Genomic DNA, 225,635 nt, shown 5'->3' on the forward strand with positions numbered 1-225,635 from the left:
ACCTGGTCGAGAGGGAACAAATTCTATGTACTGTTCAATTAATTCATAGAGCACATTATAAAAAATACCAAAGAGTACATGAGTACACTGGATGGCTTTGGAAAATATGAAGGAAGGGAAGTATTTTTAAATGTTCCATGTACTTTAGTAGCTTTTTTCTGCTGATAAAGACCCTCTCCATGGTCATACTACACCAAAGTATATAAGTAATAGATAAACAATGAATTGATGAAAAGGTTCCTGTTTTTTCACTGTGCACTTTAGAAATTTCAGGGGTTCTTTGTTGGGTTTTTTTTTTTTTTTACAATGGGTGCACATAAAAGGGGCATATTCTATGAAATAACACAGCGCTTTGTTCTATAATTACAGGGCAATCTGGGCAGTAAGCTACAGCAACCCTTCCTGTTTTTTCTTTGTCTTATAGTACGATATCACAGGGATAAAATGTGTAGTTAACCTTCTTTACCCTGTCAGAAAGGGGAATTTCACTGGTTTGACCTACTTAAGCTCAAAGTTGGTTTGTGTTTGACATCTCTGCTTTATTAAGAAGTTTACAAGTTGGCTTTCGGACGTGCTATGATGTACGCTTTGGAGACGGTGGCATTAACAAATGACAGGAGGCAGTGTTGGAAATGTTAGGGTTTACACTGGGAGTGACCAGGAGGAGCACGATTAGATCTAAAAGGGCCGTTTGAGTACAGAACTCATTGTTATGTTCCTGAAACCAGTTTGAGATGATTTGGTCTTGGCGAGCTTGGGTGGTTGGTAATAAGAGGCCTAAAGCGTGTCTAAAAAATATCCTCAGCACCATGACACAACCACCACTGGCCTGAACCCTTGATATAGGGCAGGATGGATCCATGCTTTCATGCTGTTTACACCAAAACTTTGCCCCTACAATCTGAGTTAATGAAATGAACAAAACTATGGAATATCTCCATAAAACCCTGCACTCAATGCAAAAAGAAAAGAAACAAAACAAACAAAAGAGGAAGTATGGTTAGTTTTGTTTTTTTAGACACCATTTTTGTAAGAATCTTCAAGCCAAAAATATTTACTCTCATAGGGTTCTGAAAATGTAGCAATATAACACTGCACAGGAAAATTGTGTTTAACTGCAGTACTTGTATAAATCTAGAAACTTACTTTCCTACACTAACAGCAGTGTTGGTCGATTTGTGAAACTGCAAAAACAAACAAAAATGTGTTTAAGCGCAGGTCATTAATAATGCAGTAAAAGTTCAAATAGTGTCTCGATGATTCATATGTAGCGATTACTGAAGTATGAGTCATGATAAGTGCAACTAAAACACAACAGTATGACTAACTGATGTTGCTCTTTTATGATTGTACTATACTGTGATGGAACAAAGGACCTTTATGCTTTTTAGTTTAAAGAAGTTCCCTTTGTAATTTGGATTTTAAGAAGAATTAAAGCAAATATGTTAGGAAAAGCTTTTGTGATTAATTTTATATCCATGATTATGACTGAAGCTCAAAGATATTGTATTTAAACATAAACTATATGGACAGTTATTTTGGGGAAATACCTATATCCTGGAATATGTACTCATTTTGAGCTTGTTCGGTGTCTGTCTTATCTATCATACAAAAATGCAAATTCAATTGAAACAAAGAATAACATTTTTCTTAATCCTTAAATCATCCTAGGGGAAGAGGTAGGGTATACCCTGGACTAGGCCATCGTGGGGCTAACACAAACAGATAGGGACTCACTCTCTCACATATCGACACAAACCGAGAATTTAGAATCACCATTAACTGAAAAATCTTGTCTGGACTGTGGTCGCAACTGGAGGTACACTCAGCCAGTTAATCCAATTTAAAAGACCAGCAATTTTTTAAAAAGGAGTGTTTAAATAAAACGAGGTCATAGGATGCAAGAAGCCAGAAATAACATTCCTAAACATGGCTAAATAAAATCATGCCACAGGAGAAAAAGTCTCAATTGATGTTATATTAGAAATTTTATTAAAACAATTTCTTGCAGCTGAATTACACTACAGGCCTGTTTGTAAGGAACCAATCAGTGCATCTTCCCATTAAAAGGTTCAGGTTTCCAATACAAGCTAAACCAAATAATAAAGTCAGTGAATAAAGACACACAGACTAAAGAGTTGAACATTAGAGATCTTTGGTGAAATGTGTACGGAAATAAGTGTGCCATCCTCGTGAGGACTAGCTTGTGTTTTAGACTAGTGGAGTGAGGACGTTTTGGCCGATACTCACTTCTTATCCATTCAAAGGCCTGGTTGAGGCTCAAGACTTAGTTTTACAGTTGAAGTGTTAGGCACTCAGATGGGATGGTTATGGACACGGTAGAGGGCTCAGGAAAGCATTATGTCACAAATATCCACACAAATATGGGTGTTTGACACACAGATCCATCCACCTGACCTGTTGATAGCACCGTTCACAAAGAAAACTCAACACAACACTGACATTGATTCAGAAGACACACATGCAACCAAACTTATTCCTTCACAAAACTTGAGGTACAGGTTTCAAGTTCTTAACACTGATTTTGGGCCAATTTTACTGCATGGCCTTTAAAAGTAGTCCATTCAGACCTTTCAGTATGTCATCAGTCACTGTAGTCCATCATCCAGAAAGGCTAATCTGTACTACCAGCAAATGTCAACCATTACTCAGTCCAACTTAGAAAATGCCACCCTTTATTCATGAATTATATAAATTTAATGAGGGCTCAAGCACAGCTGGTTCTTAATTTTTACACACGGCCTTACACCTGGTCATAGCTCGCATACGTAGACACTACAAAGTGATACAACCATAGGTTAGGGTGTGATTGTTCTAGATGGGGTTTAAAAAAGGACGGGCAGCATTAGATTGTCAGACTGACAGTAACAAAGACGAACAAGTTCCTGGTAAACCGACAAGGTCAAGACATCTGAGAGACCGACGGCTTCCTCCTCCCGCCCTTCCACATCTTCATCAGTTTTTTGGAGCTGTAGGATACAGTTTTCCACAATCCTGGAGGAGGGAAAGGATCACACGGACCACCCATTAACATGCATAACATAGTTCTCTTATATCACCCCAATAATTTTTTTATAATCTAGATTGTGTGTAGAATAATCAAACAATATATGATGGATACTGAGCTTTGGAGGTCTTGTTAGGCAGGTTGTCTTTAGAATGCACCAGTTTGACCAGTTCCCCCTCTCTATCTTCAGGTAAACCATTCATCTAGCTGTGGCGTACACACAGACACAATACACAGTACATAATATAAGATTTCTTACCAGCTGTAACAATGCCTTTGATACTCTGTGTTATACTGGAGGATTTCACAATGGATGAGATACCTGGGAAGCAATAAAAACAAGCTCAAACATGTAATTAAAACACACTTAATATCTGTTTCCATGACCCATTTCTTCCTCCCTCACTGCCTCTGCTTATGCCAACGTTCCTCTAAAGAGAACCGATCCCATTTCTTCGTCATCTTTCTTCTCTACCTTGTTGCACAACTGTTCCACAGTCAGGATCCTGAGCCACCTGGAGCAGGATCTCTTCCACATCCCGGTTCTTCCCTGGAGGATCAACCAGCTTTGTGATCCTTTGTTGGAGAGTCCGAGGTAACGCCATCAGCTGAGTAAATTGGCCTTCTGGGCTTTTGTCAACCTTCAGGAAAACATACAAAAATAAATGAACAGAGATACATATAGTTGGCCAATGATCATTAAACTGACTTCACGGCCCACTGCTTGTTAGTGGTGCTAGTTTCAGTCTTTATGGAAAATATATCGTTTATAAAGATGTGAAAACCTGACTGAAGAAGTCACCTGGGTGAAACAAAATGTTTCTCCCACTGAGCAGTCCAGATGAACACAATCAGCTTTCAGTGATAGCTGGCAGAATAGCTCTACAGGTGCTTTACATTGTAACTATTAGGAATGAAAGTGCATTTTTACTTTTTTGTCATCTTTTAAAGTATGCTTCTGTAGAAGTTTATCCAGAAATCAGAGTCATTGGGGATCTCTGCAGAACTGTAAATCAGGTAAATTTTTTAAAAGTTAAAAAGAAAAAAACAAACAAACAGCCAATGCATCTCTGATCTGCCGTTATCAGACATAACCTAAGAGGCATTTTGTGTTCACAAAATTGGTCCTATTGCTCCAGACTATTTATTTACAGCTGCGAAGCTCAACATGACATATATAGGTCAATATAATTCACTAACCTCAACTATTTTAATACAAAATATGGCTTTTAAAAAGTATTAAGCTTTGATGAATAGGTAATGGTTTTAGGATCTGATCTGCACATCAACACGTGCACACGTAGGCAGCTGCTAATGCTAATGGTTGCATAATATTACTGTAACTTCACTGAAAACGTGCCAACAAAAGCAGCAAAGGTGACACCTCGCATGTTGCTATGTGTCATGCTTTTTTTTGTTTTGTTTATAAGTGGGCTCGTGTTTACATTGCAAAAATCCCCATCTTGTAACAGATGACTGCAAAAGATATCACACACACAAAGACATACACATTTCTTGCCTCTTCTTCTCGTAATCGCTCAGAGTCATTTCTCAGGTATTCAGTGTTTCGTTGGAAAAACAGGGAGTGGTTGCAGCATTTAAAAAGTACACAGATTTGACTGCAAAGAAATTTGCCATTTATTGAGTAGACACACAGTTACCACACTATACCATTAATTACTGTAGACTTTTAGTGTGAAAATCTATTTGTGCATTTCACAAAACAGGCACGACAGCTGGATAATTTCACTGTTTATAAAAGGTCCAAAGGCACTTTAAAGAATTTATCCATCTTGTTATATTTCTGGAAATATATCGGTAGCTGTTGTTTCATGGTATTACATTTCAACGCTTAATAAGGATAATTTCTGAGGTACAGCACTTCAGTTTATTCAGCTGACACTCTGTAAAAGTACCCAATGTCCAAACTGAGCTGCGTTGCTCAAATATCAGAGATGCTGAAAGAAAGTGTGTATTCTTCTGGTGCCTGTTTACAGTATCATACCTCAAGTTTTCCTTGGTGAGGTTTGTAGACCACTTGAGGGCAATCTCTTAAGATGTTGCTATACAAAATCCTGAAGTGTTGAATGTTGTCTTTGACGATATTGGCCACCTTGGACTTATCCTCTCCAATCACCATCCTAAAATCCCCTTCAGAGGAGCAAACAAAAAAAATAAAAAAAATAACACTTCAGTTTGCCTAAGTCAGGAGCACACTCATAATCATCTCCCATAACAACCTGTAGTGTTACACAGCACTGTCATTGTACGCACACTCTTTGCTTTAAGACACTGAAAGCCTCATGATGAGGATAACATGTGTTGAATTCAAGCCATTTCATTGCATATTATCAGGAAAATTAAAAAGTTTAATTAAAATGACGTTGAATAATTCTGAAGTCTTCTGAACAAGCAGTATGTTTTTCTAAACTACAAAAGCTGGAGCACTACACCTTGGATATTAATCCCTGTGTTGACTCTGAATAACACAAGTAAGCAGTAAATGTGTGCACATGGGAGAAAAAGATCAGAAAGAGACATGGTCTTATTCTGATCTAAATCTGCAACTTGAAAGTAACTATGAAAGTATGCAATCTTCTTAAGCTCTCTGCGGTTTTATAAATCTGCTTACCAGCATAAGAAAGACCAGCTATCTGCAGGAAAAGGTCTTCCTCAGTGAAGCTCTCTGGGAGCATCAGGAAGGAAGCAGTCACAGCGCTCTTCAGGTTGGCGACCAGGGCAGCGCGGAGCTTTCGGCTCTCACTCTGGACCAGCAGTCTCACCTAAACACAAGTGCAGACCAATGCACTACGTTATCAGAAGAACTAAACGTGAATGCAACAAAAACATTGTTCTAAACCCTTGCATCCCATTTCAGATTACACATTACAATAATTATTCTAATAAATGTAAAATAATCAGCATAGTTTGTCTGAGGGTTCAATAACAGTCCAATCTGGATACCAACCGGTTTGTGCAGGCGCCCAGCTACATACATGGTCTTCCAGTGTATCAGGTCGTCAATCAGAGAGTCTGTACTTATTACCCCATATTTTATTATCTGAGAACAGGGGAGGAAATATGCAGTTAATAAATTAAACCCACAAAAACCTCTTAAAGTAAATGTACATCTGAACATGCTTGCATCACCATGAACAAATGAATGATTTTTGATTCAGACATGCATTTTGTATAGAGGTGATCCTATAAACTAACCTACAAAGCAACACAAAACACCATCACTCCTGTGACAAATTCACAGGTTATGTGAGGAGTTTTGTGTCTGTAGTTAGAGCAGGGCACATTGATGGTGCACACATAGAGAAAACTAGAAAAAGACCTACAGATGTGTTTAGGTTTATGAGAATGTAGTCATTTACCCTTCCATCCACAGGCACCAGCGTGTTGTAGTACACCGAAGCTCCGTGATCATTTTGTATGGAGCTGATCACCGTGGGACCCAGCAGCTTGAGGATGGAGTAGTGTTTGCGATTCTGCAGCAGATTCATGGTGTGCCACGTCACCGGGTCGTCCACCGCAAACACAAAGTCCAGCATGTTTTTCTGCGTGTATCAGAGGACAACAGAGGATCGAAGGCATTTCACTACATCACAACTTCAAACTGTTAAGGAACAACTTCATAGGTATCGCAGTGTATTGTGTGATTTCGTGGTAACATATACATATTGTAAATGCATGTCAGAAATATAAGAACAATCCATAGTTACACGTGTGCAAAAAGTTGTGATGTAATACACAATATGGTGTTTACATCACTGAAAACAATTTGATTCCTTCATTTTTTTTTTAAAGACTGTATGATGGTTTGAAGTATTGCAGTCTAATGCCTCAGGAATTATCTGTGTTTACATAATGATAGGACTGTTATGTACAAACAGCCTCATTCATGGACAAATATTGAGTCCATGTCCCAACATACACATTTTCAATGATGTGTGTAATATTATAGGCAATACAGCAGGGTAGATGGCTCCCTGCCACAAATACAATGTTGTACAGTTAACTTGCGGATTAAAAATGTGTAAAATATTTTGTATACAATACTTACAGTGCAGATTTAACGCCACGAGTACTCAGAAACAGCTATGTGTCTTACCTCCATTTGACCTTGGCTGGTCCCATGCTGTTTAAAAACGCCCGATCCGTAGGCAAACGCTAAGCTGATGTCCTGAGGAAACTGTGACAGTATCCGTCTGTAAAGCACGCTGGTGTTGTGCAGAGCTGGAAGAGTCATTTTGAACTAGCAGAGACACCTGTCCTGCAATAACACGAGCTGGTTAACGGCGGGAAAACCTATTAAATAAGTCGTAAAATACAAACTCGACTCCGTGAAGTATGAGAGACATTTCAGACGGAAGGCCTCAGTGGCACTAAGCACGATCACGGCCAGTGGACAGGATTAAAATGACCCAATTTATCGTTAAACGTCCATGGTGTCAGTTTAGCTCAGCTGTGCACTTCATAGTCGACGAAAATATGCGTCACAGACGCCGCTCCGCACCGGGGGCTGACGGGAGATGTGGTTGGTAATGGGAGGTAAGCAACGGGAGCCGTTAAATTCCCTTTAATCACCCTTAATACACGTGCGTTGTATTTTTTACAGAAATACTTGTATATTTCAACGTATTACTACAGTTTACTACTTGGAAAACAATTTGAAGACGTTTGAACCGCTTTATATTTAGCCAGTAGATGGCAGTTTTACATTAGGTTTAGCAGGAGGGAATGAGGTCATGCTAATTTCCTATGTGGAGTCGCTTTAAAAAAAACTGAACCAGGGCGAGTTTTTATACGTAGTTTCTTTTTCAAAAGTTATAACTGAAGTTTTAGAATGAATTTGGCTCAGTATGTTACTTCTCTAAAATAATTAAAAGATTGTTTAGGAGTAGTTCTTTTGTTGTTTCTGTTATGAATAACTGAATCATGGACATGGCTAGAACTGGTGCACAAATGTCTATGGATACATATCACATAAGTTAACATGAGTTAAAAAAATATGTCTTCCTTAAACTTACAGAGTTAGAATAATATCTGTGTATGATTCTCAATTAAACTTCCTTCGCTTTCTTAGTAAGAACGCATTTGTAGTCCAAAACTTTACCCAGTTAATATAAGATAACTGTGCCAAACTCTTTTGTAGTGGTAGGAATGTCATTTATTATCATCATCATTATCATATTATTATTATTATTATTGATAGAATTACAGTCTGCCAAAAAGTGATTACCGATGTTTCTGTGTGTTTTTATGTCTAATATCGTTGCTTACATTAGTAAATACACTGTATTAAGATAACATCACAGGTAGCAGACATCAATTCATATTGAAAGTGATGATGTTGATCTTTTATACTACCTTTATACTGTCTAGGAGTTAGAAAATCAGCCTTTTGGCTTGTGAAGTTTTTTAGTTGCCTAAATCCACAAACAGCAGAGCCTCAACGAACAAGTTATTTTGTGCCTTATTTCTAAGTAATTATTTTCCTCATACTGCACCGTTACACAAAATCCTAGGCGGAGGCTATGCAAATACTGATGTAAACGGCAGAACCTATGCAAAGCAGTATGCAACCAAATCAAACATGTTTGTGCCCAGTTCTTCCAAAAAAGCAGGATAAGCAGGGATTGTAGCACCAATGAGCATTTTTCATTGTTTTTAAACACTCGCTTTCACTTCAGCTAGCTCTTGTACATTAGTTTTTCTCTTCTTTATGGCTAGCAAGGACCAACAACCAAGTGCCTTAAGTCTGCATTCTATCGTAAGGCCAGCAGATGGCGCTAACTGTGGTTGCAAAAAGCCCCTCTGTAGAAATCAATTGGAAAAAAGCTCTGTCTCCACCTCTGCAAAAATCTTCCTGCTGAGTTCATGGGCTCAGACACTCACTTTGGGGTCATATTGAACTAAAAAAATAAGTTTATTTTGTAATCAGTGGTCAGTGCGCATGCGCCAACCAGCGTGCAGCCTGTTACAGTCGCTCCTAATGCTGAGGATTTTCTATGAGTCTGTGGTGGCCAGTGCGATCCTCTATGCTGTTGCATGCTGGGGGAGCAGGCTGAGGGTCGCAGATGCCAACAGACTTAATAAACTGATCCGTAAGGCCAGCAATGTTGTGGGGATGGAGCTGGACTCCCTCAAGGTGGTGTCGGAGAGGCGGATGCTGTCCAAGATAAAGACAATGTTGGATAACACCTCCCACCCACTCCATGACATGTTGGTCAGCCACAGGAGCTCGTTCAGTGAGAGACTGAGATTACCGAAAAGCACCACTGAACGACACAGGAAATCATTCCTGCCTGTGGCCATCTCCCTGTACAACGCATCCACTTAACACACTGTTTGCTGCTACAACTACACATGTTTCTTTTCCAAATATTTATTTATAAGTGACTTATGTATGTATGTATGTATATATATGTATATATTGTACTATTCTTAGTTAGCGTATTGTCTGTCTTGTCTTAATGTTGGTTTAAAATGGAGCACTGTAACAAAAAATAATTTCCCCCAGGGATCAATAAAGTATTCTGATTCTGATTCTGATTCTGATATGTTTTAAATTGGGAGGATGATCTGTGGTATGAAACCACATGCTCATGAGCACAGGTCAGACCCATTTTCCTAATTTTTTTGCAACTAAGATGGCGACAGCGGAAAGTTCCCGATCTCTACAAAGTTCCAGATGTCTCAGGATTTCAAAACTGGTCTTCAGAAACCCCTGTGTGATGTCACATCAGCTACGTCCACTTTTCAAACTGCTTGTAAAAACCGCACAGTAGCCCACAGACCGAATTTCTGTGACAGTAAAAAAGCTACAACAGGTAAACGATTGCCAGCAAAGCTGTCCCTACGGTTGGTGCGCTACAGTATTATGTTCCAGTCCTGAACCTGGCTGCTCTACCACTGAATTGAGGCTGTAGCCCCTCTAACTGGTGCTGGTGTAAGGCTTCGTTCTCATTAACTTTGCCATCCCTGCCTGAAATTCTGCAGTCAGGTCCTGTGGTGTGCGCTCTGCCCTAGGCTGGTACACCATTAGGCCTGAATATGGGTATTCTGTGCTTAAAAAAATAAAGCAAGAGAAGTGATAGAGCTCCCTTTTTCAGTTTCTCAGTCCTCGAGAGGTATCGACAACATAGCCTGAAAGTTTCTGAATACAGATCTTTCAAAATTCAACATTTTAAAACCTCAATTTAGAAAGTCAATGTTTCTTTAAATATAAGAACTGTATACAAAAAAGAAAATACCGACTTTCTATGCTGTTTTTGTTGAATTTTGTAGAGATCTGGAACTTACCTTCACTATTTTTATTCTGCAGATTGAAATTTCCAGTGATTGTTTTGAATTTTAACATAATGAGCAAAATCCAATATGATGCACACACATTGCAACACATACACACACACAGCGGCATGTGCAAATGCATCCACGCACACACTGAGTTATTCAGGTGTATGAATTGCTGCATAAAACCTGCTGCATAATTTGCAGTATGAAATAATTTTTTTTAATGAAGTCAGCATAAGGTCACACTGTTTTTTATTTTTTTAAAAGCTTGCAACTTGCAGCCAGCCACAGAGCCACCCTTCCTGATCAGTTTAGCCAGTCTGTTGGTGTCACTTGGATCAATGGGACTGTGGTGCAATGAAAACAGACAACATGAAGGTTCTAATGTCAAACTTTTGCTACACCTGTTTTAGAGCAGTCATTCAGTTATTATAGAGTTGATATAAGTCATAGTAAAATAATCACCTCTATACCTATTAGAATAATAGTAATAAAACAAATTCATAAAAACGACCATAAAATTACAACATCTTGAACTAGATTAAATGAGCATTATATCATTGACAGTAACAGAACAGTTAATAGACTGCATGAGCTGGAGCCTAAATCCATTTACCTTTGAACATCCTTGTTTTCTTTTCTGTGTAATGGATTTTTTATTTAATTTGAAGTCAATTTGATTTGTTAGGGTTTTTTTGTTTGTTTTTTAAATACATCTGTGAAGTGCTAACTTGAACCCTCATGAAAGCTCTTCAGGGAAAGAATGGAATTGGTTGATCTTTGTGTGGCATTTAAATTTCATATTGAATGTCACATCTTGTTAAAAAAAAAAACAAGAAGATAATGTAATTATACTGACAAGATGATGAGGTTTGTTCCAATCAGCTCCTAGACTCTCAGATTGTGCACCACAGTGTTGTGACTCCAGAGAACAAATTCAATAAAAGCAATTAAAAGCAAATATTGAATTAAATCTACATCAAGAAAGGCTTCACTTACCAGCCTGAAAATTCTCATAATGCTAAAGGGCTGCGAGTTTTTCAGTGTGAGAATCACGTCAAATACAGCGGTGGTGGTAAAAGACAGAAGACTGCTGTGGCTACCATCAGTCTTACCCACTGGATTAGCTGCTAGTCGTATGGGCCCGATGCTCACATCTATCTGACTGAATTAATATTGAATGTAGCTACATGACACATCAATGTGTCTGCAGCTCATTATGGGAGTGTCACGAGTTGGACAAATATTATCTTTTTTGGTGATTGCTGTGAGTCATCTTTTCAGCCAAATGAATATTGATAAGATTAGTGAATCCTGACTAACAAGCTCTCTCAGTGTATTAAAGCACCTTGTTAAATCAGCAGTGAAGCACTAGAAGGAGTAAAAAAGGGTTTATTTTATTTTACTGCATTATTATTTTTTAAATATTAATGCTATACATGCAGTATATGCTTTCTATTGACCTGTAGTGATTCTACTTAATGCTTTTGCATGACCTTGTAATTATATTATTGCATTTAAATAAGATTCATAAAATATATTCTTTTTTCTATTTCCACAGCTAAACAATCCTTATTAACGGCAGTTAATCTGAATTATTCTGGACACAGATGTCAACTTCTAAAACTGTGTTAGTATTACTTTGTGAGGAAAAGCAGCAGGATTAGTCCATTCAGCAAATGACCATCCGCATTGAATGATACCAGTCCACTGAATGGACAGACTTCGAAGTGGTTGCCTGAATTCCAATGGCACTCTTTTTTAAGAGAAGGCCCTAAAATATCTGGTACAAATTGGAAAATGAAGCAGGCAGACATTTTTTATTATGTTTCTCATAAAGATAATACGATGTCTAATGTAAGAATCCACGCACACACACACTATCCAAGAAAATACCAACAGTTAACATTCAGATTTCCAAAACAGTTTGAAAGAACCAGTAATCATCTATTATTTCTAAATTTATATGCGTGTGCTTTTGTTCCTAGATTCCACTTCTCGGGAAGCTGCAGTGATTTTTTTACGAGTCCTCTTTAGAAAGGGCTCGCTGCACTCCAAGCATCTATAATCTGCTTGGTTTATGCCGACAACACACTGGATAGTTATCGATGCCCAACATTCAAATGACACCTTAAAAGCTTGTCATCCCAGCGCTCTATTGTTTGCTTGAATGAGACTGAGATAAGACTGCGGTAACTTATCTTCGCACGGCCATCATTACGTCGCCTCACCACCCTCACTTTAACACTCCTGATGTGTACGTTCTGAACTGTTTCTTTATTCCATATCTGAAATCAAAATATTGGCATTTACTAGCAATTAACAGAATCACCTAAATATGAAAATGTTTTAAGTCAAGACAGGAGCACATGAAGGAGAGTTGGAAAAAGGTCAGTACAGGGAGATTACAGAGGCAGACAGATCGAGATATGCTTTTGTGTTTCATTTTTCAGCTATTTAAATTTCAGAACAAAATATATTATTAACTGTTCAAATTACCTGTAAACATTGCCTTATCCACTGGGAGGTGAAAATTGTATTCCTCTTGGTCTGAATCTGGAGTACTATAGTATTCCTGTAAGTAGTAGTCCTGTACAACAGCAGTATAACCAGCATTGCTTGGTAACTTTAGGCTGTAGGGATTATGACTGTCAGTGTTGGGAGCAAATCTGGATATTGGTTAGCCTTATTAAAGAGTACAAATGCATATAGGGAAATCATGCATATTTTTAGCTGCTCTATTTAATTTAACCAAGTAAAGTTAACCTGTTAAATCTAACAAACAGAGCTAGTTACTTTATTACAAACCACATTTGCTTAACCAAGTCTGCTTGGCCAAGTATAAATTACCCCACTGACCGACCAGCATGGTCATGGATGTCCCTTACATATTCTGGCTTGTAAGCAGTTTTCATAGGTTTTAGTGTAAGCTTGCTTGTTGCTTTATTTTAAACAGCACTGGCCTGTAATATGGAAAAGTTGTAACACAAGATTATTGTAAAGATACAAAGACCACAGTATTAAAACATATAATAATAGCTCCTCACTGTGTAACAGCTGTACAGCACGTGCTGCCTCATAGGAGGAAGGTCCTGGGTTCAAATCTGGTAGTTGAGGTTCTTTGGGGAGTGTGCATGTTTCCCCTGCAGTTATGTGGGTTCCCTTCAGGTATTTCAGCTTCATTGCGCAGTCCAAAAACACCCTTGTTTTGGTTAATTGGTCTTTAATTGGCTGTAGGTGGGAATGGTTATCTTTCTCTATGTGTGTGCCTTTTGACAAACAGCCAAAGTGTCCAGGGTTAACCGAGCACTGACCCCACTCTGACCCCGAATCTGGATAAGTGCAAAAAATGGATGGATGCGTGGACTTTGTAATTAAAATGTACACACACCTAAATGAGAGTACTTTACATCCTGTGTCATCTATAGAGGCCCCAAAATGCTGTGCATGTTTTAGTATTTACTCTGCATTAAATTAAAGAAAAAGGAAAAAGATTCTTCCAACCTTTTATTCATTTTTAGTAATAAACAGTTGATGCTGAAAGGTTTGTGTAGTCAGTCACGTTCTTTCAGCCCAGTCTCAGTCTCTCATGGGCATTAACTCTGACATCGGTCAAGACAAATTTGTATGTAATATTTTTTAGTAGGCAGTATAATTCGTGTGTACAGTAGAGGCAAACGAAAACCTTTATAAATCCCAGTTTTTTAATTATTCCTTTTAATTCCTGCAAATCCTTGACATGAAACTTGGTTGTGACTGTAAAACATTGATTTTGTGTACCTGGGTACAAATCGGTGTGTATGACGGGGTGAGATGAAAAATCGAGTTCAGGGACATGAAACACTCAGTTACAGATAATCACTATTTGGTTCTTAGGGGAAACTGTGAATGGAGGTTTCCAGCTTTTGGCCTAATAAAGTAAAATCGTATCTTTTAAAACAACAGTAAACTAGTTTCAGATGCCACACTGCAGAGAGAGTCCTTTCATGTGTTTTCACAGTATTTCTGGAGATTGCCTGAAAATAAGTGCAGTGACTGGAATTAAAGCAAGAAATATCTGTCTTTTTGATTGTAAAATACCTAATTAAGAACTAATTAAACCAAATCAATATTTGTGGTGGTTGCACATTGATTTCCCTACTAAGTGGTCTTGGTGGTGTCCTATAAATTACTGTGAAAGTTCCCAGTGAAACTTCTGCAGCAGATTAAGTGGCAGCCTTTATTCAGACGCCACAGCTTTGAAAGATTAGCCTAGGCAAAGACTCAGACGACAGTTCATCTTGCTGTTAACTGTTGCAAACTTTTTGGTTTTTCAAATTTCTGTCAGTCTGAATCATAGAAGTACAGATCATGCAGATTGGCTGTGAGGCAGTTAATACACTAGCTAAACTACGTGTCTGCACAAACACAAACATGTCCAACAAATGACTAACCAGGAGGATCTTTTTCAGCGCTCGCAGGACTGTTGCCATGGAGATTACAATTGCTTCCCATGCCTGGTGGAACATCAAAAGAAAATGCAACGTTAACCAGGCACACACAAACACACATATAACTGCCCGAGACCTGCAGAAGAAGAGCGATACAGAGGCTTCTGATTTTATCTTAGCCCATAAAGGGGTTGCACTGTCACCAAGCATGGATTGGGCCAATATCTCACTCAGAACCAAGTGAAAGTGAACCTTGAACCCACATTTGAGGTAAAAACATACCAGTTTGCAAAACAGTTCAATTATTTAAAAAAAAAAAAAGTGATTATGTGGATCATGTATAGAATCCACTTCCTACTGCTGGCAGATAATAATCATAGCTTTCCTGGGTTGTGCCCCCTTTGTTTTAATTAACTTGCCAATGCATCTGAAATTACACCCTGCAAGGAAAACCTCCATTTAGAAGGTTTTTCATTCCCTCAGTATTTGCACTCTCATTTATTTTAAAAAGTATGAATTTGAGAAAAAGTGATTATAGTGTCTTTACATACAGTTTATGGATGCAGCTTGACAGTCAAGCTTGCTAACATTAGCTGGTAACTTAAATGTGGTCACTTTAAAGTTTGCCGCTACACTGCTAGCTGGCTAGCCTATGTGTAGTCATGTCAGTAATGGTTGTTTTTCATATTTACAGAGGTCTATGCACAAAGTCCTGTGAGAAGTGTTTCCCAAATGTTAGAGGTTCATTTATAATCCACACTTGTGATATGAATGATTCAATAAAGGACTAGATGTTACAGTCCCCGATAATGCATTGCTTCCAATGGAGAAAATCTTGAGGGATGGCTACTATGAAGAAAGGCAGCCCAGAAGCTTTACCAGTGGGACACAGTTGTGTGCCTTAACTTCACAGGGGTGTTTCGGCTTTTTATCACAAATTATACCAATTTTATTTCTCAGTTTCTTTTTAACTTCCTTGGTTAGGTTCAGGGATTAGAAATCTGATCTAGAGTATAATATTTAAAGTATTCAACATTTTTAAAGACACATCATCAGTAGTGGACCTTGGATTCATTGGGTGTTTTGGCCATTATCACTAGACACCCTCATCCAAGCAAAGCCCTGCCAGGGTTGATCAGGCCCCGGAGTGTCTCACTGGTATATATTAAATTGTTATTTCTCTTCAACTTTCTTCTGTTTAGTTTTCTAGAATTTATTTTCTTCTATCAATTCACTCCAAAACCTACGTAAGGAAGTGGCTTAGACTTCCGAAATGCCTCAGCAGTGTTGGACTCTACAGCGACGGGATACTGTCATTGCCTATCCCTAGCCTGGTAGAGGAGTTTAAATGTGCAAAAGTGAGGCTGGAGATGTCACGCACAGACTCTCGGGACCCCATGGTGAGAGGCGCTGCTCCCACCCCAGCAACAGAGAGGAAATGGACCCCAGCTACAGCTGTGCTACAGGACAAATCTGCTCTTCGCCATCGTGACGTGGTGAAAAGATCCTAGGCGTTCTTTGCAATATGGTTTGTATTTTAACCATCACTCCTCTGCTAAATCTTTCTTTGCCTCTCCTGCTGTTGCACTGCTGGCATAAAAGCTTTACTGCAGCCCAACCTCTTCTCCACCATTTACTAAAGTCTGAGTCTTAGTTTCCCAAGGGCAAAGTTGTAAGGTCACTCGCTATACCCCGCTGTGTTGCACATGGAGTATTAATAGGGGAAGTGCAACCATAGCTAAGCACGCAAAAATAAATATTGTGTATTTGCATAACTGTGTAATTGTAGATAAATAAATTTGCCACTCGAAATTTCAAATACAGGGGGTTATATATCACTGTGTATAGCTCTGCATTATTTATTGTTATTGTTATTGCTTACTGAGCCAACATCTCTTCTACTTGTTGCCATGACAAGTTTGAATTCTTCATTTTATAACGTATAAAACATACAGTACAACTGCTTGACATTAGAATTAATCTCTGTAGCACTGCTGCATGCCCTGAAGAGTAATTTTTGATCCTTTGTGTCTGTGTGTGTGCGTGTGCCTCTGTGTGTGTAGCTCACAAGCCTGGTTAAATGGTGTTTTGGGGGATTTGCAGTAGATATCTGAGTTGTGTGTGGGTGTTTTAATCTCGAAGCTCCATCCATCCACACAGTGCTGTTAAAGTTCATTCAGAGAGTTTTTTTTTTATAATAGCTTGGATAAATCCACAGTATTCCCTGAAGGAGAATCAAGGCTAGAATACCCTTTTAATATTTGCTTTTTTCCCAGTTTTTCAACCATTTCAAGTGCATTGAAACACACTCACTTCTAATGCACGAGATGCAGAGATGAGGTGACCTTTGTGACAGTCTGCTATTGTAGGACCTTGTGTAGAAGCAGAAATAGTCTGTAACTTTATAAATGCATAGCCAGATAATAACCATAGCTTCCTGGGTTGTGCCCCCTGTGTTTTAATTAAGTTGCCAGTGCATCTGCATTTACTCCCTGCAAGAAAAACTTCAGTTTAGAAGGTTTTATTCCTCAGTATTAGCATCTCATTTATTTTAAAAGGCATGAATCAACAGAAAAGAACACTGGTTGAGTTAAAATTGAGTTGGGCAATTAATTATAATATCAACGTTTGCAATTATATGGAAGGCTTTTTAAAGTTGTACAGTGATTTATACCATGTCATGATCACTGCACAAAGAACTGAAATATTCCAAATTGTTCATGCATTATCTAAATTTAACCACAAGAGGTTTTATCACCCACACACACACACACTCAGAAATCTGCAGCAAATCTGCAAAGCAGTTTATAGTCATGCTTGTGCAAACCAGACACACTGACATGGATAATATACAAATTTACAAAAACCCTTAATATCATTCACTCCGCTAGAAATACCACCCTGTATTGTTTGTTGTTGTCCAATGGAGATGGAGAAGGATCACTTTTTTTCTCCTGATGTTTTACAGCCATGTTTTTCAAGAAACAGTGACGTACACAGAAGGGCTCAATGTGCTCCTCTGGATCTGTGTTTTGTGTAGACGGCAGTGTGTACGTGTGAGGATGTGTGCGCACATGTGCCAGTGCTTGTAATGTATATAGCCTTGTGTCTGTTTTGACAGATGAGAAATGCTGCAGGCGTAGTGGGTTTGCCAAGTCTGCTCATCCTTACTGTTTTTCAGGAGCGCCGAACAAATCATACTGTCTCCTTCCAGCTGTAGCAATACTATACTCAACAATACTTACTCAAGTCAGCTCTGGGGTGATTGAGAAATTCTTTGGTAAATAGAGCACATCTTATTTTTTTTTAAAAAGATGCCCTAATGGCTGAGAGGTTAGGCTGCATATCACGTGGGCATCACTGTTTCGCCTCTCAGCTGTCAGGACCTTTGGCTTTGCTGCATGTCATTCTCATGTTCTCTTCCCCTCATTTCCTGTTTATCTCTCCTGCCCTGCTGAAATAAAGCCCTAAAAGTGTTTGTTGAAGATGATGATTGCAACAAATCTATTCTACAAATACCAGAATATTCTTTTTAAGTGCTAAAGAAAAGTAATAATTCAAGAAACCTTTAGCTCCACGAATTACCGCAGAGCTTTTCTTTGACTTTGTTACCTGCATAGTTTTTCCCCATATTTATTATATAACGGCTCTCTGGAAACGTGTTATGTGATGTGTGTAAGTGTCATGAAACATGTAGGCCAGCACGAGCTTAGGATGTCGCTACAGTTCACACTGCAGCTCTGTGACTCACTCTGGCTCTCTTCTGGTTCGCTAAACAAAGCCTCCCTCACTAGACCTGACTCATCGTGACTTGCTACAAATGTGAATCCTGCATGTTATGCAAAGAAGCCGAACAGAGATCCATTAAGTCTTTTATACCCCCAACATACTACACTGGGTTACTTGTCAAATCTGCCCTTGATCATTTCTTTCTTTTTTTCTTCTTTTCTTTATGTAACTGAAAGCAGGGTCACCTTTTTCTGTCATCAGCACTTTTTCAGGAACGGTGAACATCACATAAATTTCAGTGTACCCTTGAGGTATTTCTCTCCAAGCGAACATAAGGGGATAGTAAAAGACGGGTGCTGGTGGCTGACGGAAATTGGTTGTATAACGTGCACTAATCTAAACAGCAGTCACTACTCGCCTGAAAAAAATATGTATCCATTTGAGGAGCTTAGACAGCCGTTGAAAAACAGCCTCTCAGTTTGAAAATACATTTCCATCACTTGAGAGTCTATCGTTGAAAACAAAAGCTTCCAGAAATCTCAATTGCTGACATATAATGAGAGGTTGGACATGATAAATGGTAGTGGGCTAAATTGGTAAGACTGCTTTCCATCCTTTAAGAAATATTTTCCCACTGAAGATGAGATGAAAGCGGTGTACTGTAGGTCTGCATTTTTCTTCTCGCTAATGTGGCTCAGACATGTGTGGGATTTTCTTCCCGCATGAATAATCGTCTTTCTCCCTCTTTGTCCTGTCGTCTTTGGACTGTTTTTTTCCTTCTTTTTTCTTTTTTTGGGAGCAAAGCTTAGAGTAGCAAATATTGCACTCCGCTCCTGCTGCCGATGGCTTTCAGCAATCGTGCTCTTCTCATGGCCTGGAATAGTGAATATACAATGAAGCTAGACATAGGCTGGAGATAGTCGTTTAGTAACGAGAAGCGTATGACTCAGTTGTTTGTGTGTACGAGTTTGTGAATGTGGTATCTATTTGTTTACACCCTTTATCGATGCTGTAAACAAAAATTGAGATGTGCTGCTGATTTGCTGTATAAACAGATGTAGTCAGCACAGAAATGTACCATGTATTGCCCTTTCAAGTGGCTGCATAACATGCTGATGCTGAATTGCCCTCAAGTTAAGTAAAATTGGGAAAATCTTACTGATATCATCGCACATCCTGTTACAAAGATCAAAGTAAGGTGAACCTAAATGTCATACCTATATCGCTACCAAGAGCAGATATGTTTAGCCAATACCACCATTAAAGAATAATATAAAAATCTGTTAATAAAGTCTAAAAGATATAGATGCATTTCTGCCCTTCTCTGGTTTGCCTTTCTTTTCCTGTCCTCTTGTTCTCTACATCTCAGGTCAGTTTTATTGTGCACAAATCATAAACTCACCTTAAGGGGCTTTACAGTATGTACGTGACATCCTCCTTTCACTTTTGATCCATAAAAAAAGATCTGGCTAAAAAAACAAAAATCATATTTACCATTGTAACTGGAACGGGGACACATATAAAACAGAGAGAGACAAGGACAACATGGAAGCACAAGGCAGAAAGACAATGAGCTACTTCTCCACTGTATTTCAAATCATCCCTGCCATTTGTTATGCCGCATGCTTTTAGTGGTAGTGCACTGGCAAGGATACCATCCTAGAGGAGGTTATGTTTTTTCTATTAGAATTTATCTGCTGTAGCAATGCATCAGCGAGCTGACGTTAGATGGTGGGGGGAAAAGATTCAGGGAAGACATGCTGCACAAGCGGCTGAAAGATGGATGGATGGTGGGGGAAGAAGGTGGGGCTTGCGGAGAAGGATGGATGGCGTTTCCATCTGTGAACTCCACCTTATGCACGCTTGCAGGAAACCCCTTCCGCTGATTGCACACGGCACACAGCGTTACAAGGCTGCAGCACGACACATGAACGTAATCTGTGATGTAGGAGGATGATGACAGGAGAGAGAGGAGGAGGGCGGGGGAGGGGGGGCAGCCAGCGAGCACAGCGAGTGAGAGAGTGAGTGAGGGAGAGGAAAAGGGCACGTAGAGCATGAGCGAGTGAAAGGGTGAGATAAGCGGAGAAAGCAGCATCTCTTGAGTACATTCAGCTCGCAGCAGCACAGCAGGCAGGAAGGCAGAGTGGAGGGGGGAGAGCACCAGCACCTCACCAAAGGGGGCGACACCACACCTCTATCTCCTTCTCTCTCTCTCTCTCTCAGACACACACTTTCACACGTCACACACGCACATTTGTGGGGAGGCGTGAGGCTCAGCAGGAAGAACACCACATACACGCACGCTGTTTCGCTGGCTTAGCTGCACTTTGGAGAGCTGTCTCTTGAAGACTGGACCAGAGCTGTATCCATCGCTTCATCCATCCTTTCCTTCCGCAGAGGCAGCTCTCGGACACGCATCCCTCGATCATTTGGACTGACTTGCTTTCTGTCACTCATCCGACCGCTGATCAAGCCTGCCTCTGCTTTCACCCCGTTCAGACCTAAAATCAGAGGAGAAACTAACTGACCGACTGAGGGACCCACCTTTCGACCGCAGTCATGAACTTCCTCAGACGCCGTCTCTCTGACAGCAGCTTCATGTCCAACCTTCCCAATGGCTACATGACAGACCTCCAGAGGCCTGACCCACCTGCTCCTCCTCCCCCCACTGCCTCCTCCCCTTCCCAGCAGGGTGCAGCGCCGGCTCCTGCCCCGTCCCCAACCAAAGCTCCAGGACCGACCCAGGTGCCGGCCAGCTCTCCTGCAGCTCAGGAGCGGCGCCCTAGCCAGCAGGCTCAGCAGCCTCAACAGGCCCAGTCCTCCACCAGTGGTTCCTCTGGCTTCTTCAGCTCCTTCAGCTCCATCACCAATGTGGTCAAACAGACAGCCGCATCTGCTGCTGGCTTTGTGGAGCAGTCGGCTCCCTCTCCATCCCTCTCCAAGAAGTTCAAGATTCTGTTGGTCATTGATGAGCCACAGCATGAGTGGTAAGTGTTCACTGGGCTGATTGGCAGAGGGTTTTCCAAATGCTTGATGGGGAAGCTGAAGCTATCAGCAGTAGAGCTGAGTGCTTTTGCTGAAACGAAACTTGAAATTTTAGTGACCTGTTAGAGACAGGCACACTGTGTCTGAGCTTTTGGAAGGCTCTTCAGTTTGGTGAAATAAAAATATTTGCTTCATCATCAGCCAGAAAGAACATGATTTACTGTAAAAAAGAAAGAAAGAAATAAAACAAAATAGCCAAGTTAAGTGTGGGTGTATTGGCTTTATACTGACTGGCACTGATCAATATAAATAAATGCTTTACAAATTCCAGTAAAGTTGCTACACACACTCAAATGAATCCTTCTACCTTTTTTCCCTGTAGTTTGTATCTAGCTTTAAAATGAACTTTGCTTCCTTGCTGAAGCTGCTCCCAAAATAGAAACAGGCCTGTTAATCCAAACAGACACGTCAGATTTTCTCTTGGGTTTGGATTCAAACGTCTCACCAGCCAGCAGTGTTACCTGTCTCAGTTCCTGTGAGGCTGTCTTAGTGTGTGTGTGTTACAGAGGTCTGAGTATGACTTGCCATCCCTTGACAGTACAGGTTGGTTAACAGGAGATAATCCTTATGCAATGAAGTCATACATCTTACACTGTCATAAAACAGCGTGTAGCCCTGAATAAAACACAGTCTTCTGCAAGTGAAATGGAAGCCGTAGGCTACGTATTGTTGCTAGTCTACTTGCTGCTTTCTGTCTCTGCGCACCTTTAAGCTATAAATGTTTTCTTAAGTGGATGTTGATGTTGGATTTTACAGCTGTTCAGCACTGTCGTTATCTAAGTGTAGTTTAATCTTGTCAACCTTTCATTGAAAAATGGCAGCCTCCTGAGACACTTGTGACCTTTTCTATTTATTGGATGTCCTGCAGTGTTGCCATTTAGCAATTACTACTTAGTAGCACAGATAAAAGTGAATATGATGCTAGATTGATATGGTTGAAAGCTCCAAAACAAGGAAATAAGTGGACTGTGATTTTTAGTGGGTCAAGTGAGTCAGTGGGTCATTTGGAAGACACATTTTCAGTACATTTACACTGGATGAAAGTGGACTCCCTCATTCGCTGGACTCATCGGGCACTTTGTTAGGTGCACTTTGCCTTTTGCCTTCAGCATTGCCTTAATTGTTCATGGCATAAGATCAACAAGGTCCTGGAAACATTTGTCAGAGATGTTGATCCATATCGGCATGATGGCATCATGTAAGTGCTGCATGTTTGTTGGCTCCCCATCCATGAGCCAATCTTGTGTTTTACCACATCTCAAAGGTGCTTTTTTTGACTGACATCCGTTGGCGTAAAGGCCATTTGAGTACTGTAAACTCATTCTCACGTTCAGGAAACCAGTTTGAAATGATTTCAGCTCTGTGAAATGGCACGTTGTCCTGCTGAAAGCAGACATCAGAAGATGGGTACACTGTGGTCATAAAGGGATGGACATGGTCAGCAACGATATTCAGGTAGACTGTGGCGTTTAGACAATGGCCAGTTAAGGTCCCAAAAGCAGCCTCGGGCCTTTTACTGTGTGCTTCCCCCTGTTCTCTCGCGACCTTCATTTCAACTGTCCTGCCAAAATAAAGGCCAAAAAGTACTTATTTTGAGAAATTTAGACTTATTTATGGCCTGAGTTTTTTGTTGTTAGGTGAGAGGAGTGGCATGAATCCAATTCTGTTTAAAGTGGAACTGTAAAGCATTATGACTGCTATCTATCTTATGATTTGGTAAGTGTGAATTAAAGACAATAAATAGTTCTCAACACAGTCAGTGCAGGATTATCTCTTCAGGGTACAAATGTGTGGAATCAGGCATGAAAATTGAGGTTCCACTATTCTGTGCCGACTGAATGTGACTATGTTATGGTAATGCTGTAGTTCATACTGGGACTGTTTTGGTGGCTTATGATTGGACGGCTGCCATCCATGATGTGGCAATCTGAATGTGAGACACTGCCTTAATTCATAAAAGACATTTGAATATGTGGCTCTAGTTCGTATAATCCATCCTTTTTACAAATGTACAAAGACCAAACAGAATGTCTCTTTTTATAGTGGTCTCGAATTGTTATCGATCATATCAGACTGTGCGTGGTAATAAGAAATCTGGTTTTAGCATATGTTTGAATGCGTGAGCGAGTGCTGTTGCTGGAATTTAAGCTCCAGTTTGATAATCATTTATAGCTATTTTGGTTCCAGCTATGAATAATGTACTCTGGATTTGCAAAAACTCTTTTGTGGTTTATGGTTACTCAACTCTAAATGCAGGTTTACAGTATGCAATTGGACACTGTCGTTGCCTCGGCTCACACAAGAAAGATTTTATATCGTGTAATACAAAATTAGTCGCAGGTCACAGGCATCTTTGGCGATGCCAAGAAAGTAAATATGATTCACAGCAAACACAATATAATGGAATGAATTGGCAATTTCACTGGCATAATTTCAATGGCCTTTTCATTTTGTTTGTACACAATCTTTCTTTCAGAAGAACACAGATTAAATATTAATGTTTATTCATTGGGAGCGATGGGTAGACTGAGCTTTCCTTTAGGCATGAGGACTAAAGAGGCATTCTGCTAGACATTATTGATTATCCATCAAGAAAGAGCGGGCTTGAGGCTCTTAGTGATATAAACTGAGAAACAGAAAGTAAAAACTGAAACTACTGCCTCTAAAATGAACCTGAAGGCCAGTCATCACTCATGCATGAGAGGAAACAGTTTTTTCTTTCTGTATGTGCCAATAATCAGGGCATTTTTGAATCAAGAATCTGAATTTATGATCTCCTTTATTATTAGATTTTCTTCTTATTTTAAATAAAACCTTCCATACATTTAATTTTCTTTAAGTTTTTACAACTTCGTCCTAACTTTTTTTTTTTACCACTTTACTCTTTATCTTTAGAGTAAAGTATGTTTACACATGTGGATAAATAGAATACATCAATACATACAGTAGATACATTTGAGTATGTACGTAGAAGTATGGAGAAATACATAGCCAGCAGGCATCTCTAGGGATGCTAAACATACCATCCATCCCTCCTTTCTTTCTTCTTTTCTACATCTCTCTTATCCAATTTAGGGTCCTCAAATGGCTGACACTTTATGTGTCAGATCACATAAAATTACAGAGCAGGGTTGTTGAGTGCCGAGACTGCATAATCACCAACATGCTGCTGACTCGATAACTGTAGAGTTTCCAAAAACCCTCTGGAGTTAACATCAGCGTAAATACTGCATGCCAGAAGCTTCACAGCATGGATTTCCATGGCAAAGCAGCTGTTTATTTTTTATTATATATATATATATATATATATATATATATACACACACACAGATAGATAGATAGATAGATAGATAGAGAGAGAGAGAGAGAGAGAGAGAGAGAGAGAGAGAGAGAGAGAGAGAGATGTATATACAGATATTTTAAGAATTTTAGAAGCTCTAAAAAAAGCTGCTTACAAAACCAGACTTGGAGCATCAGTAAGTACGCGAGTGGATATTCTTAACCATGTTCAGGCTTGAGGTATTTTATGACCCTTTAAAGAGTTCTTAAACCCTCAGGTCCTAGGCCTCTCATGCCCAAAACAAACCCGTATTTAAATAGAAATAGCTCTAAAACTTTCAAGCCAAAACAAACAAAGTTGGATTTCATAGGGAAGAGACAGCTAAAATACAATAGCTATTTTTGTCCCTATTACAGGCCAGAATACAACAGGATTTAAGTAAGTAGCAAACAGCATCCATTTTAATCATTGGATAACTAGACTGCATCTCCACTGAATGCGTCCGTTCTGTAACCTCAAAATGGCAGCAGGTTGCCTTTTAATATGAGATATGACCTGGTTCTGGAAGAAGGTTAAAACCAACTAATAAATGAATATTTAAAATGCATTTAAAAAATCACTGAAAAAACATCAATTTAGAGCTTATTCACTTCTGCTGGGCCAAGGTAAAAGCAGCAATTTAAAAAAGGGCCTGAGAGAGATGCTGTGTTGCACTGTGTTATGCAATGTTAAGGCAGAAATTTAGATTTTTGGCAAATACAACAAACATAAATTCCCTCTGAGGAGAATTTATTATATAAGTCTCACTGAATGCCAGATTACTTGTCTTCTTAGAGTCTAATAGAAACAAAGCCCACTTTACAGCCATATTCACGAGTTACAGGAAATGTTTTATCAACACATTCATAAACCCTGAATGGAATTGGCATGCAATAAGCACTCGCCACTTGTACCTGTCATGATGATGGCAATAAAAACGAAGCCTTGGCTTTTTCTTACTCTCCCCTTTTAGTTCTCTGTACTTTGATTATTCATTTCCATAAATTATAATTCTTTGCATCAAACCTCGCATCTTAAACGCTTGAAGATTAGGATTAAATATTCATTTGGCTCGCCCTGCAAACTAATCGATCCCAGACATGCATATACAAATGGTTTACAGCTCCAAATAGAATTTGCATGCCCTTTTAACTGCTGACTGACTCGTGTATAAGCAGCCATGGGTATCATGACTGTCTGTGCATCTTCCTCCACGTTCTCATATATTGACTGTGCTATAATGATCGGTTTCTCTGACAGTGCCTCAAAAAGAAGCCACAATGGGAGTCCAGCACTAAATCTGCAATGTGAAAGAGTGAGTGTATTTTCAGGCAAATCTGGATCTGGCTCTGTGTTCGAGTAGACTCTTCTAGTCTTTATGTAACAGACCTAAGCCTGTGAGATGGATGACGAAAGAGACAGTGTCCTCCAGGGCCTCTCAAGGTGATATCAGCACCGAGGGGAGGATAAACAAAGGGGGAGGGAGGATATTTGGGGATCTCCCTTTTATCACTTCCTCTGGATGTTTGCGCTCTTTCCTGTTTGTCTGCTCTTCTTTTGTGGGTTTTTCCTCTGTCTTCCCTCTTTGCTGTCGTTCTCTGCCTTTTATCACAACAGGCACTCTGTGTTTGCTCCAGAGAAAGTTCTCCAGGTTCACGATGCAATAAAGTAATGAGAGGAGACGTGGTGATTCAGCAGTTTCAGCCCAAAGGCCACATCTGCTCTCCTTCCTTTGCTCTCTGTATCTGTCTATGTCTCTCACTCCCTCTTCTTCCTCCTTTTTTCCATCTCTCCATTTATCTACTGAATACGTTCTCTGCAGTTTCTGCCAGAGTGCCAGTGAGTGTATTCACAACCTATATTGCATAAGTGCCCATCACAGGAGATTAGTTTGGATTGTTGACTTTTTGAAATGACTCATGGTGGATGGTTTTTGTTGGTCTGACTGCAGGTTGATGGTGAATGGCTGCATGCTGATTGCCCTGCAGATGTAGTTTGAGAGTGGGTTGGAATTAAAGTCATTTATTGTTGAAACTTGTTGAAGACAACACTTCCTTTGCAGCCCAAGTACGCCTTTTCACATTACACCCACTTCCAAAACAGTAAAATTCACAATAAAGCGCAAAAGAGTGCCTGTGTTCTTTGGATAGTTGTGATTTGACTTTGTGGCACTGATTAGGAATTATATGTGGCATTATGGCTCCCGGCTGCAGGTCGTATTTCCAAGCAGACAGGCTAAGAACTGACCTTATTACAGCCAGTGGCAATGTCATGTTGACTTTACAGGGTGCTTCTGGAATTGACCCTGCTCGTCTTGTCTTAGCTGTTGTCATACTAGACTGGTGGCCTTTTGAGTGCCACGGAGGAGGCAGAAAGCGCTCCAGGGTAAAATGGTAACATACCTTTTTTAAATAGGAAGTGGTCACTTTACAAGTTAAAACAACCTGGGTATAGTGTTGAAGTATTATGCGATTAAAGCTAGTGTGTCGTTAAATGGCAGTGACAAACTACCAGATTTTTGCTTAAATGCTTGATACAGAAAAGCTTGTTTACAATGACTAGTGGCCACAATGTGATCCCTGATCTAGTTTTTCTTATTAAACCACAGTCTTCATCATTACCAATTAATATTTGCATCTAACCTACAGAAAACCTACATGTTATTATATAGTGGGAGATAAAGGTGTTATCCTGCCTGATGGAGATGGAGTGAGTAGAGGAAGCAGCTTATTTCTGTCAGGGTTCCTGGGTCGTTGACCCAGTGTTTTCCGTTTTGTCATGTTCAGTTTATTTTCACATCTATGTTTTCTGTGCCAGCATACCGCCTGCGTATTGTGTTCCAGTTATTTCTATGTATCATTAGTCAGACTACGTTCAGCTGCGTACTCACCGGTTTCTAATCATTCATCACCCAGCGTGTATTTAAGTCCTCAGTTCAATCCGATCGTTGTCGTGTCATTGAAGTACATGTGATGTTATGTTGTCGTTTTCGCCTGCGTTCAATCTGCCAGCCATTCAGTCTTTCAGTCAGTCCTTCAGTCATTCAGTCAGTCGTCCAGCCAGCCAGCCATTTCCTACCTCTGTTCTGTTTGTTCACTCCATCGACAATAAACACCAACCTTCACCTATCTACCTGTGAGTCCAGCGTTTGGGTCCTCCTTCTCTCATCCACGACACAAATCCTGACAATTTCAGTCATTTTGGAAGATTTAGATGTTTAGACATACGCTTTGATTTCTTGTGTTTGTTTATGTACATCACAGATGTTGAACATCTTAGATCAACACACATTTGCTGCAGTAAATGTAATAAACTTGTACAGTTTTTATTGTGCAGTAGATAATAATTAGAATACATATAGCATATTGTCTCAGTGAAGAATGTGTAAGCGAACAGAAATCGTGTGCCTGCTCCAATGAGACCCAGCTACTTGTGAATGCAGATTTGAAGCACTGGCTGTGTCAACAGCAGATGACTATTAACTGGCTTTAAGAAGAGCTTTCATCTCTAAGGCCATTTGGGATTAAATATCACAGATCACCCACTAAATCCATGTCATGAATGAGGAGAAAGCAGTTTTCCCTTTTGCTAATTTGAATGTCACAGGAGGCCAAATGTCCCGTCTCTGTGTTAGTTAACATGCATGTTCCTTTTTGCTTTTTCATGTCTTTGCCAGCTTTTTCACACTCTGAACTTTGATGGACATTTCTGCAAAGACAGTTAGATAAGGACAGCACTCGCTGCCTGTGCTATCTCCATAAATTTACACCTCAACAAACTGTTAAACTAAAAGAGCCAAACAGCTTGAGGGGCTTTATTCCAAAAATTGAATTCAGCTAAAAGCCACAGACAGCAGTAGCCTGAATGATTGGCTAAGTGAATGATGCCAAAGCAAAGGCCAGCTGATCCCTTATTACGACAAGAAACGAAGACGTTGACCGGAGACAAAAAGTTGTGTGACACACTTGTGAAGGATTTGTTTTAACTTGGCAAACACCTGTGCATAAAATGACACCCATACTCAAAGTACGCTACTTATTATGTCCTTGTGTATCTTTGGGATTCAGTGGTGTTATATAAAGCAGAGAGGAAATCGTTTTCTATTGGCTGCTGGATTTTACTGCTTCTCATTCCAGAGAGTTAAACACTGCTGTTTCATCAGAAGCTGCTGGCGGCACTGAGATAGAAACAAGGTGTCCTTTGGTGTCAGCGCTGTGATGCGCCAGCATTATCAAACAGATAATGGTCCTGTTTAAAGGAGCGACATCATCAAGAAGAGTGTCATATCTGGCTTTCAGATACATTGAAGTATCTCCTACAGAAGGCTCTATTTTTACTCCATTGTAATGGATTTACTTTGACTGTTTACTTTTAGCTGACTCAAGCAAAGTGGAGTTTTGTAGCTTTGGGTCATTTTATGACATTTCTGCTTTATTAACTTAAAGTGGAGTTACTGAGGCACTTTGGCTCATGGCCTTTTGAGTTTTCTTATAGCTGTGGATGATGCACTGCACTGATTGACCAACAGAATGACCTTTACTATCTTGTGTTTGCAAATGAAACACAATACAGGGAGAACTGCTATACAAAAACACAAAGACCTGAGTTGTATTGATTTTTGTCGTTAGCGTTGCTGATTGCATTTGTGTCGAGAGCTTCTCCTCTGCAGTAGAGATAAAGCTGTTACTATGAAGCATGCAGATACCTTGGAGGGTCGTAAAGGAGACCAATCGGCATCGCAACATCTGGTGAAATAGCCCACTGTTGCTATGACAACAGGTAATCCTCCTCAACAATCTTGAAACTGTGTGGTTCTAAGGAGGGGTTGATATCAAACAAACAATTAGCCTTTACATTTATATGTTCTGCTTGAGCTGCACAATTAAATGGAACAATTAAGACAGTCCAAGTTGAAAAGTTCTTATCTGACATCTCATTTTCTCCTCCTCGTGTTCGTTCCTCGTCTCCCTCCATCTCACTTTAACATTTGCACACTTTAAACAGTTGAATTTGAAGGAAATGCACAATTTAACTCCCTGTCAGGAAGGAACAGTGCAAAAATGTAAGTGAGAAATGAGTTAATTCATGGAAACTCTAATCGACAAACATATGTTATGGAGAGGGGTTAAGGAAAGTGATATACAGACACAGTTTTATTGGGAGAACAAATAACTCATAAATGTTCAAGAAAGGATGTCAAGTTATTGCATCAGTAAAGTATTTTCATCTCATTCATATGTGCAGGGGTCAGAAGGAAACCATGGAGTTCAGCCAAGGGTGATTCTAAAGAGTATGCTCCTGCTTCAGGGGCCAAAGTGCCACAAAAATAGTTTCTACATGCTGAACGTCCTCAGTGTTGCTGAAGATAGATTTTTTTTTTCAGTGACAAGATTGGCTTGATGAGGGACTCTGTATTTCTCATTTACTGTAAAGTCAAAGTCAAAGTCAAAGTCAACTTTATTTGTCGATTCTGCCACATGTACAGGACATACAGAGAATAGAAATTGCGTTACTCTCAATCCCTAGATAAATAGCAAATGAACATTTAAATATATTTAAATATAAAAGTGATTAAAAATGCAAGTAAAATAATTAAAAAGTAAAAATTTAAATAAATACAATTTTACATATAACAAGAAAGCTATATAATATACAATATAATGGGTAAGTGACATTGAGTGTAAACCAGGCAGAGTAGTGCAAATAGGCAAATAGTGCAAATGGAGATTTAGTAGTGTACGGTAAGAGAAAGTGTAACAACAAAGTCTTATGAGGTAATGGCAGTCCAATGCTCCACAAAGTGACTGGTAACTGGTGCAGGCCAGTGAGTGAGTCAGAGAGTGTGTGTGTTTGTGTGTGTGTGACAGAGTTCAGTGAGACCGTGGAGGAGAGAGGGGAGAGGGGGCAGAATCGGGAGGGAGTTAAGCTTCCTGACAGCCTGATGGATGAAGCTGTCCTTCAGCCTGCTGGTCCTGGCCTGGAGACTCCGCAGTCTCCTCCCTGACGGCAGCAGCTTGAAGAAGCTTTGCATTGGGTGCGTGGGATCAGCCGCTATGCAAAGGGCTTTTTTAGTGAGACGGGTGCTGTAAATGTCCTGGAGGGAGGGGAGAGAGACACCAATGATCCTCTCTGCAGCTCTCACTATGCGTTGGAGGGTTCTATGACAGGACGCATTGCAGGCTCCAAACCACACAGTGATGCAGCTCGACAGGATGCTCTCGATGGTGCCTCTGTAGAAAGTGTACATGATGGGGGCTGGTGCTCCTGCTCTTCTTAGTTTGCGGAGAAAGAAGAGACGCTGCTGTGATTTCTTGGCCAGTGCTGTGGTGTTGTACGTCCAGGAGAGATCCTCTGTGATGTGCACACCCAAGAACTTGGTGCTGCTCACTCTCTCCACAGACGCTCCGTCAATGGTCAGAGGAGCATGTTGGGTGTGCATTCTCCTGAAGTCCACAACAATCTCCTTCGTCTTCTCCACATTCAGAGAGAGATTGTTGTCAGCACACCACGTGGCCAGGCGTCTCACCTCACTTCTGTAGTCGGTCTCATCCCTGTTGCTAATGAGACCCACCACCGTTGTGTCGTTCGCAAACTTGATGAAGAGGTTGGAGCTGTATGATGGAGTGCAGTCATGGGTCAGCAGAGTGAAGAGGAGGGGGCTCAGCACACATCCCTGCGGGGCCCCCGTGTTTAAAATGATGGTGCTGGATGTATTACTGCCAACCCGTACTGCTTGAGGTCTTCCGGTGAGGAAATCCAACAGCCAGTTGCACAGTGAGGTGTTGAGCCCCAGCTGGACCAGTTTTTGAATGAGCTGTTGGGGGATTATGGTGTTGAATGCTGAACTGAAATCTATGAACAGCATTCGAACATATGAGTCATTTTTGTCCAGGTGTGTGAGTGCCGAGTGGAGTGCAGTGGAGATGGCATCATCGGTTGAGCGGTTGGGCCGATACGCAAACTGGAAGGGATCCAGGGAGGGGGGCAGGACAGTCTTGATGTGTTGCATGACTAGTCGTTCGAAGCACTTCATCAGGATGGGAGTAAGTGCAACAGGACGGTAGTCATTAAAGCAGGAGGGAGATGACTTTTTTGGAACCGGAATGATTGTGGTGGCTTTAAAACATGTGGGGACGACAGCCTGGATGAGTGATATGTTGAAGATGTCTGTGAAGACATCAGTGAGTTCCACTGCACAGTCTCTCAGTACACGACCAGGAATGTTGTCAGGACCCGGAGCTTTACGTGCATTGATCCTGCTGAGGGATCTCCTCACGCTGTCCGGTGACAGAGTCATCACCTGGTCACCAGGAGGGGGTGGGGTCTTCTGTGCAGTGGTGCTGTTTTGGACTTCAAAGCGAGCAAAGAAAGTGTTCAGCTCGTTCAGCAGGGGGATAGTGCTATCACAGGTCTGTGGTGGGGGCTTGTAATCTGTGATGGTCTGAATGCCCCGCCACAGGCTCCGTGAGTCTCTGCTGTCTTTGAAGTGATGAGATATTTTCCTGGAGTACTGTCTCTTAGCCTCTCTGATGCCACGGGAAAGGTTGGCCCTAGCTGTCCTCAGGCTTGCCTCGTCTCCATCTCTGAAGGCAACATTCCGAGCTTTCAGCAGCCTGTAGACCTCTCCTGTCATCCATGGTTTTTGATTGGCCCGGACAGTTATGGTTTTCGTGACTGTTACATCCTCAATACACTTGTTGATGTAGGCAGTAACAGTCTCTGCGTACTCCTGGAGGTCAGTGGTGTTATAGGTGGCAGCCTGCTTAAACATGTTCCAGTCTGTAGTATTAAAGCAGTCCTGTAGAGCCTCTGGAGACCCCTCTGGCCACACTTGTATCCGCTTACGAACCGGTTTGGTCACTTTAACGAGCGGTCTGTAAGCAGGCATTAGCATGACAGTGATATGGTCTGAGGCGCCGAGGTGGGGGAGGGGAAAAGCTTTGTAAGCTCCTCTCTGGGTGGTGTAAACAAAGTCCAGTGTGTTATTTCCCCTTGTTGGAAAGTCTATGTGTTGTTGTATTTTTGGAAACACGCACTTTAAGTCTGCATGATTGAAATCCCCAGCCAGGATGAGAAAAGCATCAGGATGGGCTGTCTGCTGCTCACTGATGTGCTGGTACAGTTCATTCAGTGCCTCATTCCTGTTGTTGACATTGGAGGAGGGAGGGATGTACACAGCGCACAGGAGTATGGCTGTATATTCCCTCGGTAGATAGAATGGCCGGCACTTAATAACCATTAACTCCAGCACTGGTGAGCAGTGTTTGCAGACCGCAACAGCATCGCGACACCAGGCATCATTGATGTAAACACAAAGTCCTCCCCCGCGGGTCTTACCTCCCGCGACGATGACTCTGTCAGCACGGTAGCATGTTAGCTGGTCGAGCTGAATGGCGCGGTCCGGGACACTGTCGCTGAGCCATGTTTCCGTGAACACAAAAGCACAGCAGTCCTTTACATTCCTTTGAGATGAACGTAGCAGTCGGATGTCGTCCAGATTATTTTCTAGCGAGCGTACGTTGGCCAGAACGATAGAGGGGATGGCGGGTTTGTGTGGGCTAGCCGCTAGCCTAGCTCGGATGCCACCGCGCTTACCCCTCTTCTGCTTCCTCTCACACCGCTTGAGGCGCATCCATTGTGGGCGAAGTGCGGGAGTGGGGGTCGGTGATTGAGTAGGCCTTCGGAGCAGACCCAGATCTTTCAGCTTCTCGGTGTCCACAGACTTTAACTTAAAAAGTTTGTTTCTGCCGATGTCGAGAAGAAGTGTTCGGGCATATCCTCGCTTGCACACAGATAGACGCGACAAAGACTTACAAAAACACTGCAACTTACAGGACGAAAAACACGAAAAAGTAGTTTGTTCGGGAGAGAGAGAAGCCGCTGCGTGTGCACGCGCCGCCATGTAGGTGAAGATGTGAGTGCAAGTGAGTGCAAGTGGTTGTTTGGTTATGTTATTTACAGGTAACCTCCCCAGGGCCCTCCTGCTTAATGTTTGCTGAGCTCCAGCTCTGCTCTGCGACCACCTAAGCATGTATAGATAATGGATGGGTGGATTATTTAAGAGGCCTTGCGTAAAATCATTGCATTCCAAACCATATTGTTTAGCCTCTGCTCATTATTAGTGGCACACATGACCAAATTTTAAGATATTTGGGATATTTGTTGTTCTCCTGACATGTTTTACTTACAAAGGCGTGAATATTCCAACTTCTGTTAATGAATCATGTATTTTATTATTCATTTTTGTACTTACGATTCAACCAGAAGACACATATAAAAAGTATATTGCTGTGGCCTCCATTTTAAGCTCTTTGGCCACATGATAAGATTATACTTTGAGTGTATAGTAGCAGTCTGTGGTATAAAGGTAGCTGTTGAGCCGCTGCCGTAGTGCTGAATCCCGCTGCTGATTGAAACTAGAGAGCACAGATGTTGCTCCAGTGGAAGCCTCCCATATTTGGAAAACTAATTTACTTCTAAAGCTTTACTCAAACTCGCTTGTAATAATTACCGGTTGTTTGAATGAATGAAGCAGCATCACGCTGGATTCTATTTTTATTAATGGATGGATTGCACCTGCTGTGAAATGACCAGCTTTCTGTGGAGAAGTGCAGCGGACGCTGTTTGTGAGGCTGATTTTTTGAAGCATTATTGTTTGGTTTCTTCTGGGTTTTCTACAGTTTCTCAACACGAAGAGAAAGAAAATGTTCTCCATGCTATCAGAAGTTTATTTCAGGTGGTATGGATCATTACATATCAACAAATAACTCGTAACAACTGAAGACTCAAGCTCCCTGTTCATGCTGGGATTGTTTTCTCAAATTATCCCCATGAGGTAAGAATGAAGACATTTCTCTTGATTGCTCTTTGTTTAATAAAGCAACTCATTATGCAAAATATATGCAATTTATCTTTTTTTTGTGTGTGCCTGTTTTCCTTCAGTTGCCAAAAATAAAAGATTTCTCCCTGCTCTATTCTTCAATACAGGCAGGGGGCTGTGCTGGGATTATGTAACATTAAAGCCAATTGGAAATGTCACTGCAGCTCTGCAGAAAGTAACAGGCTCAATGACTTACAGTTCACATCCTGAATTCACACTTTTAAAAAAAAAATTATATTATATTATTTTTTAATTAGAACAGACTCTATTCATAATAACTCACAATAACACTTCAGCAGTCATAGTCTGACATGACAGTTTCTTCAGAGTAAATGTGTGTATGTGTGTGTGTTGCTGTGTTTTGGGGACTTTTTTTTTTTTACAGTTACAATTAAGCGTGTGTGTGTGTGTTTCTGAGAGAAAGATAGTCAGAGAACAGTGTTAGCACTTGCTGTGATAATATCACCAGCAGAGGAAAGGGAGCTAATATGTCACCACAAATATTTAGCAATTTTTTTGAGTCTAATTACAACCAAGCAATGCATTCAGAACAAGTTTTAACAATAAATGGTAAATGGCCTGCATTTGTATAGCACTTTACTAGTCCCTAAGGACCCCAAAGCGCTTTACACATCCAGTCATCCACCCATTCACACACACAATCACACACTGGTGATGGCAAGCTACATTGTAGCCACAGCCGACCTGGGGCGCACTGACAGAGGCGAAGCTGCACTGGTGTTCTGTGTAACAGACCTGAAGTTGCAGAGAGTTTCGTGTCTTGTCAAAAGGTGGTGATATTTTCCAGCAGCAAAATTCTAACTTTAGAATTTGCTATAGCAGACAGCATTCAGTTTCCTTTTTGATATCAAAGTGGAACAAGCTTCTGTTCTGTCCATCTCTTTACAACAGTCCGTTTCATGTAGGTAAGTGTGAACAGACATACTGTTAGATCCATATATATTTGGACAGAGACAACTTCTTTCTAATTTTGATTCTGTAAGTTACCACAATAATTTTTAAATGAAACAGATGCAGGTGGGATGCAGACTTTTAGCTTTGATTCAGTGGGTAAAAAGGGGGGAACTAAAGCATTTTTAAAACAATCCCTTAGTTTCAGGGGTTAGGGTGTTCATTTCTAACACTTGGTTGAAAAACCAAGTGTTAGAAATGAATGTTTTTTTGTTTGTTTGTTTTTTCATTTACTCATTTTTACTTTACTGGCAATGATAGTGTGGAGTCTAGAATTCACCAGATTCTGTGTTTCTTTCTTTTTAATACCTGGTATGTTTTGGATCATGAGCTGTTCCACACCTTCTCCATACTTTTTTCTTGCCATCATTCTGGTAGCGGTTGATGTTCATTTCATCTGTCCATGTTGTTCAAGAACTGTGCTGGCTTTTTTAGATGTTTTTTTGTTTTTGTTTTTTTAGCAAAGTCTGATCTAGCCTTTCTGTTCTTGAGACTTATGAGTGATTTGCACCTTGCAGTGATCCCTCTGTCTTCACTTTCATGCAGTCTTCTCTTTTTGGTAGACTTGGATAGTGATACACCTACCTCCTGGAGAGTGCTGTTACCTTGGTTGTCTGTTGTGAAGGGGTTTCTCTTCACCGTAGAAATGATCATCCACCGCTGTTTTCTTCTGTGGATGTTCGGGTCTTTTTGGATTGTTGAGTTCATCTTTGCATTTTTTCTCTTATGATGTACCAAACTGTAGATATGGCCACTCCTATTGTACGAATCTCTCAAATGTTTTTTTTTCTTCTGTTTTTGCAGCTTCAGGGTGGCTTGTTTTACCTGCATGCAGAGCTCTTTTGACCGCATGTTGTCTTTTCACAGCAAAATCTTCTCAGAAATCACCTCAGATCAATTCCAGGACTTTTATCAGCTTAATTTATCATGACATGACAATGGAAATGCCCACACCTGCCCATGAAATAGCCTCTGATTCAATTGTCCAATTACTTTTAGTTCCTTTAAAAAGAGGGCGGCACATGTTAAGGGGCTGAAACTACTAAACCCTTCATCCAGTTTGAATATGGATATCCTCAAATTAAAGCTGAGAGTCTACACATTATGTCCCTGTCCATAACTGTAATTGGAATACGTTTCAGTAAACAGGTAAAAAAACAACAAAAAAACTTGGGTCAGTGTCCAGATATATAACAACCTAACTGTATACAGTTAAATGGGTATCATGATTACGACAGTATGAAGCAGATTTGTCTGCAACAGTGTTCAGGTAGGTGCTTTATGTTCTCATCCCTATGAATACCAGGACCCCAGGTTTCCCAGAAGAATATTTCCCCCTGAGTGATTTTACAGTTACAGCTGACATATCCATTGTCACACAAGATACAATGTAATGCACCATTTAAATATTGATGCTTTAATCATTTTTTCTACATAACTGGATTTGCATTATAAGATGCATGATTGCTTAATAACTCTTCCCAGGCTTAAAGACATGGCGGCATGGTCTGATTAATGCCATTGTTTTGTCTAATTTTCCCAGGATTGGGCTTGTCACTAACTCACTGACGTCACAGAAATGCTGTTTTTGTTCTCCTATTGTTTGGTAGATTTTGATCCAAGTGAAGAAACACAATATTTGATGCTATTATTTGGCATGTTAATGAATCCTAACTGACCACAGGTCATAAGGGACTGTGTTTTCAGTATAGCAACTACTAGATAGTTTTTTTCCACCCCCACAAAACAAAAGATGCGATGGTGACTTTACATCAATGATTTATCTCGGCTCAAACAAACACAAAGACACAGTTGGTGTACTTCTGCTGTCCTAGTTGCTGTGGAAACATGCTGTGGAAACATGCTAATTAGAAAGTTTTGGATAGTGGGGGTCGGCACAAAAATATGTGCTGAACTGTTGTGGTCACTGGTGTAAAGTTGCCACCTATTATAAGTGTTAATGGTGCAACTTATTTCCCCCCGAATCCAAATCAGTTCTTGACTGTTCTCAGAGGATTAGCAGAGAAATATAACAGTTTGATTTTTTAAATGTCCTACCACTTCCCACTCTGTGCATGTATTAATACAGGAGTTCTTGTCAGTCTGTGCTCACAGAAGTCAAATCAAACGGTATCGCACGGAAATGTTTTTCTTTTTTTAATCTTAAAACTCTCCTACTTTTATTTCTGTTAGGCTTGCTTGTGTATTTGAAGATAGATTCATCTGACATTTAAAAAAAAAAAAGACATCTACTCACACATGTGAAACTGCAATGCTTTGACTTGAAGAAAGATGCTAAACAAGTCTTTCTATTATGATGGCGGAAAAAAGTGGACTTGACAGTCTTGGTGATATAAGAAGAGCATATTATAGCCTATAGGTGATATTACACTGTCAAGCAGGTGAAGAAGACTAAAACAATTCAGGTTTGTCTCAAATTTGTCTCCATCCCTTGCCCCTTAGGTTAGCCTTTTGTGTTATTCAAATTTCTCTGTGTGATTAAAATAATTGACCTCTAACAATTTAGTGGACACAATGAAGCACAAGATTTAGCAGTAAAATAATGGAACTAATAAAATACAGTCTGGTCACACATCCTTTGTTTGCATTTAGAGGAGGCAGTGGACCAAACCATCATAATGTAGATGAAGGGAGTCCATCACCCCAAACTTTTTTTTCTATCTATAATTAAATCAGTAGCTTCAGTGCATGTAAAACTATTTAACATTCTCTCTGTACCTTTCCTAATCAGTTATTACACCAAGTGTCTTGTCTAAAGTGAAATGCAGAGGAACAGGTAGAGAGAGAGAAACGGCCTGAATGCATGCATCAGTGTGCGTCTTTGGGATGTTCTACTGTGTGCTTTGGATGATCTGCTGAGAACAATCTATAAGCAAGCATGAAAGTCATGTCTGATGTAGATGTAATATGTAGATGTTCTGAGACTTTGGTGAACTGAAATTTTCCTCGTTTTTCTTTATAATATTAGTGTTCATATTCACAGCTGGTCAAAAACAACATTTGTACCAGTGCTCCCAGCAGTCAGTTTGCCATTGCGGATTTGACAGAGAGTGATAGTGGAAAGTACCCTATATGAAGACCCGAAGAAAGTTAACAGGGAACCGAGAGCCATAGAAGCTGTTGTACAGAAATATACCCTCTTAGGGCGACCGTGGCTCAAGAGTTGGGAGTACAGCTGTGGCTACAACTGTAGCTTGCCTCCACCAGTGTGTGAATGTGTGTGTGAATGGGTGGATGACTGGGTGTGTAAAGCGCTTTGGGGTCCCTAGGCGGGACTAGTAAAAGCGCTATCCAAATACAGGCCATTTACCATTTTACCATTTAGGCTACGTTCACACTGCAGGCGAAAGCGCATCAAATCCGATTTTTTTGACCCTATGCGACCCATATACGATCATGGTGTGACAGTGTGAAAGGCACGAATCCGATATTTTCAAATCTGATCTGGGTCACTTTCATATGTGGTACTGAATCTGATACATATCCAATGTTTTAGAAAGCGACTGCTGTTTGAACGGTCATGTCGCATTAAATCCGTCTTTTACGTCACTGACACAAGACAGACGCCAATTATCAGTGCCTGAGAAGACATCGCGAACGCTGCCTGGCCATCCAGTGTAGATGTTAGTGAAACTGTTGGGAAGACAACAATGAACATTTTATTTGTACTGTATAATCTGCAGATTCTGACAGAAATCTGCAACCGCTCCTCTAAAACAGCAATAAGGATCATTATTAGGTTATCTACATTATTATGTAAATAACAAAATAACTTAAAGCAAAAATTGGGAAACATAAAGTCCGAAGTCTTTACATTAAGGGCCATCAGTCAAACAATATTGTTTGCTCTGGGTCTAAACAGAGCGCGTTGTGTGTGACATCTTCTTTTGTGCATGCGGGCCGCTTTGAGCGAGTGCATTTGCTGTCGCATTTTATTTGTAGTGTGAACAAGCAGACAAAAAAATCGGATTTGATCAAAAAATCGGAATTGAGCATTAAGACCTGCAGTGTGAACGTAGCCTTAGTAAATACGATGGTATCACAGTATAGTATAGTGAAGAAGATTATCAGGAGGAAGTGTCACAGCTGCAAAGCAGACACTAGAGAGACGAACTGTAGTTTTAAACAAAAAGCGAGCTGTTTATTATAGACTAGTTGAACATGGATACAAGGCGTAAACTAAACTAAAACCTACACTAAACAATGATAACTATGACGAAGCTGTGATAACTGACATGAACATGATTCAGACCAGGAACATGTGGAAAACTATGAAGAAACAAGAACATGAGAAATGAATATGACCTGAGCTGAATCATGAAGAACGAGGAACTAGACAAAGGAAGACAGAGGACTTAAATACACACAGGAGGTGAACAGGGGAAGTGGGAACACATGGGGAAACAGCTCACACAAATGAACATAACGACATCACAGGAGAAGAGTGAAAAAACTAAACACACTGAACAAAGTACACAAGACTTTCAAAATAAAAGAGGAAACATGGAGAGACGTAGACATGACAACACAGGCTTGACAAAATGAAACACACAGACAACAAATACATGAGACTAACACAGACCACCTGGGTGAAACATCCTAAACTAAACTCAAGGCAAACAAATAATAATCCTATAAATCAACATTATCTCAAAATATAACATAAGAACTCAAAAGAAACTGAAAACGCTGGGTCACAGACCCAGCCCCTGACAGGAAGAGAATCTGGTGAGCAGGATAATTATTTTCCATTTATTTTAATAATTGTCTCTGTCATGTATTTTATGTTGGGTTGCTTTGGCATCATAGTCAGCCCTGTGACGTCTAATTTAGACTAACACTGTGCATTCAAAATACATAACTTTTGGCTTTGCCTTTACAAAATATAGTGCTTGTTTAATTCATATGGTTAAGCTCACAATTAATCAAGATTAAAATATGAGATTATAACATCAAGTCTATTTGTTCTTTTTAAAAATATTAGTCATATACGATTGGCCTGCACATCTCAGGAATTTTATTTGTACCAAACACACAAAAAAGTGATGCTCCTAAATGAAATCTAATGATCTGTGTTTACCAATTTATGCAGTTTAGGATACTCTGTTGGGGGAAAACTCTGTAAAAAACCCAGGAGAAATAAAGACACAATGAGACAAAGTTACTTTCTTTATCAAACGTGTACATGGGTGAGCTGCTAAGAACAACTCACACCGTGTACAGAGGCTGGGCACTTTTTATAGGAAAGACAGTGAGAACAGGATAAGAAAATACAAAACAGATAAAATAAACAACTCCATATGTGGCGCTAGTCTCGTCAGCAGAGAGCTGGGAGAAAGCTGTGAGAGATAAAACAATCTAAAACAATATGTCCCAAAACAGTATGTCTTTGCTGAGAAAGTCTAAAAAGATAATTCTAAACTAATCTAACCATAGACAAAAGGGCATGCTTGCACATTTAAAAGAAGGTAAAGAAACATAGAATCATTTTTCCTGTAACATTCCCTCCTGTTTTAACTTATTTTAAATGTATACAACAATTGTCTGTGAAGGTTATTTATTAAGTATCTTAAGCAATTTTTTAATTTTCAAAATGTCAGCATAGCAGAAATGGAAATCATTTGGTCTAAAGAATAAAACAAAATAAAATAACAAAAAGAACAAAGAAAATCATAGTAAATGAAAATCATAGTAAATGAAAATCATAGTAAATGAAATAACAAGTGGAATAAACAAGAAAAAATAATAAAACTAAACTACAAAAAATAAAGGATAAAAACCTTGTGTTTAAAAGGATGAAAACCTTATATTGTACCTGCATAAACTACTAATGTGTTAATCAGTGCATGATCACTTGACAAGTCATTTTTAATCACCACGTCATTCATTAGCAGTTATTACAAGTTCTCCTCTAACAGAATTGCAACGGGATGCTGTTCTTCTTGAGGCACGGCAACATAAGCAGTCATTGTAGTTGTTATCATCTTTGAAATCATTACTCTTAGACATGGCGGTGTAGCTGCTCCAGATGTGTGGTCAGTGACATATTTCTGCAGAATGGTCAAATTCTGCAAAGCTTCATAAATGTCTCCGCTTACAAACTCCTCCTTGTGATGCTGTTAGCAGGTCTAGAGTCAGTCTGTTCTGCAGCACCATCGTTCTGATGGCCTTCTGTTCTCCTGCTAAAGCAGGGTCTTTGTCAAAGTTGATGCGTCGTAGCAGAGCATATCGGTTGATCTCCACATGATCCCGCACCTCGGCAGCTCCAATGCCGGGGATCAAGCTCTGTAAGAATTTCACTCCTCCTCAGATGCGAAACTCTGGTTCCTTTACTGCTTGGTGCCGTCCGTGCACATCCTGTCTGGTACTGAGTCTTTGTTTGTAGTGGCATCCGGTAGATAGGTGAGTAGGCAGCTCCCCCACTGCCCGCGATCCATTGTTCATCACACATACTGGCAGTTGCGCTGCGTTCAGCTTGTTCAGTAGAATTACATCAGGCAGTGGGTCTGAGACTTGGGGCCAGGTCAGTAGGTAGGTCTGTCCGGAACAGTTCACATTTGTGGGTGATGATGACCTCCAGGTTGCTTTTGCTGGGATGCTGTAGTTGGCCTTGGACCAAAGAGTACCGTAGCCTGGATGTGTTGCCAGGCCCAACAGACACCAACTGCGATCTTCAGGTATGCTGTACGGCCACAGGCCAGACGTCTGCGAGGATAGGGGCATATGGGTACATGCATAGCAGTCAGTTTTATTATTCCAGTGAGCTGTAGTGTTCATAAACTGCCACCAAAAGTTAGTGGCGTAGCCATGGGGAAACTTGGTGTACTGTCCTTTGTCATACAGTGTCTGCCTTTTCTTCATATTGCGTGACTTGTTGTCCCTCACGGAAGCAAAGATGAGGAGCCCGGCCATGGTCAGGGCCACTGCAGTTATTAAGAGCCACCACCTCATGACGACGGGACACACCCTCCTGTCGCGAGTAGACCCCCCGGCCAGGAAAGCTGACCCCTCCACCGGGCGAGATCACAACAAGTGGGCAAGCCTGCTGTCAGCTGTGTTTAGATGGCTTCACTTACTCGCCTGCAGTGACTCTGATGGATCCAGGATGGTCGTTCCGCAATTTTGCAAGCGGTCGGTGTAGTGAGGAGGACTTGGTATGGCCCCTCCCACCTGGGTGTGCTCCAGTTTTTCCTTTGGAGCACCTTGATCAGAACCCAGTCACCGGGCTTTAGTCTGCAAGACACTGGAGAAACATCATCAGGTTGTTGATTATGTACAATGATCTCTTTGTTTTCCAATAGCTTAGACATCCATTCTGCTAATGTGTTTTCTCTGATTGCTTTGTCTATTGGTTGACTGGTGATCGGCAGTGGGAACGGCCTGCCATGAATGATTTCAAATGGAGTTAGTTTATGGGAGCCTTGCGTTAAGCGCATCCACATTTTCACTAAACCCAAACATTCAGGCCACGGCCTTCCTGTTTCTGCCATGCATTTCCTGAGCCTTTGTTTTATAGTGCCGTTAGTTCTCTCTACAAGGCCTGCGCTCTGAGGGTGATAAGCACAGTGGTGTTTTATGCTGAAACCGAGTGCTTCAGAGACCTTAGTGATGACATCATTTACAAAATGAGTGCCGTTGTCTGATCGTATCAAAGCTGGGATGCCATATGTGGGTATGAAGTGATTGCACAGGCACTTTGCTACTGAAATTGCATCTGCCTTTTTCACTGGATAGATTTCCGGCCATTTTGAGAACACGTCTATAACCACTAGGGCGTATTTCGACCCTTGACATTCGCTTAGTTCAATAAAATCCATATGAATTGTGTGAAAAGGATAAGGTGGAGTGGGAAAACGGCCTCTTTTTGGTCGCAGATTTCCCTGAGCATTATATTTTTGACACGTCATGCACGTTCTGACAAATTGTTTTGCTGAAGTTTCAAAATTTACAGTGTAGAAATGAGAGTTGACAATACAGGTCATTCCCCCCGATGACAAATGCGTATAGCCATGAGTCACTAATGCCGCCATCTTGTGGAGAGATTTTGGCAACACTAGCTTGCCATAACACATCATTAAGTCGTTTGTCAGAACTGCACCGTGTTTTAGCCATTTTGCCTGCTCTGCTGTGCTTGCTGCTTTTTGTTCATTTTTCAACACATCCAGTGGAATCTGATGTGTGTTTACTGCCATCAATGTGATGTTTGTCTTTTGTGCCGCCTGTTTTGCTGCTCTGTCAGCAAAGTTATTGCCTGTAGCAATGAAAGAGGCGTTGTAAGAGGTTGGCATGCTGAACTGGTTTTCCGGTTGGTGTAATCATTCCTCTGGTTTTCCAGATTTTTTGCAAAATGATGCACAGCAGAGAAAACATACTGGCTGTCTATATAAATGGTTATTTGTTTATCTTTGTGTATTTCACATGCGCAAATCACAGCTGACAGCTCAGCGCTCTGTGCAGAACATGAAGAAGAAAGGGGTTTTGCTTCTATTATTTTACTATCTGTGGTTACTGCGTAACCTACACAATTTCGGCCTGTGCTGTAAGGTCAAATGCTGTTCTCCTAGCTTCCACACTTGCTGATCATAAGGTGGATCTGGGCCTGGAGTTTGTTTAAATCTCAGAATGTTGTGATACTCGGTCGGTTTCTGGAAAGTGGATGTGGCGGGTGTCATTTAGCATGCACTCAGGTGTAATACCAGAAAAGAATGGCATGACTGCTATCTTAAGTTTTGTCAGAGCGTCTCTACCTAGCAAATTTACTGGACACGACGGGTCATATATGCATTTAATAAAGCACCTGTGGCCACTTGCTGTATGTACTAGTTCTAAAGGGGCAGTTAATTGTTGTACAGTTGTGTGGCCTGAAGCTGACTTTACAACTAATTTGTCCTTTGAAAACTGTCAGTTTAAGTGGCTGCCTCAAAACTGTTTTGCATTATTTCTCTGTGGCTTACTCCTACAATCTCGTGTGAAGTGACCTTCCTCTCCACGGTTCTAGCAGGCGTTGTCTCTATGTTATCTGCTGTTTCTGCGTGGCTGTCTGCAGCCTTGGTGTTTGTGACTTTGCTCGCCTCTCTGTTCCTGATAGCCACCTGCGAATTAGTGTTTTAGTCTGTTGTCAACACGTCAGCCTTATTTCTAAGTTACAGAATGCTTCTTCTCCTTTTTTTTTTTTGGTTTGGGAGAATAGATGCAACTCTACATTTTCACTTAAGGCATTTTTAGATAATTTCTAGTTCTTCAAACAATTCATGGATCTCACACATTTCAAACTTTCAAGTTAGGGTTGTTTCCCATTTATACAAATATATATATATTTAACTTTGCATTGCTCACAGCTCATAGCTCACAGCTCTAAACCTAGGCATTTTTCAATCATATGCCTAATCACTATGTGTCACTGTGATTCTCAAGTATTGTCACAAGTTCGTTTAAATTCGTTTCCAAAACCAACAAAATAATCAAACAAAAACAAAAAACATAAACGTGTCAGGACACAAAAGAAAAAAGAAAAATGCTGCCACCCGAACAAGGCAGAAGTCTGCATATGTTGGCTTGTAATAGCATGCAGCTTGTAACATGGTAGACTAATGTGCCTGTGTTAATTCAGCTCCATATTATTGTGTGAAGTTGCACTGGGTTGGGAGTGGTTTTGTGTGTGTCACATTTTTGGTGAGCCAATGGCTGGAATGGGGTTGGACTAATTAGAGGCAGGTGTACTTGATTGCACTGATACACTGGTCTTCTTATAGCCCACACTACAAACACTGCTGTGTTGTTTTGTCTCTCTGTGCAGGTATGTAATGTGATGAAATCAGATATGTTTGGGATGGATGGGTTTTGCCCTATGAATTTTATATTAAGTGTGTCGTTTTGTCTCTCTGTGCAGGCCAGGGCCTATTATATGCCACAGCCTAAAGGCAGCAGAGTTGCAGAGGCTTGAGTGACCACTGACTATATGCTTGCAGGGTGGTGGGTCTCCAAGGACAACTTCTAACCCTGTTAAAGGCAACATGTGGAGTGCAACTTGGCTGTGTGGCATAGCTGGCTCTGGCCTTGGGACTGTGTGTTTTTATACAATTCTTAAGTGGGACACTGGACTGTTTTATCTTTTATCTCTTGATATATTTTTTGTCAATAAATTATCTTTTAGAATTTTATTGACTGACATCTTTTTGCCCATGACTGAAACGGTTGGTCAGACCTAGAGTCTTTCTTTGGGTGTGTTACAGCAGCTTCTGCTCTAAAAGAAACAAATAAATAAAAAGAAAAGAAAATGTGTAACATGCTCATCAGCTTAGCAGTGTCTACATATTTAATTCAGCTTCTCAATCCTGTAGTTGTAGCTGTTGTCTACAGGGTTTTGCTTATTGGTTGTTATTATAGGTGTGCTCTATATCTCAGCAATGTGTCATTCTAGGATGATAGGTTTCAAGCTGGTCAAGTGCCTCTATGCACTTCATTAGTTTAGTTATTCTCTGTATTGTCTTCATCTCACATGTCATTACACTGAGTTTTAGCAAACCTTAAGCTTGATGCAGACTACTGCTTAACAATTATCCACCTCACATCATAACCGATTAAGGTGCCTCTTCATATTAATATTATGTCATTGTTAATATTATCCTCTTTGTCTTATATAACAGCAATAGCATATTATAATATTTTATCAGTGTGTACCACTATACTACTCCTGAGCCAATTTGTTAGTTAGGATCATCTTATTCAGCAAACAGATAATTTAGAATTCATCCAATCTGCGGTCACATTTGTTCTCTCTGTTGCATGGCGGACCAGGCAGTTCTATTATAATATATTATTTATATTTTATTTTGTATCCATCAAGGGCTTCAGATGACCTGCAGAATCATCCTTTTCCCAGGGTGGAGACAGTTACCTTTTCACACACTGTCCTTGGCTGAACAATGACACAGCCTTAATATACCTTATTTATTTTATTAAAATATTTTCGTGTGAATTATTTGCTTTATATTCATTTTATACATGCTGGGCATGGTCATCATGCCAACTGTGTTTCATTGTTAATATCACTTTACAGGTTGTTATCCTTGCTATTATTAATTTCAAATACTCTAAAGATAATTTCTACTGTAACTTTCCCTTTGTTCATCTTTATTTCGTACTTTTTATATTTATATCTACTCAGTGGGGTCTGTTTTCAACCCTTTTAAACTACTACAAAACTACTGTGATCTCTAGTTTTCACTTAATAAGGGATTATTATGTTCTTCCTGATATGGGTGTTGCTGCAGATGCGGCTGCAGGAGTGAGTGATGGTTTACTAAAAGGATTGTGGGCACTGCACAGTGTCTCGTCTTCTGGTTTTACTAAACTGGCAGTTGAGTTCTGTTCTTCTGACTGTTTATATTTTGTTTTCTTAAATCTCTCAGTTTACAGACACTGTTTTTGTCCGGCGTCTGGACTTTTCTTTTCTCACCACTGCTCGTCAGCAGGAGTGAGTTTTAATTTCACTTGCTTGATTACCCATCTTATTTATGTATTTACTTATTTTTGTTTAAGTAATATATACACAATACAGCTGCTATCACCTTCGCTGGTATTAGAGACGAGAGTGGTTGCTCACACGCCCTTCTACTTTCGGACTATTTCCAAAAGCGGTGTGAACTTTACGAGACGGAACTCGACCGTTCTCTCAACTCACCAGCACGTCAGTGAATAGCAGTAAAAGAAAAACACAGTAGGAGCAGCTCAGTCTCTTATTGGACCGTGAAAATTCAGCTTGCTCCATTAATTAAAACAATACACACACACACACACACACACACACACACACATTCACAGCTTCGACGCGCGCGCGACCAGAACCCTTATGATAAGGGGAGCTCCCAGAGCTACTTACTCCCTAGACCCAGTCTAGACCCAGCTGGGGGAGCTACCCAGAGCTCCAAAGCTACCAGTCGACGAGCTACGCTACCAGTCGACGAGCTCCCAGAGCTACCAGTCGACGAGCTACTTCCGCTATTTTAAATTCCCTGAATTCAAAATGCGCTTTTACGCAAGATTGTGTCAGTGTGTCTGTATCTACCTGGTCAGTGTCGCCGGGTCTGGTCCACCTCGATCGGGTCCCACCACCGTGGGTCGCTTTCTAAGACGTTGGCCAAGACCCGAATTTAAACGCTCTTGGACTTTTATCACACACCTGGTGTGTGAGCTGTCGACAGACGAACAACGTGGACTGGTCACGGAGATGGGACACGATGGAGGCGCTCCGGCTGTCGAAGGACCAAGAAATGTTGGGGGAAAACTCTGTAAAAAACCCAGGAGAAATAAAGACACAATGAGACAAAGTTACTTTCTTTATCAAACGTGTACACGGGTGAGCTGCTAAGAACAACTCACACCGTGTACAGAGGCTGGGCACTTTTTATAGGAAAGACAGTGAGAACAGGATAAGAAAATACAAAACAGATAAAATAAACAACTCCATATGTGGCGCTAGTCTCGTCAGCAGAGAGCTGGGAGAAGGCTGTGAGAGATAAAACAATCTAAAACAATATGTCCCAAAACAGTATGTCTTTGCTGAGAAAGTCTAAAAAGATAATTCTAAACTAATCTAACCATAGACAAAAGGGCATGCTTGCACATTTAAAAGAAGGTAAAGAAACATAGAATCATTTTTCCTGTAACATACTCTAATTGTTCTGATAAGATACAGAATGTGTTTAACAATAAGCACTGCACAATAAGCCTCACCCAGCCAGAATCAAGGACCCCTCCCCCCCCCTTGAGTGATTCCTAGAAGGGCTGAAAGCTCTGTATAGATTCTAGGAAAGAAAGTCCTACCAAAGTATCATATACTGTACAGTAAGTCTGCTCTGTGATCAAACAAAGGCTCAGGGCTTTCTAAATTAATTCTGTGAATTCCCTGTGGTCTATGCTCTGCTCAGCTACGTTCAGCCTGCCTTTGTTTCCTGCATTAAAATGGGGTTCATGTGAAGCCCTGTTAGTTTTGCAGTCAATAGGGAGTCAGAATATCTGACAGACAGTGGAAGTAAAAGAAGTGGAGACAGCGGTCATGACAGAGAAAGATGAATGGAAAGCACAGACAGTAATGAAAGCAAGCGAAGATTGGGGAGAAAATGACAATCCCCATGTTCCAGCTATAGCTATCAGATACTGATGAAGTATTGGAAATGTATCAAAATGGGCTCTTGGATTTTCTCCCCCTGCTAACTTTCTCTTAGTGTCTATTACTCCTTCCTTTTATTGCTTTCACTCGCTGTCCTGAAACCATATAATGAGAGGCTCCAATCCATCAAAGCATCAGATAGGCCTAAAGCCACTCTGAGCCTCTGGGTGCTCAGCTCACTACAGGCTTTTGGTTTTGCCTGCGTATAAGTTGCTGAGTAAGACTTTGTTGTACAGCAAACAAAGGAATTACAGAACAACCGATTTAATGTGGCTAATATGTATTTTTCAATCCCCTGAGATATAATATCTCTTGTAGATAAAGAGAGCTTGCCAAAATGGCAGCTTAGATTAGTTGACACATACAAACACATTTAATTTACAGTGTTCACATATCCCTCATTAAAATAGGACCCAAGGGGAAAAGGAGATCCTAATTTTTTTTAAAAACATTAAGTTGCTATTGCGAACACACTTTATCTTTGAGTAGGGAGTCATTTTATGGACAAAGATTTTCAATCCACCACGGTGGATTTGAAATTAATTGATCAAATGCAGTCTGCAATACAGCTGTTCATGAAATCTGGTCATTTTATACATGGCACCCCATTTTCTATGGAGCCCCGCAGGGGACATGGGAGAAAAAAAATTAAGACGGACTTTTGTGAGATCTCGCAAAACAAACCCGGGATCTCGCAAAACTTTTGCGAGATCTCGCAAAACTTTTAGCCGCATTCTTCGGACGCCGGCTCGAAGCCGGGAGGTCGAGGCACGATGTGCCGGGAAAGCAGTGTTCCTCCCGGCTGTAGTAGGTCTCGACCTCCCGTTAGCTCGAAGCTAACGGGAAGAATGCGGCTAAAACTTTTGCGAGATCCCGAGTTAGTTTTGCGAGATCTCGCAAAACTTTTGCGAGATCCCAAGTTAGTTTTGCGAGATCTCGCAAAAGTCCGTCTTAATTTTTTTTTCTCCCATGTCCCCTGCGGGGCTACGTAATTTTCAGACATTCAAAATTTAAATTAAAAATATTTGAAACCACCCATGTTGAGGAGTTTGCCCCCTTTCATATACTAATGTGCCACAAACAGGACTTTAATCTGTCCATGGTGCACACTGCCTTTCACCTAAAGTCAGGTGGGACATGCTCCATATTCCCTGCAAGCCTGAAATGGATAAGCAGTTAAAGGACTTGATGGATGGATTAGATGGATGGGTGGATGGAGTTATAATAGTATAAAAATCAGTAAATCCAGTGTCATCATTAAAAGTCTCTGCAGACTGAGTCTTGTAATGGAGATTTATATCTGTCAAACCTAGGATGAAATGTTAAAATTCAAAATATTTGAAAGGTGAGGTTTTACAGATATTTTGTTATATTAATGAGACTTGGTGAACGATTTAGATGATGAGATGAGCTCTGACTTTGATTCTTTAGTGGTCTGTTATTGCTTGCTGCAGCAGTGTCTGCACGCTATCAATAGAATCACCACATAATAACAGGGAAAGTGCAGACCCTACACATCTTGTGTGCTGGTATACAGTACAGCAGCTGCACCCGCATCCATCTACTAATTTGTTCAGCCAAAATGTTGCATCTTCTGATGTAAAAGCCTAAATTCATGTTCAGGGCACTGGAGAGTGGACACAGTTGAATGCAGCTGTGACTGTAAATTCAATGAGGTGCTGATTGGTTTTTTTTGACAGCTGCAGCGTAGTATCAAGCAAAAATTCTCCAAGGTCTTAAAGAGCACGGCTGGCCATATGGTGTGAGGTGCAGTGGTGCATTTTGGCAGGACGCACAGAGAGACGTGTGTGTGTACTTCTGTTCTTGACTTTAAACGACATGTCTCGCTGCAAATTCTACTGTTTTGGATAATCAGGGACTTAAACTACCCATTTAACATGTCTGAACAAAATATGCACAAAGATAAATGCTCTTCCAAGACAACAGCAGGTGGTCTGTGAGATTCAAATGAGGGGTTTTTTTCAGGAAGACAACTTATGGAATGATAATGGATTTATTTTTTCAGGATAATTTGATTTAACACAGACATTACCAAGAACTGAAGGAATGATGTCCAGTAACTGAAACTGAGATAAAAAAAACAAAAAAAACAAACTCATTTAAAATAAATGGGAAAAGAAACACAAATTCTGTGATTTTCTGATCAGAAATCAGAAAAAAAAACATGTTTAAAAAATATGTAACAATAAATGCGATAAAGTTGACACATTTGTTTGTGTCATTTGTTTTGAAATGATAGATAAATAATTATCATTATTATTTTAAATTATAGTTTTTCCTGCTTTTGCCCCTAATTCAGTGAAGGGTTTTTTTTTTTTTTATATTTTTGTGATACTCTTTACTTTAAAATATAACACATAAACACACACTGATGACTTCAGCACAATCAAAGGTAAGCACTGTCAAAATGGTCTGCAGTTGGGCAAATTTGCACAGTAAAAAAAACAACTAAGTTGACTCACAAACGCTGCAGTTTATTTCCTCACATGACCACTGCTTCACCAAAATCATTTATTTACAAAGTATTTCAACCCTTTGAAGAAATTAAAATGTCACTTTCTCAATATGTGCTTACTCTTTGGGCCTTAACCACACACACACACACCAAATATGCCTTTGATATTTTCTGTCTTTATCCCTGGCTCCCTGATCCTCATATACATACACATCACATAGCTCTGCCATGATGCGGTGCTCCGTAGTAGGTGTAAGTGCCAAACTGTCAATATGGAGACAGTAGAAACTGCAAAGGCCAAGTGAGAGACTGCCGACTGTTCTCAGTTTGTATTTGTTTTTTAAATGCACACAAACAAAATGCACACGGTAAGATCCCGTTAAAACACAGAAGCACAAATGAAAACTGGCAAGATACATCATTTATCAACTACACTGCAATGCAAAGTTATTCGACTAATTATATCTTTATGAAGTATGCAAACGTCACCGATCCAAAACAACTTTTTTCTGAATTTTGAAGATTGGTTAGGGGTTTCTGTTGGAAGTGACCCAAAGGGCCAATTCTAAGTTCTCTGTGTCTCGGTCCCATTTTGTATTTGTTGTTTTTGATTTTATTTATATTATTTTCTGTGCATCGCCTGTGCCTTAATTCCTTATCTTTGTTTTCCCACCAATTCCCAAGTATTCCCACTTGTCTTATTGACACCTTTGGATTTTTCTAACAGTCTGGACTTTTTGTTTATTTTTTCTGCTCATTTTTCCCCTGAATGTATGTCCTCTCTCCTGTTACTGGTAGGCACTATGCACTTTAACATTCACTGTAGTTTTCATCCTCAAAGTCTTTTTGTGATGCTCGTCTTTCTTGGTGGCCTTGTGGTCTTTCTCTTGCTTTGGTTTATATTGTTCACAGGCATATGAAGGTTGAAAGGAGGAGCTGTAGGCAAAACATAGAAAGCACCTTATTTGAATGAAGGGATGAAAACCGTAGTTGTCTGAAGTATGAAAACCCTCTCAGTGGAGGAAACCCTCATCCTCGTTCTCACTGACACCAACTGAAAACAAAAGAATCTGCATCTGTCATGTACTGTGTGCGGCCGGCAGGAAATGGAGCACCCGAAATGCAGACTCCAGGAGGCGAAAAGTAAACTCAAAAAAAAGCTTTATTGCTGAACACTAGGAAAACCAACACTAGCTAAACTGGGAATACAGAATAGACCAGGTGGTTGGGCATGCAGAAAACACAGTGAGAGATGAGAAGAACACAAACAGACAGGAGACTACCAAAGTAAAACAGGAAGTAAAGGGAACACGCATGCAGAGACGCAGACAGACACACAGAGACATGACTGGGAAAAACAGGCAACTAGATAAACATGAAGACAAGGCAGGAAATGCTGGGGAGGAAACACACAGGGGCAAGACCCACACAACATGACACAGCCAAAACCAAACATGAACAGGACCAAATATTAAGACAACCAAAACTAGAAGTACTAAATAAAGAGAACATAATGAAATAAACAAGAATCAAAGAACCGAAAACACAAAACAACGGGTCAATGACCCAGGTACCCTAACAACATCCTACATCTGAGTTTAGCTTTTAAAAAGAAAAAAAAATTGAGTTGATGGAGTTTAAAAACAGTAATCCAAATTCCTTCTGTAAATAGTTTTTCCCCTTATATTGAAAAAAATCATAAGAATTTTGAATCTTTACCCTTTTCAAGCTTTATCTTTTCTGGAAGTGTGGTCATTTACATGTAAATACTGAAAGAGAACTAGAATATACTGTGAAGGCCTGAAATATAAACAATACGTAAGGGTTAAAAGGCAATATCAAAAATTGTATTGCTTTATGTAATCAAGTGTTTATCGTTTTTTTACCCTCCAGTGTCTCTCCCTGAGACAATTTGTTATTTGCAATTTTTGTAATTGACAGTTGAGGCCATGTCTCCCTGCAGCTGACAGATATTCATTCTTTATAGTTACCCTTATAAATCCGTTGTTAGTAATTGAACCACTGTATGTGACAGCTAGAAGCAGATGTCATTACATCTAAACAATCTCCTGAAGGAATAATTGAAGCTACGCTAAAGAGATTAGGAAAGAAAAATTGACGTGTCAACGTTTTTTTTTATTTAATGGAAAACTAATTGTGCAGGCTGTTTTCTGTTCTCTGCAGATAAGCATGTGTGTCTTTTATGCACGCGCGCTAGGTGTGGCTTTGTGTGAGTGGAAATAGAGCGACTGACGGCGCGTGCTGTCGTGTCATGCCTTCCTTCCCTACTGTAGCCATTCACACACTTGGATTTCACACATGCACACACAGGGGAAGTCACATGACTCCTCTAAGCGAGCACTTTTCTAAAATAGCTCCAGGAATTATGGCAGGAATACATCAACACTGAGCTAAGCATGTGCGTCTGTGTGTGTCTCTGTGTGTATTTGCGCATGTGTTTCTGCATGTGAAGACCGTGCTGGCTTTTGAGTCGTGACCAGAAAATATCCTCCCTCCTGAGCTCGTCTCAAACACCCACATTGAGGTTTTGCTGCTGCCAGTGTGGAGCTGCAGTATATGCTGTGCTGTGTATACATTTGTTTGCCTTAGTGTTAGATGTGACAGGAGTATAGGACAGAAAAGAAGCTCTAGTGAAATAGCAGCTCACTCCCTCTAAAGCCACAGGAATCCTTAAAACATCAACTTCCAACTGGCAAAACACCAAGTCTTAAGCCAGGAGTGATGAGGCTTGATCAGACCCATCATCTAGTTTCAGCTTGTTTCTCACAGGTGGTGCAGCTGCTGTGGATGCTGGCTTTAACCCCTGCTGCTTTAACCCTGTAGTGCAACAGGGAGCAGTTTATCATAGATCAGACTGGTAGCAGGTGGTCCCTTAGGGTCAGATCAATAACCCGCCTCATCCACATTTCACTCAACACATTTTTGGCCAGTAAACAAAACGTGGATACCGTGTCTTATATCAACTCTCTCTTCTGGTTCTCTAACAAACCTATCTACTGTGATCTTTTTTTAATCGTCCATCATGTGTGGCTATGTGCTTACTATCCTCATTCATCTTTTTGTGACAAAGAGCTGTAATATAAAAAGACACGAGGCAGCCCAGAGGGTAAGGATTGTGTTCTCTGATAAAAGATCCATCCCTGCAGCCAATCGATTTAAACCAAATCACAAAACATATATGTAATGTAAAGAACGCATGTGTAATGTCGCCGTTTCTTTTGACATCAGCTCTCTTAATGCATATAATTTGTAAGGATTTGAATGTTATAAAAACAATTCCCAAAAGCTATAAAAATGTTGATAAACCTGATACCCTAGATTTTTTAAATACCGGTAGTCAGTTTCACCCGTATTGCAGAATACGATCATTACAGTGAGAATATTACTGTTGTTATTATTATTATAACAACAGCAACAACAATAATAATATCTCAGTGTGACTCTGCCTTTTTGAAGTGCGCTTTTCAACATGGTAAATTTGGCATGAAAATGAGGCACTCTAGGAAACATTAGCTCAATCAAATAAACACACCTTCCACAAATTAGACTTAAATCACTGACGACTGCCACGACAAGTAAAAGAGCTACAAGTAGCAAAGGCCATGGAAAATTAATCCTGCTTGGCTCCACTGAGACACTTTACATAACTGTGGTTTATTAGTGTTAGTTCAGCAAAGGATACTGGAGGCTCCTCTGCAACCTGTTACACTATTAGCTATTCTACCTCGGCACCTCAAGGGGCCAAAATTGTCATGTTAAGTAAACGATTGCATGATTATTATTTTCATTCTTCCATTAATTTGTAAAAATTCACATTATCCCAAAGCATGCTATAAATTTCTTTCTTCCTGGTTTAAAGATATTATCATCTCGATAGTATGTAGAACGACACAAATGAAGAGGCTTTCTTCTGGTAACTCTTTTAAACAGGACATTTTTTCTAATTGCACTGTCATGAACTTTAACATTAGACACGCGCAATAGCTACAGTCTGAGATGTCGCCCTTGAGTTTTTTTGTAGTTTCTCTGAGCATTGACTGGTTTGACCTTGGGGTGAATTTGCTGCGATGCTTCGGTATTGTGTTTACCTAAATGTCTTTACCTGGTTGCCTGAATTCTAAAGACCAGCATGTCATGTCCTACTGCAAATTCAGTAAGGGTGTACTGCACAGAATCCTATGGAAAATCTTTTTCACAGAATTGTACATAATGAAGATTTGAACAGAACAATGTCCAATAAATATACACAGTATATATTTGTATTCTAACAACTTTGAGCTTTAAAGTCTTATTTCTTAGTCTCTTGTTAAAATCTACATATCTACCTTTTACTCTTGTTTTTGTATAATTCCCCCTGTTTTATCCATGTAAAGCATTAATGTTAAATCAGGAACAGTCCTCGGTTAGTGGGGGAAAATAAAGACATGAAACCATCGCAGGTGTCTAGAGTCAGTTTCCCCCAAATGTTCATGTATTTTCAGTAATAACACACAGAAGTGGGATTTTTGACAAATCTGTATTTTTAGAAATGAAAGTGCAATTAATTTGCTTCAGCGTGTGAGAAATATAATTCACGGTTTTGTTATGACATGATGATTTTCCATAAGTGAGCTCCAAGGAAACAGATGCTAGGATGAGAAAACGAGAAGGAGAAAATTACTTGCTGGGGCCACTGGCTTCTAAATCACAGAGAACACAGATTATTTAGCATTTTGATGTGTTTTCTAGTCTTCTAGCTGGTAAATATGGAAAGAGAACGATTGTATTTCTGCTTTTAGGAAAGAGAGATGAATGTGGCAGATCTAGAATGAACTGAGGAGAATCAGGCTTGACCCTCAGCCTGTGATGTCACTAGGTGTTGTTAACACAGGAGTGTAGAGCATGATTGGAAGTGAATGGAGGACAAAATAATTGCCAGTGCATGCTTTTATTTCCCAAAGGATCAGAGTAGAGGACTGAGGCGTTAAAAAAGAAAACTGTGACAGAAAGACAGACATACAAGGAGATGAAGGAAGAAAGATGATGGAAAGGCAACAAAAAAGAATAATCATATGTACGTGTGGGTGAGGTTTACAGAAACAGTTTGTCTCTGAATGGAAATCTCTGCAACACGTTTCTGCGACGTCCGAGTGAGCGCCATGGCACATGACTGCCCCTAGGGCTGCTACACTCAGCCATGTCGTGGCTAAACGAGCTCAGCACAAACAGAAACAGACACACGAAACAGGAGAACCGACAGGAGGACAAGAGAGCGGGATGGACGGTGAAGGAAATTGAGGTGTGAAGAGATGTTGATTTAAGTGGTAAGATAAGGCTCGTGTGGGAGAACTTCAGATTCAGATACCGAGCTCCAAATGAATCTGTAAAACCAGAGAGCAAAATATTGTATGGTTCAAATGTTGCAGCTGTATTCCCTTGAGTCTGCTGTTATTTGTGCATAGGTGAGCCCAGATATCTGAATAACTGAAGTTCATTTAACACAGCGTGACTGGAGAGTCTTTAGTAATGAGAATACATGAGCTGTGCACTGAGAGTCGTTGGAAAACACTGGATAGTAGTCTGGATCCTCAGTATTTATTTTTATTTATTTTTATTGGTTTTCTACTTTTTGTTTATTTCTTTTTTTCTTTTTGTTCTTTTTGTTCTATTAAGAAAACTGAATCCATAAACTAATACCCTGTAAATGTTAGTACGTTGTTACTGTATGATGTAAGACAGTTAACCCTATTACCTATCAAACAATTGCATCTTTGATCCTTCTGGGGCCTTTAGCATAACAATATTCTAACAATTAGAGCTGAGTCATGGTTTTCACATCAGTCTTGGCCTCATGGCTCTGCCTGCTAAACTCTTTTAGTATTCATTTGAAACCAGGCCTTGCCTGGTCTGGAGATTATAATCAATCTTCTGACCAATCTTGCCTTGCAAGGCCATTCAGATCCCCCAGGTCTGCCAGTGTGAATTTTAACCTTTCTAAAGTTCAAGTTTAAAGTGAATGATCGGGTAATAAAAAGCGTTTGCTATGCTGCCACCTTGGAACAACAGGTCTCTGAGCACCATCTCAGATTTATGCTTGAACTGTTTTCATGTTTTGTTTTGTCATTTATATTCACAATACATGGAGCTTGAAAGGTACTCTGCCCACTTTGTTAGGTACACCTCTTTAGCTGCTCATTAAGGATCATATGTAATTAGACAATCACATGGCAACAACTCAATACATTTAGACCTCTAGAAATGGTCAAGATGACCTGCTGAAGTTTAAACTGAGCATCAGAATGAGGGATAAAAAAAAAAGGTGCTTGAAATGAATTTGAATGGGGCACAGATTGAAACTTGAAGCAGATGGGTGAAGAAGAAGACCACACCAGGTGCCACACTTGTCCACTAAGAAAATAAGACTAGAATTCATATAGGCTCACCAAAGCTGGACAGTAAAAGATTGGAAAACAACATTACATTCAAATGGTACGGTCAAAATTTGGTTTAAACAACATGAAAGTATGGATTCATCCTGCCTCACATGAACAGTTCAGGGCAGTGGTGGTGGTGGTGGTATAACGTGGTTGGGGATCAAGTGAGAATCATTTAAACAGCACCACGTATTTGAGTGTTGTTCCTGACCATGTCCACCCCTTTATGATTACAGTGTGCCCATCTATGATGATTGGGATTGGATAATAGAATAATGCACATGTCACAAAGTGTAATTTCACTTTAAGATGACAGTGAATCCACTGTATTCAAATGACCAGATCGTAATTCAACAGATCACCTTTGGGATGTGGCGGAAGGGAAGATTTACATCATGGAGGTACAGCCAACGATTCTGCTGTGTGATCCTATCATGTCAGTATATCAGTAGCTTAAATTCAGCTTCACTTTGGTTGTTTAGAATTTATAAAAATCTTTTTTATCGCTGTGTACGTGCACTCTGTCTGATTCCATGTCCCAAACCTGACTGATTATAGCTCAAGCCTAGAATCTGGACATAGAAATAATGTCTTTGTTTTAAATCTGTTTTTAAAAAAATCCAGGAGAAGGAAGGAGAGACACAAGCAATATGATAATGACTTTTTCTACATATGTCTTTGACACACACTCACAGACACACACACTACAATCCTGGGTACTTTATAACTAATGAGTTGCACTGAGGCAAAAAGAAGCAGAGGTCCTTGATATTTCCATTGTGTGACAAGTTATTATGCAGAGCAGTGACAGAGGAAAACCACATTAAATGACTGTATGCTTGCACAGTATCCAGAGCAGAATAGCCCTTGGAAGTCTATGGCTCTGAGCCACCTTACACAGGAAAACAGTTTGAGAAGTGGTTCGACCGCTTATTGGGTCGTAAAAACAACTCACTCCTCTATTTCAACACAAACAAAGCGCGTTTTTATAATTTTTATTGAGATTTTCCGTAGGCCTATTTCATGTAACCTTCAACCTGTTCCGTTGCAGCCACTCCCAGAGCGACCGGAACTCGTTCCGTTACAGCTGCTACCCAGAGCAACCGGAACTTTTAATAGCGATTTCTAGAATATCACTCTTGCCTGTTGTCTCCTAAGTCCCTCTCTGGACTGAGATCTGTCGGCGCTAACCAGGTTTACACTATTTTAAAGGAAAATCTCAATATCAACGTATTTTAACGCTTGATGGAATGCAGTGTTTCATATTCACCTTACTGTGGCGCTGCGTTTTTGGATCCGGTGCTCATCGGGTCCTGGAGCCGTGAAGGCCTGTATAAGACGCTGACCGGAGATCGAATTCACGCTCCCGGATTTTCTTTTGCTGTGCACAGACTCTTTTCCAGCGCAGGCGTCACGACGTCAGGATCCGATGAAGACCGTCTGTGGAAAACTAGACGTTAAAAATAACAGTCAGTTCTCCGGCTACGAAGGACCAATTAAATGTCAGGGGTTTAGACATTTGTTCAAACACAAGTAAGAGAAATGAGACAACTGCAGACCGACTCAGAGTGTAATTAGAAAACGTGCGCACGGGTGAATGCCTCTGAGAAGACACACACACCGAGCACAGGCTCGCTTGCTTTATTTATAAGGCAAAAATGGGTTACATAGTACTTCCTCTTTTAACAGATGTTGATGAGAGGTTAAACATTAAATCAGCTTATCTGATCTTTCACACACTGGGATAAAAATACAGAAGTATATCATGCTTTATCTGACATCACAGACACTATAGGAAAGAATGCATCATTATATCATGCTGTCAAACATTTCAGACACTTAGGTAAGGAATGTATCAGTTTTCCTTTAACAATAGACTTAGTTAGGTGATTCTTCAACAATAGGCTTGGTTATGTGAAAATATATGAACACACAAAATATAAGGCATACTTGGTTAGAATATAAGGCTCATTTGGTTAGAATATAAGGCCTACTTGATTATATTGTATTATAGAGATTTGGTTATAATGTATAATGTAGAAAATCTCTAACACTTAGTTTAAATGATGACAAACAGACATGCTGCCTGTCTATCACTATACATTGTTAATTCATTTAAGAGAGTCTTGTGTGTCTTTGCACAATGGATCGGAACAACCTGGTCTACACTGTTTTACCTGAATATAATTTGAATTACACAGAGCCAGTGTGCAGTGACAGTCATCTATAAACAAGAACGTGGGAACCAATTCCTTTTGTAACGGCAGCTATTTGTGACTTCAACCACACAAGTAAAACCATGGTTTCATGTCCACTGATCTATTTGTGATCTACAGATTTTAGAGCATCTTCAGTAACTAGATGTGTTGCTTAAGTGATATGACTATGAGGGTGGTATTCCTGTCTTCTGCTTGGCTCTAGTAGTCTGTCTCTGTGTTTTATTGACTCACTAAAAAGTGGCTTAGCAAATATAGTATGACACAAAGCTGTAGTAAGTTATGTAGTTGTATATGACTCGTAGCCTCCAACCACAACCTCCCTCAGTCCTGTAGTCGGATCATTACACTCCCACACCACTCTGAACAGGCACCTTATAAACTGGCAGGGTTTACTCCTTCAGTCTTCCCACCCAGAAGCACTGCCAGATCGAATAAAATAAGGAAAACTGCAGAAATGGATAAATCATTTGTCTTCGGCATTGTAAACACAAAAACAGCTTCATTTTTGATAAAAGCATTCTATGTTTTTGCTGCAAACAAGCTGGAGAGGCTGATTAACTTAGACTATGTTGTGTTTTAGCCTAAATTTGGTTTTATCACTGAAGAATCCTGAAGTCCTTGAAGTCTGAATAGAAACAAATGCCATCTGAATATAAGCAGCGTCATAATGCTCGTGCCTCTTTGCATCTGTGTCCATGAGTGTGTAGTATTTCAATTAACTTGTGATGATAAATGGTAACTTCCTCTGTCAGCCTAATCTCTATTAACCCCAATGCTTGTTACTTCCACCTTTCACCAGTTCAGCTAATTAATCCACTAGAAACAGGCCCTTTCTCAGTTTCTTTTCATCCTCTTTCTCATTCTTCCCTTTCACTGCTAATGCCTTCTCGTATGCCTCTTGTCATCTTTGGCTTCCACTTACACTCTCTGCTGTACAGCCTGAGAGTTAAAAAGGGGCTACACAATGTTACTACAGTCAGCTGCTGCACATGTCTTTGAGTTACAACATTTTATAATATTAAGAAAAATCTAAATGCCACAAAAGGAGAGATATTACTTTTTCTGTCATAGGGTCATAATGACCCCTTTGGCTTATTTGCCAACTGAGTCATCATAACCCCAAGAAAATGGAGGAGTTAAGCTAGAACCAGCAGTATACTTCATTGCAGGCTTAGTCATGGATCAGTAGAAAAAATATATTAATATCAACAGTAAATTACAAAAGACCAAAGAGCAGTATATATATACAACGTAATCAGTTTATCTACTTTATGCCTGCAGTATGTTTTTTAAAGTTTGCATTAGAAATACAAAAATAGAAATCAAACTCAGGGAAGACTCGTTTCAGGTAGAGGCAAAGTCTTTTCACTGCAGCGTTTCACCTTCATTGCCTTGCCATCCTGAAATGTATCTGTAGCCTCAAGGAGTAATCAGGCAGTTCACTTAGCTGTGGCACGTAGAGGACAGACTGCTTAGCCATGCAAATTGCTTTCTACAGACAGCTGGCACATTAACTAAAACAGACGCTATCTGAGCTCCAGCAAACTTAGATTGTGGGGAAAACTTTTAGGATAGCAAAATAAGTAAGCACAACAACACCCAAGGGTGTATTTTCAGTCCTGTCCAGTGCTCAGCGGTATAGAAGCAACCCGGGTTCCTCCCATTGGAAGTACTCTGAAGCCAGTATGGCTTAAATAAGGGCATTGCACTAAAATTATTATGAATATCACGTCGCTAAAGAAGGCAGAATCCTAGAATCAAGAGTACTGCAGCTGTTGCTTTTCTTTATGGCACACCAGTCTTTAACGGCACAGTATGAAAGTCATTTCTTCCCTGTCTCTGCTAAATGTTTTATTCAAATTACCCTGGAGAAGCAGGGAGCAGAACTCCCACCAAGGTTCTAAAGGAATGGCTGCCCTTTCAGGGGTTGAAAGTTCTGAAAGGACATATTCTAACTTGTGTTTTTCTCTGGTTTTGCTTTTTAATGTGAAGATTTAAATTCTTTAGCTGCAAAAAACTTGAGATTCAACTCACCAAAGTAACTTACAGAAACATAAAAACACGTGGGACGACAAGATTCACTGACCAGTAATATGAGACAAAGCGTTATGTTGAGCCTTTTGCTTACAGAGGAATCGTCAAAGCACCTCAGGGTTGTGCAGTGCACAACAAACACTTTTTTAATAAAATTTTTCAGTTACCTCATTTTGATTTCACATTTTGTGCAAACCTTGCTTGCCTTGAAAACTTGTTTACAAGACATTCAGCCTTTGAAGCTGTTTATATTTAACTGTCTCAATAAGCAGTAATTTGAAGACCCCTCTGGTGGGTCTGCTGACATGGGAATGGTTTACATTTCTACAGGTTTCAGTGTTATACCTAGAAAACACAAAGGGGAAATTGACTAGAAAATGAACAGGCCAGTTAAAGGGCTGGAAAACTGCCAATACCCCTGTAGGATTGGTACCTCTTTTGTGCAGCAGTGCATTAAATTACCCAGGCTTTAATCACCATATTTTCTTTTAGTACCAGTATCAGTGGTCCTGGTGTATATTAGTATCTTTTACTTAACAGTATATTGTTTGACTGAGCAGCAAAACCATTTTTGCTTGATTGCTTGTTTTTAAATGCTTCTGGACAACAAAAAGTGAAATAAGATGCAAAGCTGGCAGTGCAAATTAATGAATGGTGTCCATTTACATTTGGTTAATGTTTTTGTGTAGCTGCACACAAATGCAGTTGTGTGAAGTTCCAGGTGCAATGAGTCAGCTCAGTGTTGACCAAGCTGTGCGGCTGTTTTGATACTCATTTTGAAGTGAAACGTGATTATGGGATTTTAAACACCCATTTAAACCACTTTTTGTCATAAAAACAAACTCTGCTATTTTAGTGGGTTTAGTTAGCATGCAGAGGTGTGAATACTGACTAATTCAAAGTTGAGTTTAAGTCAAGACAGTTTGTCTTATTTTCTTTTTTTTGTGACATTATATTTTCATTGGAAAAGCTTAAACAAACTAGTCAACCTCTCCTTACTTGATCAGGTCCCGAAAAGCCATACATCGCACTGGTTCGTTTCTGTAGCATAGAATTAGATGACATCAGGACCTCTGCCCTGCCATCACTTTACCTGGCATCTATGTATGTGCTCAAAAGCCAGAAGGTCAGTCTGGTGGAGTGTGAAGAATGCAAAAATCAACTTATCTGTTGTGCAAAGACAAACTGTTAAATATTTCAAATACTCCCTGTGAGAGGATCACCTTCAGGACTGGATGATATTCCCTCCCTACCTGTTTCCCCACCTTTCCATCCATGATTTATACAATAAATATATCTTTATTTTGTAGTTTTCATCTACATCTACTGAAAGATTTACTGCACCTGCTATCTTTCTTGACAGTTCCTAGATAAAACTGATGATAGGGAATTTTATGCTTTAAAGGGGATCATCATTTGTCCTTGGAAGTATGAGTCCTATAAAACTCTACGTACGCCTCTAACAAATTTCTCTGAAAGAAAGCCACCCCGCCTCCCCAATCAGTCCACGGGGGTAGGGTATGCTGCGTTTAAAGAGATGTCATCAGGCATCGCTAATAGCCGCTCCAGTTCCCCCTGCTGATAGCGTAATCATCTTCCTCCAGCCAATTTTTAGATTGCACCATATTGCACCACCATTATGTCACTCTATTCACATTTAGCAAAAATTACAAAATTTGTGCCGCAAAAGTACTTTTTTCCTCAACATTTCAGAAGCATAGCAACCAGAACATCCATAATTCTGCCGAGCAGCAGTTCGCACTCATTCATAAAGGAGAGAATTAAAATTTCTGTAATTGTTTTGTTTGTTTGGCTCTTAGCAAACACTCGCAAGACATAAAACAAAACGGCTTTATTTGGAGTCTTGTTTTGGGGGATGAATGCAATGAATATGAGTAGAATAATCATCTTTTATCCCTGTTTACCTGTCCACCAGCTCCAGAAGGAAGTATCGATTTAGCTGCCAAATGCTTAACTACTTTAATGAGCTAGTTAAGCTACTTAACAAGACTAATTCTGTTATGTCTGTCTTTTTTCTTGTTTTTCTTTTTTTGCTGCAGGCAGGTGGATTTGTCATGTTGTGCAAAGTTGCTGTGAGGAGTGAGATTGAGCATAACGCTAATAACGCTAATCAACACAAGTCAACACTTTGAAATAATGAGCAGATCTGCATGAAGTATAGCCTTGATGACACATCTTTAACTGGTTGAACACAACATTTTTTCTGGCACACATTATTGCCATATTTCCCCTCTAACAGGTGACGTAGTATTTGCTGCATCATTTACTAAATGTCCAGTGTGCTGGCTTTGATAACCTGGAACTTTTTGTTTGTCACTCTTCCTGTTCAGTGCCAGCAGGTGAATTGGCAATGTCCTCTTTCTCTCTGTGTGTGTGTCTCTCTGTCTCTCTCTAAATTTAAACTCCATGCTCCAAGCATTGTCACGACAATGTGGGTGGTGAAAAAAAACAACAAAAAAAACCACATGTACACACACATGAAGCTGCTCACCATAGCCCTCGACAAAACAGAACAATAAGTGAAGTGACGATGGCTTTTCAAACAGGAACATTGTGGCAGTGACACAGTGTGTGGGGAGCTTTTTGTAGGTGTATGCTGTATTAAATTATAAGTGTCGATATATATGTGAGAGTAAGGGGGTGTGGGTGCTTCACCCCACTTGGCGGTTGTTGTATAATCTACCATGACAATTTTCTGTCATTATTCTGTAGTTAGATTGATAGAACAGTTGAACATAGTCATTTCTCAGATGTCCATTTTGCAAATCTATGAGATTGTCCTCCCAGAGGAAAGAGGAGCTCATCATATATACTACATTCTTATAATATTTAAAAAAATAGACATAGCAGCTGGAATATAAAGTGCTAAGTTATCGGCTAATGCTAACGAGATTGGTTACTAAGCTCTATGAGTGCACAGACACCTGCTATTTAATGCTTAATGCTGCAGTTGAGGCATCCAGTTAAGTGATATGAATTTGCTGAGGTGATAAGTGATGGCCTAGTCATCATCAAAGGCTGAAAACAGCCTATGGTTTCCATTCCACTATCCTATAAACTTGACCACTTGCTTATCAGAGCAGTAATGACAATGAGGTTCCTCTATTTTAATACAAAACCTGTCTTTCCCCAAAATCTAGGTAAAAAGAGATGAAAATGACCTGTGCTTTATTTCATGGTGCCTGTAGGGCCCGACCTTCTTGCTCCAGTCAAAATATGTTGCAAATGTCTTATTTTTGATGCTCCAGCAGGGTTAGGCAGTTCATTTTCCCACAGGGCCACATGAGAAACTTACAAAGAGATACAACTAAGCAAAACTGAGTTCAGCTCAGCTTACAACAGTCCCTGTTGGTACCTTGCATTTCTCATGGCTGCTTAGCAATAAAAACCTGTTGTATTTTATCATCTGATGCTTTCAGTTTGAATTTGCAGGAGTAAGAAGTCTTTAGTTTACATTAGTAGTCACATACATTTTTGATGACCAGTAAGAATTACCACAGCAAGAGGTGATTATAAAAACTAAATGCAGTCAAAGATAATTTAGCAATTTAGCAACTGAACAGAAATACATTTTCTCTTGAATGGTGCCGCAAACACTGCGAACTCTTTGTCTCTACACATATGAAGACATAGCCAATGCTCCTCCTACAGTGTCTGAAGGGAGAGTCAACTTGTCCATATCATAACCTTCAGAAACAACATTAAATATGAATCCTGTGCCAAGACTGAAACCCGTTCTTACTTAAGTAACAAGGAAATTCACCACAAAGAGCCTACAGCAGATATGAACCTGATATTAAAACGTCAGCCAGCCTTGAAATAGCCCTCATGACTTTTTTCTCTATTTGTATCTGAGCATATGTGTGCGCCTTTCACATCATGTGTGCTCACAGGTGTGTCGGCACAGCAGGTCAGAAACAGAGATCTGGATGAAGGGCATAAAAAGTGTCATTTGTGCCGAGCTGCCGCTGCATCATCTCTGATGATTTATGTGATCAGACAGGCACTCTGTCTCAACCCAACATTAAACCGGGAAGAATACTCACCTGAGCTTCACCACGCTGTGAAATGAATCAGTGGGTGTCTGCCTAATCCCTAAATTTAAGCCTTCACTCAGTAAATAAAGCATTGAACAGGAGTGGAAAACCCAATCTTTGAAACTGAGAAAACATTCTCATAATCTTAAGTAAGGTGTGGATGGTGTATATCCTGGCCGGGCACATGGAGGAGAAAAGGGGAAAAATGGAAGACAGGCAGATTTTAAGTTCAATTTAAGTATAAACCGTGAATTTTTAGCTTCCTCTTGAGCTCTTAGCCTAAATGAACACGCTTGTCAAATCATTTTTTCCCCTGTGTTCTCATCCCAGCACATACCCAGAACACAGTCACAGCAAGCTGTAACAGGAAGTAATCTTACAATTAAATGGAGAAATCTGACTAGCTGGAGCAGAAATTAAACAGAAATGTCAAATTAAGAAGAAACAGATCTCAGCCAGTGTAAGTGTTAGGCAGAAATTGAGCCCTGAAAGGCAGAAATGTCAACACCCAGGGAAGTAAATGTTAAATTTTTCACATGAATTTGAAAACCCTCCCCACAGAGGTGATGAAGTGCTAAAGGTTGTGGCACCTGCATTTAACCTGCTGTGTGTGTTCGTTGTTCTAAAACTCCACCTGCTAGAGTCAAAATGATTTGTTTATTCACTGATTTATCAAACTTACAGAAGAAACTAAAATGCTGAAGATAACATAGATGCACTAACATCACACTTTGTTACTTTGTGCTTGTACCGGGTTGGACATCCTTTTTTCTTTCAGAACTGCCTTAATGCTCCATGGCACAGATTCAACAAGGTGCTGGAAAAGTTTCTCAGAGATTTTGGTCCATGGTGTGATGAGAGAATCACACAGTTGCTGCAGATCTGTCGGCTGTACATCTATGATTGGAGTTTCCTGTTCCAACACATCCCAAAGATGGTGGAGTGTGGAGGTCGTTTGAGTACAGTGAATTCAATGTCATGTTCAAGAAACCAGTTTGAGATTATTTGAACCTTGACATGGTCCATTATCCTGCTGGAAGCATTCATCAGAAGATAGCTACACTGTTGTCAGGAATTATACTCAGATTGCGGTGTTAAAACAACGGTAAAAGGGGCCAAAATGTGTGAAGAAAACATCTCCATGTTACATCAACTTGAGTTGTACACACCAAATCCTGACCCTGCCATCTGATTGTTGCAGTAGAGACTGATACTCATAATATCAGGTGGCATTTTTCCAATTTTCTACTGTCCAATCCTAGCCTCAGTTTCTTGTTCTTAGCTGACAAGAGTGGCAACCAGTATGGTCTTCTGCTGCTCTAGCCCATCTGCTTCAAGGTTTCAGGGGTTTTTGCATTTAGAAATGCTCTTCTGCATACATCGGTTGTATTAAGTGTCATTGGTAGTTACTGTAATGTTCTGTTCTGAAATACTGGGATCAGCCCATCTGTTAACAATAAACATACAATGTTTGGAGTCTCTTAGATCACTTTTTCCCCCATTCTGATGCTCTGTTTGAACTTCAGCAAGTTGTCTGGAGAATGTCACCATGACATAATGGAGTTGCTGCCATGTGATTTGCTGATTACACTGGTGTATCTAATGGAGTAGTCAGTGAGTGCATCTGTACCTGCTAAATATCAAGGCATTGTCCTTGTGACAAGGTTCACATGCTAATCTTAGCATTTAGCTCAAAATAGCACTGCAGACTCACAAAGGCTCCTCTTAAATTGGTAATTAGACTCTTCGTGACCACAGAACAATGTGCTGATGTTTAGCAAGTTGTTACATTCACTTAAAAGAACACAAAGAGTATACAGGAGGTTAATGTTTACTATGTTGCTTCCTGGTCCTAAACCTTTAGATTCTACCCTACTTTCCTACTTCCCTAATACTGGCTCCTGATCATCCTGCTTTTCATGTCATTGGCTAAAGTCTGAGACCTGAAGCCAATGGATAATCTCCAGGGCCTATATAAGTTGACCAAAGCTATACACTTCAGGGTTGATGTTGTTGTTGTTGTTGGCGGCGGTGGCTGCTTTCTTGTTTTCTTAGGTTTCTTTATGGCGTCTAAGATCTGATAGAATTAGCCTTTGTTTCTCTCTATTACAGTGGCCAGGGGATGTTTTTAGGGGAGAGCTGTAATTTTCTGTGTTATTCACTGTTTTGTCCTGGGCCCTATTTCAGGGCCCTGTTTCAGGAAGCCGGTTTAGTGGAAAAACTGAGTAAGTATACCCTGAGTTAACGAAAACTCTGGTTTTTCGGTTTCACAAAGCGAGTTCAGCTGAAGCCTGAGTGAGTCACTATGACGACACACGCCGTGAAGCTAACCTGCCCCCTAGCAGGTTTACTACAACTAACCCTGACTGACCCCGCCTCTTTGTCGGAAACCTGACAGCAGGAAGTGTCAGACATGGCGTGTCCCTTCCTTGAAGAGCCAGTAGATCGTGAAGCCCAAATTCTCCGCAGAGCTCTCCGCCGGGAGAGAGTGATCAGAGCGCGTTTGGACATTTTATCATTTCCTGATGATTTTCTGTGTGAACGTTACCGTTTCTCAGCACAATCTATAAGTTATTTGGATAACATCCTCAGGCCATATATTACGCATGTGACACATCGTGGACATGCTCTCAGTTCTGTACATATTATTTGTATTGCACTTCGGTTTTTTGCAAACGGGAGCTTTCTGTATAATATTGGTGACGCTGAGCACGTTTCCAAGGCTACCGTCTGTCGGTCAGGAATGTTACAGTTGCACTGAAACGTCTCCTGTACTCGTTTGTGGTGTTCCCCGGTCATAGACCCACAAGATTCATCAAAGAGGGATTCCACAAAATTGCAGGTATCAGGATGACCAAAACTTAATTCATGATGTGGTGATACTTGGACTACTACATAAATTTCACATTTATTTTCACGGTTCCCAGGCGTGATTGGCTGTACAGATGGCACTCACATTCCAATCATTGCTCCTTCAGTAAATGAAGGAGACTATGTGAACAGGAAGTCTTTCCACAGCATTAATGTGCAGGTACATAGTTCCCTGTAGCATTTCAAACTAACAAATTATTTCATTATAGTAATGGATGCTAATTTGTGTTCTCTGCACTGTGAAGATCATATGTGATGCTGCCAACATTATCACAAATGTGGAAGCCAAGTGGCCAGGCTCTGTCCATGACTCACAAATATTCCGTGAATGTACACTGAGCACAAAATTTGGACATGGTGAGTTGAGAATACTTTAAAATATATAAAGACCAATTGCTTCAGGGACATTTGAACTGAAGTGTATCCTTCTGTCTTAGGAGAGTTCACTGGCTACTTGCTTGGTGATAGGGGGTATCCATGTTTACCCTATTTGCTTACCCCTTACCCTGACCCTGAACCGGGCCCACAGCAGCGATATAATCTGGCTAATTGCAGGACAAGAGCCAGAATTGAAATGACTATCGGAATGCTTAAGGCCCGGTTCCAGTGCCTGCAAAGACTCAGGGTCACCCCAGAAAGGGCATGTGACATTATTGTGGCATGTGTGATTCTTCACAACATTGCCACAATTAGAGGAGAACACTGTCCTTCTGAACCAGACATCAGCAGTGATCCAAACCATGAACATCCTGACCCTCCCACGGACATACAAGATGGAAGCGCAGTCAGAGACACCATATGTCACAATCATTTCTTTTGACCCATCACCTCAACATGTTGAAAGAAGGATAAACAGATTTTTTGTTCAACTGGCTTTATTGGTCGCCTGTATTTCCTGTACACAAAGTATTAAAAGATGTAAACCTCATAAAGTGTCTCTGTTGCTTCCTCCTCTGTAACAGCTGTCAATGTTTCTCCATTATTTTCCTGTAGTAAAGAAATAAACAACATTGCTGTTCTACTGTAAACTCATATAATCTGTGGAGTATTACTCACAACTGCATGTTGGTCTGGCTCAACAGGAGGCTGCACCAGATGCAGTACACCACCACCATCAACTGATAGAATATGAGGTTTATACAGGTCACTTATAACTTACAAGGGACCAAATGGCAATTAACAAACATATAGCACTCACCTTACACGTCATTGTCATTATGCTCTCAAAGACAACCAAGACTGAGGGAAGGCAAAATCAGTAGGAAAATAACTTCACTACAAAATAATTCGTTATGGTAAAGAGTTTATCAAATGAATGAGCAGCACTGCAAAGGTGACTGTGAAGAAAGGATGTATGCACATCATGTATTATTTTGAATTTACCCCCTATGTAGGCACTTGTGTCTTGCGGGGTTATTGACTCAGAGGATGTCCCCACAGAGATGCCTTCGGCCACAGGGCGCCCACTGTTTTGGCTGAGGGCCAACTGCTCAGCCTCTGTGAGTGGTGGTGGTGGAGGACCCCCACCTGTTTTTCGGGCCTCCGCTTTTTTTCTGTTGGCTATAACGGGGTCACATTTGAGCATACAGAGTAAGCAAATATGTACTTGTAATGTGCTCAGATAATTTCAATAATTTCAATAATTACAGAAAGAAAATTAATGTAGCCTCTAACTGCAATTGATTTACATGGGACAAACAGACCAAGCACTATGGCTCATAATACAATTACACCTCACCTGTTTGGACTATATTTTTATATTTCATTTTTACTTGCTGCCAGGAACGTTTGGGGCCTGTTGGGTTGCACCTGCGCTCACATCACGTCACAAAATAAAATGTATAAAATAACAAATAAAATAACATATGATAAAATAACGTGTTAAATGGGTGGAAATCCCTAGATCAATGTTTATATTAACACTCACGCATTGACTCTGTCGGCTATGTTTTGCCATGCATACTCCCTTTGTTTTGCAGCTGAGGCTGTGTTACTTTTTTTCTGAGAAATTTGCATGTTATCGGCATATGCTGCCATCAGAATTTCGGCCTCAAGCGCTGTAAAATACATTGACCGCGCCTTCTTTCCCTCCGTCTCCATGGTGACTCGCTTAATCTGTGCTCCACTGATCAGGGCTTTATGTATCCTCGTCCGCGCGCTTCACTTGGGGTTAAAGCAACTCCGCGTTGACTGAACTACTTGTTATCAGCCTTTCTGAAACCGAATATTCCGAGTTGGACAGTTCGGGGTTACTCAACCCTGCGTATCGTTTTTCACTCTGAGTTTTCTAAACCGGCTTCCTGAAACAGGGCCCAGGAAGCCGGTTTAGTGCAAAGTCTGACTAAGTATACCCTGAGTTAACGAAAACTCTGGTTTTTCGGTTTCACAAAGCGAGTTCAGCTGAAGCCTGAGTGAGTCACTATGACGACACACTCCGTGAAGCTAACCTGCCCCCTAGCAGGTTTACTACAACTAACCCTGACTGTCCCCGCCTCTTTGTCGGAAACCTGACAGTAGGAAGTGTCAGACATGGCGTGTCCCTTCCTTGAAGAGCCAGTAGATCTTGAAGCCCAAATACTCCGCAGAGCTCTCCGCCGGGAGAGAGTGATCAGAGCGCGTTTGGACATTTTATCATTACCTGATGATTTCCTGTGTGAACGTTACCGTTTCTCAGCACAATCAATAAGTTATTTGGATAACATCCTCAGGCCATATATTGCGCATGTGACACATCGCGGACATGTGCTCAGTCCATTACATATTCTTTGTACCGCACTCCGTTTCTTTGCAAACGGGAGCTTTCTGTACAATATTGGTGACGCTGAGCACGTTTCCAAGGCTACCGTCTGTCGGGCAGTCAGGAATGTTACAGTTGCACTGAAACGTCTCCTGCACTCGTTTGTGGTGTTCCCCGGTCATAGACCCACAAGGTTTATCAAAGAGGGATTCCACAAAATTGCAGGTAGCAGGATGACCAAAACTTAATTTATGATGTGGTGATACTTGGACTACTACATAAATTTTACATTTATTTTCACGGTTCCCAGGCGTGATTGGCTGTACAGATGGCACTCACATTCCAATCATTGCTCCTTCAGTAAATGAAGGAGACTATGTGAACAGGAAGTCTTTCCACAGCATTAATGTACAGGTACATAGTTCCCTGTAGCATTTCAAACTAACAAATTATTTCATTATAGTAATGGATGCTAATTTGTGTTCTCTGCACTGTGAAGATCATATGTGATGCTGCCAACATTATCACAAATGTGGAAGCCAAGCGGCCAGGCTCTGTCCATGACTCACAAATATTCCGTGAATGTACACTGAGCACAAAATTTGGACATGGTGAGTTGAGAATACTTTAAAATATATAAAGACCAATTGCTTCAGGGACATTTGAACTGAAGTGTATCCTTCTGTCTTAGGAGAGTTCACTGGCTACTTGCTTGGTGATAGGGGGTATCCATGTTTACCCTATTTGCTTACCCCTTACCCTGACCCTGAACCGGGCCCACAGCAGCGATATAATCTGGCTAATTGCAGGACAAGAGCCAGAATCGAAATGACTATCGGAATGCTTAAGGCCCGGTTCCAGTGCCTTCAAAGACTCAGGGTCACCCCAGAAAGGGCATGTGACATTATTGTGGCATGTGTGATTCTTCACAACATTGCCACAATTAGAGGAGAACACTGTCCTTCTGAACCAAACATCAGCAGTGATCCAAACCATGAACATCCTGACCCTCCCACGGACATACAAGATGGAAGCGCAGTCAGAGACACCATATGTCACAATCATTTCTTTTGACCCATCACCTCAACATGTTGAAAGAAGAATAAACAGATTTTTTGTTCAACTGGCTTTATTGGTCGCCTGTATTTCCTGTACACAAAGTATTAAAAGATGTAAACCTCATAAAGTGTCTCTGTTGCTTCCTCCTCTGTAACAGCTGTCAATGTTTCTTCATTATTTTCCTGCAGTAAAGAAATAAACAACATTGCTGTTCTACTGTAAACTCATAATCTGTGGAGTATTACTCACAACTGCATGTTGGTCTGGCTCAACAGGAGGCTGCACCAGATGCAGTACACCATCACCATCAACTGATAGAATATGAGGTTTATACAGGTCACTTATAACTTACAAGGGACCAAATGGCAATTAACAAACATATAGCACTCAGCTTACACTTCATTGTCATTATGCTCTCAAAGACAACCAAGACTGGGGAAGGCAAAATCAGTAGGAAAATAACTTCACTACAAAATAATCCATTATGGTGAAGAGTTTATCAAATGAATGAGCAGCACTGCAAAGGTGACTGTGAAGAAAGGATGTATGCACATCATGTATTATTTTGAAGTTACCCCCTATGTAGGCACTTGTGTCTTGCGGGGTTATTGACTCAGAGGATGTCCCCGCAGAGATGCCTTCAGCCACAGGGCGCCCACTGTTTTGGCTGAGGGCCAACTGCTCAGCCTCTGTGAGTGGTGGAGGACCCCCACCTGTTTTTCGGGCCTCCGCTTTTTTTCTGTTGGCTATAACGGGTCACATTTGAGCATACAGAGTAAGCAAATATGTACTTGTAATGTGCTCAGATAATTTCAATAAGTGCTTACAGAAAGAAAATTAATGTAGCCTCTAACTGCAATCGATTTACATCGGACAAACAGACCAAGCACTATGGCTCATAATACAATTACACCTTACCTGTTTGGACTATATTTTTATATTTCATTTTTACTTGCTGCCAGGAACGTTTGGGGCCTGTTGGGTTGCACCTGCGCTCACATCACATCACAACATAAAATGTATAAAATAACAAATAAAATAACATATGATAAAATAACGTGTTAAATGGGTGGAAATCCCTAGATCAATGTTTATATTAACACTCACGCATTGACTCTGTCGGCTTTGTTTTGCCATGCATGCTCCCTTTCTTTTGCAGCTGTGGCTGTGTTACTTTTTTTTCTGCAAAATTTGCATGTTATCGGCATCAGGGCTTTATGTATCCTCGTGCGCGCGCTTCACTTGGGGTTAAAGCAACTCCGCGTTGATTGAACTAATTGTTATCAGCCTTTCTGAAACCGAATATTCCGAGTTGGACAGTTCGGGGTTACTCAACCCTGAGTATCGTTTTTCACTCTAAGTTTTCTAAACCGGCTTCCTGAAATAGGGCCCTGTTCTTGGTTGATGAGGGGTTGAGGTGTCGGTTTGTAAGCTTTCTGTTGACTAAGTTACTAAGTTGATGGCGTTTTATTTAAGTCAGGACTGTTTTATTCTGTTGTGTTGGCATTGGCTCTCGCTGAAATTAACATATTTGCTAAAATCCTGGTAATCCAATGCTAGAACTATTTCAGGATGTTACACACATACTAAAAAACAAAAACAAAAATAACAGCACTCACTGATGAAGTGCTCCTTAATGGGTGAACACATTTTGGCTATATGCAACAGTGGGATTTAAAAAATTAAACAGAAATGATAATATATAGAAAGCCCAACCAAGAGGATTAATTGCATGACAGAAAACATTTGCAGATAAACCACCCCAGAAAGTTGAGTGCATCTTTTATCACATTTATTATGATGCTAATGTTAGCATGTGGTACAAACTTCATTTTGAATAATCTGGATGCATTAGTACCATCATAATGGTACCCAAGTTTTCAAGTTGTCTATTAAAAGACAGTCCACACACACACACAGTCCATGCACTGAATACAATTTCAACCCATCTGTCAGAACAACCTGGCAACCCACAACCCATTTCAAGGAGTGTGTGCAGATAATCCGTGCACAGACAGATCACTTAAATGCGGAATTAATTGCCTGCTGTCTTAGCTACTGTTTGACCATTTCAGCTCCTTTTCCTGCCAAGACACACACTGTTAAAAAAAACATCCTAAAACAACGGTAATATTCCGGCAGCTGGGGCGCCAAAATACGACCGTGAAAGAACAGAAAATAACTGTCCCATAAAAATATGGTTATTTCCAGTAATGAAAATACAATTAGTTGCGCTAATTTGACATGGGATCTCGCCTTTTTCAAGTGCCGCTAAACATTAAATCAGGAACATGTTAATGTGATTAAACAATGAAACCATCTATAAATAGGAATAAAAAACATCTTTAAAAAACGGTAATATTCCGGCAGCTGGGGCGCCAAAAATACGACCGTAAAATAACAGAAAATAACTGTCCCATAAAAATACGGTTATTTTCAGTAATGAAAATAGAGTTTGTTGCGCTAATTTGACATGGGATTCTGCCTTTTCCAAGTGCTTTTAGACATTAAATTAGGAACATTTTTACGCGATCAAACAATGAAATTACCTATAAACAAGGTCACTGAATGTGGAAATATGAATCATAATACGTAAATGTACAGAAATATACAGTTAACAGTTGGTTTAAGTAATAATTGATTGCATGCCCTGGGACAGAGGCAAGGCTGCCATATTGCACCATCAGCCCCTTTGGCCATCACTAGTAGGCGGTAGGTGAAGAGTCTTGACCACGGACACAACAACGGAGAGTGTCCGAGCCGGGGCGCGAACCGGCAATCTTCTGATCACAAGGCGAACTGCCAACTCTTGAGCCACGAACGCCCTAACAAGCAAAGATAACAATACTTATAGGGATCATGTTATATACTTTTCCATAGCATTACATTTGAATTCAACAGTTCAATCTTTCAAATAACGGACAGATATTTGTGAAATCATGATACATTTGTGAATGTATTTTAACAATATAAATATGCATATGTAGCTACAGACAGATACATTTAATAATCATGACAATTATGTTGTATTACATTACAGTGATTTAACGTTAATTTACATTTAAAATGTGAAGTCAAAGTCTATTTACGTAACTTTAATGATATTCTAGAAGAACAGAACATTACTGTAAAATGCACAGTAAAATACCTTCATATTAGGGTTTTTCCTACGATCGCAGCCATACCCGCGACCTTGTTGTTAGTTCACATTCATTGGCCGATGCTTTGCGTCATGTTATTTATATTTATTGCAACTCCTACCTCTACATTTCTTTTTCAAAAATATATAATTAGCACAGCGTGTCCGTGCAATGTTTTACATTATGGCATGCAGAGAAATCTTAACAAAGAAGCGCACAGAGAAAGATTGAGCTTGTTATTTAACCCCAAGCTGGTAGGGGAGCTCCTTAATAAAACACTTGTGGTGCTACAATGTGCCTCAAGGTTCAACAACAGCACAACAGAAGTCACTCATGGTACAGCACTCTCTCTACAAAACAACAACTGTCAGTGACGCTGCACCATGGCGTAAACACAACATTCAAGATAACAGTTAAAAGTAACGTAACCATAAACAATAAAACAAGAACATCTAAACAGCAGCACATGTCCCAAGGCATGATGGGAGACATTTCTGGATGTATTTTTACGATCTAAATATGCATATGTACAACAAAATATATTTAACAAACAAGTAAATTGTGTTTTATTACATTTACAGTGACGTTACGTTATTTTACATTTGACGTGTCAGATCACAGTCTACTTATGTAAATGTAATGATATTCTAGAAAAACAGTACACATCTGTAAAATACACAGTAAAATCATTTGACATTACTATTTTTTGGAACAGTGCAGTATAGAGAGAGACTTTAGAAAGCATTCTAGAATAAATCAGGGCAATTAGAGCAATGTGTGCCACTCTTCGGGTGTGTAACTGGGAGTATTTGACTTTGGTATTGCTGGAAATATATTCATCTACAATTAGCTGTTGCCCTATTCAACTTTGCTTTACTAACAACTTATTAAGTTAAATATGTTTTTATTTTTGTTTAGTTTTACTCTGGTGTCCATTGGAAAACATAAATACAACAGTCTCAAACAGTCAGAGTTTTACCACAGCCATAGAGGCTTTTCTGACTCAGCCACCAATTTGCAGTAATGAGGAGGTTAGTGTGCTTCTACCCAGAGAAGCAGTCTTGCCACATATTTGTGATAATTGTCTGGCTTTGTCATCCCACTAATTAGTGAAGTACAAATACCACAGCATTCAGTGTGAGCGGAAACAGACCCGACTGGCTGTATTGGTCACACTATGGCTGTAATGCTTTGGGGGTTTTGTTATTGTTTTGGTTTTAATGTTGTGTTTGGTTTTGTAGTTTTTTCCCTCATCTTTGCCCTTACGCCCTCTAAGTGCATCCTCTGTTTCCCTCTCTGTGTCTCTGTTCCTGTCTGCTGTTAGTAGCTCTGCTTTGGTTACTGCCTGCTAGAGCTGGGCGATATGACCAAAAATATTTATCATGATATACATTTGAAAATTTGTGATAACGATATAACTGACGATATAATTTCACACTAGACAAAATACTTGATATTTCTTTCATAACACTTGATATGAAAGAAATAAACACTGAATATGTGTTAATCTGTAGCTGAAAATAGTCCCGAAGAAATACAGTTGTTGACAATATAAACAATGGCAGATTTGTTCTTTACAAAACTTGAGTGAAGAAAACCTCACAGGAGACCCGATGAATAACTGTAAGCTGGTAGAGGGTTGGCAAGAAACAAGAGAAGTTATGAGAGAAAAACAAAGAAAGCTGCAAAACAAAATAAAAACAAACTCGTCAAATTAAAGGAATGACATAAAACAAATTGCTGTCACTCCCTCCTTCTTTACAAGGATACCAACCATAATAATCACACACTTAGACACAAAACCAAAGCCACACTCGGCACACACAGCCCAACGACAAATCATCTGCATGTGGGGTTAAGCGAAACCTCAAGAAAACAATCATCTAAGGCTGTTAGTTTCAAAATGCTCCCTAGATGAGTCCTTTTTCATCAGGACACACACTGTGCTGTATTTGGGTGCTGTCATACATGCAAACTTAGAAGCATGCTTCGGCATCTACACGAGAGGGCAGTCTGCCCCACAGGTCTGTGTTTGTCACAGTAATGTAATGCAACCACGCAGGCAAAACCACACAGATAAGTCCTCTTCTGCTGCATGGACATAAACACATCTCCAGCCCCATTTATCACACTGCTGAAGGAAATGTACAAGCGTGGAGCGGACCATAAATATTTGGTTATATGTATTTTTTCATGTTCTGTGCTTAAGTGCATACAATTTTAAAAAGAAATATAAGATTTATTTTGTGTTGGTTTGCATTAGAACTGAATAAAGTGTATTTTTAGTTTATACAATGTTTGGGACTTCAGAAGTAATTGGACAAGTCAAGTCAAACTTATATATTTTATCAAATTTATGTACAGAAATCAACGTCACATCGGCCCTCTCCATGCAGTGTCGTGGAGTCTCCTTCAGCCTGGTCTTGAAGTGGGCTGCTACGCAATCAGATTAAGGGTCAGCTAGCCCAGGCAATCCACTCCTAAGAAGCTATTTGATTACTCTGGCTTTGGTTGTATATTTGCTGTTAATGGTAGCTATTTCTAATGCACAGAGTTGGAACAAACAGAAAGCTCACGTGTGCCTCTACATTCGTCATGTTGTTGCTTCCATCAGCAGCGAAACAGTTATCACTCACTGACAGTTATTTCACTGCCGTCCCAAAAAACTTCAAAAGAAAAATGTATCTAAAATTTATTTCTCCATTTTAAATTAAAACCTGAACAGCAAACATATTTAAACCATTTTCCTGTAAATTCTAATACTTTCAATATTCTGTATTTAATTGAAATCAGAGGAGCCATAATTTATCATATGACCTGCAGTGGTTTCTAGACACACAAATGAGCTTCAGTCTCTGGGATACCTGTTTTCCTGTAGGGCTCACTGAAGGAGGATGATAGCAGGAGGAGTTACAGCCCCCCTTGTCTGCGGCTAAATAATTTAAGCGACATCTACACCTCAAGGCAAGAATGTACAAGTCAATACCACTGATTCAAAGGTTTCTATGCTGTGTCTGTTCCATCAGCACAGCCTATCAAAAGTCTGGCTCTCCTGACCAATTTTAACATTGAGCAAGAGCACGGAGTGTCAGTAAAAAAGACTGATACCCTGCTTAGTGAGAGAAAGGCAGGAGAGTAAATTATGTTTGCCTATTCATGCCTTGATCTGTCAGTGTCTGTGAGTTTCTTAGTGATTTACTGTGGCCTTCTCAACTAGCATGAGTCATCAGAAAGCTGCTTGTCACAACATGGTCAGACAAAGCTTGGAAACTAAATTGATGGATTATAATAAATCAGTGTGAGCAGTGTCAAAGAAAAATTAAAGATCAAATAGACAAGTATACTTGTAAAAAATGAAAAATAAATCCTAATATCATATACAGTAATGTAAAAAAAAAGGTTTTCACAGGTCTCTAAGAACTCTTTTGTATAACCAAGTTCATTTCATGATTCTGTACCCTGCAGAGCCACTTTTAGCAGCAACAACTTGAAGTAATTCTTTTTTGTATGACTTGATCAGACTCTAATATCACACTTTACAATGTTGCTTCAGTTCACTGGAGTTTGTGGATATTCGTTTATGCACAGCTCTCTTAAAGTCTTGGGACTGCATTTAAGTCAGGTTAAGGTCTGGACTATGATTAGGCCATCACAAAATTTTGCTCCTTTTCTTTTTCACTTATTTTTTTGTAGAATTGTTGCTGTGCTTAAGATCTTTGTCCTGTATCATCACTCAGTTTCTATTAAGCTTTATCTGTCACATCCTTACATTTAACTCTAGAATACACAGAGGAGGTCATTGTCGACTCAATGTCTGCAAGATGCTCAGGTTCTGTGGCTGTGAAACAATCCCAAATCATCATCCCTCCACTACTGTGCTGTGTTTGGTTTACACCAAACACGGTGCAGTGTATCATGGGCACACATCTCCACTTTGGTCTCATCTGTCGAAAGAAAATTGTTCCAAAACTTTGAAGGCCGAAGCCATGTTGCCATGTTAGGTTTTTAGAGAAGGCTTTCTCTTTTCTCTTCTTTCTGTGTTAACACACACGCCTGAGTGCTCCAGACCAGCAAACAACCACAACTTCTGCTTTTATAGGTGTGGTCACACTTGCTGATGATCAGGTGATTTACTCTCTTAATTCATATGGAAGAAGTAGACGTGTACTTTTTCCCAGTTTTCCCAGTACTTCATAGAGTTCCATTAAGTATTTTTCACTAAACTGTATGTCTGTATTCATTCAATGTTTGTCATATATTGTTTTGAATTTTAGTGCATTTAAAGGAAAGCAGACTGTTTTTTTTTTAACGTGAAATATAGTGTACCTTTGAGGATTTTATTTGATCCAACAATAATTAATGCTCCCCATCAATAGTGAGCACAGTCTATCGTTCACTGGTGTTTAATGAAGCTGCCTGTGAGGACCTGTGCGGTGTCTTTTTGAAGACAGTCTTTTTGGCTCAGAGGAACTGTCCTCATGCTCAGTTATACACCAGGGTTTCATTATATTGTGGTTAGAGCCAGTTTGCATTGCTCTGTAATAGGAGTCGTAAACACCACTGTATGAAATCTACAGTTTAACATGACAAAATAGCAGGTATCCCTTTTTGAACAAGAGTGTATAAATACATACTCCACTTATATCCTGTTAAGGATTTCTGTTTTCTCACACCTTTCCTTGGTAGTCCAACATAAACACCTTAGCCAGTGATTTCAGATGATGCTATTTATTCATCTTTCCACCATATGACACAATAACTTCCGAAAGTTTGCATAGAGACTGGAAATGAATTCTTGATGTACAGCCTGCAAAGTTCACCGATCCCTGTGTTTCATTTTCATGCACCTACATTGTCTGTTTGCACCAGCTGTCTCTCACTACACTTGAGCAGACACTTATAATGCCCTTCTACCCCAGCAGCCAGAATCTTGATTTCCACAATCTCAAGTGTAGATCCAGTAGAGGCAAAGGCGAATACTGGCTCAGATTGCCACAACAAAAGAAGGGACAGCAGTCATGTTGTAAAAATTAAAGCATTCTTGATCATATGAAACTACAGTAGATCAGCTTTCATTTATTAAAATCACAGCTTTGTTCTTTTCAAAGTGTTTGCATAACTTGACAACTTACATTTTTCTCTGTCTTCTCTACTGGTAGGCAAATATGTCAGCAATATAACATTTCCACAATTAACACAAAGTACCTTGCATGATCACTTGTGCACAACTCTTTTGTTTTCTTGCATCTTTTGGATGCACCTACACACTGAATCAATTATCAAAACTACTGAGTGAGAGGTGGAAAAATGCCTCTGAAAGGTAAACAACAGCTAAAATAGGAGAGAAAAGAGTGGAGAAATAGAGTGCCAAGGAACACTTTCTATCATAATGTTTATATATGTATGTGTAATAGGATATAATAGGCAGCAGATACAGTCATTATACCACGATTATTGACAGTATACTTGCCAAGTAAATTTCATTATATAATACAGGACTTTAGGCCATGTATACATCTTTCAGGGTAGATATTTGTTGAAATGGTCCTGTCTATTTCATGACCGTTTAGCAGCCAGACGTGAAGTGTGTGGCTTTTGATGTGAAGTTTCTCTCTTCTGTGCCTAGGAGCCTAGGAGCAGAGTAAAAACTTTAAGAACTGAAAAATCTACTACTATCTGACTTTTTAGCAGAATTATGCAGAGCGTGATGCTAGAGCTATTACATGTTATCTTTATTTTAAATCTACTCGTTGTATCCCCATCTGCAATACTGCTGGCACTCATTTCTTTGCCTTTTGCTCTCATCTGTCTTTGTCATCTTTTCCTCTCCTTATTGCTGTCTCTCTGCCATTACTATGCATTGATTTGAAAGGCTTAATTTCCACAGGCTGCCGCAGACTCATGGACTCCACCAATCAATAGCAAAAGTGGAATCATATTAAATGATCGTAGAAAAATGAGCTCAACCGTTACATTTAGACCAGTAAGAAGTCCTCGATAATTTGGCCTGCTGTTGCTGTAGTTCACAAAATATGCATCTAAACCATCTATGTCATTTGAGATAGTAACATTTTATAATGGACTGCATTGCTAAACTTTACAGACAAATGTGACAAATGGTGTGCTGAGCTGAATATGAGGTTCCCACAGAGTAATTTCTACAGTTAAAAACATCATAGCAATATCTGCATCTGTTCCAGAAATTCACAATTTCAGTAACACATCCACTTAACACAGAACCATTAGTAATTGCTACTGTGTATCGCTTCTCTTTTTACTAAATTGAAGCCATTTGACTATTATGTAACCATGCAGACATTTCTTTTATCCCTAACTCTTATCAACTCAATCCATTAGAAACTTACTTCAGGTGCATTTGGCCGATGTTCATGAGTTGAAGCTTACATTTACTTTTACAAAGACAATTCCCCAAATTTGGAGATGCTGTGTAAAATGTAAATAAGAACAGAATGCAATGATTTGCAGATCTCATAAATTCATATTTTATCTGTGATATAGAAAACATATCAAATGTTTAAACTAACAAAATGTGCCAAATGTGTCGCATCCATTCAATTTTTAACAGCAGTAAATGTCTGGGAACTGAGGAAACCAGCTGCTGGACCTTTGGGAGAGGAATGTTGTCCCATTTCTGCCCGACGTAGGATTTTAGCTGCTCAGCAATTTTGGGACATTGTATTCTTCAAATGTTTTCAATTGGTGAGGCCACCTGGAGTCTTCTGCGAAGCCCTGCTGTTGTGATAGATGTAGTAAACAGTTTAGCATTTTCGTGCTATAATATAAAAGGTCTTCCCTGAAAAAGGCATGATGGTGCCTTTCCAGATGTGCAAGCTGCTAATTCTATAGGCTCTGATGCATGCTGGAACAGATGTAGGCTTTTGAACTGAGTACTGATAACAAGCAGCATGGTCTCTCTGTTCTTTAGACTGGAGCAGGCAGCATATATGTTTCCAAACATAATTTCACATTTCATTTTGTATGACCAAAGAATAGTTTCCTTTTGCCTCAATCTCCGCATTTATGGATGACACAGTGAACTGTGTTCACAAATTTCTGCAAGTGTTCATGAACCCATGCTATGATTTCCATGATGGAACCATGAAGGTTTTTAACGCAGTGCTGCCTGAGATCATAAGCGTCTAATGATGACGATAATGTTGATGGCTTTCGTTGTTAGTTTTGCTTTATTTCTAGTCACATTTGGATTCTTGCATTTATGGTGCTTTGAGCTTTTTATGTAGCAGTAAAAAGCTTCAGTATCTGAATCTCACCTTAGTTTGAGCCACATTTTGCAATCTAGTTTCTGAGCTGTAAACTCATTTCTTGGGTTTCAATTATATGCTGCCTCATTTTTCTTCCCCCGTGTCTTTTTAAGTCTCCATCTCGCTGTTCGATATTCCCCTGTTGTATTTTGGTAGCTGTTTTCTTCTGTGGCTTGTTCCTGGGTTTACATCCTTTGTCTTCTTCTTCGAATCATGGCTGCACCAGGTCATTCCCGATGAGAATGCTTCCGTGGAAGGCTTCCACACTGTTCGGGCGGACAGGGACAGCATCGCTAGCGGTAAGCGTAAAGGAGGGGGGCTTGCTGTTTTAGTTAACAACCGGTGGTGTAACCCTGCCAACATAACAATCAAAGAAAGGATTTGTTGCCCGGACACTGAACTGTGTGCTGTTGGACTCAGGCCGTATTATTTACCCAGGGAATTCTCTCACGTCATCTTGGTGGCTGTCTATGTTCCCCCCTCTGCTAACCCCACAGCTGCATGTGACACTATCCACTCTGCCATAGCTCGGCTACAGACTCAGCACCCGAGTGCCTTTATTGTGATCTCGGGTGACTTCAACCATGTATCACTGGACAATACACTACCAACATTCAAACAATATGTGGACTGTCCCACCAGGGGAGAGAAAACTTTGGACTTACTGTATGCTAACGTCAAGGATGCATACAGCTCCTCCTCCCTCCCCCCACTTGGTAGGTCAGATCATAACCTGATTCACCTCACCCCCCGCTATGTGCCAATTGTGAGGAGGGAACCTGTGACCACCAGGACTGTTAGGAGGTGGTCAGAGGAGGCAATAGCGGAACTACAGGGCTGTTTCGAGGTGACCGACTGGGAAACACTCTGTGAGCCTCACGCCGAGGACATCAATGGGCTTACTGAGTGTATCACAGACTACATAACTTTCTGCACCGACTCCATTGTTCCAGCTCAGACTGTTCATTGTTACCCAAATAACAAGCCGTGGGTGACTAAGGACATCAAAGCCCTCCTCAACAACAAGAAGAGGGCTTTCAGAGGGGGCAACAAAGAGGAGGTGAGGAAGGTCCAGGTGTTACTAAAGGACAAGATCAGAGAGGCTAAGGACAATTACAGGAGGAAGCTGGAGTGGAAACTCCAGCAGAACAGCATGAGAGAGGTGTGGAGGGGCATGAAGACCATCACTGGATTCAGGCCAACCAACAGCAGGGGAGCTGAGGGAGGTGAGAATAGAGCCAACGAGTTGAATCTGTTTTTCAATAGATTTGACACCACAGTGTCTGCTCCCACCCCCACAACCTCACCTGCAGTCAGCCTGGAATCCAGAGCCACACCACTGTGCCAGCCTCTCTCTTCACATGTTGCCTCCTGTGAGATTCCTGACACCCCTCCCCCACCCATCACCTTCACTCAATACCAGGTTGAGATGCAAATGAGGAGACTTCACTCAGGCAAGTCTGCTGGACCAGACGGAGTGAGTCCCCTCGTCCTCAAGGCCTGTGCCCCCCAGCTGTGTGGAGTCTTTCATAAACTGTTTATGCTGAGTCTGAGTCTGCAGAGGGTCCCGGTGATGTGGAAGACATCATGCCTCGTCCCTGTACCAAAGACGCCTCGTCCCAGTGGCCCCCAGGATTATAGGCCCGTGGCACTGACCTCCCACATCATGAAGACCCTGGAAAGGCTCATCCTGGACCAGCTGCGACCCATAGTAAGACCACATCTGGATCCCCTTCAGTTCGCTTATCAGCCTCGTCTCGGAACAGAGGACGCCATCATCTACCTGCTCAATCGTGTCTACACCCATCTGGACCAGCCGGCGAGCACTGTGAGGGTCATGTTTTTTGACTTTTCCAGTGCTTTCAACACCATCAGGCCGACCCTCCTGGGTGATAAGTTAGCAGCGATGCAGGTGGATGCTTCTCTGGTGTCCTGGATTGTTGATTACCTGACAGGAAGACCACAATATGTACGTCTCCCACAGTGTGTGTCTGACAAGGTGATTAGCAACACAGGGGCACCACAGGGGACTGTCCTCTCCCCCTTCCTCTTCACCCTCTACACCACAGACTTCAGCCACTGCACAGAGACCTGCCATCTTCAGAAGTTTTCTGATGACTCTGCGGTGGTTGGATGCATCAGCAGGGATGATGAGACAGAGTACCGGGCTGTGGTCGACTCCTTTGTCACGTGGTGTGAGCAGAATCATCTGCAGCTCAACGTGGCAAAGACCAAGGAACTGATCGTGGACTTCAGGAAGACCAGGAAACACTTGACCCCTGTTTCAATCCAGGGGGTCAGTGTTGACATTGTGGAGGACTATAAATACCTTGGAGTACACATTGACAATAAACTGGACTGGGCTAAAAACACCACAGCACTTTACAGGAAGGGCCAGAGTCGTCTCTATTTTTTGAGGCGACTGAGGTCCTTCAACATCTGCCAGAAAATGCTGAGGATTTTCTATGAGTCTGTGGTGGCCAGTGCGATCCTCTATGCTGTTGCATGCTGGGGGAGCAGGCTGAGGGTCGCAGATGCCAACAGACTTAATAAACTGATCCGTAAGGCCAGCAATGTTGTGGGGATGGAGCTGGACTCCCTCAAGGTGGTGTCGGAGAGGCGGATGCTGTCCAAGATAAAGACAATGTTGGATAACACCTCCCACCCACTCCATGACATGTTGGTCAGTCACAGGAGCTCGTTCAGTGAGAGACTGAGATTACCGAAAAGCACCACTGAACGACACAGGAAATCATTCCTGCCTGTGGCCATCTCCCTGTACAACGCATCCACTTAACACACTGTTTGCTGCTACAACTACACATGTTTCTTTTCCAAATATTTATTTATAAGTGACTTATGTATGTATGTATGTATATATATGTATATATTGTACTATTCTTAGTTAGCGTATTGTCTGTCTTGTCTTAATGTTGGTTTAAAATGGAGCACTGTAACAAAAAATAATTTCCCCCAGGGATCAATAAAGTATTCTGATTCTGATTCTGATTCTGATTCTCATTCTTGATCAGTTTTAGCTGTGTCTGGTTACCTTATGTTTCCAATTTTCCAATTGGTTCTTGTGTCTTCAGACCCTCACTTTGCTTCTGTTCTTTGTCATGTTGTACTGTTTAATCTGTGTGCCTTATACAGTTTTTGTTTCTCCTGGAATTTAATCAGCCTAAATAAACAGCTGTATGTTATTGGAATGCTGTTTTCTTTCGTCCTTGCATCTGGGTCCGAACATCTTCATTCTCCAAACGTGACAGCCCATCTTTACTACTGAGAAACTGCCATTCTAAGAAGTTCTTTGTAACGCTTGCATGTGTTTGCAGACCCCAGCATGACACACATACAGCCTGCGTTTGCCTTGCCACAACTCTTTTTATATCCAATCATGTCACTGACCTGCTACCAATTAACCTAATTAGTTCCTAAATGTTCCTCCAACTGTTTCTTTTCAGTGCCACTTACCTTTAAAGCCTTTTGCTTCCCCCATGAGACATGTTGCTGCCATAAAATTGAAAATGAGCTCATGTTTTTCCATAAACATTTAATACATTGTGACTAAAATATGGGTTTATGAGATCTGCAAATCTGCAAATCAATGCATTCTGTTTTTATTTACATTTTACAAAACAACCCATTTTTTTGTAATTTGGTCTTCTATTTTTGTCTGTTAGGCTCATATATATATATATATATATATATATATATATATATATATATATATATATATATATATATATATATATATATATATATATATATATATATATATATATTTCTGTGTCCCACTTGAGTGGGACACAGAAAGGAATTGGCAAGAATACCAGAGGTGCAAAACACCAGCTACTGGTAGACAGAACAGTCAGCCGAGACTGCAAGACCAGACTGACCAACCTGTGCACTGCCTGGATTGATTACAAGAAGGCCTATGACTCAATGCCCCACAGCTGGATACTGGAATGCCTAGAATTGTACAAGATCAATGGGACCCTAAGAGCCTTCATCAGGAACTCAATGGGGATGTGGCGTACAACACTAGAGGCCAACTCCAAGCCCATAACACAAGTCACCATCAAGTGCGGGATCTACCAAGGAGATGCTCTGTCCCCACTGCTGTTCTGCATAGGCCTGAACCCCCTCAGTGAGATCATTAACAAGACTGGCTACGGATACCGACTACGGAACGGAGCAGTTGTCAGCCACCTCCTGTACATGGATGACATCAAGCTGTATGCCAAGAGTGAACGAGACATCGATTCACTGATCCACACTACCAGGCTATACAGCAATGACATTGGAATGTCGTTCGGACTGGAGAAGTGTAGTCGGATGGTAACAAAGAGAGGGAAGGTAGTCAGAACTGAGGGGATTGAACTACCAGAAGGCAACATTGCAGACATAGAGGACAGTTACAAGTACCTGGGGATCCCGCAGGCAAATGGGAACCATGAAGAGGCCGCTAGAAAGGCTGCAACCACCAAGTACCTGCAGAGGGTCAGGCAAGTCCTGAGGAGTCAGCTGAATGGTAAGAACAAGATCCGGGCCATCAACACGTACGCCCTGCCCGTGATCAGGTACCCTGCTGGGGTAATAGGCTGGCCAAAGGAGGAGATAGAAGCCACTGACATAAAGACAAGAAAGCTCCTTACCATGCATGGAGGGTTTCACCCCAAGTCCAGCACCCTGAGGCTGTACGCTAAGCGGAAGGAAGGGGGCCGGGGACTGGTGAGTGTCAGCACCACAGTCCAGGATGAGACAACGAACATCCAAGAATACATTGGGAAGATGGCCCCAACTGACCGAGTGCTCAGTGAATACCTCAGGCAGCAGAAACCCAAGAAAGAGGAGGAAGACGAGGAACCATCATGGAAGGACAGGCCCCTGCACGGTATGTACCACCGGCAGATAGAGGAGGTGGCTGATATCCAGAAATCCTACCAGTGGCTGGACAAAGCTGGACTGAAAGACAGCACAGAGGCACTAATCATGGCAGCACAAGAACAAGCTCTGAGTACAAGATCCATAGAGGCTGGGGTCTATCACACCAGGCAAGACCCCAGGTGCAGGCTGTGTAAAGATGCCCCAGAGACAATCCAGCACATAACAGCAGGGTGCAAGATGCTAGCAGGCAAGGCATACATGGAACGCCATAACCAAGTGGCCGGCATAGTGTACAGGAACATCTGTGCCGAGTATAACCTGGAAGTCCCAAGGTCAAAGTGGGAGATGCCCCCAAGGGTGGTGGAGAATGACCGAGCTAAGATCCTGTGGGACTTCCAGATACAGACGGACAAAATGGTGGTGGCTAACCAACCGGACATAGTGGTGGTAGACAAACAGAAGAAGACGGCCGTAGTGATCGATGTAGCGGTTCCGAATGACAGCAATATCAGGAAGAAGGAACACGAGAAGCTGGAGAAATACCAAGGGCTCAGAGAAGAGCTCGAGAGGATGTGGAGGGTGAAGGTAATGGTGGTCCCCGTGGTAATCGGAGCACTAGGTGCGGTGACTCCCAAGCTAGGCGAGTGGCTCCAGCAGATCCCGGGAATAACATCGGAGATCTCTGTCCAGAAGAGCGCAGTCCTGGGAACAGCTAAGATACTGCGCAGGACCCTCAAGCTCCCAGGCCTCTGGTAGAGGACCCGAGCTTGAAGGATAAACCGCCCGCAGGGGCGTGCTGGGTGTTTTTTTATTTAGAGAGAGAGAGAGAGATCGATATTACAGTTTTTCTCAAATGCTAAAACACATGTCACAAACGTTACCACCAGGTCCCCCAATGTCCAAACACAACACCCTTCTCTAAAGCTACATAAACACAACCACACCTTCCCACTGCAAAACTCAAACTCCCACACCAAGAGAGCAGCTCGAAGCTGTCAAAACTGTAAACACTATACACAGCATTACACACTACAGCAAAACAATTGAAAACACAATGCTCAATTTGTGAGAAGGTTCTTTGTTCCATAACTGCCAATGCATATTTTAGAAACTATACAGTAACGGATCGTCGTAGATCTCTGCAGAGGATTAGGCATTTAGATTTGTGAGTTTCATATGAGTAGTATAAATCTATAGAAAATCCTGCATGTACGTACACTACTGTAACACAACTCAATGCAAAAACAGAATCTATTGCACACAACAGTAATCTTGAAAACATGAACAGGGTGTGAAGTTTTTTTATTTACGTTATTCACACCACACACACACCACAATCACTGTGCGGCATCATGTCGCTGAGCTGTTGCTCGCATCTCGTCCGTAATGATGGTGCGAGGTTGTCTTGCTCTCCCTCCTGGACCTTCTCCTCTCCCATGTTGGCCTTCTCCTCTTCCTCGTTGGTCGCTCCTCTTCCTCCTCTCATTTGAACTCCTCTTCCTCATTGGCCTGCTCCTCTTCTTCCAGGGCCAGCTCTTCTCCCTCCTCTGCATCAAATTCCTCTTCCCCTGACTCTGCCTTCATCCATTGTGTTTGTTTGGAACCTTCAGCATACTGTGCACTCTGAACTTGCTTTTACATGTGGGTACAGCATTAGCAACAAGTGTCTTCAATTTTGAGTCATTGTGTGTAGTGAATGACGCCAGGTGTGTTCCCTGTGTTCAAAGATTGGTGACTGTGGCAAGCATTTTGCATCACATGGGCTTTCATTTGAGGATATGAGCAGAGTTGTTTTGCAACATGTGTTTTAGCAAGGAAAAATGTGTTTAGATTTATGAGTACAGAGGGTTGTGTTTTGTGAATTGTGTCTTCATGTGACATGTGTTTATGGTACTGGAATATGGTGGCTACATTTAGTAAATGTGTTTAGACTACTGGTCATTTGGGTTACAGGATTGGCTTTTGTGTTTTAACATTTGAGAAAAACTGTAACAACAAATGTTGTTTACACAGTTTGATGTTGGAGTTCAATGTAAAATTTCATTTACATTGAATTGTTGCTTTAACACAAGCTAATAGACTTTTGGGGAATTGCTCTGTACATATTTCCTCATAATGTTGATCTCTGCTGCAGTGCACTTTAATGCCGTGTAGTCCGTCACTGCTGATGGATTGAACACACTTTTTGGTTTTCTCTAGAATAACAAAGCAGCAGTGGGTGTGTGTCTCTGGGCAACACTATTAAACTCTGCTCAACTATATGTTTATTTTTTAAGACATTAGTGGATGCTATGTAATAAATACATGAAAACTTAGGAATAACCTGTCAGAGATGATTTGTTTTTGGCAGCCTTGGGATGTATGGCATCCTTTAGCCTAAAAGAACTAGTCACACTATCTGCCCCCTGAGAGTGCTCATTATGCTGAAGGAAACAGAGGCTTGAATGGATGTAACAGAGAGAAAGCTTTCAGTATAACAGTCTTTGCCTGAGGGTGCATACAGTGGCTTGCAAAAGTATTCGGCCCCCTTGAACTTTTCCACATTTTGTCGCATTACAGCCACAAACATGAATCAATTTTATTGGAATTCCACGTGAAAGACCAATACAAAGTGGTGTACATGTGAGAAGTGGAACGAAAATCATGCATGATTCCAAACATTTTTACAAATAAATAACTGAAAAGTGGGGTGCCGCTGAGCTCCTGTGCCTTCGCGGGCAGCTATCGCTCCTGTCGCTGGCGGAGCTCCGCTACCACCCGGGCATCACTTTCCAGCCTCGCCGGAGATACATCCATCGCGGGTCCCTCAGGATTTTCAATAACTCCAATGGAACTAAATTATTCTGGTCTGCTGCTCGCCACCCTCGCAGGAACCCTGATCGGGCTGTCAACCATCGATCTCTAGCCCACCTGCCCAGGGCACCCACCGCGATTAGCAAAAAAGAAAATACTCCACTCAACTTCGGTCTTCTAAACATTCGTTCATTGACAAGTAAGGGACCTCTCATCCAAGACCTCCTATCTGACTGTAAGTTTGACTATTTCTGCTTAACTGAAACCTGGCAACAACCTGATGACTTTTCTCAGCTAAATGAATCTACTCCTCTGGGGTTTGTTTACTTTTCTAAACCCCGCTGCTCAGGTCGTGGGGGTGGTCTCGCAATCTTTTTTCGCCAGCACTTGAAAGTCCTGCCAGTTAATGTTGATACCTTTAGTTCTCTAGAGGTCCTTACATGTGAGCTGACTGGACCCATTCCCACCATCATAGCTACTGTATAGCCCCAAACCTAACCCTGTCTTCCTCAGTGACTTTGCTAATCTACTAACCCATCTTTCATCTCTCTCCCCAAATGTGATCTTGGTGGGAGATTTCAACATTCACATGGACAACAATGACCTTGCGCTCACCAGAGACTTTTCCTCCTGTCTCGAAGGCTCTGAATCCCACTCACTCTAAAGGACACACCCTGGACTTGGTCTGCTGTTCTGGTCTTACTCCCTCAAATCTTTCTGCTACTGAAATCCCCATAACTGACCACTTCCTCCTTTCATTTAACCGCACTCTCTGCTGCTCTTCTACCAAGCCAACCCGTCTCATCTCGTTCCGCAACATCAAGAACATTGATATGTTTACCATCAGGGTGTATACCTCACCCCTGACGTCGTTGCCCACCTCTCAATTTTAAATACACTTAGTCATTGAGGGCTAGCAGGAGGGACTATGCGCTTACCTGCTGCTCCATGGCAGGTAGCTCCATGCCCTCCTGGGTTTTAATTGCACCTTAGAACACATATGCATCAACACTACAATGAGCGGGTGGAGGGAGGTTTGGAGTCTTCTCCCACCCCCATTCTCTGCGGCCTGCTGGAGCGGGAGGGCTAGTAGGAGGAGTTGGCCGTCCGACTGCGGTCTGGGGTGTGGGGCCTCCCTGCTGCTGCGGAGTCGGGGTGGTCTGCCTCTCCCCACCGCAGGGAAAAGGGTAACACCACCTGGGTCTGGGTGCAATTCCCCCCTCCAGGGGCAAGGGTACCTAGACCCGGTTTGTAGAGTACGCTTGGGGAGTGTGATCGTGTGTACAGCGTCTCTTTATGTCTGTCTCCACGTTGGTTGAGTGTGGAGTGAGTGCATATGAGAGCATGAGGGTGGGAATGGATGTTTGTGTCTGTGTGTGCCTGTATGTCTGTGTCTATATGTCAGGTTGGGTATCAGACGCCACCTCTCTGGGGACACCTCAGGCCCTCCAAGGTTTGGAGGCCTATCTCCACCCACCACCACTTCCCCTGCCGGTGGCGGACTCCCTCAGGTGTCGGTGTGTTGGTGGTTCTTTGTGTCTGGGGGTGGGCGTCCGGGTACACACCGGCTCACTCCTTGGCGGCCGCTTGTCGGGGCCTGGGGCCTGGGGCTCGCTCGGGCCCCTTTGGAGGTGGGGTGCCCCCGGCCTCTCGGCCTGGGGCTCGGTCACTCAGGCGCAGCTGGGGGCCGGCGGAGCTCACGGGCGCGTCACTGCAACTCCCCCTGACTTCTGCTCCGCGGCTGCTGGGCGAGCCCTCATCTGGGACTCTCCTCAGCTCTTACTGGAACAGTGGCACGGCTGCCCCTCTGTTGGTCTTCCATGGTCTCTTGTGTTCTGGGGGCCTCTGGATGTCTGGAGTTTTGATCTCCTCCATACCCGCTTCACACCCTGGAAGACGGGGCTGTGGCCCCCCCACACTCCCTAGCAGATCATTACATGGAGAAACCTTTGGAATGGAAGCATGCTGATCCACACAGGTATGCACACATGGGTATTCACAGACGCGGACTAAAGCTTTCTTGGCTGCTACCTCAAAGCACACTGTGCGCTGTCTATCTTGCGTGCTGCACAATATCGTTTATTATTTAGTAAATATTGATATCTATGGCTAGCTAGTTTATTGTGATGGTGCTTTGTTTTCTCTATTATTATGTTGCTCTTTGTTGTTTGCTGTCTCCTCTGTTTGTTTGTTTTTTTTCTCCATACAGGTGACCCAGGAGTTCTTTTTTTTTTTTTCTCTCTCTCTTCCCCCCCCTTCTCACCGTCTCTTCTCCCCTTTGGTTTTCTTTCTTTCTCTCCCCCTCTTTCTCTCATTCATTCCCCCTGTCCTATTTATTAAAAAAAAAAAAAAAAAAAATGACAAAGGATGAACTGAAGCTCTGCCATCACGTAATGTCGCATACTGCTGTTTCTGATGTCATTTAAAAAAAAAAAAAAAAAAAAAAAAAAAAAAGAACATTGATATGGACATTCTCACTACCAGTTTGGACAATGTTCAGATTCCAGACTTCTATTCTACTCCTGATGATTTGTTGTTAATTTATAATAATTGTCTACGCACTGTCCTTGATCCTCTGGCTCCTGTAAAAGCCCACTCTGTTTCCTTCGCTCGCTCTGTTCCCTGGTTTACCCCTGACCTCCGAGCTCTGAAGGCCAAAGCTCGGCAGCTAGAGCGTAAATATAAGAAATCTGGTTTAACTGTTGATTCAGAAATCTATAAATGCCACGTACTTCAGTATAAAGACTCCATCAGCAAGGCAAAACAAAGCTTCTACTCTGGTATTATCGGTTCTTATGAGGGTAATGCAAGGACTCTGTTTTCAGTTCTCAACAAACTAATTCAACCCCCCAACACTTTACCACCGCACTTCTATTCCTCTGAAACCTGCAACTCCTTGATGGTGTTCTGGACTACGAAAATCAATAACATCCACCAGCAACTCAGATCAAATGTTGTGTCTGCGCCCTCTCCAGAACCCTTTCTCCTTTTTGAGCCGTTTTCCACTTTTCATCTTCCTGATTTATCCGATATTTCCGAGTTCATATGTAAATCAAAGCCTGCCACATGTCATCTTGGCCCCATGCCCACAGGGCTTGTGAAATCCTGCCTCTCTTCTTTACTCCCACTCATCTCTGCTATCATTCACTTTTCTCTCACCACCGGTATTGTTCCCTCCTTATTCAAGACTGCTCTAGTCACTCCTATACTGAAAAAACCTTCTTTAGATCCTAAAAACTTTAACAACCTCCGTCCGATTTCCAATTTACCCCTCATTTCTAAGATACTCGAAAAAGTGGTTGCAGCTCAACTTCAGTTACACCTGGTTAATAATACAGTTTTTCTCAAATGCTAAAACACATGTCACAAACGTTACCACCAGGTCCCCCAATGTCCAAACACAACACCCTTCTCTAAAGCTACATAAACACAACCACACCTTCCCACTGCAAAACTCAAACTCCCACACCAAGAGAGCAGCTCGAAGCTGTCAAAACTATAAACACTATACACAGCATTACACACTACAGCAAAACAATTGAAAACACAATGCTCAATTTGTGAGAAGGTTCTTTGTTTCATAACTGCCAATGCATATTTTAGAAACTATACAGTAACGGATCGTCGTAGATCTCTGCAGAGGATTAGGCATTTAGATTTGTGAGTTTCATATGAGTAGTATAAATCTATAGAAAATCCTGCATGTACGTACACTACTGTAACACAACTCAATGCAAAAACAGAATCTATTGCACACAACAGTAATCTTGAAAACATGAACAGGGTGTGAAGTTTTTTTATTTACGTTATTCACACCACACACACACCACAATCACTGTGCGGCATCATGTCGCTGAGCTGTTGCTCGCATCTCGTCCGTAATGATGGTGCGAGGTTGTCTTGCTCTCCCTCCTGGACCTTCTCCTCTCCCATGTTGGCCTTCTCCTCTTCCTCGTTGGTTGCTCCTCTTCCTCCTCTCATTTGAACTCCTCTTCCTCATTGGCCTGCTCCTCTTCTTCCAGGGCCAGCTCTTCTCCCTCCTCTGCATCAAATTCCTCTTCCCCTGACTCTGCCTTCATCCATTGTGTTTGTTTGGACTCTTCAGCATACTGTGCACTCTGAACTTGCTTTTACATGTGGGTACAGCATTAGCAACAAGTGTCTTCAATTTTGAGTCATTGTGTGTAGTGAATGACGCCAGGTGTGTTCCCTGTGTTCAAAGATTGGTGACTGTGGCAAGCATTTTGCATCACATGGGCTTTCATTTGAGGATATGAGCAGAGTTGTTTTGCAACATGTGTTTTAGCAAGGAAAAATGTGTTTAGATTTATGAGTACAGAGGGTTGTGTTTTGTGAATTGTGTCTTCATGTGACATGTGTTTATGGTACTGGAATATGGTGGCTACATTTAGTAAATGTGTTTAGACTACTGGTCATTTGGGTTACAGGATTGGCTTTTGTGTTTTAACATTTGAGAAAAACTGTAACATCTACGAGAGATTTCAATCTGGTTTTCGCTCATGTCACAGTACAGAAACTGCTTTACTTAAAGTCACTAACGATCTTCTAATCGGAGCTGACTCTGGTCTTCTCACCATTCTCTTCCTTTTAGATCTGAGTTCAGCCTTCGACATCATCTCTCACTTTGTACTTCTAAGCAGACTTTCTTCTCTTGGCATCTCTGACACACCCCTCGCCTGGTTTCAATCATATCTCCTCGACCGTTCCCATTTTATTCAACTAAGATCATTCCGCTCTCGTCTATTCCTTGTCACCTCTGGTGTACCTCAAGGCTCAGTTTTAGGCCCTCTTCTCTTCATAATATACATCCTCCCTCTAGGTACCATTTTCCACAAATTTGATCTTCAGTTTCACTGTTTTGCTGATGACACCCAGTTATATCTCTCTTGCAAACCTGATTCCTCCCTCCCACCTTCCTCCCTTACAGAATGTCTATCCGAGTCAAAATCCTGGTTTACCTCTAATTTTCTAAAGCTCAGTGAGGATAAAACTGAGAGCCTCCTTATTGGCACCAAATCCAACCTTATGAAGGCAAACCATTTCTCACTCACCATCGATAACTCCACAGTTTTCCCTTCTCCTCAGGTTAAGAGCCTTGGTGTCATCCTAGACAGTTCACTTTCCTATAAATCTCACATCAATAAGCTCACCCGTTCTGCCTACTTCCATCTACGTAACATTAACAGATTGCTTCCTTCTCTTTCCACCCAGTCTACGTCCATTTTTGTCCATAGTCTTGTTACCTGTATTGACTACTGCAATTCTCTTCTGCATGGTCTCCCCCAAAAATCCCTCCATAAGCTCCAACTGGTTCAGAACTCTGCTGCTCGCATTATCACCAGAACCCCCTCCTACCAGCACATCACCCCTGTTCTTCAGGAACTTCACTGGCTCCCTGTGAAATTCCAGATAATTTTCAAACTTCTTCTGCTCACCTTCAAGGCCATTCATAACCTGGCTCCTCCTTACCTTTCTGACCTGTTAACCACTACCTGTTCTGCCCATTCACTTCGATCTTCTTCTTCTATCCAGCTTGCTGTACCTTCCTTCCGCCTCACCACCATGGGAAGCAGAGCTTTCAGCTGCTCTGCTCCCAGGCTGTGGAGTGGAACTCTCTGCCCCCAGAAATAAGAAACATTGGTTCTCTCCCCCAGTTTAAATCCCAACTCAAAACTCATCTGTTCAAATCTGCATATTCACTGTGAATCCACTGTTTGTTAATTTTATCTTGTGCTTTTGTTTTATTGTTCTTATTCTGCCATTGTTTTACTAAGTGTTTTATCCTATTGTAAAGTGACCTTGGGTGACTTGAAAGATGCTCATAAATAAAATTTATTATTATTATTATTATTATTATTATTATTATTATTATTATTATTATTTAGCCCCCCTGAATACTTTGTAGAACCACCTTTTGCTGCAATTACAGCTGCCAGTCTTTTAGGGTATGTCTCTACCAGCTTTGCACATCTAGAGACTGAAATTCTTGCCCATTCTTCTTTGCAAAACAGCTCCAGCTCAGTCAGATTAGATGGACAGCGTTTGTGAACAGCAGTTTTCAGATCTTGCCAAAGATTCTCGATTGGATTTAGACACCAGACAGGTCAGGGATAAAGTTATTGAGAAATTTAAAGCAGGCTTAGGCTACAAAAAGATTTCCCAAGCCTTGCACATCCCACGGAGCACTGTTCAAGTGATCATTCAGAAATGAAAGAAGTATGGACGGCCTTGTCTTGCTAGGTTTACAGTTGTTCCATACTTCTTGAATAATTACACACACCCCACTTTTCAGTTATTTATTTGTAAAAAAATGTTTGGAATCATGTATGATTTTCGTTCCACTTCTCACGTGTACACCACTTTGTATTGGTCTTTCACGTGGAATTCGAATAAAATTGATTCATGTTTGTGGCTGTAATGTGACAAAATGTGGAAAAGTTCAAGGGGGCCGAATACTTTTGCAAGCCACTGTAAGTCTGTGCTGGCAAAGCATTGTTTCTACCTTTATACCTTCTATCTTATTGTATACTATTCTGGGTTTGCTGGAAACTGGGTCGTGTGTAAAGGGTAACTTCCTCCTACTGACCTACAGTGGTTTACTTTGACTTGCAAGTGAAACTGCCTTTTTTCCACTAGGTAAGGCAAAAACCTTACCTCTTTTCAACGTGGTTTTAAGCTACTCTAAGCTGTGTAACATGCATGATTGTTGCATTATTTGAGAACCAAGTAGTTTTAGCTTCAGATAATGCAAACCATTGAACTGTATGTTCCAGCTAAGCATTTGCACTGTGCAATATTTAAAGCTATGTTATAGATATATTTACTAGCCTGCAAAACTAATTTTCAGCCATAGCAAGCAGCAAAGATGTAGTACAGATGTAGTTATAACATAGTTTACCCATTGAATTACACTGTGGAGGATTTAGCTGCTAAATAATTAGACATTTCCTTTAAGTAGTGGCAAAAAGCCCAAGTGAATACAGGATATATCGAGTTGCACGAACACATAACTAGATGCAGGCTAAGGTCGCTGCTTGTGTGCTGGATATGTAAAAAGTCGCCTGTTTGCATTTACTTTTGCTACTGAAGTGTGACAGTGTCAGTGGTCAATTTTTACTGAGAATAAATCGCAGTAATACAGCTTTGTGGACATCTGATACAACAACATTTTGTCATCACACACACATTGAATGTACAGGTCATCTTTGTTCCTATCCAGTAAAAGTTCATTCCCAGAAATTCACTTACAGCTCAGTTGAGGATATTTATGTGCATGTCCTGCATTTTGCTATGTGACAGCAGCATTATTCTTTTTAATGGAATTAAACAAAGAGGCTCCATCAGCTGTCTTTCAGTAGAGCTCTATAATTGTTCATTAGTGTGTTGCCCTGGTATTGCATATCTCTGTGTATTGTTTGCTTCATGCACCAGATACTGAACACATACTGAACCCTCATTTGCTCCTAAACCCATTCAGCAGCAGAGGCACCAGCTATGTTTGACTCTCAATACTCTGTTTGGAGGCACTGTGGTGTAACTTGTTGAGTCAATGCTGTGGGAGGTGATGACATTTTTCATTCATAAGTATGATGCGTGGCATGGGGTGGTCATTTTTCACGATGCAGTAAAGGCTTCAGTGGTGAATTCATGGGTGTCACCAGTGCAGTGTGTTTAATCAGCTGCCTGTGCTGAGACACACACACACACACACACACACACACACACACACACACACACACACACACACACACACACACACACACACACACACACACACACTAAAACGATCACTTTCTAGTAGGGCTAATAAAGATATATTGCTGCAGTTATAAGGTCACCAATTTTGTTGGTGTGGTTATTGATTGTCAGAAGTTAAGGCATCATATCCTCAAAGTGTTTCTCTCACAGATGGTCTAATCCTAATGAACCACACTAACGAGCCAGATGCCTGCGTGCCGCATTACACGAGGTCCCTGTGAGGTTATGTGGAAAAAAACCCTGCAAATATTTTTAATTGACAGCACAGAGAGGAACCATGTGTGTGTGTGCAATCTGATGTCATGATAAATTGTGGTACATGAGCTGGCATAATATTTGCCGAGGATGGCTGTTTGAATGAATAATTGAAGGAGGTTCAATTAGGAGTGAGATTAGAGAGGGAGTCGCTTTACCCGGGATCCAAATGTGTTTGGAGAACTCACTTCTCCATCTTTTTAGACGCATCTCGTCTCCTGGAGTTTCCTGAAAAGACATCTCACAAAGTATTTCATAATAAATTTGGTGAAGACTCATAAAGAAAAGCTATCAGATGCGACTTCCAAAACATGTCTGCTGTTTTTGATTCATGTTCTTGGTTATTGCTTTTTTTTTTTAAGAGTCAGTGTACGGTTTGATGATGGATGTGCAGTAAACACTCTGCGATCCATTTGTGATGCCTGTGTATAATAAAAACATCCTGCTTGTGTTTTGGCTGACGGTCTGTGTGCCTCTATTGCTCTTCTCATTCTCTGTGCCTGTCTGTCTTTTCCTGCCTGCTCTCCATCTGTCTCCCTGTTTGTGTTTACTTGCAATCTATTTCTACGTCACTCTTGAGCGATTGGCGGCCGAGATATTAGTACGTAAACATCGAACAACACACTTATTGGAAGCATTTATCATTCAAACTGCAAAATGTTTTACAGCTTGGATCAAAACTTAACGTCACCACCATGTGTGATGAGACCAACTGCAGTTTCAGCACGGCCTTCTTATCTACTGTATCTTTTGTAATATGTTCACAAAGGCTCATTAAAATATGCTTCATCATGCAAATATGAGAAAGTTTGGCCATTAGAAGTGCACAAACAAAGGCCTCCATTTTCTGTCTCCCATTTGTGCCACAGCAGCTATATTGTCCAGTAGAGGGCAGCATAGACAACTGAGAGGTTTGGTGTGTTCAATAGCAAACTAAAACACTTCTCTTCTTTTGCAGGGGCAAAGTGTTTCGAGGAAAGAAGGTCCTTGGGGAATATGACATCAAAGTGGAGCAGGTATCATGCTGGATTTAATAAATATGTGATGCTACAGAAAAGAGATGCCAGTCATCGAAGTGAACTGATATTCTATTGAGTATCATTAATAATAACAACAGAAGATGCTTTTCGCAGCTGTAATGATCTGAGAGGAATTTAAGTTTTCTCTTTAGTTTAGCTTAAATCTCTTGGAAAACTAGAAATATTACTGTAAACATCAGTAGTATTTTAAGACACTAGGTCATATTATGCTGATAAACATTTTAGAATGCTAACAGGCTAAACACAAGATTGTGTGAACCTGGTAAATGTTACCTGCTTCACACCATAGTGATAGCATCGTCAAACAACATATGAGGTTGATGGTGTCAAAATTTACCCCCAGGATTCTCATAGTGTCACCTCATAGCAAACTAAACCTTAATATTAACACATACAGCTGCTGTCAAGACATGACGTCTCTTTAATGTTGAAATCTAATGTTGCTGATGGCCTTGTAAACGAAGCTGTTTGATTTGGCCACATTTTCTTACGTAACCTTCACGTACAGTAATACTTTTTTGAGGTGTTTTGGTGCGGAAAAATGGAAAAATAATCAACTTTTTTGTATACGTCTGGCTTTACATTGATTTACTTTGTTTTTTAAACATCATAAAATTTTATTGTCCTCATCTGTCTTCTCCTTTGTCCAGTAAAGTGAGTGTCCACGCATGAACAGTTGGCTAGACTTGTAAAACAAAAAAAATACAGTAAAATTATACAGGACCTGTGTATTAGGCTGTACAGTTATTTTTGCTCACGTTGTTTCAGATGTAGGATTTGACTGTCGCAGTGGTTTCATATTGGTTCAGCCAACTAACCAGAAAATCCTTTTGCAGTGCTCGGTTACTGCATTTGAGATGACTATTCTCTGGGGTTTCACACCAAACAGTTTCACACCTAATAGATGTTGACAGTTAAATTACAACCTCAAGCCTCACCACAGATGTGAAATAGACACCAGTGGAGACAGAAGTCGGCAGCTATGAGTCACAGACAGATCTTCGCTGTTTTTTCGACCACACCAAAGAGCAGCCATGTACATTGTTTTGCTGCACAAGCACACGGTTTATTTACGCTGCATAACACAGCGTGACTGCGTAAGTAAATAACAGCAGGAAAAGTCTGTGAGGTTGAAAAGTGTCGTTTAATTGTTTGTTTTGATTGCCCCATGACTCATTCATTCAAATGATTAATAATGAATAATGTGCATGCTGTGAAAGTAGCTTTATGAGAGAGAGAAATAGCACATTGGACAGAATTTCCTGCACAAAAACCTTCAACAATGAAACAATGTCATTTATTAAAAGCACAAATAACCAATCATAAGCATCAGATTGTATCAACATTGCATAACTGATTAAATTATCTTCTTTTCTCCTTCGCCACGTAGGCTGAGTTCTCAGAGATCAACCTCGTCTCACATTCAAACGGGACCTGTAATGTGGACATGCAGGTCATCAGGGGCGGGACCAAAGTTGTCAGGTCAGCATCACACGTACACAGACATTGTCACACACATAGAGTAATTGTTAAAACATCATTATCCTAATGAGTAAAATTGAACAGGAATAATCCCAAACTGGAAAGAGAAACAACACAAATTCACAAACAGTGTAAATGACGACAGTGCATACGAAAAAACCCCAACTTGACTTCTACCCACTCTGTAACTTACCAGCAAGACACCTGTCAGCAGCGCTTTAGCTTTCGGTGTCATTCATCTTTTCCTGATGTTACTGAAAGTGAAACAAAACATAAAGAGAGACAGTAGAAGGCCATTGTGCGGTATGGTGTTCATCAGAAACAACACAAATTCATAAACAGTGTAAATGACATTTGTGAGATCTTTGTGAGATAATTTCACTTTGGTTCTCTCAGAAAATAGTAAACGCACATGAAGTGCACCAGTAAGCAACAAGAGCTTTTGATGGCAAACACAATGCAGCTGTAACCATTAACTAACTTTTCCTACAGTAATGCCATGAAGCCAAACCTACACCATCTTCACAAAATCACCAAACTTTGTAGTTTTACTGCTGTTGCAAGGGCACACAAAGGAGCACAAGGCACAACGCTCCACGTGACACAAATGATTCTCCTCTTAAATTACAGCCACTTAACACAATTAAGTCCTTGGAAAATTACCACCACTTTGAATCCTTGTGAAAGGGCAAGAGCAAACTTACAGTTTTAGCCCTGATTTACCACATTTATGCATCAGTTAGCGTCGTTTCTGTAAGACAGAAAAGCTTCAGAGTGCATTTGGAAAGAATGAACATTGTTTACTGAAAGCTCTGATCAGTGGAAAAAGAGCAGAGGCGTTTGACCACAACCATCACCCGCAGGGTGGTACAGTAGATTTGCCTATACTGTAGACATGCTCACACACCACAAACCACACTGACAGAGACACCAGTATCCTGGCTGAAGACTGGGACTTATTAAGCAAGACGGTAGCTCCTATTGGTGTAAAACAAGCAAAAAACCAACAGGAAATGAAGGGTGTAGCATTAGTTTTATGATGGGCTGGCCTGCACATGCTCACACAATGACCAGGGCCAAATGCTGAAGATCATGTGGAGTAAGACAGACTTTAAATTACTGCGGGCAGAATGATTCACACTCGTCTGTCCCAGCTGTGTCATGTCTACGGAAGTCTTATTCTTTGTGTGGAGGCGATGAACGAGTTTCCAACATAAACCTCAGTGTGTCTTGCTGTCTGCCCGTGTGATGCACAGTTTTTCGACCTGAATGCACCTACAATTGATTCTGTAATTACAGCGTGTTCATTGATTTCAAGTCAAAGCGGGGAGTTCCTAACTGCTCAGATACTGCGTTGCTAAGTAACCTCGATCCCCGAAGATCTTTTATGTCTAGACTTTACCACTGCACAATCTACATCTATACTGTCTTTACTGAACAATTTCTGGTTTGTTTTTTGTTTTGTTTTGTTTTTAATTGTTATGTATGAAAAATGAAGCAATAACAAAAAGTTTTGTTTTCTCATTATTTACGTTGAAACACGTTGCACTTTTTGCATTTGGGTGGTATTTTAGCAGTACTCACAGAGCATTTGGCAAGCTCTTCAGTGCATGTATGCATAGCTAGCCTCCACATACTCAGACACACAAACCAAAATTTGGATTTAATTGCTTAGTTTTTAATGTATGTTAATGCACGTTGGCCATAGTCAGTATTCATAGCATCAGTATGTGAAACTCCCCGAAAAACAGCTAACGTGGCAAAACTTCCGACCGGTGGCACTGACGTCACATCTTATGAAGACTCTAGAGCGGCTCTTCCTCAACCTCCTCCGACCACAGGTACAACATGCCCAGGACCCACTACAGTTTGCATACAAGGCGGGTGTCGGAGTGGAGGATGCCATCCTGTACCTCCTACACAGAGCCCACTCACACCTGGATGGGGGAAAAGGCACGGTCAGGATCCTGTTTCTTGACTTTTCCAGTGCCTTTAATACCATCCGGCCCTGTATGCTTCAAGAAAAACTGAACAGGATGGAGGTGGACCCCTGCCTGGTGGCTTGGATTTCCGACTACCTCACCGACAGACCACAGTACGTCAGGCTGAAGGACATCACGTCTGACACAGTGGTCAGCAGCACAGGAGCACCACAGGGAACTGTGCTGTCCCCTCTTCTCTTCACCCTGTACACCTCTGACTTCTGCTACAACTCTGAATTATGCCACATTCAGAAGTTTGCAGACGACACAGCCATCATGGGGTGTATCTGGGATGATCAGGAAGAGGAGTACAGAAGTCTGGTGAGGAACTTTGTCGCATGGAGTCACACAAACCACCTGCAACTCAACACCTCAAAGACTAAGGAACTGGTTGTGGACTTCGGGAGGTCTAGAGCAGGTCCACTGCCGGTTCAGATAGAGGGGGAGGAGGTGGAGGTGGTCAACAAGTACAAGTACCTCGGGCTGTGGGTGGACAATAAACTGGACTGGTCATGCAACACAGAGCACCTGTATAAAAAAGCCCAAAGCCGACTGTACTTCCTCAGGAGGCTGAGGTCTTTTAACATCTGCAGGAAGCTCCTGAGGATGTTTTACCAGTCGGTGGTTGCTGGAGTACTTTTCTATGCTGTGGTGTGCTGGGGGAGCAGCACAGCAAAGAAGGACTCATCCAGGCTGGAGAAACTGATCAGGAGGGCTAGCTCTGTGGTCGGCATGAAGCTGGACACTCTGGTGACAGTGGCAGAGAAAAGGACATTAAAGAAACTGATGGACATTATGGACAATGCCAGACATCCTCTGCACACGGCCATTAACAACCAGAAGAGTCTGTTCAGTGACAGGTTGCTTCTCCCAAAGACAAGAACTAACAGACTTAAAAACTCCTTTGTCCCACACGCCATCAGACTGTTTAACTCCTCCCTGGAGGGGAGAGGGAGGGGAAACAGGAGGACAAAGGAGGGGGGAACAACTAAGCTGTAGTGCCTCTTCACCTCACTGTGCAATACCTTTTGTGCAATACTTTTGTAAATAGTCAACGGTGCAATAGACTCAATACTTGAAATGTGCAATTCACTTGTATTTTTATTTTTATTCCTATTTATTCTATTTATCCCCTTCGTATATTTTATTTATATTGTCTCTGTATTTATATATATGTGTGTGTGTATAACTCTGTAACTTCTGTCGGTGCTGTGCTTTTTTGGAAATCGAATTTCCCAGAGGAACCCACCCGAGGGATTAATAAAGTTCTATCTTATCTTATCTTAAAGTCTATAACAGCAATTTCAGTAAATGCAACAGTGTTGCATTTACTCATTGATTGTTTGTGATCTGAACCATTTTGGGTCTGCTTATCCAGGAAAAACTGAATCTCTTTTGCTAATTGTTGTGGTGCGTACATGGAGAGCATCCATATGCTTAGCCACACACATAGGATTTCAGGCTAAACAGGAAAAGGCTCCGCTAAAGGAATCATGCTATTTGATGAGAAGTCTTCAAGAGGCCATTAAAAATGTTTTAGTTTTGTGTTTTGTCTTATGTCTGTGAAGGTTCTTCCAGAAGTGTTTTGTCTTACTTTTGTCTGCTTTATTGAAGAAATTACTATTTATTTCTAAATAATCATCTTTTTGAGTTAAAATAATTTATATTTAGAGTCACAAATAAATGTGCTCAAAGGCTAAAAAGTGCTATATTTAAAAGGCCCTCTTTTATAAATCTCAGTCATTGTTCTCAGTCGTTTAAGCCTCATTTCCACTCCCATATTTAGCCACAAATAAATGGGCACACGCCTTAATTTCGTCATTTACAAAATTGCTCTTCTATTTAATTATTGGACAAACTGCCAAGACAATATCCTGGAAGAAGTTTCTAAAGCACAGAAAATGAACTTTGGGTTGGTGTGGTTCACTTATGGAATCTCAAACAAAAGAAACTAAGGATAACCTGAAAGGGCTTGGGTCAATGATCCTGGCAGTGACAAAACAATCTATAAATAAAGATATACGAACAGTACTAATATTAGGGATAGTGGTAAAAGTGACTGACTCAATACAAAGCAGTACACTACAAGGATGTATGTGAGTTGGAATTTATGCATAAATTACTAGCGGGTGGGTTTGTAGACAGAAAAAATAAAAAGATAATAAGAAATGTAAGCTCTGTCTCATCTCCACTTTACCTGAGTGGGATTGGCTTGCTCCAAAAACCCAGTGCATGCATGGCCAGAGTATGCCTAACGTCTGCAGATTCGTTTTCAAATTGTGCATGTTGCATCTATGTGAATACATCGTTTATACATGTGACAACCATCGCTTTTGTTTCATTTCATACTGAAAGCTTGTTTGGATGGCTGTGGCTTTCTTGGCAACATCGAATGAGGGTAGTACTGATGAGCCTTACTGCCAGTAATGAAGAGGCTACAGTCACATTAATTGCTCTGTCCTCTCCACCAGAGTCTTTTAGTTTGTTGGAGTGTCTGATTAGTATTCTCAGTGCATGAAGAGCTGGTGGTGGTCACACTGCGGCAGAGTTTTCACTCTCTGTCTGTCTTCTTTCACTCCTCTCTACATCTCTTTCTTCACTGTATTCTTTCTCACACCTCTCTCTCTGCTTTTCCTCACATTCCCTCGCTGTCATACGTGCATGCAGGGACAAAAGAAAAAATAACAGGAGTCATGTCCTGTCAGCGTCAGCCGTTCAGTGAGTTGAACTGCACTGAATATTGTTTCTGACCTTAACCCTCTGGTCATAAATTGCTTCTCTGAGCTTCAGTGCTGTGGGTGTTTTTGTATGGAGACCTACACAGTTTCAAATGTAGAATATTACAGAAAATCAACAAAAAAGACTTTAAATCAATAAAAGCCCCACTGGGAATATATTACTCTCTGCAATTTAGCATTTATTTCTTTTCACTTGTGCATAACAATCCCTCATTACCTCTCAGTAGTTAGATTTTACTGCACTGCAGTCCTCATCAATGTTAACTGTGCACAGCCACCTCTCTGACAGTAGTATTTTCACCACCTTCATTTTCACCTGCCATGATGGGATTTCCCAGCAGGACAGAATGTGTGCAAGGCTCAAACAGCTTCTTGCCCACCCCAGTTTTATCTCCGGCTTGGGGCAGTAAAATAACTTGAGGTTTCAATGTTATACCAAGAAAAAGCAAGGTGAGACATACAAGTAGTAAAACGCACTGTTTTCTAGCAGCTAATTTAAGTAGCAAAGTATTTGGGTTGTCCAAAATTTTATGAAGGGGAGGAATATAAGAGAAATATGTCATAATTTAGAGTTACTACATTGTTGATTGGTTACTTTTGAATATGTTTTTATTGGCAAATATAGTGTTTAATGTTTCAAACGTAATGTTTCCCTTTATCAATGCTGGGACTTTTTTTTCTGACAGCAAAACAAAGATGTCAGGTTTATTGCAGTGTAGCTTTTAAATGGCGACCTTTTTTTCCTATTCTGTTTCTGCAGTAGAAAGCAGTTTGCATTTTTTCCACACAGAAATCAATCAGACAATCAATAAAGAATCAGAACTCTAAGCAGAACTAACAATTGCACAGGTATCGATACAATTGTGTCCGTGTTAATCTCTGTTTAGCAGTGGCAAAGAAGTAAAAGCAGATTTTTTTTTGTTGATTGATTAAATGCTCAAAACAAGACTCGAATTATTATTAAACGACTAATTATAGTGTTTAAACTAATTCTAAGATCCTTTCTGAGAGAAACTTTTATATACAGTAATTTAATGGGTATGTGTTTAGTTAACTATCTTCTGCCCCCTTTTATAATCTGCTCATGCTTTAGGTAATGTATTCAAACATGAAAGGTCATTTCGACCACAAGTTTTCATCCAAACTGACTGTTTGAAACATCCAAGTAGAGACTCCACACAAAGCAAAACAAACCTTTCTCACTCTCCGTGTGGACACAGAAGATAACTGTGATGTTTTGAGTTGCTGGTAATGCTTATCAGTGGGCTGTGTCATTTTACTGTACACATAATGTGATACATTTAATTTCAATTAAGTACATGAGACTTATTTTATCTTCATGTATTATTCAAAGAAAGATTCTCTCATAAGAGTGCTTCAAAGATGAGAATCTACTCTTTGAGGAGAGATCTAAGTTTGTATTTGTATTTTTGCGCTTCATTTTTTGTTCATGGATAAACCTAAGCTTATTTGTCTTGTAGCTGTGCGAGTTTACTTACTTTTTCATAATCTTTGTCATTTTCCATCCAAAAGTGCACCTTATGCCCTCCAGTTTTATTTTAATAAAAACAGCAACACCCTCATGTCGCTTTTCTGTGGCTTTGATCACACAAGAACTCGTGAATATAAGCACAGAACGCCAAGAAACCAAACGTATCCATTTATTCTTTATTCACCTGCCTTTATTTTTGCATTCCAGGTCATTCAGGCCTGACTTTGTGTTGGTGCGCCAGCATGCCTTCAGCATGGCCCAAAACGAGGATTTTAGGAACTTAATCATTGGTCTTCAGTATGCTGGCATTCCCTCAGTCAACTCTCTGGACTCCATCTACAACCTCTGTGACAAACCTTGGGCTGTAAGCAATTTCAACAACACAAATTTACAGCTGTAATTATCTAAAGAGTATTTTAATCACTCTACATCATAATTGTACGATTTTTTTTAAGTTGTCAGTTAGGAGACTCATGTAGAATAAACACCTAACAGAGTGCAAACATTATAACATTATTACTATATGATTAATCTGCATATATTTCTTACGTATGCACCATATTGCTGCTTCTCTCTTTTTTTCTTATCTTCTAGTTTTCCCAGCTGATCAACAATCAGAAGAGGTTGGGTTCAGATAAGTTCCCGCTCATTGATCAGACCTTCTACCCCAACTACAGAGACATGGTAATGCTATTTTCTGCTTACTGCACACTGTAAACTGTGTTGTGTTTCAATTTGAAGAACACTCACACCTCACTGCGATCTGGAGCTGGCATGTGGCAATGTGATGTGCAGATTATTATATAATATATTGTATTTACTAATTTACAGTAATTGCCTGTTTCAGCGAGCGACAGTCTCTGAAAGGACAAAACAGTGTAGCGCATCAATTAAGTTTCGGGATGCCTGTCAAGTTTTTTTCAGTTTTGATGTATTTTTAGCAGAAACGCTACAACACCATTGCACAAATCCTTGCTGTATATATGCATCTGAGCTTATGAGAACATAATAACAATATGAGAAAGGTAAGTATTTTTGTTTTTTAAACAAAGATGGGCTAAAAACTGTTGTACAGTACAGTGAAAATCCATGGGTTTTTATTATACGTATAAGAAAGGAGATGGTGCCTATTTCCCTCTTGCATTTTACTTACCAGATTTAGTAAAGCATTCATGTGGTATAATATAGAGGTAGGATTTAAGACACATTGACTTTTTTAAAAAGTGTCATTAAGTAAAAGTCGCGATTAATCTATCTGAGCTCTTGCTGAAGTCCTGCAAGGTTTATTTTCTTTGATGTTTGGTAGCTGAGGAGAATTTCTAAAAAAAAAAAAAAAAAAAGCACATGACACACAGGTCATCTGAGACATTTTATATACAATCTTTTTTGGTACATGGAAATAAAAAAGACTCTATTCGGACAGAAACACATAAATACAAACCCGAACAGGTCTTACAGTATAAAACAGACATGAAACTGCTTAATGCTTCACTAAAGCCATACAGTTAGGATGCATTACTATCATTTTACTATGTTCAAATTGACAGAATCCAATGTACAAATGACTGCGTAGTGCAGGTTAAATGTAAGTAGTTATTGTTAAATGTGACCATAATACGATGTCGAGACATTCTTGATGTTGATGTTCACAATGCATTTTAATCTGTATGACTTTAGTCATGAACAAGACAGGGGTCAACTCACACTTCTTACTGAGTTATTATATTGAGTAATTTTAACTGTTAATTATTGTTCATTCAAGGTTGTCAGCTATTTCTCTTTTTTGCTGGTTTTGTCAATTTTGAGATGAATCCACTTCCTCTTACTTTTTTACTTTTGTTTTAGGTGAATTGAGCCTTGTCTTGTTAAATCATTTCCTCTATGCAGAGGGGGGCAGGCTTGGCTTCTACAGACGGCAGTGCAGTTGTTAAAGCGCTGGATTAGATTTTTTGGCACAGGAAATAGTACAACCAATGAAACTAAACACACAAAAACACAAGAGAAGAATCTATATGCTATAAGAACAAATATTGTTAGCATTTAAAATGTTAATTGTCACAAAATACAATATTTACAGTCTCATAAATTTGAGGGGGAAAAACTGTGATTAAGGTGAACGAGACTCGTAGTGTATATATAATTCCTGCATCAGATTTAGTAAAAATATAATTAATTCGAGAATGTCAGTGGTGCTTTGCGGCCTGTATACCGTACTATGAAAAGGTTTTAGGCACTTTGATTTATTATGCATTACACAATGCCATTTTTATGGGGCCCAAATTCAGTATGCAGCATGAAACAAAATAAAGAAGCATCGTTAGAAGAACAAAGAGTCCTGCAACAGATGGTATGGTCCCCATAGAGCCTTGGAGTCTGAATCATGGAGTCTGAATGGGTTTACATTAAGTGACAAAAGCAATGGAGACAGGCTAAATCCAGCAGAACATTGGAAAAATACTCAGAAACACTTAGAACTGTACTGAGGTTACCACTGAAAAGTACACTAACATACAGGCACCCTTTGCCTTGGATTTACATGCGGAAACATTGCCCACACCAGATATGGATCAATTCATAAAAATGTAAAAATAAAAATAATTTTTTATTGTAGACTTTTGAAAGAGACTTTCAGTTTTTTAGTGCCTAAACCTTCCACACAGATTTGTATATACTGTGTACTTTTATTTGTATTGACAGTTAGCAGATACTATTTAAAGATATTCACTCCCAGGAGGTGTGAAGGAAAAAGAGGGGAAAGGAAAGCTGCTGCAGTGGGTCTGGAATTGGTTCAGAAAAGGTTGCGACAGCTTCCTTCTATTATTTATTTACCATTTTTGTTTCCTGATATAACTTTGTCTTATTTTTGCAGCAAATGAACACCTTTATGCTTCATACTTCATGCATAAACAAATGTAAGGCCTTGTATAATTTTATTCATTTGCCTTCAAGTAAAAAAACGGTCTAGATCAAATGATGAGTCTAATCTGGCGTGAGAGAAAGAAGATGATTCACTGGAGTGCTGCAGTTTGGACAGATTTTCCAAGATTTACTGTAACAACCACTCAAAGCTCACGGTTACATTATGCTCCCTCAGATTTAATATTCGCCCAAATTTTTTTTTAATGAAATCAGTTGCTGTTTTCAACCCCAGATCTGATCTACATAAGCCAAAGCAGGGTTTTGTTTTTTCGTTTTTTGTTTTTTTCATGAGGCATATTGGGAAACATATTGAGTAAAATGAATCTCAGAATTACAGGTCAAGGGTCAGTCATGTCAAAGAAGTCTTTCTCAGATGGAGGCCCACCCCGGTACCAGCTACAGCTTGTGTCAGAGCGGCGGATGCAAGCGTACTGCCGAGCCTGCTCGCCGTTTAGGCTGTTATCCAGCAGCCAGTCAGTCCACAAGCACTCGTTTTCTCCTGTAGATGCACACGGCACTGTGTAACAGGTGTTGATCTAAGAAGAAGAGAAGAATAATCGATTCGTCATCTCATCTCTCATCTCATCATTTATTAGTGAAGTAGGTCTCCCGTGTATTATGGATTACAGTTATGCAAAGGTTGGAAGAGAAAACAATGTTCACACATTTTAGACAAAATAAAAACAAACAATTTTTTTTTGAATATAGAGAGACGGAAAAGAGGCAAAGCAGCAGGAACAGATGAGAAGAGTGGCCTTTCTGCTGTAACAGCTGTTACACTGTTTCTTTAGTCTAAGCTCATGAAGACGTCTCTGACACAGACAGATGAGTGTGAGAATGATAAATATGTATGCATAGAGAATTGACAGTCCTTACTCACTCTGCATTCACAGCCCATCTGGTATCTATAGTTGAGATTCTTCTTTTGCGACACTGATAAGTTGTCCCAAGACTCTACCAGATCACACTGGCCAATAGAAATCCTCCCATCACTCCACATGCTCCCTGTTTGGTGACATCAGCATTTAGCCTTGCATTCAGTAGAATAGATTAAATAACTATTGCTGTGTCCAAAGGCCTCCATAAGAATCTTAATACTCCTAATGATAAACCAAATTTTTAAGAGCTTCATTGGTATACAGCTTTAACCTAGTGTTTTGGTTGATGATTGTCTCACCTTGTGGAATAAACCTTACACTGGGTGGTGGTCTAATGAATTTGTTTAGCGCTGTCCCCGGCAGACAGGAATCAGTCTCAGTGAAAATGAATAGTTTCACTCCCAAAAGAAAAGCCATTTAGGAAAATTTCTCTCTTTACTGATCACAGCACCAATGTACCAACTTGTTTTTTCTTTCAAAGCACAATATAAAAAAGTTTCATTGCATACTGTACCTGAGAGCAGATACCCTGCCTTATTGTTGGAGTCCAGCTTGACTCCACACAGCGATGAGAAAACTGGAGTGTACACATACTGGATATCCTTAGCCTTGTCAAAACCTTTGAACATCTAGATACAGATGAGAGGAAAAGAGCAGAAACGTTTTGTACTTTTTAAGAATGGGCTTGGCATAATGTAAATTTAATGCAGTACAGTATGTGCAGCAACAGTGTCGTGCAGGAGGAATAATAAAAGAACTCTAGGTTTCCAAATTACAGCAGCAGAGAACATCCTAGTGCTTAAAATCCAAATGTGCAAATGAAAGTGTTGCATATTTATAATGAGCAGACATTTTTATGAAGAGCAAATGTTAATCCTGTTCAGTAGTCATTATTAACACCATGAGGTCATGTGGAGATAGACATTTGGAACATTTCAGCTTGATTTTTTTTTCTCATTGCTCTAAAAATATTTGGACATTTTGCCTTTATTTGACAGTTAACACAGGGACAGGAAGCACTTAAAGACAGAGGGGAGTTTGATGTCAAACAAAGGTGGGAAATCAAACGGTGGATGTTATACTGTTATGTCTGTGCCATTGAGACATTTAACATGCATGATACATTTTACTTTATAGGGGGCAGGCTATATGTAGCTCCACATAAACCACACAGTTTAAAAAGGGAGGGGGGGGGGGGGAAATGGATATGTGTGCATGACCAGGGCTCTCACCTTGATCATTTTTATTTCGTATTGGATCATCTTCATGTAAGGTGAGGAGCTGTTGCTAGGCGACACAATCTTCTCTCCAGATATCTTGGCTCTTATCACTGTTTGGGAAACACAGAAAAAAACAAGGATTAGGATCCTGCAAGTAAATCCAAGATAAGATAAGAACATTGTTTGCATACAAGAAACAATGAAAAACCTGTGCAGATAGATAGATAGATAGATAGATAGATAGATAGATAGATAGATAGATAGATAGATAGATAGATAGATAGATAGATAGATAGATAGATAGATAGATAGATAGATAGATAGATAGATAGATAGATGGATGCATGTCCTCTCAGTAGTGATACAGGATGTGTCCTCCTCTCCTCTGGGAGGGAAATCAAAACCCACATGGAATAACAAGTAGCTCTCTGCTTGATCACTCCCATTAACTACCAAGTCCTCTCCACAAGCACATACTGTATGTGAAGTATGAGTATATACTTCACTGTGCATACACACACAGCACATTTTAATGTTACAACCTCTGAGAATATTAATCATAATCAAAACATTATTAACACTGATTACTTTAAGCAACCTGACCCGAATATTAGAGGCTTTATGTATACTGAGCTATTTTTCTCTTCCACCAAGCACATTGAATCTACATTTTTAGACATAGGCAAGGGCTGTAATGATGACTGACAAATTAATTTCACTGTTAGATGTTTCTTTTTCAGACTGATAACATACTGGTAAGGCAATCAATCAAAGAGAACTGACTTTATTATTATACATCTGAGGTTCAATTTAATGAAAAGTGAAAAGCAGTGGCATCACAGAAAAATGTATGTGACAGCTACTTATAAGAAAGTGAGTTAAAAACATGCATGGAGTGTTTCTTTTCTTTTACCATAATCGACAAGTGCTACCACGTTCAGATTACTAGATTACTGCTTACATTAGTAACACGGTGTTAAAGTTTGTAATATGTTATGGTTGCATTTCACATTACATTAAAAACTGGCCTGTCAGTGACTAATGAATCTCCAGCAGAATGAGGCGTCTATATGAGCTAATTCTCACCCTCAACACATTGTAATGGGTTTTTTTCAACATGCAGCGCAGTATGATGGACTTTTTGTTTGGAATTCCCTTCATGTTTGAAGGTAAATGTGCTCTGTAATAGCACTAAAATCCACTTAATTTGCTGTAACAAGTTTGGCGTTGTAACATTTCAAAAGGGTGAATTTTAACCCTGGTCACGAATAAGCCTTTCATAAGCCGAACTATGTAGCTTGTGTGGCTAAATGCCGTATATATAGCCATATCAGAGGGAAAATCAGTGCAGGTATTACAGTAAAAACACTTCTTTTTGAAAGCAGTTGGGTCACAGTTTTATACACATGCAAAGTCTCGATAAACATGTCCATCAATGCCTCATCAAGCAACTTGTAATAAAAAATCTTTACCAAACTAACATGATAAAACTAAGGATATTTCCTCTGTATTTTTATTTTATTTTCGGTAACTAAATTGTTATTTTTCACTTCTCGTTTTAGTTTTTAGTTTAGTTTTCATTAACTATAACAATCTTGCCCTGAATGTATGAGTGATAAAGGCGTACCCACTACACCAGTATGTAAAGAGTTGTGTTGTTTTATCAGACAGAATAATATTGACCAAATACACTGGGTATTTCTTGTCCTAAAAGCATTTGTGCTTTTTCTCTGTGAAGATATTCTGCATGATGGATAATATCCTATATAATGAGGATATAATATAAAATATCCTTTAATGAATTCCCTGTAAATTCATCTCCCACATCTATTCTCTGTAAAAGCAGGAGTACAGTCCCTTGTAGTGCAATGGTGAAAGAGAGGGGGGAAAGGAGCCAGAAGTGAATTGAGTAACCTTTGTGAAATCATGAAAGAGAGAGAAAAGTAACAGTGTTAGGGAGAGGGAGTGAAAGTGTGAACCTCACTCTCGCACACAGCTAAGCAAACGTCCTCGCTTGTTTTTTCTTTTCGCTCGACACATAACTGTGCCACGGTTTTGTGTGCTGGTAAGAGGAGGAGGAGCTCAGCATGTTCTGTGAAATTGGCTCAGGAGAAATAAAGACTTTTTTTTTGTTCATCAAACACACAAGTGGAAAGATGGGCAGGCAGACAAATATGTGCGAATCCGTATAACGCTTTAATCGTTACACTGCTTGCAGCAAAAGAGCTGATCAAGGAACCTTCATACATTACCTTATAGAAAATGTCAGGGAGCATGACTGTAGATGCCTCTATGCTATTTGATATTCTTCATTGTTACACTGCATAATTCATAACCGGAGGCTCAGATTCGGTGTGGTAATACATTTGAAAGCATTAGACTTGCAGCCATGCAGTAGTTTTCTTGGGAATAGCTGCTGTAGTTGATAACTTGATCATCTTGGCATTATCCAAAACTTTACAGTGACCACGTTCTCTGTAGTACCTTACCTTACAGTCTGACCCCTACAAAGACACACCTGCCCATTAACCCACCTACTGTGTATACACACATGCAGCTGCAACCTCAAAAAATGTCAGCAGAGTTTGGTTTGATTAATTAGCTGTATTTGTTTAAGTAGGCACTGTCAAAGCTTGAGCTGTAGACGACTACATCTACAGCTACTACTGAATCTTTTCACTTTCTATCTATTATATTTGATCAAAGTTGTTCTTTTTTTTCATAATATCAAGTTAGTACATTGAATGTGGCACTAGTAAAATAATAGGTTGTACGAAAGGTTAATGTAAAAAGTTTGATGTGTTTAACATTCTGAAAGGATACATTATAACCGAGCTCACAGGGTATTAGGAGACCTGTTACTTTTGATACTAAAATACATTTTGAAGCTGATATTTTTGTATTTCAGCTCAAATATCTGTATGCAAGATTACAGTATTATTTAGTTAATATTTTATGTATTTAGTTAATAATTTAGCTTAGGTATGTGAAGCTAAATCATTATAGATTAAGGATTTTTTTAAAATTCTGGTTACCGCACAGGAGCCGGTGTATATATGTATATATTCTTGCATGAATTTATTTTCATAAGAATCTTTCAAGGATTTCTCAGTCCTGCTCTATTGTGATGTAAAGTGTGTGCATGGTGGTACACACACACACACACACACACACACACACACACACACACACACAAAGAAACATGTCTCAAGATAGACAAAGTACTTTGGAAAATTAGCTGTCACTCTGTGTGCCGTATTAATGGTCAGCAGTATACCACGGAATAGATATGTTCTGTGGAAAGATCAAAGAATTTGCAGTCTTGGCTTTGGTCGTGTGTCAGTGCCAAAATAGAATCTATAGCTAACCAGCCAGGTTGGTGATTTTGATCTTTAATTGAGGAACTATTGGTTGGGTAAGGAAAAGAAAAATTCTATTGGATTTGCAAGAAGCCATAACATTTTTTGGAAAGTGCATTCCATGAGATATACTTAAGAAATTGTCTATAATAATAAGTGAATTGCAAAACCTTCCAAAACAGTTGTCTTGGCCTAGATTATCTGAAATGTTTACCCCCACACCCCCACCCCGTCTTTGAAGTGTACACGCTGGGTTACCAGCTAATTTCAGTTACTGCAGCTGTGTTATGAACGGGAATAAGGACAGGCACGCCTGCTGAGTGAAAGTAGCTGTGCATCTGCCCCACAGTTTCATAACCAAAGAGAAATATTGCAAACTTGTACCATGAGAACCTATCTGTAGTAAGTAACTTCCCCCTCCAAGATGAATCGGCACCCTTGTCATGCTCACAAAGCTGGACTGTCAGTGGGCTTTCACACTGATATTGTTAGTATGCAGACCATTAGACCAAGCCTATAGACATGGAAATGAAGTGGGGAGAGACTGGGGAAAGAGAGAGAGCGAGAGAGATGGAGTAGGCTGAGTTGGCATGGCTTGGCCTCTGTCCAACAAACAGACACTCGCATGCACACAATGTCAAATACACAAACATGGCCAGGGAACCGTCCAAGGTTTGTCCAGATGGGATATTACTCAGATGTTGAGCTTTATTCAAAGAGCTCATCGACTCTGACAGCACTGTCAGGTCAGCTAAAGGACACCACCAGCCTACTCTTAGAAAGCAACCAAGGATGGCCTCAGGTGCCACCAAGTGAAACACGTTTTTTTATTTCGATTTTGAGTCTCCTTTTTTGTTATGCATCGGTCCAGAAAATTATATCCTATCTGAAAAAGGCCCAGTATCCATATCCATTAAGAGACAGGCACATACTTTTGGAACTAAAAACTTGCCACAGTTCAAAAGAATTTTCAATTATCTTTAGTAATTCTTCTGAATTTATGCACAACTTATGTAAAAGGTTTTTCATGTGATACAACCTTTGTAAGAGTTCACGCAATAAGTGTGTGCTGAGTTGGAGTTTCATCTGGGCTCATTTTTATCATTTATTTTTACTTACTGTTTACATTATACACCTATTGTCAATGCCACTAAATATTACATGACTTTAAAATATAGCTATGGTGCTATGGTACCAAGGTGCGGACGATCTCTTTGGGGACATATGCCATTTAGCCTTTTTTCACCGCTCTAAATCTAGAATTTGTATTGATCAATTTTGTTTTGTTTCTGTTCTGACCCATGGTTAGATTATTCACTGTATGTTAAAACTCGATGTAACTACCAGCAGGGGGAGACAGTTGGAGTTTTGCCTGGGTGGCTCCACAGTGTAGTTAAGTGAAAAATTCCTGGTTTGATCCTGGAGGAGACAAAAATCCCTTTGGTACAGAGTCAAAAAGGGCATCAGCCTTAAAAAAAAAGAAAAAAGAAAACCACGTGACACTGCGGTGACCCCTTGTGAATAAGCAGCCAAAAGTAACTTGTTTTTATATAGAAGCCAATGGAAAAATGACCTTTGACCTCTGCCCCAATGTTTTTGTCAAATAAGTGTCCAGATCAAAGCTAAGCTCCCCTCACGAGGTGCAGTGCTGGGAAAAAGTACTTTTACCTTTCCTGATTTTTTTTCCCTTTTTTTTAAATTGTCACACTTAAATGGATCAGATCATTGTCTTAATAATAGACAAAGTGAACCCAAGTAAATACAAAATACAGTTTTTAAATGATCATTTCAAGGGGGGAAAGCTATTCTACCTGGCTCTGTGTGAAAAAAGTAATTGCCCCCCTAAACTTAATAGCAAGATTGTGCCATCAAAGTGTTTGTGATAACTGACAATGATGGCAATCTTTCACATCACTGTGGAAATATTTTGGCCCACTCTTCCTTGCAGAACTAATTTAATTCAGCCGTCACTGTTAAAGGTCATGCCAACGCATCTCAATCTGATTTAAGTCCAGACTTTAATAGCTTGGATAGCAATTTTCCCCACAATAAACAAAATCACCATGTAAAAACTAGATTTTGTCATTATTTGGGTTATCTTTGTGTGTATTAAAATTTGATTATCTAAAACATTTAAATGACAAAACAATGCAAAAAAAAAAAAACAACCAAAAAAACCCCAAAGCAACCAAATTATCTTTCACTGAATTGTATATTTATTTAAAACTGTGTACTTTTTTCTCAGTAGATTTTTGTTCGTTTCAGTTTTGTTGTAATCAGTAAAAGGATAAGGTAAAAATATTCTTGTCTACAAACTGCCCCTTTCTACAGAGTCCAATCTAAACACCCTGCAGATGGTGAGGTTTTGTCACAGTTTTCATCTTAGAACTATTTTTCAAAGGTTTTGCTGGATAGTTTCATGTCTAATCGACTACAACAGGAGTATTTTGTTTTTGTTTTTTTAATAAAAGGCCTACATTATGTCTGACAAGTCTCCACTATGTGAGTAATTGGTGTCCTTCAGTTGCTCTGTCAGATCTGCAACATGCTCAACAAGTCCAGGTTCAAAATATAAAGATAGCAACAGCAATAATGCTCGGTTCAAGGTGTCTCAGTGTGACTTCGCTAATCAGTGGCTGATGTCCATCTTCTGTTTACATTCTGTGGCTTATTGAATAAGCATACCTGGACAAGCAAATAAATGTGTGACAACTTAGCAGTAAGAAACCTGCTCTCTATAACCAATGATTAAAAAACAGGGCACAGCACCATGCAGCTGAAAACCAGAACATTCCAGCTTGAGATGTTATTCTGGTTAGTTCAGGTCCTCTACTAGTTTTCCTTTATAGTTTCAGGCTTTGAAGAAAGCTCAAAGAGCCAAATATTCATACTTGCAGAAATGTAATCTCAGCCATCAATGGCATGTGTCACATGTAAAATGCTGTCCTAAAAACCTTGCATTGAGATAACCAAGATCTAAATTGGCTGTTCACCTGGAGATTTTGAATACAGGTATTGCCTTTCATTTAACCCGGCCTTTGTTTTAAAAGCACTGTAGAGAAGTTGACCCTTTAAACCTAAAGGGATTTGCAGACCAACTAGAAAACATGACTAAAATAAAAGCAATTTCCTCTTCTCTCTCTCTGTCTCCCTCTCTCCTCTGCTGGAGTGTAACCTTTGACCAAAGCACATACTCCAGCTTTCCACACTCTGGAGCCAAGTACTCAAAGTCAGAGCAGAGTGTTGGTTTTGGCTTGTGCTTAGACAAGAAAGAACTGGATGACGGGGGCGTCGGGCAGAGAGACAGGCACACAGACAGACGGACGGACAGAAAGTAGGCCAGGACTTTTTTTTTTTTTTTAGGGGTTGTTTTTACGTGAGTGACAAAAGGAAGGCGCTAATTTCTTAAAACAGATAGCACACAAGGAAAAGTTCATGTTAAGAGAAAAACTGCATCCAAATCAACTTATTGAAATACTGCTATAAATATCAACCATGAAATTATGTTCAGATAACTCACGTTTTCTATGAATAATAATCATAATAATCAAAAAGGCCACAGTAGCTTAGCCATGAACCTCTATTGATTAGTTCTTGTAAAACTAATTTTGCACTGTGGATTGATTTTTTCCCCCTAAAAGCATGTAATTAATCTGATCAGTAATCCAAATAATTAATTGGTTTGTCAATATGTAAGGACATTGTCCAGATTAAAATAAATAAATAAAGCATGCACCTATTTTCACACATATAACCTTGGTTATTCTAAATTTCAATAACTTACCAATCTCAGCACTGCAAAAGAGCTGTTGTGGGTGTGCTGGGTGGCAGCTGCATCCCTCCACAACTTCCTCCAAGCCTGCACCAAGCAAAATGAGCACCCAAAGCCCCAGACACACACTCCGCTCCTGGGACACGGCCATGATGACTCTGGCTACCTCTGACCGCTCCACCACTTGATGAAAGCTCGGCAACCTCTTGTGATCCTGTTAAGTTCCCCTGGAAGAAAGTCGGGTGGGCAGTCAGCAAGAGGGCAGGGTGATAGATAAGACGGTGGGGTCGAAGTGGTAAGATGAGCTCTGCTGAGCCGAAAGGCAGCTATGGATAGAAATGTTTTCATAAGTTTAAAGTAAACCTATGAATTCAAGCTGCAGTGAAGGGAAGGGAAGGCTGCTGCTACTGTTGCTGCTGCTGCCACTGCTCTCTTTTCTCTTCTCCTCTCTCCCTCTCTGTAGACAATACGCAGAGGAACTTACAATAGTTGGATCCCCTCACACTCTGGTCTTGAATGCTGAGAGGGTCGCACACAGGGAGCCTCTTATGTGCTCAACAATTTAGGGACAGCCTCCTCTAACGCAAGAAGAAAAACTACCATCCTTTGGCTCTTCTTCTGCCCTCTTTTGATGTCCTCACTCTCCTCCCATAGGCTGGCATAGGTCTCATTCACTTAGTCATAGTTTCATGTTTCATGTAATCACATCCACTTGGGAGATTAGGTTTGGTTTTTGGATTTTGTTTACAGAGCTGCAGTGGATCTGTGTACATACACGATTCCCGGAGGATGAGTCCCGCTGATTTTGGTGGTTCCCTGACTTGTCCTCTAGCACCACCATGAGCATCACATGTTAGGATTTTGCTGAAATAAAGACACATTTCTTTGTTATTTTTGCACAGTGTTCATGTGACTTTCATAAGATGTTTATTGGCATTATTTGAGGATGAATTTTACTGACTTTGATTTGAGTTTTTGTTTATTGCAGCAGTTTTACTGCCTTACTAATAACGACCACTGCTAAAGGGGCCTCTTATTTTTCACTGCAGGATTTTCCAGTTTGTTATTATAACTAACATAAGTTGTCATTATGCTTCTTCATCATTATTTATCCATCAGTTATACTGTTTATTTGCAGATTACAACACCAAGCTTCCCAGTGGTGGTGAAGATTGGACATGCTCACTCTGGAATGGGAAAGGTAATTGGTTTATTTATTTACCAACTGACATATATACAGTTAGATTAACCATTTAACCACACCTGCTTTACTTAAACTTTAGCTACCATTCAAAGATATGTGGGGATCGACTATTACAGCCAGGAAATAGTTTTGGCTCTGTGAATGGAGGACAAATCATGTGGCTATTATAGTAGTTAGCTTAGATGGTTAAATGGTAACCATAAAGCACCACTACATCTAGAATCACATTTATTATACTTGTTAGTGCTTTTGCTGGCATACGCGTGCACTTAATAGCCTTCTCCCATCCTCTGCTTCCATCTTAGATGTCTTTCTTTATCCCTTTCCTCCTATCAGTTCATCATTTTTATTCTCTCTTCCCTTTTACATTTTGTCCAAACATTGTGCTGTTATTGATTGACAACTGTGTTAATATTTTCTGGCTGAAATCAGAGTGGAGCGTTTCTACCGCTCCTGATCGATCCACCACACATCATTCCCCTGAACTGCTCAGTTCAATAAGCCATTTTCACACATGCACTGCACATTAAATGGAGAAGCTTTATGTGAGAAAGCAAACGTCTTAACCGGTCAGATTGGACATTAGATTGATTGATCGATTTAACACTGTTAACCAATGTTTGATGGCCAGTTGAACCAATGTTAGAATCAAGCAAGTCAAACATTGTCCAGACAGTTTGCAGCAACTGCATTGTCAATCGGCTTTGAACACAGCCAGTCAACTTCATGAGTATGTCCAGTAGTGATGATGCATTTGTTTTTAAACAAGCTTGTGTTCTACATTTGAGAAACGGCAACTTAAAGCACTGTCCTGACCTGACTCTCCTGACATTGTGATCCATGTAGTGCCACTCTGTGCTGGGTTACCCTTATTCATTAAATATAATTTATTGTGACACAAGAAGGTATTATTTGTGTATTACAACCGAGTTACAGGAGCTCAACAACCACTCATCCTTGAAAATGTTCTACCCACACGTACCATCACTGTCCTTCCGGTCTTAAAAGTAAAGCCAATGGAGAAGCGCTTTAACCTGCACTTTTTCTATTTACCAGCAGGGGGTGAAATGTACATTGGTGGCATTTGCGTGACAAATTGTAAGACTGGGTGCATTTTGAGAGTCTTTCTTTATTTGAATAAATAAATTAAGTATTTATATGTTTTACTCCACTGTAGGTTAAGGTGGACAATGTGAGCGACTTCCAGGACATTGCAAGTGTGGTGGCCATCACTCAGACTTACTGTACTACAGAGCCATTCGTAGACGCCAAGTACGACATCAGGGTCCAGAAAATTGGCACGGACTACAAAGCCTACATGTAAGTGTGCTGTCCTTGTGCGTCATTTGGATTTAGGGATGATATATTGTGCGTGCGCGCTCATGTACCAGCAGACAGAAATATAAATCTTGAAGTTTACCATACCACATCTCCATGTCTCATGTGCCTTTAGTTTAGAAAAAAACAAAGAGCATATGCTAGCATATGGTTATGAAACTGCCATTCAGACAGAGAACCTACAGCTCTGCTCTCTGCCTGACTGCAGTTAGTAGCTGAAGCCACAAACCTCCTGCTGCAAGGATGCTTACTTCTCTCTGTCTTTTATTGCCTGCATTTATAATATCTATACTGAAGGGCTGACTCTGTAATGAGGCTTTTACATAATAATTTAATGCACAATTTCCTCTCCTTTTCCAGGCGAACATCTATCTCTGGTAATTGGAAAAGCAACACTGGATCTGCCATGTTGGAACAAGTAGCCATGACTGACAAGTGAGCACCGCTTCCACATTAGTGATGCTCAGGCTGCCCTGATGTCACACACATCTCTCTTGTGTTTTACCACAGTTAGTCAGTGTACTCAGATTAATTCAGCTGAAAGCCGTTGACATTTTGTACCACAACTGTTTTCACATCATCTGCTCATGGGTGAAGCATGCATTTCAGCACAGTATTGAGAGCACAGGTATAGTAAGTCAAACTGTAAACAGTATCTAGTGCACTTTCAGCACCGTTATCTGTGTACAGCAGCCCTGGAACAAACATTATTATTCAAATATTATTTATAGAGTTGCAGTTGTCAAACAACTTTTAGCTCAGTTTTATGCAAGCTACCAGGGCTAGAACACTGGATTAGAGTACATTATCCTTCAGGTGAGTATTGATCCGTCTGTTTTGACCCTAGATTGACTGGAAGGAGTAAAGCAAGGAAAAAAACAGCACCTTCATAGGTTACAGCCTGGAGCTAGAGGGGCTCAAGAACGGGTTTGCCGTTGGGATCTAAGCCCAAACAACATTTCTGCTACACGCTGTGCTGAAGTGATAAATCAATACCACTGCTTAATTAGTGTGCAAGACTTTTCATTAACAATAAGGCAGGAAAGGTTCACCATCATCTCCCACCTCGTTTTGATACAGCAAAGAAAACAAGTTAACTACCTAATCTTGTTGCACATTGTCACCTATAGTCGCCTTTGACAGCTGTTAATAGGCCTAATTTGTCACGCTTTTCTTTGTGACAGGTTTAAACTGTGGGTCGATACCTGCTCAGAGATCTTTGGAGGACTGGATATCTGTGCTGTCAAAGCCATATGTGGCAAGGATGGAAACGACTACATTACAGAGGTGAGAAGGAAAGGAAGGGAAGGGAGGAGTAAAACTAAAGAACTCAAAAGGTTTTTAGACTTTTTCCTGCATCACTGTATTTATTGACTCTTGCGTTTTGTTTGGAAACTTTCACCACGTTGACATCAGCCTGTGGGAGCTGTGTTGCATAAGCATATTAAATTTAGCATGTCTGGCCCAATTTACACTACTGGGAGCAGAGATTGTCTGGCTGGGAATAAACTGATTCAGGTAACCTGAATGCACATTAAGGGTTTAATAGCTGATGTCTGGTGACACTCTGACGTGCATACATTACACAATTTGTGTCACTTTATGTTCATCTTTTACACCAGATTGCTCTGTCTTTGTGTTTCAAAACTTTACTATCTCTCTATTTCTCTTTCACCTCTGCCTTTCCAGTATTTTTTTTTTTTATCGCAAACTGGTTTTTATGTTTTGCAGCCTTTAGTCGTGATGACAGCAAAGTAGAAGTATAAATTTCTTCTGCTTAATGCTACCTTTTATGTAGAAAACATTTACATAAACCAAAACCATTAACACTCTTTTTAAAGTTTTTAAAGGCTATAAAGTATAAGAGCTTAGATTTAGTCCAGATTGGACAGATTGGAGGCGTCTGGCAGGATGACTGCACCAGATTCTCAATGTTCAGGCTGAGATAGAGCCATGATCAAGAGAAGCTGACATAGAAAGAGGTTACAATAAAGTATGAGGAGCTTTGAAAATTGGTTTTCTGGCTGTATTGGTTCTCTTAAAGTTGGGTAGTTAGGGCACTTCAGTGTGGCAGGTTAAGCTTCAGAAACTGATGGGAGTATGTTTGAACCCAAAGGCAGAGAACTGACACAAAAAGAAAAAGTATGAGCTGCAAATAATTGGAGGGACTCAGACTATCGCAGCAACACTACTACCAAGCTGTTGAAAAAAAGGTAGAATTCAGGAGTACAAGGCCAAAGATGAAATGTTTAGTGACCAGCAGCTTGACAAGCTTGGGTTTGTAGGGCAGAAACTAAAGTGCTCTAGAAAGAGCTGCTTCTCCGTGGAATAATTTTAGCAGTAAGTACAGAGCATCTTAATTATGTAGGTCATTGCAGCTTGCTCATTTATGGGTCAGTTCTTATCAAAATTGTGATAACTGGCCACGAAAAGATGGAACAATATGGTAAGCACACTTCAGATATGGTAAAACACAGCCTGCTTTGTGAAAGTCAATAAAGAAGCCAGAACAGACAAACCAACTCGATGTTTCTAGACGGCAGCTAATCAACTTATAGAAAGAGTAGAGCAAAAGCTGAAGTAGTCTAACAGCTAAGAGTGTGTTTGTGATAAACAGATTAGACAGATGGAGGGGGAGATATGGTGACAGTTTTAAAATAACAGGATTATGTAGTGATGATTCAGACAAGATGTGTTTGTGGAAATAACTGTATGACTAAAAATGATAAAAAAGAGACCATGCATCAGAGAGAGCACAGGGAAATTATCCTGGAGCCGACATGACACAAAAGGCTTGTCATCCATCCCATTTAAGCTTTGAAAAAACTTGACAGTCATAAAACTGTGTACTATTTAAACTGAAAGCAGATTTCATACTGAAACTGAAAAAATAGGAAACAAATAACAAAAACATACCTCCACAGTTCCCATGAGTCACTTTTTATAATGATGTAAAACTGAGGGCAGTTTTTGCTCATTAAAAGACAAAATCCTGTAATGGTGTGGGTGTGTTTTGTTTCTGTTTTATTTTTTTATGTTGTCTTTTTTTATGATTTCAAACTACACTTTCCCTGCAATTGGAGAAATATAACAGAATCACCTAGATACTCTGTTCAGACCGCTGTGCTGTTTAACCTCCTTTTTTCTTCAATGTCCTGACTTTGTTAGCCAGTCATAGTTCGTACATCTTCTCATCTCTCACATTGTTGTCTCCTGTTATCCAGGTTGTGGGTTCATCTATGCAGCTGATTGGCGATCACCAGGCAGAGGACCGCCAGCTCATTTCAGAGGTGGTGCTGGCTAAGATGAACCAAGCACTGGCCTCCAGGTCATCTAGCGTTTCCCGCTCACCAACGCGCTCCCCTCAAAGCCAAAAGCCAGCTACTGTGCAGCCCCAACAGGTGAAGCCTTTAATATGTTGCATTGTGTAGCATTTGTTCTACAAATACAAAAAAATTTGCACCGCTAGACCTCTTCCAGTGTGGCTGCTGTTTTAAAATCTCCCTGTGGAAATCATGTCCTGACCACTTAAAATTGTGCATCTACAAAGGATCCTGATGAATAACTTCAGGTTTAAAGATACTGTAAGCCTCTTTAGAAAAGTACATAGATGCTTCTGGTTATGCTCCCAACTGATGGACTCCTATAAAGGTTGCTATTTGGTCTCTGGGTTTGAGCTAGAGAATTCATTTTCATTACCAACGATAATATTTTAACATTAAAACTGGATCAGCTTTACAGAGATGGCTGATGTTTATATCTTAGAGAGCAAACATTGAAAGCATAGCAATCATAAATATGGCGGAATCAGGAAATCCACAATGTGATCTAAAAGTAGCAAGTGTTTCCAAGGTGCACAGGAAGCACCTACTGTAGTCCTTCACAACTCACTAGTGCATCCTTACCTTCGTTTTCCTTTATCCCCAACCATTTGGGGTAGATAGTTGCCCCTCACTGAGCCTGGTTCTGACGGAGGTTTCTTCCTGTTAAAAGGGAGTTTTTCCTTCCCAGCTTTGCCAGGTGCTTGCTTATAGGGGGTCGTCTGATTGTTGGGGTTTTCTCTGTATTATTTTAGGGTCTTTATCTTACAATATAAAGCGTCTTGCAGCTGTACTATTGCTGTATATACCGGAGCTAGGTAGTGTAGTGGTAGCACGACTCACCTTTGGAGTGGGAGTTGCAAGTTCGAGTCCCACGCATGAAGGGTCCTGGCTAGACCCTTCATGCTAAAAACCACAAATCCCTGGAATGGTGCGGCTGCAGCACGGACACAAAAGTTTTCACTGCAACTTGTACTCTTTATGATACTGAATGTGACAAATAATGAAAAAGCTTGCTGTTTTGTTTTGAGGCCACTGTTGTTGTGAAATTTAATTGTATATAATTTAATTTCCCTTTCTCGTTTTTTATTGCCTTGCCAACTCTTTTTTTTCATTGATCCCTTGTCTCCTCTCTGTCTACTAGACTGCTGCCCCTAAGGAAGGACTGGCTGATCCTAACAGGACTTCAAGCCAACGTCCTCAACCTCAAGGTTTCTGAACACTATTCACCAATGTAAAAGGGCTGCTGCTGTAGCATGTCTAGAAAACACTAACTAAATTCATCATTGAACAGTCCCCTTGCTAACATCACTTTCTGAGATGAAGTATCCACTAGCTGTTAACTTGAACATCTTCCTTATCAAACAAAGTACTGCCATCAGAAAGTAAACAGGTGGGAAATAAGTATTCAGTGCTTTCACATCGTTGTATTGGGACTTGATACTGTAACACATAGATGCCCGATCATCCAGTTTACCAGCGATCTGTTAATAGACCTGTTTGTTTTTTTCTGCCAAGAATTAGACAAGAAGACCAACAGTAATGTCTTCTCTGTACTGTAGATATGCAGCTACCATTAGCTTTGCCTGGGCATGGAAACTGGGAAAAACAGCTTACCTGGCAACCCGATCCACCAATAAACACCTTTAGAACTCACTGATTTGCACTTTGACGTCATGTGTTGCTCTGTGGCTTTCACAGGTTTTGTATTCATCAAAATTATGACACACATCTTGTCAAAATGGGAAACTTTGATCTGCTATGGTTTCTTTGGAAAGAGCCATGCTGGCTGTTTCCCCTGTTTCCAGGCTTTGTTTTTAGCCTACCTAATTACCTACTGAGTGTAGCTTCATGTTTACCGTATAGGTACAAGAGGCATATTCATCTTCTCATCTAACTCTTGGCAAGAAAATGAAGGAGTGCAGAAGAGTAGAAGCAGCTTGTATTTTGTAAGCATACTGATCCTTGTTCCTTGAACTCAACAGTTTCCTTCATTACTGCCTCAAACTAGTATATTGACATCATGGCTTCACTTCGGTGTTGACAGAAATGATTGGTGCACTAGTCTGGGTCCAAGAACAGCAAGAAGCCTCTTCTATCTGTCAAAGCTATGCCTTGCCTCTTTTTAACTTGCGGCATTCATTTATATTAACAAGCCAGTGTTGTCTGTTTTTAACTTGTGGCATTCACTTGAATTAACAAGCAAATGTATATTAAAATGCACTTAGCCAGCATGTTAAGTTTAATTGCAGATGTAATGTAAGTTTTCAAACGTGTGTGTGTGTGTGTGTGTGTGTGTGTGTGTGTGTGTGTGTGTGTGTGTGTGTGTGAGAGAGAGAGAGTGTGTGTGGTGGTGTTTGTGCTCAGGGCTGATGTTTTAAAACTAAGTGTGCCTACTAAACGCAGTGGTAAAACGCTACCCAAAGTGTTACATTAACAAAGCCATTAATGTTGGAGTTGTTGTGTTTGTCTTTGTGTGAATTTGGGTTTGCATGTTTGTTCATTGTGGTTTCTCATTTTTTGCATGGGTGTGGCAAATGCCTGTACTCCATGTGGTGGTTAAGATGTTGTAGAAATAGCTTTTTGTGTCTTATGTGAATTGATAGAGATAAATATGTGCCTATTGAGTGTTAAGATGTGCAAATCGGACTTCACTATATATGAATTATGCATTAATAACAATGCCATATGTGATACTAATTTAACACTGTGAAAACATGTGCACTTATTGGTGGATTAATGTTTTATTTTTATGTGTTCTTTAGTGAAAAGCAAAATAACTTACAGAGATTACCATCACTCTGCTTGTTAAATTTTGGCCAGCTCAATTGGGTTTCTGTGGTTTCTGCTTAAATCATTTTTATAATCTTTAAATTGCATTTTTATGCTAAATAAATTGATTTCCTTCTGGCTGAGCAACAAGATCTTGACTTTTTTTGTGAGTAGCTGATTAGAGTTTGTGTTTGGTTGTAAATAAGCCTCAACTGTTTTGTGTTATAATACTTGAAACAGGCAATCTGGCTTCATAAAGTGCAAAATATGATGTTTTTTTTCTCTCACAATTACAACACCTGATTAAATTAAGTTTTAAAAAAATTAGCATACTTTTCTTTGTCTGCATGATCATTCCTCATTTGCTTGGATCCAGACCATTGAATTGCTAATATTTGAACATCTGGCTATAGATTTGATGAAGATTTTGATTTTTAAACCTTTTCTAAATAAAGAGATTAAATAATATTTTTAATAATATAGCTAAAATCGTTTGCCACTTTCTGTACTTGCTTGACTGATGTGGCGAAAATCAATTATAATAGCGGTCAACAAAATATTAAGCAAATCTCTAAACACAATGTTCCCTAATTCTGGGTTTGTAGCCAAGCAAATTGTTATTGTGTCTCCCTTTATGAATTATGTTTGTACAAATTGTATTTTCTTTGGTTTTTATGCGTCGTGAGTCCCAAGCAACCATTGGGATGCTTTATGACAATCTGATCAAACGTAAGACTCGTGGCCAATTAGCTGCTTGACAGCAGTGACTCTCTGAGAACACATGGGATGAATTTTCATGAAGTTTTTGTAATGAGAAAAAATATATATAAATTCATAAGTCCATAAACAGGATTCTGTTTACATTTTTCAAGCTGTGTTCAAAGAGGCTTTATAATGTAATTTACATTCAGTAATTCTGTTTTGGAGAAAATGAATTCTGAACTGCTGGAAACTCATCCCTGCCCTGCCGCTTCTAGCTCAGCTTGTGTAATCACTTGGTTCTTTTGTGTTGCATGTCCCGCCACGTTGCTGCTTGTGTTTGGATCACTTGTTCTAAACCGGTATTTCTCCGTTAGCTCCTGACCTTTTGTTGTTTACTGTCTTTCTCCTCACCGTCAGTCTGATTCTTTCCTGCCACTGCCTGTTTTAATTAGCGCACTAGTGCTGGTCACTTGGCATGATAGGCGAATCACCGCACCTTCTTTTAACTGCTGTTCTGCCTCCCCCTGCTGGTCATTACAGCCAAAACATTCAGAGCCTGCTTTGCCCCAGTCTATTCTTGATAGATTAGTTAGATAGGATTTCTATGAATGTCTGGAATCATTTTGTGAATGGGCATGTTTAGATTCAAGCTCATTTTCTATGTCATGTTCTGCTTTGGTTTTTGGTGAGTGTTACAAATGCCTGGTTGTCTAACGCTGCACTAACAGTCTCTAGAGTTTAAATACTGATGCTTGTATGTTCTATTATTAACCCCCTTTTTGCATTTGGGTGTTGTATAGCAGTGGAAGTACAAGTTCATATAACTATATTTCATCTTTTAGGTGCACCAGTGAAAGCGCAGAGTGTGGACACATCATCAGAATCAGCTAAGAGAGCATCTGAACCAGTACCAAAGCCCAGCCAGGCTCAGAGACCTGGTCCAGGTCCAGCTCAGAAACCAGTTCAGGCTCAGAAACCAAGCCCAGTGCAGAAAGCTGCCTCAGTCACAAAACCACCAGTACCGAGGCCTCCACCAATGATGAGAGCCCCGTCTGTCACAAAGCCAACCCCAGATTCTGCTTCCACTTCAGCCCCAGCCAAAGCTTCACCATCATCCCCTGCAAAAGTACCGGCAGCTGCAGCTCCAGGCTCTCCACCAACCAAAGCAGCAGCCGCAGTTTCTGGCCCCGCTGCAGCCTCAGCTGCAGCTCAGGCTTCTCCCCCAGCCTCTCCTCCAACCACAGAGCAGCCCAAGCCCCAGCCTCAAGGCTCCCCATCCCCAGCACCTGGCAAACCAAAAGATCTTCCCCCCAAACCCACACCACCTGCAAAACCCATTCCTCCTATGCGCAGAAATTCCAAACCACAGCTCCAGCCTAAGCCACAAACCGCACCTCCTCCGAAAGCTTCGCCCACACCCCAGCCCACTGCCCAAGCACCAGCTCAGTCTTCAGATACAGCCTCGGTCTCTGCCCCAGCACAGGTTCCGTCCCCAGCCAAAGCCAGTCAGGTCCAACATAACATCCAGTCTCCAGCTAAGGCTCCAGTTCAAGTTAAGCCAGCTGCTGCTTCCCCGAACCCTGAGCCAGTCCCAGCTGAAGCAGCCGCAGCACCGGCTGAGGCCGAGGCAACAGTGGAAGAACAATCGCAGCAAAAGACTCACCCTCTTCTGAAGTAAGAGCTGAATTATCAACACGCTTATTTAAAGACATTCATTCATTCATTTGAATACAAATTCTCCTTTATCTGTCTTTTCTCGATTTCCCCCTCCTTTTCTCCATTCTCTTCCCAGTAAATCCCAGTCCCTGACCAATGCCTTCAACGCCTTCAGCGACTCTTCTTTCTTCCGCGGGGTCTCAAGCTCCGGAGGCGAAGGCCAGGAGGAGGCAAAGGCCGAGACCATTCGTAACCTTCGAAAGTCTTTCGCCAGCCTTTTCTCTGACTAGACACACCCTCCATTTACCATTGGCCAGTGATGACTTGATTGACATTAAATGTGAACCAGTCTGAGATTAAAGTTTGTGTGTTAACTGTACTGTATTCCCTCTGTCCCGGTCCCTCTTCTGCACCACTTTTAGCTTTCCTGTGTGAGTAACAGTGAGGCCTGCTGGGTAGGATGTTCCGTGAATGAACCCAGACTAATAGGTCTGAAGGAGTTAAGTCATTGATATAGAATATATTATGATATAGTAGAAAGAATAGAATAAAAAATTATTTTTTCCCAGCGCACACAAAGGAACAGAGTCTAAGGTATAATGAAAGTATAATATTAAAGACTACAGATGGAATGTACATAAGTTTATATACAGTATATAAATGCAGTATAAACACAACTATAATGGGAGAGAAGCCAATAATAATAAAAAAAGAAATCAGCAGCACTTTTTGATTAGCTTTGCAGTCAGTGACATAACTCTTTCATTCAGTAGCTGGATTTATACAAATGTTAATGTTCAGATATGACATTTGGTTTCTCCTACATTTGATGGTTTCCAGTGAATCGTTGTTGGTCAGCAAGTCAGTAAAAAGGGAAGAAGAAAAAAAAAGAGATACTTCTTTAAAAGATTTGTTCCTGTCTGTGTAAATCCAGCCGTTGTGTCTCTCTGGTCCTTGGCTACCGTCTACTGGGCTCGTCATTGCTGCCCCTTTTTGTCTATAAGCCTTGAAGTTCATTTATGTGTGCGTGTGTTTTAGGGGGGAGGGGGGGATATCTGTATGTTCATTTGTGTTCACTTGTTGTGCATGGCTCCTCCAAGTGTGTGACTTTTTGGAGCAAGTGAGAGCTCTATCAGTGTTAGACTTTGCCCTCCGTTGCCTCTCTCTCTCTCTCTCTCTCTCTAGATGTTGTAGCCTTATTGTGAACATGTTTTCAATTCACAGCTATGTGTGTTAGCTGTGCAGACCTGGGTCAATTGCATATTAAAATGCATTCATTCACTATGAAGCTTTGAGCATTGGAATCAGCGTGCCGCTGCTGTTTAGGAGGAGCACGGCTGGCGAGTAAATGAATGCATTTCACGTGGTAACTCATGTCTGTAGTTGTGACTGGTGATTTCTTGTTTCACCTCTGTGTAGATCTATCAACAGTATTGTACTTTGTTGATTATTCTCATGAAAAGACATTGAGACAGTAGTGCAATAACACCTCGACATGACTGTTGAGTGCTGTCACCCTATTATATTATCATACATACGGGATCTGTGTATGTGTTGAATACCTTACTCTTACATTCCCTTTAAGATTTCTTTCCATGGTGACTCTCCAGGTTGCTCTTTACGTGCAGTCAGCATCTGATCTGAGTACTATCACAACTGTTGGTGTTTCGTCCTTAGCCTTGTATGTATAGGTGCAATGAATTTTACGCAGCCTGGATTGAACCCTCTACCTTCACCGGTCATTTTTGGTTCAGTTGTTGCATTTCAAGAATGTACGCGTAAAAACAAATCCTACGACCTGCATATCAACCTGTCGGCTTATCCATTTCCATGACTATGTTGCAAGTAAACTTTGACATATTGTATTTGTCAGAAGTTTATTTATTTTTTTGTAATATATTTATTTATTTTTGAGGTTCCATATTTATGGTAAAGTATAAAATGTTTGTTTTATATTGTGTTTTTATTTGTAATGCAATCCTGCTTTGCATGATCTGGTGACTGGTTTTTTTTTCTGTACAGATAAAAGTTAATAAAGATGTGGTTCCATCATCCTACTGATTCACTGAGAGTCATGCCAGTGGCTGTGTCTTTTCTTTGAGTGTTTTCTTCACATGGGCACATCTATTTCACACTCATAAAGAAGTGTGGTGCATCTGTGTAAGCATATATGGCCTGGGATAGATGTGGATATTCACCAGTCAGGGAAAGTCTAATTAAAAAGCTGCTGTTGAGCAGACTAAAACCAAGTTCGCCACAGCCACTGCTTCTTCTGATTTCAAACTACAAACCTGAAAAAAAGTAAGTTTCTTCTTCTTTCGCTTCCTCCCTTTAAGGATTGCCACAGCTCATCAGCTGTCTCCATTACCATGTCACCAATCCTAAAATACTGCAACATTGAAACCACTGTGAGTAAGTTAAAAACAAAATATGCAACTGCTAAGACAAGATTTTGACTTAGGTGTCACCGACGTCCATGTGATTGTGTCACATGGACGTCTGAAGAGTCTGAAGAGCTGTATGCACTGGCATGGCTTGTCTAGCAGGAAATTTGAGACATACCACATATCACAAGACAAAGCTTTGATTAAAGTGATTAAAAGGACTTTAAGCTTTAAGACACATGACTGTTAAAAGCATCTGTTGAATTGTGAACTCAACAGATTTGCCCCAGTGTGAAGAACTACACCCTAATTTACCAGATAAATTTTTTTTTTAAAAAAGCACACGTGGCACAGGGTCCCACATTCATTCATCACACTCTTAGAAATATTCACACTCAAAATCTTTACTGAGATACATTGTTTAATTTGTTGGTATGTCATTTTGCTCTCAGCATATATATTTATTTTCCTTTAGATGAAAAATACTAAGACATCCACAACAGAGTCTCCCTAACAAATCTAGCAATGCCAGAAGGCTTACTGTATATCAAAACATTGTAGAGCGTTATATCTTACACAGGCAGCACAATATTTACATTTTAGGAACACTTAAAAGTAGAAAAATGATCATTTGCCAGCACCATCACATAAATTTAAGCGAGCGAAGTGTGAATTATTGATGTCTTGTGGTGTTTTATTTAAGAGGTACTGGGTTGAATTTTCTCATGTGAGGCAGCAGATGGCACTGTGTATATGTGGAAGTGCTGTCAATTGTGTACTTGCCATTTCTCAAGATTAGCATTTTATAATTATTTATTACACTCTTTAAAAATACCTTACATATAAATATCTCTAAAACATCTCTAAATATTTCTCTAAAAACATTACTTATACATACAGACGTGTGTAAAAACACATATTAATGACACTTTTAAAAAAAAAGTTCTTTGTCATATTTTCCTCATCCTGTTCTTCTTTCATATCCTGCCTTTAATGTCACGCTTTTGTCACGCTTTAAGAAGGCGAGTGGCGGAAGGGCCCTTTTTACATGTGCCACTTTAGCCTTTAACATAAACCACAATACTTTTGCGTGAAACTGAACTTTTTTTTCCCCTCTCTGTTGTGTAAAGATGCAGACAGTGTGTTTACTGTATGCAGCATAAAAAAATCTGACATAAACAGATGCTTCATCTACATCGCAAAGGGTTTCAAGGTAATGTCAAGAATAAACGATTTATTAAGATCGCTCTTTTTAAAATTAAAAACAGAACCAGTTCTTCAACAAAGTCTGCCAGCGCTGATAACATGTATACAGTATGCACAGTGAAGACAGAGGAAACACACTTTGCTTTTGGCTCTTGGTCCATGGGGCAACCAGTCAACAGAGATCTGTGGGAACGTCTCCATCACGTTGCTCAAAGGGACATTTATGTGGGCGGCTAACTCACCAAGCAAGCCTATACTAGCCAAATCCTGTTTGTCTTGGTGCTCATCCCAACCTGCTGGAGGGAGAGATGGGAGATTAAATGTTATAATCTAAACATTTAGTTCATTTGTCATCCCATACATACGAGCATGGAGGGACAAATCAAGCCAGTTTGGCCGATTTCTTCTGTCATAACGTTAACTGTGAGGGTTTCAATTTCCTCACTAAAAGCTGCGTTGATTTTTGAGCAGCTTGCACCCCTCCTAAGCCTGAAAAATGACAAGTCTTTTCCACTTTATAATAATCACGACAGCGTAGGAGAGCCCTGTTAAGATACACAAGTACTTTGATGATGAACATTTTCAGATACCAGAGCTCCAGTCTGCTGGGATTCGACTCTATAAACAATCAGAAATTATTGCTTTGCTTTGTTTGTAACAGCCAAACTCTCAGGGGTGTCATTTTTTTTTTATCTCTGCAAAAAAAGAAAGAAATTCTGCATGGGGAGGATGTTATGCATGTGAGACAGAGTGAGAGAATATGTGTAAGTGTGTGTGTGCGCGCGTGTGTGTGTAAATAACCAAAGTGTAGCAGCTGTCTCAGTCCACCATACTGAGTTATAATAGATCAAAGGCAGCTAAACTGAAGCTTACTGTTGCACTCACAGGGTAGCAAAATTAACAGCTGCATTTACCTGCATTTGAAAGAGTTTTTTGTTTTGTTTTTTTTAGAATTGATTGCAGTGTTGAGCAGTGAGTGGCAGGGCTTAACATCGGTTGCGTTGAATTGCTTCAAAAGCAGGTTGAAAAGTCACCTCACAGAGATTCTACCTTGAAGTTTGAGAAGTAACACCATCAGGTATCTGTTCACACATTTGCTTTAGTTTGGTTTTGACACAAATCCCACTACAATTTTTGGACTTGTTACATTTTTATTGAAAGACCTTCTAAGAATTCCAGCACATGCTATAGATTCATATTTATTTGTTGCAATCACAGTAACACGACGACGGCTAATAACAGAGGTCTCTATTGCAAACCAAAGATTACAGTTTGCTAAAATTACTTCCTGAAAAACCATGAATGCAAACCAGGACATGCAGTTCTGTGCATGCTGTTTCAACGTCACACATAGCCACCTCAAAGCGAGCAGCCCCAACAGGTCAGACTCTGGTCAAATGACACTTTGACCAAAAAAAAAAAGGGGGGGGGCAGCTTTATTGCTTTGTGTGTTTTCTACAGGCCTCTTTGTACCTGTTGGGCTGCTGTACATTTCAGCACTGGTAAATGTTCAAAAAAAAATCTAATATGTGGGTTTGTTCATGGGTTTTGTTTAGCCAGCTGTACTCATGCAATGGCACATTTCAGTCTAAACACCCACCTGCACCATGAGTGCTGAGATGTTTCATTCGTAATCTTAAGAATAGCTCCTTCAGTCTGTGGTAAGTAGGGTATTTACAGCAGTTCAACATCCGATATGTAGTCAGATATAACAAAATGTGATTTCAAGATAAGGATGTTAAAAAATATGAACCACATCTGCTTTCAGTCAGCAGAGTAAAAAAATTAAAAGTAGCCCTTAGATTCTGTGTCTAGTTTACCGTTACAGAGCGAGCTGTGTGTTGAGGTTAGTCGAAGATCCTTAAATCTACAACAAAGTCTAAAAAGATGCAGCACGCAGGCAAACTTACTATTCATTGTGCACCTGTTTTTGCACTAAGCTGAGTTTCAGCAGGCTAGCTGACTGTCCGGATGGCGTTTCATGAACTAAGTGATGCAGCAGAGTACAATTTCAGCTTCAGTAAACACATGAGAGGGTCGACAGGATGTTATCTGCTAAACGACACTCGCAGGATTTCCTAGTGAACTAGATGACTTAATTGCACAGTCAAATGATCACCCTGTTGTCTTTCAGCAGTTGAATTCAGTCCCGTCTTCTGAGACCAAAGACTGTGATGTCAGAAATATGACTGTAATCAGCTCGATAGTCATCACTGGTAAACTAAGTGACTAAGAGGGGGGGAGCCCGACAGACAGCAACAAAACAAGCAACCACTTACTGTCAAGTGACTGAGTATCAAAGGAACAATTCACTATTATTGGGGGATGAACTTAATATCGAAATTTAAATTAGATGGTTAACAGTTTAGTACAGCTGCTACTAATGAAGTAGTTACAAGTTAGCTTTCAGATTTGATGTATACAAGACGTCAGCTTAGAAAACACGTTGCACTGTTTTCGATTAAGCTACCGACCAGTACTGGAACTAAAACGAGCCCCACCTTAAGAAACTACATCAACAAACCCGTGCTTACACGTGAATGCATCAGTATTAGTGATCCAAAAATATCAAACAAGAGAGTTAATCCAAGCTATGACTTCTCAGTGTGTGCCTCCATAATGAAAACTGTCAAAGTTTAAGTACGTGTAATTGAGTAATGGAGTATTTTTTATAACGATTCTAGTGAATCACGATATATAAATTACATTAACCTGAAATGAATTTTTCTTGCCATGTTCAACTGGTTGTCTTACTAAAAATAAAAATAAATTTTATTATTTTTTTAAAACTTTAAAAAAAAACCTTACCAAATAAAATGTAGCCTTACTTGCTTAATCTGCAAAACCAGTATCAAAAAGCCGAACTAGTTCTTGGAGGGGAACAATACTTTAAAGAAACTCACTTGTTCCATACACAGTTCCCGGAAAAAAAAACTAGCGTGACACATAGCAGGTAAACGATATACGAATGCAGTTTACTATTGGTGCATCTTAGTTAGAGGAGCTTCTCACAAGTGGTAAGTGTATTTCATTAGTTTTTAACCATACCAAAATGTGATTTTTTTTTTCTTTTCTTTTAGCAGTCTTTGGTCTAAGGTAACCCACTGAGCTCTTTCCTATAGTCAAAATTATATCAAACTATCTTAGCTACCTGTAAGTTAGGCAAGAAAGTGAATATGTGCTTTGCTGAAAAGGTGGAACTATTCCTTTAAGTTATTTGTTCCACATGGCTAAACACCTAAGAAACAACACTTTTAGGTCTGAATTTTACATTACCTGTTTCTCCCATATGGGGCAAACAACTGAGAAAATCCACTATAATGGGTAATTTGATGCCTCTGCCTGTGTCCTCAAGATCCCGATCGGTTGTGTTGAGAGGGAGGAGAGAGAGCGAGAGAGGCAGGCAGACACGACCACAGCTGCTGCTGCTGCTGTTTGAGCAGAAAACCGCACAGCAAACACACCGGACCTCTTTGACGCCGCGCTCCCGTGCGCACGTTGCGGACGCCACGGTTTGTTTGGGTTTTTTTTCCGTTGTTTGTTTGGGGGTTTTTTTTCGAGTTTTGAAAGAAATTTAACACCACCGAAAATAAAAGACAAACCATCCAGCTTCAGAAACAGAGAGTGTGCGCTGTCTCCTCTGCGCCTCAACACACCGATCAGGTCAGTCACCTTCCGGTCGGCACAGAGTCTGCCGCGCTGAGTGTTGCGGTTGCTGGGCTGGGTGAGAAAATACGGGAAAGCACCCGTAGGGGGGAGAAAGTTATTTAAATTAATGAAGACTGGGTTAATATTACACTGTTGCAGTCTAATCTGATATTAAATATTCGTGCACGTGAGCCAAAAAAGGGTGATTTGATTAAAAAGTAGTTTAAACAGGTAGATCCCAGCTGAACACTTGTTGATTTATCCAGCTGTGTCTAAATCAGGTTTTATTTGTGCGTATTGTCCCCGATGTAAATGTTAAGGTCGACACGCACAGGTAGCCTACAGTGTGACAGGATGGCTGTGGCACACAGTTTGGGGGTGGCAATGACGGGGGGGCGGGGGGCGGCCACAGGACTGACAACTGACACAAAGTCAGGTGTTGGGCCATAGTGTGCCTGAAGGCCATAGTGTGAGTGTGAGCTTGACATGCAAACACCAGGCAGAGATTTTACCCATCAAACTGACCACAGCCTCTCTGGTGAGTGCGAGGAATGCTTTGTTTGTTTCTGTGTATGTTGTGCTGAAAAACTTTGTTGAATACCTCCATAAGCATTTATCTGAGTAAAGTAGGCTTTTTACAGGGCCTATACAATACATTCTTGGATGTGTACTTCTGTGAAGTCTATACTTTTTGTGTCATACGTGGAATTTGTGGATATGTCACACACGCTTCAGGCAGTTTTGTGTTCTTGGAATTGACAGGAAAATAATGGTGGTGACTCAGCAATATTGTTGACTGGAGCTCAGAGTTAAACACTCGTTTCTCTTTGAGGCTTGCTGCACGGCTGTGTGATAGGTGATGTCTTTATGGTATTCTTTTAAGACTCAGTAATGACACACGGTGAGAAAGCTTGTAAGAGCCCCTTGTAAAGCGTAAGAGTGTCACAATAAGTTAGTATTAGTATTTAGTATTTATTTATTTATTGTCATTGTCAAGAACAATGAAATTGCGTTTGGGGCTTCCATACAACCCAAAAAAAAGAAGAAAATAATAAATACCCCTTAAAACCCAAGTGTACAACTGTTCAACTGTTTTCCTCATCGCTTTGTACGATCTTCATGTCAGTCGTCTCATAACACCGTGGAGTTGCTGGAAAAATGTTCAGAGACATTTTAGAACAGCAACAATCACCATTTTATCCATTATATCTTGCAAATCACAACTTTTGGTTGAAAACTTAGTTTGCTATTTACATACACAAGACATTTCATGTGTTTGGTCTGTTTACTTTCCTCTGAGACTATTATATGTTATATTTAAAATCACAGCAGCTTTATTGTCACGGTACGTTGACCCTCAAAAACCAAAGACTGGGAATCAATCTAAGGCAAGTGTAAAAACAGCTCCCCAAGTGAGTAAGTACATGTCAGTGGTAGTAAATGAGCTGAAGCAGTCATGTTTTATCATAATATTCAGCAAAGATAAAGATAGTGTAAAATCAGCAGCAATATATTTTTAACCATTAAGTCAGAAAGTCAGAGAAACAGTGTCGACAAAAAAAGAGGAGTTATTTTATTTAAAAGTAGCAGTAGTACATTTTTAAAGGTGATCTCAAGTAACAGCAGCATTCGTACTCAAACTGATCCTGTGAATTATTAGACATTTAGCAGAATGAGCTCACAGATTAAACATCCATGCAACGTGACCCTTGATGTAATACGGCTATTTTAAAATAAGAGAACTTAAAATATGACAAGTTATAAAAAGATTATTTTTTTCTGATTAACTCCTAGATTCATGCTGTAATATCGTTTTACTGGGTTTACAACATTTTGTTGAAGTCATTTGCGTTGCTGTCATGTAAGTTTGGTAATACTCTGTTTGACAAAGACTTTTTGTTAGCTTTTTGAATCTTTTGTTTCGCTGTGTCTGATACGCAAACAGATTCAAATATTTGTGTCTAAAATCTCCGGGAACTTTAATCAGTTAGAGAAATATCTCATATCTTTGGTGAAATTAGCCTGTAATCTCTGCATAGGCTGCTTAAAATCTGACACTAACCAATTGAGTGTGTTGATACATCATCAATCAGTGCATTATTGCCTGTCGGGTTATATAACTGCTGAAGTGAGGCGTGTGTGTGTGTGTGTGTGTGTGTGTGTGTGTGTGTGTGTGTGTGTGTGTGTGTGTGTGTTGGTGCGTGTGAGAGAATGACTGTGATAGATTTGGACTTTGCTTAGTTGCCATAAATGAAAGGAGTGCCTCAAGATACCATGCTATGTTTTTGTTGTCCATCACACGTGCTGAAAGTCTTGTTTGACTTACGTAGATGATATACTTCTGCACAAAGCCACAGAGACAAAGTTCAGCCTCTTAAAAACACCTCCGCACAGAGAATTGCCTTAGTTCTTGAAAATCTGTGTTAATTTGAAATCTATGATGAGAGAGTTGCCGCTCCACTATCCAGCGGTTTTAAAATGTTACAAAACCTCGCTAAGAGCCAAGCATAATCACTGCATGAAAGGAAGGAAGACAGTGTGCGCATTTGTGTCTGCATAAAATCCAGATAAAAGAGAATGCCACGTTCCTATACAGCCCACAGATAATTAACCACTTTTGTTTCTACACCACCAACACTTTGGTTTGTTTACTATATATCAGATTAACTTATTCTGACTGTGTTTTTCAAAAGTGCGTGTTTGATTTCCTTTTATCTGATGACATGCGTATTTGACGCAGTTTAGCCTTAAGGTCATGTATTTGTTTTTTCAATTGGGTGTAATTATTAACTTCAAGGCCAATCATTTCACCATTTACTGTAAGTTTAAAGCAACATTTCGGCTGCAGAATTCTACTGACAACCGAAATATGGGGCACAAGCAGGTAGGGCTGGGCCATATTATACCGTTCACGGTAATACCGGTATAATGTTAGGCAACGATAGGAAAATGAAATATCGCAATAGAATATGAGTAAAGAGAGATTTATGAAAAAATTCAAACGTACAGCTCTGCTATCACTTCCAACATAAATGAAGACAGGAAACTAAACAGCAGTGACGTTTGTAGGGTTACTGAAGTTGGGCTAGCTGTTATATAATGATGTGCTACGTGATCGCTAGCGACACAGCTATGTTAGCATAACATAAACAGTGAAGCTGGAGGACGAACAGTAACACTTTTCCACTTATAAAAGTTAACGTGAAGGTTCTTCATGGTTAGAGACAAATGCAATCGAATGGCAGGATGCTGTAAACGGACCAAACTTCAGTCAGGAGAACAACTGAGATAATCCATCCACAATACAAGGTTAGTCATTAATGTACTGCAACAACATGGGAATAGAGCAGCTGCCAGAGAATTCAACATTAATGAATCAATGGTACAGAAGTGGAGGAAGCAAGAAGAATGAGTTTAATAAAGTTTGATTTATCTGACTGCTTTGTTTCGCTTAATGTGCCTTATAATCCCGTGCACCTTATGGTCCGAAAAATACGTACTGCACACTGCAGTTTAATGTTGCAAAGCACCTCTTTTTAACTTCAGTGGATATTATACATGGTTATGCTCAGGATATGTCAGCCCATTTCTACTGGAAATGCCTTTTGGTTAAACTTTCAGCAAGGAATTTGCATTTGCACTGTTACATTTTTATAAAGCTTTAATGTACATAAAAACCAGCTTCTTGTTTAAGTGAAAATAAATGGAAGGTTGTCTTTTTGCGCTAGTAATCTTGTGGAGTTGTATTTTGTCTCGCATCAATTATATCGTCAGTTATATCGTTATCGCAAATTTTCAAATATATATCGTGATAAATATTTTTGGCCATATCGCCCTGCTCTACAAGCAGGTTATTTACGAATGAAAAATTCTGCTTTACTAGTTAAACTTATATGTCTGGTCTCCCTTTCTTCAAACCAGTGTCCCCTCCTCTTTGCTGTAAAATTTGTGCCTTTGTTGATTTCTATACTGATTTTATTTGTATTGATAAGCATTATGAGTTACTTGATTTTTAGCCCATTTTTGCGGGGTCATATTTTTACATTATTGTATATTTAGAGCTGATCAACATCAACTGTATATTTGGGAAATGTCAAAACTTCCCTCTGGTTAACATTTCACCATTTCTTAGACTGAATCAGAAGATTGAGTCTGACGTTTAGCATGCCGAATGTGTTAGATGTGGGTTTTTTAAACAATGCAAATTGAGTCGACAGAACCTTCGGCAAAATAAATGTTTTGCAACCACAACACCTGTTCGCATTATCACTCTCACAATGATTCCTAAATCACAACAACACCTGCTACCTGAGAAGTGACTCGTGTTTCTCATTTCTTTACATGCTGTCCTAAATACATCTGTGTTTGTGTGGGAAGGGAACATGTTTTAGTTGCCAAGTGTAAACATGATGCCTTTCAGGTATTTCTCTTCTGATGCCCGCTTAAAATTGCTGTCTCAATTTTAGACTGTGAACATGAGAAATCACGTTTTCCTGGGGCTCGTATTAAAGCCCTAATAAAGGCCCTAATTTTATTAGAGATCTGTCGACCTATCCAACCTTTACTGTCATATATCTTTACTATTGTTTACTATTGTTATTGTAATGGATTAATCTACTGATTGTTATTAATTTTGAGTTCTCTGAAAAAATTCATTTTACCCTGAATATTGAGAAACGATTTATTGATCGTTAAGATTACCCCTGCTCAATCATCTGTTAATCTGTTATCAACTTTCACATGCTTGAAAATGAAGAGACGGTATGTCTGGAACACAGTGGTTTTTTTCTGACATACATCATGGAGGTAGCCAACCAGTAAACTATTGCGTTGCAATATTCGTAGAGCCTTTTAACAAAAGTAATTTTTAGCGAAAAGATACCCAAGTACAATTTTACCCGGACTTCCTAAAGTTTGGAGAAACTTCCTGGTTCAGCTTTGATCAAACTCATACTGGATGGAACTGCCGTGACGTCACGTGTTTATTTTTGAAGTCCCTATTTGAGGCTTCGAGATAAGCATTTTCACTGCTGCCATCTTGGTATTTTGAAACCGGATGCAATGAGAGCTGGTTCTGACTGTGAAACTGCATGCCTTTTCTCTAATGGCGGTCATTAGACAATGAGCGTTCCGCATATATTCCTCATTTCTGAAATACAGCACGGTCAATTTTATTTTCAATGATTTTTTTATTTAATATTTATATTAAATAAAATGAGTTCTTGAGTCTGTAAGCTAAATGCTTCCAGTTGTTTTCCCATAGGCTTCAATTACAAGTTTCCCCCCGATGGCCATCGTTGAGTGCAAGTTAAAGGCATGTACGCATTGGCTTCACTTTTCAGACCCCAAAAGCTACAGCCATCTTTTAGACTGTCTATACTTGGATGGAGTAATGCATTATTAATGGTATGTTCATATTTAATCTGTTTATTGGTTTCAAATGACACTGTTTAGCTAATCTGTTGGCTGCATGATACTTTGAATGTTCACCCCAAAAAGTTGATTCAGATTTTTTGGATTTCCTTGCCTGGAATTACTGTACAGAGTGGGGGATAAATGGATGGACTGATAGGGTTATGGAAACGCACACACCAAGGGGGACGAATACAAGATATACACAGGGAGAAGCTAAAGCAGAGAAGACACACGGGGAAACACAGCTGAAAAGAATCTGACTGATGAGACAGGGTAAGCAAAACTAAACTCTACATCAGTAAGGAGACTATCAAAATAAAACAGGAAACAACACAAACTGAGACTGAGACTTGACACAGGAACTCGTCCACAGATGAATTAACATGAAAGGACAGGGAAACCAGATAGAACACAGAGACAGAGATGAGACCAGGAACAGAGTAGGCATGAAAGACGAGTAACATAATAAAACAAGTTTTTCAACTTGAAAAAAACAAACTCAGATGAACTTGAGAATACAAAACTCAAGACTAACTAACACGGAACTAAAACTAAAAGATCTCTTAAATTCCAAAGAATGAAAAACAAGATGATAACAAACTCAAAAACTGTGTCCAAGACCCAGGACCATGACAGAATCCTCCTTTACCAGTCCAACAAAAAGGGTATTATTGAAGAAAAAAACTGGTGCTGTAACATTAGGAGCTCTTCCCATTATGGTGCAAAAATAGTTGTGGACATTAACCTGGTAATCTGTTGACTAGCCCTTCTAGGTGTTTTAGTGGTGAGTACAAGACAACAGATGACCTGCGTGAAACTCTGACATTACTAACACCATGTTCTAACCTACTGAGCCAGAACAGTCAGTACATATCTCAGACTTACATTGCATTTAGCCAACATTGTTGAGACACTAATCCTGCATCTTGAGCCAAAAATAGTCATTGTCGGAGAAAAAAAATGCAACATGAGGCTGAGGTTGGAGGGGGATTTGGTTTCCAGTCAATCCAGATTCATAATATGGTCCACTGTGTAAGTTCTCATTATTAATTCTAATAATTCACACAAAATACATGAACATTTTACAGCAGTTAGAGCCTTAGCCAGCGACTGCATTGTAAACCGTTAGATAAGAACATTACTATGAAAATGTTAAAACAACTTGCAGAAATTATGAACACAGCAAATCGATACTGACTTTAGTAGAGTAATAAATTATACTGTGTTACAAGAGTATCGTTTGCATGTAGATATACCCCATCAGGATTCTCCTTCCTAATTTAGCTTTCTTATAGCTGATGACCTGGAACTACCCAGGGAAAGGACCCATCCTCAGATTTACCTCTGCATCCTGTCAGACAAAAAAAAGTTAAATTAATGACTTGAAAACAACTGGAACAAACTGAACCTGGAGCTTCTGAGGCCTCATGGGAGTCTGGCACAATCAGTCCCAAAGACACAAAACACACACGTCCAGTCGCACAGTTACACACATATACTGCCATACACACGCAAGAAGGATTTTCTTGCCAATGCACTTTAACACAGAAATTATTCAACAGACTGTAGGGATATCTAGTAACCTCTGTCCTAATTTCCCTTTTAAAAAGATGTGGGAGCAAAAAGCATCTCATCAGGTCAAAATCTGGTCTCTATTGGGAACTTGAAAACTGACTCATACTTGATGTGCATCGGGTGCTTCTTGGGTTTACTGGATATGGCATTGCTTAATGCCATATCCAGTTCAGATTCTTCTCTGAATGATCTGGCTGATTTCTGCAATCCACCTCCTCAATTTAAAATTGGCTAATCATAACCGAATGCCAAATAACCTAAAAATAAATAAATAAAACAGGAACAACAACTGCCAGTAGCTTGCGTCTTTATGGAATTTTTTTTTTCACCTCTCCAAGAAGGGGTGAAAAAGTTTCCATCTGAATTTATTTGTCATGCTTATCAACCAATTTTGTCATTAATCTCTGTGAATATCTTTAGTGTTGGGTAAGGTCTCATCAAACTGGAGTCTATCTCAGCTTTCACAGGGACAGAGGAGGGGTACACCAGGCACAAGTTACCAGTGAAGTCATCACTGCCAGATCTGGCTAATAGTTTAAACTGTTTTTAGAAAAATGATAAACAACCATTATTTTTTACAGTTGACTCAAGTCTGAAGCTTTATGTCAGTGATTTTTAGATATTCAATGTTTGAATGTAAATGTCCACTTGTTATTTGCACTTACATGTGTTTGGCTGCTTAGCATTCATGGTGAAATGCTTTCAAGTAGCATTAAAACATTAAGCTGCCAAAAACATAACAGCATGCCAAGGACTGGACAGTGTTTCATCCAGTCTTACACTCCCGTTCATGAGTATACATTTATCTTCGCCACCAGTCCAGCGTGTGGTAGAGAGCACACGCCTCCTGAGCCAACTCTGACCTTCTTCTTATACGTCCTTTACCCCTCACAGAAATTTTGTGATGTTTCTTTCTGCATACACCTTTCCTGGCACTCATATTTACAGTGCGTCTTTTGAATGAGATTCACGTCATGTGTCGCTTTGTTATTGTCCAGTTAAGTGCAGCTGACGGGAGCACACTCCCGTCTTTTCCTCTCCGCTTCGAGGAACAGGGCATGACCCTTCCCACATTGCACCTCTCCCCTTTCCTACCATATCACCCTCCTTCTCACTCCCTGTGTTTATCAACACACAAGTTTAGCAATAAATCATTGCTTGTGCGTATTCTCACATGACTTTCACAGCTGGGATCATAAGCATATAGAGTGATGATTAACGTACGTGATCACCATATAGGCACATGTGTCACAGCATGAAGCAGTGATCTCACTGTCCTTGTTTGTCATATTATCCTCATTGTTTTTATTCTTGCTCCATCCTTTTGTTTTGTTTTTTTGTTTTTTTTAACCTGTTTCATGTTTTCAGTGCTAGATGTCTGAAACATGTGTCTGGACTGTGCAACAAAGATAGATAAAGTCTGACTTTGTTCTCTTCTCATAAAGGAAAGGAGTGCCCCGGGCCGTGCTCCATTTATGCTGTGCACACATGTCCTTACATACATGTCTTGTACATGTGACACCATTGCTCACACAGGTAGTATTTACAAGTGGATGTGTAAAAATCTGTGTGTTTGTGACCATGACAACATGCAACCACTCCTTCCCCTTAACCACTGAGGAAGATCTTGAGGCTCAAGGGACTCATCAACCATTAACTCATAGCTATTTAAAGGAACTGGGTGAGAGTTCATGTCCTCAAATTATTGTGAAAACTCATGATTCTAAAAACAGAAGCATGTATGGAAGCAGATGCATACATAAAAAGCATTACAGCTAAAAAAAAACAAGGCAGGTGCTCTATCGCTCTTTGTTTGGCTTTTCCCATGTGCTTATGTATAGCCTTCTAACCAGCAAACACAGCAGATGAAACGTTGTTATCTCAAGAAAGCTGACCTGGAGATGCATACATGGACAGATGTTGATTTTGTGTCCATTTACATAAATATCAGTCATCCATCCAACTTGGTGTCACAGAGCCTGTGGCAGCTAATAGTGGGAGGGTATACTCTGGATAGTCAAAGGAGCTTGTAAAGAAAAGCGTCTGGACTTCTTTAAGTTGCTTGAAGACCTTTCACCTCTCATCCGAGAAGCTTCTTCAGTTCTTCAGTTCAGTTCTGAAGCTTCTTCTTTAAGAAGCAACTTAAAGAAGTCCAGACGCTTTTCTTTACAAGCTCCTTTGACTACGATGACCTGGATGACTGAGAACCTTCACAGACATATACTCTGGACAGGTTGCTAGTCTGCTGGAGGGCTCACACAGAGAGAAGAGCTGTATCTTGAGGGGAAATCCATGCAGGGACAGGGAGGACATGCAGACTACAGACAGTAAGGCCTAAGCCACCCAGGAGATTAGAACCAAGAACCTTCTTGCTGTGGCATGTCGGTGCTAACCACTGCACCACTGTGTCGCCACCAGTGGCTTGATATGTATTGTGATAAAGAAGGCAAATGAATGTTCCTTTGTTTAATTTTTATAATACAACAGTATCTGATTGACAGCTTATTTGATTATGAAATCCAAAACATTTCCTGCTCATAAAAAACTAGTATTACCAGATTGCCCCCCACCCCTTAAAAAATGAGCTTGCAAAAATGTATTTCTGACATGTAAATTCTTCTGTCTTATATGTTGTATGATGAACGTATGCATCTGTGTTTAGCTCTCTGCCTCCAAATGCCAGCAATATAACTCAGTAGTGTGCTTTATTTAATACGTTGAGTAGATCAGTAAGATAGAATATGGTCTTCAGAGACAGAGTTCTTGAGTTTAGGTTGCCCTCTTCTCACTCAAACAGTTCTCGCTCTTTCAGCAAGCGAGAATTTTGTTTGTTTGTTTGTTTCGTTGTACTCTAACTGTCAAAAGTCAAATGTAAAACAGTTCTTGCATGCACACTTACCCTTGCAAGAAAATCCGAGAAGGGCATCCAGGAGATGTTTTAGAAAGATCTTGAGCACATGGAAAGGAAACACTGCAGACATCGCACAACTTTTGCAACAATTTTTTTCAACCAAGGCGATGTCTAGGAAGAGCAGTCAGCCAGGACTAAGGTTTCAAAACATCTGCTGATCCCTTTGTACATCGTTTCCCATTTCTTATTTGTCTTGCAACATATAAGCAACAAACAAACGCAGCATATTGTGTATGCGTCCTTGCACATCTCACTATGTTTAATACGATCAAGAGCGTCCAGTGCTATAGGAGCCGCACTGTCATTTGACACAATGAAAACATATTTTGAACATCGCTGTGTGTACAGATGTGTGTGCATGGGTGATTCTGCCAAGCCATTGCACAGAATGACAGCGACCTTTTCAACGTTATAGAGTCATATGAGCAAAAATATTTGGTATATAAAAATAAATATATTTTTACTGGGACCCAGGCCAAGCAAAATGTGGTTACTCATTATGATTGTTGAGTGGATAATAAATAGAATAATATTTTAAGGATAGCTGATATGATGACTGATCAGCGGAAGGGATACTATGAGCAAAACCAAATGCATCTGGTGTTGGCAGGGCGATGTTGTATGACTGCTGTTGCACAAGTGAGATATATTATCGTTAAAAACCAAACTGCCTAAAAATGGGGAGAAAGAAGTAAACTAGTACAGTGGTCCCTTGCAATATCGCAGTTCACCTTTCGCGGCCTCGCCGTTTTGTGGATTTTTTTTAGTGCAATTTTGCATGCTTTTTTTTTTTTTTTTTGATAGAGCGCATTGTGTTCTGCGTCCCGATCGGCTGTAGACCATTGTCAATCAAGCTCCTCTGTCCCGTGTCTCCTGTCCAGTACAGAATGCATTCAGCTTGTCAAATTTACATAAATCATCGATCACTAGCAGTGTCTCTGAAGTTGGTTTCATTCTATAATACTGGAGTTATTTTTCTACGAAGGTTTGAACTTTGAGAGTGTTTAAACAAGAGAGAAAGATGTAAAAATGTTCATGCCTGTCTGAGAAAAGTGTATAAAGTGTGTAGTGAGGGGTTTTACAACCTAAAAACATCTATAATAATTGTAAAAAAATAAAGCTGACTTTGTGGATTTTGCCTATTGCAGGTTATTTTTAGAAAGTAACTCCCGCGATTAACGAGGGACCGCTGTATTATCTCACTGGAATAAATAATTTTTTCACCTAATCTTATCAGTCTGCAGCTAAGAATTAAAAGAGTAGTTTAACATTTTTGGTAAAACAGTCTATTTATTGTTGTTACAGCTTATGATTTACATTTCTCCAAGTAGTGACACATTTCATTTAGTAAGCTTTAGCGGTACTGGTAGGTGTTTTTATTTTTAGACATAGACATCCTTGATGCTTCTCCATTTCCTGTTTTCATGCTAACTTAAGCTAACTGTCTGCGAGTTCTAGCTCTTGTTTGATCATCTCAGTCAAAAATCACATCCTCTGAAATACCAAACTGGTCATTTAGGTTCATGTCGTAACCAGCTATGACACTAATCCACGTATTGACCAGTCATTCTCATGTGTGGTTTTCGCACATGTGTTCATAGTTTATAGCTAGTGTTCAAGCATGTACTACCCCGCCCTCACTGAGCTAATGCCACATTTGTGCTAGTTACATAATGCAGCTCCAAAATGTTTAGAGAGCTGGCAGCAAGAACGTAAGAACAATTATGCATTAATTATGCATTTTTCAGTGTAAACACTCAGAATGAACACAGAAATTAAGTATTATGCCACTTTCACTTTCGCATATGCAGATATGAAGTAGGTAATTTGCATATTGTGCCCCAGCGGGACAGTTGTTCTGACAAATCTGCCACATTGTGTTCTAATGTGTAGGTAAAGAAGATAATTTCCTACTGCAGTTCTTGGGTGTTTTTTTTTAGGTCAAATCAGTGCCATCGTTGCACCCTGGCATTTGCTATAATGCAAGCCGAATCATAAACTATTTTAAGCTAGTACATCTCAACACCTTGGCTACAAAGACAAGTCTCACATTAAATTCACAATGAATAGCATCATTTTCTAATGATTGATTTCATATATACAAAGAAATCTCTGTTTAATATTGGTTAAACCAACTTATATGAGTATCAGCACGTATGATATATACAGAAACACGTATACCATGATGTACAAAGACACAAAACCTAGTCTCTTGATAAATGGAAAAACAGTTGTATGATATGGTCAGTGAGTCATTTTCGACAATTTCCCCCCACACACCTGAGGTTTCTCAGAGACAGTTTCAAGTTGTACCTGAGGTTTGTACCGTCAAAACTACAGTTCTCTGTCTCGTTCGAATTGTTAATCCCGGTGGTATATCGGCGAATGTGTGGGCAGCCACCTTGTAGTGTATGAGTTGTTAGATTAAGACGTGAATGGCCTCAAAAAATAAGTTATTTTACATGAAAAATGATATTTACAAGCACAAATGCTGCATTTTAAATCTGCCCAGTGTTTGTAAAATTCACTCTTATCTAACCATTTCTACATTTTTTTAAAGTATTTTTGCTTTATTTTGTTTTTTAATCTTTATAAGAACTGAAGACTTTAGTTCTTAGAAAATATTTGGGTCATTCACTATATTGTTGGAAGGACCGGTTGTTTCCTCTGCGCACACTCACTGTGAAAGTTTCAAACTAAACCACTCTCCTCCTACCTCTCCAGACTTGACCCTTAGGGCCAAAATGACAGGCTGTCAATGACTGTTTGATGTTAATATGCAAACAGAGACTCTGTCTCTGGATTTTTTTTAGTATGTCAATCACTTGTCTCTTTTTTGATATGCTAAATGCCTTTTTGGACATAATTTTTCTAGGTTAAGTTGCGATTTGTGCATTCTTGTGGAGTCACATGATGTACAATTGCAGATGGAAGCTGAAAGAAGAAACCACTTCTCTATTACTTGGCTTTGGAACGTGAATTTGGTCGAATTTCTCATAATGAGAGATGAAAATTTCAGTTCTTTCTTTAATATATAATTGAAACAGACAACAGATAAACTGAAATCAAACAGAATCTGTCTATAAACCAACTTGGAGTCACACAAGAAAAACAGTGTGCTGTAAAGAGCTGGAATAATCTATCAGTGCCATGTATTTGTGCATACAGAGACTGAACTATACAGCACATCTGTTGTATTGAGGAGTTTGCTACATTGTTGAAATCTGTTTAGATTAAATCTCAACAACAAAAGAGATAGTGAGCATCTGACCCCAGCTCATGAGGTTAAACAGCGGTGCTTTTCTTGTAAGAAATCAAATCAGGGAACTATTATTTTCATGTTAATGTTCTTGGGTTAGAAATTGCATGAGGAGCGAGTGCGTCACCATGGTCACATCGACACTGAGTGACTGAGCGGAGGGAGAGAAGTGCAACCAAAGAGGCATGATGAGCTTGCCTGTCAGTGTGTAGCAACAGGAAATCATCTGCATCTGATGTCTACCACCTCACACACACACACACACACACACACACACACATACACACACTTAGACACATGAAACTAGAAGAAAAACTGTATACAAGAAAACAACTTGAAGCACATGGCCACACATACACAAATATGCACTGTCTATTTAATACAGCAGCGACATGCGCACATAAAAATATATAAAAATGAATGACACATATAAAACTGACAATAAAACCACACACACAGACACACACACAGACCACATGATAGTTTGCTGTCTGAACTTTTGCTGAGCCCAGACTCTGTCAGAAGGAGAAAATGTGTGTGTAGTTCCCTTTCTATTGGTCATCACTTCCTGAGGAAAAACATGACCACACACACACACACACACACACACACACGCTCACTCACAGTAGTCTCTGCTCCTGTCACTGCCACTGTCACTTCTTGGTCATTTAGCGGACACTGAAGACTCTGAACCAAAACAGGAGAAGCAGGGTGAGTGGACCGTGCTGTACCCCGTGCGCGCGCGTGTGTGTTGCTGTCATTCGGTTCATTATCTTGTCTGAACATTAGCTGCTTTGGATAGCCTTAATAAACCAACAAGTACAAAGACCAATCATGATCAGGAAGCTGCAGTTAAATCGTACATGTAATCGTGGCATCCAGTCAGTTATGTGCGAGCAGACAGCAGCACTGATCAGTGCGATACTAGAGGTCAGCCCGTTTTATTTGATTTGCCTTGACAGACCGTTTATCACTTTATGGACATGTTTTGGTGTGTAAGCAAGATTATTGCGATATTTGGTAGCATCACTGTGTGTGTAGTAAGAGCACCAATTCAGATTTTTTTTTTAAAAATGTGTGTGGGGGGGTGTATTTCTGCTGCTAATGCGAGACTCCTTTCAATAGAACAAATTAAAATTATGATTAGCAGGACATTTTAGGATTAGAGAACAGCCTCGGTTTTGTTTTGTTTTTGTCTCTTTTAAAGAGGGAGGTGCATTTTCTTTGATTTATTCGTACTTATGTTAATTTTGCCTCTCTCCTGATCTGACCTCAGGTTGACTTAGTGTTATCAGTGCTCAATTTTCCTAGCTTTTGAAGTTGAAACAAAAAAAAGAGAGAGAGACAAAAATCAAATTGAAATCAGAGAAAGGTTGTCTGGATGCTGTTTTACTCAGAGCTGTGCCAACCAGACAAAACTTGTGGTTTCTAACCTCCCACTGTGTCAAACTTTGAAGATTTCTGGTGAGTAAATTCAGTACCAACCAAGTATGTGGGTTTTCAGACAAGAGGAGACTCTCGATTCTACTGACAGGGCAGTCCAAACCTCTGCCTGACACCTTGGGTGCACATGGTTTTCCATCACTCTCCTGTTTGATCGTTCAGGTGCAGAGGGGGAGGCCCTTTTCAGGTAATTCTGTCCACTGTGGCTTCACACCACCAGAATTTTTTTTAATGCGTATGATGATGATTTTTTTCTTTCTGGGTATTTTTTTCTTCTTTTTTTGCATTTGAACTGCATTCGGCCTTTTAAACTTTGCTGGGGTTTTTTTAAGTACATCTCCTACCATCTCATATTGTAAACTAGATTGCTTAGTCAAATAAACCACAATATTTTTTACAATGCATGCTTTTTCCAGTGTCCCACAGCTTCCTTATGCAGGACTATCGAGGCAAAACTAAAGCGCACTAATCTTTTCAAAGAATTTGTGGGGACTGTGCAGACGTGCAGGCGGGCATATCTTTGTTTTAGTCACTGACAGCGAACCACATACTGTTTTACATGAAGAGGTCAGGAAGTCACAGAACTCTCTTTCTTTCTCTCTCTGTCGCACTTCAACGCATTCATGTGCACAGAAAAGCTGGTAAAATAAACAGCTTACTGTGCAAGAAAGAAAGAAAGAAAGAAAAGAGGAAAAGAACGCTCTCTTCTACAGGGGAAATACTCTGCAACATGTCACTTTATCGTCAGGATCTCATAAAAGCAACGGCTAGAAAACTGTTAGACTGTTAGACTAAGGTTTGTTTAGTAACTATGCAGCTCTTCTTTGTAGTGCACGTCTATATTTATCTATTTTTCTTCACTTAGCTGTGATATATGAAAAAAAACTTGTTGCTTTTTTTTTTTTGCAAGAATTTTTTTTCAGCTTTCATGTGGAAACAGAATATATTTCCAGCCACATGTGTTGAATGAGAGATTGCCTGGTTTGATATGCGTGGTTCAGCCCTCGCCTTCAGACAAGTTGAATAGTTTTTATTCAAACAGCAAAGATAAGAGTGTTACTCCCTTGAATGTAGCAGGGCAGGTTCTCCCTTTACTAAATATATGAGGCTGATTTCTGTGTTAACGTCTCTCATGTTCTTAACCGCTCTTTACTCTTGCCTGACTTATGTTGAATAGCACTCTTGCTGGAGTGCTGTTAAACACTCAAAAAGAAGAATTATGATGCTGGATCTTTTCTGACTGTAGGGGTTTTTTCTTCTTCTGCACATTTTGCATCTTTAAGTGTTTTTGTTACGCTTTGCTAGTAGTGCTTTAAAAGGTAAGTAAGAGGCTTGTTCCCTTGATTGTCAAAACAGCGCTCAAAGCTATAGACAGGGCTTTAAATGCTTTCTGTGAAGTAATCTGATCTCTTGCATTTTCTTCATTCTGTTTTGGACCAAATTATTGGCGCTGTGAAGAAATATGAACATTAAAAAGCATCACATTTGTTTTGCAACTCGGTCCCTGAAGGAAAGATTTCACATCTCTCAGTCTGACCCCCTGTTTTTCCCTCTTTTTTCCAAAGTTGCTGCATCCAGGCTGCGAAAAAACAACACGACACTCAACTCTTAAAGTTAACATTTTGGTCTTGCTGTTTCATGTAATAATAGCTTCTCTCTCCTCTAAAGTAAGTGGACACTTCTTGTCCCTGTTTGTATGAGCTCATTTCGCAGAAAATGCTGATGTGTCTCACTGTGTGTTTGCTCCCACACACACTGTCTGGCTTGTTCAGGTACAGCAGCCTGCCAGACCTGCCTGCCAGACCTGCCTGCCAGATTGCCGTTGGGCCTTTGTTATTAGGTCGCGAGTTAGGCAATAGCCAATAGAAAGTACTCCTACACACTGTACTCTTACATGGAAATCAAGTTCTGACTTGTGGAAATTTAAGAACTGGCAGGAAACAACTGTCACACGTGCTCACATGTACACACCTTTTGAAACATACTGCGTGTCCCTCACTAGTCATCCCTCACTTTTTATAAACTCTGACAGGTTGCTTTCCCACAAACCAGTCTGATAAAATCAGGTTAATTTGGTTGCTTTTGCACTGTAGCGTTTCCAAGAAGAGGAGCTATAGGGAAAAAACTTTTTACCTTTGATTGCAACATAATTTAAGCACCTTGGTTTAACTGCCACTCTGCAGCCTCCTTCCCTTCTTTTTCCTTCCCATGTGGTGGTGAGCACAGAGCATGAATTTCCTAAGATAAGAGTTTTTTCAAAGTCTCAGGGGTCCAGCTTGATTTCTTTTGGTGGTCTGGGAACTCGCTCTCTTTCACCCTTCCTACTTTATCTCTCTTGCCTTTTGTCAGAACTCACTCTCCTGCTAATTTTCTGTGTCCTGATGACTTCATGCCAACGAGAGCGCAAGTTGCTCCGGTGCTATTTTAGTTTGAGATCAGCTGGCAGCCGGCCAGCATATGGAAAAATATCCAGGTTTCTCTGTTTATTAATAGTCACCAGCTTCCAGGGCAGTGGAAGTTACAGCATGTGGACACGCAGATGCCTTCTCTCACTCGCTGTGAAACAATGTCACAGTTGATGTGAATTTTAAGTGGACCCCCTATTGATTTTCGCCACCACATTCCAAACAAGTAGAGAGGAAACAATATGCAGTTGAGGAGGATGAGGAGGATGTTTGTTCCACAGGGATGTTGTGCCAAGTAATTTGGAGCCATTTCAAGCCATTTTTATAGCTGGTGCTACTGTGCCACCTGAGTATTGCTATTTTGGCTTTGTCCTGTTGCATCATTTGTTGTATTCTTTTGTTACACTTATTTTTTTCCAAATTAGGCAGTAAAGGTTGATGAGCGGAGGGAGGTTTATTTTGAGATTTGGTGGTGATTGTGAAAGGTTGTTTGGAAGGTCACTGAACTTTTTCCTCTATTGATTATTTATAAATTGCCTGCTGTCCTCTGTGTTTTTTCAGTCTCTTCGGTTTAAATCAAGGTCAGAATTTCAGCACAGTCCTGTCACAAGCACAGGAAATATATCCAGTTTTCATTGCTGATGTTTAGAAAGACGCCGGATCGGCCTTTATCTTCCCATCATAAACTAGCAAAAATAAAGAAATCTAACAGACTGTTAGACTATGGACCCCACTGTGCATTGAGTCAAGTGTTACTTTAATCCAGTGAGTATTAGCACGTAAGATAATTTGACAATAACACAGCAACATGAAGAAAGTAGATACCCACTAGTGTAGCAGTGGATATGAGCTAAATATTCACATATAGTCATTTCTACCATAAAAGTAAAATTGGAAATAAATAACATTAAAAAGTGCAGTACATATCTGATTTAAATCTGCCAGTATATATTTGGGGTCGCTCTCTTTTATGAATCAGAATCAGAAAGGGTTTTATTGCCAAATGTTGAGCGGGTTTACAACATTAGGAAATTGCTGCAGTGCTTTTATGGCATGCAATCTGCCCCCAGTGTGTACAAGTGTGTAGTAATAGTGCTATGATGCCATTTATTGGTTAAAGCATTTCTGCTCCTTCCATGTTGTTACTTGTTTTTTACATAAACCTCCTTAGTTTTGCTGTACAGTTGCATATTTTACCATAAAGCCAGAGCAGTGTCGACATTATGCTGAATTGTGCTGATAGATAACCAGATAACCTTCTGGTTAGCACGACAGCAGAGCATGTGCAGGTCAGACTTTAGGAAGTACTCCTAATTTCTCTTTAAAACTTGAAACAGATCACTCATCGGCTTGTTCTAAAGCATGACCCCACTGGAAAATTACAAAAGAAATGAAAATGTGGTAAAAATATTCTGCACTCACAGTCATCTTAACCTTTGGTGAGTTCACTGGTCCAATTCTTTGCCTAGAAAAAAAATCTATTCTGTCATTCTCCTGGTTTGCCTCTGTAGTCTATTCCATTTTGGATATTTTTGCACCTTTTTTAAATGTGGCTAAATTTCTCTGCGAGGGTGTAGTTTAAAGTAGCTTGTTTATGCCTAAATTTGTTGTGTTACCTGTAAGGGTGGGCCGGTTTAGGTTTAGTAATGGTCTCTTTTAAATGGGTATCGCTGTGCTTGTTAGTTTACAACCTCTGGGCGTAGCCTGTGTGAGTACAAGTGCATTTCTTTATTTATTTATTGATGTATTTATAGGCAACACCAAAGTGACTAAGTGACTTGAGCCAAATGTCATAGTTGGTTACCCTCCAGTTAATACGCTCTAGTGACGACCCTGAACCAGAATCAGGAGTCCATTCAAGATCCTGTAGGTTCCTGCATTGCAGTCCTTTAAACTGTTGCTGTTTTCTAAACTCGTAAGACTTTTGTGCTGAAATTCTGACCTTTATTTAAACTGAAAGAACCAAAAAAAAAACCCACTGTGGGCACTTGGTATATAATCAATAGAGGGTAAAGGTTGATGAGCTGAACTACAGAAGCTGCCACCAGATCTCAAAATAAACCTCCGCCAATCAACCTTTAATGTCTGATTTTGATAAATATATCAGCCTCCCTGGGAAAGTCTATGCAAGGGTGCTGGAAAGGAGAGTTCGTCCGTTAGTCGAACCTCGGATACAGGAGGAACAATGCGGTTTTCGTCCTGGTCGCGGAACACTGGACCAGCTCTTTATCCTCTCAAGGATACTTGAGGGTGCATGGGAGTTTGCCCAACCAGTCTACATGTGTTTTGTGGACTTGGAGAAGGCATTCGACCGTGTCCCTCGGGGTGTCCTGTGGGAGGTGCTGCGGGAGTATGGGGTGTCTGGCCCGTTGCTATGGGCCATTCGATCCCTATACAACCGTTGCAAGAGCTTGGTTCGCATTGCCGGCAATAAGTCGGACTCGTTCCCGGTGGGTGATGGGCTCCGCCAAGACTGCCCTTTGTCACAGATTCTGTTCATAATTTTTATGGACAGGATTTCTAGGCGCAGCCAAGTGGCGGAGGGCTTTCACTTCGGTGGCCTCAGAATGTCATCTCTGCTTTTCTGAGGCCATGGTTCTCAGCCGGAAAAGGGTGGAGTGCCCACTCCGGGTCGGGGATGAGTTCCTGCCCCAAGTGGAGGAGTTCAAGTATCTCGGGGTCTTGTTCGCGAGTGATGGGAGAAGGGAGCCGGAGATCGACAGACGGATTGGTGCTGCAGCTGCAGTAATGCAGACGCTGCACCGGTCCGTCGTGGTGAAGAGGGAGCTGAGTGTAAAAGCGAAGCTCTCAATTTACCGGTCGATCTACGTCCCTACCCTCACCTATGGCCACGAGCTGTGGGTAGTGACCGAAAGAACGAGATCGCGGATACAAGCGGCAGAAATGAGCTTCCTCCGAAGGGTGGCTGGCCTCTCCCTTAGAGATAGGGTGAGAAGTTCAGCCATCCGGGAGGGGCTCAGAGTAGAGCAGCTGCTGCTCCACATCGAAAGGAGCCAGCTGAGGTGGTTCGGGCATCTGACAAGGATGCCTCCTGGGCGCCTCCTGGGGTTGGTGTTCCGGGCATGTCCCACTGGGAGGAGGCCCCGGATAAGCTGGAGGAGGTGGCCGGGGAGAGGGAGGTCTGGGCTTCTCTGCTTAGGCTGCTGATGGATATATATATATATATATATATATATATATATATATATATATATATATATATATATATATATATATATATGGTGTGTGTATATGTGTATATAGTTTGTTTTTGTTTTTTCAAATAAATATATTTAATTCTACTACTGGACAAAGAGTGGTCTCTAGTACTAGAAAAGCGTTGCATAAATGCACTCAAGTGAATTGTACTATCCTTAGCTAGCTGAACGTTTCCACAATGTGAGCATAGAAATGTGGACCTCAGTGGCTTATTGCGGTGCCAATTAGTTTCCCCTCCAGCGGGTGTGGTTTTCAGAGAATGACTTCCTGTCTTTATTTGTGAGCTTACTTGGAACTTTACCAATGAAAACTTCAAAAAACACACATTCAAGAAACCGCAGTTTTGAGCGTAAAAAAAACCCCCCCATGTAACCTGTAACCTGTTTGCAACAGTCTGCAAAAGTCAAATTTTTTCCATTAATACTGCTTTTCTAATACATTATCATTCTCATACTGCGATTTAGAGTGGACGCTAATTGTTCTTCAGAAACAGTTTCATCTTAAAAGATGCGTTATGGCAGCATTTTGACCTGCTGTCGGTTGCTGTTGAGCAGTTTGACATTGTTTTGCAGTGATAAGATTGCTGCAGCGCAGAGCCAGGGATGAATTTGCATGTCATTAAATCGGTGGCAAAGGTTTAGATTTACAGGTAGGCCATTCTGAGAAAGTAATGTTCTATATAATTTTGATATACAGCGATGTTTGGGTTTTTTTTACAGGTTTAATAATTGCCAGGGGGACAAACTTCAACCCATATGAGTGGCTCATTTTAAAGAGCCACTGTCTGGGAAGGCCATTTAAATAGCCTACATCCTAAAAACAACATATTCTACAACTTGTACATTACATCAGGGCCTTGTGCAAAGGTAGCCAGGCTTATAAAGGCTTGTATGTGGTTTGCTTTCATGTGGACTGCAGTAACCTCGGACTAGCGGACTTTGATCATCTGGGCTTTTCTTTTTTCCTTCCAATCTTTGACCATCTGCATTAGAAACTGAAATGACACAAGAACTTTAATTTATTTATACTAACAACAAGCTGAATACCCAGAGGGAGCCTTTCAGTAGAAATCAAGAGATTGCACACTTTGCTTAGGAAAATGTTTTCTCAGTGTCAACAAATCCCATGAAAAAACATTAAGAACCAACAAAGACGTGGATCATACCCATTTGTCATTGTAGCCAAAGCTTTTTTTTTCCATGTAACTGTTAGCAATGATTAGAAACCCATCAAAATGCGAAATCATGGTCCTGGCTGCTGTACTTTGGCAAGTGCAACAAAGAGAAAACAATAAATGCACCTTTTTTAAGTTGTTTTTTTTTTTTTTTGCTGTTGCTCCTTTTAAAAAATAATTTAATTCTCTGACCTTTTTCTGAAGATGCAGAAAAAGTGCAGTCTCAAAGTATGCAGAGACAGACAAAACATTCCAATGAATTAGTTATCAATTAGAAAAATAGTGGTAAACACCAACTGTTTCCTTTAATAGATTTGCACAAGATAAAATCTTCAGCAAAGGAAAAGTAAAATTCCTAGAAGTTGAAAAAGATACTGTTCAGTTTTTACCACCAACCCAGTCCTTAAGACCAGAGAAGTTGCCGAAGCTAAAGGCCTGCATCCTTGGCCTGCTTTGTGTGTCCTGTGGTTGGGCAATCGCACAGCAAGCACCCAAACAGCAACAGAGGAAGGCAGTGTTTTGAGCAGAAGAGACGTTCCTCAATGCCAGAGTTCATTTTGTACTGCCTGTGACACAATCAGTGTTCCCTGTTTACTAGATAACAGACACACTGCAGGAATGAAGTAAAGCACGACGGGTACTCCTTGTAGTGTTTTTAATGGAGTGTGTGCGCACGCCCAAATGTTTAGAATTTTTCTGAGAGGTCCTTTTTAATTATTAACAACTGTACAACAGTGCATGTGGACTTGTCTGCGTGTGCTTTTATTTTCATATACAGTTTTCTGCTTCCTTTTATTCTCAGTGGTTATTGTTTTTCTAGTTATGTTAAGTTAAATTTAGCTGGCAACTGATTTTTGAATTAACTCGCATACTTGCCTTTTCTCTCTCTTACAGTAGACATGGTGGACACCCAGCAGCTCCTGGCCTGGCCTGTTGGCTTCAGTCTGAACACAGCAGATCTGCCAGAGCTGGAGGACAGCTCCCACTCGCTCGAAATGAAACATTTGTCCACGTTTGACTACGCCTCCATTTCCTCCTCCTCCATCCCTTCCTCCCTGTCTCCCCCGCTTGTATCCTCCATCCCTTCCGCTGGCGTGGCCTATGACCTAAGTCCACCGCAGAGTGAAGAACACCTGACCAACATGGACTACACAAACATGCACAGCTACAGGACACAACCAGACATGTTCAGTAAGCACATTGACCAGAGACGAATGATATAAATGTAAAATATACTTTAGGTGTAACAAAGCAAGCGGTGACCTGAATGAGATGTAGACTGAGATTAAGAGATGTGCTGCATGCATCAGAGTAACTATTAAAGGCAGTTATGGGTAACAGGATGCAGATTTATAGAAGCAAGGTTTAAGCAACCGAGTGCTGAACTTTTAAATGGATGTAAGAGGTGAAGTTTGAATTTTGTGTGCTTTCTGTCTGTCTTCCTTTCTGCGTGATGGTGTTTCTTGATCAGATTCCATCAAGCTGGAGCCCGAGTCACCTCCACAGTACTCAGATATTCCCGTGCTATCCAAGCTCCCAGACGATACGTCGGCGGCAGCGCTAAACATCGAGTGCCGCGTGTGTGGGGACAAAGCGTCAGGGTTTCACTATGGCGTCCACGCCTGTGAGGGCTGTAAGGTAAGGCTGAACGATCTCACAAGGGAAGATGAAAATGCCGATGAGCGTAGAAACATTTCAGATCGTCTCGTAATCTCTTCGTTAAATTCCTGTTTTTTGTTATGTCCAGGTAACGGTTTAAAACCTCTAAATATACACGTGTTCTTAGAACAATCTTCACTGAGGTTTGTCATTGGTTACAATTTTACTAAACTGCACACAGCGGTTGATACGATTCATGTTTAAGTCAATTTGTGGATCAGTCGATACATTTTAAGCAGCGCTCCGTCTTTGCTCAGTTTTAGAGAGGATTTTTTTAAATGGTTTTCAATCATCACAGAAATGATTCATGTGTTAAATCATGATTCATATCAGTAGAGAGTGCGTTAAGTCTTTTTCTTAACAAGTAATGCTCAGATGATTATAAATCAGCAGTCATACTACTTTCAAGTCGTGTCAGGAAACGGTAATGGGTGTAACAATTTCTACTGCAGCTCTTTTCTCTCTCTGCCACTCTTTTTCTGTCACTGTGTGTCACCCGTCGGTGAAACTTGTTGGTGGAATAAATAATTCTATAATGCATGGAGAGAAATGTGCTTTTTTTTTCATCTTTTTGATGTCTGCCACTCTAACCACAAGCCCCATACATTTTCCACTCAGCGAGGGCTCAAGATAGGCGTGTGCTTCTTCAGACAGCCACCCATTTAAACTCTCTGTCTGTTTGTCTGTCTGTATAGAGTATAAATAACTAATAGAGTGTGGGTGAAGTTTCAGAAATATTTCCATTTTCTTTGAAATATTGACACATTACAGAAACATGAACATTTTTCTCCAAACACATATGAGATGGATTTTTCAGAATCGGCAGACCTGTCTGTGCATCTTTTGGTTTAGATCCAAGAAGCGTTTGCACGTCTGAAATCAAACTAATTTGAAAAGAAACCTTCACTCTGGCGCTTTCACAGAAAAAAGAAACTGAAATGCAGCAGCTTGTTACTGAGTAGTATGATTCAACTAGTATGATTCAAAGTGCAATACAAGAGGCCTACTATATATTGCTTACTTACTAGGAAAAGTCCAGCTGAAATATTTTGTAGTTTTGTAGGAAATAAAAATTTTGTGCTGTTTTCTGCCTAATATCATTTATTTATCTTTGTTAAAGAGTGTAATTATAAAACAGCCCACACTACAGCCCGCGCCACACTGGTTGTGTGGCTCATTTATGCTGGTTTAATAGTTTTCCATTTTAATAGGTGACTTATTCCTTGTTCATTACGATTAACTTCATTTCAGGCTGACATCACATGTAGTAAACACAAGCTACCAAGCCAAATTTAGTCTTAGTGAGGTTTTGCCTCCACGGGTAGCAGAGTCTATTTTCTATAGACATGTTCGTCTCTATTCTTACACACACAGTACACAGTACAGTGCTTACTGTTACAAGGCCACTGATACCACTCAGTGGCCTCGGTGCCCTCATCGCTCGTCAAGGTGAAGCTACGAAGCTTCCAAGGAGTGAACAGCTTCATGTGAATACAGACCGTGAAAGTAAACTTACAGACCCGCATATCTGTTTCATGACAGTTATTGATGGATTTATAATCCAAATGACTAAATTCAAAGGGTGAATGTGTCCTTATGAACACAAGAAAATAGTCATGCCATATTCATTCAGTATGAAATACTGTGTAAGAAAAAGGGCTGATCAAAGAAGGGGGCCTTTTTTCAAAATAAGAGTTTTCACTAATTCGTGGACTCACTTTGTTTGCCTGCCTCACAAACGTCCTTCCAGTGGATCGTAACCGTGGATTTGTTTTTGGTTGGCTTAAACCCTACCACCCTAGAAGAATGAACAGAGCCGCAAGCTACGCATGATTTATTCAAACGATCAGCTTTTCTTATAAAATTTGGACTCGTACTGAACGACATAATGCTGACAGTATATTTTTTGGCAGCTTGCATTGTAAAAACAATCAAAAAGAACACGACCACTGACAGTCACCTTGAACTCCACCACAGTGTTAAAACAGAAGCTCTTTGACACTGTTGCGGAACAAGGGTCTCTGTTTTTCTGCCGCCATAAGCTGTCACTCTGTTCCGTCAGGGGCTGAATGAAGGTGAGGGAGAGTAGTTATTGTTCTGCTGATGTCTCAGGGGAGACTCACAAGAAGAGGGGGGTCAGCCAAGCAGGCAAACACTTAATTGTTTTAAAACAGAAAACATTCTTTATTGAGGTGGAGTCTTGACCCCTTTTAACTTCCTTCTTCTATAAATAACCTACGATTAAAAAAGAAACATCTGTGGATCGTAGGAATGTAGATGCTTATTTGAAAAGCCTTCGCACAAAGTCCTGATGTCAGTTTTTATTCTCACTGAAAATTCGCCTTTCAGAAATTTGCAGCCCATAGGATTTTTTCTCCTTTTACACTGCTCAGGGTGTAGGAATGTATACTATAAGTCTGACCATGGCTACACATTAATAGGTGAGATAAGCTTCTTTGGTCCTAAGGTTGAAGACATAATGTGTAAATTTGCACAGTTAACTTTTGAATAGACTTGTTGGCCCAATGATTGGCTTCCATACAGATTAGAAAGAGCCAGGTGTCTTATCAGTATTTCTCAGTCAGTAGACACTGCGTTGAGCTACTTTTCCAGCAATTAACTTGATTCAGAATTTGAATTATTAAATGAAATGTTAAAACTTTTTTATGCCCCTCAATCCTTTTTGATGAAGGGATAAAAATATGCATTAGAATAGGGCTTATTTGAAAAAGAGTAGGCAGAGCAACCATAAGGACTGAAGTCACTACGTGTGTACTAATCGTATTCCTCTTTTTCACAGGGTTTCTTCAGACGCACCATCAGGTTAAAGCTGGTGTACGATCACTGTGATCTTCACTGTCGAATTCACAAGAAGTCGCGTAACAAATGCCAATACTGTCGCTTCCAGAAGTGCCTCAACGTCGGGATGTCACACAACGGTAAGCCGGTGGCATTCATACACACATTTTCATGACAGTCTGCACACAGTCAGAGCATACCTGGGTCGTATTTTTCATTAAACTCAAATATGAACTAAAAAAAAAGTTGAAGCTTCTGTGCATTCAATCTTTTTTTCATTTTCACATCCATCCCTCAGACAGGAATGAAACCCCCTATTTATATGTCTATAAATAAGCAGATGTAGGTAAAAAGACTGATTCTTCTTTGAAATTGAGGTTCAGGAAGCGCCTCTTCTCGGACTGAGTACTTATGCCCTTTGAGAGCCGCAGATGCGTGTTGACCACACTGCTTCCAATTTAGCCTTTGAGGTGTCATAGTAATGTGTGCAGAAATCTATATCACTGTCTTAGATGTTGCCAATTCTTTCATCTGTGGTCTTTGGCCATTGTTGCAAATCTTGGTTCATGTTTTAGTTCCCATCATTCGCGCAGTGTGTACCCGCCACCCCCCAGCTGATTCATATCACAGTAGAAATTCAAAGATGAGATTCTGGTGTATAGCTAACTATAACGCCTATCAAAAGTTCTAAATTTTGACCTGCCTTTGTGCTTTATTCAACAAAGGCCTGATAGTGACAGATATGATAGGTGTGAGTAGCACACCTATCAGAGGCATGCTACTCACAGCCTGACTGTTTTCACTGCATATCATCAAAAATGTGTTATAGCAATTCTGTCAGCGTTGCTGCTGTTTGAATGTGTGAAAAGTTGCCAGCTTCGGTTTTATTCGCACAAGCATTTGGCTGATTGTGTGCACTAAGTTTGTACATCAGCCACGTGAGTGGGTCTTTTTTAAAAGAGTTTTTAAGTTTTTAAAAACTGCATGTACAATTTAGAAAAAAATTAAAACACACATATGTTTGCCTTTCATGTACCAGACATTTGTACGTAGAGCTTTTTACTGAGATACAAGTAAACAGCTCTTAGATGACCTCACCATTTGCAAACTACTCCACAGAAGTACAATATGCAGAGAAACCGTCTACTTCAAAAGAAAAAAAATCTCTTCTTTCATCCGTCGCTTTAGAATAGTTTTGTTTTGTTAGCTTTTGTTGTCCAGTCAGGAGCATCAACAAGCACACCTGACTCCACCTCCTCAGCTGTGTTTCATTATGAACCTCGTGAGTAAATAAGTATACTCTGGCTATGTTTGATTGATGTCTTCCTGATTCTCCTGTTATATTTGTTGCACCTGTTAGGGTTGGACACGTTATGGCTCTTTCCCTCCTCGGCGCACTTGTAGCATACTCACTTCGGTGAGGTCGTAAAATTAAAATAACTCTGCAAATCATGACAAGTCAGAAAGCCCTGCTTCCCACAAAGATCGCTTCCCCATTTGCACTGAAAAAAGTGTGTGGGTTATGTAATTTATAATAAATAGTGAGCATGCATTAGCCATTATTTTGGTGGCTGTAACACCACCAAAATAATAGCTTTCCTGTCGATTGCAAACACAGATTTGAGCACTCTGATGAGGTAGGTTTGCCTGTTGCACAACCACTGGTTTAAAAAAAAAAAGAAGCAATGACAGCGACAGGAAATTCTCTCATACATTAGTGGAAGTGTGGCTACACTGAACTCTGTGGTCAAGTGGGCAAGAAGTTGACAGAACAGGAAATCAAATCAAATCAAATCAAATCACTTTTTATTGTCACATCACATGTGCAGGCACACTGGCACAGCACATGCGAGTGAAATTCTTGTGTGCGAGCCCCACAAGCAACAGAGATGTGCAAACACAACAACACAAACGAGCAAAATACAAGAATGGCCAACCTGAAACTAATAAATATATGTACAATATATAATAGTGTATGCATTTCTGGATGTGTATACTAAATATTTTCCTACGTGTGTGTGTGTGTGTGTGTGTGTGTGTGTGTGTGTGTGTGTGTGTGTGTGTGTGTGTGTATACACATTTTTACAAATTAAATAGTAAAAAAATAAAATAAAATAATAATAATAATAATAATAATAATAATAATAATAATAATAATAATAAAATATATAAAATATACAGAGTTGAATATGTGCAAAACAAGTGGCATTTATATACAGTGTGGAGTGCATAATGTTAAAGTTCCAGTAGTGAAGCTGAGATGTCTATGACGTGTTCAGCAGTCTGATGGCCTGATGGAAAAAGCTGTCTCTCAGTCTGCTGGTACGGGACCGGATGCTGCAGAACCTCCTTCCTGATGGAAGCAGTCTGAACAGTTTATGGCTGGGGTGACTGGAGTCCTTGATGATCCTCCCCGCTTTCCTCAGGCACCGCTTCCTGTAGATGTCTTGGAGGGAGGGAAGCTCACCTCCAATTATCCGTTCAGAGCACCGCACTACTCGCTGGAGAGCTTTGCAGTTGTAGGCGGTGCTGTTGCCATACCAGGTGGTGATGCATCCAGTGAGGATGCTCTCAATGGCACAGCGATAGAAGGTCCTGAGGATGCGGGGGCTCATGCCGAATCTTTTCAGTCTCCTGAGAAAGAAGAGGCGCTGCTGCGCCTTCTTCACTGTTTTGTTTGTGTGTACTGACCACGTAAGATCCTCAGCCAGGTGTACGCCAAGGAACCGGAAGCTGCTCACTCTCTCCACAGCAGCGCCGTTGATGGTGATGGGGGTGTGTACTTCTCTGCACCTCCGGAAGTCCACTATCAACTCCTTTGTCTTTCCTTTGAAATAACAAAAGCATGATGGTAAATTATACAACTTTTATCAAACACTGATGTTGTTGCTGCCCTGTCATTGGCCTTGCACTTGCTGAAGCTTACCATTTTTGTATTTGGCCATATTGCTCTAGAAACAAGCAGAATTCCCCCTTTCAAAGCAAACAAGGTGATCTTTGAAGAGCTCCGAATAATCCTGCTTCTCAGGTAAATTAATGGGGGCTGCACTTAAGACTTAATTAGACAAACCACTGAAAACACTGGCATGCTTGCACGGTATCGTTGTGCTGCATCCAGAAGAAGTCTTTTTTTCCCCCTACTTGACAGCTTGTAATTGCAGCGTGTTAAAAACAGTATGACACTGTAATGGAGACCAGGAGCTCAAACCCTTCTGAATGATTGATACTGGAATCACTTAAGTATTTTTTAAGTGGCACTTTTTTTAAGGGGCAGTTGGACTGGAAGGTGAATGAACACAGAGGAGATGGCCATCTACCAGAGTTGAAAAGAAAGCCTTAATCAGAACTGTTCACAACTTAAATTCTGTTGTATAGTGCATTAAAAGAGTGTGTCTATATATATATATACATATATATGTTAACAGTACTCAGTGTTTCTTTAACAGGATGTAAGAAAAAGCAACTCAGTCACCTGCTTACGAGGCCCAGGGACAAACCAAAGTAACATACCGGGGGAGTTTAGTCATTTCTTATATGTGTAGTCATTTAAAGCATATGTAAACAGACTGCTTTGGATAGTTGGATAGTTCTTCATTTGGTTTTGTTACAAACTTAAGCCATTCCAGATAAAAAGGAAACTAGCTGCATTTAGTGGTTTTGTTAGTTCTGCTCTAATAGTAAATATTAAAAAGTTGATGAATAAATTTTATTACAGCCTGATGCCTCTTTGGTGTCAGGAGTCTTGACTCTGAAGAGTGAGGTGAATATTAAAAGGTGGGGGGGGAAAAAGAATGATTTTAATGAAGTGGTAGATGATGGTGGAGGTGCCACAGCTTACTTAGCCAGTGGGCTAGAGCAGGAGGCAATCCTGACCATAGACTGCATATGTGGGCAGATGCAACCTAAATAGTGAGAAATGGCATATTTTACCAAGACTGAGGCCATAGCTTGATTATTTGCTACCTTGGGCAGGCCATCTTGGGGTTTGTCCAGTCTGTCAGACATAGCAGCTTACCTCCACCAAATAAGTTCCCCAGTTCAGCCATTGCCCATCATAAATACACCGATTGTAAGAACAGGAACAGGTTTAAGTCATCCCTTGAAAGAAGCTCACCTGGTAACTCATATATATTAGTCTGGTAACTGTTACATGTTAGTCATTTGTAACTGTGCTGCCCACTGTCCTAAAGCTTTGCCCCTGTGATGAGTAAAAGCCAAATTATCTGCTGTGTTTTTTTTCTAGGTAGGCATAGAGAGGTGGGGACAGATTTTATATCCAAACTTCTACAACAGGTTTATCACCTACTAGGTTTACATACCACCTCTAGTCAAAGCGTTACAGCATGACCCCGAGGAAGATGCTGCACAAATTTGACAATGGTTCAGTAATTCAATTCATCACTGAAAACACTGGCATAGGTGCGTGGCATCTGTGTGCTGGATTCAGAGGCTGAGGAAACAAGCTTTTCCTACTTGGCAGCTTGTAACTGTAGTTTATTGAAAACAACATCACATTAACGCAGATGTGATCTTATCTCTAAGAGTTTGGTGTCAGAGTAATTATACATTACAATCTCACAGTTTCATGACCAAAAGGTTCTTAATTCAAGCTTTTTTTTTAAACCATGTCTCCTTTATCTAACTAATGACCTTATTGCTGGTGCCGGTTAGCACGAAAGGTTTTGTCAATCATCATGGCAAAAGTCGGCTGGACTCGTTGTCACATTTTAATCTTAGAAGTGACTTAAATTCAACAACATTATGAGCATCTGCTATCAATAGATATATGTTTTTTTCTACTTTGCTGTTGCTTATCTCTGCGTCTTTCTCTCTACCTCCACCTTTTCTGATATCACTCTGGTGTAATAGGTATAGCTGGAGTTGTGTGGGTTTTTGTTTAATCAATGATTGACTTGCGTTGAACTGATTTCTCCAGTTTGCTGTGTCACTGCCGTGGGCACGGTGCCCGGTGGTAGAGCCACTTTAGTTTGTATGCATTTGCTTAGGGTGTGCAGTCAGCATTACATAATCACGTACACACGGCAGTAAATTCAGAGCTGGGAATGAAATGGAAATAAGGAATAATGACTTCCACTAACAGAAAAAGAATGGTCACACCTTGGTGTCAGATTTCTTAGAAGAAAAAAAAAAAGACATCCACATCAGCCATGTTACAACCACAGTGCTGCTTTCATGTACACGCAGCAGGGCAAGGGAAGCATTCACTTGAATGCTGGTAGATAGATGTGCCGTTACCTCCTGCTTTCAGCCGCCAGTGGACCATTTATTTCTGTGGGGGTTCACAAGTCACATCTTGCAGGGTTTTTGTCTTTTTTTTATGTGTTGTTTTTATTTTGTTTCTAATTTTACAAAACATGGGTTGCATTTTATATTCATTGACAGATATCAGACCTTACTGCTTTACAAAGTTACAAAGTCTAAAACTGACACGTAGTATTCAGAGAAATTGTCAGCTTGTAAAACATTTTGTCACATTCAGCATAAAATAGAGGCTGACTATAAAATTTGAAAAGTGCAATGCAACTCTAGTAATATAAGATAATTTTATACAGGTATATTTTTGATCAAATGAAATATAATCAATATATTTAGTTAAGGGGCATAAAATACACATAATTTTATCAGGAGGTAAATAATTTTGCATTCTGTGAAAATTACATTAATGCAATGAAAGCTGTTACATTTCAGGTCTGTTTTTATTATATTTTATTTTATTTAACCTTTTTTTATACAGGTAGTCCCACTGAGACTCAATACTTCATTTACAAGAGAATATATTTATCTCAGCTGAATCCTAAAATAAATACCTATTCAACAAACGACTCATCTTTCGGTGAGCTGTGAAAACATCGGTCCGTACACAATATCAGAGTCAACAAAATGTTCTAATTGCCTCATAAGACACACCTCAAAAATCACAGCAGAATCATTTGTCATCTTTTGATGCCACTGGATTTTCCCTTTCATTGAAGAAGCCATGAGTCATATGACTCATGTGACTTTTTAACATTCAGAAATCTTTGAGTTATTAGAGCAACTCGGACAAGTTTTCCATTACTTAAACTCCAAGCTTGAAATATTGTGACATCGCAACGGTTTAAAGAGTAGTTACCTAACATTGGCGTTGTTGCATATCAGGTAAAAGAAACACGTCCCCTGTCTCAAATGAAATGTCCCACATTTACATTTCATTCTTTGTTCACTGGGGTTTGTAGTGCTTCAGTGTGCCGTAAAATCTTGTGTGTTTGCTCTAGATGGGTAATTCTGTTGACATTAGCTGTTCAATTTGATTCATTGCTCATTGATCAAATATTAAAGATGTGATAAAGAAATTAAACATTCTAACAGAAGGTAAATGGGGTGATGAAAAAGGTATTTAAAGCCTTTACTTAAGCAGATATTGTACTCCAGTGACTTCAATATAAGTATAAAAAATTACCAGCTTTTAATAAAGTCAATTTTTAAAATTTTTCATTTACTTACGTAGAATATTGTTTATCAACTGGTCTGAAATAACAGGGAATGGATTTCAATCACAAGACAGATTTATTTTTGTGTATGCTAATCCATCACATGTAGTCACTTCCAAAAATGACCTTTTTGAGCGGGAAAAGGCTGGGATTCATTCATGTGTACATGGCTACACATGAATGAGCATATTGTACTTGATGTTACAATCTGATACACAAATAAATAGTGTTTTACTTCTGTTAAAGCTAGTTTACTAAAGGAAAAATGTAGTTTAGAAATATTTTTTAGGGTTCCCCATGTTCTTTGAATTCATTATTCAACTTTTCAGCCTAACTTGTGTTTTGTAGAAGTGAAGTAGCACATGGTAACACGTGGTTTGAGGTCGAAATGTCAGTCAAAATGGTATTAATTCAAACTGGGACTTTTGAGATCGCGTGACTCCAATAAATTGACTCAGGCTTCAGGTTTTGCGTATTTGCTGTGCACATGTGATTATGTCTGTTTTTCATGGTTCACCAGAGTGTTCTTCTGTTTCCTTTCCCAGCTATTCGTTTTGGCCGAATGCCTCAGGCAGAGAAGGAAAAACTGCTAGCCGAGTTCTCATCTGACATGGAGCACATGCACCCGGAGGCAGCAGATCTGAGGGCTCTGGCCCGGCATTTGTACGAGGCCTATCTGAAATACTTCCCTCTCACCAAGGCCAAGGCCAGGGCCATCCTCTCTGGGAAGACCGGAGACAACGTGGTAAGCAGCACTCTCTAAATTCTCATTTGCTTTGATTCGGATGCGTACAAAATCAGCAGACAGATAGCGCTCAACATTGGCATTCTCAGGACAGAAAATAGATCAGAAAAAAACTGTATATGAGCACTGCTGCTTAATATTAGACCAGCATTTGAACTGATAAGATATTTGCAGGTGTGCATGTGGTTTCACTTGTCTTTGCATTCCAGGGATATATCAACCATCTACATATACTGAACGTTCTCAACTCGCTGATGAGAGCTACTGAGCCAGTTTCTCTTTCCTGTTTGCTTTTTCTCCACTAAGAACGACATCTACAGCACAAATTTGACCTATATATATTTTTTATATCTCCCATTCTGGAAACTATCACAAGCAAGGATGACATTAAACAGAGTCAAGATCATACTGAACAGGCCAGGGTGAAAAATCCATGACTTCATGCAGTATTTTACCAAAATTCAGAAGTAGGACATAGAAAAAGCCTTACTGCTTTATTACTCTTTACCTTCACTTATACAAGAATTAAATTTAGTTAGAATTGTTATTAATACTACACCATTAATATGATTTAAACTCTAAGTATTTTAAACCTTTTACTCAGCACGTCTTTTAACATTTGTCAGCATAAATTCCTGTGAGCACGCTCAGTTTTGACTCAGATGACGCGATTTAGGCTGTTGCTGCTGTGTTAACTCAAAAAGTGGATGGACTGGTTTCAACATGTCTTGGCTGTTAGAAAATATCTCAGGTTACAATGGTCAAACTACAGAACAGGGTGGTGTTGCTTTTAGCAGTCTTTTCTTTTACAGCCATGGCTTCGACAGTCCTGCTTAAAACATCAAATGATTTCATAAAGACATTTGGAAATTTAGAAAAGTTGAATGGAAGAAGCTATTTAGAGTTTAGAGTTTTCCAAAGAGACCTAATCAAACAGCATGCAAGCAGAACATAAAATAGATCTCAAGTGAATATTTTTATCCACTTTGCATTATTTTATTTTTGCTTTTAATTCATCAGCTTTCTCCCTTTTTTCTCCTTATGATACCGCTATTCCTATATGTGAAGTTGCTTTGTCTGTGTATTATTCATATAGTAGTACTAGTAATATTACATTGAGTGTGGCAACTACATTTCTTTAATCAGACATACATATGTGATCTGAAGATTATGGAGTTGGTTTGATATCAGATAGTACCGTCAGCCTGTTACGCTGTGTTTGCATTATCATTCATTGTTCCAACTGTAAGTAGTTTCAGTTGGGGATTTGATTTTAGTCTCTCCAACCAATCAGCAGAGACCAACATATCTGCAAGAATCCAATGTAATTTTAAGTTGACATTGATGCATAGCCATGTCATCATACTGGTTTTGCTGGGCTTTAAGGAGTGGAGCGGAAAAAATTAAAAAGCAAATTCTACTGGTACATGCATATGCTCTACGTGTGTACCAGTAACCATTGTTCCTTCTTCTTCTTTTTCTTGGTACTGATGCTGTTTGACTAATACGCCCATGGTGCACACTGGACAGTTTGTTTTAACCGATAAAAACACAGGATCATGTCACAAGATGTGAGATGAGTCACTGGAGGTCAAAAATTCAATTGTCTGTTTCCAGACAAATGACGGTTAATTATTGAGAATATGAAAAACATGCTTAAAAACTATCAGCATGAAGATATTTCCAGTATTTGTGAATGTGTATGTTTTTGTAGGCTTTTCTGTGAAACCTGATCACTTCATCTTCTTTGATTTTTTTCCCTCACAGAATAAAAAAGTGGATTAAAAACTTTGAGCGTATTATATTCTTAAAATGTAGAAGGAGATTCTTAGTTTTTGGTTTTTTACTCGTGTTCTCGGATAACTCTCAGCTCAAGGTTGCGCCGCATCTCTTTCGTCTGCTTGTTATGACTGTTCATCGTGGTGATTGCAGCCAAATAGCACCAAATCATCTCTTTGTTTGAGGGACTGCTTGGTTATTTACTAAACCAAAGCAATCCTCCTAAAACAAATTGGGAGTCAATGATTTTAACTTTCGTAGAATATTTACATTTTTTAACAAGCAGAACCTTGATATGAGTTGATGTGTAATCAGTGTTTAACTGCACCGGAACTCCAGACACACCATGTGCGATAAAGGAAGCGATTTTTTTCCTTAACCTTGGAAAACCATCATTGTTTTGCTCAATTATTTTGGAATCGGAGCTACAATGTCTCTGTGCAAGATACCTATTATTTTACCTTGTTGTATGAGTGCTTCAGATAAAATGGAGGTTTGATTTCTTTGTTATACATAATGTTCACACAAGTTCAATTTAGCTTCCAACAAAGCTACCCAGTATAGTGTTTTTTTCTTTTTGCACATTTAATAATGTTGCTAGTGGCAAATGCTAAAACGTAGCATTACAGTCGCACAAATAGATTAAAGGTATTTTTATATAGACTATATTTGTTTAGCCTATATGTTTATAGCAGAAATCCTGAGTGTGTTGAAAGAAATTTTATGAAAGCTGGCACTTATAAGAAAATGGAGGCGCTCGTTGTGCTTGCGCTGAACAACATACATACAATTGCTGTGTAAAGACAAAACTAACAAACAGATTCCTGCACAGTGAGCACATAAAGACATTTCACTCCCCCCACTCAGTTTCATTCACTCACGCAGGAAATGGGTTGTTCATTTCACAACTTCTAGAGAATTTCCTGCTTTAATTCCCTCTATTCCCACTACAATAATGATTTATAGCAGCATTCATGTTTCAGGCCAGTGCATGTTAGTTTTACTAAAGTAAGCGTAAGTTTGCTCAGATACCTGGAAATGATGTTTTTTTTCTGTGTCGGCCTGCAGCTGAGACTTTCTTTATTTGCCTCATCATACAGATGAGACTAAATGTCCTCAGAAGACCTATAATCAACTTAATTTTTTCTCTTTTTCTTTTCTTTTTTCCTTTTCTTCTGCCTTCTCCCAAAATTTTCCTTGCACTCTACCTGTAGCCTTTTGTCATCCACGACATGAAGTCTCTAATGGAAGGAGAGCAGTTCATTAATTGTAAGCAGATACCAGTCCCAGAGCACCAGCAGCAGCAGCACCAGACCTCCGCTCTTCCACCTGTACACGGAGGTGGGTAGTATCAAATTACTCTGTTAAAGAACACCTTTTGTTGCAATGTCCAAAACATGTTGTTTGTCTGTTATTGTTCTGTTTAGTTTTAGGAATGCAATTAGCTACAGCAATGCAGAAGATATTGTTCCTATTATTCCACATTAAAAAAATTTTTTACATTGGAATTAATAGTAATAGCAATTCAAAATATACAAAACAAAGGCTGAAACTCAGACAAGCTCCTTAAAATGAAAATCCCAACTATTCAAACTTCTTCATTTACCAGTTTCACCCAGTGTTGTCAATGTTTTTTTTTTTTCACATAATCAAGATAATTATTAAAGCACACATATTAACCCCAATTCATTGCATTAGTTTTTCTGGGGAGAAAAGTGCAGTTTTTACATTTTTCAAGTCCAGTTTTACTGGTGCTGATAAATTATGTTACCTATTCTCAATGGTACCACTGTATCTTCTGTCATATTCTCTTCATCGGTCGATAATTGTATTGTTATTTTCTAAAAGTCTTGCAGAAAAATGGAGATGGATGAGGATCGAGAGATCTAGAAAGACACAAAATTCAGCAATTATCTGTTAACTCTTTGTTATTTTTAGCTTCTTATATAGTTAGCTTCTCTGTTTTTCTTGTACTCCTCCAACTAAATTAAGTACCTTCTCTCACATATCAGGCTACACGGAAACGCACCCACTGTCAGAGAGTGAGGTTATGAGAATGGCAGTCTTCGGTGGACAGGGAGAAGCAGACACTGTGGAGCTGCGTTTCTTCCAGAGCTGTCAGTCTCGTTCAGCAGAAGCAGTGAGAGAAGTGACAGAGTTTGCCAAAAGTATCCCTGGATTTGTCGATTTGGATCTAAATGATCAGGTGAGATTCATCAGTGGTTCATCCGTTCGGTCCTGATTGTTGTGGAAGATTTTTTCTGTTCTAAAACAACTTTAAAATAAACAGTTTTGGACCATTTCAATTCAGAAAATGATCAACGTAAATAAGTCGACATAATGGTTAGCGAAGCTCATTGCTGCTTGCAGTTCTAGATTTTGAATGAAAATGAAGTTACGACCCGACTATCATTTCTACTAAACTAAAGATCTTGCCAGATTTTGATACAGTCATTGTGTTCTTTATTTTCAGGTTACTTTGCTGAAGTATGGTGTGATTGAGGTTTTGATCATCATGATGTCGCCTCTGATGAACAAAGATGGGACCCTCATCTCCTATGGACAGATTTTTATGACGCGGGAGTTCCTCAAGAGTCTCAGGAAACCTTTCTGTCAAATGATGGAACCAAAGTTTGAATTCTCCGTCAAGTTTAACACGCTGGAGCTGGACGACAGCGACATGGCCCTGTTTCTGGCTGTTATCATTCTCAGTGGGGGTGAGTGTTTTTATTATTGTTTGTTTTACTATCTGCCCCCAGTTCACCTCTCCTGACCTTCGGAGGAGGAATCTGGATATGTGAATGGTTTGGAGCACTTCTCTTAAACCTCCTAAAACACTCACAGATTCATTGCGTCCACTGTTGGACGTTTAGAGTTCAGATTTGATTATGAGTATATCAGCACTTTATTGGTGCTGATATACTCATAAAAGAAAGCGTCTGCAGGTATACAGACATGATTAACATGGCATCTGTTGCACTGATGTGTTGAATGAACCGTTTTTCCATATATGGCAAGAGCATGATTGCATACATAAGATTAGCCTGGGGGCGGCTAATGGTGTCGACAGATTTTATTGACAGTTAAAATCTCGCCTCGGGTTCTCGTTCAAGAATAAATAACCCTTGCTGACCACATCGACCCAAGTACTTTGTCATCCAGGTTTTATTAGCCGCCTGATTTTTTTCTCATTGCAAGCTATTGCTAACATTACAGCAAGCGATTGCACCACAGTCTCCATTTTAGTCTGGAAATGCAACCACATGAGATCACTCACATTGCTCCCTCTGGCCTAATATTTCTAATAATTGTTTTCTGTATGTGCACGATGAAACAATTGCAAAATTGGCTTGGATTTTAAAACGTCTGTAGTCTGAGTTTAGACTTTGAGTTAACAGGACTGACACCATTATCGGTTAATATCTGTCTATTAAAGTGATACTGCACACAGCTTAACCTTGCTTTGCGTAACAGCTGGAAGCAGGGAGAAATAGCTGTTCTGGCAGTGTTCCTTATTGAGGTAATCATGGCTGGCTACACAGTGAGAGGGATTGTGAAAATGTAATCAGTGGAAGCTATTGCATGTGTGCAACCCCCCGAAAAAAAGAAAAAAAAGAAAAAAAGCACAACAGCATGTAGCAATACGTTAAGTGTATGTAGAAAAATTGTCTTTAACACATGCAGAAAACCCATCAAAGATCAGCCAGCACCGAGAGTAGCTGCAGTGCACAGTTCAGTGTTTTTAACACATGGTTGACTCCACTACAAATCTTGGTCACATTGGGTGGTGCAGCGCAGTGGTTAGAACTGTTGCCTCACGGGAAGAAGGTAGTCATTTGAACCTCTTGGTCACCCTGGGCCTCTCTGTGTGGAGGGTTCCCTGTACAAGTTTCCTCCCATAGCCCAAAAACATGCATGCTAGGTTAACTGGTGAGTCCAAACTGGTCGTAAATGTTCATGTCAGAGCGTCTGATTGGCACAAGTAATAGTTGTGCCAATCAGACGCTTACTAAGCCTTACAAGCCTTACTAAGCGTGCGCCACATATGCGTGACATTGCCCCCTTGTTGGTAGCTACAACATGCATACGTGGGTCTGCAAAGTTCTATGTAGCATCTACTAATGCACTACTGTGTCAGCTGCTTAGCACAGTAAGAATACCATGATCACCTACCAATAAAACCACTTGTGCAATCTCATTTTTACGCCTTTCTGTTTCTGTACAGAGCTAAGCTAACCGCTTCCTGTTTCCTTGCCGATATATATTAAACAAATACAACACTGGCGACCCCATTTTCAGCTCAATATTTGGCAAAAATGAAACAAAAATACTTTTTTATTTTAAATATTGAAAAAAAAAAATCATGATTCCAAGGTTATTTCATGTTATCGCTGTGCTTCTGCCAGACAACGTGAATTTAATTTACATCCATGTGTATATAAAGTAACATAGTTAACATAGTTAGCTGCTCCAAGTAAATCCAAGTTATCAGTTCTCTGTGTTTAACACACTATCTCCCGCCAGCCTCGGCCCACTCATAGATGTATTGGATGTTTTTGGGAAGGGAGTCTAGCAGAACGGCAGTAAACGGCAACTGCATCACGTGCAGGGAGATTTACAAACAGCAAGTTGCATGTTGATGACAACATTTTGACTCACTGTATCTTAAAGAGAAAAAAAAGGTGAGGTTTCACTGGCAACCACATGAGCAACTAACAATCACTCAGTCGAGTCGTTTTTATACAACTTTGACATCTTTTAACAAACATTTTTGTTCTAGTAATATCACAGTAAAGCAAGCAGGGACCTAAGGGTTTAAAATCTAAAATGTTAACAAATCAGACCAGCTTGTGAACACTTGAGCCTCACCCTCTTATGTCAACAGATTCTAACTGCTTAGTCTAGTATTGGTGATTATTATAGTGCTGCTTGATAAAAACCTGACCTTGGATAGCATGATGATTAAAATTAAACGTTTTATTTAAATATTAACCTAAATGACAAATATTATCTCTTGAAATCGAGATAAGTATTCTTAACTTAAACTGAGATGTTTTCTGCCAGTGAATGTGGATAATGTTTAGTTATTTGCACCTCTCCATCCAACGTAAGTTTTAAACTTTAGGTCATTTTCTATCGGTTTTATTTCTCTTCTTATGCCAATTTAAATTTTCATCTACCTGTTTTAATGGATTTTGGATATATTGTGGTCAGTCTCTCATTTATCCTCCTTATCTCTGTAATGTGTCCAGACCGGCCAGGCCTGCTGAATGTGAAGCCCATCGAGCAGCTTCAGGAGACGGTGCTTCATTCACTGGAGTTGCAGCTGAAGCTAAACCATCCAGACTCTCTGCAGCTGTTTGCCAAGCTGCTCCAGAAGATGACAGACCTGCGTCAGATAGTCACCGATCACGTCCATCTCATCCAGCTGCTTAAAAAGACAGAGATAGACATGTGTTTGCACCCGTTGCTGCAGGAGATCATGAAGGACTTATATTAGAATTCAACAGGAGAAGAGGACACGTACAGAAAGGGGTAAAGAAAAATACAGTGCTGTGCAAAAGTCTTGAGTCACCCTTGATTTAAGAAGTAGGTTAGCAGTTTTATTGAAACATCTAAAAACACACATGGGAACACGTTATATAAATAAAAAACAGAGTGTGTACTTTAAGTAGTTCTCTGGAATAGCTCTCCAGGCTTCTTGAAGGGCATTCAAAGCTCTTCTTTGGATGCTGGCTGCCTTTTGTTCCGTTCTCTGTCAACATGATCCCACACTGCTACAGTGATGTTAAGATCAGGGCTCTGGGGGAGAATAGTCCATGATAATGTGGTGATGTTCAATCATGTGTTTTTCTATCCAGGTATGCTTTTACTACATTGGCAGTGTGTTTGGGATCATTGTCATGCTGTAAAATTAAACCATTGCCAATCAAACACTTTCTAGATGCCTTTGTATGGTAGATCAAAATCTGAGCGTAATTCTCTGCGCTCAAAATTCAGTTTTGACAACATCTCCTCCAACACCATTGGCTGAAATGTCGCCCCAAACCATGACAGAGCCTCTGACGTGTTTTACAGGTGGTTTTAAAGATTCACTGTTGTGCCTCTGTCTTGATCTACAAACTGACAAGGACAATGATTTGAACCAAAAAGTTTAAGTTTGGATTCATCACTCCATTAGACTGGTTGCCTGGATTTCAGTCCGTTTTTTGTGTAACTTTCTCCTTGTTCCCCTTTCTTAAGAAAGTCTTTTTCAATGATGGCCATTTCTGATGAGGCTTCACTGAACAGTAGATGGATCAGCTGAAGGTGCAGATGCATCTCTCAGGTCTTGTGTCAGGTCTTTGCTGGTCTTTTCCTATTTCTTAACATACATTTCATCTGCTGTTTTTTAGGCCTGTCACTTCTTCCTTTGTCCTGCACTTGTTCTGTTTCTTCAAAGTTTTTAAAGACATACTGCACAGTTTGCTGAGATATGCCAAGCTTTCAGCTAACAGCACTCTTGGAATCACTTTGGTGCTGAATTTTATTTTATGCCTGTCAGACTGTCAAACTTACCTTTAGCATTTTTATACATTCAACTAAATAAAGTATGCACTTTTGCAACGGGCTGCTGGTAGCAAAGTGACTAAAGACACATTTTCTTGGTTGTTTGCTAACTTGTCTGTAAAGTAGACAATTGCTTATCCTTACAGTTTGTTGTTTTTTTTTAATCCTCAATAGTAAGTGTTGAACAAACAAAACAAAAACATTCCTCTGAAAAGAACCAGGTATAATGACTGGACTACAAATGAGTGACAAAGCAGTCAATGTCTACAGAAAAACTTGAACTAAAACTAAAGAAATTCAGAAAACCTGGAGAACAATTGCTCAAGACCACTTGACCAAATTACAGGAAACTCTGGCTCCTTCAAAGTAAAATATGGAGAAATGAGAGTGACTGAAGACTTTTGCACAATACCATAAAAGAGAATGAAAAGAGATTGCTTTTAAAATTATGAGTTGAGATTAAGCACTTTGTGCTCTGTGTATGTGTTTTGGTTATAAAGTCATGTAGCCAGACAGACTGACTAACTGAAATTGAGAAAGAGATGAGGAAGATGAGGAAAACAGAATTCAGGGAAAGAAATGCAGAATCTGAGTATTAGATCTTGTCTAGACAGTCTGCATGTGAATAACTTGTGGTGCACAGTCATTTTAGCCTCTGCTGAGCCTGAACCCTCTGCTGAGCAGGGTGCCAACTTAAATATGAAACTACCACCTATTGCACCAAAAGTAGCGTCTGGGACAAACTGAAAGTGAGGGGATTTTCTTACTGGCGAGCTCGAGGGTAAAATTGTGAATGTTCAACACAGCCAGCTTCAAGTGCCTCAAGGAGAAATGTATCACTGTGAATATATGACACCATGTCTCATACAATACAGTATGTGTTGTTCGTGTGCAGCTTATCTACACGGTCAATTGCAGCCATCATAAGCAGCACCAGCAGCAGTGTGTACGTGCTTCAATACCTCTGTGAAGACGCACAAATACATGAATGCTTACACACACGCTAAAGCAATGCTCAGACAGTCCTTTTCTGTCTTGGCATCAGGGTGAAGGTGCTATCTCTTTTTAATCAGCTTTAACCAAAAACAGAAATCAGATTATTGCCTTTAACATATTTTAGACGCCTGCAGAAACTGTGAGAAACTGTTGAGCTGACCAAATGCAAATTGCCATGATGATGTTTGCTGTTTGCTGAAAAATAAAAGTGTATGTGCCATATTGTGCCTTCAAGAGTTTATCTTTAGCTGTTTTTTGTTTTGTTTTTTGTGAAGTTAATGTCATTTTAAAAACATTATATATATTATACATATTACATGTATGGTATGACTTTTTTTTAATTGTCAGATACAATTGATTTTTTGGCCTTGGTTTTATTTCAGATTCTAAAATACTGGTTTGAGTTATAATTTTTGCTAAGAAATGATTTTGTATGTGTGGACCAAATCTACTATATCTGATCCATCAAATGTTGTTTGTGCAGACAAAAAGAGTGGACTGATATGTTTGTGGGGAAAACAGAATAAAGAAGATGTAAATAAAATATTTTTTAACTTTTTACTTGAAGCCTGTCTTTTCTTTAAAAGCTGTGGAAGCTTGCTCACACATGTTTCACCAAAAACCATTTTTAAATACTATACTTCCTAAAGGCATTCCAGTCATTCAGACTCTTGGAAATCTGTTTTACAGTCATTACATCAGCTGCTCCTCGGTGTCTATTACCAAACACACACACGCCCTGTTGGAAAGATTGCAACACATGAACTATGTTGCACTGTGCCGGAAGACCAAAGTCTGTGGATACAAATATGAACAGCAAGCAGGGAAGTGGTTTTACTTTTTTAGAGTTCTGGTTTTTTTGGTTCTGTTTTTTTTTCTTTGCTTTTTTTTAGGTGGCATTACATTTTGTCTCTTTGTTTTGACAGACAAGAACAAAACAAAAAAGGTGTGTGTGTGTGTGTGTGTGTGTGTGTGTGTGTGTCAGGGGGAAACTTATAGAAATTCTTGGAAAAATAGGATTGAGATGGGATCGCGTGCGACAACAAGGTCAAACTCAGGACATCAATTATTAACCCACTCGGACATCAGGTCAACTCGATGCCTGGCGCAACTTCACAAAGCTCTCTGACTGGCTGGCTCTTTGCCAAACAACAGCTCACAGAGTGTGTGATCACATGGTCACATGCAAGGGGTTAATCTCGGTGACAAAAAACCACTCTTAGGGGTCAGTCCCTACAAAGTTAACACTGTTAACATTGGTTAATATATTATAAGTTCTTAAACTAAACAGGTAAAATAAACAACATATGCTACTGAAAAGTTAAACTGAGACATAAAAATGTTATCTGTCTCCGTGTACAAATATGGTATTTTTCTTATGTAATTAATGAACTTCAGTCTTTATTTATCAGCCTTTAACAGTTAAACAACTACTTTTGTCAGTGAATCAGACATGCTTATGATCATCATCTACACCCTGCCTCTTTATGAGAAATAAAACCATGATTTTTCTTCTTTTTTACTTCCTTAACATGCCTACACATACACAGAAACGGGCTATTTGTACTGTAATAACTAGTTATACGTGTAGTATTTTTGTATATAGGAACTTTATAATCCAGCTGATGAGCTGTTTCCTGGAAACCAGTGGCCTCTGCTCTTTCTCTTTCTGACTACCCTCAAGCGCAGTCTTGTCGTTGTGGGCAGGAAATAACCCTAAATTATTAATGTGTCACACCCTTAAACTATAAAATATACAGTTGTGGTCAGAAGTTTACATACACTCATCATGAGCATAAAAGCCATGGTAATTTGTGGCTTTTAATAATTTCTCTGAACTGTCCTTTTTGATGGTACAACATGCATCTTTGACCTTTGACCTTACAAAAATAAGAATTGGGTGCACAAGTTTGAATTAATTTTGGCTCAAATATATGCATACACTTGCTTAAATCTTTTAATGTGATGCTGAAAACTCAACAATGTGTTTTGACTTGACAAGGCTTAGACCTGTTAAATTCTCATTATGCCAGACCACAGACAAATTATTTTGTTTTGGCAGAAAAAGGATTTGTTTGACAGAACTTGATGGACTGATTAATAATTAGAATAATAAAAAAAAGTCCAATGAACTCAGTAAAGAGCAAAGAGGGAAAACTTTAGATTTACACAGGTTGGGAAGGTGTCTTGGAGCCATTTCTAAACAACTGCAGATTCCAAGATAATCAATTCAAACTATTGTACACAAGTACAAGTTATTTTGATGTGTCACGACTTTGCACAGACCTTGAAGAAGACCTAAACTATCCCCCTCAAGTTAAAGGAAATTGGTCAGGGTGTTGAAGAACAAACCAGTACCACCAAGGCTCAAACCTGCCATGAACAGGAAATTCTGAAACACCGGTGTCTACGTCAACAGTGAAGCAAGTTTTACATTCCCATTGCATCGGCCTTGAAAGATGCCTTGGCTCCAAATCAACACCTTCAGGCTCGCCCAAAATTTGCAGCTGAAAAAGCAAAGTGGCTTCTGGAGAAAAGGGTTATGCTGATTGACCTTTTTGGCCACAAAAGGTGAAGTGAGCAAAAGTGAGATTTTTAAATTTAAGAACACTGTACCAGCTGTCAAGCATGGTGGTGGTAGTATCATGCTTGGGGGCTGTTTTGCAGCCACTAATACTGGTACATTGCAAGTGGATGAAATAATAAAGAAGCGAGAAAACCTCCAAATTCTTCAGCTTCATAGCCAGTCAATAACTAAACAAGACAATGATCCCAAACGCACATAAAAACTGGTTTTGAAATAGATAAACCAGGCTAACCCTAAGCTTCAATTAAGTATAATTCATTGTATTTATATGGCGCCAAATTTATATTGTAAAGTGAAGACCCTACAATAATACAAAACACCAAAAAAAACCTCAACAATCAGATGACCCACTATGACCAAACACAGTGACAGTAGGAAAGAAAAGATCCCTTTTAACAGGAAGGAACCTCTGGCAGAATCAGGCTCACGGAGGGGCGGGGCCATCTGCTGTGACCAACTGCAGTTGAGGGGAAGAAGACAGGACAAAAACACATTGTGGAAGAGAGCCAGAGATGATTGAGTAACTAATGATTAAATGCAAAATGGTGATTAAAGACATAGAGAGTTAAAAAGTGTGGTGAAGACAAAACACAGTGCATCATGGGAAGGCCCCAGCAGCCTAGACTTATTCCAGCATAATAAAGGGAGGATTACGGTCACCTGGCCCAGCCCTGACTATAAGCTTTATCATACTGTAAAGGAAAGTTTTAAGGCTAATCTTAAAAGCAGAGGGAGTGCTTGTCTCCTAAATTCAAACTGGGAGTTGGTTCCACAGAAGAGCGGCCTGAAAACTGAAGGCTCTGCCACCCATTCTACTTTTAAAAACTCTAGGAACAATGAGTAAGCCTGCAGTCTGAAAGCAAAGTGCTCTATTGGGGAGATACCGCACTATAAGGTCTTTGAGATTATCCAAGACCTTGTGTGTGAGGAGCAGAGATGGGCAGTAACGCGTTACAAGTAACGCGTTACTGTAATCTGATTACTTTTTCAAGTAATGAGTAAAGTAAGGGATTACTATTGCAAAAACGGTAATTAGATTACCGTTACTTTCCCGTAGGAACGCTGCGTTACTGCGTTACTATAACCGTGATTTTTTGCGAGAATGTCTCATGACAGTGACGTAAGCGAGTGCGCAGTTAGTGACAACAGCTGTGTGCAGATCAACAATGGATCGCATATCGATTGTGGGAGAGAGTATGAGCGTGCAGCGTTTAAAGCGTGGAAGTACTGACCTTACTTTGAGTTTGATTCCATAAAAAGTGACAAAAACATTAGAGTCCATCGTGCATGGGAAGAAAACTTCTTTTTACAGCGAAAAAAACCCCCTAAACTTCCAAGCAAGCACCGAGTGCGCAACGACGTCAGAATCAGAATCAGAAAGGGGTTTATTGCCAAATGTTGAGCAGGTTTACAACATTAGGAAATTGCTGCGGTGCTTCAGTGCAAACATAGTGTCATAAATAGCACTTAAATAGACATGAAAAAATAAAAGTAGGGATAAGAATTAAAAGTGCTACGTAGAAAGATATGTGCATGAGCTATACATGAGATATATACATGAGAATAAGAATTAAGAGTGCTACGTTGAAAGATATATACATGAGTGCAGGTGGTGATCAGTGCCAATCATGGAATGATGCAGTGAACACAGCGTAGGGTCATGTGTTAGTAGCGGGAACAGTCATATGGTTATTGTTCATGTGTCCAACAGCAGAGGGGAAGAAACTGTTCTTATGGCGAGAGGTTCTGGTGCGAATGGACCGGAGCCTCCTGCCTGAGGGGAGCAGGTCAAGGAGGCTCCGGTCCATTCGCACCAGAACCTCTCGACGTAATGGGAAACTCACAGAAACTCACGGATTCTTCAACTGACCGCGGCACACCTGCACCAGGGTAAACCTCCGCCTACCCCACTCCTGCTTTACAGGTGAAAATAGAGCAACAGGACCACTGAGTCTTTGACTTTATTTATGTTCTGCTGTGTTTTACTTGCATCTATTTGAAAGAGTGAGTGTAAACACAAAAAGTATTTTATTTTATGTGCTGGAATGTGTAGAAAATAGGTTTAAATGTTAAAGTCAGAGAATGTTGCATATAATTACATTTTTGCTTGATGCATAAAGTTAAAAGATTAAAACTGATAAAACAAGTTTAAAAAAAAGAGACTTTTCCATTTGATTACATTTTGTATGATGGATTATGTAGAAAAAGTAAAATTGGGCTGAAAGATCTATTGCTTTATCACCTCTTCAGGTTGTAAATCGTGTTTTTAAAAAGTAACTAAGTAACTAAGTAACTAAGTAATTAATTACTTTTGAAAATAAGTAATCAGTAAAGTAACTGGATTACTTTTGGGGGGAAGTAATCAGTAATTAGTTACTGATTACTTTTTTCAAGTAACTTGACCAACACTGGTGAGGAGAAGGATTTTAAATTTACTTCTGGAATTAACAGGGAGCAACGAAAAGAATATACTTTTTTTTATATGGGAAACATGCACTTTCTCTTTCTAGCCCCTGTCAGTACTCTCACTGCGAAAGCCTGAAATTACATGACATTCATGCCCATAATGACTGTATGTAAACTTTTGACCTCAACCTATATCTATGTATGTTTTTACCAATGGTATAGAAATACATTAGGTAGCTAGACAAAATCAAAGTTCTCCTTTATATCAGTATTATTCTTTTATTGTCTTCAGCTGGTGAATTTAAGTACAACTTAAGCTTTGTTTCTGGCCATTGGGTCAGTTCAGTGGGTTCAGTGTAGCATTATCCACTGAGAAAGATGCATGCATTTTTACCTAAGAAAAAACATGTAATGTCAAAACCATGGACTCAAACAATATGGCAAGAAATAAACCAGCGATTGATTGGTTGGTTCTCAAGCCGAAAATGTGATGCGATTCTGAAAAGACACCATAGCTGAATCATATGTGTACTAAAGAAAAAGATGTATATCACTTTGGTAAGAAGGTTTTCGCTAAAACAGCTGCTTACTCTTACTGAATGATACAATCGTAGCAACAAGACTGAAACTAGAGAGAGTGTTGGTTTCTTTAAGTCCAAGAAACCAATGCAATTACCTGAAAAGTTAAAGCTCAATAAAGCTGTGAAGTACTGAAATATATGAAGTACTATATAATTGATACAAATTACAGTACAAATTGTACTCACTGTCGTCACTTTAAACCATTAGTTACACCACAAACATAAGTTTAAATTGTTTTAAATGATTAAATGATCTTCCTTCTTAAAAACATGACATTAAACTTGCTTCAGCTTCTTATCATGTCAAATCATGGAAAACTATTACGTTTAGAAATATGAGGGTGTGAGGGTCAAATAGGTTTTCACTTGCCTCAGAGTGACAGTGTTGCATTATGGGTGTGGGAATTCAGACAATGGAACAGAGTCCAATTACTCAACAACTCAAGTGCAGAGTTGAGGCACTTGACCTGAATTTGAGTAATTTAGTTTGACACCATATTAAAATTGTATTAGTTTAATTATTAACTTTTAGTTACTTCACGTAGATAATACCATGAAAAATATGATTATTAAGTATTTTTTTCATCTCAAACCACCCAGTTTTATACAGAAAAGCTGAAAACCTCTTTCTCCGCAGCCTAATCTCTAATAACCTTATACACATAAGGCACTTATACGGAGTATTTGTACATTTTTAAGTTGGTTATCCAAATATTTCCTTTCTTTTTCTCATGACAACTACAAGCTCTGATCAGGCTGAATGCCTGTGAGTTGTAAAAGGGGAAAGCCAGGCACAAGTGCTGAGAGCAAAGCCTGGAGGACGTGAGAAAATAGCTGAATAAAGGGGACGTTTGGCCCCTAAAAATAAGCCTTTGAATTGGCAGATGATTGTGGGGGTTTCTGGCTTGGGGCCGGATGGTCCTCTCGGATGGCTGATGATGATGATAATTAAATCTGTTCTTTATGTCGAGTCAGCATATCCTCACTTTGTTGCAGTCCGGTCTCTGCTGACTGAATCCTGCCAAGATTCCCGAGCTGATCGGCCAAATAATTTTCAGAAAGTATATTTCTGCCCTTCTCTGTCCACACAGAGCCAAGTCCAAAGATAGCATTCATGATTTACACGGGGAAGTTTTGTTTTCGTTTGAGCTCCTTAAGATACGGCAGCTTCATTTTTCATTATTCTCTTTTGTTTTTAGTGTCAGAGAGGAATTCTACTCCCACCAGTGTGTGATACCTGACATGTGTGCATCCTCTGAACAAGCCCTGTTTCTGAAGTGATACACCTGCCACTGTAAGGCAAACAGAGCTCTCAAGACGGTGTTTTATTAAGTCTGTTGTTTACACAGAAAACACCAAAGGAATTAAGGCCCTTCGTGTTCATGTGAAGCAAACATTTTAATCATTCAGTTGAAGAAATTATATGGATTGGAGCCTTTTATGGAGCAACAGTTCCTGTTTCTATTGTAAAACAATTACAGCCATTGTAAAAATGCAATAAAACACAGGCTAATACAGTTCCCTGAATCTGCTTTATGCCAATATTTCATCATCAATTTTCTTGTTTAACACTTATAACACAATCCATCTGCTGTCATATGAACTGATGCCAAGCAATTTAAACAAGAGCACAGTGCACAAGGAAGCTTTTATATGTTATTATTGGAGCATCCATTAAACCTAATGGATGGATGGATGACTTTGTTTGATTACAAAACTAGAAAGCTAGAAAGCAGACCTGTATTTTATAACAAAAACTGATGTGGTAATGCCCTAATAAATTGTGATGTTTGCTTTGTCAGTTACTGCAAGGATCAGAATGTTTTATGGACTGTTATACGTGATTTCTTCAGGTTCACATCTTCTTGAAAGCGCTTTAATCTTATTGTGTTTGTGCGTTTGTGACTTTCTGTAGCACATCAGTTTTTACAGGTCCCAGAGATGAAACTATATGTTTCTTAAATGACTAAAGTGGTGCCATATTATATCACACTCATGTGACACACCCCAGCATGGAAATGGTATGATGGAAATTTACAAATAAAAACAATGTGGAAATGTCTTGTGATTCTAAATGTCGGCCAGCATTTTTCAAATGGTGTGATTTGTAGTTTAATTGCCAAAGCTTTCATCACATCCTTCACCTGACTTTATCTTTGTCAGGTAGATTTTTTCCAAGTGATTCACTCACCGTTCAGCACCATTTGCTAACGTAAAATTATTGCAGTGCAACCTGATTTAAGCTCTCATGTGACTGACAAAGGTACAGGTAATGAACATACCTGACATTCCCGAGTTCCTCAAGTGAAAGGACTCGTATTAATGTCTCAGGATTTCTTCAGTTTGCCATGCGCAGACAAGCACATGTTTAAACAAATAAAACATTTTTAAATATTATTAGAAAGATATTTATAATAGATTTAAGGTCTTAGGTTACAGTGGTGGTGGGTCAGTCTTTTTCAGGCAAGTAAGCTCTCAAAAGCTGAAAAAAAGTTCAGTAACAACAGCACCAGCTATTGTCTTTTATTGTTGTGGACTAAAAAAAGAATCTTCATTCAGTTTATTTTCACTCCATATTTTTCCTCTTGGTAATCCCCCCTCTCAGCACGGCCAACTCCACAGTTTGAGAACCACTGGCTAAAGGACAGGAAACGGGGGACAAAACCCTCCCACCTACTCTACACTGTTTTATTGTTTTTGGGGGGTTTTTAACCAGTGAGATATCATGTGTTAAGGCTCTTCCCCAGTTTCCAGCATTTACTGCCTTCAGGAATTATCTTTATATTTTCCATTCAGATGTTAATGCATTTATTTCCTCTGTTTGCAACAAAATAATTAAGATGATGCTCTAGTTGCAAGTTTTTATGGTACAAGTGGACAAACAAAGCTGAACTTAATGAGTACTATATACAGATTTTACGGTAATGATCACATTGCTCCAATGAATTTTTAAAGAAAAGGAAAAAACATATACTGTTAATAATGGAGTCCAATTTTCACTTTGTTTATTGTGTGTTCTGTCTCTTTTTAAACCCACCCACCCCCTCCTCCTTCTCCCCCAGACCTATCATCAAAGTATCGTGCGGTTTTCTTGTAAATTCGGCTCTTACTGGCAGCTGCCTTGTAGTCTGTGCACAGTTTGATGCGTTTCTGTCTTTCATGTCAGAGTTTTTAAAAATCCTTCTTCTCACAATATCTTTTACTCATGTACTAGTATATTAGTATCGTGTGCTTTCCAAGGTTAAAATCTGAGACGAATGGATACAATTTCTTTAGAGAGAGCCAGTCAGTGATATGAGTTATCCTTCTGTAGTTGATGGTGCATCTTTTCCGAATCAAGGATTCCAGGTGGAAGATTAGATGTGCTGTCAGAAAGGCCAGAGTTTAAGATTTCCCCCATTTGTAGCTTTCTGTGGTTATGTGGTTATTTCCAGTAGTTACTCAATGTGGCTTTAATACAACTAAGCTTTTCCAGAGGTTCAGAGTGACCAAGTCCATTTTTCTCTTTTTGCACAAGCTGTATATCCACAAGTAGAATCTCAACCTCCCAATGAAAAGGCAGAACGACACAGACACTCAAATCTCAACCTGTCTTCATTTTGAGACACCTACACAATCCTAGAAGAAGTTAACGCAGCATAAATAGTGGTTAATAAAAGGTGCATTGTGCTGATGAACGTTTGTTCTGTTCAAAAAACATGTTTCCAAACAATTATTCCCTAAACAAGTGTTCCTGACTGCTGGAAATAATGGGGTTTTTTTCATGACTGAGAGCCCTGGTGTTCCATAAACGTAGCGTGTTATCGCCCTCTGTTGACTGCTACAACAGGGTAATTTTCCTCATAAAGTGCTAAACCAAACCAGACTGTCACGCTGTGGTGAACTGGCCACACGTCCTCTCTACAGCTGCTGATTCTGAAGGAAAAATTTCTCTGATGTCAACACAGCGAACCAACCTTTCAGTTTATGACAATGACTCAGGAATGAGTTGATTATTTCAGCTCAGCAGTTCAGGTCAGAGAAAGAGCACATTCAGCTGCAAGGGGTGAACACCTTCATATCTTACTAATGATTACAGATTTCTGCAAACATGCATTAAACCTGGAGGAGTTGCAGAAATCTCAGAGGCTGTTGTATTGTTTTAGCTGTTTGAGCTGAAGAGGGGGGAGGAACAATAGTGGCCAGTAACAATAATGTAGTTGTCAGGACTGTGAGGGAGGCAAGGTCAGTGAGGTGCTACAGTAAACAGGCAAGCCCAATTCCTTCCCATGGCCCCCTGGCTTAAGTTAGGGGGTAAAAGAAGCGGAGTTAAAGCTGAATGTTTTATTTCACAAAGGCTAACATAATAATGAGTCTGATGAAACATTTCAAGGACATGCTGATTAGGTTTTGGGCTTTCTTACTCATTTGGATTAGCGCGGGACACATACCACAGTCACATAAGATTAGTACAAAGTAAGGGAGTAACATCATAATTCACAGAACTCTTATATGAACAAATGATCCATTTTTTATCCCGAGTAATAGATGCCACCAAATATTTCTATTTACATTCGCTCAGTTTGAATCATTTGTTCTTGATGTTCATTTAGAAATCTAAGAAGAAATTGCTCTTTTTAACATTTAAGAAAAAGGTTATTGGGTTAACTTTAAAGACATCAACTACTATGGCCAACAATACTGGTCAAAAGTTTGAGAACACCCAAATTTTTGCAGGTATTTATTGGAATTCAAGTCATTCAAGTCCAATGATTAGCTTTAAGTGGTACAAAGGTAAGTGGTTAACTACCAGAGGTTAAAAAAAAAGGTATGGTTACCCAAAACTGAAAAATAATGTACATTTCAGAATTATACAAAAAGGCCTTTTGCAGGAACACAAAATGGGTTAACAATTTAAAGCTATTCTGCAGCAATGGGGGTTGATCAAGGCAAGGCAAGGCAAGGCAAGTTTATTTGTATAGCACAATTCAACAACAAGGTGATTCAAAGTGCTTTACAGAGACATTAGAAACAAAAACAAATAAAAAGCATGATTTAAAATTGATTAAAACAAGCAAACAAACAAACTAACTAATTAACAAACAAACAAAACAAAACAGTATATAAAATCAAAACAGATAAAATCAGAACAATAGATAAAATCAGTAGTTAAAATGTTAGTTTTGAAATTTAAGCTTAAAAGTGTGGATTTGGTGCTTTATTCAACTGCAGCTGAGAACAGGTGAGTCTTCAACCTGGATTTAAATAAACTGAGTGTTTCAGCTGATCTGAGGCTTTCTGGGGGTTTGTTCCAGATATAAGGAGCATAAAAGCTGAATGCAGCTTCTCCGTGTCTGGTTCTGACTCTGGGAACTGATAAAAGACCGGATCCACATGACCTGAGGGATCTGGAAGGTTCATACTGGGTCAGGAGGTCACTGATGTATTTTGGTCCTAAACCATTCAGAGCTTTATAGACCAGCATTAGAACTTTAAAGTCTATCCTCTGACGGACAGGCAGCCAGTGTAAAGACCTCAGAGCTGGACTGATGTGGTCCACTTTTTTGGTCTTAGTGAGGACTCGAGCAGCAGAGTTCTGAATGAGCTGTAGTTGTCTGACTGATTTTTTAGGTAGACCTGTAAAGATGCTGTTACAGTAGTCAAGCCTACTAAAGATGAATGCATGGACTAGTTTTTCCAGGTCCTGTTGAGACATCAGATCTTTTATCCTTGATATATTCTTGAGGTGATAGTAAGCTGATTTTGTTATTGTCTTAATGTGTTTTTCTAAGTTTAGGTCTGCATCCATCACTACACCCAAATTTCTCGCCTGGTTTGTGGTTTTTAGGTGTATAGATTGAAGTTCTCTGGTGACCTGTAATCGTTTTTCTTTGGCGCCAAAGACTATTACTTCAGTTTTGTTTTTGTTTAGCTGGAGAAAATTGTGGCACAACCAGTCATTAATTTCCTCAATGCATTTACCAAGAGCCTGTACAGGGCCTCGGTCTCCTGGTGACATTGTGATATATAATTTGTGTGTCATCTGCATAGCTGTGGTAGTTTATTTTGTTGTTCTTTATAATCTGTGCCAGTGGGAGCATGTAAATGTTAAACAGAGGGGGTCCCAAGATGGAACCTTGGGGAACTCCACATGTGATACTTGTCTGCTCAGATGTGAAGTTACCTATTGATACAAAGTATTTCCTGTTTTCTTAGTATGTTTTGAACCAGTTTAGTACAGTTCCTGAAAGACCTGCCCAGTTCTCCAGTCGTTTGAGTAATATGTTGTGGTCAACTGTGTCAAATGCTGCACTGAGATCCAGTAAAACTAAGACTGACATTTTTCCACTGTCTGTGTTCAGACATATGTCATTAAACACTTTGGTCAGAGCGGTTTCAGTGCTGTGGTTCTGTCTAAAACCTGACTGGAAGGCATCATAGCAGTTATTCTGTTTTAAGAAGTAACTGAGCTGTTGAGAAACTGCTTTTTCAATGATCTTACTTAAAAATGGGAGATTTGAGATCGGCCTGTAGTTGTTCATTTGTGTCTTGTCAAGATTGTCCTTTTTCAGTATAGGTTTTATTACTGCCGTTTTTAGTGATTCTGTAAACACACCTGATATTAAAGAAAAGTTGACGATCTGTAACAGGTCTGACTCTAAAGTCTTTGAGACCTTTTTGAAAAAACTTGTTGGCAGGACATCTAAACAGCAGGAGGAGGAGTTCAGTTGACCTAAGATGTCCTCCAGGTCCATCCATCCATCCATCTTCATCCACTTTATCCGAGGCCGGGTCGCGGGGGCAACAGCCTAAGCAAAGAGGCCCAGACCTCCCTCTCCCCAGCCACCATCCTCCAGCTTATCCGGGGGAATACCAAGGCGTTCCCAGGCCAGCCGAGAGATATAATCTCTCCAGCGTGTCCTGGGTCTGCCCCGGGGCCTCCTCCCGGTGGGACTTGCCTGGAACACCTCACCCAGGAGGCGCCCAGGGGGCATCCTTGTCAGATGCCCGAACCACCTCAGCTGGCTCCTTTCGATGTGGAGGAGCAGCTGCTCTACTCTGAGCCCCTCCCGGATGGCCGAACTTCTCACCCTATCTCTAAGGGAGAGGCCAGCCACCCTTCGGAGGAAGCTCATTTCTGCCGCTTGTATCCGCGATCTTGTTCTTTCGGTCACTACCCACAGCTCGTGGCCATAGGTGAGGGTAGGGACGTAGATCGACCGGTAAATTGGGAGCTTCGCTTTTACACTCAGCTCCCTCTTCCCCTCCTCACCACGACGGACCGGTGCAGCGTCTGCATTAGTGCAGCTGCAGCCCCAATCCGTCTGTCGATCTCCGGCTCCCTTCTCCCATCACTCGCGAACAAGACCCCGAGATACTTGAACTCCTCCACTTGGGGCAGGAACTCATCCCCGACCCGGAGTGGGCACTCCACCCTTTTCCGGCTGAGAACCATGGCCTCAGATTTGGAGGTGCTGATCCTCATTCCCGCTGCTTCACACTCAGCTGCGAACCGTTCCAGTGCGAGCTGGAGGCCCTCACTCGATGAAGCCAACAGAACCACATCATCCGCAAAAATCAGAGATGAGATTCTGAGGCCACCAAAGCGAAAGCCCTCCGCCACTTGGCTGCGCCTAGAAATCCTGTCCATAAAAATTATGAACAGAACCGGAGACAAAGGGCAGCCCTGGCAGAGCCCATCACCCACCGGGAACGAGTCCGACTTATTGCCGGTGTTAAGGTTCAAAATATTGGGGATGGAGACAAGAGAAAAAACCACAATAACAACACTGGTCCGGCCGGGTTGAGTCAAACGATGATTTAATGATCACACACGTGGGAGATGGACACTGATGCAGACAGCCTCAAAATCTCAAAATGGTGGAGCATTGCTCAAACTTTTATAGCCTCTGGTGCCTCCACCTTATCATAAAAAGCCTAAACATTCACATGCTCTCTCTCACACAGCGCCTGAGCTACGACCTTGGCTCCCTGTTTATCTGCTCCTGCTGAAATGGGGCAGAAAACTCCAGCACACTCTGTTCTCTTCTACTCAGACAAATTAGACAATAACCTTCTGCGAACAGTATTTCTTATAACTCAGCAGTATAATGCATCATAAAACAATATCATTCATTCACAACAAGTCAGCAATTTAATGTAATGCAAATCAGTTTAACTAATGCAATAGTTATCAGCTTCTTCTAATTCAGGAGAATAATGCAAACTAAAACTACATAATAATTCACAATCTTTAATTAGGGGTATAACATGGCATAAAATAATATCATAATTTTACACCGGCAATGCAAACCAAGCTCTTGCAACGGTTGTATAGGGATCGAATGGCCCGTAGCAATGGGCCAGACACCCCATACTCCCGCAACACCTCCCACAGGACACCCCGAGGGACACGGTCAAATGCCTTCTCCAAGTCCACAAAACACATGTAGACTGGTTGGGCAAACTCCCATGCACCCTCAAGTATCCTCGAGAGGATAAAGAGCTGGTCCAGTGTTCCGTGAGCAGGACGAAAACCGCATTGTTCCTCCTGTATCCGAGGTTCGACTAGCGGACGAACTCTCCTTTCCAGCACCCTGGCATAGACTTTCCCAGGGAGGCTGAGGAGTGTGATCCCCCTGTAGTTGGAACACACTCTCCGGTCCCCCTTCTTAAAGATGGGGACCACCACCCCGGTCTGCCAGTCCACAGGTACTGCCCCTGATCTCCACGCAACATTGCAGAGGCGTGTCAACCAGGACAGCCCTACAACGTCCAGAGCCTTCAGGAACTCGGGGCAGACCTCATCAACACCAGGGGCTCTGCCACCAAGGAGTTGTTTAACTGCCTCAGTGACCTCGCCCCCGGAAATTGGCGGGTCATTCCCCTCATCCCCAGACTCTGCTTCCTCCTCAGAAGACGTGTCAGTGGGATTAAGGAGATCCTCGAAGTATTCCTTCCACCGCCTGACAATTTTCTCAGTCGACGTCAGCAGCGCTCCACCAGCACTATACACAGTGCAGGTAGAGCACCGCTTTCCCCTCCTGAGACGCCTGACGGTTTGCCAGAATCTCTTCGAGGCAGTCCGAAAGTCTTTTTCCATGGCCTCTCCGAACTCCTCCCACACCCGAGTTTTTGCTTCAGCCACTGCCTGAGCCGCATTCCGCTTGGCCTGTCGATACCTGTCGGCTGCCTCCGGAGTCCCACAGGCTAACCAAGCCCGATAGGACTCCTTCTTCAGCCTGGTGGCTCCCTTCACCTCTGGTGTCCACCATTTGGTTCGGGGATTACCACCACGGCAGGCACCAACCACCTTGCGGCCGCAGCTCAATGCAGCAGCTTCGGCAATGGAGACGCTGAACATGGTCCATTCGGACTCAATGTCCCCAGTCTCCCTCGGAATGCTGTTGAAGCTCTGCCGGAGGTGTGCGTTGAAGATCTCGCGGACTGGGGCCTCTGCTAGACGTTCCCAGCACACCCTCACTACGCGTTTAGGTGCACCAGGTCTGTCCAGCGTCCTCCCCCGCCAGCTGATCCAACTCACCACCAGATGGTGATCAGTTGACAGCTCAGCCCCTCTCTTTACCCGAGTGTCCAGAACATATGGTCGCAGGTCTGGTGATACGATTACAAAATCGATCATCGACCTACGGCCTAGAGCGTCCTGGTGCCACGTGCACTTATGGACACTCTTATGTTCGAACAGGGTGCTCGTTATGGCCAAACTGTGATTAGCACAGAAGTCCAATAACAAAGCACCGCTCAGGTTCAGATCAGGGAGGCCGTTCCTCCCAATCACGCCCCTCCAGGTCTCGCTGTCGTTACCCACGTGAGCATTGAAGTCTCCCAGCAGGACAACAGAGTCCCCAGGTGGAGTCCCCCCCCCAGGGACTCTAAGAAGGCTGGGTACTCCGAACTGCCCGGTAACCCTATCCTGGGCAGGGTAAACTGTTCCCTCGATATTCTTTTCATAAGGGTCTTCTGAATCGCTCTTTGTCTGGTCCCTCACCCAGGACCAATTTGCCATGGGAGACCCTACCAGAGGGCAAAAGCCCCCAGACAACATAGCCCCTGGGATCCCTGGGACACACAAACCCCTCCACCACGATAAGGTAGCGATTCAAGGAGGAGGTCTTTGCTGTTAATAGGGTGAAACTGTTTGATGGTGTTTAAGCAGTTTTTCGGTGGACACAGTACATATTCTGGATCTGCTGTTGATGTACCAATTGCTTCTCTAATCTTTTGGATTTTTTCTGTGAAGAATTTGGCAAAGTCATTGCAGGCCATGGTTGAATGAAGTTCAGCTGCCACTGGCACAGGAGGGTTTGTTAGCCTGTCAACTGATGTCAGAGAAGTAGGACCTTCTTGCACTCCTCAGTTGTAAATTATAAATGTGAAGTTTCTCTTTATAGATGTCATAATGAACCTGGAGGTTTGTTTTTCTCCATCTGCGCTCAGCTTTCCTAAACTCTCTTTTTTCATTTTTCACCAGTGTGGAGTTTCTCCATGGAGACTTTTTCCTTCCAGAGATAACCTTCACCTTAATGGGAGCAATTGTATCCATTACATTTAACATTTTTGCATTGAAGCTATTGACGAGCTCATTGACTGAACCTCTGGGCAGGTCAGGTGTTAATGGGAAGACCTGGTTAAAGATCTCACTACTGTCTTCAGTTATACACCGTTTTGTGATCACTGCTGTTGATATATTTGTGTGGGCTGAGATTTTACTTTCAAAGAAAACACAGTAATGATCAGACAGGCCCACATCAGACACAGTAATCAGGTCCACTGATGAATACAGCTGCATTCAGAGAGTTTACAGTATTTAGTAATCCAGTAAAGTCCTGTTTCAGAACCTCCGACTGTTGTTTGGACACATCGTTTGACCCTGTATGCAGAACAATGTTTGTCACAGTTGGATATTCATCTGCAATTTGAAGAATTCTCTCCTTCAGGTTGTTGACCATATCGTTAGGAAAGCAGAGGACTTTAGTGTTTTTACCGCACATCCTTTGTACATCCTTTACGGCAGAGTCACCCACAATCAGAGTTTCAGGCCTAGCCTTTAGCTTTCCCTGTGGCCTTTTACTTTTCAAAAGATTTTCGGGCCTTACTTCGCTACTTTTAGATGGATGGTTGTCCGATATAGATCCAGGGTCCTTTGCTAGTGGAGCAAATCTGTTCTGCAGTTTCACATTCAGTTGTTTTGAAGGTTTGTTGTTAACCTTCCTATTCACGGTTGTCCAGTCCTGTTTCCTCTCGTATACAGGGGTAGAAGAGCTTCTCTGTCTCGTAGGAAGTGAAGGCCAGTCGGTTTCAGAGATTTCAGCTCGCTGTGCCCTGCCTGTGATACATCCTCCCCCTTCCAGGAGACATGATTTATGTCTTGGTTTTGCACCAAGACAGTCCAAGGGGGGATTATCGCTTGAGGATTTATAATAGTGCACAAAGTCTACTTTCTTGGTCATGTTATCTGTGCTCCTTAGCTGTGTACTAGCTTGCTCATCGCCATTGTTTTGAATCAAAGGCAAGGTTGTTTCATTTCCACACAGTCCATTTACCTCCACGTTTACTTCTAAGCGATGAATTTTTGTCTCCAGTACTGCAATCTTCTGCAGGAGGCTGTGGTAGTCATCTGTGGAGAGGGAAGGCATCTTGTTGCTAGTTAGCCTAGCGGTTAGCACCTTTCCAGGCTATTGAGGCTGCTCGGTGCCCAGACGCTGTAATCACGCTTCAGCTGTGTCTAGGCCACAGACACACGGAGCGCTGAGGATAAGGTAACTATAAAAATGTTGCTGTTTCTGTTAAGAACACTTTAGTCCTAATGATCTATAAGTGTCCAGAAGCTATCGCAGGTAAGCTCATATGGAAAAAAGGGAAAAAATCAGCATAAAAATCAATAAAAATCAATAAAAGAAGCAAAGCATTTAAAGAGCAAAGAGATGAAGCGTCCACACTCACAAAGGGGGAGCCTTGAGAGCTGGTACTAGTAATTCCTATAGATGTTCCAACTTTTCTGGATTACTTACAACCCCCTCTGTCTGCATAAAGGCAGTGTTGGGACACACTGTGGTACCATACCCCAGTGAGCATCAGTTAAACAGTATTGTACTGCAGAAAGTGGTGTGCTACAAAAATGGCGAGAAAAAAGCAATTAACAACGAAAGAGAGACAGACCATCATAACACTTAAAAATGTAGTTCTTTCCTACAGAGAAATTGCAAAGAAAGTCAAGATGTCAGTGAGTACAGTTTCCTTTACCATCAAAGGGCACTCGGAAAACTGGGGCAAACTCTGACAGGAAGAGGTCTGCCAGACCCAAAAGCCACAAATGAATCAGAGGACAAGTTTCTGAGAGTTAACAGCTTGCATGATAGGTGCCTCACAGGACAACAGCTTCAAGCACAGCTTAATAGTGGTTGTAGTAAGCAAGTCTCAGGTTCAACTGTGAACAGAAGACTTCAAGCTGCAGCTTTGACAGGACGAGTTGCAGCAAAAAGGCCATTGCTAAGACGTCATGAAACAGTGCCATCCAACTGAAGACTGGAAGAAGATATTATGGACTAATGAATCGAAATTTGAAATCTTCGGTTCATCACACAGGATCCTTGTACACCATCAAGTAGGCGAAGGGACATTGTGTGGCATCAACTGTCAAACATGAGGGAGGAAGTGTGATGGTCTGGGGCTGGTTTGCTGGATCCAGGGTCGGTGACTTATAGAGAGTGAGAGGCACCCTGAACCAAACAGCATTCTTCAGTGCCATGCAATACCCTCTGGTATGCGTCTAGCAGTCAGGGGTTCATCCCGTGGCAACATAATGACCTAAAACACGCTATGCCAGAACTACCTCAGGAAAAAAGAACAAGATGGGAAGCTTGAAAACAGGGAGCGGCCAGCACTTAAACTTAAACGCCATCGAGCTGGTTTAGGATGAACTGGACAGAAGAGTGAAAGCAAAGCAACCGACACGTGCTGCACATTTATGAGACCTTCTGTAACAGATATGGGAAGAACTTTCTGAAGAATATTTGATTTCTACTGCAGAAAGAAGCTCTTCAGCTGTTACATCTGCCAAAGGTGGCTACTTAGATGAGTCAAAACTTTAGAATACATTTTGGTCTATAAATTGAGTCCATGATTTCTTTTTTAAGTTAATTGCTTATTTGTACTATGCTTTCATTTCAGAGTGCAATGAGACATTAGACGGCATAATTTTCAATAAAAACTGGAAAAATTGTTGACAAATATATATATATATATGAGGCAATATGGGAAGTTTATTAAGTTGCATGACTTGCAAAAATTGAAGGATGTGGAAAACTTCTGTGGTTCAACTTGTGGTGAACTTTTCCAGACTACACAGCAAAAAAACCTCGTGCCTGAAATCAAACATGACACATCTTTAGCTTTAGCAGAAAACAAGCGTTACTTGTGTTCCCACAATAGCACTAAGAAGAGTTTTTTATACGTCAGGTTTAGTTTAATAATTTTATTGCTTTGTGCAGTTTTGGAATAAGGTGGTGAAACCGGTGCAGGAGATTTATATTTTACTTGTCAAGAGCTGCCTCAAGGGGGTCAATTGACTGGTCAAAAATCTCCCACTCAGCTGACAGGGTTTATGAGTTTTACAGTGATGAAATTTCTCTGCTGTAAACATATGATCATCATCAGTTTAGGTCTCTGTGGTCCCAACCCTGGTTTGACTAAATATTTTCACAAACTGAAAGGACGATTCAGTTTTTAACTTTTGCTCATTGTTGAGCTTAAGTTTGGAGAAATAAACATATATAAAACAAATGTAAACCTTATATTTTCATATTTATAGTTAGTTAGTTAGTTAGTTAGTTAGTTAGTTAGTTAGTTAGTTATGTAACTGTGTGGATATTAAAGTGGTAAAACAACCAACCTTGCAACCTCGCTGACAGATGAGACCAGAGCGGCGATTTTTTAATGCACAACACCACATTTTGAGAAATCCTAAATCAGCATATCAGCACAGACACCTCAAACCAACTGTGAGGCACAGTGGTGGAGTGGTGAAGATTTGGGCTTGTTTTGCAGCCACAAAACAAGCACAAATCTTGTTTTGGGCTTGTTTTAACTCACATTCTAGAGTTAAATGTGAGGCCATCTGTCCAACAGATGAAACTTAGATAAAACTGGGTTGCGCAATAAAACTGTGATCTCAAGCACAGCAGTGAATCTGCAACAAAACAGCTGAAAGCGAAAATGATCAATGTGTTGCAATAGGTCAGCTAAAGTCCAGACCTCAGCCGGTTTGAAATAGTTTGCAAACCTCAGTTTGCAAACTATTTCTATGAAGCGTGGGCCAGAATTCCTCCACAACAATGTGAGAGCCAAATAAAGTGAAACGGAAAATTATTAGTCAAGTTATTGCTGCTAAAGGTGGTTGTACAAGCTGCTGAATCATGGGCTGCACTTTTTGTGAAAACTTTCTGTTTCATATGACAGTAACTCAAAGCCATGGCAGTTCTACTGAAAAGCTAATGGCAGATAAACCATTCTTTTTCATTTGTAAAGTCCACACATTTACTGAAAAAATGCAGTTAAATACTGTAGATCTCTGAACCCTCCATAGCCCATCTCCAGAATGCAGCAGCACAATACAAATAGAAGCTAACAAATCACACCTATTCTTGCTTTACTTCACTGTCTCCCAGTGAAATTCAGAATCAAAATTCTGTTATAAACATATGAAGCACTACATGGACTGTAAAGCCAGCAGTGTTGGGTAAGTTACTTTAAATTAGTAACTTAGTTACATTACTAGTTACTTCTATCAAAAGTAACTCAATTACTTCAAGTTACTCGTTACTTTCAGAGTAACTAGTTACTAGGGAAAGTAACTTTGGTTTTACTCAGAATTCTCTTGTTAATGTGTTGCTTCCGTAACTGGATACCCAGCAAGATTGCCGGTCTTCTAGCTTGCTTACTTGCCACAAGTGCACTGTGCCACCTACCAATAGAAAGGAAAAAATAATGTGCACATTTCCACAAGAGAAATCCCACACCTGATTCTATCCTAGCCTGCTTTTTACATCAAACACGAAAACTGCAGTCGTGGTGCTTGTACTCAGAACTCGGAAATTCTGCCTTCTGAATAGGAAGATGTAGGTAACACCAGACTGAAGATGAGCTGCATACAGGGCTGGACTGGGACAAAAAAATCGTCCTGGGCATTTTGACTAGAGACCGGCCCACCATTATAGGAAAAATCATAAAGCCTTTGAATGAAAATAAACACTGTTGTGACAGTGATGTACACTGTTCTGATGGTATATATGTATCAATCTATCAATTGTTTGTTGCAAGACTCAGATAATTATTTTTTTTAAAAGTGAGACATTTTAAATGAGAATAAGAAAGTATTTCTTTGTGCCCCCCCTTTCCCTTTTAATGCCCTACATGGACCCCTGGCAACACTTTGCTAGACCCGCCCCTGCACAGTTACCAGCTGTCAGCTGCTTAGAAAAGGATCCTGGTGTTATTTGTCTCTCAGAAACAGTTCATAACTTCCCTTCAACTCATTCATGTTAACTAAAAGGTAAACCTGTTTCTCCATCACCTGTTCAGCTCTGATGATTCAGTAAGGACATCTCCTGGTTTCATCTTCATGTTTCCCTCTCATCACATAACCAAACCAATATCATAACCAGCAGGTTTACAGCTGTGGCTCCAGCAAACATCAGCTGATACTAGAAATTAATATTAAATAAATTCTAACAACAGCTGATCAAGCTTAAAAGTGCTGCTGTTGTTTACCGCGACATCCGCTGGTTTCCTCTTTCTGGCGCAAAGTGGGCGATAAACAAACAAGAGAGAAAAGCCGATCAGCTGATCATTGATCAGTTTCATGATTGAAGTAGAAACAGGAGAGGGAGGGTGAGAGGATGAGAGAAGAAGAGGCAGCTGTGCGGCGTAAACACAGAATAACTCCAGCTTTGTGTCTTTTTCATTGTAGCTGAAGTCCGGGACAAACTGTTCCTTTTCACCTCAATACGAAACGCTTAATATTTTCTCTGAATACGAGACGATTCCGTTTTTTACGGGACGGTTGGCAACTCTAATAATTAACCTTATGAACAAAATAAAGTTCAACATCAGTATCATAGCACCCACCCAGCTGTATAGAAACTCCGTCATGCTAGCTAGCACGCAGTACGAAAAAGTCAGCATAACTAAAATAAACTCCACCTAAACTTGGTTCATATCTGACCCAGATGGACTGCAGGTTATAACTTCTTACCTGAAGTTCAGTTCACCTGACACTCTCGGACCAGCGGCCGCTTCGGGTCTCTCCTCCTGCCTCCCTTTTTCTTCATCCACTTGCTGGCTTCCACCACTTGCTAATCCCAGCCAACATGTATATATGGGCCCCACCTGGTTTTTGCTCGGGCTGGATGGGTACCATGTGGGCATGGGCTCAAACTGGGCTTTTTGTATGGGGCCTACTTGGGTTCTTCACATTAAACCCATATGGGCCATCCCAAGTGAGCACTTTTAGTAGGTCCTAGCTGGGTCAAACATGGGAAACACTTAACTTGGTCCAAAATGGGAAACACATGTAGGACCCACTTGGGTTTTCCACCTGGGATAGACATGGGCAAACACAGTCATTTAAGGATAGGCTGTTGTTGTGTGCCCCAGGTGGGGCAAAGTTAGGTAATCAATATATGTTTTAGTATCGATGACACAGGTGGGCCCCACCTGGTCAAACTAAATGGGTCGCACATGGGCAAATGCAAGTCAGACCCTGAAAACATGTCTATGTGGGCCCCAGGTGGGGCAAAGTGAGGTAATCAATATATTTTTTTAGCACTGATGACATAGGTGGGGCCCACCTGGTCAAACTATATGGGTCGCACATGGGCAAATGCAAGTCAGACCCTGAAACATGTCTATGTGGGCCCCAGGTGGGGCAAAGTTAGGTAATCAATATATTTTTTTAGCACTGATGACATAGGTGGGGCCCACCTGGTCAAACTATATGGGTCACACATGGGCAAATGCAAGTCAGACCCTGAAAACATGTCTATGTAGGCCCCATATGGGTTATGTTAAGTTAATATGGGCATATATTTTATGTGGGCTCAAGATTGTTTAGTATATATGGGACCCACTTGGGTTTCTCACATGAAAGCCATATGGGCAAAACCAAGTGGGAACATATAGTAGGTCCTGGCTGGGTCAAACATGGGAAACACTTCACTTGTTTCAAAATGGGAAACACACGTAGGACCCACTTGGGTTTTTCACCTGGGTTAGACATGGGCAAACACAGTCATTTAAAGAAAAGCGTTTGCTGTGTGCCCCAGGTGGGGCAAAGTTAGGTAATCAGTATATATTTTTTAGTACTGATGACACAGGTGGGGCCTACCTGGCCAAACTATATGGGTCACACATGGGCAAATGCAAGTCAGACCCTGAAAACATGTCTATGTGGGCCCCATATGGGTTATGTTAAGTTAATATGGGCATATATTTTATGTGGGCTCAAGATTGTTTAGTATATATGGGACCCACTTAGGTTTCTCACATTAAAGCCATATGGGCAAAACCGAGTGGAAACATATAGTAGGTCCTGGCTGGGTCAAACATGGGAAACACTTCACTTGTTTCAAAATGGGAAACACACGTAGGACCCACTTGGGTTTTTCACCTGGGTTAGACATGGGCAAACACAGTCATTTAAAGAAAAGCATTTGCTGTGTGCCCCAGGTGGGGCAAAGTGAGGTAATCGGTATATATTTTTTGGTACTGATGACATAGGTGGGGCCCACCTGGTCAAACTATATGTGTCACACATGGGCAAATGCAAGTCAGACCCTGAAAACATGTCTATGTGGGCCCCAAATGGGTTGTGTTAAATTAATATGGGCATATATTTTACATGGGCTCAAGATTGTTTAGTATATATGGGACCCACTTGCGTTTCTAACATCAAATCCATATGGGTGGGCATCCAATGTAGGTCCTAGTTGGGTTAGTGATGGTAAATGTGTACATTGGTTCAAAATGGTAGCACATGCTTATGTGAGGATTCTTCCTCTGTGAAGAGCCTGAGAAAGTGTTATTTGAATAAAGGAGGATTTATTCCAAACAAGCCCATCACAGATTGCGCACAACCCAGGGAGTTCTGAAAGTCAAATTGTAAAAATAATCTCAAAAGAAAGTATGAACATAACTCTCTTTTATAACCTGCAGACAGCACCCATGTGGTACCATTCTCTAAGAAATCACCCTAACTTTAACATATTTGGCACAACCTCAGTCTATCACTTTTGCTACCCTTACGTACAGTCAGATGTTCTTGACCCTTCATTTTTGACCCTCTCAGTATTTAGCCTTGGCTAGCAAATGTACTCAAAGTCCACATTGAGACCTCAAGATGTTATGTGTTATCAGACACTACAACCCAGCTGTCAAGTGAGACTATAGGAACTTTGGTGTTTTTGAACATTCAATGTTACTCAAAACACTCTGCACACTATTCCAAATAACTGGTTTGAAACTGGTTACTTTTTAATTTTAGATTTCATTTTATGTACTTAATGTGAACTCTGCATGGTAGGCTGCATGGTGAGGCTCAGATAAGATAAAATAAGGACTTCATGATTCTTCTTAGGTAAATTCACTTGTCACAGCAGCAATAATAAGTGATTAAAACGGACACAAGAGTAGAAAAAAAGAAAAGCAAAAAATACGAATAAAAAACCTAAGATAAAAGTGAATTACACAGACAAAATCCAGATTTGGCATTTGCAAATTAAGGATTACTGGTTGTTCAAACAATTAAGACTATTTACTTGAGCAAACATGCAGTTGAGGATTTTTAGTAGATCAGACACACTCTACTGTATTAGAGAAAAGACAGTTAGTTACATGGAAGATGGAAGTTTTGGTTAATCAGATCCAGTAAAGCTCCTGAAGTATATTACCGATCTGTTAAAATGTTACTCTTCAAACTTGTGCCCTCAAATTATATAACCAGAAATAATTTATATTTTCTTTGAACTAGTGGAAAGGAGAGGGAATGGGGTCTTTCAAGCAGTCACACTTCAACTGTGAAACTCCCTTGTCCTTATGGTGTATTGACACTATTGAAACTTTTCAAAACCAGTCTAATGTTAGAAGAGCTTTTAGGTAAACTGTTATTCTTCTTCTTATCATTATTATATTTTTATTAATTATATTTTTATTATGATGTTGATTTGGGTGACACTTTTTGATAAATATTATATATTACTTTTTAAAACATATTAACCATCCCTATGCTTAAAAAACTTTTAAAAATAAAATTGTTCTTTTAAACTTGTGCATTGTTTGACTTTTAAAATTTTTGTATCAGGTGTTAAACGACTTTTTAAATAAAGTTGTTTTTAATGTGAGCAGCTCCTATTGGCTCGTTTAAAAAGAGGGAGGAGCAGATTGCACCGCCTAGCGTCTAGTCTTCGCGGTCTTTCGTCTGTTGCGCCTTTTCTCTCCCTGGTGTTTAAGAACGTGGAGGACAAAAGGATACCAAAGAATCGAAAACTATGACAAAGGTAAATACTTAAAGTTTGATACGTTTTCATCAATGGTTATTTTAGTAACTTTCTATAGTCGTCCTAAACGGTATAAGGGGGAGAAGCATAACATCTTTAGCTAGCAGGTAGAACTGGGTTAATTTGCTGCATTGTCTTTGGCAAACATAATTTAAAGTTAATTAAAAAACTCTTACTGCCTATATTCTACTCAATAAAGTTCATCTTATCTTATTCTGTTTTCATTGCACCATTCTCTCTATACAGTTTTTGAATTTACACACTATAACGTACACGGCAGTTTTTTTCTGTGCTTCTGCAACTGTTTCTTGGGTTTTCCTATAAGGTTTTTGTAATTAATTTAAAAAATTTATATTATTTTTTTGGCTTTAGTGGATTCCTGCTCAGCTAACTCGGCCATTATGCACTACCCAGTAAACAAAATGGCTGAACAGTATCTTAAATGTCTGAACATGAGCTAGTCATACCATGTTACGTAATATTCATGTGCAGTGTAGCAAGGTGATTGTTTAAATTACAGGAGTAGATGCCTGCAGCTGAAACGGTTTTCTGATCTGAATACGGTAATGTTACCAGATATGCATTGTACTATGGGAAAACGGTGGTGGATCAGTGTGTAAAAAGCCCCCAAAAGAAACACACAGCGTCTTTAGCTCAAACACTGTCTGATCACTCTCTTAGATACTGTGCTGTTCCATCTAGTTATTGGTTACTGAGAAATGTTAGGTCATTAATTAATTAAGAGAGTGCAGCTGTTCAGATCAGATGGTGAAGTAGGAAAATGCAGAACATGTTATTATAGCTGAATGCTGTGTAAAATACTAGTAATAAATCTAACTCCCATTTATGGCTTTTACTACTGTGGGGCTAAATAAAAAATTACAGACATAATGAAATCTGCTACAATTACAAAGCTTAAGTTTAAAACAATTATTATATATTAAGCATTTTTTTGCTCTTTTTTTTTTTTTATTCTTTTTGCTAATAATGGACTCAATTTTATTATCAACTTCAAAGACCTATTAAACTTTTAAACCATTAAATCCAGGAAATTAGATGCCCGTAAATGTACGAGACCCTCTTTATGTCTAGTATCCCCAAATATTTAATAATCCTTTCTAAAAGTACACAAATTTTGTTCTTTTCAATTAAATATTGCATGTTCAATGTATTCTTGAGCAGGTAAAAATTCCACTAAATTAGTTTTTGCATATTTTTAAGTATAATCAAATTTTTATAGTTTGCGAGTACTTTTAATTTGGAGATTTTGCCACTTGATTTGAAGTTTGGATAGTGCTTTATAGTAATTTGTAAATGTTTTGAACTCATCTGGCTTCTTAATAATTTAATAAAAAATTAACAAGCCATGTAATAATTTGAAAACCACTAGGGACCACTTATAAAAAAGTAATTCCTTTTTTACTTAAAGGAATTTAGGATTTATGTCTGTCAAGTCATTTGTTCTGGCATAAGTCACCATTTTGATATATCTTCCTGTGACTTTAAAGTCTGTCAGCTAGTTAGATACATTTTTGCACTGCTAGTGTTTGCTGCTTGAATTAGTCAGTTTATCATATAAACACATGCAGTGCCTTTCAAACTTTTAATTACACTGTTCATTTTGTGCATTAGTAAGAGAATCTTTTATATTGAATTATCCTGGGAAAAAACAAAAATGTTTGTATTTTCTCATGCACTTTCTTTCATTTCCTTATCACGTTTAGATTCTTCAAGATCACAAGCACCATCTTTGACATGTAAGTAACTTTCATATTATTTGTATTACTTATTATTATTATTATTATTATTTTTGAAAAGTGATGGTCTTTGGGGCATCCTTTTTTTTTTATTGGTATTAAGTATATATATTTATTTAGGCACAGGAGGCAATGATCTATTTTAAAATTTAACATTTATTTAATTTTCATCTTTTATGCTAACAATAACGCCAACAGTGTTCTCTTCACTTGACCCACAACTCTGACAGTTTTGGTCCTCTGCTCTCCTCACAATTGGGTGATTTCCATCTGAGCTGCTACTGTCAACTGCATTAAACTGATTTTACATTGCCTTGTTATTCTAATCTTTATCTGCGTTTTGGACTCCAAACATTCACACCTGCTGTTAGTAACCAGAGCTCACAAGAGTGTAAGGCGTGTAGTTCAATAAAGTGATCGATGTGTTCACTAGCTGATTTCAATAAACCGGTAACTTATCAAATCCATATTTTATAGGAAGTACATTACTGATAAAAGTGGTAATAAACACGGTAACCAATAAAAATTTAAATTTCCTGTTATAAAAAAAAATACTGCAGTGAGCTCGATTTTCTAACACCAGGTGTGAACATCTACAGTCTTTAAGCGCTGGTAAAGATTTAAAAATAAAAGCATTCAATAACATAACATTAAACAGTAAATTAGTTTGATGGTGTTGACTGCAGCAGCTCAATGTTAATCAGCTGATGGTGATGGAAGCAGATGAGCGTTTTTCATCATGGTTGTTAGTGATGTGTTGGTCAAAACGAAACGGCTCTTTGAAGTGAACGACACAAGCGTGTTTTTTCTCTCTCTCTCACCCTCTCTCTCGCACTTTTTTTCCGCTTCACTCTGCACGCGAGCCTTGTGCTTTGCGCTGGGAAGAGGGGGGAGGGGCGGTTGTTACACACGCAGTAGCACAGTAACAGAGCAGGAGGGAGAGAGAGAGAAAGAGAGCCAGGGACAACAACGTCACATTAGAAAGGTATAGTAATCATCCACAACTATTTTCAATTGCGGATGATAAAGGATTCAGAAAGTTTATTCATGCAGGCCCATATGACAGAGAATGTGCATCTTCTGTTTGTTTTCATATTATAATTTATATTTAATTGTGTTGTGGTTTGCAGTGTTTTGTGTTGTTTCACTTTAAATTTGTTTAAAAGGAAAAAGCTGAAAATTTAAATAGTTAAAAGTTGAAATGTAAATAGTTGTTTTTTTTGTATTATATGATTTATTTATTACATTTTATGTGGAGAGAATAAATAAAAGTATATTTACGGTGGCTGCTAGAGACAAAGCACGTACAAACCCCAAAACACGTAAAAACTCCATAGCACGTACAAACTCCAAAGCACGTACAAAACACAACAGAAGTGCTCCAGGATGCTAGGCACAGTGTTGAGATTTTGTTACCTAGTGGCTACACAAGCCAGGAAGTACCAACGACCGGATTTGGTGTGTGGTAGTAACAGGTAAATGAACAGCTTTTGGAATTTTTTATGAATATATATGAGTGCTTGTGTATAAATACACAAAAAATACACATATGATTTCAATTGTGTAAATTAAGTGATCTAGATAGCTCTGTTTTGGAAGTTCAGTTGACGCTAGAAATGGGTTTTGGAGTTTGTACATGCTTTGTCTCTAGGGGCCACCATATATATTTATATATAAACATATATAAATAAAACCACGTTTCTTTTTTTACATTAGTAATTCCTTTTGTTCATAATTTTATATTGTTGTTAATAATAAATTAATTAAAGCAACAAAACAACCTGAAGAGCCGGTTGGGAGCCGAAAGAGCCGGCTTTCTAAAAAGAGACGAAAATCCCATCACTAGTTGTGTAATATGCTGGTATTGATATGATCAAAAATGAACTGAGTTGTTTCGTATTCTATAGAAATTGTACATCTAATTAATAACAAGGCTTTCTGCTGATGTTATTAATTAAAAATTTATTGTTTTATTTTTAAGCAACAACTTTTTAGCATGCAATCAGTCCATGCTGTACAGGACAGATTTGTAAACTGTGCATACAAAAATAGACCATTTTACAAAATTGCTCTTTCAACAAATGTAAATCACAGCAGATTTTTTTTGTTGTAGGTGCACTGTCACAACTAGAAATGTGGGGGGAAGTCCTCAAAGTTGAAGGCAGAACAGGAAAATACATGGAAATAACAATTTTCCTTTAAATGGTAAATGGCCTGCATTTTTATAGCGCTTTTCTAGTCCCTAAGGACCCCAAAGCGCTTCACACTACATTCAGTCATTCACCCATTCACACACACAATCACACACTGGCGATGGCAAGCTACATTGTAGCCACAGCTGCCCTGGGGCGCACTGACAGAGCACATCAGTAAAGGTCGATCTGGATACTTGATAACTGTTGGTATAGGTATGACATGAATTTGAATCTCCATTATCACAGGTTTTAATTGGGAGGGAACATGCAGATATACAGGAGGACTATAAACAGCAATTCCTATTGCATACAACTGTTTTAGAAAATACCAACAACACTGTTAATTTATCACTTGCTGGTCTATAGACTTTACAGTGTGGATGGATGGAAAATCCATCTGGCTCCACTCTGGCTGAATTGGTGCTACAAACAACTCTGCGCTCGGCTTTCCTGGCTGTGTGTGGATTTATACTTACACATCCAAATTTTGACCCTATTTTTCTTCCTTTCAGCTGATTGGTCAATTTCATGTCAATCACCAATTAAACAATCCAATCAGAGAACATCTCCAGAAGTTGATTCTGTTCATCTGGACGTAGCATTTTCAGTGGGAGAAAATGCTGCAAGCGCTACGTCCAGATGAACAGAATCAACTTTTGGAGATTTACTTACCTGGATGATTGAGCATGCATCAAGACAATCAGAGAACAGATAGGTTTGGCTGTTGGAGGGCTGCATTACGGAGCTTCAGGTCCTGGAAGAATAAATTCCCTTTTACATACCAGACCAGCATTTTTCTTCATTAGCACGAAGGAAAACAGTCTGTGCGTGTCAGAGTTCTGTGGTTTTTGTGTCACAGGGCTTATAATATGTGTAAAAATCTGGCCAGGGACCATCACATCACACTGCTATCATATTTTTCTGTTGCTATCATGTTTCTTTTCTGAGATGTTGTTACTTTTATGACAGATGTAACGAGAAATCTTCCAGAAAGTTAAATTTTTTATTCTATTCAAATATTTGATTCTGATAACAGATAAAGATTTTTTTCTTTACTTTTGTTCTGCTATTTCATAGTTTATACAAATTTTGGCCAATTCCTATTTATTTTAACCCTTTAGCCCCCAAAAAGTCGCCAGCGACAGGTTTTTCCAAACCTGTCTCGTCAAACCTGAGCTCTGCCAGGGGCCCAACACGCCTGGACTTTTAGAAGAAAAGAGATGTCCGAAAATAAACCACAGGGTCAAATACTTAATTTTGTTCAGTGTTTTAGAGTTATTAATTTGAATTGACTAATTTAAATATTTTATTCATGTACATTTTGATTGCCTTTAGTAAAAATGGCAAAATTTCAATTTCTTTTTTCTTTCTGTTATTAATCCTTGATTACATTCATATAGTATACAGTAGAGGAAAAAACCTACCAGACCTACCAGTTATCCTGCGTAACATTATTGGGGATAAAGGGTTAAGGAAGCGCAATTAATTTTTTTAGTTTAGCTTGTGTTTACTACCATTTTTTTTTATCACCACACAGTAAACATTAAGTAATATGTAAAGTGTCCATTTATCCTCCATTCCGGTCCATTATCTTAAGCTTAGGCTGCTGCCCCTCGACCCAATCCGGTACTAAGTAGAGAGGCCCAGACTTCGCTCTCTCCAGGCACTTGGCCCAGCTCTTCCGGGGGAATCCCAAGGCATTCCCAGGCCAGCCGAAAAACATAGTCCCTCCAGCATGTCCTGGGTGTTCTGGGTCTCTTCCTGGTGGGACGTGCCCAAAACACCTCACCAGGGAGGCATCCTAACCAGATGCCAGTATCTAATCTGTCCTTTTTGTATGTTCCCCTCAGGTTGCCATGGTAGCAGATACAGGGGAAACAAGTGTAGACGATGCCACAAGAAGGATGATGAAATTCCTCATATCACCTGAGCTGGCTGTGGAGTACAACATGCTTGGCCGACATGGGGAAAAAAAGTTCAGAGATTTGCGTCTTTTTAATGTTGTGTATGGTAAGTTAGTTTCACTTGAGACATTTGAACTTTAGAAAACTAAACTTTTTTAATAAAGTGTTTGAAAGTGTAACTGAGATTGGTTATCATGCAATTTGTATATATTTTTTGAGGCAATAAAGTGAAATAAACATTGTTCTTTGAAAATCATCACCAAATGAAGTAAGCTAAGATTAACTTTACTTTGGCTTGCCCGTTTTTCTTCTTCTTCATTTGCAGAGGCACTGAAGAATTATTTAACATCAAAAGTCAACTTGCAAGAAGCAGAGAAGGCTCTGTCCAAGTGGTTCAGTGGAGCTAAAGACAGAGGAGGACCGAGGGCTGCAAGGGTACAAAATAGACTTACGGCTCTGTAAAAAAACAAACCCTGCTGATTCAAGATAAGCTTTTGAGTTTTCCATCTGACTTTTTCCCCATGTTGCTACAGTTCCAAATATCTAAGGAATTTTGCTGTAGTTTGACATTTCTAGTTTTTAAACGTTTACGCACTTTGGAATACAGTTACGTAAAATCACAGTTGTTGGACAAAATAAATGTGAAAAATGTTGTTTTGTGTACCCTCGTGATTTTTGAAATGGTTTTATTTACAAACTAGATTTTGTTTGCGGTCAGCTTTAATATATTTGGTGTCTTTGTGTCACAGAACCCGTATTAGCCGTCTGAAAAATTGATTTTGTGACTGTTTTACTACATGGGGCCCACTCAGTGCCAGAACTTAGTCAATTCAAACTAGAAATAAGATGCAAATACAGAACCCACTGCTAATGCCATTCCAACTTTTTAGCTCATGTTTTCCTCATGTTGTACCCACTAAGAACTTGAAAAATGGGGCCTAGGTGGGTTTCAGTGTACTTTGCCCAGTTGGGGTCCATTTAGTTCCCAGATTTTACCTATATAACACCGAGATGGGCTTATAAAATGGGGCCATTATGGAACCCGCGGACAATCCCACTTAAAACCCACTTTTTAGCCTATGTGGTGCCCACATGGTACCCACTAAGAACTTGAAAAATGGGGCCTAGGTGGGTTTCAGTGTACTTTGCCCAGTTGGGGTCCATTTAGTTCCCAGATTTTACCTATATAACACCGAGATGGGCTTATAAAATGGGGCCATTATGGAACCCGCGGACAATCCCACTTAAAACCCACTTTTTAGCCTATGTGGTACTCACATGGTACCCACAAAACAACTTGAAAGGTGGGGCCTGGGTGGGTTTCTTTGTACTTTGCCCAGTTGGGGTCCATTTAGTTCCCAGATTATACCAATATAACACCGAGATGGGCTTACAAAATGGGGCCATTATGGAACCCGCGGACAATCCCACTTAAAACCCACTTTTTAGCCTATGTGGTACTCACATGGTACCCACAAAACAACTTGAAAGGTGGGGCCCGGGTGGGTTTCTGTGTACTTTGCCTAGTTGGGGCCCATTTAGTTCCCAGATTTTACCAATATAACACCGAGATGGGCTTATAAAATGGGGCCATTACGGAACCCGCGGACAATCCCACTTAAAACCCACTTTTTAGCCTATGTGGTGCCCACATGGTACCCACAAAAACTTGAAAGATGGGGCCTAGGTGGGTTTCTGTGTACTTTGCCCAGTTGGGGTCCATCTAGTTCCCAGATTTTACCAATATAATACCAAGATGGGCTTATTAAATGGGGCCATTATGGAACCCGCGGACAATCCCACTTAAAACCCACTTTTTAGCCTATGTGGTGCCCACATGGTACCCACAAAAAACTTGAAAGATGGGGCCCAGGTGGGTTTCTGTGTACTTTGCCCAGTTGGGGCACATTTAGTTCCCAGATTTTACCAATATAACACCGAGATGGGCTTATAAAATGGGGCCATTATGGAACCTGCGGACAATCCCACTTAAAACCCACTTTTTAGCCTATGTGGTGCCTACATGGTACCCACAAAAACTTGAAAGATGGGGCCCAGGTGGGTTTCTGTGTACTTTTCCCAGTTGGGGCCCATTTAGTTCCCAGATTTTCCTAACATAACACCTATATGGGCATTTAATATGGGGCCATTACGGAACCCGCGGACAATCCTATATGGGGCCCATTTTTCAGCCCATTTCCAAACCATATGGGCCCCACATATAAATGTTGGCTGGGAATATTATTGAATCTGTGGAAGCTCCGCGATAGCCACCACACAAGTAACGAATAACGAGCCTATCTAAATCCCAGTAACGAGTAACGCGTTCCTGGTTTTGGCATAATAACTAGTTACCGTGCTCGTTACCACAATAATAACGTAGTTACTGTAACGCGTTACTTAATAACGCGTTAGTCCCAACACTGAAAGCCAGTGAGACCATATGACTGCAGCTGGCTTTTCAGACAATATCATCAAGTTCCCACTGTCTTACTTTAAACCAGAGGCAATCACACTTTTGAGGTTGTAACCCTAAACCTTGGAACAGCCTCATTTACTCATTCCCATTTATTTTAGGCCATAGTTTATATGTATTTGCCTGTATGGAAGTGTTGGAATGAATGTGTGATCCTGGGGTTGATTATTAGTCTGTATGGTGTAATGTGTATACTTAGCTTTAATGTTGTTGAGTCTGGCTTTGTAACTCCATATTTTGAAAAGTGTTGTACAAATAAAGCTATTATTGTTGTTGTTGTTTACTTTTTATTCTTGACCTTCTACTTTTGCCACTATAATTATATGAGTATAATTTTCAGTATCATTATGATATTTTAAGTATTATTTCACAACAACATGTATATTTTCCTTTCCTTACTTATAAATGAGTATTTTCACAAGATCTTTACTTACTTTTACTTCTTTACATACTTTTCCTTTATCGCATAATATGGATGCGACCAGTGGGGGCGATACGGAGCCTCTAACCTCTAACAATTCAACAAGGAAGAAAAAGACCCGGAAGTGAGCTTTGTTGTTTTTCTGGGGCGGGAAAGACTAGCTAGGAAGAAGGCAAAGTGCACGGTAAGTTTAAAACATTATTTCTAATCTAAGATGACATTTATTTAGGCGACTGCTTTTTTTACAGTTTGCCATTTGACGGGCTAGCGATGTTACACACCTCCTCCCTGCTGTTCATGTGAGCCTGAAAAACGTGTCTGAGCGGTACACGTAGCGTTTTCTGTGCCTCATATTTTCACACTGGATGAATCTGTCCAGCTTTGCATAGTTTCCGGTTGATTTTCTTTTATATAATATTCCCTTATAAGAAAATCAGCCACAACGACCTCACAGTGAATTTAAGTGACCGTTTTATATTGTAAACTACAACAAAAAATATAAACATAAACGCAAAAATAATGTTGATGTATATTTACTATACCAAGAACCCACTTAAATCAATAAAACAAACAACCATCTCACAAAATAATCATTTTAAAGTTGCTTCAACCAAGCTTGAACACCGTAAACCTTTAAATAGCTTAGAAAGAAAATTCAGCACGAACAATGGATGTTGGAAATTATACAAATAAGCAAAACAGTTCATTTAAATCCGTAGGCAGATTACATAAAATATACAAGTATACAACTCATAACAGACAATAGATAAGTAAAGTAATGTAGTATGAAGTCTTAAAATTAACGTATATAGATCTGATTTGCCACCATCTACTGTTGGAGATGTGCCTTACATTATGATGGGTACACCACTCCTTTGTTATAGTTAGCGTTACGCCCGCCTAAATGTCCAGGGGATTTGGGGTAAGTGACAAAAAAGGAAAGAATGAGGCAATAAAATCGTTGTTGTTTTTTTTTCAATAATTAAACTGAAAGGTGACATGGACAAGTTGCTGACACCTTCCAAAAACAATGATCATAACAAAACCTGAAAGTTGGTCCAAATAGAGTAAGTTAAAATGGTTAAATAATGCAAAAACACACCATACCGCTCTACTGATCTGAAGTGTAGTAAATACACACATAAGTGTACAAGTCGGACTTTAAGTACTCTAGCTTAATTACTGAGGAGAATCTGCTGCACAGAAAGGTGGCACAAAGGCTGGAGAGACGGCAGGACACACACAGAGCACGTCCTGCTAAGGGCTATTTCAGTATTAATTTTACTTACAGTTTGTCCATCTCTAGGAACCTTAAGTAAACCTTTTAGATCAACCAGATATTAATGAATTACAATAGACCAGGCAAGAAGTAATAAATGTATGAAATATCTTTTCAGCATCACTCAGTGACATGATGTTTCTAATTTTAGAGCTAATGCACAGATGAAAAAAAGCAGTCCTACATATTTGTTTACTGCATGCATTAAAGGGCATATCCTAATCAAAAATGATGCCCAGGTTCCTCTCGGTGTTACTGGAGGCTAAAATAGTGCCACCCAGAGTAAGTATCTGGTTGGACACCATGTTCCTAAGATTTTTAGGGAAGAGTACAATAAAGCTCAGTTTTGTCTGAATTTAAAAGCAGGAAATTAGTGGTTACCTGCAACTGTTGTAGTGATCTGGATTGAAACCAGGCCTTGGTGTCTTTAAGACATGCCTGTACTTTTTTTCTAGTAGATTTGTATAATGTGGTTTCATGAATAATTAAAGCAGGGTATCATCTACCATTACAATAATGCATTAAAATAAATGTAAGTAGTCATGTAAGAAAGTCTTTTCTAATAATGTTACCTAAGGGATGTATAATGTAAACAGTAATGATCCTCACTAACTGTCCATCTATCAGATAGATATGATTTAAATTTCTGCAGTGCAGTTTTTTCATACCTACATTTTGTAGTAAAATATTGTGATCAGCAGTGTCGAATGCTGCACTGAGGTCTAGCAGAACAAGCACAGAGATGAATCCACTGACATAAGCCATAAGAAGATCATTCACAACCTTCACTAGTGCCGTTTCTGTACTGTTAAGATTTTCTGAATCTTGACTGCAACCCTTCAAATAAACAGTTGATGACAACTACTCTTTCAAGAATTTGAAACTGAAGGAAGATAGCTGGATGGAAAAGAGGCTTTTAGTAGTGATAATTACCACCACCTCAAAAGGCTATGGTGGGCAGCCTTTTAATAACGAAAGAGAAAGTGGGCAAATACTGTACACACGAAACCTTTGTATATAAAACAAGCATAGTTATTTTTTAATTTTAGCTCAAAAAATTAAATACAAATAAATAAATAGAATTAAAAAAATAGAAACATCTTGGTTGCAATGAGAGCCACAAATGGCCCAATTAATGTAAGACTTTAGAAATTAGATATAACGATTGATATTAACTTTTCGGCTTGACTTTTAAATTAAGTCCAGTGTGACCCACGATATCTGAACTTAACACTTAATTTGAACTTGCAGTGTCAAGCTCCTCTCTTTGTGAAACACACTTAACTACTTTTTTGGTTTTTTTCGGTATCTAGTAAAAGACATGATTGCATGAGATAGTCCTGAAACTGAGTCATTGCTGTAAGAATAAAACATTTTTAAAAATTTTGACATTCATTAGGTAGATGATTTATATGTGTTGACAATAAAAGTTGCCTAGTTGACAAAATAAATGATCACAAATTGTGTAACTGTTAACAGAATAGTGATGCATCGATATACTGCCAGTATTGACCAATTTTAAATAAGATATTTACCTTTGGCCATGAACTCTATTTGTTGTGTGTGATAAAGACATGGAAGACTTGACAAGTCTAAAAAATTAACAAATCATTTTATAATAATCTGACTTTTTTTCCTCCTGGCAAAAGAGGAAATTAATAACAACAGCAACAAAAAAACCCCGAAAACTAAAATATACAGAAAATGTAAGTTGCTGTTTGTCCAGAATTTCACACTCATCACATCCATGTAGCTCATTTATAGTACTGGCTGTTATTGAATCTCTTCCAGCAGGTGAGATGCCATCCAAAAGACAAGTTGTGGCCCAGCCTGCCTTCTCTCCAGTTCTCTTCATGACTGTGGAGGGTGAACCGATGAATTTCTTCTTGCGACCTGGTCCCATCAAACGCAAACTCCAGCCGCTCGTTTCAGCTGGAGGAGGAATGTTGTGCAACGTCCAGCAACCAGGAGCAATACTGCTGACTGATCCTGAGGACAGAAGTGTCATTCCTGAATCCACTGCACACTGGTACGTGCTGAACTGAGAATTCATGTTAATATCGGCAGGTGTTTACATTTAAAGAAATGCGATTTTTCTTTTCAGTCAATAAGAAGAAGATAAAAAAGAAAATGCTTCTTCAGTTTAGTTTGGTGGTGGTGATAAATTTATTCAACCCATTTATGATTCATATCTTATGAATCCCACACACACAACAGCAGCACTGGAGCATACCTGGAAGTCTTATTATCTACTTATATCCCTTGTTTACTTTTCAGGTACGTGTCCACCCAGTATATTTATGACTGTGTTGAGAAGAATGAACAGTTGAATTTAGAGGACTACAGGCTAAATCCTGAAAAGGTCCAAAGACATTCTGCTAGACTCAACAACAGCAAAAACAGTTCGCCTCAAGCCACAGGAGGTACGACTAAACCCCAGACTTTCCATGTCTGAAGGATTGTGTTCTAACACGTCTGCACTTTACAGATTACATTTTTTTTTATTACTTGAATTGTTTACAAGTTACAATTAGAAATGTGTGTAAATCTGGTGAATAGTTTAATCTGCTTCCGTTTTCTACATTATGTCTACAATCTTTTATAACTAGGCAGAAGTGCCTACACTACTGAAGAAGATGCTGCCATTTTAAATTATGTCAGCAAGCACAAGACGGAGACTGGGGGAAACCGGCTTTGGCAAGAGATGGAGAAACAGCATGTGACCGCACACACCTGGCAGTCGATGAAACACCGCTACAAAGCACAACTGGCTAAGAAACAGACAGCCGCCGTGGAGGCGGAAAAGCCAGAAGACAGTAAGACAGCAGAAGAAAAGACAGAGGTGATTAACTATCTGGATGTTGTCGTTACGATTTTGTTATTTTTAGTTGTGTTTTTTGTCATATGTTAGTCTGTTTCCACTGTTGCTTTGTTTTTTTAGTTAGAATTTTCAAAGTAAAGTTTGACTTTAAATACACAGACTATTTCCACGACATCATAAAATTAAAACAGTATTTAGTAAGTGACAGAGACAGAAAGACAAAGTGGCTCCATACTGTGATGGCTTACACGTTTGCCTAATCATCATCGTTTTATATAGCACTTTAAAAACACACCTGGTAGACCAAAGTGCTGTACAATACAAATATAAATATAGTAATACAATAGGAAAAACCAAACATAGCAATAAAATGAATAAAAATGTCAGTTGCCCACAGAGTTAAAAGCCAGGGAATAAAAATAGGTTTTTAATCTGGACTTAAAAACTGGCACTGATGTAGCTAATATAGAGAGGAAGATTATTCCAAAGCATCAGAGCCGCAATAGAGAACGCTCGGTCTCCTCTAAGTTTCAGCCGGGACTTAGGGACTGAAAGCAACAGCTGCTCAGCTGACTGAAGCGAACGAACGGGGACATGGGGCTTCAACAAATCAGACAAACAGGTGGCAGACCATTTAGAGATTTAAAAACCTAACATGTGAAAGAGTCCCAGTTTGATCCTGGGAGGAGACACAAATCCCTTTGGAGTTGTATCAGGAAAGGCAGCCAGTGAAAACATGCAGCGCTACCAACTGTGGCAATCCTTGTGAAAAAGGACGCAGCAGAAAGTAGCTTTATGAGTAAAAGAACCCACGTAGAGACGCTAAGTAAAAGTAAGGAAACCGTTTTTAAACCAGTGTTGTTCCATTTGAACAAAGTTTATTTTTATCCAAAATATCAACATATTTACATCACAGCAGTGACAACAGCATCCACTAACATTACACGACTGACAGGCAAAATGATATTAGAATCTACATTACGACTGTACAGCAGGAGGAGACGTACCAGATAAGAAAATTCTAAATTTTTAATCCTTTGGATGATTGTTTAAAGTCTTACACAGCACCATGTGGATGCAGTCAGAAACATGAATATGAGTAAAGGTGAGACTGAGCTGGGCGTCTGTGAACAGGAGAAAGGTCAGCCCCGACAAACTGAGCAGCTCGTTCCAAAATGAGGGAATTCTTCTGTAGCATGTTTGTGGTTTGAATATTGTATATTATAGTATACACTGTATCAGCAGTCCCCAACCTTTTTTGCGTCACGGACTGGTTTATGTCGGACGATATTTTCACAGACCAGCCTTTAAGGTGTCGCGGATAAATACAACAAAATAAACCTGGTACCAAAAAAACAAAAAGAAGATTTATTCATAACACACGGGAGAAGACCCAGGGAAACTGAGTTAACGATAAAAACAATAAAGAATAATGATAAAAACCCTGAAAACCATAAATTTCACACATGAGCCTAAACCAGTCTGTGGCCCGGGGGTTGGGGACCGCTGGAATATGTTGTTATATTTATTGTTCTATATGAGATATTATTGATTGTTTTTTATCCACTTCGATTAACATAAAATGCAAATTCTACTCCTCGAACACATCCCATTTGTGAACTACTCCTCGAACACATCCCATTTGTGAACTACTCCTCGAACACATCCCATTTGTGAACTTTACAGTGTGTCTACTGCTGGTTTCAGCAGCATACTTAAACCGTCTTACCTGCGTTTACATTAGAATCCTGTTGTTCATTTTACTAAAACACCTTTATTGTAAAAAAAAAAGAAGAACAAAAGGGGAAAAAAATCTGTCACGTGTAGTAAAATAGGTCACAAGCTACCTCCTAAACTTCTTGAAGCTTTAATAAAAATCTGGAACATTTTTACCAGGTGTAGGGTGAAGAGTTGCCACTGGGTGGCAGCAGTGGGTTAAATAAAATCAGACAACCAAATTCAGGCTGCTGGCAGTCACTTTTTTAATAGACTTTAATGCTGAAGCTTTTCATTTCCTCTGTCTGCCTCTAGGTGGAAGAGCATCAAGAGACAGATGCTCAGAAATCTTCATGTGAAGAAGATGTTTCAGAAACAGACCTAACACAGGTGGGAACTCACTGCTTGTATGCTGTAAGGGTGCTGTATGAGGTTATAGTTGCTGTAAAGACATAACCTGAAATGGGTGTCTCCACAGATGGATGTCCAGTTAGTACAAACAGGAAGCACACCAGAAAATGTAGACCAAGAGCAACATGTGAGTCAGAAAACAGATAAACAACAAACTGAAAGCAAACAATCAGAAACTCTAGAAGCTGAAGTATCTCAGGCCTTTCAAACTGCAGCGCCTTGTGCGGACCTACAGGCAGAGACCCAACTGCTAACAGCAGAGACCACAGACGCAGAAACAGGTGAACCTCAGCCTGTCTCCCCACAAAAACAAAGTTTGTCAGGGGATGACTCCACACCAGCTCAGCCTAAGCCCACGCCCAAATGTTCCTCATCAGAAAAGACAAACGAGAAGCAGAAGGCCTCCCCGGTGCTGGAACAACCGTTGCGTCGAACAACTCGCAGGCAGCTTGAGCTTGAACCGTATGGCAAAAAACTGAGGTCATCATCAACCCAAGCAGTGCGAACCACATCATCTCCCCAGCCCCTGAAAAAAACTAAGTCTGCTCTTCAACAAGATACGACCACAGACCAGCCGGCTCCCAAGAAAGCCAGAGGAAAAACTCCGAGAGCAGCGGCAGAGAGTGACGAGGAGCAGAGTACACCCGCAGCCATATCTAAAACAATACAAGCAGGTATGTCATGAAAACAAAGAGCCGTTTTCATTCTTTTGACAACCCTTCTTTTTACACTTTTTATACTTTTTGTGGTTTTCAGATGAAACCAATCCAGTGCCTCAGAAAGGAGAAAAGAAGAAAGAGAAGAGAAAGTTGGGGATTCTTGAATTGGCAACGAAGGAGTTTGAAGATGACAGTGAGGTAGGATGCTGGTTTTGATACACTTTGTAAAATCACCACTCAGTGCCTCAGCATGCAACAGTTCCCACTCTTGATTCCCAGTTTGACTGGGAGTGCTGGTGTCTCCTGTTGGGCTTCATGGACCTGCGACCTAAAAATGTAACATTCAGTATTAATGTTTTTTCTAGCTTTGTTCATTTTTTTTTTAAACAAACAGCAGGTCTTTTGTCCTGTCTCCCTCCACTCATCACCAATCAGTCGCAGCAGATGGCTGCTCCTCCCTGAGCCTCATGCTGCCAGTTTCCTTGCTGTAAAAAGGGAGTTTTTCCTTCCCACAGTTGCCAAAATGCTTGAAAATAGGGGATCCTCTGATTGTATCCTCTGATCCTATATATTATTGTAGGGTCTTTACTATTAATCAAATTAAATTGAAATTGCATAGGAGTTGTGACAATAGAAGCATTCCATTTGAAAATTTTAACAGATTGTAATTGTAGTAAAATACTTTTCTATAAATAGTGGGATGTCAGAGAACCACAGGCCCCACATGATAGTTCTGATTTAAAGCATGAAGCCATAGAAGAGAATTTCTAGATTCTTTGCTGGTTATTGACCACAAAAGCTTCTGCTGCTTCTTTTACACACATGAAAGTTCCTGTTTTCATTTAACTGTACTCCCAACATCTGCTACACTGTGTTGTTTCTTGCTTTACATGTAGCTCGACTTTGTACATGATGTAATCCAAGTATTTCATCATTGTTTTTCAGTGTTTTATAATACTTTTCTGTGTTATATATGTTCTTTAACACAGTTACATTTGTATCTCATAGTCTGATGATCTCGAAGCTCCAGATCTCCAAAACCCTGCACAAACAGCAGCTACATCGACCTCCCTTCATCCTCCGCCTGCAGACACAACTCCAGATCCCGCTTCCAAACAGTCCTGCACTAAACCTGGACCCACTGAGATCCCTCTGAGTAATGTGGAACAGGCCCAGGCCACTAGTAACAACTGTGCAGCTGAGAAAAGCTGCCTGCCTCCAGCTGCTGAGCCTGTAGTGTCCGAGGCTGTCGGTACAACCTCCAAGGCCCACCTGTTCATATTCGACAGTGAACCTCAGGAAGACGACTCTCAGTCTGTCAGCGGTGACCGTCCAGCAGCTCCTTCAGAACCACAGCCAACAGTGAACAAAGATGCTGCACTTTCTCTGACTCAGGACCTGTTAGAGGAGGACAAGCTGCGAATCAGAGACCTCATGAACCAGACAGATAAGGTGAGGTGTTGTTTTTCTTCTCCATTATATTCTTTCAACCTTTATTTTGCTTATTCAGATATAAAGGGGTTAACTGTGGAACTTGCAGCTTTCTCTGTGTTAAGTCATTTTTATCCTTTACTGTTTTTTTTGTAGGACTTAATTAGTGTGACCAAAGCTTTACTTAAGACCAGCGGAGACTTTTCTGCTGCAAAAGACCTGCTCTTGAATCCCCCCTCCATTTCGGGACCGTTTTGGAATCGCTGTGACGACAGACTTTTGCTCTCGGCTGAGCCTATCAGCATCCAACGGCTGCAGGAGAAATACGGCGAGGAGATGGTGGCCAAGAGAATCGTGTTTCTCGAGGTGGAGGGATGACAAAAGATAGATATAAGACATAATGTCATCTATTACTATCTGCACTTACACTGTGCAAAGACTGAACTGGTTAGTTGATACCAATTGAGCTTAAATTCTCACTTCTGTTTCTCGGTTGTCACCCGCAACAGGCAAACTCGTGTAAACTGGTTGTTCAGTACAGCTCCTACTCGACTAAATGTAAACTTTTATTCAGAAGTTGCATAAAAGATTTGCCGTGACTTTTATTTCTCTTTAAAAACACAATTTTGAAGCATTTTAGAAAGAAAATCTGTTTAAATAAGATGAGTTTATTAAAAACACATCTTTTGTGTTTTTAATGTTACTTTTACTATGTTTACTTCCATTAAACTGTATAATAAATATTTAAACACCACCCAAGAACACACGAGTGCCATTTTTAAATGTATGGTTTGTTTTTTTTAACTTTAGCAGCAGATCATATTGCTCAGAATAAAAGAACTGCAGTTTAATCTGGTATTGGTGATATGATGTTCTCTGTGACTAGTTTGAATAAAGTAATTTCACAATGACCTGCTTTGCTCATTTGCAGCTCCATACTTTTATTCTTTTACTCCAAATGCAACATTTGAACAGCCGCTGCGTGAGGCTTCAGTTATCACAACCAGAGCTGTGTTAGTACAGATCACAGTATATCATGAGGATGTCTCTGACCCCAACTCCAAGAATAGAAAAAAACAGAGTTCAGAGCAGCCTGAATGCTTTTTTTTAAACATATTTCGACCTCATTATTTATAACTTATCCCATGTTTAAAATAAGCACCCACCATTCTAACAGTATACGCTTGTAGGCCACTGTGACACAGTTGTTGTTTTCGACAGGCTTCTGTGAGTACTTGAGAAATTGATCATCTACATAAAGTTTCTGGATTTCATAGAGAATGGTCCGAAAAAGAATGGGTAGACTACTTTAAGTTGACAGGTTGATTGTCCAGCTGACAAATCAGCGGCAACTTTATGAATTTAGGTAAATCTGAAGGCAAAATGAGGCCCAATGCAGTATGAGCAAGGTGTTCCTAATGAAGTGTCCTTTAAGGGTGTGACAAAATAACCCTAATAGGACTCGTTACGTGAAAGGACACCTTAATTATGTAAATGTTTCTTAAAACTTGGCTTCTCTGCTTGATTATGATTTTTAGTCCATGTTACATGTTAAACTGCCAAAAGATCCTCTACACTTTAATTAAAAGATGCTTCAACCAGTAGTAACATACTTTTTTGAAATCTTCTTATGATGAATCAGTGTGTTCAAAAACTGTTTTTGGTGGCACAGATTTCATTGTAAAAAGCAGTCTTTCCAAAATATCCTAGTACACCAACAGACACAAAAGCAACTTCCAAAATATTGTCTATTAACTTGCCTTGAACAGTGCAATCTAGTCTACTTCAAAAACAAAAAACAAGAAACCCAATCAATATATATATATATATATGTATATATATATATATGTATATATGTATATATATATGTATATATATATATATGTATATATGTATATATATATGTATATATGTATATATATATGTATATATGTATATATATATATATATATGTATATATGTATATATGTATATATATATATATATATATATGTATGTATGTATGTATGTATATATATATATATATATATATATATATACATACATACATACATACATACATACATACATACATACATATATATATATATATATATATATATATATATATATATATACATATATATATATATATATATATATACATACATATATATATATATACATATATATATATATATATATATATATGTATGTATGTATGTATGTATATATATATATATATATATATATATATATATATATATATATGTAAAAAAAACACCCAGCACGCCCCTGCGGGCGGTTTATCCTTCAAGCTCGGGTCCTCTACCAGAGGCCTGGGAGCTTGAGGGTCCTGCGCAGTATCTTAGCTGTTCCCAGGACTGCGCTCTTCTGGACAGAGATCTTCGATGTTATTCCCGGGATCTGCTGGAGCCACTCGCCTAGCTTGGGAGCCACCGCACCTAGTGCTCCGATTACCACGGGGACCACCGTTACCTTCACCCTCCACATCCTCTCGAGCTCTTCTCTGAGCCCTTGGTATTTCTCCAGCTTCTCGTGTTCCTTCTTCCTGATATTGCTGTCATTCGGAACCGCTACATCGATCACTACGGCCGTCTTCTTCTGTTTGTCTACCACCACTATGTCCGGTTGGTTAGCCACCACCATTTTGTCCGTCTGTATCTGGAAGTCCCACAGGATCTTAGCTCGGTCATTCTCCACCACCCTTGGGGGCATTTCCCATTTTGACCTCGGGACTTCTAGGTTATACTCGGCACAGATGTTCCTGTACACTATGCCGGCCACTTGGTTATGGCGTTCCATGTATGCCTTGCCTGCTAGCATCTTGCACCCTGCTGTTATGTGCTGGATTGTCTCTGGGGCATCTTTACACAGCCTGCACCTGGGGTCTTGCCTGGTGTGATAGACCCCAGCCTCTATGGATCTTGTACTCAGAGCTTGTTCTTGTGCTGCCATGATTAGTGCCTCTGTGCTGTCTTTCAG

General features: G+C 40.1%; 5 protein-coding genes and 1 long non-coding RNA gene across 8 annotated transcripts; 4 read left to right on the forward strand and 2 right to left on the reverse strand.

Annotated features, from left to right (window-relative positions):
* Positions 1-1,980: 1,980 nt before the first annotated feature.
* tamm41 (TAM41 mitochondrial translocator assembly and maintenance homolog) lies at positions 1,981-7,509 on the reverse strand. Of its 2 annotated transcripts, XM_085354296.1 has the most exons (8): positions 7,146-7,509; positions 6,409-6,591; positions 5,997-6,089; positions 5,661-5,811; positions 5,034-5,179; positions 3,504-3,669; positions 3,288-3,350; positions 1,981-3,015 (listed from the first exon to the last, which is right to left on the reverse strand). In XM_085354296.1, the coding sequence occupies exons 1-8, from the start codon at positions 7,281-7,283 to the stop codon at positions 2,924-2,926; spliced, it is 1,032 nt and encodes a 343-aa protein (XP_085210422.1). In that variant the 5' UTR covers positions 7,284-7,509; the 3' UTR covers positions 1,981-2,923. The 2 variants fall into 2 exon arrangements, with proteins under 2 accessions (XP_085210422.1, XP_085210423.1); XM_085354297.1 differs by lacking the exon at positions 3,288-3,350 and having other exon boundaries at positions 2,994-3,235.
* A 13,539-nt stretch (positions 7,510-21,048) lies between these two features.
* On the forward strand, positions 21,049-131,089 carry syn2b (synapsin IIb). Its single transcript, XM_085354299.1, has 13 exons — positions 21,049-21,476; positions 99,884-99,941; positions 101,356-101,447; positions 107,867-108,023; positions 108,254-108,343; positions 120,946-121,008; positions 122,189-122,331; positions 122,710-122,784; positions 123,534-123,636; positions 125,574-125,750; positions 126,814-126,880; positions 129,986-130,817; positions 130,936-131,089. Exons 1-13 carry the CDS (start codon positions 21,049-21,051, stop codon positions 131,087-131,089), a joined length of 2,439 nt encoding a protein of 812 aa, XP_085210425.1.
* LOC146632349 (metalloproteinase inhibitor 4-like) lies at positions 110,625-119,958 on the reverse strand. Its single transcript, XM_085354298.1, has 5 exons — positions 119,820-119,958; positions 112,689-112,786; positions 111,971-112,085; positions 111,459-111,583; positions 110,625-111,114 (listed from the first exon to the last, which is right to left on the reverse strand). Exons 1-5 carry the CDS (start codon positions 119,956-119,958, stop codon positions 110,917-110,919), a joined length of 675 nt encoding a protein of 224 aa, XP_085210424.1. The 3' UTR covers positions 110,625-110,916.
* A 6,745-nt stretch (positions 131,090-137,834) lies between the features above and the next one.
* Positions 137,835-179,526, forward strand: pparg (peroxisome proliferator-activated receptor gamma). Of its 2 annotated transcripts, none has more exons than XM_085353306.1 (9): positions 137,835-138,052; positions 160,333-160,629; positions 160,910-161,076; positions 163,898-164,036; positions 170,933-171,132; positions 174,126-174,252; positions 174,924-175,117; positions 175,385-175,628; positions 178,164-179,526. In XM_085353306.1, the coding sequence occupies exons 2-9, from the start codon at positions 160,338-160,340 to the stop codon at positions 178,409-178,411; spliced, it is 1,611 nt and encodes a 536-aa protein (XP_085209432.1). In that variant the 5' UTR covers positions 137,835-138,052; positions 160,333-160,337; the 3' UTR covers positions 178,412-179,526. The 2 variants fall into 2 exon arrangements, with proteins under 2 accessions (XP_085209432.1, XP_085209431.1); XM_085353305.1 differs by lacking the exon at positions 137,835-138,052 and adding an exon at positions 138,499-138,575.
* Positions 179,527-205,410: 25,884 nt separating this feature from the next.
* LOC146632351 (uncharacterized) lies at positions 205,411-212,480 on the forward strand. The gene is made up of 4 exons (XR_014906197.1): positions 205,411-205,580; positions 207,305-207,337; positions 211,383-211,542; positions 211,762-212,480. It is a non-coding gene; the product is annotated as an uncharacterized LOC146632351 (long non-coding RNA).
* Positions 212,481-214,483: 2,003 nt separating this feature from the next.
* terf2ip (telomeric repeat binding factor 2, interacting protein) lies at positions 214,484-223,240 on the forward strand. Its single transcript, XM_085354300.1, has 9 exons — positions 214,484-214,517; positions 217,407-217,641; positions 217,890-218,035; positions 218,222-218,454; positions 220,465-220,539; positions 220,628-221,234; positions 221,317-221,417; positions 222,228-222,671; positions 222,807-223,240. Exons 2-9 carry the CDS (start codon positions 217,412-217,414, stop codon positions 223,026-223,028), a joined length of 2,058 nt encoding a protein of 685 aa, XP_085210426.1. The 5' UTR covers positions 214,484-214,517; positions 217,407-217,411; the 3' UTR covers positions 223,029-223,240.
* The last annotated feature ends 2,395 nt before the right edge of the window (positions 223,241-225,635 follow it).

This window comes from Diplotaxodon limnothrissa, linkage group LG5, assembly GCF_057381915.1.
Source record: "Diplotaxodon limnothrissa isolate DT_005_m linkage group LG5, D_limnothrissa_male_GT1.1, whole genome shotgun sequence".
Taxonomy (NCBI): Eukaryota; Metazoa; Chordata; class Actinopteri; order Cichliformes; family Cichlidae; genus Diplotaxodon; species Diplotaxodon limnothrissa.

Excerpts from the sequence above, each read along its gene's own strand:
- LOC146632349 (XM_085354298.1), bottom strand. The coding sequence starts at position 119,958 with ATGGCCGTGTCCCAGGAGCGGAGTGTGTGTCTGGGGCTTTGGGTGCTC. Across the intron at positions 112,787-119,819 it reads CTTTTGCAGTGCTGAGATTG|TGATAAGAGCCAAGATATCT; the intron begins GTAAGTTATTGA and ends TTTCCCAAACAG. Across the intron at positions 111,584-111,970 it reads GGCAGGGTATCTGCTCTCAG|GGAGCATGTGGAGTGATGGG; the intron begins GTACAGTATGCA and ends GTCACCAAACAG.
- pparg (XM_085353305.1), top strand. The coding sequence starts at position 138,524 with ATGCAAACACCAGGCAGAGATTTTACCCATCAAACTGACCACAGCCTC. Across the intron at positions 160,630-160,909 it reads GACACAACCAGACATGTTCA|ATTCCATCAAGCTGGAGCCC; the intron begins GTAAGCACATTG and ends TTTCTTGATCAG. Across the intron at positions 161,077-163,897 it reads ACGCCTGTGAGGGCTGTAAG|GGTTTCTTCAGACGCACCAT; the intron begins GTAAGGCTGAAC and ends TCTTTTTCACAG.
- terf2ip (XM_085354300.1), top strand. The coding sequence starts at position 217,412 with ATGCCATCCAAAAGACAAGTTGTGGCCCAGCCTGCCTTCTCTCCAGTT. Across the intron at positions 217,642-217,889 it reads CCTGAATCCACTGCACACTG|GTACGTGTCCACCCAGTATA; the intron begins GTACGTGCTGAA and ends TTTACTTTTCAG. Across the intron at positions 220,540-220,627 it reads CAGAAACAGACCTAACACAG|ATGGATGTCCAGTTAGTACA; the intron begins GTGGGAACTCAC and ends GTGTCTCCACAG.
- tamm41 (XM_085354296.1), bottom strand. The coding sequence starts at position 7,283 with ATGACTCTTCCAGCTCTGCACAACACCAGCGTGCTTTACAGACGGATA. Across the intron at positions 6,090-6,408 it reads TGGTGCCTGTGGATGGAAGG|ATAATAAAATATGGGGTAAT; the intron begins GTAAATGACTAC and ends CCCTGTTCTCAG. Across the intron at positions 3,670-5,033 it reads CTCACCAAGGAAAACTTGAG|GTTGACAAAAGCCCAGAAGG; the intron begins GTATGATACTGT and ends GTTTTCCTGAAG.
- syn2b (XM_085354299.1), top strand. The coding sequence starts at position 21,049 with ATGAACTTCCTCAGACGCCGTCTCTCTGACAGCAGCTTCATGTCCAAC. Across the intron at positions 99,942-101,355 it reads ATGACATCAAAGTGGAGCAG|GCTGAGTTCTCAGAGATCAA; the intron begins GTATCATGCTGG and ends TTCGCCACGTAG. Across the intron at positions 123,637-125,573 it reads GAAACGACTACATTACAGAG|GTTGTGGGTTCATCTATGCA; the intron begins GTGAGAAGGAAA and ends CCTGTTATCCAG.